The 249,724-nt window shown below is 43.7% G+C and overlaps 1 protein-coding gene across 12 annotated transcripts; it reads left to right on the top strand.

Annotated features, from left to right (window-relative positions):
* The first annotated feature begins 6,227 nt into the window (after positions 1-6,227).
* On the top strand, positions 6,228-247,698 carry prdm10 (PR domain containing 10). 12 transcript variants are annotated; one of them, XM_087976530.1, is made up of 25 exons: positions 6,265-6,343; positions 33,416-33,513; positions 51,194-51,349; positions 57,648-57,807; positions 63,670-63,834; positions 65,675-65,734; positions 84,459-84,563; positions 84,902-85,112; positions 86,158-86,399; positions 87,530-87,739; positions 106,659-106,731; positions 128,420-128,537; positions 147,685-147,793; positions 162,345-162,527; positions 171,638-171,985; positions 189,644-189,799; positions 192,380-192,559; positions 199,128-199,238; positions 199,458-199,658; positions 201,933-202,094; positions 205,545-205,721; positions 212,169-212,312; positions 224,295-224,463; positions 239,764-239,864; positions 245,894-247,698. In XM_087976530.1, the coding sequence occupies exons 4-25, from the start codon at positions 57,727-57,729 to the stop codon at positions 246,071-246,073; spliced, it is 3,486 nt and encodes a 1,161-aa protein (XP_087832656.1). In that variant the 5' UTR covers positions 6,265-6,343; positions 33,416-33,513; positions 51,194-51,349; positions 57,648-57,726; the 3' UTR covers positions 246,074-247,698. The 12 variants fall into 12 exon arrangements, with proteins under 12 accessions (XP_087832662.1, XP_043532889.2, XP_087832663.1 ...); XM_087976534.1 differs by lacking the exon at positions 51,194-51,349 and having other exon boundaries at positions 57,651-57,807; XM_087976527.1 differs by lacking the exon at positions 51,194-51,349.
* The last annotated feature ends 2,026 nt before the right edge of the window (positions 247,699-249,724 follow it).

Below are 249,724 nucleotides of genomic sequence, written 5' to 3'. Positions count from 1 at the left end.
TCCCTATCTCTCTCTCTCTCCCTCTCTCTGTCCCTGTCTCCCTGTCTGTGTCTGTCCCCGTCCCTATCTCTCTCTCTCTCTCCCCCTGTCTGTGTCTGTCCCCGTCCCTATCTCTCTCTCTCTCTCCCCCTGTCTGTGTCTGCCCCTGTCCCTATCTCTCTCTCTCTCCCTCTCTCTGTCCCTGTCTCCCTGTCTGTGTCTGTCCCCGTCCCTATCTCTCTCTCTCTCTCCCCCTGTCTGTGTCTGTCCCCGTCCCTATCTCTCTCTCTCTCTCCCCCTGTCTGTGTCTGTCCCTGTCCCTATCTCTCTCTCTCTCCCTCTCTCTGTCCCTGTCTCCCTGTCTGTGTCTGTCCCCGTCCCTATCTCTCTCTCTCTCTCCCCCTGTCTGTGTCTGTCCCCGTCCCTATCTCTCTCTCTCTCTCCCCCTGTCTGTGTCTGTCCCTGTCCCTATCTCTCTCTCTCTCCCTCTCTCTGTCCCTGTCTCCCTGTCTGTGTCTGTCCCCGTCCCTATCTCTCTCTCTCTCTCCCCCTGTCTGTGTCTGTCCCCGTCCCTATCTCTCTCTCTCTCTCCCCCTGTCTGTGTCTGTCCCTGTCCCTATCTCTCTCTCTCTCCCTCTCTCTGTCCCTGTCTCCCTGTCTGTGTCTGTCCCCGTCCCTATCTCTCTCTCTCTCTCCCCCTGTCTGTGTCTGTCCCCGTCCCTATCTCTCTCTCTCTCTCCCCCTGTCTGTGTCTGTCCCTGTCCCTATCTCTCTCTCTCTCCCTCTCTCTGTCCCTGTCTCCCTGTCTGTGTCTGTCCCCGTCCCTATCTCTCTCTCTCTCTCCCCCTGTCTGTGTCTGTCCCCGTCCCTATCTCTCTCTCTCTCTCCCCCTGTCTGTGTCTGTCCCCGTCCCTATCTCTCTCTCTCTCCCTCTCTCTGTCCCTGTCTCCCTGTCTGTGTCTGTCCCCGTCCCTATCTCTCTCTCTCTCTCTCCCTGTCTGTGTCTGTCCCCGTCCCTATCTCTCTCTCTCTCTCCCCCTGTCTGTGTCTGTCCCCGTCCCTATCTCTCTCTCTCTCTCCCCCTGTCTGTGTCTGTCCCCGTCCCTATCTCTCTCTCTCTCTCCCCCTGTCTGTGTCTGTCCCCGTCCCTATCTCTCTCTCTCTCTCCCTGTCTGTGTCTGTCCCCGTCCCTATCTCTCTCTCTCTCCCCCTGTCTGTGTCTGTCCCCGTCCCTATCTCTCTCTCTCTCACTCTCTCTGTCCCTGTCTCCCTGTCTGTGTCTGTCCCCGTCCCTATCTCTCTCTCTCTCTCTCCCTGTCTGTGTCTGTCCCCGTCCCTATCTCTCTCTCTCTCTCCCCCTGTCTGTGTCTGTCCCCGTCCCTATCTCTCTCTCTCTCTCCCCCTGTCTGTGTCTGTCCCCGTCCCTATCTCTCTCTCTCTCCCTCTCTCTGTCCCTGTCTCCCTGTCTGTGTCTGTCCCCGTCCCTATCTCTCTCTCTCTCTCTCCCTGTCTGTGTCTGTCCCCGTCCCTATCTCTCTCTCTCTCTCCCCCTGTCTGTGTCTGTCCCCGTCCCTATCTCTCTCTCTCTCTCCCCCTGTCTGTGTCTGTCCCCGTCCCTATCTCTCTCTCTCTCTCCCCCTGTCTGTGTCTGTCCCTGTCCCTATCTCTCTCTCTCTCCCTCTCTCTGTCCCTGTCTCCCTGTCTGTGTCTGTCCCCGTCCCTATCTCTCTCTCTCTCTCTCCCTGTCTGTGTCTGTCCCCGTCCCTATCTCTCTCTCTCTCTCCCCCTGTCTGTGTCTGTCCCCGTCCCTATCTCTCTCTCTCTCTCCCCCTGTCTGTGTCTGTCCCCGTCCCTATCTCTCTCTCTCTCCCTCTCTCTGTCCCTGTCTCCCTGTCTGTGTCTGTCCCCGTCCCTATCTCTCTCTCTCTCTCTCCCTGTCTGTGTCTGTCCCCGTCCCTATCTCTCTCTCTCTCTCTCTCCCCCTGTCTGTGTCTGTCCCCGTCCCTATCTCTCTCTCTCTCTCCCCCTGTCTGTGTCTGTCCCCGTCCCTATCTCTCTCTCTCTCTCCCTGTCTGTGTCTGTCCCCGTCCCTATCTCTCTCTCTCTCCCTCTCTCTGTCCCTGTCTCCCTGTCTGTGTCTGTCCCCGTCCCTATCTCTCTCTCTCTCTCTCCCTGTCTGTGTCTGTCCCCGTCCCTATCTCTCTCTCTCTCTCCCCCTGTCTGTGTCTGTCCCCGTCCCTATCTCTCTCTCTCTCTCCCCCTGTCTGTGTCTGTCCCCGTCCCTATCTCTCTCTCTCTCTCCCCCTGTCTGTGTCTGTCCCCGTCCCTATCTCTCTCTCTCTCCCTCTCTCTGTCCCTGTCTCCCTGTCTGTGTCTGTCCCCGTCCCTATCTCTCTCTCTCTCTCTCCCTGTCTGTGTCTGTCCCCGTCCCTATCTCTCTCTCTCTCTCCCCCTGTCTGTGTCTGTCCCCGTCCCTATCTCTCTCTCTCTCTCCCCCTGTCTGTGTCTGTCCCCGTCCCTATCTCTCTCTCTCTCCCTCTCTCTGTCCCTGTCTCCCTGTCTGTGTCTGTCCCCGTCCCTATCTCTCTCTCTCTCTCTCCCTGTCTGTGTCTGTCCCCGTCCCTATCTCTCTCTCTCTCTCCCCCTGTCTGTGTCTGTCCCCGTCCCTATCTCTCTCTCTCTCTCCCCCTGTCTGTGTCTGTCCCCGTCCCTATCTCTCTCTCTCTCTCCCTGTCTGTGTCTGTCCCCGTCCCTATCTCTCTCTCTCTCTCCCCCTGTCTGTGTCTGTCCCCGTCCCTATCTCTCTCTCTCTCCCTCTCTCTGTCCCTGTCTCCCTGTCTGTGTCTGTCCCCGTCCCTATCTCTCTCTCTCTCTCTCCCTGTCTGTGTCTGTCCCCGTCCCTATCTCTCTCTCTCTCTCCCCCTGTCTGTGTCTGTCCCCGTCCCTATCTCTCTCTCTCTCTCCCTGTCTGTGTCTGTCCCCGTCCCTATCTCTCTCTCTCTCTCCCCCTGTCTGTGTCTGTCCCCGTCCCTATCTCTCTCTCTCTCCCTCTCTCTGTCCCTGTCTCCCTGTCTGTGTCTGTCCCCGTCCCTATCTCTCTCTCTCTCTCTCCCTGTCTGTGTCTGTCCCCGTCCCTATCTCTCTCTCTCTCTCCCCCTGTCTGTGTCTGTCCCCGTCCCTATCTCTCTCTCTCTCTCCCCCTGTCTGTGTCTGTCCCCGTCCCTATCTCTCTCTCTCTCTCCCCCTGTCTGTGTCTGTCCCCGTCCCTATCTCTCTCTCTCTCTCCCTGTCTGTGTCTGTCCCCGTCCCTATCTCTCTCTCTCTCCCCCTGTCTGTGTCTGTCCCCGTCCCTATCTCTCTCTCTCTCCCTCTCTCTGTCCCTGTCTCCCTGTCTGTGTCTGTCCCCGTCCCTATCTCTCTCTCTCTCTCCCCCTGTCTGTGTCTGTCCCCGTCCCTATCTCTCTCTCTCTCTCCCCCTGTCTGTGTCTGTCCCCGTCCCTATCTCTCTCTCTCTCTCCCCCTGTCTGTGTCTGTCCCCGTCCCTATCTCTCTCTCTCTCCCTCTCTCTGTCCCTGTCTCCCTGTCTGTGTCTGTCCCCGTCCCTATCTCTCTCTCTCTCTCCCCCTGTCTGTGTCTGTCCCCGTCCCTATCTCTCTCTCTCTCTCCCTGTCTGTGTCTGTCCCCGTCCCTATCTCTCTCTCTCTCCCCCTGTCTGTGTCTGTCCCCGTCCCTATCTCTCTCTCTCTCCCTCTCTCTGTCCCTGTCTCCCTGTCTGTGTCTGTCCCCGTCCCTATCTCTCTCTCTCTCTCTCCCTGTCTGTGTCTGTCCCCGTCCCTATCTCTCTCTCTCTCCCCCTGTCTGTGTCTGTCCCCGTCCCTATCTCTCTCTCTCTCCCTCTCTCTGTCCCTGTCTCCCTGTCTGTGTCTGTCCCCGTCCCTATCTCTCTCTCTCTCCCTCTCTCTGTCCCTGTCTCCCTGTCTGTGTCTGTCCCCGTCCCTATCTCTCTCTCTCTCTCTCTCTCTCCCTGTCTGTGTCTGTCCCCGTCCCTATCTCTCTCTCTCTCTCTCTCTCTCCCTGTCTGTGTCTGTCCCCGTCCCTATCTCTCTCTCTCTCTCCCTGTCTGTGTCTGTCCCCGTCCCTATCTCTCTCTCTCTCTCCCTGTCTGTGTCTGTCCCCGTCCCTATCTCTCTCTCTCTCTCCCTGTCTGTGTCTGTCCCCGTCCCTATCTCTCTCTCTCTCTCCCTGTCTGTGTCTGTCCCCGTCCCTATCTCTCTCTCTCTCTCCCTGTCTGTGTCTGTCCCCGTCCCTATCTCTCTCTCTCTCTCCCTGTCTGTGTCTGTCCCCGTCCCTATCTCTCTCTCTCTCTCCCTGTCTGTGTCTGTCCCCGTCCCTATCTCTCTCTCTCTCTCCCTGTCTGTGTCTGTCCCCGTCCCTATCTCTCTCTCTCTCTCCCTGTCTGTGTCTGTCCCCGTCCCTATCTCTCTCTCTCTCTCTCCCTGTCTGTCTGTCCCTGTCTCTCTCTCTCTCCCTGTCTGTCTGTCCCTGTCTCTCTCTCTCTCCCTGTCTGTCTGTCCCTGTCCCTCTCTCTCTCCCTGTCTGTCTGTCCCTGTCCCTCTCTCTCTCCCTGTCTGTCTGTCCCTGTCCCTCTCTCTCTCCCTGTCTGTCTGTCCCTGTCCCTCTCTCTCTGTCTGTCTGTCTGTCCCTGTCCCTCTCTCTCTGTCTGTCTGTCCCTGTCCCTCTCTCTCTCCCTGTCTGTCTGTCCCTCTCTCTCTCCCTGTCTGTCTGTCCCTGTCCCTCTCTCTCTCCCTGTCTGTCTGTCCCTGTCCCTCTCTCTCTCCCTGTCTGTCTGTCCCTGTCCCTCTCTCTCTCCCTGTCTGTCTGTCCCTGTCCCTCTCTCTCTCTCCCTGTCTGTCTGTCCCTGTCCCTCTCTCTCTCTCCCTGTCTGTCTGTCCCTGTCCCTCTCTCTCTCTCCCTGTCTGTGTCTGTCCCTGTCCCTATCTCTCTCTCTCTCTCTCCCTGTCTGTGTCTGTCCCTGTCCCTATCTCTCTCTCTCTCTCTGTCTGTGTCTGTCCCTGTCCCTATCTCTCTCTCTCTCTCTCCCTGTCTGTCTGTCCCTGTCTCTCTCTCTCTCTCTCTCTCTCTCCCTGTCTGTCTGTCCCTGTCTCTCTCTCTCTCCCTGTCTGTCTGTCCCTGTCTCTCTCTCTCTCCCTGTCTGTCTGTCCCTCTCTCTCTCCCTGTCTGTCTGTCCCTGTCCCTCTCTCTCTCCCTGTCTGTCTGTCCCTGTCCCTCTCTCTCTCCCTGTCTGTCTGTCCCTGTCCCTCTCTCTCTCCCTGTCTGTCTGTCCCTGTCCCTCTCTCTCTCCCTGTCTGTCTGTCCCTGTCCCTCTCTCTCTGTCTGTCTGTCCCTGTCCCTCTCTCTCTCCCTGTCTGTCTGTCCCTCTCTCTCTCCCTGTCTGTCTGTCCCTGTCCCTCTCTCTCTCCCTGTCTGTCTGTCCCTGTCCCTCTCTCTCTCCCTGTCTGTCTGTCCCTGTCCCTCTCTCTCTCTCCCTGTCTGTCTGTCCCTGTCCCTCTCTCTCTCTCCCTGTCTGTCTGTCCCTGTCCCTCTCTCTCTCTCCCTGTCTGTCTGTCCCTGTCCCTCTCTCTCTCTCCCTGTCTGTCTGTCCCTAGCTCTCTCTCTCTCCCTGTCTGTCTGTCCCTGTCCCTATCTCTCTCTCTCTCTCCCTGTCTGTCTGTCCCTGTCCCTATCTCTCTCTCTCTCTCCCTGTCTGTCTGTCCCTGTCTCTCTCTCTCTCCCTGTCTCTGTCCCTGTCCCTCTCTCTCTCCCTGTCTGTCTGTCCCTGTCCCTCTCCCTGTCTGTCTGTCCCTCTCTCTCTCCCTGTCTGTCTGTCCCTGTCCCTCTCTCTCTCCCTGTCTGTCTGTCCCTGTCCCTGTCCCTATCTCTCTGTCCCTCTCTCTCCCTCTCCCTGTCTCTCTCTCCCCCTGTCTGTCCCTATCTCTCTCTCTCTCCCTGTCTGTGTCTGTCCCTGTCTCTCTCTCCCTGTCTGTGTCTGTCCCTGTCTCTCTCTCCCTGTCTGTGTCTGTGTCTGTCTCTCTCTCTCTCTCTCTCTCCCCCTATCCCTATCCCTATCTCTCTCTCTCTCTCTCTCTCCTCTCCTCCCCCCCCCCTATCTGCCTCTGTCTCTCTCCCCCCGTCTCCATCCTGAGCCAATGACAGCCTCGCGCGGGCGGGCCTCTTTATGCTAATGCGGGCGGCGCTGCTCCATTCTCCGTTCTGAGGTGAGCACCGGCCGCTATTTACCGACGGAGCCGTGGTTGGGAGACTCAGGTCGGGCTTGTTAGTGTGTCCCCGGATGGTTCCTTCTGCGGTAAGTGTAGTCGGCTGTCCGGGGATCCGCTGTCCTCGGCCGCTTCGCCCGCTCCCTCTCTCCCTGCTTCCCGTATTCTCCGGCCCTTTAGTCGCTCCCAAAATGGCGGCGATTGCGGCCCATCCCCGCCCGCGGTCTGGGGGGGTGGGGGGAGACTGTGGGAAGGGGAGGCGGCAGCGGGTGGACCTGGCCTTCTGAGGCTGGGGAGAGCGGGGGAGACCGCCTGCCTCTGTCCCCATCCTGTTCTCCCATCGGCCCGATGCTCCTTGCTGGGCCCGGCTCGCCTTAGCCCCCCCCTCGCTCCCCGCCCGCCTGACGCCGTTGGTACGGTCCGGCCCGGGCTGGATCACTGCACCTCCTGGTCGGCCCGGGGGGGTGGTGGGGGCTGCGGGGCAGATTGGAGGGAGACGGACCCCCCCCCCCCCTAGATGGGCGCTCACAGCCACCTCGAGCCCAGTCCCAGGACACTGCGCCGATCACGGCAGCCCCGGCTGTCAGCCCGGGCCCCCATCCCCCTCGGGGCCTGGACAAACACTGGCCGCCTCGACTATTTCCTGAATCCCCGCCGGCAGCAGAAGGTGGATTAGTCCTGCTCTGACCGTTGGGTGCACAAGGGGTTCCAAGTGTCATGGTCGGAGAGTGCAGGGATTCCCTGCGGGGATCGTGTGTGTGTGTTGGCGGGGTTTAGGTGCGAGAGTTCCAGAGAGGGATCTGATAGTGAAATCCAGTGAAGGCGGAGATTTGGGGCTGGCAGGTGATCCGCTTTGGGGCGAATGGGGGTTTGCAAGGAGATCTGGTGTCGGGGCGAATGGGGCTTCAGAGGGGATTTGGAGATGATGGAGGAACTTAAGGGGCTTGTCAGTGGGGATGGAATGCAAGGTAAGCAGATAAGAGTGTGGCTGATTAGAGAATGGGTGTTCCAGTAAGCGGATTGTGGAGAAGAAAATGGTTGAACATTTTGCTGATCCAATGAAACAAGCCCTTCACCCCACTAAATCTATGCAAACAGCAAACTGCACTTGTCCCATTGACCTGGACTTGGTCCATAAGATGTACCTGGACTATGAGGAGTACAAGATTATGATTGCTATGCCAACAACTTCCTTTGACATAACACCTTTAACAGGGTAAAACTATCCCCAATATTTTTCACAATAATTTTACTAAACATTTCACAACATAGGAGATATGAAGATTGATCAACAAAATGTTGATCAACAGGGTGGATGTTAATAAGTACCTTAAAGAACAAGGAAGAAAAGTGGAGAGATTTAGAAGAGAAATCAGGAGATTAACCTTGAAGAAAGTGAAAGCATGGCTTCTAAAGATGGAGTGGTTAAAATCACCCATATACATGATAACAGAATGTAGGAATGGAGAATTGTAGTACTCGTGGACCTAACAGGAATAGGAAGTAACAAAGATGGACAGATTTGAAAACACAAAGGAGAATTTCAAAATCAAGGACCAGTCACTAATCTGGGCCAACAAGCAGTTGGTGAGTTCAGAAACCAAGAACAACGCTTTGAAGGAGCTTGTTTGTGGAGCATGCAAAATGACATGCCATCCAGGAGTGACTTGGAATGGTCAAGTCTCAAAGTGACAAATGTATGCACGACGATCCCACAGGAGCTAAAGCTATGGCGTAGGCAGACCTCCTATGTTGTGAAATGTTGAGTAAAATTCTTGTGAAAAATATTGGGGATAGTTTTACCCTGTTAAAGGTGCTATGTCAAAGGAAGTTGTTGGCATAGCAATCATAATTTTTTGAATTGAGTACTGAGTGTTTGTGATCATTTCTGAGGGATTCTTTTATGTATGAACCCAAATTACTCTTTTTCTATTTATGGAAAATTTGACATACTGATGTATTGTGATATGCTATGGTGATCCTTCGTCTCCAGTCCTAGTTTCTATTCATTTGCTGATTGCTGTGGAAAAATACTGCAAAGTTGTATTACATTCATGCTCCGCATACAATGAAAGAGCTCCCATGAAACAGGCCCTAATGATAGTCAAATATGAATTCGCTGTGTGACACCATTGGTATTGATCTGGATGATTCTGTGGCTTCCAGGTGTCCTGTTGTATTTGTGGTCCCTGAACTGCTGTCCAGATTTAGGAAAGATTGTGGATTGAACCTGGAAATTGTTGGTCTCGGTTGTTTGTTTTTGTTCCTGCTAGTTGGTACCTTTTTATCAAGGAGGCATCAGAATAAATCATGGAGACATCCTGCTGTAGCTACCAGGATAACATAGATATGCCAGAATATCATTATATGAAGCTGAGAGACAGCAAACATTGGTAGAAGTTGTTTATAGGCCTCCTAACAATTTCTCCACCTTCCTCATTCCCCCCCCCCTTTTCTCAGTCCCAACCCTTGGACTCAGCACCGCCTTCTTGACCTGCAATCTCCTTCCTGACCTCTCTGCCCCCACCCCCTCTCCAGCCTATCACCCTCACCTTAACCTCCTTCCACCTATCGCATTCCCAACGCCCCTCTGCCAAGTCCCTCCTCCCTATCTTTTATCTTCGCCTGCTTGGCACACCCTCCTCATTCCTGAAGAAGGGCTTATGCCCAAAACGTCGATTCTCCTGCTCCTTTGATGCTGCCTGATCTGCTGCGCTTTTCCAGCAATACATTTTTCAGCTCTGATCTCCAGGATCTGCAGTCCTCACTTCCTCCTCTGACTACATATGACAAGGTATAAATCAGGAAATTGGAGGTGCATGTAACAAGGTTAATGCAACCATCATGATTGACTGGGTAAGTCTAAAAATGTGTTGCTGGAAAAGCGTAGCAGGTCAGGCAGCATCAAAGGAGCAGGAGAATCGATGTTCAGGAAGCCTGAAGAAGGGCTTATGCCCGAAACGTCGATTCTCCTGCTCCTTTGCTGCCTGACCTGCTGCGCTTTTCCAGCAACACATTTTTAAGTTCTGATCCCCAGCATCTGCAGTCCTCACTTTCTCCTGGATAAGTCTAATGCTATGTAGGATGAATTCCTGAATATTTGATAAAGTGGTTCTTCAACATGCTGTTCTAGAAAACCAACTTGAGAACAGACTATTTTACTCAGATATTGTCCACTGAGAAAAGGCTAATTATTTAATAGAGTTGTGGAGGATGATCTAGGGAAGAGTTATGAAAAATGAGAATTTTACATTAAGATTGGAAATGATATCATTGAATCTGAAACCAGCGTCTTCTACAGAAGGGAATGTTGGCTGGAATAGATTAGGAAACTGCATTGAAAGATGCGACAGAAGACAGGCAATGACTAGCATTTAAAGAGGTAGTGCATAGTCTACAACAAATTTGCATTCATGGCTCGCAAGAGAAGATCTCTTCACCGAGATCTGTCTGTGATATTTGTTGCCTTAATTTTCCTGTTCTCCTCATTCACTCTAACCTGTCTCCCACTGAACTTGCTGTCATGTCACACCCAACCTTATTATCAAATCTGCTGATAATATTGGTGCTGTTGTTGCTTGTTATTTGCAGGGGCTGAGTACTAACTCTTAGACATGTCCTCCTTTCACTGCCTGGACCCTGGCCCCTCCACTGAACAACAAGCTGTTGTTTCCAGGCCCGATCACTGATCTAATTTCCTCTGGAGATCTCCCCTCCACAGCTTCACATCTTTCCAAACCTGCAGAGGTTGCTTCAACCTCCTTCTCAAAATTGACAAACAGGACTGCTCTGCCCAATCTGGTGGTTGTCACTAAGAAGGTGGTACTGGGGAAGCTGAAAGGTCTGAAGGTAGTGAAATCTCTCAGATAAGATGGACTACACCCCAGAAATCTGAAAGAGATTGAGAAGGTTGTAGGGGCATTGGTGATATTTTGGGAATCGTTGGAGTCAGAGAGGGTACCAGAGGACGGGAAGGTGGCTAATATAACATTTAAGAAGGGAGGGAGGCAGAAGACAGGAACTGCAGATGAGTTACCTGACCTCAGTCCTTGGTAAGATTTTAGAGCCCATTATTAAAGATGAGATTGTAGAGTACTTGGAAAATAAGGTGGAATCAGCACTGCTTCGTCAAGGAGTGGTGATATCTGACAAGTCTGTTTGAATTCTTTAAAGACGTAACAAAGAGGAATGATGAAGGCAGAGCAGTGGACGTGATCTCTGTGGACTTCAGTAATTTTCCTCCTTCGGTCTCTTCCCACTTACATTCGTGATTCTTCTGATGATTTATGTTCCACAATTTCCACTTTCCCCAGCCTAAGCTCCCTTGACTTCACAATGGTTGTGCAATATCTCTACAATCAGGATGGTCTGAACACTCTCCGCTGCTTCCTTGAAAAGAGGCATGAACAGTCCCCCACCTGGAAAGAGCTCCATCCTACTCCGACCTATCACCCTCACCTTGACCTCTTTCCACCTATCACATTTCCAACGCCCCTCCTCCAAGTCCCTCCTCCCTACCTTTTATCTTCTCCTGCTGAACACTCTCTGCTCATTCCTGAAGAAGGGCCTGTGCCCGAAACATCGAATCTCCTGTTCCCTGGATGCTGCCTGACCTGCTGTGCTGTTCCAGCAATAAAGTTTCAACTCTGCACTCCAGTCCTTGGGATAACAATGATCGAGCTCCCTTTGTTCACCCCACCAGTATATACATTTAAAAGAATGTCATTTGTTTGCTCACATGCCAATATTGCTGTCCAGGGCCTGCTATATTATTCCAACCAAGATCAACATAAGGTGGAGAAACAACATCTTGTTTTATGCACCTTAAGACCTGGAGCTCTCAACACTGCGTATAATAACTTCAGAACTCAACGCGTATCCTTGATTTTGTTTCTTTCCCAACTCATACCTAGTTTGTGTTTGTTTGGTTGGCAAGGCCCACTTTCTTCTTTTCATACTTAAAATTTTTACCCATCTTCTATCTCAATCTCTCATTTACTACCATGTGCACACATTTTATCTTTAATTCTGGACACCCTTACATCTGCTCCACTCACTCCTAAACAACATGATTTTTTACAGCCTTTTTAAATTCTGAACATGAGTAATTTCAGACTTCTGTTTCTCTGTCTCCTGATGCTGCTAGAAATGCTGAGATCTCGAGCATTTTATAAGATAAAGATTTATTAGATCAAAGGAAAAGGTTATAAAGATACCAGCAATGTTGTAAGCCTGAGGATTGTTAGTATTTTAAAATTCTGCAAAGGAGCGCTTAGAAATTGATGAAGAAAACAGAATATGAAAGTAAACTGGTGAGAAATATTTAAAAAACTTTAAAAGCTTCAATACATAACTAAAAAGGGCAAGATATGTAAGAAAATAAAGCAACTGCAGATACTAGACATCTGAAATAAATAAATACTGTAGAAACCGAACAGGTCTGGTGCTTCTGTGGAGAGAGAAACCATTCATGTTTCAAATCCAATGTCATCTCTTCCCATTGCAAGCTGACACAGGAGTATTCATGCTGGGGAATGAGGAAATGGCAGAAAATAATTAAATGGATATTTTGTTTTCACAGAGGAAGATAGAAAACTCCTCTCAGGAATTCTAGAGAGAATGGGGAACTGAAAGAAATTAATAAAAGTGGTAGTACTGGAGAAATTTAATGAAACTGAAATTTGATAAATCTGGATCTGATGAGCTACATCACAGGGTACATTGGAAGTGGTTGCTGGAGAGATAATGGAGGTTTTGGTGGTCATCTTTTAAAATTTATGGGTTTAGCATAGTTGCTGCAGATTGGAAGATAGTAAATGTAACCCAACTATTTAAGAAAGAAGGAAGACAGAAAATGGGGAAGTACCGATCAACTCTTTGTTAAATCTGTGAATGGTTTTCTGATGTTGTAACAGTCTAGATGAGGTGCATTCAGAGAATGTTATGTCTTTGGATTTTTAGAAGACTGTTCAGGTCTTGGGCAGGAGGTTATAAGCAAAGCTATAGCACATGAGATTGGGGATAAAACACTGTTGTGGATTGTGAGAGAGGTCATTCTCCAGTTGGTATGCTGTGACCAGTACTTGGACTCCAGCAATTCACAATTTAGATCAACGATTGACATTTAGAGACTGAATATTATATTTCCAAGTTTGCTGATGTCACAAATCTAGATGCAAAACTAAGTTTTGAAGAGGATGCAACGAGCCTTCAAGTGAACTTAGAGAGGCTAAGTGAGTGCTCAAGAACATGGCAGGTGGAACATAATATGAAAAAATGTAAAATTATAAACTTTGGCAGAAAGAAAAAGTGTTTCTTAAATGGTGAGAGATTGGGAAATACTGTTCCATGGGACACAAGTGTCCTTGTTCATGAGTCACTAAAAGCTAGCATGATTGTAAATGTGCAGCAAACAATTAAAAAAGGCAAATGGGATGTGGCCTTTATTTGATTTGAACACAGAAAAATATCTAACTTTTTAGTTGTGTAGCTTTGGTGAGATTAGATCAGAGATACTGAGTCCAATATTTGTTTAACGAAACATGGATACACTTGCCATAAATGGAGGACAAAGAAGGTTCACCAGATTAATACAATAAGTAATGGGAATGCCTTATAAGGATATTTTGGAGACTGTGCAGAGAGGGCCGAAGGATATTTCTCCTGGCTGGCAATTTTAGAACTAAGTTACAGTCTCCGAATAAGAGGCAGGGCATTCCGGACTGTTTTCCTCAGAGGGTAGAATTCTTTGAAATTCTCTGCTCCAAAGGCTGTGGAGACTTGGTCACTAAATATGTTTAAGACAGAGATCAATAGATTTCTAGCTATTAAACTCATAAAGTGATTTGGGTTTATTGTAGCAAAATGATGAGTTAATTGCAGATTTAATTTAATGTAAATTTTTTTTATCAGGTTGGATGGTTGAGATTTGTTGAGGTCACAGACGCACTTCAGAAAGGAGCTCCTACTTTGTTTTTTTAAAGCGTATAGTATTGGTTGAGTAATCGGAATGATCATGGATTTCATTGAGTTGGGAGTGGCTCTGATCCTTTGATCAGGCAATACCTTGATTTCTTAAAAGGGTAAAAGGATGCTTCTTATTGGTTGTTGGGCTATTGGGTACAGTCTGAAAAAAATTACTGTCATAGTTTTACTTATCAATATGTAATTTTGCAGTTGAATTATATGGTCTGATTTGCAGACAGCTGAGTAATTAAACCATGTGTCAGATCATGCTACTTAAGGGGCCTCTGTGGTGCAGTACTTTTGGACCAGGAGGCGTAGGTTCAAGTCCCATCTGCCCCAGAGGTGTAAAATAACATCTGAACAGGTTGTTTAGAAAATATCTTAGCCATGCTACTTCGGAGAACCAATGACCTCCTTCAGTGCTGGGAAATAATTTCTGACTCAGTGACCTTTGAATAACCACAGTCTTCAAGCAAAAATTCATAGAAAGCATAGCCAGATCTCAAGTAAAATTAGATTAAAATGTTCAGACTGTTAGACACTGGTGTGATGGCAATATGTTTAGTTGGAAATCTAAGACTGGAGACCTTTCATGACACTGGAGAGGGGTTACCTTTCTCCACAATGGAAATGCAAATTTACAGAAAACATAAGCGATTCAAGTGTGATCACAAACGTGGGAGGCATCATGTTATCACTAAAAGAATACGCACATTCCTCAGAATGGATGATCCAGTTAACTTGCCGAAAGCTTAAAATTATAGTCACTTTGAAAGAAGAGAAAGCAAGGCTAAGTATGAACCTAATCAATAATGTCCCCTGAATTGACTTGAATGAGAAAAGGCCATTTGACTCATCAAGTCTGCTCTGTCATTTGATAAGATCAGGTTTGTGAATTCTCCTTCTATTCCATGTTTGACCTTGATTCTGTTGTCTGGTGACTCATTACTACTATCTCCTGTTTTGACGAACATCGTTCTTTCTCCCTTATGGAATTTTGCGGCACAGGAGTCACAGGGCATGTCATCTCCTTCTTAGCTATTTGGGAAAAAACTATCCAATTTGTTCCTCCATGTTAGCTTTTCTTTCCCCATAACTGTACAGATTAGTCCTGTTAGAGTCATACAGCACAGAAACAGACCCTTCGGTCCAACTCATCCATGCTGACCAGATATCTTAAATTAGTCTAGTCACATTTGCCAGCATTTGGCCCATATCCCTCTAAACCCTTCCTGTTCATGTTCCCATCCTTTTAAATACTGTAATTGTACCAGCTCCTTTTCATAAACAGTAAGTTCTTTCTTCAAGTTGTATTTATAATCTTAAAAATTGCAACTTTAAGTGAAACATTTATTCCTATGGGAACACACAGAAGCTGGAGCTCCGTTTCATCGAACCTTTTGAGAAAATAGATCTCAGAAAGAAAGTACAAATTAAAATACTAAATGCTGCTGAATGAAATAACTTTCAAAGTGCATGTGACAATAACAAATTAAGTCAAACTTTTAAAAATTAAAAATATTTTAATCATATTATATTGAATTTTAATATTTTCATTTAAAAATATTTTAACTGCATAAGTCATGGAACAGAGAAAATCTTTTGTAAATGATTGCTGTAGCTCCTGCCTGTCACTAGTGCCTCTCACACTGGAACTCTGGTAAGTCAGGACTGCAGATTGCAGCGTGAGCATGGGAGAGGATGCAATTTCTGGGGTAGGAAGGAGGGGCCTGCAGGTCAGGAGCACTCACAGGGAGGCTGCAAATTTCAGAGCTAGAAAGCAGGGAGTGGTCACGGGCTATGTGTATTACTACTTTTCTGAGTTCTTTGTCAACCAGCAGCTTTGAACTTACATCGAGTAAAATAATTCCACAGAGGCCAGTATCCCATCAAGTGACCCTTTATTTACATATACATAGGACTTGACACTGGTCTCGCTTCCTCAGAGCGAGCTGTCAAAGTGAACAGCACATCTGACACTCTTATTTCTGTCTGTCAGCCAGGGCTCTGAGTGGACCAGATTAACAGCCCCGGTTAGGGAATTTATATTCTATATGATTGACCTGGCTGACCTCATTAAAATCACTACATCCCTCCACCTCGTAAATCAGGGACGTAGGCCTGTTCTTGCTTTTGCAGCTCTCCTGGAGTTTTTTTTCACACTGGGTCCAGTTCCTCCGATTCAGTGTTGGATACGGGCTTTGTGTATCAGATCATAGCATCTTGAAAGAAATTCATTGTCTTCATGAGGTGGTAAATGCATTGAGGCTGAGACATGCGCTGCGTGTAGTACAGACTCGAGGGTTCTTCGAGGCTGGACAGGGCAGGCGAACGCATGGGTTCCGATAGCCTTTCCAGCTGTTTGGAGGGCCCACATATGTTTTGCTCCTGCCGGTTTCCTAATTTGCAGTTTCTATGTGGTTCATGTTCTTGTTCAGGACCACATCACCATTCCTTGAGTAAAGGCAACTGCATAGCCTTACGCCAGGACATATCTTGAACAGAAAGGCTCTCGATCAGCCCATAGCAAAACACCAAAACATGCCATTGTAGTTGCTATCAGTGTGCCAAACTGAGATTGGAAAATCATCCCACTGGGCCTGAATTGAGTAAGAGAACTCAAAGGCTGGTATTCAGGAGAGTGCGCACCCAGTGAAGCCCACCTCCATCTGGCTTGGAACAGTTAAATTGCTTATAGAATCATAGAGATGTACGCCATGCAAACAGACTCTTTCGTCCAACTTGTCCATGCTGAACAGATACCCCAACCCAATCTAGTCCGACCTGCCCCATATCCCTCCAAACCCTTCCTATTCATGTACCCATCCAGATGCCTTTTAAATGTTGCAATTGTACTAGCCTCCACCATTTGCTCTGGCAGCTCATTCCATACACACACCACCCTCTGTGTGAAAAAGTTACCTCTTGGGTCTCTTTCATATCTTTCCCCTCTCACCCTAAACCTATGCCCTCTAGTTCTGGACTACCCCACCCCAGGGAAAAGACTTTGTCTATTTATCCTATCCATGCCCCTCACAATTTTATAAACTTCTAGAAGGTCACCCCTCAGCCTCTGACGCTCCAGGGAAAACAGCCCTAACCTATTCAACCTCTCCCTATTACTCAAATCCTCCAACCCTGGCAACATCCTTATAAATCTTTTCTGAATCCTTTCAAGTTTCACAACAGCTTTCCCGATAGGAAGGAGACCAGAATTGCATGCAATATTCCAACAGTGGCCTAACCAATGTCCCGTACAGCCGCAACATGACCTCCCAACTCCTGTACTCAATACTCTGACCAATAAAGGAAAGCATACCAAACGCCACCTTCACTATCCTATCCACCTGCGACTCCACTTTCAAGGAGCTATGAACCTGCACTCCAAGGTCTCTTTGTTCAGCAACACTCCCCAGGACCTTACCATTAAGTGTATAAGTCCTGCTAAGATTTGCTTTCCCAAAATGCAGCATCTCACATTTATCTGAATTAAACTCCATCTGTCACTTCTCAGCCCATTGGCTCATCAACATCCAAATGAGAACCAATCCAATTAAGTATCTGGTTAAATGGTCACGTGGTTCTATTGGAGGTTGACACGAGTGCAGCTGTATTAGTGATTGCAGAACCAGTCTTTATCAAAATTCGCTCTGGACTCCAGCCCTTAAGTTTGCTTAAGACCTTGACTAGCCGGAGAACATCTGCTGAGGATCCTTTACAGATTAAGAGTACAACTTTGGTTCTGGTCTCAAATGAGAAGTAGCTGGCTCCATTATCACTGATTGCTGTGAAAAGCAGGGCTATTCCCATAGTTTCAACAACAAACTTTGTCCCCTGAAGTAAACAGTCTGTCCCACTTAGCAGAGTCCTGTGTCCAGCATTGGCATTCCTGATGCTGTTTCATTCTCCTCTCCAGGTCCATAAAAATCAGATTTAACCTGGTCCAGAGTCTTCTCCCCATTACCAATCTTGATGGAGCCATCCCTGTAGTAGCATGAGGGATAGTCTGATCGTCGGAAAGGAACTGGGACAGTCTGTGTTGGGTGAAACTAAGCTGTTTCTTTAAGCCTGCCTTAAATTCGGTCTGCTGTTTCCACCACATCGTTAAATGATAGATGGTATGGATTTGTCCTTATATGCCAAATGCCTTTCAACTTTAAGAAATACTTGAATTCTCTGCTGGAAAATGATGGCTCGTTGTCTGTGACCAACACTTCTGGGAACCCACGTATTGCAAATGATGCTCACAGCTTTTCTATCATCGTCCCCATGTTTGATGAATGAACTCAAAGCATGTCCAACTACTTTGAGTGGGCATCCACGATGACTAAGAACATTGTGACCATGAAAGTCAACATGTAACTGAGTCCAGGGTTTCCCAGCCATTCCCACGAATTATGGGGGAGCTGCTGGCTGTACTTTTTGTCCTTGGCGCACTCCGCATTGCCCTACCAAAGCATCTATATTTGCATCCAATCCTGGCCACCACACCTACGTTCTCACCAACATGTTCATTTTGGAAACCCTTGGATGACCCTGGTAGAGTATAGCTAGTATCTGGTGGTAGACCTTTGCTTGTGACAATCACTCTTGCTCCCCATAATAAAATGCTGTCCTCTCCAGTGATCTGGTCTCGCTGGGTCAAGTAAAGTTTAAAACCAGAATGGACTCTTCCAGTGGCGGCACCACTGGTGTTGTATCTGCAAGTGAGAGGCAGCTCAAGACATCTGCATTTGCTACGTGGCTGCCCGAACGATGTTCCAACTTGTGATTAGACGCACTGAGAATGAGAGCCTACCGCTGAGTTTGACACGAAGCTATCGTATGGCCTTTGAGTCGCCCTCACAGGGGGTTGTGATGTGGCACTATTAAAAATTTACATCCATAAAGGTGGCATGGTGGCACAGTGGTTAGCACTGCTGCCTCACAGCGCCAGAGACCCGGGTTCAATTCCCGCCTCAGGCGACCGACTGTGTGGAGTTTGCACATTCTCCCCGTGTCTGCATGGGTTTCCTCCGGGTGCTCTGGTTTCCTCCCACAGTCCAAAGATGAATTGGTCATGCTAAATTGTCCGTAGTGTAAGGTAAGGGGTAGAGGAAGGGGTATGGGTGGTTTGCGCTTCGGCGGGTCGGTGTGGATTTGTTGGGCCAAAGGGCCTGTGCCCACACTGTAAAGTAATCTAAAAAATCTAATCTATTGGTGGAACTTTCTCACACCAAAGATAGCTGCCAAACTTTCCTTCTCTAGCTAGGCATATTTGCATGCCGTATCAGCCAAAGTCCGGGAAGCATATAGAACATAGAAGAATACAGCGCAGTACAGGCCCTTTGGCCCTCGATGTTGCGCTGATCCAAGCCCACCTAACCTACACTAGCCCACTATCCTCCATATGCCTATCCAATTCCCGTTTAAATGCCCATAAAGAGGGAGAGTCCACCACTGCTACTGGCAGGGCATTCCATGAACTCACGACTCGCTGAGTAAAGAATCCACCCCTAACATCTGTCCTATACCTACCACCCCTTAATTTAAAGCTATGCCCCCTCGTAATAGCTGACTCCATACGTGGAAAAAGGTTCTCACGGTCAACCCTATCTAAACCCCTAATCATCTTATACACCTCTATCAAGTCACCCCTAAACCTTCTTTTCTCCAATGAAAACAGCCCCAAGTGCCTCAGCCTTTCCTCATACGATCTTCCTACCATACCAGGCAACATCCTGGTAAACCTCCTCTGCACCCGTTCCAGTGCCTCCACATCCTTCCTATAATATGGCGACCAAAACTGCACACAATACTCCAGATGCGGCCGCACCAGAGTCTTCTACAACTGCAACATGATCTCAGGACTCCGGAACTCAATTCCTCTACCAATAAAAGCCAGTACGCCATATGCCTTCTTCACCGCACTATTTATCTGGGTGCCAACTTTCAAAGATCTGTGTACATGGACACCAAGATCCCTCTGCTCATCCACACTACCAAGTATCCGACCATTAGCCCAGTACCCCGTCTTTTTGTTACTCTTACCAAAGTGAATCACCTCACACTTAGCTACATTGAACTCCATTTGCCACCTTTCTGCCCAGCTCTGCAGCTTATCTATATCCCGCTGTAACCTGACACATCCTTCCTCACTGTCAACAACTCCACCGACTTTCGTATCATCCGCAAACTTGCTCACCCAACCTTCTAACCCCTCCTCCAGGTCATTTATAAAAATGACAAACAGCAATGGTCCCAAAACAGATCCTTGCGGAACACCGCTTGTAACTGCACTCCAAGATGAACCTTTACCATCAACTACTACCCTCTGTTTTCTTCCACCCAGCCACTTCCTAATCCAAACCTCCAACTCACCCGCAGTAGCCTACCATGGGGAACCTTATCAAACGCCTTACAATAATCCATATACACCACATCTACCGCTTTACCCTCGTCTACCTCCTTAGCCACCTTCTCAAAGAATTCAATAAGGTTTGTGAGGCACGACCTGCCCTTCACAAAACCATGCTGACTATCCTTGATCACATTATTCCTATCCAGATGTTCATAAATCCTATCCCTGACAATTCTCTCTAAGATTTTGCCCACAACAGAAGTGAGACTCACCGGCCTATAGTTACTAGGGTTATCCCTACTCCCCTTCTTGAACAAGGGAACCACATTTGCTATCCTCCAGTCTACTGGCACTATTCCTGTAGACAACGAGGACATAAAAATCCAGGCCAATGGCTCTGCAATCTCCTTCCTTGCTTCCCAGAGAATCCTAGGATAAATGCCATCAGGCCCAGGGGACTTATCTATTTTCACCCTTTCCAGAATTTCCAACACCGTGGGCGGCACGGTGGCACAGTGGTTAGCACTGCTGCCTCACAGCGCCAGAGACCCGGGTTCAATTCACGCCTCAGGCGACTGACTGTGTGGAGTTTGCACATTCTCCCCGTGTCTGCGTGGGTTTCCTCCGGGTGCTCCGGTTTCCTCCCACAGTCCAAAGATGTGCAGGGTCAGGTGAATTGGCCATGCTAAATTGTCCGTAGTGTTAGATAAGGGGTAAATGTAGGGGTATGGGTGGGTTGCGCTTCAGCGGGTCGGTGTGGACTTGTTGGGCCGAAGGGTCTGTTTCCACACTGTAAAGTAATCTAATCTAAAAAAAACCTCTTCCCTACATACCTCAAAGCCGTCCATTCTAATTAATTGTGACTCAGTATTCACATCGGCAACAATGTCCTGTCCCTGAGTGAATACTGACGAAAAGTATTCATTCAGTGTCTCCCCAATCTCTACAGCCTCCACACGCAACTTCCCACTACTGTCCTTGACTGGACCTATTCCTACCCTAGTCATTCTTTTATTCCTGACATACCTATAGAAAGCCTTAGGGTTTTCCCTAATCCTACCAACTAAGGACTTTTCATGTCCCCTCCTTGCTGCTCTTAGCTCTCTCTTCAGATCCTTCCTGGCTACCTTATAACTCTCAATCACCCCAATTGAACCTTCACGCCTCATCTTTACATAGGCCGCCCTCTTCCATTTAACAAGGGATTCCAATTCCTTATTAAACCACGGCTCCCTCACATGACCCTTTCCTCCCTGCCTGACAGGTACATAATTATCAAGGACACTCAATAGTTGCTCCTTGAACAAGCTCCACATATCAATTATGCCCTTGCCTTGAAGCCTACTTTTCCAGGCCACGCATCCGAGGTCGTGCCTCACCGCATCATAATTTCCCTGCCCCCAGCTATAACTCTTTCCCTGCAGTGCACACTTATCCCTCTCCATCACTCGAGTAAAAGTCACCGAACTGTGGTCACTGTCCCCAAAGTGCTCACCTCCCTCCAATTCTAACACCTGGCCTGGTTCGTTACCCAGAACCAAATCCAATATGGCCTCACCTCTTGTTGGCCTGTCTACATATTGTGTCAGGAAGCCCTCCTGCACACATTGGACAAACACCGACCCATCTAACGAACTCGAGCTATAGCTTTCCCAGTCAATATCAGGAAAGTTAAAGTCCCCCATAACAACCACCCTATTACTTTCACTCTTCTCCTGAATCATCCTAGCAATCCTTTCTTCTAAATCTCTAGGAGTATTAGGAGGCCTGTAGAAAACTCCTAACAGGGTGAGCTCACCTTTCCTATTCCTAACCTCAACCCAAACTACCTCAGATGGCGAGTATTCATCCATCGTCCTTTCCACCGCTGTAATACTATCTTTGACAAGCAATGCCACACCTCCCCCTCTTTTACCCCCACCTCTGACCCTACTAAAACATTTAAACCCTGGAACCTGCAACAGCCAATCCTGTCCCTGTTCTACCCATGTCTCCATAATAGCCACAACATCGAAATCCCAGGTACCAACCCACGCTGCAAGTTCACCTACCTTATTTCGTATACTTCTTGCATTGAATTATACACACTTCAAGCCACTTTCCTATGATCTTGAGCAGTTCTCTCCATTGAGCCATCTATGAGCTAACACTACCTTGATAGCATATGGGGAAGCATCACATGTCACCATTTCCAAGGTTGACTCTTTTTGAAAAGCAGATGTAAGGATGCCAGGATACAGGCTAGGTTACGTATGAACTTTCTGTAATAATTTACCAATCCAAGGAAAGACCTAAGCTCCTACAGATGTGAGAGCCGGGGCAACTTTGATTGCCCTTACTTTACCTTCCAATGGGTGTAACCCGGTCTTGTCAACTCTAACTCAAGTAGGTCATTTGGGGTGCCTTTTCCTTTTGAAGGCATACGCCTTCCTTGGATGTACATTTTAGGAATATGCCCAAGTTCTCTCAGTGCTCTTCACTGGTATTCAGTGCTCTTCACCTGTTATTAGCATGTCATTTAGATAAATTGTGACCTGGCATAGACCTTGTGAAATGTTCTCCATCATCCGCTGAAAAATGGAGTGGACTGATGATACCCCAAATGGCAGTCTCTCAAATTGGTACAAATCCTTACTGTAGCATACTTCTGGGAATCCTTGTCTAACTGCAATTACCGGTATGTATGGCTCATATCTAGCTGCTTGAAGGATGCCAGTATAGGGTTTCAGTCCAGTCAAGGTCTTAAGCAAACTTAAGGATTTGAGTACAACGGGAATCTTGTTAAAGACTGGTTCTGCGATCACTGTTACAGCATATTAGTATCAACTTGCATTAGAACAGGGTGACCATTTAACCAGACTCTTGTTTGATTGGTTTGGATTTAGATGTTACTAAACAATTCAACTATTCCAAGCCAGATGTAAGTGGGCTTTCCAGGGTGTGCACTCTCCTGGATATGGTCTATGAGTTCTCTTACTCAATTTGTGGGCGGCACGGTGGCACAGTGGTTAGCACTGCTGTATCACTGCGCCAGAGACCTGGGTTCAATTCCCGCCTCAGGCGACTGACTGTGTGGAGTTTGCACGTTCTCTCCGTGTCTGCGTGGCTTTCCTCCGGGTGCTCCGGTTTCCTCCCACAGTCCAAAGATGTGCAGGGTCAGGTGAATTGGCCATGCTAAATTGCCCGTAGTGTTAGGTTAGGGGTATGGGTGGGTTGCGCTTCGGTGGGTCGGTGTGGACTTGTTGGGCCGAAGGGCCTGTTTCCACACTGTAATGTAATGTAATCTAATCTAATCAATTCAGGCCCAGTGGGACTATTTTCTAGTCTCGAGTCCACGTACCAACAGCAACTACAGTGGCTTGCCATCTCAGATCCTGAAGGAAATATTAACTGTTTTGCCAAGGCTGGGCTTTGTTTTGGGGTTTTGCTGACCTAGAGTCCCTCTGTTCAGGATATGTCCTGACTGAGGCTATGTAATCGCCTTCACTCAAGTGATGTTTCCCAAGCTCAGGTCGGCCTAGCAAGGATGTCTACTTCCCTGTAACTCAAATGCTCCATTTGTCACATTTTCGAATGACAAAGCCAGTTGTCCTGTCTGTTTGAAGTCTATTTGGGCTTCAACAAATAGGTGCTTTTACATGGTTACGTTATTAATCTGACATAGCAAACAGTCTCTCAGCATCTCTTTAAGGGTTAAACCAATGTCACATGCCTCTGCCAGTTTTCTTAACCTTGGCAAAAATACAGACACAGATTCCACTGGTTCTCGAACTGCCAAGTAAAACTGACAACATTTCAGAATTAGAGGAGGCTTGCAGTCATAATATTTCTTAACTAAATTCATCAACTATTGAACGATTTTAGTGTCTGATGCCTCAGGGCCAGATAGGCTCCTAATAACCAAAACAACTGCAGGTCCACAAACCATCAGGTCAATTACTCATTGCTTTTCATCTGCCCCAATGTAATTTACCAAGAAAAAAAAAATTCTTTCTACATACTGGGCCCAGACGGCAATGACAGCATCCAATGAGTCAAGCTTCCCAAATAACGTCATGAAGCCTGAAATGGTTACCACACCTGAAAGACAACTGTTGCAAGCAAATTTTACTAGGAGTGTTTTTTTTTTAAAACACGTTGCCACTAAAATAACTCCATGGAGGCTATTATCCTGTCATCAAGTCCCTTCATTTACACCTGCACAGTACTTGATACAGGCCTGGCTTCCTCCGAGCAAACTCTCATAGTGAACGGAGCTCCTGACATTCCTGTTTATTTTTTCTTTAATGACACTTCTGTTTTTTTTCTCCTTTTTTTTCTGTTTTTTTTCTTTTCTTAACCCCCACACTACCGCCTAACTGCGGTAGTGCTTATTTTTTCCCCAGCACCCATGGTGTGTGTGTGTGCAGGTGTGAGACACAGTGAGAGACACAAGGTGCACGAATCTTTATTCAATTTCCACCACCAGGAAGATAGGAAAACACCTGAGTGGCCAGTGACAAGCAGTGCCCTTCACAAAAAAGGGCAATGCTGTATGATCAAACAGTGAAGGGGAGGGCAGGGACGGTGGCACAGTGGTTAGCACTGCTGCCTCACAGCGCCAGAGACCCGGGTTCAATTCCCGCCTCAGGCGACTGACTGTGTGGAGTTTGCACGTTCTCCCCGTGTCTGCGTGGGTTTCCTCCGGGTGCTCCGGTTTCCTCCCACGATCCAAAAGATGTGCAGGGTCAGGTGAATTGGCCATGCTAAATTGCCCGTAGTGTTAGGTAAGGGGTAAATGTAGGGGTTTGGGTGGGTTTCGCTTCAGCGGGTCGGTGTGGACTTGTTGGGCCGAAGGGCCTGTTTCCACACTGTAATCTAATCTAAATCAAAATAGAGTTGGAGGGGGAAATACTGCACTCCACTCCCTGCGGCGCCCACCTCTCCCTGAACAACTCCAGGGTGTTGGTCGACACCGCGTGCTCCTTCTCCAAGGACACCCGGGCTCTAACGTAACCGCGGAAGAGGGGCAGGCAGTCGGCCCTAACGACCCCCTCCACAGCCTGCTGCCTGGACCTGTTTATGGCCAGTTTGGCCAGGCCCAGGAGCAGACCCACGAGGAGGTCTTCAGACCTGCCCTCCCTCCTCTGTGCCGGGTGCCCGAAGATTAGGAGCGTGGGACTGAAGTGCAACCAAAAGCAGAGGAGGAGGTTTTTAAGAAAGTCAAAAAGGGAGTGCAAACGCCCACACCCAATATACACATGGTCCACGGACTCCACAGCGCCACAGAACAAGCAGTTGGGCTGGGAGTCCGTGAACCACCGCAATCTGCGGTTGCAGGGGACCACTGTGTGCAGCGCCCTCCACCCCAGATCCCCGAGAGAAAGGGGGGGGCTCCCGCGTAGAGAGCCCTCCACTGGGGATCCCCACCGCCCGGTGGCAAATGGGCACGCCAAGGCGTGTCCGAACGGTGGATGAGGGAGAAGAGGTGGACGGTGTGCAGCAGCAGTCTATACAGGGCCCGCCTTTTTACCCCCTGAAAGGGAACAAAATTAAAATTCCGGAGTCGGCTCAGGTTGTGGGGCACAGGGTCCCGCAGGAAGTATGGGACCCTGGGGCCAATGTGAAATTCCGTCCGGGCTGGGGTGAGCGTGGACGGGATCCAACCGCACACCTGAGCGTCCTCCAACTGGTGCACTACGTCTGGTCCGAGCACCGCTGTTTTAAGGTGTCGGATGGCGGTGGCCATGTACCGGATGTCTACCGCTGCCCTGCTCGCTATGTCCTGCGGCAGCATCCAGCCCAGGCCCCCGGCACTGACCACGTCCCTGACACTGGTCACCTGCGCCGCCACGGCCCTCCCCTCCGACAGCCACTCGAACCCGCGAGTACGGAGGTGCGGATTCCTGAGCAACGGCTACCTGACGATAGCCGCTACTCCTGCCGGACGGTAGGCGTGGCACGATTCGACCATGTTCCAGACAGTGATCAGGGCCTGGTAAAAGACAGGTAGCGTCTTGAGGGTGACCTCCAAACCGTCACAGTCGACGAACAGGAGCTGCGTGTCGTAGTTGAGGTTACGCAACTGGCGGAAAAAATACGTCGCCAGGGCGCACCACCTGGGAGGAGGCTTGACATAAAGGTGTCGCTGCAAAGTCTGAAGGCGGAACGTCGCGACCTGGGTGCGGACGCACACCAGCGACTGACCGCCCTCCTCAATAGGGACTCTCAGAACCTGCGCAGCGTCCCAGTGCATCTTTTTGTTCCAGAAGAAGTCGACGAATGTTCTCTGGTTGTCAGCGACAAGACATTCTTGTTTATTTAAAAAAAAAAAATTTTTTTTTTAAACCCCCACACTACCACCTAAGTGCGGTAGTGCTTATTTTTTTCCCCAGCACCTATGGTGTGTGTGTGCAGGTGTGAGACACCGTGAAAGACACAAAGTGCACCAATCTTTATTCGATTTCCACCACCAGGAAGATAGGAAAACACCCGAGTGGCCAGTGACAAACACTGCCCTTCACATCAAAGGGCAGTGCTATGTGATCAAACAGTGAAGGGGAGGGTAGGGACTAAATCAAAATAGAGTTGGAGGGAGAAATAATGCACTCCACTCCCTGCGGCGCCCACCTCTCCCTGAACAACTCCAGGGTGTTGGTCGACACCGCGTGCTCCTTCTCCAAGGACAGCCGGGCTCTAACGTAACCGCGGAAGAGGGGCAGGCAGTCGGCCCTAACGACCCCCTGCACGGCCCGCTGCCTCGACCTGTTGATGGCCAGTTTGGCCAGGCCCAGGAGCAGACCCACGAGGAGATCTTCAGACCTGCCCTCCCTCCTCTGTGCCGGGTGCCCAAAGATCAGGAGCGTGGGACTGAAGTGCAACCAAAAGCAGAGGAGGAGGTTTTTCAGAAAATCAGAAAGGGAGTGCAAACGCCCACACCCAATATCCATGTGGTCCACGGGACTCCACAGCGCCACAGAACAAGCAGTTGGGCTGGGAGTCCGTGAACCACCGCAATCTGCGGTTGCAGGAGACCGCTGCATGCAGCACCCTCCACCCCAGATCCCCGAGAGAAAGGGGGGGGCTCCCGCGTAGAGAGCCCTCCACTGGGGATCCCCACCGCCCGGTGGCAAATGGGCACGCCAAAGCGTGTCCGGACGGTGGATGAGGGAGAAGAGGTGGACGGTGTGCAGCAGCAGTCCGTACAGGGCTTTCCTTTTTACGTCCCTAAATGAGACAAAATTAAAATTTCGGAGTCGGCTCAGGTTGTGGGGCACAGGCTCCCGCGGGACATATGGGACCACATTCTTGTTTATATCTGACAGCCATGGCTCTTTGACTGGGCCAGGTTAACAGCCATAATCAGGGAACTCATATTCTATCAGGGTCATCTGGTTGACCTTGTTACAATCATTACAAAGAATACCAAGTCCAGGTCATTAATATGCAGTCATTAATATGCATAGAAAAGAAACAACAATCCTGGGAGTACCACTTCCAACTTTGTTCCACTCTGGAAACAAATTTAATCACCAAACTATACTTTATTTCTCTTTGTCAATTGTTAGTGTCATAAAATCATACATCATAGAAACAGGCCTTTTGCCCATCATATCGACGACAACCAACAATCCCCAAAATATACTAATCCCATTAACCTGCCCCGGTCCGTAGCCCACTATGCTCTAGAATTTTAAGTGCTGATCCAGATGCTTTTTAAATGCTGCGAGAGTATATGCTGTTGTGTTGTCATGTTGCTACTGTCCGTTTACAACCATGCTCATGTAGCTACCCAATCTGTTACATGATATTTTGTTGTATACTGTTTACCAGGGTGGATACAAAACATCAAACACACTACCCTCAATAATGCTCTGTGTTACTGAAAAGAACTCAGTCAAGTTAGCCAAATACATTTTGCCATTAACAAATTCATTTGCACATTATTTATTAGCCCATATTTGTTCAAAATGCCAACTAATTTTTACTCTCCGTCTCAAAACTGGGAAAAATTGAGATGTAATTTATAGAGCTGAAAATGTGTTGCTGGAAAAGTGCAGCAGGTCAGGCAGCATCCAGGGAACAGGAGAATCGACGTTTCGGGCATAAGCCCTTCTTCAGGAATGAGGAAAGTGTGTCCAGCAGGCTAAGATAAAAGGTAGGGAGGAGGGACTTGGGGGAGGGGCTTTGGAAATGCGATAGGTGGAAAGAGGTCAAGGTGAGGGTGATAGGTCAGACTGGGGTGGGGGTGGAGAGGTCAGGAAGAAGATTGCAGGTTCGGAAGGCGGTGCTGAGTTCGATGGATTTGACTGAGACAAGGTGGGGGGAGGGGAAATGAGGAAACTGGAGAAATCCGAGTTCATCCCTTGTGGTTGGAGGGTTCCTAGGCGGAAGATGAGGCGCTCTTCCTCCAACCGTCGTGTTGTTGTGGTCTGGCGATGGAGGAGTCCAAAGACCTGCATATCCTTGGTGGAGTGGGAGGGGGAGTTGAAGTGTTGAGCCACAGGGTGGTTGGGTTGGTTGGTCCGGGTGTCCCAGAGGTGTTCTCATGGGCTCCAGCTATGCCTGCCTCTTCGTAGGATATGTGGAACAGTCCATCTTCCGCAGCTACGTGGCCCCACCCCCCACCTTTTCCTCTGCTACATCGATGACTGTATCGGCGCTGCCTCGTGCTCCCACGAGGAGGTTGAACAGTTCATCCACTTCACCAACACCTTCCACCCCGACCTCAAATTCACCTGGACAGTCTCGGATTCCTCCCTCCCCTTCCTCGACCTTTCTATTTCTATCTCAGGCGACCGAATCAACACGGACATCTACTACAAACCGACCGACTCCCACAGCTACCTGGTCTACACCTCCTCCCATCCTGCCCCCTGTAAAAACGCCATCCCATTCTCCCAATTCCTTCGTCTCCGCCGCATCTGCTCCCAGGAGGACCAGTTCCAAAAACGTACAACCCAGATGGCCTCCTTCTTCAAGGACCGCAATTTCCCCCCCCCACCCCGACGTGGTCGACGATGCCCTCCACCGCATCTCTTCCACTTCCCGCTCCTCCATCCTTGAGCCCCGCCCCTCCAACCGCCACCAGGACAGAACCCCACTGGTCCTCACCTACCACCCCACCAATCTCCATGTACTGCGCATCATCTGCCGTCATTTCCGCCACCTCCAAATGGACCCCACCACCAAGGATATATTTCCCTCCCCTCCCCTATCAGCATTCCGTAAAGACCACTCCCGTGATTCCCTCGTCAGATCCACACCCCCTCACCAACCCAACCTCCACTCCCGGCACCTTCCCCTGCAACCGCAGGAGGTGCAAGACTTGCGCCCACACCTTCCTCCCTCCAAGGCCCCAAAGGAAACTTCCATATCCGCCACAGATTCACCTGCACCTTCACACACATCATCTATTGCATCCTCTGCACCCGATGTCGCCTCCTCTATATTGGGGAGACAGGCCGCCTACTTGCGGAGCATTTCAGATAACACCTCTGGGACACCCGGACCAACCAACCCAACCACCCTGTGGCTCAACACTTCAACTCCCCCTCCCACTCCACCAAGGATATACAGGTCTTTGGACTCCTCCATCGCCAGACCACAACAACACGACGGTTGGAGGAAGAGCACCTCATCTTCCGCCTAGGAACCCTCCAACCACTAGGGATGAACTCGGATTTCTCCAGTTTCCTCATTTCCCCTCCCCCCACCTTGTCTCAGTCAAATCCATCGAACTCAGCACCGCCTTCCTAACCTGCAATCTTCTTCCTGACCTCTCCGCCCCCACCCCACTCCGGCCTATCACCCTCACCTTGACCTCTTTCTACCTATCGCATTTCCAACGCCCCTCCCCCAAGTCCCTCCTCCCTACCTTTTATCTTAGCCTGCTGGACACACTTTCCTCATTCCTGAAGAAGGGCTTATGCCCGAAACGTCGATTCTCCTGTTCCCTGGATGCTGCCTGACCTGCTGCGCTTTTCCAGCAACACATTTTCAGCTCTGATCTCCAGCATCTGCAGACCTCACTTTCTCCTCGTGTAATTTATAGAGTCATAGAGATGTACAGCACGGAAACAGACTCTTCAGTCCAACTCGTCCATGCCGACCACATATCCCAAACCAATCTCGTCCCACCTGCCAGCACTCGGCCCATATCCCTCCAAGCCCTTCCTGTTCGTATACCCATCTGGATGCCTTTTAAATGTTGCAATTGTTCTAGCCTCCACCACATCCTCTGGCAGGTCATTCCATACATGTACCACCCTGTGAATGAAAACGTTGCCTCTTAGATCTCTTCTATATCTTTCCCCTCTCATCGTAAATCTATGCCCTCTAGTTCTGGACTCCCCCACCCCAGGGAAGAGATTTTGTCGATATTATCCATGCCCCTCATAATTTTATAAACCTCTATAAGGTCACCCCTCAGCGTCCGACGCTCCAGGGAAAACAGCTCTAGCCTATTCAATCTCTCCCTACAGCTTAAATCCTCCAAACCTGGCAACATCCTTGTAAATCTTTTCTGAACCCTTTCAAGTTTCACAACATTTTTCCAATAGGAAGGAGACGAGAATGTATTACATCTTTAACTTTTCTCAGTTTTGAAGAGAAGTCACGGTTCTGAAATGTTAACAACGTTTTCTCTGCAGACACTGCATAATCTATTAAGTATTTTCTGTCTTTATTTAGAACATAGAACATAGAAGAATACAGCGCAGTACAGGCCCTTTGGCCCTCGATGTTGCGCCGATCCAAGCCCACCTAACCTATACTAGCCCACTATCCTCCATATACCTATCCAATGCCTGCTTAAATGCCCATAAAGAGGGAGAGTCCACCACTGCTACTGGCAGGGCATTCCATGAACTTACGACTCGCTGAGTGAAGAACCTACCCCTAACTTCAGTCCTATATCTACCCCCCCCTTAATTTAAAGCTATGCCCCCTTGTAATACCCGACTCCATACGCGGGAAAAGGTTCACACTGTCAACCCTATCTAACCCCCTAATCATCTTGTACACCTCAATCAAGTCACCTCTAAACCTTCTTTTCTCTAGTGAAAACAGCCCCAAGTGTCTCAGTCTTTCCTCATACGATCTTCCTTCCATACCAGGCAACATCCTGGTAAACCTCCTCTGCACCCGTTCCAGTGCCTCCACATCCTTCCAATAGTATGGCGACCAAAACTGCACACAATATTCCAGATGCGGCCGCACCAGAGTCTTATACAACTGCATCATGACCTCAGGACTCCGGAACTCAATTCCTCTACCAATAAAAGCCAGTACGCCATATGCCTTCCTCACCGCACTATTTACCTGGGTGGCAACTTTCAGAGATCTGTGTACATGGACACCAAGATCCCTCTGCTCATCCACACTACCAAGTATCCGACCATTAGCCCAGTACCCCATCTTTTTGTTATTCTTCCCAAAGTGAATCACCTCACACTTAGCTACATTGAATTCCATTTTATTTGTGCAGGTCATGATTATATAAGTGAGAACCAGGCTAATATTGAGGCGGTCAAGGGGAAATTAAAGAAAAATAAGAGCAATAAAGAGAATATGAGAAGAAACTGATAGCTATCAAAAAAATCCAAACATTTTCTGCAGACATAAATAGCAAAGGGTAAGAGTAGGAGTCAGACGCATTACAAATTAAATAAGAGATATATGCATGCTTGCCTCATGTACTATTTGAATGATTTACACCTGCCTTTACTAATGAAGTGAATACTCCATGATTTTTCTTTCTGTGGGATGTGGGCATCATTGGTGAGGGGAGCATTTGGTGTCCATGACTCGTAACACTTGAGCTTCGCTTACTCACCCACTTCAGGGGGCGGTTAAGGGTCAACCACATTGCTATGTTCAGTTAAGGATAGCAAATTGTTTTCACCCTAATGAATGATCTTCTCAAGAATCTATTTAGTTCCATGACAGTTATCACAGTTAGTCACCAATACTGAGAGTAGTTTTCCATTCCAGATTTATTAATTGAATTTGAATTTCACTAGCTACTGTGGTGGAATGTGAATCAGTATTCCCACCATATGAACCTGGGCCTCTGGATTAATAGTCCAAAGAATTACCACTGCATCAACATTACCTCAAACTATAGATAGGAAGTATTTAAGAGGTTGGATGCTCTATGCATTGATTTAACATTAATTGCAAAGGTCAACTATATTTAAAGTCGTTAACAGTTCCATATTAGATGCATTTGAGGAAACAGAGATATGGAAAAGTGGAAATTTCTAATGTCCTGGTCATAATTTTCCAATCCTCTTTAAGAACTGGGCTAAGGCCAGAGGACTTGAGAATTGTAAATATTATAACCTTGCTCAAAGAAGTGCAAGGATAAACCCAGGATTTTAACTTCAGTGGCAGGAAAGTATTTAGAAATAATAATTCAATCAATGTTAAGAGTGACTTAGCTATGCTTAGATTAATTAAGGAACGCCAGCAGAGATTTGTTGAAGGTAAATTGTGTCTAACCAATGTGACTCAATCGTTTGATGAGATAAGAGAGGATTATCAGGTATAATCTGGTTAATGTGACTGTCCAAAAGCAAGTCAAAGACAGCATAGAAAACCACAACATGCAAGATCCCAAATCCTACCCCAGCCTTACACTATCCTGACTTGGAACTCTAATTGCTGTCCCTTCACTGTAACTCAGTCAAAATTGTGGCACTCTCTCCCGAACAGCAGTGTGGCATCCCGACACGTGGACTGCTGCGGTTTGAGAAAGCAGCTCATTATCACCTTTTCAGAAGGAGCAAGCAACAAGTGCTGGCCTTTCCAGAAACAGCCACATCCCATGAACAAATTAAAAAGGGAACAAATTGATATTGCTACATGCAAAGGGTAAGAATGTGGGGCTTGCTAAATTGCTCTTGTATTTCACACGTACTTGTGGCCAAATGGTATCCTCCTATGCTGCAACTGTTCTATGAACTTGGCCTTCTGTTTCATCTTCACTGCTGCTGCTCTTTAAAGTCCCTGGAGGATGCTATCAATTACCTTCCTATTCTCATGGAATCGGTACCAGAATGTCATTATATCTATCTGCTAACAGATTCATTTATTAAATCCATATACACCATATCAACCGTATGACACTCTATTATGTCATCAAAAAACTGATTTACTACCAACTTGCGTTAATTTTCCCATACCACTCCTGAATATATTAGAACCAAGTTAATTATGTTCTCACTCCTTCATGTCTCATATTTTATCTCTAGTAACACTTTAAACACTCCAGTACATTTGTTAATATTTATTTCAATGGCACCTCTTCCTCACACTCCAGTCAATCTGCTCCTTTTTGCATAGCCAATCTATCATTTTCTATAAGCTGGTCATATTAGAGTCAGAAAGTCAGATAGCACAGAAACAAACCATTTGGTCCAATCAGTCTACGCCAACCATAATCCAAAACTAACCTAGCCACATCTACCTGCATTTGGTCCATATCCCTCCAAACATTTCTTATTCACATACTTATCCAAATCTCTTTTAAACAATGTAACTATACTCATATCCATCACTCCCTCTGGATGTTCGTTACATATACACTGTGTAAAAAAAAGGCCCCTCATGTTTTTAAAATCTTTCTCTTCTCACCGTAAAACTATGCTCTCTAATCTCGAGACCCCTACCCTAGGGAAAAGACACCTGATATTCACCTTATCTATACCCCTCTTGATTTTATAAACCTTGAGAAGGTCACTCCTTGACCTTCTACGCTCCAGTAAAAAAAAATTCCAACCTAACCAGCATCATCTTATAACTCTCCATTCCTTGCAACATCCTGGTAAATCTTATCTGACCCTCCCCAGCTTATTAATATCCTTCCTCACAGGGTGACCAGAACTGGACAAAGTACTCCAGAACAGGCCTCACCAACATGCTGTAGAACCTCAACATGACACCCCAACTCTTGTATTCAAAGATCTGAAGGTAAGCATGCTAAACGTTTTCTTAGTCATCCCATTTACATGTGATGCAAACTTCAAGGAATTACATACCTGAACCCCTAGGGGTTTCTGTTCTACAACACTACCCAAGGCCCTACTTTTAATTATGTAAATCCTGTCCTTGTTTGTTTTACCAAAATGCAATACTTTGCATTTATTCAAATTAAACTTCATCTGCCCCTCCTCAGCCTATTGACCCAATTGATCAAGATCTTTTTGTAATCTTCACTGTCCACTCTACCACATTTTGATGTCATCTGCAAACTTACAAACCATGCCTTCTATATTCTCATCTTATTGTTTCCCCACTACGCTACTTATCCTCTCCACAATACTTTACAGTTCTGTGTCATTCATAAATACTAGTGATATTAAGATCGATAACATGAAATTAATAGTAGAACATGAGTAGAAACGAATACATTACCTTCCAAAACTTCAAACTCCTTTTGAGAAGATTTGTAGCTCAGGTTGAAATTCTGGATGTAGGTTTGCTCGCTGAGGTGGAAGGTTTGTTTTCAGGCATTTCATCACAATACGAGGTAACATTATCAGTGAGCCTTGGGATGAAGCCTTCCGGAGGCTCACTGAAGATGTTACCCAGTATGGTGATGAAACGTCTGAAAACGAACCTTCCAGCTCAGCGAGCAAACCTACATCCAGAACTTCAAATTCCTGCATTGGTAAGTGGGCTACAATGTATAAATAAGGAATGAATGAAAAGATTATGAAACTAATGTTAATATTATTTGTACATTGTGCTGATAAATATGTCAGATGGTAGTGCTGGCTATTGCAATTTACCCTTATCGGCATACACTGTAAAAGTCAAATGTTAATATTATTTGTACATTGTGCTGATAAATATGTCAGATGGTAGTGCTGGCTATTGCAATTTACCCTTATCGGCATACACTGTAAAAGTCAAATTGAGACAAAGAGCATGAAACTTCAATTGTGATAAGACAACAAACTGTGGGATACAGCAAAATTCAAGTGAAGGGGATAGAGACCAATAGTGAAAATCTGAGGATTAAGAGGCACAAATAAAAAAAAGTCTTTCTGGTGATAAAGTCAGGATGAAAACAAAAGTTAAGGAAAACAATCCTACCAGCCAGAGGAGTTTTCTTACACAAGATGATTGCTATGAGCACAGACGGAGAGTATGAAAAAAAATCTCTTTTGATCTTTGCTATGGATAAGAAGAAAGTGATAGATTCCTTTGCGATAAGATAGTGATCGACTCAATATTGCTAATCTCCATAAAACAGCTGATCTCTGAATAAACATTTGAGCCACTGGTGGATGTTTCCTTCTGACAGTAGAAGGTCATGAAGAGCCTTCTTGAGGACAATTTGGGATGGTTACTAATTGGTAGCCCAGCTGGTGACAGCACATTCCATGAAAAAATAAACAAGAAAGAAAATAATTTAGAATGAGAACCACCGATGAATCCAATATCTCTACAACCACTTCCATCAATATTCTAGAATGTAGCTCATCTGGTCGAGTGGATTTATGGTGCTATGAGTGGATTTATGCTACCTCTTTGTTCATATTAACATTTTCCTTTCACCATTTTCGCAAGTCCCTTCGTTGCATAACATTTCTGAGCAATTTCATGAATTATCTGTGAAGTCAGGCACACTGTAATTATTTAGTTTCCCTCCCACTTCGCTGTTGTCCATTATAAATTCTCTTGTCTCTACCTGTAATAGGCCCTCTTTTGTCACTGCGTATTTTTGTCTTTTCACATACTGAAGCTTTTATAGTCTGCCTTTGTATTTTGCGAGCTTACATTCATATTATCTTTACCCTATCTTTGTCAGTTTCTTGATGATCCTTTGCTGGGTCCTAAATTACTCCTACTTCACAGGCTCGCCACCCTTTCTGGCATTTCTATGGGCTGTTTCTATTGATCGAATGCAATATTTATTTTAAATTGAAAGTGGTCCACTGATACAGTATTGGGAGAAAGTGAAGATTGCAGATTCTGGAGATCAGAGCTGAAAAATGTGTTGCTGGAAAAGTGCAGCAGGTCAGGCAACATCTAAAGAGCAGGAGAATCGACGTTTCGGGCATATTCCTGAAGAATACTAATACAATATTGCCAATGTTACATCCATCTCCAGTTTCCTGACTTTTCTTTTGTGCTCAATGTAAGCCTTGTGGTATGATGGTGAATAAATACCACTCATCAACATTTGCTGCCTCTTGCAGTTTCTCAGCTCCACCCAAACTGATTCTACATTTTGATCACTCACTGTAAGACTCCCACTCGCTAATGTACTTGTCCTCTGCTAAGAGCATTCTTTCTAACTGATGCATATTTTTGGATATTAATTTCCCAATTTTGGACATGCTGCAGCTGCAAACACTGCATGCATTCAGATTGCTTATAATTCTGCCTCTCTAACATTGTTCTCCATTCTGATCCTATTTAAATCCTGCCTTTGCTTCATGTGTCTTCTAATTGTGCTTGTTGTGTTTCTATTTCCCGTGAACTGTGTTGCTTCCTTCTAGTAGATGTGTCCTCTCAGGTGTCTGTGCCCCAGGTATCTAGCTTGATCACTCCCCAATTACAAGAGCAAATCTGCTTCCAAGAGTATTAGTTCTGATCCTCTCATGATGCAACTTATGAACCATACCATAGGAATCTGATGTGCTCCTCCTTATACCAATTCTTAAGCCATATATTCAAGCACTCAATTCTCAAATTCCTACCCTCATCAAAATATGGATGGCTTGATGGCAAATTGGTTAACGCTGCTGCCTCATAGCACCAAGGACTTGCGATCAATTCTAGTGTTGGGTAACTCTTTGTATGGAGTTTCTCTATGTTTGTGTGGGTTTCTGTCAGGTGCGCCGGTTTCCTTCCACAGTCTAAAGATGTGTAGGTTGGGTGAATTGGCAATGCCAAATTGCTCCATAGTGTTTAGGGGTGTGTAAACTAGGTGAATTAGCCATCATTAATGGGCATAGGGTGTGGAGAGAGGTTTCTTGGGATGCACTTCAGAGGGTCAGTGCTTACTTGAAGGGCAGAATGGCCTCCATTTGCACTGTAAGGATTCTATGACTGGAAGTAATTCTGATATTGCTGCTTTTGAGTTCCTGCTTTTTCAGCTTCTTCCTAGTTTCCTAAAATTTGCTTTTGCCATCTCACCTTTTTCTTACCTATGTTATTGGTACCATATGATGACCTCTGACTGTTCACACTTCTCCAGAAGAATATCTTGCAGTTGTACTGTCTCTTGTCTCTTTCTGGCACCAGGGTCAACATACCAACCTGTCATCATGACCATAGAAATGGTGTATTTTCCCTTGACTATCAAATCCCCCATCAACACCACTCTTCTGCCTCCAGTCTTGTGCAACTGTACTACCTGGGGTGCTATAGTCTTGGGTGTAACTGTACTCCTCTGTAGACGAGCCTTTTTCCATGCTGTATAATTCTGTAATCATTGTGCTCGCTCGTATCTAAAATGGAAAACCAGTTCAAGAATTAGCTCACCTCAAGGGACTTAAGCATCGTGCCTGGCAGTCACCCATTCCCTATCTGCCTAACATTTTGAGTGACCATCTCCCAACTTAAGCTTTTTACAAAAACAGTTTTGCTGTCAATTCAACAGCCAAGCACAACAATGCAATTTTCATTCTTCATGAAACTCCAGAATTCTTAATATAAGCTGCTTGAGGAATGTCATGGTTTCCGAACTTCAGATTCGTGCTTTTCCGGTGTTCTAAAATCTCTGCCTCATATTGAAACACAATTCCAAGTAAGTTGGCAGTATTTCAGTACTGTGTTCAATTGACTGTTCTTCAACTGAGTGTTGGAATTGTTCAACCACAACACTACCTACAGATTGTAAAAACCTTGCACTGTCTTGGGTTACAGAAATAGAGGAGGGGGCAAGAACAGATTTAAGAATGATGGTCGTTTTAAAACCAGACTGATAAGTCAACAGTCAGTGAACACCGGAATATTGAGTAAATGGAATTTATGTGAGTAATGAAGTGGACATTAGAGTATAGATGAACTTAGGTTTAAAAATGGTGAAAGATGAAAGACTACTCAGTACTGGAATGGTCAGGATTAGAGGTAACAAGTATTCGTGGTGATATGATCTCAGTTGAGACCTGTTTTTCTTATTCCTAAATGACTCACTATTGGAATCTTATGCAATCCTTAAAGTCTCCCTGTGATATCGAGAATGATCAATTTGAAGGACTCAGGTTCATGTCTCATTTGGTCTTTGTGAAGATTTCCATTTTTTAGAATCACAGAAGTGTTATAGAAGGAGACCATTTAGCTCATTGTGTTTGCACTGGTTCTTCAAATGGATATCATTGCCTCATGGCAGTCATAGAGATGTACATTGCCAGGGTCGGAGGATTTGAGCTATAGGGAGAGGCTGACTAGACTGGGGCTGTTTTCCCTGGAGCATCGGAGGCTGAGGGATGACCTTATAGAGGTTTACAAAATTATGAGGGGCATGGATAGGATAAATAGACAAAGTCTTTTCCCTGGGGTTGGGGAGTCCAGAACTAGAGGGCATAGGTTTAGGGTGAGAGGGGAAAGATATAAAAGAGACCTACGGGGCAACTTTTTCACGCAAAAGGTGGTACGTGTATGGAATGAGCTGCCAGAGGAAGTGGTGGAGGCTGGTTCAATTGCAACATTTAAGAGGCATTTGGATGGGTATATGAATAGGAAGGGTTTGGAGGGATATGGGCCGGGTGCTGGCAGGTGGGACTAGATTGGGATGGGATATCTGGTCGGCATGGACGGGTTGGACCGAAGGGTCTGTTTCCCTCCTGCTTTGTTTCCATACCTTGCACATTATATCTGTTCAAATAATCATCCAATAACCTTTTGAATGCATCAAGTGAACCTGTTTCCATCATATCTTCCAGACAGAGCATTCCACACCCTCATTAACATATTAAGTTTGCGTAATATCATTCAGGAACCTTTTGCTGTTTCTCAGAATACACTGCCTGAGGAAATCTCTAGAAACCAGATTCTATATGCTGGGCTTCGATTAAAGATTGATTAAATAAGTCAGTCACAATCTTTTCTTGGCCACATTCCCAGAAAATGTTAAACAAAAAGCAAAAAAAACTGTGGATGCTGGAACTCTGAAACAAAATAGAAATTGCTGGAGAATCTTGGCTTATCTGGCAGCACCTCTGGAGAGAAAGCAGAGTCAACTTTCTGGGTTCAAAATATTGACTTTCCTTTCTCCCCACAGAAACTGCCAGACCTGCTGAGCTTCTCCAGCAATTTCTGTTTTTCTTCCAAAAAAAAAGTGCTGGATGATGGACCACCGGAATCATTCTCTGTTTTGGTTGATTTCAATTAATCTCATCTAGCCTTACAATAAGATATAGGAGCAGTCCAAACTGTTCTTCCTACAAAATCTTAATTTTTCTCAATTTGAAATTCCTGGGGATATTAATACTGTGTCACTTGTCTGATTATTTCTGAATATAAAATCTATTCCTTCAAAAGACAATCTGGAATAACTCCTTCAAGAGCAGCTTCATGTATCAATTCAGATTCATATCTTAATTTTATGTAAGGGAAGAAGTTTTGCCTCACATGACTTCCCCATCACTGCTTTTTCCTTTACCAGAATAATTGGAAGACATTGTATCATGAGCTACCATCAATATCTGAACTAATCTTCTTCAATATTTAAATTCTTTACTGAGAGCGATAGAAATGTACAGCATGGAAATAGTCCAACTCGTCCATGCTGACCAGATATCCTAAATTAATCTAGTCCCATTTCCCAGCATTTTGCTTGTATCCATCTAAATCCTTCCTATTCATGTAGCCATCCAAATATCTTTTAAATGTTGTAATTGTACCAGTCTGCACCACTTCCTCTGGCAGATCATTCCATACACACATCACCAAATGTGTGTCTTCCTCTGCTTGAAAGAATTGTCTCTTAGGTCCCTTTTATATCTTTTCTCCCTAGTTTTTGACTCCCCTACCCTGGGGAAAATACCTTGGCTATTCACCCTATCCAACCCCCTCGTGATTTTATAGCTCACCCTCTGACACTCCAGGGAAAACAGCTCCAGCCTATTCAGCCGCTCGCTATAGCTCAAACCCTCCAGCCCTGGCAACATCCTTGTAAGTCTTTTCTGAACCCTTTCAAGTTTTCCCACAACTTTTCCTATAGCAGGGAGAATTGACGTTTTGGGCATAAGCCCTTCTTCAGGAATGAGGAAGGTGTGCCTAGCAGGTTAAGATAAAAGATAGGGAGGAGGGACTTGGGGAAGGGGCGTTGGGAGTGTGATAGGTGGAAGGAGGTTAAGGTGAGGGTGATAGGCCAGAGAGGGGGTGGGGGCGGAGAGGTCGGGAAGAAGATTGCAGGTCAAGAAGGCGGTGCTGAGTCTGAGGGTTGGGGCTGAGATAAGGTGGGGGGAGGGGAAATGAGGAAGCTAGAGAAATCTGCATTCATCCGTTGTGGTTGGAGGGTTCCTAGGCGGAAGATGAGGCGCTCTTCCTCCAGGCGGAGTGGGAGGGGGAGTTAAAGTGTTCAGCCACGGGGCAGTTGGGTTGGTTGGTGCGGGTGTCCCAGAGGTGTTCTCTGAAATGTTCCGCATGTAGAGGAGGCCACATCGGGTGCAGCAGATGCAGTAAATGATGTGTGTGGAGGTGCAGGTGAATTTGTGATGGATATGGAAGGATCCCTTAGGGCCTTGTAGGGAAGTGAGGGGGAGGTGTGGGTGAAGTTTTCCACTTCCCTCCAAGGATGCAAAACTTGCACCCACACCTCCCCCTGCACAAAATGCAGCACCTCACATTAATCTAAATTAAGCTCCATCTGCCAGTCCTCAGCCCAGCAGCCCATCTGATGAAGGTCCTGTTGTACTCCGAGATAACCTTCTTCACTGTCCACAGCACCACCAATTTTGATGTCATATGCAAACCTACTAACCATTGCTCCAATGTTCACATTCAAATCATTTATATAAATGATAAAATCAGAAGTCACACAGAGTCATGGAAACATACAACACTGAGACAGGCCCTTTGGCACAAACTGTTCTGTGCTGACCAAAATATGCATCCACGCTAACCCATTTCCCTGCACTTGGCATATCATAGAGCGTCATAGAGTCACATGACACTAGGTTATTGTCCAACAGGTTTATTTGAAATCATAAGCTTTCGGAGCGGTGCTTCTTCATCAGGTGAAGTGGAGGGAAGCGCTTTCAGGATACACCCGATCATGTCCTGGGGAATTTATCTACCTTTCTGCATTTTGAGATGTTCAGCACCTTCTCTGTTAAATGAACGCTTTTCAAAATATTGCTGTTTATTTTTCCAAGTTGTTTAGCTTCCATTTCCTGCTCCACAGTATATTTTGATGCAAATTATTCATTTAGTATCTCACCCCTCTCCTACGGTTCCACACATAGGTGGCCTTGTTGATCTTTTGAGGCTCTATTCACTGCCTAGTTATTCTTGCCCTTGATCTATTTGTAGAATCCCTTTGGATTCTCCTTAACCTTATTTGCCCAAGTTATCTCACGTTCCCTCTTTACTCTTCTGATTTCCCCCTTGAGTATACTCCTACTGCCCCTATCTCCTCAAGGGATTTACTTGATCCCAGCTGTCTCTGTCTGTCATATGCCTCCTTTTCTTTCTTGACCAGAGCCTCAATTTCTCTAGTTATCTGGCATTCCCCACAACTACCAGCCTTATCCTTCACACTAATAGGAACATACTGCCTCTGGACTCTCGTTATCTAATTTTTGAAGAATTTATTTTGTCAGAGGTGTATAGCAATATTTTTCCCTAGAAAGCAAAACTTTGATAGGCTTTAGTAATTTGATTCACTTCTTCAGTACATAAAGAATATCCGTGATTAGCTCAAGCATTTATATTTACCAAAGTTGGAGGTACTAAGGAAAAACTTGCCAATATCCTATTGTTGTGGTTTTATTACCTGATTATTTTAGTGTCTTTTGCAGATTCCACAGGCATTCCTGCTTGTGCAACTGGTTTTTCTTTAAGTTCCAATTTATTTTTTACACTGAAATTATATTAACTTCTGTACATCACTTTTAACTTTGATATTATTCCGAACAGCCTTGGTCTTCCTTTAAAGTTTGTGTGTATTTTCAGTTCCTCCAGTTTCCTTGTGGGATCTAAAATGGAGATTTGTACATTTCTCTGTGAGATATATTATTTGGCTAAAACTGGAGCTGTTCTTATTTTGGAAACTTTTCAGTTCTCCACCTGAGACTTAATAGCTTATAGAATGCAGGACTACTGGTAATCCACATTATAGCCAATTAGTTTGAAGAAATTCTAAATATTTGATGGATAGTGACTTTAGTCCCATCTCCCCACAGGAGTTGAATTATACTCGTGTCATATTCCAGACACTGAAACTTGATGGCATCAAATCTGACAAATCCTTATTAACCATGTAAATCTAGGCAAGTGTGCGTAGAGTTCGTTTAAAGATGTAAGTCATTGAAGTAACCCTGCTTCCCCAGTGTTAGCAGATTCCTATTTATGTGTATATTGCGGCAAATGTCACTGAAGTGATCAGCAAAAAGAAAGATTGAATTTTTCTTTCCCCAGTCCGACACATTAAATGGTACCATAATCAGCTGCTCTGTTACCTGAAGTAAATACAACAAAACTACCAGAAATAAGCAGAATTATAGAATCATATAGCACGGAAACAGAGCCTTCGGTCCAACCAGTCCATGCCAAATGTAATCCCAAACGAAATTAGTCCCACCTTTCCGCTTCTGGCCCATATCCCTCCAAACCTTTCCTATTCATGTCTCTACAATTTAGTAGAACATTGGACCAAGCCATTGAACATTAACCATATTTCTGTTCTGTAAATCTTCACGGTTTAACAACATGACTGGAAAGTATCAATTGCATCCAATATTACACGGAGGTGCTGTTGATACCAGTTTCCTCACTCCCCCTCCCCCCACCTTGTCTCAGTCAAATCCATCGAACTCAGCACCGCCTTCCTAACCTGCAATCTTCTTCCTGACCTCTCCGCCCCTACCCCAGTCTGACCTATCACCCTCACCTTGACCTCTTTCCACCTATCACATTTCCAACGCCCCTCCTCCTAGTCCCTCCTCCCTACCTTTTATCTTAGCCTGCTGGACAAACTTTCCTCATTCCCGAAGAAGGGCTTATGCCCGAAACGTCGATTCTCTTGTTCCCTGGATGCTGCCTGACCTGCTACGCTTTTCCAGCAACACATTTTCAGCTCTGATCTCCAGCATCTGCAGACCTCACTTTCTCCTGTTGATACCTTGTCAAGCCTTGTTCCACAGATACATCTGCTGCCACAGCCAAAGTGACCCAAATCACCAAAATTGATTTTCATTTGTGAGGTTATATCATTTGCTGGTTTGCAGAAGTGATGTTCCAAAACAAGTTCATCAGCAGAGACCATACATTCCAAGTGATGGACATCTGCCGTGCTTTCAAAATGTTTCTCTTAAGTTTTAGGGTATGTTAGGTATGATGCATCTTCAGTATTCTTGAAAAAAACAAGCCAAATATAAATGTCTTTTTTGATCAATAACAATTTTAAAAATATTCTGCATGCATTTGTGTGGAGCCGCAGAAAATGGGGGAGATACTAAATGAGCATTTTGCATCAGTATTTACTATGGAAAAGGATATGGAAGATATAGACTGTAGGGAAATAGATGGTAACTTCTTGCAAAATGTCCATATTACAGAGGAGGAAGTGCTGGATGGCTTGAAATGGGTAAAGGTGGATAAATCCCCAGAATCTGATCAGATGTACCCTAGAACTCTGTGGGAAGCTAGAGAAGTGATTGCTGGGCCTCTTGCTGAGATATTTGTATCATCGATAGTCACAGGTGAGGTGTCGGAAGACTGGAGGTTGGCTAAAGGGGTGCTACTATTTAAGAAGGGTGGTAAGGACAAGCCAGGGAACTGTAGACAATGAGCCTGACATTGGTAGTGGGCAAGTTTTTGGAGGGAATCCTGAGGGATGGGATGTTCATGTATTTGGAAAGGCACCGATTAGGGATAGTCAACATGGCTTTGTGTGTGGGAAATCATGTCTCACAAACTTGGTTGAGTTTTTGAGGAAGTAACAAAGAGGATTGATGAGGGCAGAGCGGTAGATGTGGTTTATATGGACTTCAGTAAGGCGTTCGACTGGGACTGGTTAGCAAGATTAGATCTCGCGGAATGGAGGGAGAACTAGCCATTTGGATACAGAACTGGCTTAAAGATAGAAGAGAGAGGGTGATGGTGCAGGGTTGTTTTTCAGACTGGAGGCCTGTGACCAGTGGAGTGCCACGAGGATTGGTGCTGGGTCCTGTACTTTTTGTCATTTACATAAATGATTTGGATGCGAGCGTAAGACGTACAGTTAGTAAATTTGCAGATGACACCAAAATTGAAGGTGTAGCCCGAAGTCGTGGTCCATATTGGCACCAACGACATAGGTAGGAGGAGTGCTGAGGATGTTAGACAGGCTTTCAGGGAGCTAGGTTGGAAGCTCAGAGTTAGAACGAACAGAGTTGTTGTCTCTGGTTTGTTACCCGTGCCACGTGATAGAGATTCGAGGAATAGGGAAAGAGAACACTTAAATGCGTGGCTACAGGGATGGTGCAGGAGGGAGGGATTCCGGTTTTTGGATAACTGGGGTTCTTTCTGGGGACGGTGGGACCTCTATAAACAGGATGGTCTACACCTGAACCTGAGGGGCACCAGTATTCTTGGGGGGAGGTTTGCTAGTGCTCTTGGGGGGGGTTTAAACTAACTCTGCAGGGGCATGGGAACCCAGATTGTAGCTTCAGGGTGCAGGGCCTGGAGTGTAGGGAGGTTAGGAACATGGCATCAATTTCCAAGGAGGGTGTCTGTAAACAGGAAAGTGGCTTGAAGAGTGTATACTTCAATGCAAGAAGTATACGAAATAAGGTAGGTGAACTTGCAGCGTGGGTTGGTACCTGGGACTTCGATGTTGTGGCTATTACGGAGACATGGCTAGAACAGGGACAGGATTGGCTGTTGCAGGTTCCAGGATTTAAATGTTTTAGTAGGGTCAGAGGTGGGGGTAAAAGAGGGGGAGGTGTGGCATTGCTTGTCAAAGATAGTATTACAGTGGTGGAAAGGACGATGGATGAGGACTTGCCATCTGAGGTAGTTTGGGCTGAGGTTAGGAATAGGAAAGGTGAGGTCACCCTGTTAGGAGTCTTTTACAGGCCTCCTAATAGTCCTAGAATCATTGAAGAAAGGATAGGGAAGGTGATTCAGGAGATGAGTGACAGTAATAGGGTGGTTGTTATGGGGGACTTTAACTTTCCTGATATTGATTGGGAAAGCTATAGCTCAAGTTCGTTAGATGGGTCAGTGTTTGTTCAATGTGTGCAGGAGAGTTTCCTGACACAATATGTAGACAGGCCAACAAGAGGTGAGGCCATACTGGATTTGGTTCTGGGTAACGAACCAGGCCAGGTGTTAGAATTAGAGGTAGGTGAGCACTTTGGGGATAGTGACCATAATTCGGTGATTTTTACTCTCGTGATGGAGAGGGATAAGTGTGTACTACATGGCAAGAGTTATAGCTGGGGTCAGGGAAATTATGATGCGGTGAGGCATGACTTAGGATGTGTGGCTTGGAAAAGTAGACTCCAAGGCAAGAGTGTAAATGATATGTGGAGCTTGTTCAAGGAGCAACTATTGAGTGTCCTTGATAATTATGTACCTGTCAGGCAGGGAGGAAAGGGTCGTGCGAGGGAGCCGTGGTTTAATAAGGAATTGGAATCCCTTGTTAAATGGAAGAGGGCGGCCTATCTCAAGATGAGATGTGAAGGTTCAATTGGGGCGATTGAGAGTTATAGGGTAGCTAGGAAGGACCTGAAGAGAGAGCTAAGAGCAGCAAGGAGGGGACATGAAAGGTCCTTAGTCGGTAGGATTAGGGAAAACCCTAAGGCTTTCTATAGGTATGTTAGGAATAAAAGAATGACTAGGGTAGGAATAGGTCCAGTCAAGGATAGTAGTGGGAAGTTGCGTGTGGAGGCGGAAGAGATTGGGGAGACACTGAATGAATACTTTTCTTCAGTATTTACTCAGGAACAGGGCATTGTCGTCGATGTGAATACTGAGTCACAAATAAGTAGAATGGATGGCTTTGAGGTATGTAGAGAAGAGGTGTTGGAAATCCTGGAAAAGGTGAAAATAGATAAGTCCCCTGGGCCTGATGGCATTTATCCTAGGATTCTCTGGGAAGCAAGGGAGGAGATTGCAGAGCCATTGGCCTTGATTTTTATGTCCTCTTTGTCTACAGGAGAAGACTGGAGGATAGCAAATGTGGTTCCCTTGTTCAAAAAGGGGAGTAGGGATAACCCTAGTAACTATAGGCCGGTGAGTCTCACTTCTGTTGTGGGCAAAGTCTTAGAGAGAATTGTAAGGGATAGGATTTATGCACATCTGGATAGGAATAATGTGATCAAGGATAGTCAGCATGGTTTTGTGAAGGGCAGGTCGTGCCTCACAAACCTTATTGAATTCTTTGAAAAGGTGACGAAGGAGGTTGATGAGGGGAAAGCGGTAGATGTGGTATGTATGGATTTTAGTAAGGCGTTTGATAAGGTTCCCCATGGTAGGCTACTGCAGAAAATACGGAGATATGGCATTGAGGGTGAGTTGGAGGTTTGGATTAGGAATTGGCTGGATGGAAGAAGACAGAGGGTAGTAGTTGATGGCAAAGTTTCTTCATGGAGTGCCGTCACTAGCGGTGTTCCGCAAGGATCTGTTTTGGGACCATTGCTGTTTGTCATTTTTATAAATGACCTGGAAGAGGGGTTAGAAGGTTGGGTGAGCAAGTTTGCGGATGATACGAAAGTCGGAGGAGTTGTTGACAGTGAGGAAGGATGTGGCAGGTTACAGCAGGATATAGAGAAGCTGCAGAGCTAGGCAGAAAGGTGGCAAATGGAATTCAATGTAGCTAAGTGTGAGGTGATTCACTTTGGGAAGAATAACAAAAAGATGGGGTACTGGGCTAATGGTCGGATACTTGGTAGTGTGGATGAGCAGAGGGATCTTGGTGTCCATGTACACAGATCTCTGAAAGTTGCCACCCAGGTAAATAGTGCGGTGAGGAAGGCATATGGCGTACTGGCTTTTATTGGTAGAGGAATTGAGTTCCGGAGTCCTGAGGTCATGATGCAGTTGTATAAGACTCTGGTGCGGCCGCATCTGGAATATTGTGTGCAGTTTTGGTCGCCATACTATAGGAAGGATGTGGAGGCACTGGAACGGGTGCAGAGGTTTACCAGGATGTTGCCTGGTATGGAAGGAAGATCGTATGAGGAAAGACTGAGACACTTGGGGCTGTTTTCATTAGAGAAAAGAAGGTTTAGGGGTGACTTGATTGAAGTGTACAAGATGATTAGGGGGTTAGATCGGGTTGACAGTGTGAACCTTTTTCCGCGTATGGAGTCGGGTATTACAAGGGGACATAGCTTTAAATTAAGGGGGGGTAGATATAGGGCTGAAGTTAGGGGTAGGTTCTTCACTCAGCGAGTCGTAAGTTCATGGAATGCCCTGCCAGTAGCAGTGGTGGACTCTCCCTCTTTATGGGCATTTAAGCGGGCATTGGATAGGTATATGGAGGATAGTGGGTTAGTATAGGTTAGGTGGGCTTGGATCGGCGCAACATCGAGGGCCAAAGGGCCTGTACTGCGCTGTATTCTTCTATGTTCTATGTTCTTCTATGTTCTAGTGGACAGCAAAGAGCGTTACTTCAGATTACAACAGGATGTAGATCAGATGGGCCAATGAGCTGAGAAGTGGCAGATGAAGTTTACAAGATGATTAGGGGTTTAGATAGGGTCGACAGTGGGAATCTTTTTCCACATATGGAGTCAGCTATTACAAGGGGGCATAGCTTTAAATTAAGGGGGGGTAGGTATAGGACAGATGTTAGGGATAGGTTCTTTACTCAGCGAGTTGTGAGTTCATGGAATGCCCTGCCAGTAGCAGTGGTGGACTCTCCCTCATTATGGGCATTTAAGCGGGCATTGGATAGGCATATGGAGGACAGTGGGCTAGTGTAGGTTAGGTGGGCTTGGATCGGTGCAACATCGAGGGCCGAAGGGCCTGTACTGTGCTGTATTCTTCTATGTTTAGATTAGATTAGATTACTTTACAGTGTGGAAACAGGCCCTTCGGCCCAACAAGTCCACACCGACCCGCCGAAGCGTAACCCCCCATACCCCACATTTTACCCCTTACCTAACACTATGGGCAATTTAGCATAGCCAATTCACCTGACCTGCACATCTTTGGACTGTGGGAGGAAACCGCAGCACCCGGAGGAAACCCACGCAGACACGGGGAGAATGTGCAAACTCCACACAGTCAGTCGCCTGAGTCGGGAAATGAACCCGGGTCTCTGGCGCTGTGAGGCAGCAGTGCTAACCACTGTGCCACCGTGCCGCCCACTGTGCCACCGTGCCGCCCACATGTTCTATGTTCTATAAGTGTAATTCAGATAAATGTGAGGTACTGCATTTTGGGAAAGCAAATCTTAGCAGGACATATACACTTAATAGTAAGGTCCTAGGGAGTGTTGCTGAACAAAGAGACCTTGGAGTGCAGGTTCATAGCTCCTTGAAAGTGGAGTCGCAGGTAGATAAGATAGTGAAGAAGGCGTTTGGTATGCTTTCCTTTATTGGTCAGAGTATTGAGTACAGGAGTTGGGAGGTCATGTTGCGGCTGTACAGGACATTGGTTAGGCCACTGTTGGAATATTGCGTACAATTCTGGTCTCCTTCCTGTCGGGAAAGATGTTGTGAAACTTGAAAGGATTCAGAAAAGATTTGCAAGGATGTTGCTAGGGTTGAAGGATTTGAGCTATTGGGAGAGGCTAAACAGGCTAGGGCTGTTTTCCCTGGAGCATCGGAGGCTGAGGGCTGACCTTATAGAGGTTTACAAAATTATGAGGGGCATGGATAGGGTAAATAGGCAAAGTCTTTTCCCTGGGGTCGGGGAGTCCAGAAATAGAGGAAAGATATAAAAGAGACCTACGGGGCAAGTGTTTCACACAGAGGGTGGTACGTGCATGGAATGAGCTGCCAGAGGAAGTTGTGGAGGCTGGTACAATTGCAATATTTAAGAGGCATTGGATGGGTATGTGAATAGGAAGGGTTTGGAGGGATATAGGCCGGTTGCTGGCAGGTGGGACTAGATTGGGATGGGATATCTGGTCGGCATGGACGTGTTGGACCGAAGGGTCTGTTTCTATGCTGTACATCTCTATGACTGTATAATTGTATTAACCAGGCACATGCTCATTAAAACCTCATATTGCTATTGTTTCTGGGAAAGTTAAAGTGTATAAAATAATGAGGGTTAGAGGTAGAGTTAATGGTAGTTGTCTTTTCCCGAGGACGGGGGATTTCAAGACTAGGGGACATGTTTTTAAGGTGAGGGGGGAGAGATTTAAAAAAGCCATTAGAGTCAGAACCTTTACATAGAAGGTGGTTTGCATGTGGAATAAGCTTCCTGAGGATGTGGATACAATTATAAATGTTTAAAAGACCTATAGATAAGGACAAAAATAGGAAAGGTTTGTAGAGATATAGGCCAGGAGAAGGTAGGTGGGACAAGTTTAACTTGGGACTATGTTTGGCATGGACTAATTGGACTGAAGGGTCTGTTTCCATGCTGTATGAGTCTGACTCTGACTCATTTGGGTTAAGAATTGCATTTTAACTGAAAGTTGCTCTTTCACAGAACTCAAACAGCCATCCATTGCTTTTCCTTCCAAATCACTTTGCAAAATCGAAGTCCATATGTCTTTGTGTCACTGTAATTATACTGCAACTTTGTCAAATGAACTAAATATCCTTCCTGGACCTCTCCATCTCCATTAGTGACGACCGACTTGACACTGACATTTTTTACAAACCCACCGACTCCCACAGCTACCTGGATTACACCTCTTCCCACCCTACCTCTTGCAAAAATGCCACCCCGTATTCCCAATTCCTCCGCCTCCGCCGTATCTGCTCCCAGGAGGACCAGTTCCACCACAGAACACACCAGATGGCCTCCTTCTTTAGAGACCGCAATTTCCCTTCCCACGTGGTTAAAGATGTCCTCCAACGCATCTCATCCACATCTCGCACCTCCGCCCTCAGACCCCACCCCTCCAACCGTAACAAGGACAGAACGCCCCTGCTGCTCACCCTCCACCCTACCAACCTTCGCATAAACCAAATCATCCGCCGACATTTCCGCCACCTCCAAAAAGACCCCACCACCAGGGATATATTTCCCTCCCCATCCCTTTCCGCCTTCCGCAAAGACCGTCCCCTCCGTGACTACCTGGTCAGGTCCAAGCCCCCCTACGACCCACCCTCCCATCCTGGCACTTTCCCCTGCCACCGCAGGAATTGTAAAACCTGTGCCCACACCTCCTCCCTCACCTCTATCCAAGGCCCTAAAGGAGCCTTCCATATCCATCAAAATTTTACCTGCACATCCACTAATATCATGTATTGTATCCGTTGCTCCCGATGCGGTCTCCTCTACATTGGGGAGACTGGGCGCCTCCTAGCAGAGCGCTTTAGGGAACATCTCCGAGACACCCGCACCAATCAACCAAACTGCCCCGTGGCCCAACATTTCAACTCCCCCTCCCACTCTGCCGAGGACATGGAGGTCCTGGGCCTCCTTCACCACCGCTCCCTCACCGCCAGACGCCTGGAGGAAGAACGCCTCATCTTCCCCCTCGGAACACTTCAACCCCAGGGCATCAATGTGGACTTCAACAGCTTCCTCATTTCCCCTTCCCCCACCTCATCCTAGTTTCAAACTTCCAGTCCCCTTGACTTGTCCGGACTTGTCCGACCTGACTAGCTCCTTTTCCACCTATCCATTCCACCCTCTCCTCCCTGACCTATCACCTTCATCTCCTCCCCCACTCACCCATTGTACTCTATGCTACTCTCTCCCCACCCTCACCCTCCCCTAGCTTATCTCTCCACGCTTCAGGCTCTCTGCCTTTATTCCTGATGAAGGGCTTTTGCCCAAAACATCGATTTTGCTGAGCTCCTCGGATTCTGCCTGAACTGCTGTGCTCTTCCAGCACCATTGATCCCGAATCTGGTTTCCAGCATCTGCAGTCATTGTTTTTACCTAAAATATCTTTCAGCCCTGTCTTCACCAAATGAAGCTGCATCAAGATCCTGATTATTCCCCTGCCTGAATGAAATTTCAATTTTTCCATGCATAATGTCCAACTTCTTTCTTTCTCTGTGAAACCCAATGAATCAAATTTACTCCTATCCTGGATTTTTGTCTGGAGTTCAGTTACAAATTTTTAAAAGTTTCATTTGTTGCACTGTTTTTCTTTCTCCCTTTCGAGTCAAGCCTATTTTAGTCTCTTTTGTCTCTTTGGTGTTCTTGTTTTTACTTTTCTCTATCTCTTTCCAGTTCAAGTTGGTTCATCAGCAATTGAATTCTACATAACTCAAGGCAAGATTTCTTTAAATTCCAAAAGTTGTGCTGCTGCCTCAACACTTTGTAGCTCCTGTTCTTATCTTTACATGAAATTCTGCTAATTCCATGAAATAAACCTTTCTTATTGTTGCGCCCCACTTAGGATACATTTTCTGGCTCCAGCAAAGTCTTAGCAAATGACAAATCCATCGTGCTGTTCACTCAACATGGAAAACTGATAGCAAAGATGAAAGCTCATAGAATGCAAGGAAATTTGGCAAATTGGATCCACAGTTTGCTGAATAGCAGGAAGCAGAAGGTGATTGTTATGGGTGTTTTTTTTCAACTGTAAGTCTGTGTCCAGTGGGGCCCCACAATTTTGGGGCCCTTGCTGTTGGGTTTTACATAAATGATTTAGACTCGAATGCAGAAAGGCTGATCAATAAGTTTGCAGATGATACAAAAATGATCTGGTGGTAAATAACGAGGAGCATAGCCTTAGGCTACAAGAGGATATAGACAGGCTGGTCAGATGGAATTCCATCTAGATAAGCGTGAGCTGCTTCACTTGAGAATGACATGATGTGGAGATGCAGGTGTTGGACTGGGGTGAATGAGGTCAGATGTCACATGACACCAGATTATCGTCCAACAGGAGGATCAGAGGGACCTTGGTGTGCAAGTACATGGATCATTTAAGGTATCAGGAAAGGTGGATAAAGTGGTTATGAAGGCAAGATTTATTAGCCAAGGCATAAATCTAATAACAGTGGGGAAGAAGCTGTTCTTGACTCGATGGTATATGATTTTAAACTTTTGTATCTTTTGTCCAATGGAAGAGGGTGGAAGAGAATGTAACCAGGGTGTGTGGGTGGGAGGGGTCTTTGATCAAGTCTGCTTCCCAAAGGCAGCAGGAAGGATAGACTGAGTCAGTGGTTGGAAGGCTGGTTTCCATGATGATCTGGGCTGTGTTCACAACTCTCTACTTGCAGTCTTGGGCAGAGCAGTTGCCATACCAAGTTGTGATGCATCCAAACAGGACACTTTATATGGCACATCTATAAAAATTGGTCAGAGTGATTGTGGACATGCTGAATTTCCTTAGGCTTCTGAGAAATAGAGATATTGGTGTGCTTTTCTGACATGGATGGATCAGGACAGATTGTTGCTGATATTTATTCCCAAGAATTTGAAGCTCTGAACCATCGCCACCTCATTGATACAGACAGGTACATGTCCTTTACTCTGCTTTCTGAAGTCCTTTGTTTTGCTGACATTGAGAGAGATTGCTATCTTTACATCATGCCACTAAGCTGTCTATCTCCTTCCTGTATTCTGTCTCGTCATTGTTTGAGATCTGACCCACTACAGTGGGGTCATCAGAAAACTTGTAAATGGAGTTAGTGCTGAATTTGGCCACACATTCATGAGTATATAAGGGGCTGAGTATGGAACTTTGCAGGACACAGGTGTTAAGGATTATCTGGGAGGAGGTGCTTTTGCCTATCCTTACTGCTTGTGGTATGCGGGTCAGGGAGTCAAGGATCCAGTTCCAAAGTGGGGAGCCAAGACCTAGATCTCTGAGTTTGGAGATGAGTTTGGTTAGAATTATAATGTTGAAGGAAGACCTAAAGTCAATACATAGCAGTCTGATGTAGGTGTCCTTGTTATCCAGATGTTCCAGGGATGAGTATAAAGCCAGGGAATGGATCTATTGTGACGGCAGGCGAATTGTCGTGAATCAAGGCAGTTTGGGAGGCTGGAATTGATGTGTGCCATTACTACTCTCTTCAAACACTTCGTTATGATGGATGTCAGAGCCACAGAATGGTAGTTTGATTTTTCTTTGGCTTTGGGATGATAATGGTCTTCTTGAAGTAGGTGGAAACCTCACGTTGGAGTTAGGATGAGATTAAAAATGTCTGCATGTACTCCCACCAGTTGGTCTGTGCAGGATATGTCCGTGACTCCATCTAGGCCAGTCACCTTTCGTGGGTTCTATATTTGCAATATCGTAAAATTAAACATTTAAGATCCTCAAAGTTAACACCAGTGATTTCTAACCAGACTTTTTAAAATAATCAATCCCGGACTTTGAGAATTATCAATTTTCGACATTGGTTTGTTGCTAAATCAAAAGACTAAGCAGTTTATTGATAATACAGTAACTTTAGCAGAGCAGAAAATTAAATAACAAAGGAATTTAATTGGTCTATGTTTTCAATCCTACTTGCGGAACGATTCAGAGAACACCTCTGGGACACCCGGACCAACCAACCCAACCACCCCGTGGCTCAACACTTCAACTCCCCCTCCCACTCCACCAAGGACATGCAAGTCCTTGGACTCCTCCATCGCCAGACCATAGCAACACGACGGTTGGAGGAAGAGCGCCTCATCTTCTGCCTGGGAACCCTCCAACCACAAGGGATGAACTCAGATTTCTCCAGTTTCCTCATTTCCCCTCCCCCCAGCCTGTCTCAGTCAAATCCCTCAAACTCAGCACCGCCTTCCTAACCTGCAATCTTCTTCCTGACCTCTCCGCCCCCACCCCACTCCGGCCTATCACCCTCACCTTGACCTCCTTCCACCTATCGCATTTCCAACGCCCCTCCCCCAAGTCCCTCCTCCCTACCTTTTATCTTAGCCTGCTGGGCACACTTTCCTCATTCCTGAAGAAGGGCTTATGCCCGAAACGTCGATTCTCCTGTTCCTTGGATGCTGCCTGACCTGCTGCGCTTTTCCAGCAACACATTTTCAGCTATGTTTTCAATCCAACACCCTTTGTTTTCAGTTCCATTCACACACAAGACAGGCAAACAAACACAATTAAAGGATAAATAAAAGATAATAATTCAACCAGCGAAATTATCTAAATGGTTTTCAGAATGCATTGTTCCACAGATGTAGATAAGGCATAGATTTTCTGAGGATATTGATCAGGTTCACCATTACAGTTCACTCAAATAAAGGCAGTCAAACCATTAACCTTGTATCTTTTCTCTGAGCTTCCAGGAGCTGCTCATGGGAGGTTAGGCAGGGGCTTTCAAATATTCATACTGTAGTACAAACAACCAGGTGCCATTTATAACAGAAAACACAGTCCAAAGCCCAATTCCGACTCCTCTTCAAAGTCCCGGTTACTGTTCAACTGCTTGAGTATAAGATGTCTCCCAGACTTGCTGCAACCAATTCCCAGGTACTGACCTCATTAATAGCTAACTTTGGCTACCTATTCAAAATAATGCTCTTCCCCAGTGAAAATGCATCTGCAGACCCTTTTGGTCAGGAAACAACTTGCAACTAACTCCCAGGCCTGGCCTCATGAATAAACAATGGCTTGTTTGGCATTTTTCTTTTTAAAACAAGCTGTTACCCACAATCCAAAATCATCTTGCGCTCACCGGTCCAACTTCATAGTTCCAAACTAAAATTGATAAATAAGAAGAAGAAAAATAATGAAAGATTAGTGAGGGTTTGAATACTGTTATAAAGGGAGATTGGATAAGATTGGGGTTGTTTTCCTTAGACCAAAGGAAATTGAGATTGAGATGCAACATGATTGAGATGTATAAAATTGAGAGGCATAGATAGGTTAGACAGGCTGAAACCTCCTCCCTTAATGAAGGGAACAATGACCAGAGGACATAGATTTAAGGTAAGGGCACCAGGTTTATAGGAGATGTGAAGAAAAATGCTTTTAGCCAGAGTGTGGTGAGAATCTGGAACTCATTGTTAATATAGCTGGTATAATATTTAAGAAACATTGAGGTGTGCACTTGCAATGTGAAGGCACGCAAGGCAGTGTGGTCAAGTGCTGGAAAATGAGATTAGAATAGTTATGATTCTTATTAACAGGCTCAGACATCATATCATGTGTTGAAGGCCCTTTTTCTGTGCTGTTGATGTTTATGACTCTGTTGGACTTAAATTAATAAAATATACTGTACATGAACTGTTAGCTTAAACCTTAGCCAATATCACAGTGATCTGTCTTTGTTAGTCTGTGATCTCATGAGGGTACCAATTATTGTGATCTTGGTGCTGACTGATTTTCTTTTCTTTGTAGAAATTTAAAACCCTACATCTTTAACTAAAAGAATTAAACCATAATTATGGCTTAAACCAAAAGAAGTTTTCTTAACATAAGTGAAAGAAAACATGAACTACAATAACTCCAATAAAAGCTAGTTTATGGTAGATATTAAAAATACAATAAACTGTTACTTGCACTGTAAACCAAACTTTTTAACTCTGTTTCTGTCCTACATCCATTTGACTCAGATACAAGGCAATGCAGTGGGGATCTAAGAACTCCCACTCTCTATCGTTAGCTAAGCCATCCCAGAAATCCAATTTGCTTTTAGTAGAGACTTTCAGTTATAATGATCTTTAAAACCTTGAGCCAGCGCACAGAATTTCGACTAAACCTTTGTTGAAAGAGATGTCTTTTTTGCTCACTTATGGAATATGAGTGTTGCTGGCTGGGAAAGTATTTATTGCCTGTCCCTGTTTGGCTTTGAGAAAGTGGTAGTGAGCTGCCTTCATGAGCCCCATAAGTCCATGTGCTGTAGGTAACCCCAAAATGTCCTTAGGGAGGCAGTTCCAAGATTTTGACCCAGTAACCAGATTGTTTTAAACTTTCACAAGTACACCAGCATGTCCTCAGAATAGTACTTGAACTAACAAGTTTGTACAAGCCATTTGTGTCCATTTCCATGTTCAAGTGTTTAAACATAGAAAATAACCAGCAGCACAGCATGATGTTTCTTGCTGAAAGTTATTTGAGTAAGAAATGATTGTAAATACACTTTTAGCTAATATATAACCCTAAGGATAAAAGGTACATATGAAGTTGAAAATGAAATCAGTCTCTTCTATTGTTGAAAGGCTTGCATTGTTTGAAGATTCCCTTTCTGAAGTGAAGATGTTGAAACTTGAAATCAGAATTTAGCAGTTATGATGACTTTTGCTGTTGAATAGTAATAAGTTTCTCCAACACAGGTACTTAGCAGAACATGTCCTGTGAAAACTGGCTCACCTGTTTCACTTCTATGGCACTGCAATTCTTGATTCTTGATGGCCTGGTTTACTAGAGCAGTTCTGGACACCCTTCTCTGTCTCCTTTCTGTTGAGGAGCAGCATGTGTTTCAAGGTGTCTCTCATGGTCAATGCACAAAGTGGCTGCTCATGGCCAAACCTCTGTACAAGTCATGAATTAAAATTGCAGCTATCTGAAAACTGCTGAATTGTATTACCATATTAGGTATTAAGTTAGCCTAGGTCTGGATCACACATCCATCCATTGTCTTTTAATCAAGGTCATTAACTTTTTTACTGTTTTAACCATGCTCGAGGTTAACTCTTATTTATTGATTGCAGCGAGAGATTTCCCATGCGCAAAGCCATGTTGACTTTCCCTAACTAGTCCTTGCCTTTACAAATAAATGTAAATCCTGTCTCTCAGAATCAACCCCAACACATTGCCCACCACCGATGTCAGGCTTGCCGGTCTGTAGTTTCTTGGGTTTTCTTTACCACCTTTCTTAAATAATGGAACCACAATGACCTCCAGTCTTCTGGCACTTTACCTCGGGCTATTGATAATACAAATACCTCAACAAGGGGGCCAGCAATTCTTCCCTAGCTTCCCATGAAATTCTAGGGTACACCTGATCATGTTCTGGTGATTTATCGACCTTTATGCATTTTAAGACATCTGGCACCACCACCTCTATTGTATGAATACATTTCAAGATTTCGCCATTTATTACCACAAGTTCTCTATCTTCCATTTCCTTCTCTACAGTAAACACTGATGCAAAATACATGTTGAGTATCTCACCCCTCGTGATGATCCAGACGTAGGTGGCCTTGCTGACCTTTAAGGGACCCTGTTCTCCGTGGTTACTTTTTTTTGTCCATTATGGGTTTGTAGAATCCCTTGGATTCTCCTTAACGCAATTTGCCAAAGCTATCTCATGTCCCCCGTTTCACCTCCTGATTTCCAGCTTAAGTATACACCTGCTGCCCTCATACTTTTAAGGATTCACTCTATCCCTGGAGAGAGAGAGAGAGAGAGAGTGTGTGTGTGTGTGTGTGTGTGTGTGTGAGCGTGAGGAGGGGGTGTGAGCGTGAGGAGGGGCTGTGAGCGTGTGAGAACGTGAGGGGGGAGTGAGTGTGAGCGTGAAGAGGAGAGTGAGTGTGAGCGTGAGGAGGGGGATGTGAGTGTGCGGAGGAGGTGTAAGTGTGAGGAGAGGGTGTGAGTGTGTGTGAGTTTGTGGAGGGAAGTGAATGTGACTGTGAGGAGGGGGTGTGAGTGAGTGATGAATACAATGGCCAGTGAATATTTGAGACTGCAGAATTAAACTCATGCATTCCAGTGCTGCTTTTACTATGCAGAAGCAATGGAATATTCTTTCCATGTGATTGACAATGTCAAACCTGCTCCATCTGAAGAAATATATTGAAATATTGGGCATGTCTGAACTCTTAGTCCACTTTGTGGACTGCCTACCCAACTCTGCTTGGCCTTTGCTCCCAGGTGTTTTCATATTAAGTGTCTTGAACCATTTTAGCTATGCTGCTATTTACTCTCCCTATGTTGCTTTTCTCAGCAGTATTAAGCTGTCTCAATATGCCTGATGGAGATATGTGAAATTGTGTGCTGAAGCTCTGGCTCTGTGAATCTTCCTCATGGCTTCTGGTATGGAGTCCAAGGCTGAGGGTCCTCCTGTCTGGGGTACAACATCTGAACAGGATCAGACAGCTGGCCAGGTGAGTGGAGCCTGTTTGTTATTTTCTCAGTGAGATGGTAATCACTTTATGTACCTGGTGCTTGATCTCTGATTGATTTAAAGGTTAGTGCAGTGATTGGAACCAGATGGACCTTGTTAACTACAAGGTTTTTGATTGGCCCAGGTTAACAAACACAATCAGTAAATCCTTGGTCGCCCAATGTAGCTAGGAGATTCGAATCACCTCACTTGGGGACTGACTCTGAGCTGGCTGGTCACAGCCAGTGTACTGTGCATTGGCAAATAAAGGGTGACTTGGTGATGGAACACCAGCCTCTGTGCAGTTATTTCAGTTCGGCAGTTTTTTCTGCTCTGTAGTTTGTATTCACCCAAAGTGCATTCTAGTTTGGTTATTGAGTGGGAGCTGGAGATGCGGAGAACTGAGATACAGGAAAGGTGTGAGCGATGGAGTGAAGAAAGGGAAGTTTCTGTCGGTTCAATGCAGCACCGCAGAACTACACAGAGCAGAGGAAAATCATGTCTACAGCGTATCCAAAAAGAATGGGTACCCAATGAGCACAGTCTGCCGATTTCTCAGCAATAAACCCCAATAAGCAAACAAAACATGTCCAGAAATCGTAGCCACTCTCACCTACATCAAAGACATCTCAGAAATGACTGCCAGACTACTCAGACCCCTCAGCATCATAGTAGCCCACAAACTCACCAACACACTAAAGCAGCAGCCAATGAACATGAAATACCCTATACAGACAACAAGCAAAACCAATACCATTTACAAAATACCTTGCAAGTAAGTACTGCAACAAACACTACATTGGACAAACAGGCAGAAAACTAGTCACCAGGTTGCATGAACATCAACGAGCCACAAAAAGACATGACCCTCTCTCACTAGTATCCTTACATACGGATGAAGAAGGACACCACTTCGACTGGGACAACACATCCATCCTAGGACAAGCCAAACAGAGACACGCACGAGAATTTCTTGAAGCATGGCATTCCAACCAGAACTATTATCAACAAATACATCGAGTTAGACCCCATCTACCACCCCCTGAGAAAAAGAACAGGAAATGTTATCATCACATGAAATGATATTACCGCAGGAAGTGACTCCACTAACCCAAGGAAACCTAAACACATAAATAGAAAACGGGCCATGCCACCAGTGCTTCATCCAGAGGCTCACTGATGATGTTACCTAGTATGGTGATGAAAAGTCTGAAAACGAACCTTCCAGCTCAGCGAGCAAAGCTACATCCAAACTTTAGTTCTGTCTTCACAAACAAGGACACTAATATCTTTTCAGAAATGTTGTGGAATGTGGGATATAGTGAGAGGGAAGATGGAAGGAAATCAGTGTTAGTAGGGAAGTGATGTTGGGGATAGAAAGCAGGTAAATCCCCAGATACTTAAAAAAGTGCCCCTGGAAATAGTGGAAACAGTCGTCATCTTCCAAGGTTCTATAGACTCTGGAAATGTTCTTATGGATTTATGTGTGGGTGGGGGGGGGGGTAGCTAATGTAACCCCTCAACTTAAAAAGGGACACATAGAGAAAACTGGAAATTATAAGACTAGTCAGCCTGACATCAATAGTGGGGAAAATGCTGGAGTCATTATAAAAGATTTAATAGTTGAACACTTGTAAAAACGGTGCCAGGATTAGACAGAGTCAACATGGATTTACAAAGGGAAATCATGCTGAACAAATCTTCCTGATATTATGGACCAAACTCCCTCAAAATATATGAAGATAACCTAGACCCTGACATTTCTTATTTTAATCACAAGTGCCAGGTGCTGCATTCCAGATGTAATTTGATCGATGAAACAACCAGTCTTGAAGCAAAACATACTTTATTATACATTATTGTTAAATACAACAAAAGAAAGAATTGGAATACCTTAACTCTATTGGAAAACTTAACATTATTTAACTACTAATAGTAACTGTTCCGGTATAGTATCATCCCATAAACAAATCCTTAGCAAGACAACTTCAGTAAAACAGATTACTGCTAGAATTGCACAGGAAGAGAAGCCCTAGGTTTTATCTGTAACAGAGAGGACGTTCAGCTTCCACATCCAGATTCAGCACTCCAGCAGCTGCAACTGAAAGACTGAAAATAAAAATTCTGGCTCTGGGGTAGCTTGACCCCACCCATTCAGGCTGCCTCTATTATTTCAACTTTTAAAAAAAATCCAAAGCCTCGCAAGGTGTTTACTATATTGACTTTGGAACAGCCTACTTACTATCTCTGTCTCAGCCTTTCTTCATTTAAAAAATAAGACAAAATCAATCTCTTCAAGCCACAGTATCTTCACATCTCCCTCCTGAAGGATGGATCAGTAGCACTATGGCTTAATGGTTCGCACTGCTGCTTCACAGCATCAGGGACCCAGGTCCGATTCCAGCTGTGGCTGATTGTCTCCATGTCTGCATGAGTTTCATCTGTGTGAGCTGATTTCATCCCACAGTCGAAAATTGTGCAGGTTAGGTGGATTGTCCATGCTTAATTGCCAGTGGTGTCTATGGATGTGGAGGCTAGATGAATTAGCAATGGGCAATGCAGGGATACAGGGAGAGGATTGGGATGTTGAGTCTAGATGGGGTGCTCGTCAGAGGGTCAGCGTGGACTCGGGCTGAATGGCTTGGTTTCACAGTGTAGGCAGTCTAAGAATCGATGATCAGCATACCAAGATGGCTTCACTTTTAAAAACTTTTTGTCTAACATTATTTCATACATATACATTACATTGTTTCTAAGCATGCAACCACTCACTCCTACTGTTTACTTCAGTCTGTTTTCTTCTGTTGGCAGTTATGTTCTCTTGTCCTGCCAAGTGCATAATTTTCAAATAGGCTACAGTAATAAGCTCTATCTAAACAGTCTAGTATTCTTATCTTTAAATATTTACAAAAACTTCAAGGGGCTATGATGTATGTACAATTGTCTCAGACACATTACTGGCAATATAAAGGTTAAAATATTGCAAAGCCAACACTAAGCTCAAAATCTCTTTCTCAATTTTGGAATATTTCAGTTGAGTTCTTTGGGCTTTCTTTCTATTCTTTATGTGCCCTATCCCAATTTTAGCTTTCTAAACCTTACATATTTTTTTTCTCTCCTTCTGATTAAGTTCATAACCTCCCGCATTATCCAAGGGTCCCCTACCTTGCTCTCCTTGTCCTTCCTCCTTACTAGAAAATGCGGTCCTAAAATGTCATGAGCAGGTCTTTAAACAACTCCCACATGTCAAATGTGGACTTGTTTTTAACAGCTCCTCTCAATTAATGCTCCTAGCTCCTGCCCAATACTGACATAATATGCCCTCCCCCAATTTATACCTTCCCGCAAGTTCCTAACTTATCCTTGTTCATAGCTATTTTAAAACTTAAGGAGTTGTGATCACTGTTCCCGATATGCTGTCCCACTGAAAGGTCAGTCACCTGGCCAAGTTCATTAGCAAATGCAAGGTCCAGTATGTCCCTTTCTCTAGTTGATCTATCCACATACTCTTTCAAGAAATCCTCTTGGATTTATTTAACGAATTTTTCCCCATCTAAGCCTCTTGCTCTAAAGGAGTCTCAGTCAATATTGGGGAAGTTAAAGTCACCCAGATTGACAACTCTGTTTTTATTGCACCTTTCCATAATCTGCCTTCAAATTTGTTGGGAGGCCTGTAGTATAATCCTGTCAGAATGATATCACCTATCTTATTTTTGAGCTCTACCCATATTGCCTCAGTGGATTAGCTCTCCAGTATGTCCGCTCTGACAGCAGATGTAACATTCTCCCTGATTAGTAATGCAACTCCTCCACATCTTTTACGTTCCTCTCTATCTCTTCTACAACAACAAAACTCTGGAATGTTGAGCAGCCAGTCCTGGCCCTCTCTCAACCATATCTCTGTAATTGCCACAATGTACTGATCCAGGGACCTAAGCTGATCTGCCTTATCCATAATACTCCTTCAGCCCCCAATTACCATTGTGTTCATTTACCTGTCTCTGCTTGTACTTTCTTTTTAAATTACTGGTCCTAACATGTACCTGCCCCTCAATCCTCCACTTGCAGACCTGCTGTTCTGGTCCCTAGCCTCCTGCCACTGTTGTTTAAACCCTCCCGAGTAGCAGTAGCAAACCTCCCTGCAAGGATATTGGTTCCCCTCCAGTTTAGCTGCAACCTGTCCCTTTTGTACAGGTCACCCCTGCGCTAGAAGAGGTTCCAATGATCCAAGAACCTGAAACCCTGCCCCCTGCGCCAGCTCCTTAGCCACATATTCATCTGTTATCTTTCTATTCCTTGCCTCACCAGCATGTGGCACTGGTAGTAACCTAGGGATTGCTACCCTTACGCTCCTGCTTTTCAGCCTCTTTCCTAACTCCCTGTACTCGGTCCACAGGATCTCATCCCTCTTTCTACCAATATGCACAATGACCTCTGGCTGCTCACCCTTCCACTTAAGAATTTGGTTCTGCTTCCTGTAAAGACTCTGTTCCATTCTCCCAGTTCCTCCGTTTCCACTGCATCTGCTCTAATGATGCCAGCTTTGACAAAGGAGCCTCTGAAATGTTCACTTTTTCCTCAATGGAGGATTCCTCAGCACCATTGTTAATAGGGCCCTCAGCCGGGTCTGACCTAGCAGCACTTTGGCTGTCACCCATCTCTTCCCTGCCACAACAGTGATAGAGTCCCCTTTGTTCTCACCCACCAACCCATCAGCATTCACATTTGGAGGATCATTAGCCATCATTTCCGCCACCTCCAGCTACCACCAAGCACATAGTCTTCTCCCCTCCCTTGTCAGCCTTCCGGAAGGACAGTTCCCTCTGGAACACCCAGCTCCACTCCTCCTTCATTCCCAACACTACCTCTCCACAGCCTCAACACACCTTCCACTGCAACTGCAGAAGTGTAACAGCTGTCCATTTACCTTCTCCCTCATCAGTATCCAAGGAGCCAAACACACCGCCCAGGTGAAGCAGCTTTTTACCTGCACTTCACACAATCTAGTCTACTGCATTTGCTGCTCACAATGTGGTCTTCACTACTTTGGGGAAAGAAAGCATGGACTGGATAACTGCTTTGCAGAACACCTACAATCTGTCTGAAAAAAAGACCCCAAGCTTCCAGTTGCCTGCCACTTTAACACCCCTCCCTGTTCCCTGGCTAACATCTCTGTCTCAGGCTTGCTGCAGTGCTCCAGTTCTTCCAGTGCAAGATGGAAGAACAGCACCTCATTTTCTGCTTGGGGACCCTGCAGCCTTCTGCACTCTATATAAAATTCAATAATTTTAGGGATTGTGCTCTCCCATGTCCTGATCCCAACCCCCCACACATCAGGTCTTGTGAACACACAGTCTGCTATTACAGTACATATCGCCCATTGTTAGCCACTAACAGTCCCCATTTAATGGCTATTCACCCTCCTAGCTGGATTATTATCCACTCTTTTGTGTGTTCAACTGTTGTTCTCTCTCTTTGGGCTTATCCCCACCTATAGTTTACTCCATAGTCCCTTCTGCATATAAACTTATGTTTTCCTAGCTACCATCAGTTCTGAGGAAGGGTCATTCGACACATAAAGTTAACTCTGATTTCTTTCCACAGACACTGTCAGACCTGCTGTGCTCTTCCAGCAATTCCTGTGTTTGTTTCTGATTTACGGCATCTGCAGTTTTTTTTGTTTTTTATTTCCTCTTGTTATCTTGTTGTTGCAAACAGTTTGTTGAGCATAGGCAGTCAATTAAGAATTGATGTGGGTTTGAGCTCTTGGAGTAGATTAATTTAGATGTGTGACAACATGAGGCTTCTTGGTTTGTTCTTCTGCAACCCCACATGTTCTTAACCAGATATGTTCCTCCTTCAGGTACATTTTGTTCCGGAGAGCAATGCGGTTGCTCAGATTGTTTACACAGATGAACAGGACCGACCGCCACAGCAGGTGGTTTACACAGCGGATGGCACATCATACACGTCTGTGGATGGGACAGAACATACACTGGTGTACATTCATCAGTCTGATGGAGCACAGGTACGCAGTCATTGCAGTGAGGATACACAGCCATTAAAGGCAATGGGGTTGTATGGAATTGAGCAAATAAAGTATTCTTTTTAGTCATAGAGATGTACATCACAGAAATAGACCCTTTGGTTCAACTCGTCCCATGCTGACCAGATATCCTAAATTAACCTAGCTCATTTGTTAGCACTTGACCCATATCCCTCGCAACCTTTCCCATCCAGATGTCTTTTAAATGTTGTAATTGTACCTGCCTGCCTCCTCTGGCAGTTCATTTCATACAAGCTCATTCCATATACACTTCTGGAGGGTCTTTGAAAGTTAAGGCAAGTTCAAGCAATCTGGAGCTATTTGTCTGCAACGGGGAAATTGATTGGATTATGGGCAAGAGGCTACCTCTACACAAATGAGTGGGGTTCTTTCATGTTCACACACCAGCCTGTGTTAGCTCTATGTTGATGAGATAGTTGAATTGAATCTCTTCATGGGTTTATTAGTGTGCTTCTTAGCTTGGGATATGAGGGGATCCAAGCCATTGGTGCAGGTGAAGTTGCAATCTCATAGTTTTCTCAGTGTATGATATCCGTCATCTGAGTACAGTGTGAAAGTTGTTGAAGCTACTGGTGAATCTGGAAAGTTTGGCATCACATTTGGGGCGGCACGGTGCCTCACAATGCCAGAGACCTGGGTTCAATTCCCGCCTCGGGTGACTGACTGTGTGGAGTTTGCACGTTCTCCCTGTGTCTGCGTGGGTTTCCTCCGGGTGCTCCCGTTTCCTCCCACAGTCCAAAGATGTGCAGGTAAGGTGAATTGGCCATGCTAAATTGCCCGTAGTGTTAGGTAAGGGGTAAATGTAGGGGCAAAGGTAGGTTACGCTTCGGAGGGTCGGTGTGGACTTGTTGGGCCAAAGGGCCTGTTTCCACACTGTAATGTAATGTAATCTAATCTAATCTAATTTGTGGTCTACAGTGTGACGATGCTATTCCTTTAACAAGGTTATGGTGTCCTTGGCTTTTTTTTTCAGTGAGGTCAGAAAAGACACAGACTCTGGAAAGTCTGGGCTTGAATGGGTTTTAGGGCCAATTTGATTATAGCTAACAGATACTGCCTCAGGCAAAAGGTTTTTAAATTTTAAAAAGTACTTGTACACTGAAAGGGGAGTGACCAGTTCTCCCAGCTCTACTTGACTCTGGTTTGATTTGGTCTGGCTCTTCACTGAAAGCAGTCAGGCAGTTGAAAACACTGGTGGACCCAAAGAAGCAGGTCCATGCTGGTACTCTCTCTCTGACATTTCTCCTGTAAGACTCTGTGTTTGATTTTTGTGCCAAGGAGTGTTTATGGGGATTGTAGCAAGTATTTGGAACAGCTTCATTAAGTTGTTGGATTTGCGGATAGTTTGTTATTCAGTATTCTGTTCTCATTTGTTTGCGTTTCATTCGGTAATCTTGTAAATAAACTCTGTTTTGTTTAAAACTACGTAGTTTGACCAGCTGCATCCCTCCTGGAATATCCACATATACCTGCTTTAAAACAACTAGCAAAGTTAGGGTCCGGACTACTTTGTTGAAATGTTTGAAGGGGTCTGACCTGGTCCATAACAACAGATTATCCAGTCTTTTGATGTAGCTTAGAGCCAAAGTTTGTGTGATAATATTTCTGTTCACTGCTTTGGGATGTTTTACATATTCCTGCTGTTGTGTCCGTTTATATTACTGTAATCTTTCAAACTACTTTTCTGCTGAGGAATGAATGAGTGAAGCTTTTTAAGGACTAAGGGGTTTTGAAACACCTGTTGATTGGTATCTTTGATTGAAATCAGGAACTCAACTGTTTAATGTTTCTGTTTTACAAGACTGTTTTCACAGATCAGTCCCAGGTTGCGTACATCCAACAGGACGCAACGACCCAGCAGGTAAGAAGTCAAAAGAATCAAGTCTGATCCACGCAACATTTCCGTTGTGAGGTTAACTGAAGTGTGATACATGCTTTTTGTGATTAAACATTCATTGCATGCTGCATATGAGCAGGCACAGAGTGTACCTCAGGACAAGCTGTTGCTGGGTTCCTGGTGTCCTGTATATTTAAGGCTTGAGTTAGTTTCCTAGGAATGTTTTAAGAAGAAAGGATGGTGTTGAGTTCCTGTCAATTACTTCAGGAAAAAAGAAACAAAAATCTAGAGAAAACAATGACACCAATTAAACGTTGTTTTTTGGTTCCCCATCCTATCTTGTTGAGTTAGAGATATGCAACATGGAAACAGCCCTTTGGCCCAAACTCGTCCATGCTAACCGTGTTTCCTATGCTGAACTAGTCCCGTTACCTATGCTTAGTCCATATTCCTCTAAACCTTTCCAATCCATGTATCCATCCAAATGTTTTTGAATGTTGTAATTTTTCCTGCTTCTACTTACTCTGGCAGCTTGTTCCATATACACACCAACCTCTGGGTGAAAATGTTTCCCCTCAGGTCCCTTTCTGGTATTTTACTTGTACTTTGTTGCATGTCTTAGGTTAATGTAATATGCATAGAATTATAAAGCAAGTGTCGGGTAGAAAACAGTCATTCAGGCAAAAATAGAATGATGAAACATAGACAAAAACCAGAAAGGTTTAGCATAATATACACTGTTCTTCAATTACTGAATCCAAGTGTCCCAGTCTTTTCTCTGTCGACTTCAAAACTCAAGTTGTCTCATTCCCTCTATTCCTCTCTGAGTGATACCATTGAGTTTGTATTGCCGTTCCTCATTTGTTGGACCAAAATGTATCATTTCACTACATTGCATCCTGCCTGCCATGTATCTATCCATGTGATAATTTGCCTTTGTGAAAAACAAATTACTCCACACGCTGAAAATCTGAAATAAGAACAGAAATTGCTGGAAATACTCAGCAGGTCTGACAGCACATTTAGCGAGGGAAATAAATTTAACATTTAAGCTGGATAACTTTTTATTAGAACAGATGAAAGAGATCATTGAATTGAACAGGTCTTTTTGTAGAAGCACCAGACCTAATGAACATTGCTAGGAAGATTCCAGCTGTGCTGGAAGAGCAAGGCTAAGGGCTAGTTCTGAAGCACAAATCTTTAGTTATATTGCTGGTGTGCAGTATACAGTTACTTGCAGTCGACAAAAAAAATGATATAGAGGTCCAGCAAGAAACAGGAATGTTTTTCTTTATTGTGGGGTGGTGTCGAGTATAGGAGTAAGGAAATCTAGCTACAGTTGTATTGGAGTTGGTGAGAGTCATTTTTTTGTTTGAATTTTACAGGTTTTGTCTCCTTTAGAAAGGAAGGATATAGTTGCATTGGAAGCAGTTTAGAGAAGGTTCACTCTGCTGATTCCTGGGTTGAAAGCCTTGACTTTTGCAGAAAGGTTGTACAGGTTGGGCCTGTTTCAGTATCCAAGGATCAACCATCAATTGTTTTCTCAATAACCTTCCATCCATTGTTAGGTCAGAAATGGGGATGTTTGCCAATGATTGCACAATGTTTCGCACCATTTGTGACTCCTCAGATACTGAAGCAGTTCATGTTGAAATGCAGCAAGACCTGGATAATATCCAGGCTTGGGCTGAAAAGTGGTAAGTAATATTTTTGTGTCTCACAAATCCAGGACAATGATCTTTTCAAATAAGAGGCACATTAACATTGCCCCTTGACTTTCAATAGTGTTACCATAACTAAATTGTCAACTATCTAGATCTTGAGGTTTCCTTTGACCAGACATTGTACTAGCCATATAGAGTCTGTGGCTGCAAGAGCAGGTCAGTACATTGGAATCCAGCAAGTACCTTACCCTACTGGTTCCCCAAACCTGTCCACCATCTACAAGGCACAAGTCAGTGAGATGGAATAGTCTCTACTTGCCTGGACGAGTACAGCTCCAATGACACTCAGGAAGCCCTAGAATAAAACAGGCTACTTGGTTCACACCCTATTTACCACCATTCATTCCCGACAAATGTGGAGCAGCAAGGTGGCTAGAACTGCTGCTTCACAACACCATGGACCGGATGTGATTCTAATGGGCTGTATAAATGGAGTCTGCACATTCTCCCCGTGTCTGCATGAGTTTCTTCTGGGTGCTCCAGTTTCCTCCTACCATCCAAAGATGGGCAAGCTAGGCGGATTGGCCAATATAAAATGCCCATAGTGTCCAGGAATATGCAGGCCAGGTAGGTTAGCCCTGGAGAATCCAGGGTTGTAGGGATGGCTTAGTGGGTGGGTCTGGGTAGGATGCTCTTCAGAGGGTGAGTGTGGACTAGATAGACTGAATAGCCTGCTTCCACACTGTAGGGATTCTTTCACTGTTCATCAAGGCTTTTTTTTTAAAGCACCGTATGTACATTGACAGGATTGTCAACCATTCGCCATGGTTGCCTCAACAGCACCTTCCATCTTTTGACTTTAACTGTAGAAAGACAAGGGCAAAAATAGCTGCATGACTGTAGCATTACCTGCAAATTCCTTTCAAGTTGCCTGTCATCCTGACTTGGAACTATTTTGCCACTCTTTTGCTGTCAAAATCATGGGATTCAAAACCATCCATTCATGGGATGTTTACATTGCCGGCTGATTCAGAATTTACTGCCCATTGACTTGGCGAAGGTGGTTGTGAACTGCATTCTTCAATGATTGCAGTCCTTTGGGTGTTAGGCAGTGAAGGAACAATGATATAGTTTGGAAACTCTAATTTAAGATGGTATATGGCCTGGAGAGGAACATGCAGGTGCTGGAGGTTTCATGTAACTTCTGCCCTTGTTCATCCAGTTGGTAAAGATCGTGGATTTGAAAGCTGTTGTCAAACGAACCTCGATGAATTACAGTAGTGCATCTTGTCAATGGTGGATATGGTTGCCATTGTATGTCAGTGACAGGGAGTGAACGTTGAAGTTGGTGGAAGGCGTGAAATCATGGGGATGCATTGTGCTTCTTTAGTGGTGTCGGAATTTCACTACTTGAGGCATGTGAAGAGTACTCCACTGCACTCCTGACTTGTTTCTTGTGGATTGTGAACAGGCTTTTGGGATTCAGGTGGTGAGTTACTCGCTGAAGAATTCCCAGTTCCTGATCTGATCTTGTCGCCACACAATCGATATTGTTACCAATGTCATGTATTGTGTCATAAATTGAGTCTTGGTATTCCTGGAATTGGACCAAATGTTAAAGTTTTTTTTTAAAGGCATGCTCAGCCCCTAATTCATTTGACTTTCAGACCAAGGTTGATAGAAAACACATATCAGGTTTCTGTGTTTAACAAGAATTATTATTTGTTTTAGGTAATTAGACCAGAGTTGCAGGTAAATACATATAAACTATTACCGTGTCACTCAACTAACTATAATCTAATCCCTTAATGAGCTCCTCCTTACAAACAAATAGGGAAAAGACTTTTGGCAGAGTGAGAAAAAGTGGAAAGTTAGGTCTCTTGTCTTTTCTTCCTAATACCAATACTGAGATGATCCTCTTTGGCCAATCTTGTAGTTATCGAGTCTACCCTGCACCCACTTCTGACTGGAGCTGCAGGACATTGGACCAGGCTTTCAGAATGAATATATGGTAGGATGGGAAAATGCCATGTTATCAAGATTACAGATTGTAGTTCAATACAATTCTGCTGCTGTTGATGGCCCACACTATTTCAGTTTTCAGTCATTGGGTCTGTTTGAAGTCTGCACTATTTAGTACGATGGTCGTGTTACACAATGATAGTGAAAGATATGCTCAGTGTGAAGGCAGGACTTATCTCCACAGGGACTGTGTGGTAGTCATTCATACTGATGTTACCATGGACTGATGTAGCTGTGAGTAGTAGATTGTTGAGGATAAGATCACTCCTTTCTCTCCTTAAACACTTGAAGATATGAAAAAGTAACAAGAGCAGGCCATACTGGCCCTTGAGTCTGCTCCATCATTCAATGTGATTGATCTGACTGTGATGATATGTCCACTTTTTTTAACCTACTCCTGTTAACCTTTCACTTCCGTGCTTAATAAGAATCTATCTACCTCTGCTTTTAAAATATTCAAGGATTCTGCTTCCACCTCCTTTGCAGGCAACAATTTCCAAATATTCAAAACCCTCTGAGAAAAAACTTGCCTTTTCTGTTCTTTAAATGGGTGACCACTTATTTTTTTAACATTGACCCCTAGCTCTGGATTCTCCCAAAGAACAATAATCTTCTCCTTGTCTACTGCTCAGGACCTTTGTATGATTCAATCAAGTCACCTTTTACTTTCCTAAACTCCAAGGGGTAAGAGGCTAGGCTGCAAACTTTACTTGTTAGACATTCCACTCGTGCCTTGCATTAAACTAGTAAGCTTTCTCTGAACCGCTTCCAGCACCTTAAATAAGGTGATTAAGAGTGTGTACAGAACACCAGATTTGGTTGGACCAGTGTCTTCTGTAACTGGAGCATAACCTCCCTACTTTTGCAGATATTTTCAGATCAGTTTTTTCAGAGATGTAATTACACAAGTAGGTAGGATTTGAACCTAAATCTACTGGCTCAGAGTTAGGGATGCTACCACTGTGTTACAAGAGCCACTCCCTAATTTTGTATTCAATTCCCCTTGAGATAATGATAATATTCAACATGCTTCCTGAAATAACTGCACAAAGGCTGGTATCCCATCACCAAGTTACCCTTTATTTACAAACAAAAACAGAAGTTGCAGGAAACGCTCAGCGCGGCTGGCAGCATCTGTGAATAGAAATCGGAGTTAATGTTTCGGGTCCAGTGACCCTTCTCAGAATACTATCATCCTTTATCTACTTGTGCACAGTTGACATGAATGTGGAGCCGCTACTGGTGGCAATCCTTGTCCTCGTTGGCACTCCGGGCAGTGGTAACTGCACTAACTACTTCTCATAGGAGATCGGAACTGAAGTTGTACCCTTAATTTGCAATGGTTCCTCAGTGTACGTTCTCAGTCTGGCTGAGATCTTGCACAAACTTAAGGATTGGAGACTCGAGCAAATCTTGTTAAATGCAGGTTCTGCAACCACAAATATGGCACCCTATGGGAACTGGGTGGCCATTTAACCAAACATTAATTTTAATTGGCTCCAATTTAGGTGGCAGTAAACAATATAATCATTTCAACCCACGTGTAAGGAGACTTTCCAGGGCATGCAGACTCCTGGGGACCGGCCTATACATTTTCTTACTCGAGTGAGGCCTTGTCGGACTCCTTTGCTGTCTCGAGTCCACATACCAGCAACGGCTTGCTGGCCCAGATCCTGAAGAACTTTTTAGCAACTTGGCTGAGGCTCAGCTTTATTGTGGGGTTCTGCTATGGGCTGTCGTAGGATCCCTCTGCCTAGGATAAACCCTGCGTGAGGTTCCATGAGTGCCCAAATTTAGTTGGACTGGTGAGGATACTGTGTAGTTCCCATGCTCCACTTCTTGCATTTTCTAATGACAAAGTCGGTTATAGTGTCTGTTTGAAGTCCAGTTGGGCTTCATTTAGTACGTACATCCGCATGGTTACACCATTAATCGCACATACCAAATGGTCTTTCAGCATCTCATTCACGGTTAACCCAAAATCACATGTCCCTGCCAGTCGTCTTAACTTTGTCAAAAATCCCGTGTTCTCTATCAGCCAAATAAAACCAATAGAATCTCAGGATTAGAGGAGGTTTGGGGGTCATAATATTCCTTGACCAACTCCATCAACTCCTGGAAGGTTTTAGTGTCTGGAGGCTCTGGGAAAGTTATGCCCGTTATAACCAAAAATGCTGCGGGTCCGCAAGCAGTCAGAAGGATTATCTGTTGCTTTTTATTTGCCCCAGTGCCATCCGCCCAGAAAAAAATATTGCATTTTTTTTCCACATACTGGGCCCAGTCTTGGACGGCAAGATCAAACAAGCCAAACTTCCCAGTTAAAGGCATGATGCCAAAAGTACTTATCCTAAATCCAAGACGACTGTTGGGAGCAAGTGTTTTTCAGGCACCGTCGCCACTGAAATAACTGGACAGAGGCCAATATCCCATCACCATGTCACCCATTATTTACATGTGCACAGTACACTAACTGTCATGGGTGTGTGTATGTTCGTCGAGCTGGGAAGTTGAGTTGCAGACATTTGTCCCCTGTCTAGATGACATCTCCAGTGCTTTGGAGCCTCCTGTACTACGTCGTCTGGAATGTATTTGGTTCCGTTCCTGCTACTTCCAGTTGCTGGTCCCAGTTCTTTGTTGTCATGGCCAGTATATTGGGTCTAGGTCTGTGTGCTTGTCGATAGAGTCCGTGGATGAGTGCTATGCTTCTAGAAATTCTCTGGCTGTCCTCTGTTTGGCTTGACCTATGATCGTTGTGTTGCCCCACCTGAGCTACAAATATTTACGCAAACCTTGAACACTGGCTGTGGCCAGCCAGCCAGCTTGGAGTCAGTCCCTAGAACTGAGGAGTTTCCAAATCCTCTGTTTATACTATTTTTTAGCCCACTCTGGGTCAGTGCCTTAAACTGCGGAGATTCTAATCTCGTGCTTATACTTTTTTTGTTTGTGTGTAGGTGCAAGACACATGAAAAAACCAACTGAAAATAACTTTATTAATATTTCACCACCAAGAAAGACACCCATGTGGCCAATGAACCAGTGACAAGCAAAGCCCAGAGCAAGCAATGACTATATTGTTTGGCCAAAGTTTCCTGATTGGTCTGGGTTAACTTTATAGTCAACAAGATCCATCTGCTTCCAATCACTACACTTGCCTAATTTTTTCTGTACCCACATGCTTACATTTAAGAATTCATGTACAAAGGCATTCAGATCTCTTTGCATCTTAGAACTCTGAAATCTCTCACCTTTTAGAATATATGTTGTTTCTATTCTTCCTGATAAAATGGACAATTTTTCATTTTCCCTAAGTGCATTCTATTTATTAGTTCTATGACCACTCACTTAACTTATCAATATACTTTTATAGCTTCCTTATATCCTCTTCACAACTTACTTGTATGTCATCAGCAAGCTTGGTCATTATACTTTCTGTCACTTGATCCAAGTAATTTATATCAATTGTAAATAGTTGGGATCCAAGCACTGATCCCTGTACCAAATCCTTCATTCTATCTTTTAAGCATTTAGGCCTACTCTGCTTTCTGTTAGCCAGCCAATCTTTTATCAATAAAAACCAAAAGAACTGTGGATGTTGTAAATCAGAAACAGAAACAGAAATTGCTGGAAAAGTTCAGCAGCTGGCAGCATCTGAAGAGAGAAATCAGAATTAATGTTTCGGGTCAAGGGATCCTTTCTCAGAACCTTTTGAGTTTTAGTATGCTACCCCCAAACCATGAGTATTTATTTTCCATATTAACCTTCAATGCACTTCATCTGGAAATCTAAGTACAGTACATCCACCTCTTTATTCACGTCATGGTGTTGCCTCCCAAAAAAGTGCCAACGATTGATCAAACGTGATTTGCCTGAATACCTTGAATTTATCTAAGTGTCCTCCTATAACTTAGAACAGTACAGCACAAGAACGAGCCCTTTGGCCCAAGATGTTATGCCAAACGTGTCACCAAATTCAATTAATCCCTTCTGCCTGCCCAAGGTCCATACCCCTCCATTCCTTGCATATTCAGGTGCTTATCTAAATGTTCCTCGTATCTGCCTCCACCACCACCCTGGCAGCATGCCCTACCTACCACACTCTATGTAAAAAAAAAAACTTGCCCCTTCCATCTCCTTTGAACTTCCCCGTTTCACTTTTAAATGCATGCCTCCTAGTATTAGACATTTCAACTCTGGGGAAAAAAAAATTCTGACCGGCAACCCTAACTGCATTTCATAATTTTATAAACTTCCATTAAGTTTCCCCTCAACCTGCCTCCAGAGAAAACAACCCTAGTTTTTCTTGCCTCTCCTTATAGTGCATACTCTCTAAACCAGGCAGAACCCTGGTAAACCTTTATTGTACACTCCTTTTTACTAATAGCTTCAAAGATTTTCACTGTGACTGATGTTAAGCTAATTGAGCTGTAGCTTCCTGCTTGCTGTTTCCCTCACTTTTTGAATTGGTTCCCTCACCACCTGCTGCTGATCCAGTCTAGTCATCTTGACTTTTAGGACTTGACCAGGGACTTGGTTAGTAGTGGGGCTAAAGAGTCACTCTTGGTAATGGGCATTGAAGGCCCACATCCAGGGTGCATTCCGTGCCCTTGTCACGCTCAGTGTTTTCTCCAAGTCGTGTTCAACATTGAGGAGTACTAATGCATCCGCTGAGGAAGGTGGTAGTCAGCAAGAGGTTTCTTGCCCTGTTTGAATTAATGGCTTGAGGCTTCACCGTCAATGCTGTGAGTCCCAGAGTAACACTGTTCTGACTGTATATCACTGAATTACATTAGATTCTCTACAGTATGGAGACAGGCCCTTCAGCGCAATAAAGTCCACACCAACCCTCCGAAGAGTAACCCACCCAGACCCATTCCCCTAGCCTATATTTACCCTGACTAATGCGCCTAACACTACGGGCAATTTAGCATGGCCAATTCACCTGACCCGCACATCTTTGGATTGTGGGAGGAAACCGGAGCACGCGGAGGAAACCAACACAGACGTGGGGAGAATGTGCAAACTCCACACAGGCAATTGCCCGAGGCGGGAATCGAACCTCGGTCCCTGCTGCTGTGAGGCAGCAGTGCTAACCAATGAGCCACCGTGTCGCCCAAAATTGTCAACTCTGAGATGTGGTAATCGTTGTCCTCTGGGATTTGGTCAAACTCATGGAATAATACCTTATATCTGTTGCTTGACTGTTTTTGGGGCAATCTTCCAATTTTGTTGCAAACATCAGGATGTTAGTATGGAGGACTTTGCAGCTTCAACAAGGCTGGTTTACAGTTGTGATTTCTGGCAGCTAAGTCAGTGCTAGGAGGTCTGTCTGACATGAAGTTAAAAATCACACAACACCAGGTTAAAGTCCAACAGGTTTATTTGGAAGTACTAGTTTTCAGACTGCTGCTCCTTCATCAGGTAACTAGTGGTGCAGGATCATAAGACACAAAATTTATAGCAAACCTGATGAAGGAGCAGTGCTCTGAAAGCTTGTGCTTCCAAATAAACCTGTCGGACTATAACAACCTGTCGGTGTTGGGTGATTTTTAACTTTGTTCACCTCAGTCCAACACTGGCACTTCCACATCGTGTCTAGCATGAGATCTCTTACAGTCCGGAATTAATCTTGAGGACTTCCAGGGTAATCCTTGTTATACCATTGTGACTGTACCATTGAGACTGTATGCCAAAGTGCTGCCACCTGTGGTAATAGTGTTCTGTTGGCGGAACAAGACAAATCCCAAGATCGTAATGAGGGAGTCTGGGCTATTGGCTGTTTCATACTGTTGCTTGACATATCAGTGCAACAGCTCTGTTAATTTGACTGAAGTTCCCAGATGTTAATGAGGAAGACTTTGCAGGATTGACTGGACTCATCTATGCTAGGTGGTTCATCCAGTTTTATTATTGTTCAACCTTTCTCTCATGGTTTGATACTGCTGAGTGGCTTTTTATAAAATTCTTCACGAGGTGAAAGCATTGATATTGCCCTTCCCTAACTGCCCAGAGGACCGGTCAGAGTCAACCACATAGCTGTGGGTTTGGAGTCACATGTAGGACACACCAGATAAGGATGACCATTTCAGTCCTTAAATGACTTTAGTGATTCAGATGGGTTTTTCTGACATTCGACAATGAATCGACATGGTCATCATTAAACTCTTAATTTCAGATTTTTATCCAAATTTCACCATTGCAGTGGTGGGATTCCATCCTGGGTCCCTGGAACGTTGCCTGGGTCTCTGGATTAATAGTGCTTTGATAATACCACTAGGCCTTCGCCTCCCCCGATGTTTGCTGAGCTAGTAATCATGGTGTTAGCTTCACAGCTTGCTAGCTGTGAAGAGAAAAGCAAATGTAGGCCAGATCTTTGGGTGGCAGTTTTCCATCCGTGAAGAACATTGGTGAACTAAATGATTTTTTTCCATCATTTGGTAGTTTCATGATCATCATTACAGAGTATCGCATTTTATTTCATGTTTAATAATTGAATGAGATTTCAGTGCCTGTCTTTTGAGCGTTAATCTGAGTTTCTGGATCATTGATAGAGGATTATCATGTTGCTGTCACACTGTCTGTTTCTTAGTCTATTGTGCAGCACTTTACAGTTAATCTTTCAAATGCTTAAAGAGATCATATCTTAAAATCCTTATTTTAATAATTTTTACCACTAACACTAGCTTTCATGTCTTCTGTTAATCATATTATAATTGATGTCAGATTCTTGGTCATTAATGGAAACATTAACCAAGTTCAAGAACTCTCTGATGCAGAACTACACTCAACACCTCCTCTTGGTCTCGAGTTCTATACTTGGTGCTGGACTCACCTCTGCTTCATCTTGTTATGTTATGTTACTTTTACCTTCATCGTGTTCTTTGACCAATGTTGAATCTTGAATACCAGCCGAGATGATTCTTCCTCTGAATGGTAGAACCAGCTTTGGAGCACACACAATACTACAGGGAGCTGTCAGGGTGCATGCTTAGAGGAGTTCCCTTTCCGAGAGGAACTAGCACTCAGGGAGACGTAAAAATAAGGACTAACTTGTTTAAAACTAAGATGAGGGGATTTTTTTTCCCCCTGAGGGTCTTAAGCCTGTGTATTAAATCATACTGTTCATTTAAGTTCCAAACTATTTGACTATTGTCATGTTGCAGATATTATCCTGGCTTGTTTCCAATTCAATGGCTTTGGGTTGTGCCTCTTGATTTGCTATTAACGAGCAATCAAGTACACTACATAATCTGGCATTTGATTATCCGGAATTTGATTAACCAAATGAAATACTCCTCGCCTGTGTCCTTTGGATAATCGAGCTTCCTCTGTTATGGGTGGCATGGTGGCTAAATGGTTAGCACTGCTGCCTCACAGCAACAGAGACATCTGGCAACTGTCTGTGCGTATTCTCCCTGTATCTCCCCGTGTGGGTTGCCTTCGGTGCTCTGGTTTCCTCCCACATTTCAAAGGTTAGGTGGATTAGCCATGCTAAATTACCCATAGTATCCAGGGATGTACAAGCTAGGTGGAAAAGCCATGGGAAATATAGTATTACAGGGTAGGGGGGTGGGTTTGGTAACATACTCTTCACCGTGTCTGTGTGGACTTGATGGGCCAAATGTTTCCAATCTGTAGGTGTTCTATGATTCTATATGCTACTATCATTTACTTCAGTCTGTTTTTACCCACCACTAAATGCCTCCATCTTCCTTCATCAAACTTGCAACAACATCGAACATTACATCGGCCCTCGATGTTGAACCAACCTGAAGCCCATCGGTCCTACACTATTCCATTCTCGTCCATTTGCCTATTCAATGACCATTTAAATGCCTGTAAAGTTAGCGAGTCTACTACTGTTGCAGGCAGGGCGTTCCATTTCCCTACTACTCTCTGAGTAAAGAAACTACCTCTGACATCTGTCCTGTGACTGTCACCCCTCAATTTAAAGCAATGCCCCCTTGTGCTATCCATCACCATCCAAGGAAAAAGGCTGTCACTGTCCACCCTATCTAACCCTCTGATTACCTTATATGTCTCAATTAAATCACCTTCTTCTCTCTGATGAAAACTGTCTCATGTCCCTCAGCCTTTCCTCATAAGACCTTCCCTCCATACCATGCAACATCCTAGTAAATCTCCTCTGAACCCTTTCCACAGCTTCCAGCACCTAAAAGATTAGATTAGATTCCCTACAGTGTGAAAACAGGCCTTTCGGCCCAACCAGTCCACACCGACCCTCCAAAGAATAACCCATCCAGACCCATTTCCTTCTGACTAATGCACCTAATACTATGGGCAATTTAGCATGGCCAATTCACCTAACCTGCACATCTTTGGAGTGTGGGAGGAAACCGGAGCACCTGGAGGAAATCCACGCAGACACTGGGAGAATGTGCAAACTCCACACACACAGTCACCTGAGGCTGGAATTAAACCTGGGACCCTGGTGCTGTGAGGCAGCAGTGCTAACCACTGAGCCTTCTTAAAATACGGAGACCAGAACTGTACGTAATACTCCCAAGTGTGGCCTCACCAGAGTTTTGTACAGCTGCAACATGGCCTCGTGGCTCTGAAACTCAAACCCTCTACCAGTAAAAGCTAATACACCGTATGCCTTTGTCACAACCCTATCAACCTGGGTGGCAACTTTCAGGGACCTATGTACATGGACACTGAGAGCTCTCTGTTCATCTACACTGCCAAGAATCTTGCCATTAACCCAGTACTCTTTATTCCTGTTGCTCCTTCCAAAGTGAATCACCTCCCACATTTCCACATTAAACTCCATTTGCCACCTCTCAGTCCAACTCTGCAGCTTATCTATGTCCCTCTGTTATCTGCAACATCCTTTGGCACAATTCACAAGTCCATCGACCTTAGTATCATTCGCAAATCTACTAACCCATCCTTCTACACCCTCATCCAGGTCATTTATAAAAATGAGAAACAGCAGTGGCCCCAAAACAGATCCTTGCAGTAAACCACTAGTAACTGAATTCCAGGATGAACATTTGCCCTTCAACCACCACCCTCTTTCAGCGAGCCAATTTCTGATCCGAACCACTAAATTACCCTCAATCTCATGCCTCCGAATTTTCTGCAATAGCCTACTGTGGCATTTACGTTCTCTCATTTGCTACGTGTATAATTTTCAAACTGAATGGCTGTAATGATAAGCTCCAGCTGAAAAGTCTGATATTTTTATCCTTAACTATTTCCAAAACCTTTAAGGGGATTATGATCAGGTTATACAATTTCTCAGACACATTACTGGCAATATAAATATTGAAATGTTGCAACACCAAGACCAAGCTCAAGGTCTCCTTCTCATTTGTGGAGTATTTCAATTGAAAATTATTCAATTTTCTGGAAAAATACCCAATAGGTCTTTCTAACTTCTGGTCATCTTCTTCTAGGAATGCAACACTGACACCCAAATCACTTGCATCAATGGCCATCTTGAATAGCTTTGTATAATTAGGTGTGGCTAACACTGGGGCAGTGGTTAATACAGCTTTCAGCTTCCAATATTCATCCGTCTGCTGAAATTTTCTGCACTTCTTCAACAAGTCAGTCAGTGGAGCAACCACACTGCTAAAATTTGGTGGGAACCTCTAATGAAAACTACTCAGTCCCATGAATCGTAGTACTACCCTCTTGATCGATGGTATGGGAAATTCCCTAATAATATTTGTTTGACATCCCGTGAGGTCATTTGTCCATGTCCATTCACATGGCTCAGATACGTGACTCTGGCTTTTGCAAACTCACTCTTAGCCAAGTTTATCACCCAGTCTGCCTCCTAAAGTTGATTGAACAGTTCGGATAGGTGCTCCAAATGTTCCTATCATCTGTGATTAAATATCACCAGATTAATTGGGTAATCCTGAAATGATTTTATTGTTTAGTTTTTGAAATGAGGCTGGAGCATTATTCACAACAAATGGCATGCCATTTTGACATCATGAAAATTGAAATTTCTTTCTTTCTTTGGGATAAAGGTACCTGCCAGTATCCTTTGAGTAAGTCCAACTTAGAAATATAAGTTGCCTGTCCTAGCTCCTCAACACAGTCTTCCAAAGGCAGTACAGAATATGAGTCAGATTTTGTAACTACACTGACTTTGTGATAGTCCTTACATAATCGTTGGGTACCATCTGGTTTTGGCGCCATTACAATGGATGTGCTCCATTCGTTGTTACTCACTTCCGATTATGTTGTCTTTCAGCATATGTTCAATCTCCTTTGAACCTATGCCAATTTTAGAGGGTTACTTTTACAAAGATGTTGCTTAATTAGAACTGCAGAACTGCATTTCCTATCATTACATTGTTCAGAATTAGATTAGTACTTCCCAGCTTATTTCCACATATTCCCCCATGTGATGTAATAACTCTTACAGGTCATTTGAATTTTCCTCTAGAAGGTAACCCAATAATTTATTCCAATTTTTGAGAACTTCCTCATTGCCCAATTTAATTTGAGGAATGTCCCGTTCAGAATTATCTAAATTTGGTTTTTCTCTTTGTTATAACCAGTAACACCTTCTCCTTTTGCTTTCCTTCCCTATCAAAATACCTTTTGAGTGTATTCACCTGACACACTCTGAGATTTCTTTCAGTCTGGCATTCTTAACAAATAATTCACTTCACTCAATCTTTTTTTTACATTTGATATGGTCCACTAAATCTTGCTTTTAAAGATTGATGTACCACTGGGAATAACACAATTTATCTTTTTAGCAAAATTTTGATTTCTTGTCTGCTTCCTGTTTCATTACAAGCTATGCTACTTTTAAATGCTGTGTCAAAAAGTGTGGTGCTAGAAAAGCACAGCTGGTTCGGCAGCACCCGAGGAGCAGGAAGGTAGATGTTTCGAGCATAAACTGTTCATCAGGAATCATCATTCCTGATGAAGAGTTTATTCTCAAAACATCAACTCTCCTGCTCCTCAGATGCTGCCTAACCGGCTGTGCTTTTCCAGCACCACACTTTTTGACTTTGATCTCCAGCATCAACAGTCCTCGCTTTCTCCTACTTTTAAATGCTGTCGAGCCAACTCACCCACTCTATTTAATCTTTCCCTAAAATTTGACACGTGGTCCAAATATGTGGTCTCTGAACTTTGACTCACCAATTTCTGCTTAATTAATTTCTGTTGTCGTCTCACCTCATGCCCAAGCACTAATTCAAATGGACTGAATTTGATATAATTACTTGGTGCATCTCTAATTTCAAAAAGTACAAATGGAATTCCTTTATCCCAGTCCGCTGGATAATTTTGACTATAAGCTGTCAACATGGTCTTTAAAGTTTGATGTCATTGTTCTAATGCTCTCTACATTCGGGGTGGTGTGCAATTTTGTTTTGTTTTGGATTGTTTTATTCCTACACTGTCCATAGTTTTCTTGAATAACTTCGCTATAAAATTTGACTCTTGATCCCATTGCATCTCTGTGGGTAGTGCGTATTTCATAAAACAAAAAAATGGAATAACTCTTTGACAATCGTTTTAGCTGTGATACTGCATATGGAATGGCCTGTGGAAGTCTAATGGACACATTCATTATGGTCAATAAATACTGATTCCCACTTTTTATTTTAGGTAAAAGGTTCTGTAAAAGGTTCCTGAAATGTAGGAATGGGTATTAAAGGTGCTGGTTTATTGTTGCCTGAGAATTTCCATTTACCTGAGATCTCTGTTTCCCTTTCCACCTGAGGATTTCTCTCTTTTTCCCCAATTTCTATCCCTCCCAGATTGAAATTGATGTTGTAGCCAAGTTTTGATTTGTGAAATAGCTCATAATCATTTACCATTTCCACTGCTAATCTTGCAGTCTGAACTCTCTGCTCTTCACCCGAATTCTCACTACTTCAGGAAGTGAATTTTTGAACTCCTCCAAAATAATTGTCTCTCTTTGATCTATTTTTAATGCCCTTATCCACCTTTCAAAATTACTTTGTTTGATCCTTTCAAACCCAATGTACATTTGATCAGGTTGCCTCCTTAGATTGCTGAAACCTTACCTGTAGGCTTCTGGTACTAGCTCATATGTGTTTAAGATAGCTTTTTTGACCACATCATTCACCCCAGATGCCTCCTCTAATAAGTGATGTAAATACCGTATGAGCTCTACCTGCCAACTTTGTTTGGATCAACAATGCCCACATAGTCACTGGCTTTGAGTTTTCAGTTCCAGCCTTTGAAGTTCAAAAGCACTCTCCTTTTCCCTTTTTTCTCTCTCTTCCTCCCTCCCTTTCTTTCACTAGGGCCTTCCTTTTGTTTTCTTTTTCCTCCGCTTTTAATCATAATTCAAACTGTTTCATTTCCTTTCCATGTTCAAGCTGCTGCCTTTGTATTTTAGCATTTCCAAAAGTTCTGATGGCATTTCCAGCAACCATAACCATAGACTTATTGCTGTGATTACCTCTCCTTTTTGTCCAATAACCCTAAATCCCACCTGGAATTAGAAATTTTGACCCTGACAAGAGCCTCCAATTTGTTGTAGACTAGATAAAGCCCCCACAAAACAAGTTCAGAAGATAGTCTATACCTCAACTTTTTCTTATTTTAAAAGTAAGTGTAAGATGTTCTGTTCCAGATGCAATTCCATTGGTCAAACTGCCAGTCTTGAAACAAAACACTCTTTATCCGTAGTCTATAATTAAAATACAGACAAAATTTTAAAAATTGGCTTAACTATAACTATTGAAATGCTTAACAAAATAATACATATAATAACTACTACTAATTAACTGTTCTAACATATCCTTGGCAAAGGCAAATACTGTGAAATAGATTGTGTCATGTGCAATTCTAGTAGCAGGAAGAGAACAAGCTTTTAGCTGTAACAGAGAGAGGAATAAAAGCCTCCAAAACCAGCTTCAAGACCCCAGCAACTGCTACTGAAGGCTAAAACTAACAAGGAAATCTGAATTCTGTGGGAGCTTGACCCCAGTCATTCAGGCTGCTTCTATTGTTCCAACTTTAAAAACAAACCCAAGGCTTTGGAGCAGACTGCTTGTCAGTTCTGTTTCAACCTTCCTTCATTTAAAAAAAAGGACGAAATACACTCTTAAAGCCACGACCACCTGATGAAAGAGCAGCTAGTGCTCCCAAATAAACCTGTTGGACTATAAACTGGTGTTGTGTGATTTTTAACTTTGTACAACCCAGTCCAAGTCCAGCATCTCCAAATCAAATCTCAAAGTCATAGTATTGTCTCCGAGTTTCTTCATTGAATCTTGTAGATAGTACACTCTGCGTCTGAGTGACAGTGGTGAAGCAAGTGATTTTTTTTTTACTCATAGAATGTGGGCATCGTTGTAATGACTATCCATAGTTGCCCTTGAGAAAGTGTAGTGAGTGGCCTCATGACTCACTGCAATCCATGTGTTCTAGTGAGGCCCACAACGCAGTTGTGGTGGGAGTTTCAGGAATTTGACCCAGTGACACTGATGGAACGACACTGAAAGAAACTTGAAATAAGCATAGTGAATGGCTTGGAGGGGATGTTTGTGAACATGGTGCCAATCAGGCATGCTGCTTTGTCTGGATGTGTCAAGCTTCTTGCGTGTTACTGGAACTGCACTCATCCAGGCAAGTGGGGGGAGTACTCCATCACATTCCTGACTTGTGCCCTTGAAGATGGTGGACAGGTTTTGGGAAGTCAGAGGTGAGTTACTCGCTGCTGTATTCCTAGTCTGTGACTTATTCAATTTCTGGTGAATGTTAACAATAGTTGGAAATTCAGAGATGGCAATGCCAATGAAAATCAAAGGACGATGGCTGGAGAGAATCTGGCACTTGCATGTTACTTTCTGTGCTATGTGTGTTTCATGGTCAATGTTTAACTTATTGGGACAGACCTGAAGAAAATCTTGGTGTAAGAGTGAAATGTACATTATCTTTTTCAACGTGAAACAATAAGAAAGCGGAATGAGGAGTCTGGTGTTTTAACTCAAACTGATGAAGGGCTTTTGCCCGAAACGTCAATTTTCCTGCTCCTCGGATGCTGCCTGACCTGCTGTGCTTTCCCAGCACCACTCTGATCTAAACTCTGGTTTCCAGCATCTGCAGTCCTCACTTTTGCCTTTTATCTCAAACTGCCATATTAAAATGCACCACTCCTCTGGTCAGACGCAGCCCGCACCTGGTTTGGTCAGGACATTGAAACTGATAACTCAGTCCATTGCTGTATGTATCACAGAAAAGATTTAATTTTGCAGTCCTGAAGGGAAATCAAGGAGTGTTTTACGCAAGAATGCAGGATATAAAATGGATCACTAGATGTTAATACTGAATATAATTTCCAGTTACTGGAAAGGGGACAGAAATCCAAACTAGAAAATATACCTTAGAATTGATATCAGGAAGCCACTTCATGGGATTTATTCGAGTCATGAAATGGGGCTAATAGATAGTGAATCATTTGAAAGGCCAATGGATGGAGGCTTGTAGCTTTCTATGGAAGGATAATTCTTTCATCTTTGTGATCTGAACTGTCTTATTCTGGCGTTCGTATTGTCTGATTGTATTCCTTTTCTTCTACTTTATTATGTTCAGATTTTTAAAGCTTATTTACTGTCCCTGGCTTTCTGTTATTTTTCTTTCTTTGATGTCTAATCTTGATTTATGTTTTGGAATGGTCCCACACTCTTTCCATATCTAGATTTCTAACTTAAAGAAATTTAATTCTTTCAGATCCTGGTATGCAAGCCTGATATCCACCAAAACAATTCATATTAGCTCCACAGGAGATTCTGTAATAACTCATTTTCCCCTTGAGTAATGATGTTTTACTTCCCTCAGAAATTTGGTATATGCAAAAATAATTGTATAAACATGTTATAATTACACTTTAACAGAAGTAGATCCATACATAAGAGAAAGGCTAGTCTAGTTAATGATATGAATCATTGTTGAAAACGAATTTCAACAGGATAAGATGCAGTGATTCCTGAGAGTGATAAAATATTTAGCAAAATCAGTTAATTAGGTCTGAGATATGACTTGTTAGTTGCTTATTTACTCTGACAGAACGGTTTATTTATGTCCAGGTGACGGTTCTTCTGCCTACTAACCAGAATGTGACTGGTACCAACCTGGCAGTCCTTGGCAGTGTGACGGAGGCACAGCAGCCAATGACTGAGAGCAGTTCTCAGGTAAAATAGTCACAATTTCAATAGAAGTTCAGTAATTGTTAGGAGTGTTGTAAATTAGATGAAGAGTTTCTGCCGTGCTGCTTTGTGGCTTGTGAGTCTGCATGTGCCAGTGCAGGGAATGAGGAATAGGAAGGTCAATAGTCCCCTGAGCTTTTGAAGAAATTGTAAGATACATTTACAGCAGTCTATGAGGGTGAAAGGTATGACAAGAATGCGCTGATAACAGGGAATGAAGATGGGAAAAGCTGTCATTGTTCTTTAATTGAGGAAAGCAAAGTAAACAAGTTGGTTTCCCAGTAACTTGGACCTCAGTAACTTGCTCTGATCTGCTTTCCCAGGCTCTCTTACCAGTGTCAAATAATGGAATACATCAGATAACAGGAGACAACAATTCTGTGCAGCAAATTCCAGAAGCAATGGACTCAGCTGAACCAGACCTGGACTTTGAAGAAGAAGAGGATGAGGAAGAGGAAGATGATGATATAGATTCTTCTGATGTTGATGATTGGGAGCCAGGTCCTCCAAGGCCCTTTAATCCTTGTGATTTATGTAAGTGGGCATTGCTATTTTTTATCTACTAAAGACCAAAGGAATTAGTAGTTATTTAACAATACCAGTGTTGTTTTAGTTCTTGCTTTTTTTGTTTGCTAATGGAGTGTGAATGTTTCTGGCTCAGCCAGTATTTATTGCCCATCCCCTTTTGCTCCGAGAAGGAGATGGCGAGCTACCTTCTTGAACCACTGTTTTCCTTTGATGTAGGTACATCCACACTGCTGTTAAGAAGGGAATTCCTTGACTTTGACCAAGTGACAGTAAAGGACAAGTCAGGATGTTGTGTGATTAGAGAATAACGTGTAGATTGTGCTGTTCCTATGTATCTGCTGCCCCTGTTCTAGATTTTGGATATGGCAAGTTTTGGAAAATGCTGTTGGAAGAGCTTTGGCAAGTTGCTATATTGCATATTTTCGATGGTACACAATGCTGCTTCTGTGCATAAGAGTGAAGAGAGTGAATGTTGAAGATGTTGGATGTTGTGCTAGTCAACCTGGATAGTGCCAAGCTTCTTGAATGTTGTTGGAGCAGCACCCATCCAAGCAAGTGGATAGTATTCTGTCAGACTCCTGACTTGTGCCTTGCAGATGGTAGACAGGCTTTGGGGAGAGAGGGAGTAAGTTACTTGCTGCAGGATTCCTAGCTGCTGACCTATTCTTCTAGCCACAGTATTGATATGGCTAGTCCAATTCAATTTCTGGTCAGTGCTAACTGCTAGGATGTTGATAGAGGTGGAATTAGTCATGGCAATGCCATTAAATGTCAAGGTGACATGGTTAGATACAGTCTTGTTGAGTACACAATGGTTATTGTTTTGCAATGCAAATGTTACTTGTGTTTTTATCAGTCCAAGTCTGGATATTGTCCAGGTCTTGCTGCATATGAATGTTTGCTGCTCATTATAACATCGAGGGCCACAACTGAGGTGTTGCCAGCACAACTGTCAGGATGTTACAGATAACAATTTCATTGAAAAACAAAATGCCTCCAAAAGTGAAGACCCTTTTATTTTCCTCATTATGGCAATGTGATCTTCCCACAGGGTGTGAGGATTGTAATAAAGCTCATCCATCTGCATGCCTCAAACATGGTGCCCTGCATTGCATTCCAAATCGGCCCGTCCTAAGCCGTGCCAGGGCCAGTCTGCCACTTATTCTCTACATCAACCGATTTGCTGGTGGAATCTTCTCCAAGAGACGCATTCCAAAGCGCACGCAGTTTGGCCCTGTAGAGGGTCCATTAGTTAAGCAGTCTGAGCTCAAGGATAACTACTTTCATTTAAAGGTATGTCTCTTATTCTGATCAGATACACTATCTTTTTTGGAAAGGTGTTGGATTAGAAATTGCAGGTACCTAAGACTAGAAGTTTGCCTTTTTGGAATTGTAATATATTCTTAAATTCAGAATCATTAAACCCCTAAAGGTGGGAAAGGTTTCCACTTCTTACTTTCTTGTAAATGGTGATGTGCATCACAATTGTATTTTGGATTTGAACACTTGTTAATATGGTCTGCAATTGCATTAAAAACATCCAAATGAATCTAAGCACAAATTAGATGTGGAGTACACCTTGCTTAAGAACATGCCTTGCCTCAGAAATATATCCTTTGCTCCACTATGGGGAGGTGATGGCCTAATGGTATTATTGCTAGACTGTTAATCCAGAATTTAGCTAATATTCTGAGGATGTGTTTGAATCCCGCCAGGGCAGATGGTGAAATTTGAATTCAGTTTAACAAAGTTGGAATTAAGAATCTACTGATGACTGAGAAACCATTGCTGATTGTCAGAAAAAAAAACATTTGGCTCAATAATGTCTTTAAGGGAAGGAAATCTGCCATCCTCACCTTGGCTGGCCTATATGTGACTCCAGAGCCACAGCAGTGTGGTCGATTGTCAAATGCCTCTGAAATGGCCTCGCAAGCCCCTCACTTCAAGGGCAGCTGGGGATGGCCAATAAATACTGGCCAGCCAGTGATGCCCATGTCCCATGAGTGAATTTGAAAAAAAAATCCAGTATGATGTTTTCCATTTGACTGGCTGTCTTATGGTATTTCTGAGATAAGAACGTCAAATCATTGCTTGATTTACAGTTGAAGATGCTGTACAGTTGTTTGGAGTTGACAGAATTAGCTCAATACAGTGGCCAACATACCTCCTTCAAAAATCATTCAGCACTTACTCTTAGTAGAAATATGATGAAGTTAATTTAACTTTTACAAAGCAACTTGTATAAAGTTATAAATTAATTGGTCAGTCAATGGAATGATCATTGGAGAGTTTTGCTGGGTAAAATGGTTGTTGCATTACCAACATAATAGTGACAGCCCTTCAAAAAATTAATTATTTGAAGCGTTCCACGGCATCAGTGATGGTGATCAATACACTAGTGCAAATTTGTTTTCTTTTTACAGATTGCTATGGGAGTAGGAAGGGAGGATTGTAAAGATGAGGAGAAACCTGCTGACCTATGGTTTGATTTGTCTGACGAGAACTTGTGCAACTGGATGATGTTTGTGCGTCAAGCACAGAACCATTTGGAACAGAACCTGATAGTGTACCAGTACGGCAAGAATCTCTACTTCACCACCATCAAGCATATTGAGCCAAAACAGGAGCTTAAGGTAAAATGAGCATGTGATATATAGTGATTGCCTATAGTGTTGTAAATGGTTGTTCAAATTTCCCAATTTGTGATCCAATTACCCTGACTAACACTGAGCTGAAATTCCAATCCAAAGCCTGCTCTGTGACAAAAGGCTGCCCAATTTTCGCTTTCATTATTTTGCTTACTACAGCTAATTTTTAACCAAATCATTCCTGTTCTTTCTAGACTTACTTACTCCAATGTTTTCTGACCAGTCTTCCTTCCTTCACCCTTGGTAAACTGCAGTTGTCAGTGTCCTATTGTGCAGCTTTGCACTTGCACAACATCTAAGCGTGGATCAATGTCTGCTTCCAGTCCTTCCAAATTTTATACAACACATTACAGTATATAAATTACATAATCCATGTGTCTTACATTATCTGCTGTTTTCCCACAGTCTTTATAGACATTATCTCTATTTCATCCCATGCTGGCTCTACCTTGCTGATAGCGCAGCTCCTATACTTATAGCCTGCCTTCATAAATCCGTGTCTCCCATTTGTTTTTCCCATATGATACCTTGAATGACTGGTTCTGAAGGTTTTGAATCAGTTTAAATGTAAAAGACATCATGGAGAGGCTGAAGAATATTCTGCAGGTGGAACGAAGTAAGCAGATGTCAAGTAGGATCTCAGCTTGTCGGTGGAATAGAACTTGAGACACCTTTTCCTTCTTGTGTAGTTAGTTGGATGTGTATTTCCCCTTTAAGAGAGTGGGTCATATGACCTGGAGGTAGGGGTTAGAGGGGCAGACTAAAACCGACTTTGGAACTAAGAGGATGTGCAATAAATTATTTCCTGTTCGAGTTTACTCTCTGTCTACCTCATGCTCTATTTCTAGTTCTATGGAACCACAAACACGGTAACTGATGACAAGACTGGGATCTGGTCCACAAATTGTGTGCAAACATCTTTTCTTTTGTTGGGAGGAAGGACGTCATCCAGAGTTCCAAAATGGTGCAGAATTGTGGAGGTAATTTCAAGGGAAGTAGTAACGAGGGGCCTCAGACTGTGGTCAATGCCTGGGAAGAATGGTACACACCTGGGAACAGTCCAAGAATGGTGGTCGTCAGGGGTCTCTGGCTGTAGCTGACGGCTGAAGAAGGGAATAATTTCCTGAAATCTACTGGAACCGTCACGGAGAATGGTCATGAGGGGACTCAGGCTGCAGTCAGCATCAGGGAAGATGACACAGTTGATGATGGAGTGGCCGGTGCAGAGATTGTTCACTGAGGGGACTCGGGCTGTAAACACCTACTAGACTCGAGTGACAGGAAAAATTCCCGCCAGCGGGAAAACAAAACGGTGGGCCAATTTGGAGTGATAGGACCGTTTGATGAAGAGTCTGAAAGTTGCACACTGAACATTTTGATGTGTATTTAAAGATGAATAAAGTGACTGAAGACATAATGTTACCGGTTTTCTTGGATTCTGTTGGCTGCAAAACCTTCACGGTTCTAAGGAATCTGGTGCAACCGGAGAAACCTGTGGAGAAGGTATTCCAAGAACTGTGCAAAGTTATTTTGCACCAAAGTCCCTGATGATTGTGGAACATTTCCCTTTTTACAAGCAATTACAACATGACAGACAGCCCATTGGCTAATTTGTGACTGCCTTAAAGAGGTAAATGTAGCATTGTAAATTAGGAGGATTCCTCCAAGCTACCTTGTGGAACCATTTGATTTGTGGCCTCACACAAAGCCGTACAATGGGAGCTACTAACAAAGAGAAACCTGGATTTCAAGATTACTTTCAAAATTCTTACCAGATCGAGTTGGTGCCAGTGAAGCAATACAGTTGAGTGAAGACACCCAGAGTAGCGGATACTTGACAGAGTGCAGTACTAACTATAGAATGCCGCTGATGTAGCAAGAGTGGCCACAAGGAGTCAATGTGTTGGACTTGAGAAGTCTCATGCTGCAGGTGTAAGTGAGTGGTCTATAGTACCCAAAATTGGTGGGTACAACTCAAGCAAGAGAAGGAATGTCTCAAGGAGACAGTTCAGAGGACAAGGCATAAGAAACATGCTACCAGCCAAGGAGTAGATTGGGAGTCAGCCAAGTCTGTGGGAGAAGCAGAAAGCCCAGAGTGAGCAGAGTTTTGGTTAAAAGTTCTGTTGTTATGGGGTGAGTCTGATTTTTTCTGACTTCTTCCCACATTTAGAGGGTAAGACAGTAAAGATGGAAATGGATACCGGTGTAGCAGTGTCTCTGATTCCTGAATCCGCATATCAGGAAAAGTTAAAGGCACTGCCACTAAAACTTGCCAAGATTACATTACAGCCATAACACAACAAGTGATGCCACTGAAGGGCTATCTACTGGTAAAAGTACAACCAAGGGACCAGTGTGCCGAAGTTAAAAGCAACTATTATTCACACACTCCTAGTTACAGAACATAAAGTTAAATTTGGGTGTGGTTAATAGGCTGGCGAGCTGAAAAATGAGTTGGCAAGAGAGTTTGGACAGGTAGGAAACCCTGAGGTAAATGATAGGAGAAAAAATAAAATTTTGGTTTGAGCAGGAGGCTCGTTCAAAGACCCCTGTACCGTATGCCATCCAGCCTAATGTGAAAAGGTTGGAAGTGTTGACTCATTCCAACCCAAGTTGCCACTCAGTTGGTGTGCGATGCCTCACTTTGAGGTTTGCGTTGTAGTGTCACACATCTTAACGAATGGGGAGGAAAGGCCCATTGCGTTCACATCGAGGTCACTAAGATGGAGGCGAAATATGCCCAAGCGGAAAAGGAAGGCTTGGGTATCATGTTCGGTGTTAAGAAGTCCATCAATTTCCTTTTATGGAAGGCACATTGTGCTGCTGACAGACCACAGAATCTCCATTTTTGACCCCTGTACGAGGATACTGTGCCTGCAGAGATGGGTACTGACTCTGTCAGCCTACTCATATAAATCAGATACCGACAATTGGAAAAGCACAGTAATACAGATGCTTTGTCAAGATTACCACTACTGAGAAATAAGGATGCTCTCTACTGGAACCTGAAAACTATGTACTTTTCCCAGGAAGACAATGAGTCAGGAGCGGAACGCTACCTGGAATGACCTGGTTTTGAGCCTAGTGGTGGACTTAGTCCTAAGAGAAAGGATTTGTCTTGGAAGCCCAGAATTATGCCCCAGTCTGTACAGGAGGTAGACGTCGTCGGTATCAGATAGGTGTTTAATGTGGGGAATGCGAGTTGTTATTCTTGCTCCATTGAGAGGAAAAGACATATCTGTGGAACAACAGAAGCTTCTGGGCCCCAGGAGACCATACGAGAAAAAGTTCCTGAGACGATAAGATGATCTTCTCAGAATCACCATTCCCCTGAGAGACTGATCATGTCACTGTAAACTGTGGAAGGATCATATTCTTTTTCCAGGTTTTTGTTTGTAAATATTCCTGATGATGTCTATATGTTTGCTACAATGCTTGTATAATAGTTGAATTAGTTGAATGTATGTATCTTGATAACAGAAGTAAGACAATAAAGGGGAAGGAGTGTTCTGTATGCAGTTGGTTGTGTGCTGCCACTTTAAGAGAGCAGGTCAGGTGACTCAAGGGTGGCCTAAGACTGGCTGAGAGGGTGCACATTAAAGTATTGCCTATTCTAGTTAGCCTCCGTCTACCTGTGTTTTGTTTATGGTTTTAGTGAATCACAAACATAATATTTGTGAATAGAGTTTATTGACTGCTCAGTCGCACAGCTCATTCCACTCTCCATATCACTTGTTCCCCTTTCTATATTTCTTCAGTCCCTTAATCAATTAATCCAGATCAGCAGCTTAACTCTTGCAATACTGACGTATTTGTCTCTTTAAATAAAAATAATTAAAGACAAATAATCCTTGAACAGAAACTGATGAAAAAAAGTTATTTTCACAATCCACACCTTATTTATTCTAACACATTTAATCAGAAAATGACCTGAATAAGTACTTGGCTGAAAATGTGTTGCTGGAACAGCGCAGCAGGTCAGGCAGCATCCAGGGAACAGGAGAATCGACGTTTCGGGCATAAGCCCTTCTTCAGGAATGAGGAAAGTGTGTCCAGCAGGCTAAGATAAAAGGTAGGGAGGAGAGACTTGGGGGAGAGGCGTTGGAAATGCGATAGGTGGAAAGAGGTCAAGGTGAGGGTGATAGGTCAGACTGGGGTGGGGGCGGAGAGGTCAGGAAGAAGATTGCAGGTTAGGAAGGCGGTGCTGAGTTCGATGGATTTGACTGAGACAAGGTGGGGGGTGGGGAAATGAGGAAACTGGTGAAATCCGAGTTCATCCCTTGTGGTTGGAGGGTTCCTAGGCGGAAGATGAGGCGCTCTTCCTCCAACCGTCGTGTTGTTGTGGTCTGGCGATGGAGGAGTCCAAAGACCTGCATATCCTTGGTGGAGTGGGAGGGGGAGTTGAAGTGTTGAGCCACAGGGTGGTTGGGTTGGTTGGTCCGGGTGTCCCTTGAGTGACATCAACACGGTGTCATTTGTAAACTTGAAGCAGATAGAACTCTCAACATTGCTTCTGTTAACCTCTCAACAATTTTGGGAGGTGTGTGTACATGTTGCCACTTTTAGAATGTGAGTTTAAAAATAATGGCTTAGAATAGTAGAATTCCTGCAATGTTTAAGGAAGTCATTCGGTCCATTGAGTTCACACCGATCCTCAGAAGGATATCCAACATAGACCCAAGCCCCAACCTATCCCTGAAGCCCCGTATTTCCCATGGCTAAACCACCTAGTAAACATTGGGAGAAGGTGCAAACTCCACACACCTCGATTGGAATCGAACCCAGGTCTGTGGTGCTGTGAGACAGCAGTGCTAACCACTGAGCCGCCATGCTGCTTATAGATGAAATGTTTCCAAAGTTCGGAAAGAATAATCTGATCCAGTACTTGTCAAAGAGCAATGATCTCCTGGAGTGATAATAGAAGATTGGTTTTACTGGTGGTTTACAATTGGTAGGATCAACATTGAAGGCCATGAGCAGATATTGGCTCAGGATAGTTGAGGAGAAAGTGAGGTCTGCAGATGCTGGAGATCAGAGCTGAAAATGTGTTGCTGGAACAGCGCAGCAGGTCAGGCAGCATCCAGGGAACAGGAGAATCGACGTTTCGGGCATAAGCCCTTCTTCAGGAAAGATAGTTCCTGGTGGGCGGCACGGTGGCACAGTGGTTAGCACTGTTGCCTCACAGCGCCAGAGACCCGGGTTCGATTCCCGACTCAGGCGACTGACTGTGTGGAGTTTGCACGTTCTCCCCGTGTCTGCGTGGGTTTCCTCCGGGTGCTCCGGTTTCCTCCCACAGTCCAAAGATGTGCAGGGTCAGGTGAATTGGCCATGCTAAATTGCCCGTAGTGTTAGGTAAGGGGTAAATGTAGGGGTATGGGTGGGTTGCGCTTCGGCGGGTCGGTGTAGACTTGTTGGGCCGAAGGGCCTGTTTCCACATTGTAATGTAATGTAATGTAATGTAATAGTTGAGGATTGACCTTAGCTTAGAAAAGCTCAGAGATCAAAAGCTTTTCGGCAGTTTTAGAGAAAATCCTTCTGGGGTCAGAAGCAAGTATAGTTTCTCCTTTAGCAAGGAATATAAGATAGTTGGAGGAAAACAATTACCTTCTTCGAAAAGTTTGTTCTTGCAAATTCCAGACCAGGAATGTTTGGTTAAAATGTGCAGGTTATTGACCTTATCGAGGTTTACAAAATTATGAGGGGCATGGATAGGATATATAGACAACGTCTTTTCCCAGGGATAGGGAGTCCAGAACCAGAAGGCATAGGTTTAGGGTGAGAGGGGAAAGATATAAAAGAGATCTAAGGGGCAACGTTTTCATGCAGGGGGTGGTACATGTATGGAATGAGCTGCCAGAGGATGTGGTGGAGGCTGGTACAATGGCAACATTTAAGAGGCATTTGAATAGGAAGGGTTTGGAGGGATATGGGCCGGGTGCTGGCAGGTGGGACTAGATTGGGTTGGGATATCTGGTCAGCATGGACAGGTTGGACCGAAGGGTCTTTTCCATGCTGAACATCTCTGACTCTATGAAAAAGTCTAAGCTGTCAGTTGTGAGAGCATTCATGTAAGAAGACTTCACAGGAAAGAACTGTGAAATATCAGTGAAATTAAACTTAAAGATATGATATAGAGGAGTTATTTCTCCAAATTTGATTCTCTCCATTATTGTTCATGTCAAGAAATAGGATACGACTTTATTTTGCTGCGAGTTTTAAGATTTTTCCAACTATGTTCTAATATCTTGATTTAATTTGTTTCAGTTTTGAAAATAACTGTGTGGCCTCATGTAACTACGGGCTATATTTCACCATAATTCAGCTAAGTGGCAATTTGGTGAGTTTTTTAGAGGGTTAGGACTCTCTGAATCTGAGCAAAATTTCTCTCACTATCTTCCCAAACACATTTCATGACTTAATATACCATGGCTTGAGATCACTTTGCTCACTCTATTCTCCCAGTTAAAAATCACACAATACCAGGTTACAGTCAAACAAGTTTATTTGGAAGCACTAGCTTTCGGAGCGCTGCCCCTTCATCAGGTAGCTACCTAAATCTGTTGGACTATTAACTGGTGTTTTGTGATTTTTAACTTTGCCCACCCCAGTCCAATCTCCTGCACATTGTGTATTCTCCCAGTCATTGTAGGTAAAAGTACTAACTTTCCCAGGATCCCTGGTGCCAGAGCTATCTTTAGAACTCAGCCGTTAAGTGCTATCAGACTGGAACTTCCCTGCATGGTTTGTGTGACTTTCCTTTGACATGTTGGACAGAGGGAAATTGGCAACCTGCTTTGCCGACAGGGATTTAGAAATCTTGCACGCAGGGGTGGTGCATGGGAGGGTTGATTTTCTTTTTCGAGTCTGGCAGAGAAGACCACTTGACCCCAGGTGCTGCCAGCCAAGAATGAGGTTGCTATCTTGGGTGACTGTTATTTCAGCAGTCTGGAGGAAAGACTAGCAATGCATAGAGAAAGCCAGTTACCTTCTGCATTCTCTGAGGGTACGTGCCAGCATCTTTGCTCTGCTTCCTCATAATCATTCACTGCACACACATTTTCCTTTGTTAATGATCACCTGGGAGACCACACCATATTACGCTCACCTACATCAGCACTAACAGCTGACCCACCAACATTCTCTTCATTTTGTCCCATTCCAGGAGCAAAAGTCTTCAGAAATTTAGAGTTCCCAGAGGTGCTTAAAAAATAAATTTGGAGGGCAAAGTGGGGTCACAAAATACCTTTGGCACATAGGATTAAGGAAGACTTCAAGGCATTTTATATTAAGACCAAGTGGATTACCAGGAAAAGAATTGGGCCTATGAGAAACCAAAAGGGCATTCTGTGCATAGAGCCAGAGGCCGTGGTAGAGATCTTAAATGAATATTTCTCAACTATACTCACAGAGGACAAAGACATGGTAGGTGGAGATTTTGACTGGGATGGTGAGGCTCCAGAACATGTTAAGATTAATGAGGTGGAGGTGTTCGATGTTTTCACAGGCATAAAGGTGCATAAATCCCCAAGGCCTGATGAGTTGTGTCCCAGGCTGCTATGGGAGACAAGGGGCAAGATTACTGGGGCCCTATCAGAGATATTTAAAATTTTGCTGGCCATAGATGAGGTCTTGATAACTGGAGGATGGCAAATGTGGTTCCTTTGTTCAAATCAAATCAGAACAGCAGCAGGGGGAGGCCAGGTAATTACAGACCAATTAGTCTGGCTTCAGTGGGAAAGGAATTAGTGGAAAAAATTCTGAGGGACAGGATGAGTCAGCATTGTTTTGTTGGAGAGATCCTGTCTGACTAATTTAATCAAATGTTTTGAAAAGGTGACTAGATATATATTCATGTGGGTAATGCAGTTGGTGTGGTTGACATGGACATCAGTAAGGCCTTTGACAGCAAAGTCCACATGCTGGTCCAAACGTTAAGAGCCCATGTGATCCAAGGCAAGTTGGAAAACGAGATCAAAATTAGCTTGCAAGTAGGAGGCAAGGGGTGATAGTGGAAGATTGTTTTTAATGAATGGAAGCTTGTGAGCATTGATGTACCACAGGAATCGCTTCTGGGACCCTTGCTGTTTGTTGTGTAAATTAATGGCTTGATGTGAACGGAGAAGATATAGTTAGTAAGTTTGCAGATGACACAAAAATTGGCGTTGTTGTTAACAGTGAGGAGGATGGTCTCAGACTACAGTGTAATATTGATCAGCTGCTAAATTGCGCAGAAAATGACAAATATAATTTAATCCTGGTGCATTTTGGGAGGTCTAGTAAAGGAAGGATTAACAAACGAATGATTGGTCCTCCGGGGTTACTGAGGAACAAAGGAACCTTAGCATACAAGTTCACAGATCCCTGACGGGGTTAGCATAGGTGGACAGGGCAGTAATGAAGGCATGCATAGAACATTACAACACAGTACAGGCCCTTCAGCCCTCAATGTTGTGCCCACCTGTGAAATTCATCTAATCCTCATCTAACCTACACCGTTCCATTATTATCCATATGTTTGTCCAATGCCCATTTCAATGCCCCTAACGTCGGCAGGTCTACTCCTTTTGCAGGCAGGTCGTCCCGCAACCCTATTACTCTCTGAGTAAAGAAACTACCCCTGATAACTGTCCTAAATCTGTTACCCCTCAATTTTAAGCTATGTCCCCTCGTGGTTGCCTTCCCCATCTGAGGAAAAAAAGCTCTCACTGTCCACCCTATCTGACCCTTTGATTATCTTATACATCTCGATTAAGTCACCTCTCAACCTTCTTTTCTCCGTTCCCTCAGTTCCCTCAGTCTTTCCTCGTAAGACCATCCTTCCATATAAGGCAACATCCTAGTAAATGATATTCATTACCCAGGTCATAGAATATAGGAGTAAGAAAATCTTGTTTCAACTTTGCAAAGCATTGGTTAGGCTGCAGATGGAATATTGGTTGCAGTGTCAGAACACTAATGGAAGAACGTGATTACACCGGGGAAGCTGCAGAAGAGATTTGCCAAGATGTTGCCTGGAATGGAAAATCTCAGTTATAAGGAGAGAGTGCATAGGCTGAGTTTGTTTTCCCTGCAGCAGAGGAGGTTGAAGGGGGATCTGATTTAAGGTATACAAAATGATGACAAGCACAGACAGGGTAGATTGTGAGAATCTTTTCCCCATGGCAAACATGCCTAAGACCAGAGGGCATCCATTTAAGGTGAGAAGTAAGTGGTTTTGAGGGTATTGAAGAAAACCTTTTCAGCCAGAGGCTGGTCAAAATATGGAACACGTGGCCTGAGAAGGTGGTGGAGGGTACTCTCGCAACATATAGGAAGCATCTGGATGAGTACTTAAAATGTAGGCTGTGGACCAGGTGCAGTTAAATGCGATTGGTGCTTGTGTGTTTGGTGTTTGTTGGTTAACATAAACATGGTGAGTCCAAGGGTTTGTTTCTCTGCTGTATGATTCTGACAGTGTTGGAGCTGAAAGAGCCAATAAGGATGATGAGGTGCCTAACTGTCGGCTCCTCACCCCTTATGAGAGATGATCCTGATAGTGACTGCCCCAAGTGGCTGGTTGACTGTGCCCAAGACTCTTGACTAATATTAGAGACTGCCCTTGACTTACTGTCCAAAAATCCCTTGACTTGATGAAGACTATTCCCCGTAGACTTTGAGACATGGCCACTTAGTTGATGTGCATATAGTGTTTGCCATGTACACTACTTGCATATGATAATGTTGTCAAATTGACATAGCACAGAGATGTCCAACAATATGGCCACCTTCTTGACTGATCACAGCCATCAACAATGATAAGCTGCCTGGTTTGTGTCTGCATTAAAAGACAAGGCAAGACAGAAACACCATAGATCTTTAAGTCTGGCTGAGAGGGCTATGCTGCAAAACGGGATGGCAAGGCAGAAATAGGCACAAGTTGGTCAAATGGACAGATGCGTGACAGATGAGTTTCATGCGGAGAAATGTGAGGAATGCATTTTCATAGAAGGAGTGCAGAGAGACAATAGAGGCTCAATGGTTCAATAGTGGCACAGTGGCTCAATGGTTAGCACTCTGCCTCACAACGCCAGGGACTCTGGTTCGATTCTAGCCTTAGGCGACTGTCTGTGTGGACTTTGCACATTCTCTCCGTGTTTTCGTGGGTTTCCTCCAGGTGCTCTGGTTTCCTCCCACAGTCCAAAGATGTACAGGTTAGGTGAATTGGCCATGCTGAAATTGCCCATAGCGTCCAAGGATGTGTAAGTTAGATGCATTAGAGAAAATATAGAGTAACAGGGTAGGGGGAATGGATCTGGGTGGAATACTCTTTGGAGGGTTGGTGTGGACTTGTTGGACCTGTTTCCACACTGTAGAGATTTAAAGGTTCTATACAACTTTGAGGGGAATACAAGAGCAGAGGAACCTCAGGGTTAATGTGCATAATTCTCTGAAGGTCGCCAGGCAAGTTGTTGAGAAGGCTAATAGAATCCTTGGGTTTATAAATAGAGGCATAGAGCATAAAAGCATGGAAGAGATACAACATCTCTACACATCATTGGTCAGTCAATATTTGGAGTATTATTTCCAGTTCTGGGCACCTTATTTTAGGAAGGATGTTAAAGCCCTGAGAGAATGCAAAGGAGATTTACTAGAATAATACCAGGAATGAGAGATTTTAGATAGAAGGAAAGATCAGAGAAATTGGGCTTATTTTTCTTGCATCAGAGAAGATTAAGGGGTGACCTTATTGAGGTGTTCAATAAGGATAACAAAGGATATTCTACTCAATAATGTCAGTAAATCGAAGTCATAATTTATCAGCAAGAGTGCTAGGAGTGGGATGAGGCGAAACCTCTTTACTCAGAGTTGTTGGAATTTGGAATGTGCTCCCTGGGAGAGAGGTAGAAGTGGCTTCCAGTAGAGGTTTCAGCAGAGAGCTGGATATATATTTGATAGTGAATTTAAAGGGCTACGGAGATTTTATTTTAGTCACTCATGAGACATGGGTGTTACTGGCTGGCCAGCATTTTATTGCCTGTCCCTAATTGCTCTTGAAAAGTTGTGAGTGAGCTGCCCTGAACTGCTGCAGATGCCATTAAGGAGGGAGTTTCTGGATTTTGACACAGTGATGATAAAGTAGCAGTGTTGTAAGATAGATGTTTGTGGATGTGGTGCCAATCAAGTGGGCTGTTTTGTCCTGGATGGTATCAATCTTCTTGAGTGTTGTTGGAGCTGCACCCATCCAGGCTAGTGAGGAGTATTCCATCACATTCCTGACTTGTGCCTTGTAGGTGGTAGACAGGCTGTGGGAGGTCAGTAGGTCTGCAGTATTCCTAGCCTTTGAGCTGTACTTGTCATCACTCTGTTTATATGGCAAGTCCAGCTTGATTTCTGGTCATTGGTAACCCTAAGGATGTTGATATGGGTTTTCAGTGATGGTAACACCATTGAATGTCAAGGAAAAGTGGTTAGATTGTCTGTTATTGGAGATGCTCATCGCCTGGTGTTTGTGTTGCGTGAATGTTGCTTTGACATTCTCAGCCCATGCCTGGATATTGTCCAGATCTTGTCATATTTGAACAGTGACTGAGGGCTGGAGACTGGGACGAGCTGGGTAGCACTTTCAGGAGATGGTACAGATATGATGGGTCAAATAGCATCTTTCTGCGCTGTTGATTCTCTGATTCTAAGCAAGTGAGCACTAAGAGATATCTGCGCTGTTGATTCTCTGATTCTCAGCAAGTGAGCACTAAGAGATAAAATGAGAAGCTTTTGAAATGTACATTGGTCAAATAAGACCATAAGACATAGGAGCGGAAGTAAGGCCATTCGGCCCATCGAGTCCACTCCGCCATTCAATCATGGCTGATGAGCATTTCAACTGCACTTACCCGCATTCTCCCCATAGCCCTTAATTCCTTGTGACATCAAGAATTTATCAATTTCTGCCTTAAAGACATTTAGCGTCCCAGCCTCCACTGCACTCTGTGGCAATGAATTCCACAGGCCCACCACTCTCTGGCTGAAGAAATGTCTCCGCATTTCTGTTCTGAATTTATCCCCTCTAATTCTAAGGCTGTGTCCACGGGTCCTAGTTTCCTCACCTAATGGAAACAATTTCCTAGCGTCCACCCTCTCCAAGCCATGTATTATCCTGTAAGTTTCTATTAGATCTCCCCTTAATCTTCTAAACTCCAATGAATACAATCCCAGGATCCTCAGCCATTCCTCATATGTTAGACCTACCATTCCAGGGATCATCCATGTGAATCTCCGCTAGACACGCTCCAGTGCCAGAATATCCTTCCTGAGGTGTGGGGACCAAAACTGGATACACTACTCCAAATGGGGCCTAACCAGAGCTTTATAAAGTCTCAGTAGCACAACAGTGCTTTTATATTCCAACCCTCTTGAGATAATTGACAACATTGAGCACCAGAGACCCGGGTTCAATTCCCGACTCAGGCGACTGACTGTGTGGAGTTTGCACGTTCTCCCCGTGTCTGCGTGGGTTTCCTCCGGGTGCTCCGGTTTCCTCCCACAGTCCAAAGATGTGCAGGTCAGGTGAATTGGCCATGCTAAATTGCCCTTAGTGTTAGGTATAGGGGTATGGGTGGGTTGCGCGTCGGTGGGTCGATGTGGACTTGTTGGGCCGAAGGGCCTGTTTCCACACTGTAAGTCTAATCTACTCTAATCTAATCTAATCTAAACATTGCATTCGCTTTCTTAATCACGGACTCAACCTGCATGTTTACCTTTAGAGAATCCTCAACTCGCACTTCCAGATCTCTCTGTACTTTGGCTTTACGAATTTTCTCACCGTTTAGAAAGTAGTCCATGCTTGTATTATTTTTTCCAAAGTGCAAGACCTCGCATTTGCTCACATTGAATTCCATCAGCCATTTCCTGGACCACTCCTCCAAACTGTCTAGTTCCTTCTGCAGCCTCCCCACTTCCTCAGTACTACCTGTCTGTCCACCTAACTTTGTATTATCAGCAAACTTCGCTAGAATGCCCCCAATTCCGTCATCCAGATCATTAATATATAATGTGAACAGCTGTGGTCCCAACACTGAACCCTGCGGGACATCGCTTGTCACCGACTGCCATTCCGAAAAAGAACCTTTTATCCCCAACTCTCTGCCTTCTGTCAGACAGCCAATCCTCACTCCTTACTAGTAGCTCACCTCGAACACCATGGGCCCTCACCTTGCTCAGCAGCCTCCCGTGTGGCACCTTACCAAGGCCTTTTCAAAGTCTAGGTAGACCACATCCACTGGGTTTCCCCGGTCTAACCTCCTTGTCACTTCTTCAAAGAACTCCAACAGGTTGTCAGGCATGACCTCCCCTTCCATGCTGACTTGTTCTAATCCGACCCTGCTCTTCCAAGAATTTAGAAACGTCATCCTTAATGATGGATTCTAGAATTTTACCTACAACCGAGGTTAGGCTAATTGGCCTTTAATTTTCCATCTTTTGCCTTGATCCTTTCTTGAACAAGAGAGTTACAACAGCGATCTTCCAATCATCCGGGACTTTCCCTGACTCCAGTGACTTTTGAAAGATCTCAACCAACGCCTCCGCTATTTCCTCAGCCACCTCCCTCAGAACTCTAGGATGTAACCCATCAGGGCCAGGAGATTTATCAATTTTAAGACCTTTTAGCTTTTCTAGCACTTTCTCTTTTGTAATGGCAACCATACTCAACTCAGCCCCCTGACTCCCTTTAATTGTTGGGATATTACTCATGTCTTCCACTGTGAAGACTGACGCAAAGTACTTATTAAGTTCTCCTGCTATTTCCTTATCTCCCATCACTAGGCTTCCAGCATCAGTTTGAAGTGGCCCAATGTCTACTCTTGCCTGTCATTTGTTTCTTATGTATTGAAAGAAATTTTTACTATCATTTCTAATATTACTGGCTAGCCTACCTTCATATTTGATCCTCTCCTTCCTTATTTCTCTTTTTGTTATCCTCTGTTTGTTTTTGTAGCCTTCCCAATCTTCTGATTTCCCAGTGCTCTTGGCCACTTTATAGGCTCTCTCTTTTTCTTTGATAGATTTCCTGACTTCCTTTGTCAGCCATGACTGTCTAATCCCTCCCCGGATAATCTTTCTCTTCTTGGGGATGAACCTCTGTACAGTGTCCTCAATTTTACCCACAAACTCCCGCCATTTTTGCTCTACTGTCTTCCCTGCAAGGCTCTGCTTCCAGTCTATTTTCGTCAGTTCCTCTCTCATGCCCTCATAATTACCTTTATTTAACTGTAACACCATTACATCCGATTTTGCCTTCTCTCTTTCAAACTGCAGACTGAACTCTACCATATTATGGTCGCTGCTTCCAAAGTGTTCACTTAGTTTAAGATTTTTTTATAAAGTCTGGTTCATTACATAGCACTTGGTCCAGAATAGCCTGCTCCCTTGTGGGCTCCATGACAAGCTGTTCCAAAAAGCCATCCTGTAAGCATTCCATGAATTCCCTTTCTTTGGATCCACTGGCAACATTATTTATCCAGTCCACCTGCATATTGAAGTCTCCCATGATCACTGTGACCTTGCCTTTCTGACATGCCTTCTCTATTTCCTGGTACATGTTGCGCCCCTGGTCCTGACCACTGTTAGGAGGTCTGTACATAAATGTATGAGATGGCTGCTGTTACTGTGAGCAGTGGGTTGGCGCTGTGGCGCGAAGGTTCAGTGAGGCTGGTATACACCTGGTGCTAAATTCTGTGGATTGGGAAAGGGGAGAGTGCAAACCGTTGGAGTGTGCTCTAAGATTAGATTAGATTACTTACAGTGTGGAAACAGGCCCTTCGGCCCAACAAGTCCACACCGACCCGCCGAAGCATAACCCACCCAGACCCATTCTCCTACATTTACCCCTTCACCTAACACTACGGGCAATTTAGCATGGCCAATTCACCTAACCCCTGCACATTTTTGGATTGTGGGAGGAAACCGGAGCACCCGGAGGAAACCCACGCAGACACGGGGAGAATGTGCAAACTCCACACAGAGAGTCGCCTGAGGCGGGAATTGAACCCGGATCTCTGGCGCTGTGAAGCAGCAGTGCTAACCACTGTGCTACCATGCCGATATTGATATAATAGATATTGGTGACTGGAGCCCAAGGGGTAGGTGGTGATTCATAGGTGCTGTTCTGACTTTCCTGTCATGAATTGTCACTGTATATTTCTATCTGGAGGGTGGAAGAATGGGAGATTGTATATTAATGGGGCAACATAAGATAACAATAAAACTTTCATTGATGTCAAGACACTCAACACTGCACATCCCATGCAGTTTTCCCAACTTTCTTCAAAATTCCCATTTATTCAGTGTGTAGGAAGATTCTGTCCTCTGTTTCATGAATTACCACAACTTTAACAAAAATATAAAAAAATTCTATCAATTCAGGTTTCATTTTGGGATCTGATTTGTCCAGCGATATTATCAACTGGGATCATAATACTGCGAACGTGCATCCACTGTCCAGAACCATGTGATGGGATTAGTCTACAAGTAGAACATTCATTCCTAGGTTGAAGTTCCTTTTTATTCATACAGTTTTCTCTGCCCATTCTCACCTGCCAAACCTCTCTGCCATGCATTATTTCAGACAATCAGTGCATACTGCTGTCTTTAGTCACATCTAAAATACCTGTTAACCATTCTCAAGGTGTTTGAGGTTATTCTTCTGTTATTGTTCCCCAGTTTCTGCCACTATTATAGAGATATGTTGCCTGATGTATCTTTCCTCACTTGTTTTAGTAATGGCTTTTCTTTCATGTTGACACTTGTGACTTTGAACTCACTGTTGCAACTGTTGAGCGCTCTTTGTGTAACTGCTGATGCTGAATGTACCACAAGGGTGTAGCTGAATGTAGCTGAGAAGGAACATTATTCCAGAAATATCTTTTCAGACTTTGGACCAAAGGCATGCTTCTTTCTAAATGTCTAACTGTAGTGACCACCTTGAAACTATCCATATTTGACACTTTAGCACAGTCCAAGAGTTTAAAAGCAAACACTGAATTAGGATTCTTCAGGTAGATTTTTTTCAATCTTGCATATGATCTGTTGAATTCTATCTAGGATGAAGTGGCCTTCTTGATTGACACTACATCCACTATCTTTAATATTCAGTTCTTTCACCACTAATGCTCAGTAGCAGCAGTGTGTACCATCTGCAAGATACATTGTTGTGACTCACCAATGCTCCTTTAACAGCACTTTCCAAATCTGTTACGACAGATTAACCTTTTCTGTTAATTAAACCAAACACCCAGAAAAGCTCGCCTCGCTTTGTAATCTGCTGGAATATGAGAGAACTAAATTCCACTATTTCAAGAAAATAGTACCAACTTATTTTCCTACTCCAAAAGTGAACATTAAACAAAACAAACTATTCACAAAATCTAAGCTTTCTCTTATCTGCTTACTCTCTGATTCCCAACTCTGTAACAATATGTTGTTCCAATAAGACACTTATTAAAATTACATTAACTTAATCTCGAAATCTCATAGTCTTTGTCTTCTCCACTATCTTCAGTTTTCCTGTTGCTGATCTCTAAGTCGTCTTCTTTCTTTATACCTTTGATAGAGAGTGTTTTCTCATTTCTTTGAGAGCAAGATGTCAGATAGACAATTAGCTCTCCAGTAGTTCCTCTCTCCATGGCAGTTTGCTCTCTTTCTCTTTTTTCTCAGCGAAGAACCCTCAGTCCCTTCTTTTTTTTTCGAAAATGGCTCTTCTTTCTCTTATAACTCCATTTGCCTTAATTGCAATTTAAGTTTTTTTCTAACTCTACTGCACTTGTCTGTTTCTCTAATAAATCTAGGTGCTTGACCAACTCCATTACAATTTCAGCTTTCCTTTTGTCCCTGGTTAAACCCAATTCTAACCTATTTGCTAATTCTAAAAGTATGCCTTTTCTCTGTCTTTCTAAACTTACTTGGAAAATTTGGGAAGCATGTTCAAACTCCAGAACCTCTTTAGCAATCTGAAGAATCATTTCCCTCACTTTGAATTTAACCACCCGCAAGTAATCGAAATTAAACAAGATCTAGTACACAAATCACCAAGTGTTTAAATCTGCTAGGATCTTTCGTACCCCACATCAGTTCAAATCTGTCCAAGTCTCAGATTGGATCTATCTCAACCTCTCCAATCAATCCAAATCCTGGATGAACCTCTGGTAATTCAGAGGATCAGGGCAGCAGAAATATTGGAAAGCTATCATCTGCAAGTTCTCCTTCAAGCCTGACTTGGAACTATTTTGTTGTTCCTTCACAGCTGGTAGGTCAAAATCCTGGAACTCTCTCCCTAACAACACTGTGGGGTATTTACACCCCAAGGACAGCAGTGTTTCAAGAAGGCAGCTCTCTACAAACTTCCCCAGTTCAATCATGGATGGACAGTAAATGTTGGCCAAGCCAACAATATCCACTTTCATAAGTTAATTGAAAAATATTCTTGTGTGGAAGAACTTTGCAGTTTCCTAAAATTACCAAATTCTGAGTATGTCTATAACTCATTTAATAGATAATCACTTTTATAAATTTTGTCCAAAAATATTAATAGATTATCTGAACCATCTTGAGTGTCCAGCTCTGAGAGTACTTTACACTTGTTTTTGCTTCTAAATGGGAGCAACAATGCCAAACTGCACCTTGTTTTCTTCTTCGGTCAGCATGCTCATATCTTGCCAATTTTTCCATTGATCATAAGGTTCAGCTTCACGGAACTTCACAGAAGGGATTATATCTTCGTGGGTGGCACGGTAGCACTGTGGTTAGCACTGCTGCCTCTCAGCGCCAGAGACCTGGGTTCAATTCCCGCTTCAGGCAATTGTCTGTGTGGAGATTGCACATTCTCCCCGTGTCTGCGTGGGTTTCCTCCGGGTGCTCCGGTTTCCTCCCACAGTCCAAAGATGTGCAGGTCAGGTGAATTGGCCATGCTAAATTGCCCGTAGTGTTAGGTGAAGGGGTGAATGTAGGGGAATGGGTCTGGGTGGGTTGCTCTTCAGAGGGTCGGTGTGGACTTGTTGGGCCGAAGGGCCTATTTCCACACTGTAATGTAATCTAATCTAATCTAATCCTACACAAACTTGGTTTCAGCCATTCTTCCCAAAAATAACTGCAATTTACAACCTTTCATCTGAAAAAAGTGCTTTTCATTTCCAAACCTCCCCTTTTGAGAACCAACCTCTGCTCCCAATTTCTACTCCGATCTGAGCCTTCTGGTGAAATTGAAGTCATACACTTTGTTCTATACTGAATAGCACCTGCGGCCACTTTAATTCAGAGAGTGAGTGAATAATGTATTATGCCCAGTTCTGAGCCATGATGAAAACTGTTACGAGGACTTAACACAAACAAAAGTTATCTGGTAACTGCAGCTATAACAGTATGTGGTTGTTTACCTCTGTTTACCTGAGGTGCTATCGCAAAAGTAAAATGGCTGCCAATCAGATTTTGATAATGTATTGTGATCAATTTCATCATTTCTTTTTTTCACTCCTACTTTTGTTGACTAATTAGTTTGGCTGAACAATATTTGAAGTTTGTGATCAATGGTTTTTGTTCTTCCTTGCTTCTGGCTCATTGCTCGATTCTACACTATTACAGTTCTGATTTGCTATAGTTGGCATTTCAGAAATATGGCATGGATATAGCTGTGTTGTGTTCAAGTTTATTACCTATCAAGCATGGTGATATGTAGCGCAGAGTTTGGAGCAAGCTATGACTCTGCAGCAGAACAGACACGATGGTCTAAATGGTCCAATGATCATTGCAAGGCTACGGTTGAAATACCTAACTGGATGATAAGGAGGTGACTCATTGCAGAAAGGGAATGCAGAGGACTGCTGTGACCATGACCACCAGACTATGCTTCTAAATCTTGCTGTCTGTATACTTGCAGGTGTGGTATGCAGCATCATATGCAGACTTCGTGGAGCGGAAGATCCATGACATCTCTGAAGAGGAACGGAAAGGTGAGTGATAGTGTCGGGTGGTGCAATATGAAGGCCACGCAATCCGTGGACTCTGAAACAACTTGACACTGCTTTAGTTAATGGGAGAAACCTGTATTTCATGTTCTGTGGCCCAATGGCAAATGTAGACTGGAAGGTGATGAACATGACAGTTTCCTGATGTAGTATGGTGAACAACAAGATAGGGATAAAACTTCTAGAAATTTTATAATGGAATGAGGCACATTTAATTAATAATCTCATAATAAAAGATCTTGTCGGAAAAAATCATTCTCTTAATACAATTAAATTCCATATTAATTTTGAGAATTACATAGAGCAGAGGACATTACAGCCCTCGATGATGTGCCGAACTGTGAAAACAATCTGAAGCCCATCTAACCTATGCTATTCCATTCTCGTCTTTATGCTTATCCAATGACCATTTAAATGCCCTTAAAGTTGGCGAGTCTACTACTGTTGCAGGCAGTGCGTTCTACGCCCGACTACTACTCTGAGTAAAGAAACTACTTCTGACACCCCTCAATTTAAAGCTATGTCCCCTTGTGCTCGTCATCACCATCTGAGGAAAGAGGCTGTCACTGTCCATCCTATCTAACCCTCTGATTATCTTATATGTCTCTATTAGATCGCCACTCAACCTTCTCTCCAACGATAACAGCCTCAAGTCCCTCAGCCTTATCTCGTAAGACCTTCCCTCCATACCAGGCCACATCCAAGTAAATCTCCTCTGAACCCTTTCCAAAGCTTCCACATCCTTCTTTTAATGCAGTGACCAGAACTGCACACAATACTCCAAGTGTGGCCGCACCAGAGTTTTGTACAGCTGCAGCATAACCTCATGGTTCCGAAACTCAGTCCCTCTACGAATAAAAGTGAACACACCATCTGCTTTCTTATCAACCCTATCAACCTGGGTGGTAACTTTCAAGGATTGATGTACCTGAACACTGAGATCTCTCTGCTCATCTACACTACTAATAATCTTACCATTAGCCTAGTACTCTGCATTCCTGTTACTTCTTCCAAAGTGAATTACCTCATACTTATCCACAGTAAACTCCATTTTCCATCTCTCAGCCCAGCTCTGCAGCTTATCTATATCCCTCTATAACCTACAACATCCTCCATCACTATCCACAACTCTACCGACCTTAATGTCATCCGCAAATATACTAACCCATCCTTCTATGCCCTCATCCAGGTCATTTATAAAAATGACTCTCAAATTTAAAAAGGAGGTCCTCGAGAGTAGTAATATCTGAATTACTCGTGGTGCCACGAGCTCGTGAGAGCAGGAATAGGATGATAGAGCAGATGAATGCATGGCTGAGGAGCTGGTGTATGGGAGAAGGATTCACATTTTTGGATCATTGGGGTAGAAGTAATCTGTACAAGAAGGGCGGATTGCACCTAAATTGGAAGGGGGCTAATATACTGGCAGGGAGATTTGCTAGAGCTGCTTGGGAGGATTTAAGCTAGTAAGGTTGGGGGGGGCAGGGAGATAGTGAGGAAAGATTTCAATGTGAGACGAGTACAGTGAGAATATAGGCAAGTCAAACAGTCAGGGCAGGCAGGGACAAAGCGGAGAACAAGTTGGACTGATAAATTTAACTGCATTTATTTCAATGCAAGAGGCCTAACATGGAAGGCAGATGAACTCAGGGCATGGTTAGGAACATGGGACTGGGATATCATAGCAATTACAGAAACATGGCTCAGGGATGTATAGGACTGGCAGCTTAATGTTCCAGGACACATGCTACAGAAAGGATAGAAAGGGAGGCAAGAGAGGAGGGAGAGTGGTGTTTTTGATAAGGGATAGCATGACATCTGTACTGAGGGAGGATATTCCCTGAAATACATTCAGGGAAGTTATTTGGATGGAACTGAGAAATAAGAAAGGGATGATCACCTTATTGAGATTATATTATAGATCCCCTAATAGTCAGAGGGAAATTGAGAAACAAACTTGTAAGGAGATCTCAGTTATCTGTAAGAATAATAGGGTGATTATGTTGGGGGATTTTAACTTTCCAAACATAGACTAGGACTGCTATAGTGTTAAAGAGTTAGATGGAGAGGAATTTGTTACGGTGTGTACAAGGAAATTTTCTGATTCAGTATGTGGATGTACCTACTCGAGAAGGTGCAAAACTTGACCTACCTTTGGGAAATAAGGCAGGATAGGTGACTGAGACGAGAGTTGGGGAGCACTTTGGGGCCAGCGACCATAATTCTATTAGTTTTAACATAGTGATGGAAAAGGATAGACCAGATCTAAAAGTTAAAGTTCTAAATTGGAGGAAGGCCAATTTAGATGGTATTAGGCGAGAACTTTCAAAAACTGATTGGGGGCAGATGTTCACAGGTAAAGGGTCGGCTGGAAAATGGGAAGCCTTCAAAAATGAGATAACGGGTCCAGAGAAAGTATAATCCTGTTACGGTGAAAGGAAAGGCTGGTAGATTTGGGAATGCTGGATGACTAAAGAAAATGAGATTTTGGTTAAGAAAAAGAAGGAAACGTATGTCAGGATAGATTGAGTGGATCCTTAGAGTATATAGGGAGTAGGAGTATACTTAAGAGGGAAATCAGGAGGGCAAAAAGGGGACATGATATAGCTTTGGCAAATAGAGTTAAGGAGAATCCAAAGGGTTTTTACAACTAGATTAAGGGCAAAAGGGTAGCTAGGGAGAGAATAGGACCCCTCAAAGATCAGCAAGGCAGCCTTTGTGTGGAACCACAGGAGATGGGGGAGATACTAAATGAGTACTTTGCATCCGCATTTATGGTGGGAAAGGACATGGAAGATACAGAATGTAGGGAAATAGATGGTGACATCTTGAAAAATGTCTGTATTACAGAGGAGGGTGTACTGGATGTCTTGAAATGCATAAAAGTGGATAAATCCCCAAGACCTGATCAGGTATACCCTAGAACTCTGTGGGAAGCTAGGGAAGTGATTGCTGGGCCTTGTACTGAGGCATTTGGATCATAGATGGTCACAGGTGAGGTGCCGGAAGACTGAAGGTTGGCTAGCGTGGTGCCACTGCTGAAGAAAGCTGGTACGGACAAGCCAGGGAACTATAGGCCAGTGAGCCTGACATCGGTGGTGGGCATGTTATTGGAGAGAATCCTGAGGGACAGGATGTACATGTATTTGGAAAGGCAGGGACTGATTAGGGATAGTCAATGTGGCTTTATGCGTGGGAAATACTGTCTCATAAACATGATTGAGTTTTTTGAAGATATAACAAAGAGGATTGATGAGGGTAGAGTGGTGGGTATGATCTATATGGACTTCAGTAAGGCATTTGACAAGGTTCCCCATGTGAGACTGGTTAACAAGGTTAGATCTCACGGAATACAGGGAGAACTAGCCATTTGGATACAGCACTGGCTCGAAGGTAGAAGAGAGAGGGTGGTGTGGAGGTTTTTTTTTTCCAGACTGGAGGCCTGTGACCAGTGGAGTGCCACAAGGATTGGTGCTGGGTCCTCTACTTTTCATCATTTATATAAATGATTTGGATGTGAGCATAAGAGGTGTAGTTAGTAAGTTTGCAGATGACACCAAAATTGGAGGTGTAGTGGACAGTGAAGAGGGTTACCTCAGATTACAACAGGATCTGGACCAGATGGGCCAATGGGCTGAGAAATGGCAGGTGGAGTTTAATTGAGATAAATGTGAGGTGCTGTATTTTGGGAAAGCAAATCTTAGCAGGACTTGAACACTTAATGGTAAAGTCCTGGGGAGTGTTGCTGAACAAAGAGACCTTGGAGTGCAGGTTCATAGCTCCTTGAAAGTGGAGTTGCAGGTAGATAGGGTAGTGAAGAAGGAGTTTGGTATGCTTTCCTTTATTGGTCAGATTATTGAGTACAGGAGTTGGGAAGTCATGTTGCGGTTGTACAGGACATTAGTTAGGCCACTGTTGGAGTGTTGCATGCAATTCTGGTTTCCTTCCTATCAGAAAGATGTTGTGAAACTTGAAAGGGTTCAGAAAAGATTTACAAGAATGTTTCCAGGGTTGGAGGATTTGAGCTCTAGGGAGAGGTTGAATAAGCTAGGTTGTTTTCCCTGGAGCGTTGGAGGCTGAGGGGTGATTTTGTAGAGATTTATAAAATTATGAGGGGCATGGATAGAATAAATAGACGAAGTCTTTTCCCTGGGGTCGGGGAGTCCAGAACTAGCGGGCTTAGGTTTAGGGTGAGAGGGGAAAGATATAAAAGAGATCTGAGGGGCAACTTTTTCGCGCAGAAGGTGGTATGTATATAGAATGAGCTGCGAGAGGAAGTGATGGAGGCTAGTACAATTGCAACATTTAAAAGGCATCTGGATGGGTATATGAATAGGAAGGGTTTGGAAGGATATGGGCCGGGTGCTGGCAGGTGGGACTAGATAGGGTTGGGATATCTGGTCTGCATGGACGAGTTGGACCAAAGGATCTGTTTCCGTGCTGTACATCTCTATGATTCTATAACAGTGGACCCAAAACAGATCCTTGCAGTACCCCACCAGTGAGTGAACTCCAGGATGAATATTTCCCATCAACCACCCCCCTCTGTCTTCTTTCAGCTAGCCAATTTCTGATCCAAACTACTAAATCACCCTCAATCCCATGCCTCCATATTTTTTGCAACAGCCTAACGTGGGGAATCCTATCAAATGCTTTACTGAAATTCACATGCACCACATCAACTGTTTTACCCTCCTCCACATGTGTGGCCACCTTATCAAAGAACTCAATAAAGTTTGTGAGGCACGACCTACCCTTCACAAAACCGTGCTGACTAACCCTAATCAAATTATTCTTTTCTAGATGATTATAAATCTTATCTCTCATAACCTTTTCCAACACTTTACCAACAACTGAAGTAAGGCTCACTGGTCTATAATTTCCAGGGTTGGGTCTACTCCCCTTCTTGAAGAAGGGAACAGCATTTGCTGTCTTCTAGTCTTCTCGCACTATTCCTGTAGACAATGACGACATAAAGATCAAAGCCAAAGACTCGGCAATCTCCTCCCTGACTTCCCAGAGATTCCTCAGATAAATCCCATCTGGCCCAAGAACGTAACTATTTTTGCACTTTGCAGAATTGCTAACACCTCCTCCTTATGCACCTCAATCCCATGTAGTTTAGTAGCCTGTATCTCAGTTATCTAAAGCTTGCTTAATCACATCATAATTGCCTCTCCCTCCAGCTATAACTCTTGCCCTGTGGTATAAAATTTTGCCCTTTCCATCACTAAAGTAAGCCAAATTGTGGTCACTATCACCAAAGTGCTCATACCTCCAAATCTCGCACCTGACTGGGTTCATTACCCAGTACCAAATCTAATGTGGCCTCCCCCCTTGTTGGCCTGTCCACACACTGTGTCAGGAAACCCTCCTGCACACAATGGACAAAAACTGACCCATCTAAAGTACTGGTACTATAGTATTCCCAGTCAATATTTGGAAAGTTAATGTCCCCAATGACAACTACCCTGTCACTCTTGATCTTATCTAGAAACATCTTTGCTATCCTTTCCGCTACATCTCTGGAACTATTTGGAAGCCTATAGAAAACTCCCAACAGGGTAACCTCTCCTTTCCTGTTTCTAACCTCAGCCCATACTACCTTAGTAGACGAGTCCTCAAACGTCCTTTCTGCAACCATCATTGACGAACAGTGCACAAGCCCCATCTTTTACCATCTTCCCTGTTTTTACTGAAACATCTAAATCCCGGAACCTGCAACAACAATTCCTGTCCCTGCTCGATCCATGTCTCTGAAATGGCCACTACATCAAAATCCCAAGTACCAACCCATGCTGCAAGTTCACCACCTTATTCCGGATGCTCCTGGTGTTGAAGGAGACACACTTCAACCAACTTCCTTCTTGCCGGTGCCTTCTTGTGATCTTGAAATCTTATTTCTGACCTCACTACTCTCAACCTCCTGTATACTCAAACTACAGTTTCAGTTCCCATCCCCCTGCTGAATTAGTTTAAGAGAAAATGAGGTCTGCAGATGCTGGAGATCAGAGATGGAAATGTGTTGCTGGAGAAGCGCAGCAGGTCAGGCAGCATCTAGGGAACAGGAGAATCGACGTTTCGGGCATTAGCCATTCCTGAAGAAGGGCTAATGCCCGAAACGTCGATTCTGCTGTTCCCTAGATGCTGCCTGACCTGAATTAGTTTAAACCCACCCGAAGAGCATTAGCGAATTTCCCCCAAAGGATGCTGGTACCCCTCTGGTTCAGGTGAAGCTCATCCTGTTTGTAGAGGTCACATCTATCCCAGAAATAGTCCCAATTATCCAGGAATCCAAAACCCTCCTTCCTGCACCATCCCTGTAGCCACATGTTCATCTCTCTCTCCCTATTCCTCGCTTCGCTAGGATGTGGCACGGGCAACAAACCAAAGATAACAACTTTGTTTGTTCTAACTCTAAGCTTCCACCCTAGCTTTCTGAATTTCTGCCTTCAATCTCCACCTGTCTTCCTACTTATGTCGTTGGTGCCTAAGTGGCCCATGACTTTGGGCTGCTTCCCCTGCACCGGAAGGATCCCGAAAACACAATTCGATACATCACAAACCCTGGCACCTGGGAGGCAACACACCAACTGTGATTCTTTTTCATTCCCACAGAACTTCCTATTTGTCCCATAACTGTGGCATCCCCAATGACTCCTCTTCCCCCTTCCCTTCTGAGCAACAGAGGCAGACTCTGTGCCAGAGACCTGTGCTCCATAGCGTACCCCAGTAAGTTATCTCCCCCAACAGTATCCAAAACGGTATATTTGTTATTGAGGGGAATGGCCACAAAGGATCCCTGCACTGCCCGCCAGTTCCCTTTTCGTCCCTGACAGTAACCGACCTGCCTCCTTCTTTTACCTGAGGTATGACTCCTCTCAATAACCCCCTCCGTTTCCCGAATGATCCAAAGTTCTCTAATGCTGTTTTCGAGGAGCTGGAGTTGGATTCACTTCTCAGAGATGCAGTCAGCAGGGACACTAGTGGTGGCCATTACCTCCCACATTCTGCAGGAGGAACATTCAACTGCCCTAACCTCCATTCCCATTGTTCTAAATTCTCATCGAGACTACTGAAAAATTAAAATAAAAGAAACCAGTCACTTTACCAATTGGCGCACAGAGGAGGAGGATGGGTGGGAGACACTACCCAAGGAGAAAGCAACCATCCAAATGTAAAGCCTCACTTGCCCAGCAGTAAATGTTTGAGCCTCAAACAAAAATGGTAAACTTAAAATGAGTTGCACTGCTCTGAGGGGATAGCTGATGCAGGTTGATTCTGCAAATAGAACCAAGCATATAAAAGGAAAATACTGCACATGCTGGAGATCTGAGATAAGAGCAGAAAATGATGGAAAAACTCAGCAGGTCTGGCAGCATCTATGGAGAGAGAAACAGAGTTAATGCTTTCAGTCCCATGATTCCTCTTAAGTTCTGAAGAGCCATGAGACTTGAAATGTTAACTCTCTCTTTCCACCGAATAATGTCAATAAATTGAAAGAAATATTTAAAATATTCACCAACAATACATTCAATTTAAAACACAAACTCAATTAGAAAAGATCCATCTATGGCTTATTCGGGAATGTAATGATAGTATGACAGTAAAATTTTGTAATGTTTCAAAATTAGTAGTAAGTCAGTGAATTTGTAGAGACTTTTAGAAACTATGAAGAGATGACAGAACAGTTGATAAAAAAGGGAAAAATAGAGTTAGAGTAAACTTGTCAAAATTGGAAAATTGATTGTAAAAGTTGCCAGTATATAAAAAAAGAGTGGTTGAAATAAATTATATACTTTGTGTCTGTCTTCACAATAGAAAATACAATCTACAGACCAGAATTAGAAAATGTTTGAGGGATTAATAAAAGTGAGGAACTTAAAATAATCCATAATGTCAGTATTAGAGAAACATGAGGGGCTTGTGGGTGAAGTGAATGGATTTCAGCAAAGCCTTTGACAAAATCCCACATGAGAGACTATTGACGAAGAAGGTGGATGCAAATGGAATCCAGGATATCTTGGCAAGTTGGATCCAAAATTGACTTTGTGGCAGGACTTAGAGGATGGTGCTGAGAGGCTGTTTGTGTGACTGGAGCCTGCACAATGTCATACCACAGGGATTGATTCTGGGTCCCTTATTGTGGCTCAGTTGTTAGCACTGCTGCCTCAGCGCCAAAGACCTGGGTGCGATTCCATCCTTGGGCGACTGTCTGTTTGCACATTCTCCCGTGTCTGCATGGGTTTCCTCCGAGTGCTCCCCACTTTCTTTCAACAGTCCAAAGATGTACAAGTTAGATGGATGGCCATGTTAAATTGCCCATAGTGTCCAGGGATAGGTAGTGCAAGGTTGTAGGGTTAAAGTAAATCATGGGTCTGGGGGAGATGCTCTTCCAAAGGTCGGTGTGGACCCGATGGGCTGAATGGCATGATTCCACTATGTAGGATTTCTGCGACAAATATAAATTATGTAGATGAGTGTGGTGGGAGCTGATAACTAAGTTAGTGGATGACAAGGTAATTGACTAGGTGGTTGACACTGAGGAAGAAGATCTTTGGTTACTGGAGGATATACAGGTCATTGTCAGATGGAATTTAACTCTGGTCACTAAATGATGACAACGCCGTTTGGCATAAGGAGCAAAATAGGAATACTCAATAAATAGTAGGAATGTCGAAAGCTCAGAGAAACAGAGGTTTTGGGGTGTTTGCTCACAAATCCCTGAAGGTGGCAGGCAGGTTAATAAGGGAGTTAAGAAGGCATATGGGACATTTGCCTTCATGAGTTGACGCATAGATTATCAGATCGGAGAGGTAATTTGGAGCTGTACAGAAATTTGATTAGGCAACAGCTGGAGTACTGTGGACAGTTGTAGTCACCACACTATAGGAAGGATGTGATTGCACTGGAGGGAATGTCGACATTATTCACCAGGGTCTAACCTGAGATGGAGTGTTTCAGCGATGACAAGGTTGTTTTCTTTGAAGGAGAGAAGGTCAAGGGGGTCTTTATAGAGGCATATAAGATAATGAGGGGCATGGACAGGATGAATCAAAGACAGCTGTTCCCCTTAGTTAGAGAACTAAGATTAGTTATGGGGTATAATTTTAAAGTGAATGGCAGGAGCTTTGGAGGAAATTTGAGGAAAATATTATTCAGCCAGAGGGTGATGGAGTTCTGGAATGCTCAGTCAAGGAGGGTAACTGAGGTGAGTAACCTTAGAATCTTTAAAAAGTGTGTGGATGAACACTTGAAATGTCACAACTTTCAAGGCTTTTGGCTTAATGCTGGAAAGTAGGACTAATGTAGATTTAGTGATCCAGACTAGATGGGCTGAGAAGCCTCTTCTATACTTAATGATTCTATGAAAGCAACAGCATTTAACTGGCACAGTGGCTCAGGTGGTTAGCACTGCTGCCTCACAGCACCAGGAACCCGGGTTTGAGTCCCATCTTAGGCGACTGTCTGTGTGGAGTTTGCACATTCTCTCCGTGTCGGTGTGGGTTTCCTCCAGCTGCTCCGGTTTCCTCCCACAATCCAAAGATGTGCAAGTCAGGTGAATTGGCCATGCTAAATTGCCCATAGTGTTAGGTGCATTAGTCAGGGGTAAATATAGGGTCGGGGAATGGGTCTGGGTGGGTTACCCCCCCGGAGGGTTCGTGTGGACTTGTTGGCCCAAAGTGCCTGTTTCCATACTGTAGGGAATCTAATCTAAAAGAGGTATGAATAGGTATGTACTGTTTGTGATTTAATATAATTGCCTAGATGATAGAATGGTCCAAGACGATTGAATATTAGCATATGTAACAAGAAAGGAGAGAGACTGAACATTGGTGAAATTACTGGTCAGTTAGTTTGACAATAGTTATCGGGGTGTACCAGAATAATTTATGACAATGCACTTAGACATATATTGTATGATTAAAACAAAGCCACCCAGTTTTATGGAAGGGAAAGTGGTTGAAAAGTTTATTCAAGCTCTTTGAAGAGATGATCAACAGGGTAGATAAAGGAGAGTTAGTAAGGACCTTTACTTTTTCTAAAAGAAAGATTTCACACATTAACTCAGTAGACACAATAAGAGCTATTGTGTTATGGACCAGGCCAGACCCTCCCAAAATATTTTATAAAGGTAGCCAAGACCCTCACTTATTCTTACTTTAAAGGAAAATGTCAAGTGTCTGTTCCAGATGCAATACAACTGGTCAAATTATTTGATGTTAAGCAAAACATATCTATTGAAACACTGTGGATAAAATACAGCCAAAGAAAGAAAGAAATTCTATGGGAAACTTAACACAATAATTGATACAGTAACGTTTACTAATTAACTGTTCCAATATAGAAATATCCCATTAGCACACCCCTTGGCAAAAAGGTAAATTCAGACACAGATTCTCTCATGTAGTTCTCTAACCCAGGAGGAAAAATCATCAAGAGAATAACTGAGAGGGAATAGCAGCCAGGAGACATTCATGGAAGCTTCCAACTCTGTTGAGAACCTAATAGCTTCTGATGTTTCTGATAAATCAAAACCCAGAAATCCTAATCTGTGAGATCTGAATACACCCATTCAGTGTTCGTTAAAATAAACCCAAGACCTCCCAAGCTGTTTACTTTAGTGGTCTTAGCTAGTCAGCTCTCCACCTCTCATTCACACTTTCCCTTAAAAGAAACCAGGACAAAATAACTTCTTAAAGTTACAGCATCGTCACAATTAGAATTGTGGTTATACATTAACATAGATGAAGAACTGATCAATGGATGAAGGATGGGATAAATGGGTATTTTCAGCTGTGCATAGCACGTGTAGTGCTATCAGAATTAGTGCTGAGATCTCAGCTACTTACAATTTATTTACATTAATGTCTTAGATGAAGAGACAGAGTAATGAATCCAAGTTTGCTGACAATGCAAAATTCGGTGAAAACATAATTTATGGGAGGAATCAAAGAGACTGCAAAGAGATAAAGGCAGGTTAAGTAAATTGTGCTATAATCCTACCTGATGTTATTGCTGGACAAATCAGATCCCAGTTTGAAACCTGGCCTGACAGATTATAAACTAACATTTTGAGTCCAGGTGACTCTTCATCAGCCCTGAAGTGAAGTGTGGACAGGGCAGCATTTATGCGATAGTTGAGGGCGTGTGATAGTGACGGGGTGGCGTATACAGGTGGACAAAGGATGTTGACAGTTCAGATTAAGTGATCAGAATGTGACAGTGACAGAACAATGGTGTCTAACTGCCAGACTTTAAAGAGCAGATAGTCTCCTGTGGACAGGGAAGGGAAGAGAAGGACATGAGTCATAGATTCGTAGAGATGTACAGCATGGAAATAGACCCTTCTGTCCAACTCGATTGACTTGTTTCTCAATTTGAAGCTGTTGAACTCAATATTGCCTCCAGAAGGCTACAAAATGCCAAACCTGAAGATGAGATGTTGCTCCTCCAGTTTGAGCTGTGATTCATTGGAGCACTGCAGCATGTCGAGGACAGACAAGTGGGCATGCAAGCAGGATGCTGTGTTAAAATGCTACAGAGAAGTCGGGATCATGCATGCATACAGGCTGGAGTGTTCCGCAAAACGGTCACCCAATGTGTGTTTAGTTTCTCCAATGTAGAGTAGGCTACACTGGGTGCAACGAATAGAAAACACAAGATTGAAGGAATTACAGATGAAATTCTGCGTCACTGGAAAGACTAAGATGGTGAGGGAGGAGGAAGTGAAGGGACAGGTGTTGTACTTTCTGTGCTTATGTGGGAAGATGCTGTGGTGTTGGTGGTCGTGAAAAACTCTCCCTCTCGCTATCTCTCCCTCTCGCTATCTCTCCCTCTCGCCCTCGCAATCTCTCTGTTGCCCTCGCAATTCTTCCCTTACTCTCTCTCTCTCTCTCTCTCTCTCTCTCTCTCTCTCTCTCTAACAGTACCTGCATCCACCACTTTCTCTGGCAGTTTACTCCACACATGAATCACTCTCTGTGTAGAAGTCCCTCCTGTCCTTTATAAATCTTCCTCCTCTCACCTTAAAACTATGCCCCCTGGTTTTGAGCTCCCCCACTCGAGGGAAAAGATCCTTGTCATTCAGACTTTGCCTGTGCACCTCATGATTTTCTAAACCTCATTTAAGTCACCCCTCAACCTTCTACACTCAGAGAAAAATGCCAAAACTTTCTAAGAGTATTTTTATATTACAAACCCTCCACTCCCAGCAACATCCTGGTAAATCTTTCCTGAGCCCTCTCCTTCCTATAACTGAGAACTGAGTGACCAGAACTGTACCCAGGACACCAGAAGAGGCCTCACCAACTCCTATACTCACAGGTCTGAGCAAGATGGTCTTCTTTACCACCTCTCTACCTATGGTGCAAATTTCAAAGAATTATGTACCTGAACCCCTAGGTATGTCTGTTCTACAACACTACCCAGGGCCCTACCACCAATTGTATAAGTCCTGTCCTGGTTTGTCTTACCAAAATGCAATATCTCACAGTTATCCAAATTAAATTCCATCTGCTAATCCTCAGCCCATTGACCCAATTGATTAAGATCGCTTTGTAATCTTAGCTTTCTTCACTGTCCACTATCCTACCTATTTTGATGTCATCTGCAGACTTACTAACCATGTCTCCTGTATTCTCATCAAAATCATTATAGAACTGACAAACAAAAGTGGACCCAGTACCGATCCCTGCAGAACACTACTGGTGACTGTCCTCCAGTCTGATAAATAACCTTTCATGACTACCCCCTATCTCCTACCATAAAGCCAATTTTGTATCCAGGTGGCCAGCTCACCCTGAATCCCATGTGATCAAATATTACTAATTAGTCTATTACGTGGAACCTGGTCAAAAGCTTTACTAAAGTCCAAGTAAACAATGTCGACCACTCTGCCCTCATTAATCCTTTTGGTTACTTCATTAAAAAAACTCACTCAAGTTTGTAAGACACAATTTTCCATGCAAGAAACCATGTTGACTATCCCTAATCAATCCTTGCCTCTCCCAATCCGTATAAATCCTATCTTTTAGAATTACTCCAACAACATGTCCACCACTGATGTCAGACTCTCATATCGATAGTTTCCAAGCTTCGCCTTACAGACTTTCTTTATCAATGGCACAATATTAGCCACCCTCCCAATCTTCTGGCACCTCAGCTGTGGCTGTCGATGACACAAATATCTCTGCCTGTAGCCCTGCAATTTTTTCTCTAGCTCTCGGCAATATCCTGGGATAAACTTGATCAAGTCCCAGGGGTTTATCTATCTTTATGAATTTTAAGACCTCCTGCATCTTCTCTGCTGTAATGCGACTCTTTTCAAGACTTCACTGTTTATCTCACTGAGTTTCCTAGCTTCCATGTCTTTCTCCACAATAAATACTGATGCATAGTATTCACTTGAGACCTCCACCATCTCCTGTAGTTCCACATAGATGGCCTTATTGATCTTTTGGTGCCCTGTTCTCTCCCTAGTTATTCTTTTGCTTTTGATATCCTTGTCGAATCTCTTTGGATTCTCCTTAACCTTATTTGTCAAAGCTGCTTCGTGTCCTCTTTTTATCCTCCTGATTTCCCTCTTAGGTGTACTTCCTACACTCCTTGTACACCCTCAACAGATTTACTTGAACCCAGCTGTCTCTGTCCGACATATGCCTCCTTTTTCTTGACTAGAGCCTCAATATCTCCCTACTCCTGCCAGCCTTACCTTTACCCTAACAGGAATACACTGTCCCTAAAGTCTCGTTATCTCACTTTTGAAAGCTTCCTACTTGCCAGACATCCCTTTACCCCAGATCAGCCTCTCCCAGTCAACTTCTGGAAGTTTCTGTCTAAATACCATCAAAATTGGCCTTGTCCCAATTTAGAACTTTAATTTATGGACCAAGAGGAGATTGAGTTTCATAAGATAGATCATAGAACACAGAACCTTATAGCACAGTACTGGTCTTTCAGCCAACCATCTCTCATCATCTTGTACACCTCTATCAAGTCACCTCTTATCCTTCGCTCCAGTGAGAAAAGCCCTATCTCCCTCAGTCTTTCTTCATAAGACATGACCTGTAGTCCAAACAGCATCCTGGAAAATCTCTTCTGCACCCTTTCTAAAGCTTTCACATCTTTCCTATAATGAGGCAGCCAGAACTGAGCACAATATTCCAAGTGTGGTCTAACCAGGGTTTTATAGAGCTGCAGCATGACCTCGCAGCTCTTAAACTCAATCCCCCTGCTAATGAAAGCCAAAACAGCATACGCCTTCTTAACAACCCTATTTCTAGTTGTGCAATCTACATTTTTATTGAGAAATGTTTCTTGAACATACTTAACAAAGTCCTCCCCATCCAAACCCAAAATGTTATGGCAGTCCATGTTTGTTAAGTTAAAATCCCATATTACTACAACCTTCTCCTTATTTCTCAGTTCCACCTATATAGTTTCACTGGATGATTCCCCCAGGAATATCATTACTAAGTACTGCCATGATGTTTTCTCTAATAAAAAATACCACTCCTCCTCCTCTCTTGCCTCCACTTCTATGGCATCTGTACTTGGAATACTGAGTTGCCAGTTCTGTTCCTCCCTCAGCCATGTTTCTGTAATAGCTATGATATCCCAGTCCCATATTCCCATCCATGCCCTGAGTTCATCTGCCTTGCCTGTTAGGCCTCGTGCTTTGAAATAAATGTAGTTTGATTAATCAATCTTTCCTTGTTCTCTACTGAGGTTCTGCATGCTTTCTATTTAACTTGCTCTCACCTCCCTGCTCTTATGTTCTATGCCCCTATCAGTGAAGCATAGATTTATGAATCCATGATTACCAATCCTGTCCTACCATCCCTGCTACCTTTATTAAACTCTGCTCATATGCACGCAGGTGTCTCTGCTCCTGAGCACCCTTTATTTTGCTTTTATGTTCTTTGTATCAAATTGCATCAACTCAGAGTGAACTTCAACTGCAACCTATCCACTACTCCATCAAGTTTGTAAAATTCTGCACTTCCTCCTAGCTGTTTATAGTAATGCAATTTTTGAGAAGATTTCTAACTCAGGTTGAGGTTCACGTTGTAAGTTTGCTCGCTGAGCTGGAAAGTTTGAATTCAGACATTTCTTCACCATGCCAGGTAAAATAATCAGTGAGCCTCCAGTGAAGCGCTGGTGTAATGTCCTGCTTTCTATTTATGTGTCTTGGTCTCTTAAGGTAGGTGATATCATTCCTGGTTCTTTTGCTCAGAGATTGGTAAATGGGGTCCAAATCGATGTGTTTATTTTTGGAGTTCTGATTTGAATGTCAGGCCTCGAGGAATTCTGATGCATGTCTCAGTTCAGTCTGTTCATGGATGGATGTGTTCTCCCAGTTGAAGTGGTGTCCTTCTTAATCTGTACATAAGGATACTAGTGATAGTGGGTCATGTCTTTTGGTGGCTAGTTGGTGCTCGTGTATCCTGGTGGCTAGATTTCTGCCTGCCTGTCCGTAGTAGTGTTTGTTACAGTCCTTGCAAGGTATTTTGTAAATTGCACTCATTTTGCTGGTTGTTGGTATAGGGTCCTTCAGGTTCATAGGTAGGAAGAGGGGTGGGGAGGTTATTCAAGAGCTCAGGGAGTTAGGCTGGAAGCAGTCATGATGCAGTTGTATAAAACTCTGGTGCGGCCGCATCTGGAATATTGTGTGCAGTTTTGATCGCCATACTATAGGAAGGATGTGGAGGCACTGGAACGGGTGCAGAGGAGGTTTACCAGGATGTTGCCTGGTATGGAAGGAAGATCGTATGAGGATAGACTGAGACACTTGGGACTGTTTTCATTAGAGAAAAGAAGGTTTAGGGGTGACTTGATTGAGGTGTACAAGATGATTAGGGGGTTAGATAGGGTTGACAGTGTGAACCTTTTCCCGCGTATGGAGTCGGGTATTACAAGGGGGCATAGCTTTAAATTAAGGGGGGGTAGATATAGGACTGAAGTTAGGGGTAGGTTCTTCACTCAGCGAGTCGTAAGTTCATGGAATGCCCTGCCAGCAGCAGTGGTGGACTCTCCCTCTTTATGGGCATTTAAGCGGGCATTGGATAGGTATATGGAGGATAGTGGGTTAGTATAGGTTAGGTGGGCTTGGATCGGCGCAACATCGAGGGCCAAAGGGCCTGTACTGCGCTGTATTCTTCTATGTTCTATGTTCTAAAAGCTAGGACAGACAGAGTCATCATCTCTGGGTTGTTGCCGGTGCCACGTGACAGTGAGGCAAGGAATAGGGAGAGAGTGCAGTTGAACACGTGGCTGCAAGGATGGTGTAGGAGGGAGGGCTTCAGGTATTTGGACAATTGGACTGCATTCTGGGGAAGGTGGGACCTGTTCAAGCAGGACGGGTTGCACCTGAACCAGAAGGGCACCAATATCCTGGGGGGTAGGTTTGCTAACAATCTTCGGGGGGGTTTAAACTAATTTGGCAGGGGGATGGGATCCGGACTTGTAGTCCAGCAAGTAGGCTAGCTGTTTGTCAGGATGTCCAAGAATGTAGGGAGGCTGTGAAGAAGGTAGCACTGACAGGGAATACTTGCGGACACAGAGATGGGTTGGATGGGGCGGTGTTTGTGCAGTGTGTCCAGGAAGCTTTTCTAACTCAGTATGTAGATTGTCCGACCAGAGGGGAGGCCATTTTGGATTTGGTACTCGGTAATGAACCGGGACAAGTGATGAGCTTGTTAGTGGGTGAACATTTTGGTGATGGTGACCATAATTCTGTGACTTTCACCTTGGTTATGGAGAGAGATAGGTGCGTGCAACAGGGTAGGTTTTACAATTGGGGAAAGGGTAATTACGATGCTGTAAGACAGGATCTGAGGAGCATAAGTTGGGAGCATAGGCTGTCAGGGAAGGATGTCATGGAAATGTGGAACTTTTTCAAGGAACAGATACAACGTGTCCTTGATATGTATGTACCTGTCAGGCAGGAAAGAAATGGTCGTGTGAGGGAACCTTGGTTGACGAGGGAGGTTGAATGTCTTGTAAGGAGGAAGAAGGAGACCTACATAAGGTTGAGGAAACAAGGTTCAGACAGAGCAGTGGAGGGATACAGGATAGCCAGAAGGGACCTGAAGAAAGGGATTAGGAGAGCTAAGAGAGGGCATGAAAAATCTTTGGCGGATAGGATCAAGGATAACCCAAAGGCATTTTATGCGTATGTGAGAAACATGAGAATGACGAGAACGAGGGTAGGTCCAATCAAGGACAGTAGTGGGAGACTGTGTATTGAGTCAGAAGAGATAGGAGAGGTCTTGAATGAGTACTTTTCTTCAGTATTTATGAATGAGAGGGACCGTATTGTTGAAGAGGAGATTGTGAAATGGACTGGTAAGCTAGAGGAGATACTTGTTAGGAAGGAAGATGTGTTGGACATTTTGAACAACTTGAGGATAGACAAGTCCCCCGGGCCTGACGGGATATATCCTAGGATTATGTGGGAAGCAAGAGAGGAAATTGCAGTACCGTTGGCAATGATCTTTTCATCTTCACTGTCAACGGGGGTGGTACCAGGGAACTGGAGAGTGGCGAATGTTGTGCCCCTGTTCAAAAAAGGGAATAGGGATAACCCCGGGAATCACAGGCCAGTTAGTCTTACTTCGGTGGTAGGTAAAGTAATGGAAAGGGTACTGAGGGATAGGATTTATTAGTATCTGGAAAGGCACTGCTTGATTAGGGACAGCCAGCACGGATTTGTGAAGGGTAGGTCGTGCCTTACAAGTCTGATTTAATTCTTTGAGGAGGTGACCAAGCATGTGGATGAGGGTAGAGCAGTGGATGTAGTATACATGGATTTTAGTAAGGCATTTGATAAGATTCCCCATGATAGGCTTATGCGGAAAATCAGGAGGCATGGGATAGAGGGAAATTTGGCCAATTGGATAGAAAACTGGCTAACCGGTCGAAGTCAGAGAGTGGTGCTAGATGGTAAATATTCAGCCTGGAGCCCAGTTACAAGTGGAGTTCCGCAGGGATCAGTTCTGGGTCCTCTACTGTTTGTAATTTTTGTTAATGACTTGGATGAGGGAGTCGAAGGGTGGGCCAGTAAATTTGCAGATGATACGAAGGTTGGTGGAGTTGTGGATAGTGAGGAGGGCTGTTGTCGGCTGCAAAGATATGATGCAGAGCTGAGCTGAGGAGTGGCAGATGGAGTTCAACCCTGCCAAGTGTGAGGTTATCCATTTTGGAAAGACAAATAAGAATGCGGAATACAGGGTTAACGGTAGGGTTCTTAGTGAGGTGGAGGAACAGATGGATCTTGGGGTCTATGTTCATAGATCTTTGAAAGTTGCCACTCAGGTGGATAGAGCTTGTAAGAAGGCCTATGGTGTATTAGCGTTCATTAGCAGAGGGATTGAATTCAAGAGTCGTGAAGTGATGTTGCAACTGTACAGGACTTTGGTTAGGCCACATTTGGAGTACTGTGTGCAGTTCTGGTCGCCTCACTTTAGGAAAGATGTGGAAGCTTTGGAGAGGGTGCAGAGAAGATTTACCAGGATGTTGCCTGGAATGGAGAATAGGTCGTACGAGGATAGGTTGAGAGTGCTAGGCCTTTTCTCGTTGGAACGGCGAAGGATGAGGGGTGACTTGATAGAGGTTTATAAGATGATCAGAGGAATAGATAGAGTAGACAGTCAGAAACTTTTTTCCCGGGTACAACAGAGTGTTACAAGGGGACATAAATTTAAGGTGAAGGGTGGAAGGTATAGGGGAGATGTCAGGGGTGGGTTCTTTACCCAGAGAGTGGTGGGGACATGGAATGCGCTGCCTGTGGGAGTGGTAGAGTCAGAATCTTTGGTGACCTTTAAGCGGCAATTGGATAGGTACATGGATGGGTGCCTAAGCTAGGACAAATGTTCGGCACAACATCGTGGGCCGAAGGGCCTGTTCTGTGCTGTATTGTTCTATGTTCTATGTTCATCAGTCGCTGTTTCAGTGTGTTGGTAGATTTGTGGGCTACCATGAAGCCAAGGGGTTAGAATAGTCTGATAGTCATTTCAGAGATGTGGTTGATGTATGGTAATGTGGCCAGAGTTTCTGAGCACGCTGTGTCTGCTTGTTTGGGTATGTTGTATAGGAATCGGCAGACAGTGTTGAGGGTACCTGTTCTTCTTGAGTATGCTGTGTAGGTATTACGTATAATACCTATACTAGAGACCAAGACACAGAAATAGAAAGCAGGACATAACACCAGCGCTTCACCAGAGGCTCACTGATGATTTTACCTAGCATGGGAACGAAATATCTGAAAACAAACCTTCCGGCTCAGCGAGCAAACTTACAACATGAGTTTACAGTAATATATACAACTTGCAGAGGAGGACAACTCGTACAATCTTGCTCTGAAGTCCAAGGTATCTTTGGTATTTTATATGGAGCTGCATGGTTATATCTGGCATTGATCCCAACCTGCAACCATTGTTTGATGGAAAAGGTATTCTTTTATGGACAGACTCAGACGTTGCCAGAAGCAACAGGAGACCCCAAAAATAATTGAAAGATAGCTAACAAAAAGCAGGATTCTCTTCTAAAGTCATTCCTCTGTTAACACCATGGGCAAATATTTGGATTTTTGGGTTTCCCCACATAAGAAGAGCTTATATCGTGACCAGTGTATCAACAACTTCTCAGCAATGACTGTCTCTTGCTGCCTACGCTCTCTGCCAATTATTTGGAGGTTACATGCTGTTCACAGAGGTTTGTGACTAAGATTCTTGACAAATGCATGTGATTTGAAGATCCTTAGGATTGCTTTCCACGTGGTTAAATTTCACTGGTGAGTCCAATCATTGTTGATTCCAGCCATGAAACCGATGTTTGTGTTGTTGTCATCAGTAAAACTTGAAAAAAGAAATTCTGAACAAAAAGGAGCAAAGTTTCATAACAGATCTTTAATTATTATCAATAATACAAGACTCTTGCTTCAACAATAGAGCTTAGAACTTTCAAAACTTTACAATTAGTATCTGTTCAAAATGGTCTTGCTGTCTCAGATGATTCTAATTCTAGGGGACTAGATCCTGGCAATATCTCTGAAAGGCACCAACTTCCTTCCCACTTTCTGGCTCGAATTTTGTGATTCAACTTCTAAATACCTGCCCTCCAAGTAGCATCCCAGGCTTTTACAAACTATCTATGCATTCTTGATGCAGCACAGAGTGTAATAATTGTTTAGATGAAGTTGAACAACTTGGTTCAGTAGATTCCCAAATCTGAAATTAGAGATAGATCTGACAGCGGTCATACTCTGCTATTTGTTGCTCTTCAAGAAATGTTCAAGATTTATGGACACCAGGAGTTCTGATTTACTTAAACCCTCTTAATAAAAAAATGAAAAAATTGTGGATGTTGTAAACCAGAAACAAAAACTGAAGTTTCTAGAAAAGTTCAGCAAGTCTGGCAGCATCTGTGAAGAGAAATCTGAGTTAACATTTCGACTCCAGTGACCCTTCCTCAGAACCATACGTTATGTTAAATCCTCTCAAGCAGACAACACTGACCCAGATTCTGTGCTGATCTCTAACAGTCACTGGTCTAATTTATTCCTTACTAGAGGAGTAGAGGTTTAGACATGGAAATAGGCCCTTCAACTCAACCTGCCCATGCCGCCTCGTTTTCACAATTAAAGTAGTCCCTTTTGCCTATGTTTGGTCCATATCCTTCCATACCTATCCCATTCATGTACCTGATTAAATGTTTCTTAAATGATGAAGTTGTACTCAATTTCACCACTACCTCTGGCAGCCTGTCCCAGACACTCACCATCCTCTGAGTGCCCCTCTGGACCTTTGGTATCTCCCCTCTCATCTTAAACCCTCTGCCCTCTAGTTTTACATTCCCCTACCACAGGAAAAAGCTGTTGGCTATCTACCTTACTTATGCCCCTCATGATTTTATAGATCTCTAAAAGGTCACCCCTTGGTCTCCTACGCTTCAGGGGAAAATTCCCAGCCTATCCAACCTCTTCTTATAACTCAAAATCTTCCAGACCAGGTAGCATCGTAGTAAATCTTTTCTGTATTCATTCTAGTTCAATAATATCCTTTCTCATAAGACTTTCTCTCATAAGACTTTCCCTCCAGACCAGGCAACATCTTAGTAAATCTCCTCTGCACCTTTTCCAATACTTCCACGTCCTTCCTATAATGGGGTGACCAGAACTATACACAATATTTCAAGTGCAGCTGCACTAACATTTTGTATAGTTACAGCATGACATCATGGCCCCAGAACTCAATCCCTCGACTAATAAAGCCTAACACATCGTATGCCTTCTTAGCAGCACAACCAGAAGTGCCCGCAGTATTCCAAATGTGACCTCACCAATGTTTTCTTCAGTTGCAACAAGACTTCCCAACTCCTATACTCAGTGCTCTAACTGATGAAAGTAAGCGTGCAGAAAGCCTTCAGGTTATTTCCAGTGAGAGATTTTGTCCATTCAACAAAAGTATTTCATTCCGACATTTCTTCTTGAGTCAGTTTTAACCTGAGTTCATGTTTTTTAAGACAACAGCTTATTTTAAAATTTAATACAATGCCCAGTGAAGTGATATACCTTCCTGAAAAATGAGAATTAGTCACCATAGTCGAGCAGAATATGAATGCAGTTTTCTTGTGGACAGATTGACAGTTTCTAAGTTTGTTTCTTCCTCAGTTCTGAGAGACCAGGAAAAGAACTGGCCTTGCTATGAGTGTAACCGTCGCTTCACCAGCTCTGAACAGCTCCAGCAACATCTCAACATGCATGATGAGAAGTTGGATTTCTTCAGCAGGTACATCCATGAATGCATATGGAATCCTCAGATCTTATGCATCCCAGTAGGAATAGGGGGAGACGGGAGAGGCAAAAGAGGTGGAGGAGTGGCATTGTTAATCAGGGATCGTATCACAGTTACAGAAAGGGAGATCATCAAGGAGCATTTGTCTACAGAACCAGTATGGGTGGAAGTCAGAAACAGGAAAGGAGCAGTCACTTTATTGGGAGTTTTCTACAGAGCCTTCAATAGCAACAGGGACGTAGAGGAGCAGATTGGGAGGCAGGTTATGGAAAGGTGCAGAAGTAACAGGATTGTTGTCATGGGTGACTTCAACTTCCCTAATATTGATTGAAACCTCCTTAATTTAAATAGTTTGGATGGAACAGTTTTTGTCAGGTGTCCAGGAAGGGTTCCTGACTCAATATGTAGATAGGCCAACTAGAGGGGAGGCCATATTGGATTTAGTGCTTGGCAACGAACCATGCCAGGTATCAGATCTCTGAGAGCATTTCGGTGATCGTGATCACAACTTCCTGACCTTTATATTACTCATGGAAAGGGATAGGACCAGATGGCATTGGCAAGTATTTAATTGGGGGAGAGGGAATTATAATGCTATTAGGCAGGAACTGGGGTACGTAAACTGGGAACAGATGTTCTTGGGGAAATGCATGACAGAAATGTGGAGGTTAGCGCATAGAACAGGCCCATCTGTGCCAACCTGTGAACTAATCTAAGCCTCTCCCTACACTATCCCATCATCAGCAATGTACTTATGCAGGGATTGTTTAAATGCTGCCAGTGTGGCTGAGTTAATTACATTGGCAGGCAGGGCATTCCATGCCCTTACCACTCTCTGAGTAAAGGACCTGCCTCTGACACCTGTCTTAAATCTATCACCCCTCAATTTGTAGCTATGCCCCCTCATACAAGCTGACATCATCATCCTAGGAAAAAGACTTCCAATTAAATCTGTTGGACTATAACCTAGTGTTGTGTGATTTTTAACTTTGTACATCCCAATCCAACACCGGCATCTCCAAATCATAATCCTTTGATCACCTTGTATGTCTCCATCAAATCCCCTCTTAGCCTTCTTCTCTTTAATGAGAACAGACCCAAGTCTCTCAGCCTTTCCTCATAAGACTTTCCCTCCAGACCAGGCAGCATCTTAGTAAATCTCCTCTGCACCTTTTCCAATACTTCCACATCCTTCCTGTAATGGGGTGACCAGAACTGTACACAATATTTCAAGTGCGGCTGCACTAACGTTTTGTATAGTTACAGCATGACATCATGGCCCCAGAACTCAATCCCTCGACCAAAAAAGCCTAACACATCGTACGCCTTCTTAACAGCATCACCAACCTGGGTGGCAACTTTTAGGGATCTATGTACATGGACTCCAAGATCCCTATGCACATCCACACTACCAAGAATCTTTGCATTTACCCAGTGATCTGCCTTCCTGTTATTCTTCCCAAAGTGAATCACCTCACATTTATCTGTATTGAACTCCATTTGCCACCTATCAGCCCAATTCTACAGTTTATCCAAGTCCCCCTGCAACCTGCAACATTCTTCCACACTGTCCACAACACCATCCACTAACTAACCCATCCACCTATGCCTGTGTCCAAGTCATTTATAAAAACGACTCACAGCAGTGGTCCCAAAACAGATCCTTGTGGCACACCACAAGTAACTGGACTCCAGGCTGAATATTAGATTACTTACTTACAGTGTGGAAACAGGCCCTTCGGCCCAACAAGTCCACACCGACCCTCTGAAAAGCAACCCACCCAGACCCATTCCCCTACATTTACCCCTTCACCTAACACTACGGGAAATTTAGCATGGCCAATTCGCCTAACCTGCACATTTTCTTTGGACTGTGGGAGGAAACCTACGCAGACACTGGGAGAATGTGCAAACCCCACACAGACAGTTGCCTGAGGTGGGAATTGAACCCAGGTCTCTGGCGCTGTGAGGCAGCAGTGTTAAACACCGTGCTACTGTTCCACCCATGTTTTCCATCAACCACCACTCACTGCCTTCTTACAGAAAGCCAGTTTCCAATCCAAACTGCTAAATCACCCTCAAAACCATGCCTCTGCATTTTCTCCAACAGCCTACCATGTGGAACCTTCTCAAAGGCTTTACTGAAGTCAATGTACATCACGTCAACTGCCCTACCCTAATCCACATGCTTGGTCACCTTCTCAAAAAACTCAATGAGGTTTCTAAGACACGACTTGCCCTTGACAAAACCATGTTGACTATCTGCAATCATATTGATGCTTTCTATATGATTATAAATCCTATCTCTTATAATTCTTTCCAAAATGTTTCCTACAACAGGCATAAGGCTCACTGGTCTATAATTACCAGGGTCATCTTGCTGCCCTTCTTAAACACGAGCATAACATTTGCAATTCTCCAGTCCTCTGATACTAAACACGTAGACAATAATGACTCAAAGATCAAGACCAAAGATCAAAATCATCTCCTCCCTAGCTTCCCAAAGAATCCTCGGATAAATCCCGTACGACCCGGGGACTTGTCTACTTTCACTAATTGAGAACACCAACTTCTTACTCACCTCAATCCTTACAGGTCTAATAGCACATATCTCAGTCTTCTCCTCTACAATATTCTCCTTTTCCTGAATGAAACCAGATGAGAAATATTTGTTTATCACCTCTCTGATCTCCACAGGTTCCGCATACAACTTCCCACTTCTGCCTTTGACTGGCCTACCCTAGTCATCCTTTTATTCCTCACGTACCTATAGAAAGCTTTAGGGTTCTCCTTTATTCTACCTGCTAAAGACTGCTCATGTCCTCTCCTTGCTCTTCTTAACTCTCTTTCTTTAAATCCTTCCTTGCTAATCTGTAACTCTCCATCGCCTCACCTAACCCATCTCGTCTCAACGCCACATAAGCCTCCCTCCTCTGCTTAACAAGAGATACAATTTCTTTAGTAAACCACGGTTCCCTTATCTTTTCACTTGCTTCCTGCCTGACAGGGACATACCAATCAAGGACATGCAATATCTGTCCCTTAAATCAGCTCCACATTTCAATTGTCCTCGCCCTCTGCATTTTGCTATCCCATTCTATGCATCTTAAGTCTTGCCTAATTGCATTATAATTGCTCCTCCCCCATCTATAATTCTTACCCTGTGGCATGTACCTATCCCCTTCCATTGCTAAACTAAACGTAACTGAATTATGGTTGTTTAGGAAGCCCTTGTTGATAGTGCTGGACAGGTTTGTCCCACTATGGCAAGGAAGGGATGATAAGTTGGAAGAACCTTGGATGACAAGGAATGTGGAATATCTAGTCAAGAGGAAAAGGAGGTTTGAGGAGGCAAGGATCAGACAGGGCTCTTGAGGGTTACAAGGTAGGCAGGAAGGAACTGAAGAATGGATTTCAGAGAGCTAGAAGGGAGCATGAAAAGGCTTCAGCAGGTAAGATTAAGGAAAATCCTAAGGTATTCTGTACTTAGGTGAGGAACAAGAGGTTGGCCAGAGTGAGGGTAGGGTCAGTCAGAGATAATGGAGGGAACTTGCACCTGGAGTCAGAGGAGGTAGGGGAGGTCCCTAATGAGTACATTACTTCAGTATTCAGTACTGAGAGGGGCCATGATGTTTCTGAGGACAGCATGAAACCGATTGCCATGCTCAAACAGGTTGATGTCAAGATGGAGGGTGTGTTGAAAATTTTGAAAATCCCCTGGGCCAGCTGGGATATACCCAAGGCTACTACAGGAATCGAGGGAAGAGATTGCTGCACCTTTGGCGATGAACTTTGCATCCTCACTGTCCATTGGAGTTTTGAAATTGTTATTCACTTGTTCAAGAAAGGAAAATCTTCAATAGGGATAATCCTGGGAATTACAGATCAGCCAGTCTCACATCCATGGTAGGTAAAGTATTGGTGAGGATTCTGAGAGATAGGATTCATGATTATTTGGAAAACCATAGTTTGATTAGAGATAGTCAGCATGGCTTTGTGAGAGGCAGGTCATGTCTCACAAACCTTATTGAATTCTTTGAGGATGTGCCAAAACACATTGATGAAGGTAGAGCAGTGGATGTGGTGCACAAAGGAACCTCAATTATCCGATCGGCATGGGCAGGGAGTATTTTATTCAGATAATCAAATGCCGGATAACACAGTTTAGCCAAGCATCAGGACCTTGCAACCTTGTTCAGATAATCCTAAATTCAGATAATTAATGTTCGGATAATTGAGATTCCTCTATACATGGATTTTAGCAAGGTAAAAGTAAGGTGGCTTGGGATACCTGGAAATGTGTCTGTCTGGCTACAGAATTGACTGGCCCAAAGAAGACAGAGGGTGGTGGTAGATGGAAAGTATTCAGTCTGGAGCTCGGTGACCAGTCGTGGTCCACAAAGATCGGTTCTGGGACCTCTTCTCTTTGTGATTTTTATAAAAGACTTGGATAAGGAAGTGGAAGGGTGGGTTAGTAAATTTGTCGATGACACAAAGGTTGGTGGAGTGGTGGTTAACGTGAAGGGCTGTTGGAGGTTGCGATGGGACATTGACAGGATGCAGAGCTGGGCTGATAAGTGGCTGACTGAGTTCAACCTAGAAAAGTGTGAAGTGATTCATTTTGGAGGGTTGAATTTAAATGCAGATTACAGGGTTAAAGTGGTGATTCTTGGTAGTGTGGAGGAACAGAGGGATCTCGGGGTCTACGTCCATATGTCCCTCAAAAGTCACCCAAGTTGATAGGATTGTAAAAATGTGTATGGTGTGTTGGCTTTCATTAGCAGGGGGATTGAGTTTAAGAGCGTCAAGGTTATGCTGCAGCTCTATAATACCCTGGTTAGACCACACTAGGTTGCTTCATTATAGGAAGGATGTGGAAGCTTTTTAGAGAGAGTGCAGAAGAGATTTACCGGGATGCTGCCTGGACTGGAGAGAATGTCTTATGAAGAAAGGGTTGAGGGAGCTAAGGCTTTTCACACTGGAGTAAAGAAGAATGTAAGGTGACTTGATAGAGGCATAAAAGCTGATGAGAGGCATAGATAGAGTGGATAGTCAAAGACTTTGTCCCAGGGCAGAAATGGCTATCACGAGGGGGCAGAATTTTAGGATGATTGGAGGAAGGTTTAGGGGAGATGTCAGAGGTAGGTTCTTTACACAGAGTGGTGGGTGCTTGGAATGCACTGCCAGCAGTCGTAGTCGAGTCAGATACATTAGGGACATTTAAGCAACTCTTGGATAGGCACATGGAAGATAGTACAATGAAGGGTATGTTGGTTAGTCTGATCTTAGAGTAGGATAAAAGGCCGGCACAACGTCGAGGGCCGAAGGACCTGTACTGTGCTGTACTGTTCTATGTTCTCCCTCTGTGTTTGTCTCTCCTTTTGTGTGTGTCTTCCTGGATGTATTTTCCATTCATAAATACGTTATATCCTGTCTCTTTTGTGAATTCCGAAGCAGTTAATGCTATTTGTTTTGATCATCTCAGTTTTAATCCTGCAAGAATCTTTGCCACCTTTATGCCATAAGCTTCAATTTTCTGAACCACTTTTCTAAGGAATACTTGAACAGTTATTCTCTAGATCTCAATTTAAAATTTATTTGCAATATAATTCCTAGATATTCATGTTGTCATTTCTTCAATCATAGCCTGATATGGCCTGCATTTCACTAACATGAACTTAAATGAACTATCTCTCATCCATTCATATCCTTCTTATGCAACTTTACTAATACAGAGGAAGCTCGATTATTCGAAGGACATGGATGTAGAGAATTTCATTCAGTTCATCGAATGTCGGATAACGCAAGTTAGCCAGGCATCAGGACATTGCGATCTTGCCAGATAATCCGAAATTCGGACAATCAAGTGCTGAATAATCGAGGTTTCTCAATTATGTCAGTAGCTCCAGTGGTAGCAATACCTAACTTGTACCAAACCCCATCATAATCATAGAGGTTCTTAGAGAGCATATAGTCATGATCCATATATTTCATTTAGTGCTATTCTGTAGAAGGGCTTATGCCCGAAATGTCGATTTTCCTGTTCCTTTGATGCTGCCTGACCTGCTGCGCTTTTCCAGCAACACATTTTTAAACTCTGATCTCCAGCATCTGCAGTCCTCACTTTCTCCCTGCTATTCTGTAGTTGTATGACACAATAGAAGAATTATTAATCGATCCTGGCAATCAGTCTGCCAATTACACAACACGTGAGAACATCATCACTTGCAGGTTCCCTACATCCTCCTGAATTGGAACTATACTGCTGTTCCTTAAGTGTTATTGGGTCAAATTCCTGGATTTCCTGGAAGCCATGCTTGTTACTGCTTCAATAAATGTTTGATGGGCGCACATTTGTTCAATCCCTTTGTGTGTTTATAATTCACATTAAGGGTGGTGAGTGCCTGACTGAACTACCAGAGGAAGTGGTGGAAGCAGACACAATGCCAGCATTGAAGAAGCACATGGATGAATACATGAATAGGAAGGAAATAGAGGGATATGGATCCTGTCAGTGAAGACACATTTTGCACTTTCATACTAAAACTATCAGTGCAGGCTTGGAGGGCCAAAGGGCCTTTTCCTGTGCTGTCCTGTTCTTTCTCTCTGTCTTCCTCCCTAACAGCATGCTAGGTCTACTTACAGCAGTCCAAGGTGCAGCTCACCACCACTTACTTAAGGGCAACCAGGGACAGGCAATAAGTGCTGGCCCAGCTTGTGATGTCTACATCTCATGAGTGAATTAAAAAGAAATTTGGCTGATCCAGTTTGTTTTTGGTCAATGATAACACTTTGGATGTTGATGCTAGGTATTTAAAGATAGCAATGTTTTTTAAAGATACGGGAGGTTGTCATATTCACTCTCTTCTCAATGCCTTTTACTTGTGTGGTGCAAATATTACTTGCCACTTATTAGGTAAAGACTGGATTTTGTCCAGGAACTGCTCCCTTTGGCATGGACTGCTTCAGTGCATGAGTTACAAATGATATTGAATATTGTGAAGTTATCAGTGAGCATCCTACATGTCTGACCTGATGATGGAGGACAGATCATTGATGAAGTAGTTGAAGATGGTTGAGCCTTGGACATTGCCCTAAAGAACTCCTACAATGATTTCCTGAGACTGAGATAATTGACCTTGAACAAGCATATCTTCCTTTATGTATTACGTAACTTGACCAGTGGACAGATTTTCACCCGATTCCCATTTACTTCAGTTTTTCTGGGTCCTTGATGCTGCATTGGGTTAATCGTCATCTTGATGTCAAAGGCTCTGACTCATCCATTGAGTTCAGCTTTTGTTTCATGTTTGAACTGAAGCTGAAATGAGGTCAAGAGCCGAGTGGCCCTGATGAAATCTAAACCAAGCATCATTGATCAGATTATTGCTGAATGAGTGGTGCTTAATAGCACTGTGGACAATGCCTTCTTTCTCTTTACTGATGGGGGATGGATTTGTCCTGCTTTTTGTGCACAGGATTTTCCCAAGCAAGTATCCACATTGCTGGGAGGATAGCCGAGTTGTCACTAACTGGGACAGCTTGTGTGGCAAGTTCCGGAGCACAATTCTTTCTAATTATCATCAGATGTTGTCAGGATTTGCAGACTTGCCTGCTGTGTCCAGTGCATTTCGCCATGTGTTGATCTCGTGTAGGGTGAAATGATTGTGTGATGGTAAGAACTTCAAAAAAAGGAGCTATCCTCTGATTTAATTATCACGTCCAAGGAGGATTGAAAAGGCAGGACCACAAATTTCACTATTTCCCTGCCTAATATATGATCTTTGGCTATTCCTTGATTTGAATGTGATATCTATTTGATCCCAAATTTCTGTAGTGACCTTCATGTGATGGAATGGGTCAATTCTCAACCTGCAACCCTTGGAGTGTCCAGCCTCAAGCATCCAAAGAGACTGTTGAATTTGCTTCCATGAGCTAATGCAGCTGATCCGCTGTTGCCTGTCCTTATTGATGATTGCCTTTTGGGAGAGATGGCTGTCAAACAAAGGAGCAGTGGAGAAGGCCTTTGGCACACTGGCCTTCATCAGTCAGGGTATTGAAGAAAGAAGTTAGGAAGTTATGTTGTAGTGTACAGGACGTTGATGAGGCCACACTTGGAGTTTTTTTTGTATAGATATTTTTATTGAAAGTTTAACATTTTTACAAGTTTACAAAAATAAACAAAACTCTCAAGTGCAAACATTGATATACAATTAAATCTTAAATAAATAATAACCAAAATTTAACAAAAGAAAGAGAAGAAAACAAAACTCAACTAACTACTAATCTAACCTACAACTAACCAGAGTGTATAATTAACTCTCTTACATTATTCAAATAAGAGAAAGGAAAAAAAAACAATGGATAACATAGAAATTGGGTAGTGAGATACATGTTCGGAATGTGTAACATCAAATGTAACAAAACCCGTATTCGTGCGGGATTCCTCTCCCAAGGACCAGGCAGGTTCGTAATCTCAATTAAATAAAAACCCTTGTTAGGATAGCCGAAATATCTGTATTCATATAATTCAAGAAGGGCTGCCATATTTTATGAAATAATTCGGTCTTTTGGTGCACCATATTTGTAAGGAAGTCAAGGGGAATACATTCCATAATTAATCTGTGCCAATTTGAAAGTCCTGGGGGGCCCTCAGCCACCCAGTTTACTGAAATATTTTTCCTTGCACAGAAAGAGAGAATAGAAAATAATCTCTTCCCGTGCATATCCAGGGAGGGTAAGTTCGAAAAGCCCAAAAGGAGAGATACAGGGTCCACTTTAATTTCCGTTCCTAAAATTTCTGTCAGGGTACTTGCTACTTTAGTCCAGTATCTACGGATCTTATGACAGGTCTATAGGCAATGTACAAGAGTGCCCACCTCTATTTTACATTTGGGACACATTGGAGATGCTCCTGCCTTAAATTTTGCCAATCGATCCATGCTATATGGGCCCTATGAAGTATCTTCAGTTGGATAGCCTGAGTTCTGTTACAAATGGTGATTCTTCTGGCGTTTTCCCAAATATCATTCCACGTTTCTATAGAGATTTCTAGTCCCAAATCCTGATCCCATGTTTTAAGCAGATTGTCCATATCTCCCAATACTTCATCATGTAGTAAATGATAAATTGTACTGACAGAAGATACCCCCATTGGTCGTAGTACTCTATATTCTCTATCTGATTTATAAGGACTATCTAATAACGTAGTCTTCTTCTATATATAATCTCAAATTTGGAAGTATCGAAAGAAGTCTCCATTAGGTAATCCAAATTTCTGACGCAGCTGTTCAAAAGACATCAGGACCCCTTCTTTAAATAGGTCCCCTAGACATGAGATACCCCTGGATCTCCAGAGTTTAAAAGTGGCATCTGTAAACCCCAGTTGGAATCCCCATGCTCCCACTATCAGCGCATAGGGGGATGTTTTATGTGAGTTGCCCTCATTTTGCCGCATTATATTCCAAGCTTTAATTGTGTATTATAGGGTTTTTACAGTGATCCGTAATGATTTTCCTCTTGTCTGAAAATAAAAGGTTAATAAGTGGGCATTTTACTTGAGAAGCCTCGATGTCCAGCCAGATTGATTGCGGATCAGACAAGACCAAATCAGCTATGTAACTTAATAGGGAACTTAACTGATATTTCCTAAAATCTGGGAAGTCCAATCCACCCCTTGCCTGTGGAAGCTGTAGCTTCTTCAGCTTAATAAGGGGCCGCCTATGGTTCCAGATAAAGGAACTCAGCCAGCCGTATAATTTACATAAAGCTGTCCTCGGCAGCATCACCGGAAGCATTCTCATAGGGTATAGGAGACGGGGCAGGACATTCATTTTAATCAGTGCTATTCTACCCAGCCAGGAAATTGGAAGGTCTCCCCATTGCTGGAGGTCCTGCCTTATCCTTTCCAGTAAATGCACAAAGTTAGCCTTATTCAACTGACCAAATACTGGGGTAATAAAAATGCCTAAATATAAGAAACCCTCCAGGGACCACCGAAACGGAAAGTGGGATCCGTCCACTAAATGGGGTATCATAGCAAGGCCACCCATTGGCATAGCCTCCGATTTTGAGAAATTAATTTTATAGCCTGAGAATGCGCTAAATGTATTAATAACTTGGATTAAGCGAGGCACTGACATCAGAGGATGACTGAGGAATAGAAGAACATCGTCTGCATGAGGAGTAATTTTATGTTTACCTGTACCAATCCTCGGGGCCGTTATATTAGGCTCAGCCCGTATAGCTTCTGCTAGTGGTTCAATTATTAACGTAAATAACAATGGCAAAAGAGTACATCCCTGACGGCAGCCCCTACCCACACTGAAGCTATCCGAACCTAATCCATTGGTAATCACAACTGCTTTGGGATCACTATACAATGTTGAGACCCATTTGGTAAACACCTTTCCAACGCCAAACCTTTCCAATGTGTAAAACAAATATGACCATTCAACCCTATCGAATGCTTTTTCTGAGTCTAATGAGACTACTACTCCTGGTATCTTTCCTTGATGGCAGGCTTAAATCATATTCAAAACCCTTCTAATATTATTGGATGATCTGCGGCCCTTAATAAACCCCGTCTGATCCTCCTTTATGATATGTGGCAATACCCTTTCTAGTCTCCATGCTAACGTTTTAGAAAGAATTTTAAAATCTACATTTAGCAAGGATATTGGTCTGTATGACGCACAATCTTCTGGGTCCTTTCCTTTTTTAAGGATAAGAGAGATATTTGCCTCTTTGCCCTGACTGTATGTGTAGTTATACACGTCCATAAGTGGACCCGCCAATATTCCTGTAAATTCTTTATAGAATTCAGCTTGAAAACCATCTGGGCCAGGTGCCTTACCGCTCTGAAGTTGCCTGATTGTGTCAAGTATTTCGTGGACTGTTAGGGGAGCATTCAAGACCGATACCTGTTCCAGAGTTAGGTCCGGAAAGGTCAAATTTTTAAAAAATGATTGCATCCTCCTAGTCCTGTCTTCACAATCCTGCGATTTATATAAATCAGAATAAAATTTTCTAAAGATTGCATTAATCTTTTATGATCATGAGTCAAAATACCCGTACTTTCCTTGATAGACGTGATAGTTTGAGGGGCCTTTTTTTTTCTTTGCAAGAAATGCTAAGTATCTACCTGGTTTGTCGCCAAATTCATATAACCTTTGTTTTGCAAATAATATTTCCCTCTTAGCCATTTGGGTAAGCATGGTGTTTAGAGCTGTCCTAAGGGCCGTAATCCTTTGCAATTTGATAATAGAAGGTCTATCAGCGTATGCAGTTTCAGCTGCTTTTAAGTGAGCTTCGAGCAGATGCTGTTGTTCTCCCTTTTAATTTTTTCTGGATCGCTGAGTAGATGATCAAACCTCGCTTATAAGCTTTGATGGTCTCCCACATCATTGATGGGTTGCTAGCCGTACCTGAATTAATTTCTAAAGAAGTTTTAAATTCTTGAGAGAAGTACTTTACAAATTTACTATCTTTCATCCGGAAGGGGTCCATGCGCCAATGCCGAGGGGATGTCCCATTGTTCCTCGCCTTGATTTCCATATATATAGCAGCGTGATTGGAAATTGCTATACTACCTACTTTACAGGATGATATGGAATTTTAAAAAATCGAGGGGGCAAAAAACATATCAATTCTGGTACGACATTTATGTGGATTGGAGTAAAAAGAAAAATCTCTGCCCTGTGGATGAAGACATCTCCATACATCTACTAATCCTAATTCTTTGTTCAGATCCACCAATTGCCTAGATCTGGGAGCTACTCCTGCAGTACTCTTGGGAATCCTATCTATTTCCAGATCCATAATACAATTCAAGTCTCCCCCTATAATTGTATGACGGGCACCGAGAGCCATCAATTTTGAGAAGGCTTCCGTTATAAATTTAAAGGGGTGTGCCGGGGGGCAGTACAAATTTAAAATCCCATATTCCTCTCCATTTATAAGGGCTTTAATCAGAATATATCGTCTAGATTCGTCTTGTATCTGATTTAGGATTTTGAAAGGGAAATTCTTCCGAATAAGAATAACAACTCCCCTACTTTTTGAGCTAAAAGAAGAAAAAAAGGTCTGATCAAATCCACCCTGTCGTAATTTCAAGTGTTCTTTATCCAACAGGTGTGTCTCCTGTAGGAGAGCTATATCAACTCTTTCTTTCTTGAGATTTGATAATATTTTCTTCCTTTTGACTGGCGAATTACTCCACTTGACATTCCAGGTGCACCACTTAACCAACTGATCAACTATAATCGTCCGGGCAAATCCGAGACCCTTCGGGAGGGGAAACCCTATCCAGAACATCCCGAGCATAGAGCATATAAAATTCATAAAAATAAAGGCTCTCTAATACACTCACAACAGTATAATAAAAAACTATTTCTAAATAATAAAAAAAATATAAAATGTATTTAAATGGAGATTTTCCCCCTTGTTCCCAGGGGGTGTCACTTCCTTTCCAAAGGTCCATCTCCCAACCAGTGCCCCACCCTTGACCCAGGCGCTCCTCAATAAGATGAGGAGAATTCAAATATACTACAGAGCTAGAGTTAACAGTAAGCACCCTACCCCCACCTCCCCCACCCACACCAACACCTGGATATATTTAGTAATGTTAATATCATGTAAAAACATATATAACTGTAAAATTACAACCTCAACAAATAATAATTAAATATAATGATACAAAATAACAAGGGAAAACAACCCCGCTCCTAGAGACAGAGGTAAAATAGAATAAGGTAACCACCTCCCCCCACCAACATTAACTAGACCCCCCGGCTTATATACATATATATATAATATATAATATATATATAGAATAATAAAAAAAAACCAAGGGGGAGGAGAAAATAGTTAAGTAGAGAACAAATAAATAAATCCCTCTCCCCACCCCCCAAGATAATATTAAACAGTAAGGTAAAAAAAAGAAAAGGGGGGGATATAAACCGGAGTGGGGGGAAGGCAAACCAACATCCATTATCTCTTACAATTTATCTAAGAGAGTCCAAAAATTCCTCAGCCTTTTCCGGTGATCCGAAGTTATACACGGATCCTTCATGGTTAAAGTGTAGCGTCGCTGGGTAGCGTAAGGAGTACTGAATATTTAAGTCCCTTAAACACATCTTCGCCTCATCGAATGCCTTCCTCTTTCGGACCAGAGCTGGGCAAAAGTCCTGGAATAACATGATCTTGGATCCTTTATAGATCATGGCTTGGGAATCTTTTCCAAGATTTCTAGAGGCTTCTAGGAGTATCTGCCTCTCCTTATAGCTCTGCAGTCGGAACAGGACCGGGCAGGGACCTTGACGATTATCAAGGTCGTCAATGTGATTCTCTAAGGTCCAGACTCGCTGTTCGAGAATCCGGACCCGATCCACGACCGATTGTGCTGTAGTTTCGGAGGTCGTGGCCTTTAGCTCCGCCCCTCCGACTCAGCGCTCGATTTCCTTGATGTCTCGGTCGTGCTTTTGCAGCGCAGCTGAGAGTGAGTCCCATCGACTTCGGGATTCTTCAATAAAAGTGTCGATCTTCACACCCAGTTTGGAGATGATTTCCACGAGGCTCGCCACTGTAGGTAAGTCCCCTGGGGCGGCTGCAGCTGGAGAGGGTAGGGGAGAGGTTCCTGCTTACTGAGAGATGCGGGCTCCCTTCCCTTTAGTCATTTTTACTGAAGATTAGATTGTTTAAATTTAATACTAAGCAACTCATTAAATTAAACAGCTATTTTAAATGATTTGGTGAGTGTGGTGGAGGTGGGTGACCCACTTTACCCAAGTCTTGGAGGAGCACTGTAGACTCAAACTTGCTGGGTCGCCGCCATCTTGGATCCCCACTTGGAGCATTTTGTTCAGTTTTGGTCACCTTACTACAGGAAGTATGTTATTAAAGTGAAAGGTATGCAGAAGAAATTTACAAGGATGTTGCCAAGACTGAAGGGTCTGAGTTATAGGAAGAGATTGGACAAAACTAGGACTTTTTAGAGTGTGTGAGACTGAGACGTGTATAAGGTCATGAGAGGCATGGATAGAGTGAATGTATTCAGTCATTTTTCAAAGTTTGGGAATTGAGGACTGAACAGCATCAGTTTAAGGTTAGAGAGGAAAGAATAAAAGGGAATCTGAGGGACAGCCTTTTTACACAGAGGGTGGTATGGAATGAGCTGCTAGTGGAAGTGGTTGAGGTGGGTATATTAACAGCACTTAAAATACAATTGGACAAATACATGGATAGGAACAGTTTAGAAGGATATGGGCCAAGTGCAGAGAAATGGGGTTAACATTGATGGATATTTTGATTGGCATGGACCAGTTTGGGCCAAAGGGAGTGTCTCCATGCTGCAGGACTCTGACTATATGATATGCTGACCTTTTTTGCGAGGGATTGGAATATGGGAAGGAAAAACTCTTGTTGCAGTTGTACTGGATTTCATCTGGAATTCAGATTGCATCTGGATGAATCCAGACCACATCAGGAATACTGTGTGCAGTTTTGGTTGATTAAAAAAAACTTGCATTTGGTTGGAACAGGCAACATTCAATCAATTAATCCTTTAGAATGATGGAGTTGTTTGGTTGTTTCCTCTGGTAACAGGCTGAGTAAATTGGGTCTTTATTCTCTGAAGTTTTGAAAGATGAGATGTGATCTCCGTGAAACATACAAGATTCTGAAGAGGCTTGATAGAGTGAATGAAAAGAGATTGTCTGTCTGCTGAAGAGGGAATTGAAAATGTGTTTGCACAGTCTCTTGTGGAGTTGCTTGACATATTCAAAGGTCGAAAAAATGTGGCGCTGGAAAAAGCATAGCAGGTTATGTGGCATCTGAGGAGTGAGAGAGTCGACATTTTAGGTATAACTCTTCATCAGTTGTGGGGAAGGGGATGAGGGTTTGAGAAAGATATACGGCCGGGTGCAGGGCGAGGGGAAAAGTAGGTGAGATGGGGATAAGTGGGCAAAGGTAGAAGATAATTGTGATAGTTCGGTGGCAAGTGTGGAGTAGATAGGTGGGAAGGAAGATAGACAGGTCAAGGGGGCAGTGCCGAGTTGGAGAGTTGGATCTGGAATGGGATGGGGGCGAGGGGAAATTTGGAAACTGGTGAATTCAGTGTTGAGGCAGTGTGGTGTAGGCTGCCGAGGCAGAAGATGAGGTGTTCCTCCTCTGGTTTGCGGGTTACCTTGTTTAGGTGTTGGTGGAGGCTCAGGATGGACATATCATCGGGGGAGTCGGAGGGGGTGTTGAAACGTATTCAGGAGTCTCTTTTGCAGCATTCATGGGAAATGGTAGAATTTCAGTGATCTAAGTTTTATGATGGTAACGTTCAAGGGTAAGCCTAATCTCTTAAATATAGAATTGAAGAGGTTGAGAGTGTTTTACAAATTTGGTGCAGTGTGAACAGCAAGACTGTAGTCATCCACATCATGTAAATCATTCACACAGCAGTCAGTTTAGTTTTGACAAGAAGTTGACTGAGATGAAAGAGTTTTCTATGGAGGCAGCATTTAATACTCACGCAAGAGAGAAGGTGAATAACTGCTGTAAGGTAAATGGCCCAGATTGATATTTACTATAGCACAGCTTTGCTTGATCCCTGTCTGGAATTTGAAAACCTCTGTTTCAGATCTCCCACTGAGGACAATTGCAGTCTCATCATCATGAAGCAACCTCTGCAGCACAATCCAGAAAGATTTACTGGCCGAATGCTTTAATCAGATCAAAGAATGTAGAGTTCCTGATGCTCTCTCAACTTGTTTCTTGAATTTGTCTGGAAACAATGATCATGTCAGAGGTTGCTCGAAATCCATCTTGTGTCTCTTGGAGTATTTTCTCAGTCACAGGAAGTAACTTAAAATGTGCATTAGGATTTTCCTTACTATAGACAAGAGTGAAACACATTAGTCGTTTCTACAGCATTGATGTAGCTCCCTTCTTGAAGATATTGACAACGGTTGCATTCCTGAAATCAGGGAGTTTATATGGGGCAGTTCTTGATCAAAACCCACTAGTTGGGATTCGGTCAAGACCACAGCTTATGTTGTCCTTCATCTGTTTGATTGTGTATTACAGCTTTCCCATTAACAGTGGTTCACCTGTGGATTTTACCACGGTACTGGCATATGGCCTAAAGAGCATCAGCTGCCAGTGTGGATTCACAGATGTGGAGTTGGTGAAAATGTTCTTTCCAACAGGACGCGTGACATCGTCATCCTTAAGAAGAGAAACTCCATCCTGTGAGCAAATAACATTTGATAGTCTATCTGGACGGGATCACATTTCTACCTTATATATAGACAATATAATTTATAAAATTTATTTGTCTATTTTAGTGCGAATCACCTCTCTGGTGGTACACTTGCCTCCGAATTTCAATGTTCTCATTCAACTAAATCCAGCTTTGAGCTCAAAAATCAGTGCAATACTGAAGGATCACTGCATTGTTGGAGATGCAGTTTCATTGGTATTAGACAGAGACATCTGTTTGCCTGGCTGGATGTCAAAAGTCCAGTTGATTATTTTGAAGAAGAGACGGATGTTATCTCCAATGCCCTGGCCAGTATTTATCCCTCAATCAACATCACAGATTAACTGGTATATTGTGGTATCTGGTATAAAGGCTGTCTCTTTTTATTTTTCATGTATTTCTAATTGTTGACTGAACTGAGAATAAGCTTTTAAAAAACCAAGGTTTCAGTCATAGAGAGTCATAGAGTCTATTGCTAGAGGATTATTGAATGTATTGAAAATCAATAACCTGACACTCATTGTAAACTGATTGTTTAACACTGCTTGTTCGAGCTGTGGTTAAAGTGTGGTTATAGATGAACTGTAGCTGAGGGGCTGTTCACAGGTGGCTGGTAGAAATATCTGATTGATAACTACTCACTAGTTCAAAGATGAATGACAAAGATGTAATTGGTTCTCAAGTAATTGACCAATTTGGGGCTCCGATCAAGATATAAAAAAGATATCAGACCAGCAGCTCAGGAACTCTGTTCTTTGTTCTTTGCTTCAAAAGCTACAAGCATGTTTACATTTCCTCCAGTTGCAGTAAGCTTTTAATTTTTAAGTCAGATACATTTTCTAAGTGAGCTAGCTACCCTGTGTCACTTGTGGAAGCAGCTAGAGAAGGATGACCTAGAAGTAGCATTCTGATCAACATACAACAATTTCAGCGATCGAGGGCCTTCCCAGTCTTTTCCTCCATCCATAGAACTCGTTGTTTTCCCTGTCTGTCTGTCTCTGCACATGTGTGTATGTGTAAGGAGATTTGAGTTTTAATTATAAGAGTTATCTGTTGGAAGTTCATGAAGAATATTTAGCTCTAGCTTAAGCCTAATTACTGGAAATAAATTGTAATTCTTAAGTACGAAAAACTGGTCTACGCTTTCTGTTAACGTGTGTTTGAAAGTCACGTAAATTAGGGAATCTTTGTGTACTTTCTAAAAATCATTAACTTTTGTGGATTCTAAGAATAGCTGGACTTGATTTCCAGTGGGCCACCCTAGTGAGGACTAACAGTGGAAACTTGCTGGGTGGAAATTACGTGCTATGTTCCAACATTACAATAATGGCTGTGCTTAAAAAGAAACACTTGATTGCAAAATAGTTTGAGCCATCTGGTGCTCATGAAAAGTCCTACTTATTCTTCAATTTCTCTCCTCCCTCTTTTACTTGTATATTGAAAACATCTTTATTTGAAGACTGGTGTTCGTCTGTGTCATGTGTCTGCATCATTCCATCTGCGTAAAATGATGGCCATGCAGCATTTCTATGTGGTTGGGATAGTATCACATGGTGATGGAAGCCTTTCTTAGCTGATCAGTCAGCCATAGGCTCTGCCTCTACAACAAAATTGTTTTTTGTACCTTAATCAGCCCTACCCTTCCATTGATTGCATCATTTTCTGTTCAGATCTTTCTAAAAGATTTGTGTTCATTTTTCTCACAGTCTCGTTGTGCCTTTTAATTTTGTTTTTCAATTCTACGCTTGCTGTATTTTTTTAAATTCCCTGTAGAATTACAAATCTGATCTTTAACATAAGCTTCCTTTTCCCATTTTATTTTGATTCTAATTTCTTTGATCCAATGTGTTCTAGCTTAGGATTCCTTTCCCTTTTACTTCATGTGGATCCATCTGATATAAACCTTAACTGTCTAGTCCAAGCTCAGTTATATACATGTGTATACATTGGCTCTTCAAGCCTGCTCCGCTTTCCAGTTAAATCATGGCTCAGCTGATTTTCACCTCAACTCCATATTCTTGCTTACCTCTGATAATCTTTCACTTCTTAGATTCTTGAGGAGCAATCTGCGTCTGCTTTCAAATTATTCACAGACTCCATTTATACCACCTTTTCAGAAAGACTGTTTCAAAGACTCAGTCTTCCGAGAGGAAACAAAATTCCTCATTTTGGTCTTATATGGTTGACCCCTCATTTCTAAACAGTGACCTGTAGTTTTAAATTGTCCCTCCAGGGGAACGTTCTTTCCATATCCTTCCTGTCAAGTTCCTTCAGAATCATATGTTTCAATAAAGTTGCCTCTCATTCTTGTAAACCCTAACAAACATAAGCCTAACCAGTCTGATCTTTCCTCTTAAGACTATCTGCCCATTCCATGTATTAGTTTGGTAAAACTATTTTTAACAGCCTGCATTGAATTTACATCTTAAATAGGGAGACCAAAACTGCACACCTCATATCAGAAATAGTCACAGCCGTGCCTGTATAACTGAAACATAACATCCTCACTTGTGTATTCGATCTCCCTTCTGAAATGATAGACTTCTGTTTGCTTTCCTAATTATTTGCTGTACCTTCATCTTTGTTTCCAAATGGTGAGACTTAACTTCAAGCTGTTTGGCTGCTAGTCAAAGTCCAGGACCTCTGTGTTATTCTACAGTGATTGCAACAATAATACAATTGTGCCATAGATTCACTGGATATCAATAGTGTTGAATGGTTGCAGTATGACAGGAGAGTTGAAAGTTTGAGTGCTTTTCTCCCTGGAGCTGGAGGTTTGCAGCTTTTTTGCATTTACTTGTCCTGGGAACATGTTGCACCAGTCAGAGACATTGCTTTCTTGATGTTGTGCTTCACTTTATTAAATTATTTATTGTACCTGATCTCTAACAGGTCAAAGTGTAGAGGTCGTGGCCGGGGCAGGCGGCGGTTTGGTCCAGGAAGGCGACCAGGACGTCCACCAAAGTTCAACCGTCAAGAATCAACAACGGAACAGAGTCAGGTAAACCTGGCATTCAAGCAGAATCTCCTGTTAATCCTTCTGAAATAATAATTTTGCATAAATGTAGTAGTAGCTATTCTGAGCTTTACAACAGCTATAGGTCAATATCCAGTTTTTGAGATGGCCTTGGCACTTCCCTGGACCAAAAGTGATGGCTTTTGTCCCATTTCTGAATTTGTGCGATAGAGTGAGCAGTGATCTGCTCAGGGGAATCATAGAATGGCCATGATGTGCCATATTTCAACATCACAAAGCTTCTGTGGTGAACAAGTAGCTTGTGGCCCTTTTTACGATGTTCGCAAATAAAGCCAATCATATGGCATTTTTTTGGAGATGACGGTGTTGGACTGGGGTGTACAAAGTTAAAAATCACACAACACCCGGTTATAGTCCAACAGGTTTAATTGGAAGCGCTAGCTTTTGGAGCGCTGCTCCTTCATCAGGTTGTTGTGGAGGACGCAATTGTAAGACACAGAATTTATAGCAAAAGTTTACAGTGTGATGTAACTGAAATTATACATTGAAAAATACCTTGATTGTTTGTTAAGTCTCTCATCTGTTCGAATGACCATGTTAGTTTCACTTCTTTCATATGTAAATCACAAAACATTTTTTTAAAAGTGACATTCTCAGATTAACTTTAACATTGATGGCAGCCCAGATAATGTGTTAAAGGTGTTAACCCTCTGTGTGCTGCTGTCTGTGCTATAATGTTTAGACTGATTCTAATCTAAAAAGATGAATTAACAGAATCTTACATGGATTCATGCAGCTTTTGAGCAAAGTACAATGTAACTCTGCAAATACAAGTTCATCCCACGTGTGTGTGTGCGTGCGCGCGCGGTGTGTGTGTGTGTGCACACGCGCTCGTATGTGTGGTGGGTGGGGTGGGGGGTTGTGAGTGTCTGTGAGAGAGAGTGTATATATGTGTGCGAGTGTCTGTGTGTAGGAGTATCTGTGTATGTGTGTGTATGTATAGTGCAATGGGATCACCTGTAGGTGATCCCATTGCACTATCACATGAACCTAAGGTCCCATTCGAGGCCATCCCTATGGGTACAGAACTTGGCTATCAGCCTCTGCTCGGCCACTTTTCGCTGCTGCCTGTCCCGAAGTCCGGTTTAGAGGATGGTCACCCGAAGGTCCGAGGTCGAATGTCCCAGACCGCTGAAGTGTTCTCCAACTGTGAGGGAATACTCCTATCTGTTGATTGTTGTGCGGTGTCCATTTATCCATTGCCGTAGCCTCTGCTTGGTTTCACCAATGTACCATGCCTCAGAGCATCCTTGCCTGCAGTGTGTGAGATAGACGACGTTGGCTAACTCGCATGAGTACCTCCCATGTACAGGTGTCCCCATGCATTATAGTGGTATCCATGTCTACACTCTGACACGTCTTGCAGCGCCTACGGTGACAAGGTTGCATGGATACATTTATGGGGTGAATTTGTACTTGCAGAGTTACATTGTACTTTGCTCAAAAGCTGCATAAATCCATGTAAGATTCTGTTAATTCATGTTTTAGATTAGAATCAGTCTAAACATTATGGCATGGACAGCAGCACACAAGGGGCTAACACCTTCAACACATTATCTGGGCTGACACCAATTGTTAACCTGAGAATATAACTTTTTGAAAAACAGTTTTGTGATATACATATGAAAGAAGTGAAACAAACATGGTCATTCTAACAGATGAGAGACTTAACAATCAAGGTATTTTTCAATGTAGTAATTTCAGCTACATTACACTGTAAACTTTTGCTATAAATCCTGTGTCTTACAATTGTGTCCTCCACAACCACCTGATGAAGGAGCAGCGCTCTGAAAGCTAGTGTGCTTCCAATTAAACCTGTTGGATATATAGCATTTACAACTGTAGGAATCCCATTGTGCATACTGACTAGTGAAGTTGTGGTAGTCAGCAATAGTGAAACCATTAATAGAATTCTCATAACGAGGAAAAAGATTTCTACATTTAAAGTGAAGAATAGGAGCACATGATAGAGCTATTAACATGTGAAAATGAGTTTTTGCATGCTCTTTGGGATTTAAATTGATCAAGCATATCATTAGAAAAATGCAAGAGGTAGGAGGATCAGGGTCATTCCATTGAAGATATGATTCTTGTGAAATCTGACAAAGAACTTAATGAGAATGGAACTTTATTGGAATCCCATTGGCAGCACTATCCATTTGGGCAGACATGGTGCAGGTGAAACATGAACCTAGCAATTCGGACAGTCCATTTCAAAGTTTGGATTCAAACATTGGCAACATATTTAGATTGCCATGTTGGACTAACATGGTGAAAGCGTCAGTAGTTTCTTTGATCAGTGCATTAGTGAATAGGCCAGTGACATCAAACAAATGCAGCTTTACAATTGATATCCCAAGTCCTGTATTGTCTTTATGAAGTTAAAGGAAGTACCTGGAGGATTTTTTTGGAACTGGTTGTAGCAAATCTTAGCCATTTGGTCCATTCATGTTGTGGAATGGGTTCTGTCTATTCACTCATTACTGCTCAAGGAAGCCGTAGACATTTGTGCCATGTCATTCTGGTGTGTCTGGATTGCCATAATGTTATCTGCAACAGTTTCCATTGTATCGAGTCAACTTCAGATGACCTCAAAAAAGTAAGGTATCTCAAACATTTGACTAACAGGTAAAGCCAGCTGTTTCACAGCTTGATATTCAACATTAACACAAGACCAGTACACCATTTGCTGTCCTATTTGTTTACTGAACTTGCATGCTAGCTTTCAGTGTCTCTTGAACAAAGACATACGTGTTCCTTTCGACATCAGCACTTCTTCACCATTTACAAGTACTGAGTTTTTCTGCTGAAGTAGTTGACCTTGTATTTATTTACATTACTTGCGATCTACCATGTTCTTGCCCATTCAGTTTACCTGTCCTTGAAACCTCTTTGCATCCACCTGGTAATTTGGAAAAATTACAATTGATCCTTGCATCTAAATCATTTCTATAGGTTATGAATAACTTCTGTGCAGTCACCCATTGGTTACAGCCTGCCATCCTAAGAATAATGGAAGAGTGCTGACCTAAGAATTACACAGGAAAAAGACAATGTTGTCAAGGAGAAAACTGAGATACAGGCTATTTGACAAGACGGGATTGAGGTTCACAAGGAGGAGGTGTTAGCAATTCTGGAAAGTGTGAAAATAAATATGTCCCCCGGACTGGATTGGATTTATTTTAGGATTCTCTAGGAAGCCAGGGAGGAGATTGCAGAGCCTTTGGCTTTGATATTTATGTCATCATTGTCTACAGGAATAGTGCCAGAAGACTGGAAGATAGCAAATGCTGTCCCCTTGTTCAAGATGGGTAGTAGAGACAACCCTGGTAATTATAGACCAGTGAGCATTAATTCAGTTGTGGGTAAAGTGTTGGAAAAGGTGATAAGAGATAGGATTTATAATCATCGAGAAAGGAATAAGTTGATTAGGAATAGTCAACGCGATTTTGTGAAGGGTAGGTTATGCCTCACAAACCTTATTGAGTTATTTGAGAAGGTGACCAAACAGGTAGATGAGGGTAAAGCAGTTGATGTGGTGTATATGGATTTCAGTAAGGCATTTGGTAAGGTTCCCCATGGTAGGCTATTGCACAAAATACGGAGGCATGAGATTGAAGGTGATTTAGCGGTTTGGATCAGAAATTGGCTAGCTGAAAGAAGACAGAGGGTGTTGGTTGATGGGGAATGTTCATCCTGGAATTTAGTTGCTAACGGTGTACCGCAAGGATCTGTTTTGGGTCCATTGCTGTTTGTCATTTTTATAAATGACCTAGATGAGGGGATAGAAGGATGGGTGAGTAAATGTGTGGATGACACTAAAGTCGGTAGAGTTGTGGATAGTGACGTAGGATGTTGCTGGTTACAGAGGACATAGATAAGCTGCAGAGTTGGACTGAGAAGTGGCAAATGGAGTTTAATGCAGAAACGTGTGAGGTGATTCACTTTGGAAGGAACAACAGGAATGCAGAGTTCTGGGCTAATGGTAAGATCCTTGGTAGAGTGGATGAGCAGAGAGATCTTGATGTCCATGTATATAGATCCCTGAAAGTTGCCACCCAGGTTGATAGGGTGTTAAGAATGCATACGGTGTTAGCTTTTATTGGTAGAGGGATTGTGTTTCGGAACCATGAGGTCATGCTGCAGCTGTATAAAACTCTGTTGTGACCGCACCTGGAGAATTGCGTACGTTTGGGTCACCACATTATAGGAAGGATGTGGAAGCTTTAGAAAGGGTTCAGAGGAGATTTACTAGCATGTTGTCTGGAATGGAGGGAAGATCTTATGGGAAAAGGCTGAGGGACTTGAGGCTGTATTTGTTAGAGAGAAGGAGGTTGAGCAGTGACTTAGTTGGGACATATAAGATAATCAAAGAGTTAGATAGGCTGGACAGTGAGAGCCTTTTTCTTCGGATGGTGATGGCTAGAATGAGGAGACATAGCTTTAAATTGAAGGGTGATAGATATAGGACAAATGTCAGAGGTAGTTTCTTTCTGCAGCAAATAGTTGGGGGGTGGAACGCCCTGCTTGCAACAGTAGTAGACTCGCCAACTTTAAGGGCATTTAAATTGTAATTGGATAAACATATGGATGAAAATGTAATTGTGTAGGATAGATGAGCTTCAGATTGGCTCCATAGTTCGGCACAACATCGAGGGCTGAAGGGCCTGTTCTGCACTGTAATGTTCTGTATTCTAATTCCTATTCTCTAGCGTCTGCCTGTAAACCAAATCTTAATCTGTGCCAGTATATCAATACCAATTTCATCTTTAAATTTTGTTTTTTTTATTTACCTCTGAACCTTATCAAAAACCTTCTGAAAATCCAAGTGCTCCATATCTATTTGTTCTCCTTTATCTATTCCCACTAATATCCTCAAAAAATGCCAAATGGTTTGTCAAATACATTTTCTCTTTCATATATTCATTTTATTTCCACCCAGCCATATGTTTTCTAAGTGTCTAGTCATCATGAATAATAGATTCAAATATTTTTTGCTATGGTGACACAAACTAACAGTTCTGTAGTTATAGGTTTCCCCTCTGGTCCAGAAGATTTACAAACTTTTAACCCAGGTAATTTTTCAGTACTGCCTCTTTTTTTTTATATATACTAACTTCTTTTATTTCCTCATTCTCTCTCGTCCCATGCATAACTACTTTTTCACAGTGGTTTCTTACGTCGTCTTCTGTGGTGATTCTTTCATTTCTTCACTAATTCCCTATTTTCCACTATAAATTCTCTTATGCCCATCTCAAATGAGCTTATGTTTATCCTTGTTAATCTCTTCCTTTCCACATAATCTAAACAAGCTTTTACGGTCTACCGTTATGTTTCTTTCCAGCTTGTATTCACATCTCTTTTCCATTGTTGATTCACCTTTCCTTTTCAGGTGTTTTTTTTGTTTCTGAGGAATGTTGGAGACCATATTTACCTTTTTGAAATATTTGTCTCCTGGTAGGTACTGCAACCTAACCAAACTATTGTGCCATTGCAAGGACTGAGTGGAAGCAAACAAAAAGCAGTATTTCTAAGAGTACTGCTTGCATTTGCCACTGAAAGTGTTGATAGTCATCATGATAAGACTGATGCAACAGGTGACATTCCCAGTGAACTGGAAAAGGCAACTACAGTAAAATCATGATAGATTGAATTAATGTTAACTAAGTTTAAAGATAGCTGTGGGAGCCATTATGTCTCCCAGTTGTCCACAAACATGCTGTGTCAAACAAACTGAAAACACAGTGACACAGTAGATACATGAAATAAGTTTTTATTTTCCAATTTGTTCATGTCTTACATCTTACAGGCCCGAGCCTTTACAGTAAAAGTCAGCGTTAAAGGTTGGGAGTTGGCTGTGGAAAAACTTAAGAAATCTTTTTCCACTCAGCAATACTGTCACTGGACAGGCCTGCCATCAGTGTGGACAAACAGATTTTGTGTTGCAGTCAGAAATCCCAGAGCACATTTATGGCCTTTGTGGCTTAATTATGGGAACAGGCAAGTGCTCATTCATCAGACCCTTCAGTGTTGTATCTGCCGTGCTGTCACTACTTCCTGTGCAAAAGATAATGCTATGCCTGGTTTTGAATTGGTCCATTGCTGCAGATGAACTCCTTATGCTGCAGTTTCTTTGTCAGGGTGATTCATATCTCCTGCAAAAAGGGAGCCCTCTCTGCTCAAGCTAGTATAGCCTGTCTCTACTTCAATTAGATTGCATGGTTAGATGTGCACTCCACTCCAGAGTTGCCAGTGCAGAATTCCGGTTTATCATCCATATCCTTGATTATGTCTAAACCAAGATGGAAATTCTGGCAAGATGGCAGCAGTAACCTGGTCTACAACTACCTGAGCACACAACTGCATACGTGCCTTCCTCCCTTACCTCTCCTCCCTCACCTCTCCTCCCTCACCTCATCTTACTTTCTCATACTTTACTCAACCTCTACTCACACAGTTTAGGAGACCGAGACTCCAGCACTGCTCTTCCAGTCTTCTGGCTGTCTCCTAACTGGATCTTCTGGCACTCAGAACGGGGCCTAGCAGTGACTGTACTGCCTACAAACTGCCTACACAGCCAGAGCTCCTGCTGCTGCTGCGGCAAGATTTTCGTTGCACTCTCTTCCCACTCCCCAGTCCAAGGTTTATATATGCCACCCTCCTCCTCCAGCACATTGTTTATTAAACCCCCAATAATTTTTTTAACAACATCCCGCATTTTGTATAACACCCAATAGTTTGATAACAAAATGCAGCCCTGGGTTTATGTAACTCCATGATTTTAAAACAACCTCCCAGCTTGTGCTTATACAACCCCTCCAATGCAGTGTTTTTATAACCACACAAAAATTGTATAACAACCCCCAGCCCAATAATTTTTATTACACCGTTGCCGCCCCAACCCTGTGCTCCCCACAGTCATTTATTTAAGGTTGAGGAAGCAAGGATCTGGCAAAGCTTTAGAAGATTACTGGGTAGCTGGAAAAGAACTCAAAAATGGAGTGAGGAGAGCTAGGAGGGAGCACTAAAAAGCCTTGGCGGGAAAGATTAGGGAAAACCCAAAGGCATTCTACAGTTACTTGAGGAATAAGAGAATGATCAGAGAGAGGGTAGTGCTGATCAGGGATAGTGGAGGGAACTTGTGCCTGAAGTCTGAGGAGGTAGGGGAGGCCCTAAATGAGTTTTTTGCTTCAGTATTCACTAGAGAGGGACCTTGTTGATAGTGAGAACACCATGGACCAGGTTATTAGGCTTGAACAGACTGATATTAAAAAAGTGGATGTGCTGGAAATTCTGGGAAGCATCAACATAGATAAGTCCCCAGGGCCGGACCAGATATATCCAAGGTTACTACAGGAAGTGAGGAATGAGATTGCTGCGCCTCTGGCCTCTTCAGTCTCCACTGGATTAGTACCAGATGATTGGAGGGAGGTGCATGTTGTTCCTCTGTTCAAGAAAAGGAATAGGGAAGTCCCTGGGCATTACAGTCCAGTCAGTCTAACGTGTGTGGTAAACAAGGGACTGGAAAGGGTTCTGACTATTTTATGACTATTTTGACTATTATGACTATTTTGAAAACATAGTTTGATGCAGATAGTCAGAATATTTTGGATGTAAGTTTGCTCGCTGAGCTGAAAGGTTCATTTCCAGACGTTTCACTACCTTACTACATAGAACATAGAACAATACAGCACAGAACAGGCCCTTCGGCCCACGATGTTGTGCCGAACTTCTAACCTAGATTAAGTACCCATCCATGTACCTATCCAAATGCCGCTTAAAGGTCGCCAATGATTCCGACTCTACCACTCCCATGGGCAGCGCATTCCATGCCCCCACCACTCTCTGGGTAAAGAACCCACCCCTGACATCTCCCCTATACCTTCCACCCTTCACCTTAAATTTATGTCCCCTTGTAACACTCTGTTGTACCCGGGGAAAAAGTTTCTGACTGTCTACTCTATCTATTCCTCTGATCATCTTATAAACCTCTATCAAGTCACCCCTCATCCTTCGCCGTTCCAACGAGAAAAGGCCGAGAACTCTCAACCTATCCTCGTACGACTTCCTCTCCATTCCAGGCAACATCCTGGTAAATCTTCTCTGCACCCTCTCCAAAGCTTCCACATCTTTCCTGAAGTGAGGCGACCAGAACTGCACACAGTACTCCAACTGTGGCCTAACCAAAGTCCTGTACAGCTGCAACATCACTTCACGACTCTTGAATTCAATCCCTCTGCTAATGAACGATAATACTCCATAGGCCTTCTTACAAACTCTATCCACCTGAGTGGCAACCTTCAAAGATCTATGTACATAGACCCCAAGATCCCTCTGTTCCTCTACCTGACTAAGAACCCTACCATTAACCCTGTATTCCGCATTCTTATTTGTTCTTCCAAAATGGACAACCTCACACTTGGCAGGGTTGAACTCCATCTGCCACTCCTCAGCCCAGCTCTGCATCATATCTAAATCCCTCTGCAGCCGACAACAGCCCTCCTCACTGTCCACAACTCCACCTATCTTCGTATCATCTGCAAATTTACTGACCCACCCTTCGACTCCCTCATCTAAGTCATTAATAAAAATTACAAACAGCAGAGGACCCAGAACTGATCCCTGCGGAACTCCACTTGTAACTGGGCTCCAGGCTGAATATTTACCATCTACCACCACTGCCTTCGACCGGTTAGCCAGTTTTCTATCCAATTGGCCAAATTTCCCTCTATCCCATGCCTCCTGACTTTCCGCATAAGCCTACCATGGGGAACCTTATCAAATGCCTTACTAAAATCCATGTACACTACATCCACTGCTCTTCCCTCATCCACATGCTTGGTCACCTCCTCGAAGAATTCAATAAGACTTGTAAGGCAAGACCTACCCTTCACAAATCCGTGCTGGCTGTCCCTAATCAAGCAGTGTCTTTCCAGATACTCATAAATCCTATCCCTCAGTACCCTTTCCATTACTTTGCCTACCACAGAAGTAAGACTAACAGGCCTGTAATTCCCGGGGTTATCCCTATTCCCTTTTTTGAACAGGGGCACAACATTCGCTACTCTCCAGTCCCCTGGTACCACCCCCGTTGCCAGTGAAGACGAGAAGATCATTGCCAACGGTACTGCAATTTCCTCTCTTGCTTCCCACATAATCCTAGGATATATCCCGTCAGGCCCGGGGGACTTGTCTATCCTCAAGTTGTTCAAAATGTCCAACACATCTTCCTTCCTAACAGGTATCTCTTCTAGCTTACCAGTCCATTTCACACTCTCCTCTTCAACAATACGGTCCCTCTCGTTCGTAAATACTGAAGAGAAGTACTTGTTCAAGACCTCTCCTATCTCTTCCGACTCAATACACAGTCTCCCACTACTGTCCTTGATCGGACCTACCCTCGTTCTCGTCATTCTCAGGTTTCTCACATACGCATAAAATGCCTTGGGGTTATCCTTGATCCTATCCGCCAACGATTTTTCATGCCCTCTCTTAGCTCTCCTAATCCCTTTCTTCAGGTCCCTTCTGGCTATCCTGTATCCCTCCACTGCTCTGTCTGAATCCTGTTTCCTCAACCTTATGTAAGCCTCCTTCTTCCTCTTTACCAGACATTCAACCTCTCTCGTCAACCAAGGCTCCCTCACACGACCATTTCTTTCCTGCCTGATAGGTACATACATATCATGGACACGTCGTATCTGCTCTTTGAACAAGTTCCACATTTCCACCACATCCTTCCCTGACAGCCTATGCTCCCAACGTATGCTCCTCAAATCCTGCCTTACAGCATCGTAATTTCCCTTCCCCCAATTATAAAATCTACCTTGTTGTGCGCACCTATCTCTCTCCATAACCAAGGTGAAAGTCACAGAATTGTGGTCACCATCACCAAAATGTTCACCCACTAACAAGCCCACCACTTGTCCCGGTTCATTACCGAGTACCAAATCCAATATGGCCTCCCCTCTGGTTGGACAATCTACATACTGCGTTAGAAAAGCTTCCTGGACACACTGCACAAACACCGCCCCATCCAATCTACTTGATCTAAAGAGCTTCCAATCAATATTTGGGAAGTTGAAGTCGCCCATGACTACGACCCTGTGGCTTCTGCACCTTTCCAAAATCTGTTTCCCAATCTGTTTCTCCACATCTCTGCTGCTATTGGGGGGCCTATAGTAAACACCCAACAAGGTGACTGCACCTTTCCTATTTCTGACTTCAGCCCATACTACCTCCAGAGGCAGATCCCCCTCAAACTTCCTTTCTGCAGCCGTTATACCATTTCTAATTAGCAATGCCACCCCCCCTCCTTTTTTCCCACCCTCCCTAATCTTACTGAAACACCTGTAACCAGGAACCTCCAACAGCCATTCCTGTCCCACATCTATCCACGTTTCCGTGATGGCCACAACATCGTAGTCCCAGGTACCGATCCACGCCTTAAGTTCACCCACCTTATTTCTGATACTCCTGATACTCCTTGCGTTGAAGCACCTTATTTCTGATACTCCTTGCGTTGAAAAGGAGTCCACTGAAGATGTTACTAGGTAACATCTTCAGTGGACTTTATGCAAAGTAATGCTGAAACTTCCTGCTTTCTATTTATAAAGTCCACTGAAGATGTTACCTAGTAAGGTAATGAAACGTCTGAAAATGAATCTTTCAGCTCAGCGAGCAAACCTACATCCAAAACCTCAACCTGAGCTACAAATCTTAAAACTCACTATAGTCAGAATATCTTTGAGGGTCAGTTCATGCCTCACAAGCCTTAGAGTTCTTTGTGATGAGACAAGATGACGAAGGGCGAGCAATGGATGTGGTGTGTATGGATTTCAGTAAGGCATTTGATAAGGTTTCCCCCGGTAGGCTCATTCAGAAAGTTAGGAGGTATGGGATAAAGGGAAATCTGGTTGACTGGATACAGAATTGGCTGGTCAAAAGAAGACAGTGAGTGATAGTGGATGGAATTCTGTATTCATGGTATTCTGTCTGGAGGTCAGTGACCAGTGGTGTCTCACAGGGATCTGTTGTTGGGCCTGTGTTCTTTGCAGTTTTTATAAATGACTTGGATGGAGAAGTGGAAGGTTGGATTAATAAGTTTGCCGATGACACAGGTCAGTGGTGTTGTATTAGTGCGAGGGGCTGTTGCAGGCTGCGAGATATTGACGGAGTTCATCCTGGATAAATGCGAAATGATTCATTTTGAAAGGTTGGATTTAAATGCTGAATATAGGATTGAAGAGAGAATTCTTGGCAGTGTGGAGGAACAGTGGGATCTTGGGGTCCACGTACATAGATCCCTCAAAGTTGCCATTCAAGGTGATAGGGTAGTTAAGAAGGTGTATGGTGTTTTGGCTTTCATTAACAGCAGGATTGAGTTTAAGGGCCATGAGATTTTTCTGCAGCTCTATAAAACACTGCTTAGATCACACTTGCAATATTGTGTCCAGTTCTAGTTGCCTCATTTTAGGAAGAATGTAGTTGCTATAGAGAGGGTGGAGTTTGTAAGATCACTGGACTGGGGGTGGGGGGAGTTTATATTTTAAAAAAATTAAAGTGTGTTGGGGGTGTTTTAGAAAATCACTGAACTGGTGGTGAGTAGTCAATAGGAGTTGATGTAAGCACTGGGCTGGGATGGTGTCATTAAAAAAAATTGGGGCTGCAGGTGTTTATAAAAGCACAAACTGGGTGGGAGTGTTTTATTAATTACTGGACCGTCAGGTGTTGTTCATAAAAGAAGTCACTGGGCTGGCAGAGTGTTATAAAATTAGATTAGATTCCCTACATTGTGGAAACAGGCCCTTCGGCCTAACAGGTCCACACCACCCGCCAAAGAGCAACCCATCCAGACCCATTCCCCTACATTAACCCCTGACTAATGCAATAACACTATGGACAATTTAGCATGGCCAATTCACCTAACCTGCAATCTTTGGCCTGTGGGAGGAAACCAGAGCACCCAGAGGAAACCCACGCAGACACTGGGAGAATGTGCAAACTCCACATAGACAGTTGCCTGAGATAGGAATTGAACCCGGATCCCTGGCGCTGGTGAGGCAGCAGTGCTAACCACTGTGTCACTGTGCCGCCCTGGAAACATTTAAAAAGAACACAAGAAAAGCACTGGACTGGGAGAATTATATAAACATTGGGTGGGAGGGTGTTATGATATGACTGAACTGTGAGGCATTATAAAATTAGAACATAAAACAGCACAGCACACTACAGGCCCTTCGGCCCACGATGTGGTGCCGGGCATTTATCTTAATCTAAGATCAAAAATCTCATGTGCCATGACCCAAGCTGACAACTGTTGGATGGTCCATCGCCTGGTCTGAGCCAGGATCAACATAAATATAGTCCCACCTCAGCAAAGACAACAGAAACAGTGCTGCAAAATGCTCACTTTTGAGGCACTTAAAGACCTGGAAAAGGTAGCCTCATATAACAACTCCTCTCTGCTATAACCTAGTGACTTACAGCAACATCAAGTCGTGGGATCCCAACAGTCTCCGCCCTTAAGACCACCATCTTCAATGCCTGCAAAAACTCAGTTGGCCACTCAACCAGGAAACACCAAGACTGGTTTGATGAGAATGATCATGAGATCCAGGAACTATTAAGCCAGAGGCGTATGGCATTTCTGCATGTAAAACAACAACTGCACTCAGAAGAGAAAAGGCAAGCCTACAGGCCATTGAAGGCAGAGGTCCAAAAACAAACCAGCGACGTACAGAATAGGTGATGAGTGGAGAAAGTACTGGAAGCCCACAAACATGACATGCACGGTTTCTTTGTGCTGTAAAGACCAGATACAGACCAGACATCCAAGGCCCCACCCCACCCCACTGATGGCTAAGCACGGAGTGACTCTCATCAAAGATAAAGAACCCATCAGAAAATGCTGGGGGGAGCATGTTAGAGACCTCCTCATCCAGGGCTCTGTTGTTAATCCAAGCATCTTTGAATGTATTGCACACCATACTACATGCCACAAGCTCAGCAATACCCCAGCCTTAGACAAAGTTGAGAAAGCTGTCCGCCAGTTTAAGATCAACAAGACCGCTAGAGCAGGCAGTTTCTCTATTGAGGTATTAAAATACAGAGGCAAAGAGCTTCTACTGCAGTTACACACCCTTGCCTGCCTTATCTGGAAGGAGAGGAGCGTCCCAGGAAAGCTCCGAAATGCCATAGTCTTGAATAAGTCCGACTGCGATAACTACAGGAGAATCTCCCTGCTGTCGACTGTTGAAATGTCATCACCAAGGTCTTCCTCAGTCATCTCCTCCTTTTGGCTGAGGAACTCCTCCTGGAGTTGCAGTGTGGCTTTTGGCTACAAAGGGGCACAACGGCTGTGATTTTTAATGCACGAAAGCTGCAGGAGAAATGCAGAGAAAATAACACACCAAGTATATGGCTGCCTTCGAACTTATCAAGGCCTTTGACACCTGTCAATCGAGAATCAATATCCTTCTTCACTTTGGTTGCACCATGAAATTTGTCATCCTTCACCTTTCTACAACAACAGTAATAGTAATAACCAATAGTGATAATCAATAATTCCACCACCAACCCATTCCTCATTCATGATGGTGTCAAGTAGGGGTGTCTCATCGCCCTATCACTATTCTCGATCTAACTTGCTGCAATGCCTCGCCTCACTGTCGACAAACTCCACACTGAAGTAAAGCTAATTTAGAGAATCTGTGGGAAATTTCTAAACCTCCACTATCTCAGGCTAAAACCAAAGTCACCCCAACCAGTGTCATAGAGCAGGGGGGGACACTTGTGTATATGTAATCTGAGGATGCACTCCAGACCTGCACCAAGACCTACACGTGAGCATGAATCTCACCTAAACATCTGCATAATGCAGGTCCCCCGCCCATTTGGTCTGGCATTGTGGAGCAAACTCCCAATCACCAAGGTCCTTGGGGAGGCCTGAGAGAATGTTGACCACTTCCTTGGAAGTATCCTTTTGGCCAAAACCGCTGTTGGATGAAGAGATCCAGCATCACCTCCAAAATGCTAGTGCAGCCTTCAGCCACCTGAGGAAAAGGATGTTCGAGTCCTGCTCAATTCTGCTTTGGGAATAGTTGACAATTTGGCCACAGCTGAAGTTTCCAATTATCTGAATTTGATTCATTCTGATTTCATTGTAACTGTCATCAAAGAAATGCAAAGCAAACCTAAGAAATAGACTTGTGCAGTCAAGGACAGGCAGAATAATGGATTTGGATATCGCTAGCAAATTTCAGGATTAGCTATGAAAATAACCTTGTAATTGTCGAAAGCATACATGTTGCCTGGTCAATTGACTTGGTTGTTTTAAAAATATGATATATCTTTTGTAAGCCTCTGATAGCGTTTGTGTACATCTAAGTAATACTGAGTTTTGTCATTGATTTACTTAGTACCAACCTTTTCTGCAACTCAGTACTGCAGATGGGAATGTTGGGGAATGACTGTTGTGTCCCTGAGCAAGTTTCTTTTTTGTTTTGTTTTCTTCTAGCAGACGTTGCAGTTCTCTATGAAGCATCACTTTGAAGATGCTGATGAGCCTGTGGCCAATGGAATGGATCAAGAGGAAGATTCTGCGATTGTCTCTGAACAGCCAGAAAATGATTCCAGTGTGGCTAATAACACAGCATCCACAGGCCCTGGAGAGGAAGTGTGGCGCAATAAAAGGATACGGGTAACCACCAATATTCACCATAGTTTTGCCTTCAAAAACAATGTTTAAAATATAGAACAGTGTAGCACAGGAACAGGCCCTTTGGGCCCACCATGTCGATGTTGACCATGATGTCACTCTAAACTGATACCACCTGTCAACACGTGGTCCATTTACCTCTATTCCCTGTCCATTCAGGTGGCTGTCTAAATGCCTCTTGAATGTTGCTGTCATATCTGCTTCTACCACCCCTCTTGACAGCCTGTTCCATGCACCTACTGCCTTCTATGTAAAAAAAATCTTACATTGTATATTTCCTTTAAACTTTTCCCCTCTGACCTTAAATCTATGAATCTGAGTATTGAACATTTCTAACCTGGGAAAAACACTCTGACTTTTCACCCTATCCATGCCTCTCATCATTTTGTATAATTCCATCAGATTACCCTCCAGCCTGTGACATTCGAATGAAAACAGTACAAGTTGGCCAACCTCTCCTTATATACAACATCCTGTAAATGTCTTTGCACCCTCTGCAAAGCCTCCACATTCTTCCTAAGGTGTGGTAACCAGATGTGCATACGACACTCCAAATGGGGACTAACTAAAGTCTTATGCACCTGCAACATGACTTGCTTACTTTTATACTCAGTGTCCCAAATGATGAAGGCTAGCATGCTGTGTGTCTTCTTCACCACCTTGTCCACTTGTGTTGCCACTTTCAAAGAGTTATGGATTTAGAGCCGAAGATCCCTCTGTATATCAATGCTTCTCAGAGTCCTGCCATTTATTGCATACTTTCTTCATGCATTTAACTTCCCAAATGCATTATCTCACACTTGTCTGGATTAAACTCCATCTGCCGTTTCTCCACCCAACTTTTCAACTGGTCTATATCCTGCTGTATCCTTTGATAACCTCCTTCACTATCCACAACTCCACCAATTTTCATGTCATCTGCCAACTTACTAATCAAACCATCTACATTGTCAGAAAATAACCCCTCCACAATTACCCTCTATCTTCTATGACCAAGCCAATATTATATCTATCTTGCCAATGCACCATGTATCCTATGTGTCTTAACCTTCTGGACCAGGCTACCATGAGGGACTTTGTCATATGTTTTAGTAAATTCCATGTAGATAACATTCACTGACCCCTACCATTGTCAATTGTCTTTGTTACTTCCTCAAAACACTTGATCAATTTTACGAGACATGACCTCCCCTGCACTAGCCATGCTGACTATCCCTAATAATTCCATTCTTCTCCAAATGTGAGTAAATCCTGTACCTAAGAATCTTCTCCAATAACCTCCCTACTACTGATGCAAGGTTCACCAACCTGTAATTTCCTGGATTATCCATGTTTGCATTAACAAAGGAATGACTTGGGCTATTCACCAGACTTCTGGGAACTCACCTGTGGCTATAGAGGATGTAAAGATCTCTATTAAGGCTCCAGTGATCTCTTCCTTTGCCTCCTTCAGTATCACGGTATAGATCCCCGGGTTCTTATCTGCCTCAATGTTTTTTCAAGACACCCAAAACCACCACCTTCTTACTATCAACATGCCCTAGAATATCAACACACCTTCGAATATCAACACACCCCTCCCCCCGAATCTTACCATCATTCATGGCCTTCACCTTGGTGAATACTGATGCAAAGTTCTCATTAAGGACCTCACCCACTTAGTCTGGTTCCACACGTAATTTTTTTCCTTTGTCTTTGAGTGGACCTACACTTTCCCTAGTTACCCTCTTACTCCTAATAAAAAGTCGTGGGATTCTCCTTAATCCTACTTGCCAAGGATAATTCGTGGCCCCTTTTTGTCCTCCTTAATTCTTCTTCAGACATGGGCCTTGTCTGATTTCAGTTTCCTAAACCTGACATACGCTTCTTTTTCTTTTTGACAAACGTTTCAATATCTCTTGTCGTTCCAAGGTTATATTTGCATGAAGATTAACAATTTGGGTAGGAGCTATAGTGAATCTGTTTGTTGGTTTCAGGTTGCTGTTTTGATTGGCAAGAATGATTGAAATAGGGACCATATTTTGTCATGAGAGCTTAGATCCTTCAAGTTTAATATTGCTGCTTTTTCTGTATGAGCTAAAAGCAAAACAAGTGGTGATTGAAGGTCATGGTATAGATGTTCTTCTTTACTTCCTGATTGATAATTCAGCGAAATGGATTGTCCAAACTTTAATTCCACTCGATTATCAGGCAGAAGCTCTAAAAGCAGGGTAATCAGTCCTGTGTAGCACTAGCCAGACAGTGAGGAGAAACAATGCCACAAATCTTGACCTCTTATGATGAACTTCCCAAAGCATAAAACTCCTGCTGGCTTTAAGCGTCTCTGCCTAGTGGGAGTTATTTGACATTGAGTGAGTAGAATAGTGTGGAGTGGATTTTGTTTGTCATTTCTACCATATACAACTGATACAGTGAAAAACAAGACCGTGTTCCTCCAGGACCAAGGTGCTACATGGACAGTACGACTACACGATCATACAAAAGGTGACATAAAATGCATAAGAAGTGCAAAACACGCAAATTACAAGTGTAATAAAAGAATGATAATTAATAGACATTATTCTCGCAGCAATTCAAAGTTGTGCAAAGAATTTCAGATGGAAAAGAGTTCGATCATACAGTGTTAAAGAACCTGGTGACTGAGGGAAAGAAACTGTTGAACAGTCTGGTTGTGAGAGACCGAATGCTCTGGTATCTTCTGCCAGAAGGCAGGAGGGAGAAGAGTTTGAGTGAGGGATGTGTGGGGTCTTCCACGATGCTCTTTGCCTTTCGGATGCAGCATGTGGTGTAAAGTCTGTAATGGAAGGGAGAGAGACCCAATGATCCTCTCAGCTGTCCTCACGATCCGTTGTCGGGTCTTACGATCTGAGACAGTGCAATTCCCGAACCAGGCAGGGATGCAGCAGCTCAGGGTACTCTCAATGAATATAGGATGGAGTGTAGAATGTAGTGAGGATGGAGGATGGGAGGTGGGCTTTCCTCAGTCTATGCAGAAAGTACAGACACTGCTGGGCTTTTTTAGCTATGGAGCTGGTGTTGATGGGGGAGCCGTCGATGTCCAGTGGATCGTGGTCACTCTGTGCCGTCCTGAAGTCAACATCCATCTCTTTCGTCTTGTCCAAGTTCATAGACAGTTTGTTGGCTCTGCACCAGACCATTAGCTGCTGCATCTCCTCTCTGTTTGCTGACTCATTGTTTGTGCTGATGAGACCCATTACAGTCGTGCCATCAGCAAACTTGATGATCTGATTTGACTTGTGCATTGCTGCACAGTCGTGTGTCAGCAGGGTGAACAGCAGTGGACTGAGCACACAGCCCTTGGGGGGGGGGGGCCCCCATGCCCCTTAGGTACAGCAGATGCAGCTTTCCAATCAGGTGCTGAGGAATGATCGTGTTAAATGCAGAACTGAAGTCTGTGAAAAATAATCTAACATAGGTGACCTTCTTCTCCAGGTGGGTAAGGGCCAGATGGAGGGTGGTGAAAAATTTGCAAAACGACAAGTTGTCGAATAAGCTTTCAAGTTTGAAAGGTATCTCTTCACTTGTCATTCTTAAAACACACTTGAGCAGAAGAAAAACATTTGGGAAGTGCACTCTAAAATAGTATTTATCATCCACTTCAATTGAGTGTTTGTTGACTGTTCTGTTGGCTCCCAAGAATGATTTTGTTGTTGAAATTGCTTGTGATGGTGAAAAGATTATCAGTCATAGAAGTGCTACACATTGATAAACACCAACTCAACTTGTGCCCTTGATTGAGAGTTGGCAGTGCTGACATGTTAAATTCACTCGAGGATTTATCAGGAATCTGATTTTATTTGGTTGCTTGTCTGACCTTGACAGCAAGTAAATGCTGACCACTGAAAACCTGACAAACTAATGCTAAGGATGGGCATCTTCTCTCAAAAGTTACTGAGACTAAACTGAAATTTTTTGTGTCAGTGAGTGCACGGGTTACAGCTTTGTGTCTTTCCTTTCTATCAGCTTGTCTCAATGTTAACTGGTACTTTCACTAACCTGATATTGTTTCTTCTGAATGCTGCATCTCCATTTGCTTGTTTGTTTGAAGCTGCTTGAAGTTAAGCAACTGAATGGCAGGCTTGGTTGTGGTGTTTAACTTGATTTTAGTATTTTCTCTTTCCATATGCTTCGCAGTTGGATTTCCAGGTGGGTTTAACCTTGACCTCAGCACTAGATAAGCATGTGGGGTATAACCATGGTGGGTACAACAGAATTGAAGGTTATTGATCCACCCTATGTGTTGTGGGGCAGATTACAAGACCATTTAGTGTTGTGGGAGCATTTCCTAATATGTTACTGTGTTGTATTACACTTCTACTGTCTGAGTCTTGAGCAAATAATTCCTAATTAAATGTTTACCCATGACCACCACCTAATGCCATACAGTGCCATTTCTACTCGTCATATATCTGTGTTTTCATATTATAGATATAATTATTTAAATCATTGATATTTTGCATTATTTTGTTTGCTACATCAAAAGCAAGGATTGGATTGACTTCAGCATTTCCATCGACAATGTCAGTTTCTTTGTAGTTAGATTTTTATAAAATGATGTTTGTATTCTTTTATTTCTATTTACAGTGGAAAGTACCAATATCTTTCCTATTTTCCCAACTTTTATTCATGCAGTGTCACTAACATAATAAAGCATTTCTTGAGAACCTAACAAAACAAAATTTGATATTGAGCTACATGAGATATTGGGAAGATGGCCAAAAGCTTGATCAAAAGGAGTGTTGTGAAAGGGGAAAGGGATGTAAAGAGGTGGAGAGGGTTAGAAACGAAGTTCCAGTCCTTATAATCGAGCTACTGAAGGCAAGCCATGAATGGTGAAACAACTAAAATTCAGCATGTCAGGATTGGATGAGCATCGATCCCATTAGTGTTGCAGAGCTGGAGGATGTTTAAAATGGGGAGGGTCAAAGACATGAAGGGAATTGAAAACACGGATGCCCGTGACCATATATCTGAACAGAAGTAGGAGCAACAGTCAGCTGTTCAGCTCTTCAAGCTTACTCTGCCATTCGATAAGATCATGGCTGATCTGATTGCAACCTGTTCCCACCACTCTGATAACTTTTCATGTCCTTGCTTAAGAAGTAAAGCATTTGACAAGGTTCTGCATGGTAGATTGGTTAGCAAGTTTAGATCATGTGAAGCGAATTGGTTTGAATATAGGAGACAGAGGGTGGTGGTGGAGGATTGCTTTTCAGGCCGGAGGCCTGTGACACAGATTGGTGCTGGGTCCACTGCTTTTTTGGTATTTATATAGGTGGTTTGGATGTGAATATAGGAGGTATGGTTAGTTAGTTTGCAGATGACACTAAAATTGTAGCTTTATTGGACAGTGAAGAAGATTACCTCAAAATACAACAAGACTTTGATCAGATGGTCTGATGGGCTGAGTGTTGGCAGATGGAATTTAGTTTAGATAAATGTAAGGTGCTGCATTTTGGAAAGGCAAATTAGGGCAGGACTTATAGACTTAAGGGTGAGGTCCTGGGACTGTCACTAAACAAAGAGACTTTGAAGTGTAGTTTCATAGTTCCTTGAAAGTGGAGTCCCGAGTTGACAGATAGTAAATAAGGTGATTGGTATGCTTAGGTTTATTGGTGTGGAAGTTGGGAGGTCTTGCTGTGGCTGAACATTGGTTAGGCCACTTTTGGAATGCTACTTTCAATTCTAGTCTCCCTTCTATCGGAAAGATATAGTGAAACTTAAAAGGGTTCAGAAAAGATTTACAAAGATGTTGCCAGGGTTGGAGGGTTTGAGATACAGGGAGAGGCTGAATAGGCTGGGACTGTTTTCCCTGGAGCATTGGATGCTGAGGAGTGACCTTACAGAAGTTTATAAAATCACAAGGGGCATGGAAAAGGTGAATAGCCAAGGTCTTTTCCCCTTATGATTTCAGCAGCAGACTCTCTGATGCACGGGTGGAGTCAGTTGAAATCATGGTAGGTTGAAGTAAATGGTCATTCCAAAGGAGTGCATTTACAGCACAAAAATAGGTGGAAAAGGAGGTTAAGAGAGGAATACAAGCAATTTACAGAGAGATATTGATAGGTTAACTAAGTGGGTAAAACATTGGCGAATAAAATATCATGTGGAAAAATGTGAAGTTGTTAAATTTGGAAGGGAGAACAAATGAAGAGTTTTTTTTAAAGGGGGTAAAACTGCAGAAAGCTGCAACACAAAGAGACTTGTACATGAAACATAAAAGGCCAGCACACAGGTGCAGCAGGTAATGAGGAAGGCTAATGGAATGTTGGCCCTTATTTCAAGGGGGTTGGAGTATAAAAGTAGGGAAGTCTAATTGCAATTTGTCAGACCACATCTAGAGTACTATAAGTCGTTTTGGTGCCCTTATTTAAAATAGATATTTTTTTGGAGGCAATTTAGAAAAGGTTCAGTTTGAATGATCTCCAGAATGGAGGGATTATCCCCATTATGGGGGGATTATCTCCAGAATGATCCCCAGAATGGGGGGATTATTCCCAGAATGGGCGGATTATCTCCAGAATGATCCCCAGAATGGGGGGATTATTCCCAGAATGGGCGGATTATCTCCAGAATGATCCCCAGAATGGGGGGATTATTCCCAGAATGGGCGGATTACCTCCAGAATGATCCCCAGAATGGGGGGATTATTCCCAGAATGGGCGGATTATTTTATAAACAAAGGTTAACCAGATTTAAACTCTACTCATTGAATTTAGAAGAATGAGAGGTGATCTTATTGAAATGTGAATGATATTTAAGAGGCTTGACTGGTAAATGTTGACAGGATTTTCTCTCATGGGAGAATCTCAGAATTAAGGCATACCAATTTCACATTGAGATGAGCAGAAATTTCTACTCAGAGGATTGTGAATCTTTGGAATTCCTTGGCACAGCGAGATGGGGACCTGAGATAACTCTTGATCCCTGATCAAGAATCTATGGGGAAAGGGCAGGAAAGCATCCATGAGGAGTGTTAAATTAGCCATGATCCTATTGAATGACAGATCAAGTTTGAGGGGCCTATTCATGTTCTATTTGTATGGTCTTTTATGTGTTTGAAAAGCTAAGTATGGCAGAAGGATTGCAAACACTCTGATTCCTCTTCGGAGTTTCCAGAGCAAAGTAAAGGAATTTCAAGTGGGATTCAAGATGATGGCTTTTGACTTCCCAAGATTTAATGGGAGAAGACTTCTGGTGGATCAGCACTGACTTTTGAATAAACAGTTATAATATAGTAACAGTGAAGATGTCAAGAGAGCTGATATTCATAACTCAAACTTCAAAGAGGAGGGTTTCTCCTTGCAGTTCTGCACAGCAGGACTAATGTTTGCACCCCTTTGTCCTTCTGCCTTCAGTTTTATGTGATTTCTGAAGATGCTAAGATTAAAATGTAGTCCACTCATTTATAGTAATAGATTTGTAATGGAAGGCATAGACATGGTGAAACAATAAACAACAAGGTAAGGATTTCTATCATGACTAGGCCAACAGATTTAATCATGATAACGTATTCAGCCCCATACATGGAGATATAAATTCTAATGTGACCCAATTGCAGAGGATGAACTGCTGGAGATAAATAGAGATAAATTGCAATTCAGGGTTTAGGGTGAATTCACTACTGAAGGGGGACTTACCATTGTTGTTGTGCTGTTTAGTCCAGTGTATACCAATTGCTGTCACCACCTTGAAAGAAAGTGCTTAAACTTCAAAGAAAAACATCCTTGTATTCAGGGATTCAGATGTGGTATCTCTATACTAGGCTTTCTATTCACCATTAACTCTATCCAAAGAAGAGTGGAAAAACATGAGGAACAAGTGTATGAAAATCTGTCAGAGGATGTGACTTCTCAGTACCTTGCTGAGACACTCAAAGAGCTATTCTCAGGCTTTAAAACCAGGAGCTTTGTATGTCGTTAATGTCTCATTATTGTACACTCTAGCTATTATCTTTCCTCCTCCATCTGCACTGTATTCTCCTGATACATACTGCCTTACGTCTTGTTGTATGTGAATAAATCTGTACTGTAGTATTTAGCCATATATAATGTGCAGTAGTTATTATTTTCTATTTCTTGAGTTATCTAAAAATAGGGGTGGACCTCATGCGTGTCCTTGAGTAAATGATTTCCATTGATTCAGAATTAATTGTTGGTCTGTTCTTATTCTCTTCCCAATTAGTGTAGCCCATGTCCATCAATTCACTCTGAATCAACAGAATTTATTCATTGAAGAACACTTACACTGACGGTTCAGGTTATTCCTCAACACCATTCATTCTATGAAGTTATATGGCAACAGGTTGAGTTCATTAAACATTAGAAATTATTCATATTCTGTCCCAGTTAGAATTTCTAATCTTTTCAATCACTGCTTCCATAGTGATGTTAACATAATAAAACATTCATAGACACTTTACAGGAGCATTATACATTAAACCGATTTCAACACCAGGCCATTCAAAAGGGATGTGCCTCAGCCTGTCAGAATGCCTGGAATGGTTAGTTTGTTGAGGGCAGGATGGTATAGCAACTCAGGTTATTAACCCTCATTTGAGAGTTCCCTCAGCAGCCTTCTGAGCCTATCACCAGTGAAGCTCCCATGGCACCATGGATTGTGGATGATGTTTGAATGGAAATAATATCTGTTCTGGGTGTGAATTGTTGTTTGTTTTGTGACATTTGTGTGACCAGAGCCTCAATCTATTGCTGTTCTCACTGTCTGCACAGCCTCCTCTATTATTGACTCCTGGCTTGGATTGAAATTGTCAGAGGTTCTATTTCTATCATTCTAATTGTAGATAGAGGCAAATAAGTGATCTTGAATTTTATTGTGCTTCAGTGGAACAAAATGACTGAGATGTCCAGGTAAAAAGGAAGATCCATAGCTGAATCTGTCACTGTTTATCACTGTCCTCATCAATCATCTGATGTGAAGTCATTCATCGAGACCTCAGTCCAATGGGTTAGCTATTGTACCTTGTAGGATAGCAGTACATGATGGCAGATGATCAATGTTCATTTGAAAGGCACATGTATACATTTAAATATTCTTTCTTTTCTCTTCAGAATGCTGCACTTCATCATCTCTTTATACGTAAAACATTTCGACCATTCAAATGCCTACATTGTGGGAAAGCTTTTCGGGAGAAGGAAAAGTTGGATCAGCACCTGCATTTCCATGGGAGGGAAGGCAACTATCCACTTACCTGTGACATCTGTAACAAAGGCTTCATAAACAGTTCGGCACTTGATTCGCACATGAAATTCCACTCGGATCAGAAAACATATTCCTGCATTTTCTGCACTGAATCTTTTGATAGACTTGACCTACTCAGGGAACATGTCACAATTCATGTTACTAATGGCTGTTTCACCTGCCCTTCCTGTAAAAAACAATTCCCAGACTTCATTCAGGTGCGTATGTTTGAGCGCTTTTATATCTTTTTGAAACCTGCTGAGGTGCTGTAGTACAACTGGGGCTGCTATGGTTCTTTTGGAGTGATGAAAAACATAGAAAACATGGAAAATAGCTGCAGGAGTAGACCATTCAGCCCTTTGAGCCAGCACCCCCATTCAATGTGATCATGCAATCTCAGTATCCCATTTTCTGATATCCTTCCATTTCCCTTGGTCCCTTTAGTTGCAAAGGCCATGTCCAGCTCCCTCTTGAATATATCAAATGAACTGGCCCCAACAGCTTTCTGTGGCAGAGAATTCCACAGCATTCACAACTCTTCCTCATCTCAGCTCTGAATGGCTTACCCCTTATTCTTAGACTGTGACCCCAGTTCTGGAGTTCCCCACCATTGAGAACATTGTTCCTGCATCTAGCCTGTCCAGGATTTTATATGTTTCCATGAGAGCCCCCCTCATTCTTCTAAATTCCAGTGCATACAAGTCCAGTTGATACACACTTTCTTCATATATCAGGCCTGCCATCGCAGGAATCAGTCTGGTGAATCATCACTGGACTCCCTCAATAGCAAGAATGTCCTTCCTCAGACTGGGAGACCAAAATTGCACACAGTATTCAATGTGTGGCCTCATCAATGCCCTGTATAACTGCCACAAGACATCCCTACTCCTATACTCAAATCCTCTCACTATGAAGGCCAGCATGTCGTTAGTTTTCTTTACCACCTGCTTCACCTACATGACAACCTTCAGAGACTGTTCCACCATGACACCCAGGTCTCTCCTTTTCCTAAACTGCCACCATTCAGATAATAATCTGTCTTCCTGTTTTTGTGACCAAAGTGGATAAGCTCACACTTATCCACATTTTATTGCATCTGTCAAGTATTTGTCCACTCAGCCAGTCTGTCCAAGTCACCCTGCAGCCTCTTAGCATCCTCCTCACAGCACACACTGCCATCCAGTTTGGTGTCATCTACAAATTTGGAGATATTGCAATCAACTCCTTTGTCCAAATTGTTAATGTACATTGTGAACAGCTGAGATACCAGCACTGAACCTTGGGGCACCCCACTCATCACGGCCTGCCATTTTGAAAAGGACTTGTTTATTCCAACTCTGCTCCCTGTTTCCCCCACTCAATATCTATCCACCACAATACATTACCTCTGATACCATAAGTTTTAATTTTCCATACTAATCTCTTCTGTGGGACCTTGTCAAAAGCCTTTTGAAAGTCCAGATATGCAACCTTCACTAATTTCCCCTTGTCCACTCCACTGGTCATATCCTCAAAAAATTCCACAAGATTTGTCGAGCATGATTTCCATGATCTAACTGTGCGAATGGGGTGCTGTGCTCTATAACATTGATTGTGTAAATACCAAATTTGTTGGCTTTCCGGTTTCTGTTTTTGCTGATTGTTAAGTAGCAGTGAGTTTTGTGCAGTAGAATCTTCGAGTCCAGAAGTGGCGATTCAACCTTTTATATCCCTGCTGGCTCATTGGTAGCACGATCCAAATACAATAAAACCTGCAGATGCTGGAAATCTGAAGTAAAAACAAAAATATTAGAAATACTCAGCAGGTCTGGCAACATCTGTAGTGAGAGAAACAGAGTTCACCTTTTCAGTTCTGTTCTAATGAAGGGTCACAGACCTGGAATAGTATCCACAGACACTCTGTATCCACAGATTTTACCAGACGTGCTGACAATTTGCAGCATTTATCACTTTTCTTTTTACAGTGGAATAAGTTGAAACTCTTCAAACTCCTGAAAAACCAACTCAACATCATCATCTTTTTTTCAGGCTAATAAAAGAGGTGAGAAGGTTACAATATGGAGTTAATACTGTTAGTGCTCTAGGTTGCAGAATGCTCAGAACAAAGTTGAGAGAATGTCTCAAAATCTCCTGTTTTACCAGAGTGGGAGAATATCGGGAGTCAAAGATGTTTTGGAATGGAGACTGAAGTGGAGAGTGAACAACATTAGGATTATAGTTGTGATCAGCATGTTGCAGAAAAGACAACACTGAAGAACAACTATAATATATCAGGTGTTAGGCAGTCCATTGGTGTGTCACAGGGAAGGAATGTTTGGGACACTGATAATGGTACAGGAAGAGGTGAATTAGCCTTTAGATCTACTCTAGTTGCACACACAAATGGCAGAGAAAGAGGAGCAATTCCAAAAGAAAGCCCAATAGGTTAGCACAGGTCTGGTGATGGAATCATGGTTGAGGTGCTGACTGTGATGAAACCTCTCCAAGTATCAGTTTTTTCCCAAACTATTATTTCTAAAATCTTAGCTGCTTTAGCAGACCTGTAATCACGAGAGTTATTCTAATATACTTTTTAGAATAAGGGTGCCTCATTTTTCATTCTCCAAATCTTCTGGCACCTCCTGATATCTAGGGAAGATTGCAAGATTAAGACAGGTTTATCTCCACTATCTAAACCTATCATGCAGTTTCCACTCCTATTTCCTTTAGTAACCTGTCATGTAAGCTCTCCAGATGAGGCAACTTATCCACTTAAGCAAAAGGAGCCTTTCAATAAATCCTGCCTTTTAATTTTCACTCCACCACCAAGGTGGCTCAGCGGTTAGCACTGCTGCCTCACACTGCCAGGGACCTGGTTTCAAATCCATCCTTGGGCAGCTGTCTGTGCGGAGTTTGCACATTTTCCCACTGTCTGCATGGATTTTCCTGGGTGCTTCGGTTTCCTTCCAACTTCCAAAGATGTGTAGATTAGGTGGACTGGACATACTAAAAGTGTCCATAGTGTAAAATTGCCTACAGGGATGTGCAGGCAAGGTGGATTAGCCATGTGAAATTCAGGGTTCCAGGGGTGGGTTGGTCTGGGTGAGGTGCTCTTTGGAGGTTCAGTGTGGGTTCAATGGGCCAGATGACGTTCTTGCATACTGTAGGCATTCGATAATTCTGTGAACTCTACCTGCTCTGCTTCTACCAACATTTCACCAGCATCCTGTTCTTGAGTACATGCTAATGCAATGTACTGAGCAATTATTCAAACTTTGCCTTGACTTTGTCCTCTAAAGGACTGACCCACCCCTTGCTGCTCATTTACTATTTGCAGCAGGTCGCAGATTTTTGCATTCTCACACATAAGGACAAAAGAGCTAGGAGCAGGAGTAGGTAATTCAGCCCCTCAAGTCTACCCTGCCATTTAATACAATCTTTGCTGATCTCATCTTAGCGATATGAGTAGGGTAACTTTCCATTTTTCTGCCCACTCTCCACAACCCTTCAACCCATTACGAATTAAAAATCTGTTTATCTCCTTAAATTTACTCAATGTCCCGGCATCCACTGCACTCTGGTTTGAGAATTCCACAGATTCATGACCCTTTTGAGAGAAATAATTTCTATTTATCTTTGTTTTAAATCAGCTACACTTTATCTAAAGTCATGACCTCTTGTTTTAGATTGCCCCTCATGAGGAAACATTCTCTCCACATCTACTTTGCCAATCCCTTTAGCATCCTATGTACCTCAATTAGATCTCCTCTTATTCTTCTTAACTCCAGAGAGTATAGGGCTTTATGTTAACTGCTGTCTGTTCTCATGTTCTCACTCCTTGCCAGTCATATTTTTGCATTCACATGCCCTTTCAGCTTCTCGTATTTGTCCTGTTTCTCATTTGTTGAATTCACCTATTGTGCATCATACTCCCCATCTTCCTCGTAATTTATTCTCTTATTTTTGCCTTTGTTGGGATTTATTGAGTTTGTATCTAAGATCTTCTCCTTAAAGATTCCACCTTGTACTGTTACTGTTTTTCCTATCAGTCTTTGGTACCATTTTAACATAGAGATGTCCCCTGTCATTTCATTAGAATTAACAGTCTTCCAATGTGGAGGTTCTAATTTGATGTTCTCCATTATGAATCTAAATCTTGAGATACTGTGATCACAAGACACTTGGTGGGTTTAACTCAGCTCATTCCTCAGTATCAGACCCAGCAATACTCCTTTCTGAATTAGAATGAGAACCTACTGATCAAGCATGTTTCCCTTATTAGGAGAGTATTTTAAAAACATTTTTCCTTTTTTTCTGTCTTTACTTTGATTTTAATTTCCAAATAGTCTGTGGCAGATGTGCTCCTCTGAACCTTATTGTCACAATGAAGGAACAGTGAATCAGGAACAGACTATTCAGCCCTTTGATAAGATCCTTCCTGGAGAGATATCACCAGAGCTGCCTTCACAAAATCTTGCAAATCCACTGGCAGGATAGGTATTCCAATGTGGACATCCTCTCTCTGACCGATATCCCCAGTATTGAGGGACTGGTCACTTATGATGGCCCAGCCACGTTGCCTGCATGCCCGACACAGGACACTCTAAACAAGGACTCTAGTCTGAGCTCTACACTGTTAAGGGATCATTAGGAAGGCAGAGGGGACACTTAGAAGGACACCATGAAGGCTCTCTGAACAAATCCATCGTCCACACCAACACATAAGAATCACTTGCACTATAAAGTACAATCTGGAGAAGCATCCATAAAGGCACCGACCACTTTGAGTGTCACTGATTTGGGCACATGGGGGCCAAGCAAAAACAGCGGAAAGAGCGCATAGAATCCAGAGTATCCCAGATACCCACCCCAAACACCACCTTCCCCCGAGAGACGGAGTTTGCCAGTCCAGGCTTGGACTATACAACCACCGCAGAACCACTAGCCACACCCCTGCCAGAACCACCACCAGAATGGAAGCAAGTCATCTTTAACTCTGAGGCACTGCCAGAAAAGAAGAAAGTAGAAGCTGATCTGATTGTAGCTTCAAGTTCACATTCCTGCCTACCCCTTACTTAACAAGAGCCTATCCAGCTTTGCCTTAAAATTATTCAAGGATTCTGGTTCCACTGCCTTTTCAGGAAAAGCATTCCAAAGATTCACGACTGTCTACTTTAAGGGGTGACCCCTGATAGTTCTAGATTCTCCCATAAGAGTTCATGCTCCTTGTGATCTTCGATGTTTCAAGCAAGTCATTATGTGATCCACTAAATTCCAGGGATGGAAGCCTAGTCCTTCCAACTCCCCTATCCATTCCAGGTATTATTCTAGATTTGGAGATGCCGGTGTTGGACTGGGTGCACAAAGTTAAAACTCACACAACACCAGCTTATAGTCCAACAGGTTTAATTGGAAGCAGTGACTTTCGGCGCTCCAAAAGCTAGGTATTATTCTAGTGTGCCTTCTTTTTTTGATTTTCTGCACAGTACAGGTTCTTTGGTCCTCTGTTATGCTGACCTTTTATCATACTCTAAAATCAGACTAACCAACATACCCTTCATTGTGCTATCTCCATGTGCCTATCGAAGCGTCGCTTAAATGTCCTTAATGTATCTGACTCTACTACAACTGCTGGTAGTGCATTCCATACACCCACCATTCTCTGTGTAAAGAACCAACCTCTGATATCTTCCCCTCAACCTTCCTCCAACCACCTTAAAATTATGCCCCCTTGTGATAGCCATATTTGCTCTGGGAAAAAGTCTCTGGCTATCCATTGTATCTGTGCCTCTCATCATCTCGTATACCTCTATCAAGTCACCTCTCATCCTCCTTCGTTCTAATAAGAAAAGCCCTAACTCCCTCAACCTTACTTCATAAGACAAGCGCTGCAATCCAGGCAACATCCTGGTAAATCTCTTCTGCACCCTCTCTAAAGCTTCCACAAATAGTCAATTCTGTATCCACTCAGCCAAATTTCCCTGTATCTCATTACTCCTTACTTTCTGAATGAGTCTACCATGGCAAACCTTACCAAACACCTTGCTAAGATGAATATACGCCACATCCACTGCTCTACCTTCAATGTGTTTCGTCACATCCTCAAAGAATTCAATAAGGCTTGTGAGGCATGGCCTGCCCCTCACAAAGCCATGCTGACTATCCCTAATCAAACTATGCTTTTCCAAACAATCTTGTCTCTCAGAATTCTCTCCAATAATTGACCACTGACGTAAGACTGACTGGTCTGTAATTCCCAGGATCATCCCTATTCCCTTTCCTGAACAAGGAAATAACATTTGTCACCCTCCAATCATCTGGTACTACTCCAGTGGACAGTGAGGATGCAAAGGTCATTGCCATTCTCCGAATGGTCTCTTAATTTAGATGGTTAGTTCTCTTAGACTTTGGACATTGTTAAACCTTCTATCCCTCGCTTCCTCTTCCAATGCTTACTTTACCTTTCGTCCGTTCGTGCCATCTCCAATGTCACCCATGTGGTATTCACTAGTGGCATAACTGTGTAGGTCCCATCATGCACTCTTGATCCAGAAATAAAACATTCCTACATTAAAGCCTTTTCAAGATTTTCAAACCTCTCTGCGTTGTGAAAACCAACTGCTATTCTGTAACTCCATCAGAGACAATTAATCATTCAATAGCTGCTTTAAACTGTCAATTAAAATATGAACTCAGCCTTCTCTCACTGAGATAGTGCTTTTGAAATATATCCAAGCACTCATATTGACATCAGGAGTAATAACAGTCCCTTGGGGAATTGCCAACATGAATTCTCTGATGTAAATAAAACAAAAATCTGTGATGCTGATGATCTGAAGCAACAACAGATATTGCTGGAGAAAGTCAGTAGGTCTGGTGGAATCGGAACTGAAAGAAAAGGTGCTATATATGCTAAAGACACTGTTTGGACAGGGATGGCTAGAGAGGAGGAGGAGGAGGAGGAATGAGCAGATAGATGGAGATGGAGCCCAAAGACAGAAAGAAAGTTAGGCAAAGGGATGAATGATAGTATGCCAGGGAGAATGAAAAGCTGATAATGGGGACCATAAGTGGGTGAAATTGGGTTGGCTGTACTGAGACCAGCCCATGTTATGACAGGGCCTGGAATGTGTGGGTGAGTAAAGGACATAAAAGGAGGTGTTCAGACCTTTAAATTATTGAACTTGATACTGAGTCCTGAAGGCTGCAAGATCCCCAAACGGAAAAAGGAGTGCTGTTCTTCCAGCTAGCATTGAGCCTCACTGAAGCACCACAGCAGGTCCACGACAGAATGTTGGCCAGAGAACACAGCGGTTTATTGAAGTGACAAGTGTTATAAAGTAGAGGTTGATACCCTCTGAGAACTAAATCTGAAAAACCCAAAGAGGAGCACTTCACCCTACAATCTGTAAAAAGAGAGTGAAAAGTGGTGTAGCTTGCTTTTAGCAACTTTGCATAGTTAAATAAAATAAACCCATGACATTCACTTTAAAATCAGCAAGTAACAATTTATTTATCTAACTCTAACAGTGAACAAATTAGCTAAACTATTAACACATCGAATAAATTCCTTCTAAGTACGAACTGTTCCTGAATAAAACTAGATTCTAATGGTATGCTGTCCCAGTAAATATGAGTCCCACTCATATAACAAAAAAATAGAATTTACTCTCTTGAAATTACAGCCAGGTTACATGTCTTCTGGAACTTTCTGTGCCTCCTCTGTCGTTCTTCGGTCAGGAATTTATTAGGTCCTTTTCCATTACAAAGATGACTGTGAGAGCCAAATTTTCTCTTTCTCTCTCGAGCTGAGGGTTCTTAGCTCTGGCAGATGGTAGTTAGCTCTTGGGCACTGTCCAACTGCCCCCTTCTTTTATACCCATGATGACATATCGATTTCTTACAATAGGATTGATCCTATGTTGTCAAAATCATCAGATTTAAATTTAGAGTCCTAGAGATGTACAGCATGGAAACAGACCTTTCGGTCCAACGTGTCCATGCCGACCAGATATCCCAACCCAATCTAGTCCCACCTGCCAGCACCCGGCCCATATCCCTCCAAACCCTTCCTATTCATATATCCATCCAAATGCCTCTTAAATGTTGCAATTGTACCAGCCTCCACCACGTCCCCTGGCAGCTCATTCCATACATGTACCACCCTCTGCGTGAAAAAGTTGCCCCATAGGTTTCTTTTATATTTTTCCCCTCTCACCCTAAACCCATGCTATCTAGTTCTGGACTTCCCGACCCCAGGGAAAAGACTTTACCTATTTATCCTATCCGTGACCCTCATAAATTTGTAAACCTCTATAAGGTCACCCCTCAGCCTCTGACGCTCCAGGGAAAACAGCCCCAGTCTGTTCGGCCTCTCCCTGAAGCTCAGATCCTCCAACCCTGGCAACATCCTTGTAAATCTTTTCTGAACCCTTTCAAGTTTCACAACATCTTTCCAATAGGAAGGAGACCAGAATTGCACACAATATTCCAACAGTGGCCTAACCAATGTCCTGTACAGCCGCAACATGTTAATAGGTTTTTGGTATCTTAAGTGTTTGTTTTAATTGATTGGCTAAATTGTTGTCCTGGCCTGCTAACTGTATGGACTTTCAATACAAATGTTTCAGTTCAAGTGCTCTCTGTACACCTCCAGACCCCTGGAGCTGTTGTTCACAGACATACGTTTTTAATCTCTAAACATGGAAAAAAGTCCTATCTTTTAAAGGGACCATGCAATATTTTCCCCATTTTACAATTTTACACACCACCACCACATTCTAACTTCCTGCTTGCCAATCTACAATTATTCTACCGAACTCTGCAACAGCAAGCAAGTGGAAGCTCAGGGTCATTTTAGCAGACAGAACACAGATATTCCACAAAGTGGTCACCCAGTCTGTGCTTCATCAATGTAGAGAAGGCCACTTTATGAGCAGCAAATATAGTGGACTAAATTGAATGAAATTCAGGTAAATTGCTGTTTTATCCCGAAGGTTTGTCTGGGACCATGAATAATGCGGAGGGTGAAAGTAAATGACAAGTGTTGCACCTTCTGTGATTGCATGGTGAAAGCCTTTGGAACATTGACAGTGGGAGAGTTTGAACTAAAAAAATGGCCCTGCTGAATTAATGCTTTCTAGTTGTGTGATTCACATCCTCTCAACTACTCAAAGAACTGGGATCCATTGGAAGTGAATGCAAGACTTCCTTCTGTAGTCCTATAGAATTGTTATGGTGCAAAAGGAGGCTGTTCAGCCCATAATGTCTGCACCTGGTCATCATTTGTTGCAGTCCTCTGGAGTTGGCCTGACTTGGCAAAAACTCAGTCCTTTAGCACTCTCTGCCAGATTGGATGACTACAGATGTCCCCATTGACATGGTCTTATCTTTGTTGTTTCTCCACTCAAACCAAATGGATTCTGTCCTTTCCTCCTCAAGGATATCTTTTTTTACATCCCTAACAATATCTTCCCTAATCAGGACTGCTACTCACCTCCCTTTGTTCCTTCTTTTTGTCATTTATAAATACTTGAATGTTAAAATCCTGGGCCTCAGTATTTTTAGTGTTTTCATTATTTCCATGATATATATTCCCACATTTGTGCTTGTAGCTTGCCAGCCTTATTCACACACTTTGTGCGTTTATAGCTTGTCTTTGCATTTCTTCAAGTTCTCCTTCATTTATTCCTATTTTTATGGTATGAATTCCTTCTGTCATACTATGCAACGCTCTTTCACTTTATGCACCTCATTATGTCTTCTGTTGTTGTCTGCTGCTGACATTTCTCCCTTTAATTTGGTTTGAAGCATCTCAGCATGGAAGTGACCATGCTGAGGTGAAATCCATCCCTTTTCAATTGGTGCTTCTTGCCCCAGAACTTGCCCCAATCCATCAATTATCTGAAGGTCCTGCTCCAAGCTTCACGCCATGCATTAACTCTCCTCTCTTCCGTTTCTACTCCATGTCAGTAAACATGGAGAATGGTAGTAATCCAGAGATAATTATTTTTAGTTTTCTGCATTTTAACTTCCTCTCTATCTCCTGAAATCTTACCTTGTATCTGTCCCCTCTATGTTGATTTGTAGCACAGCTTTTGACTTACTCCTTTTCATAGTGTTTTGCATCTTTTATGTAATGCCCTTCATCCTGCCATCAGGGAAGCAGCACAATATGCATGGGTCCCAGTGATGCTTGTCTGTTTCCTTAACTATGTAATGGCATTTAAAAATGCTACTTCTGCTCTTTTATGTTCCCTTCTGTATAGCCCCTTGCTGATTGGTGCCATAACCTGGATTGTAATCCATCAAGATGTTGTCACTTCCAGTAGTCTCCAACGCTGAGTGCCTGTTGACAGTGACTCATCACCCCAAAGGCTTTTGCACTTTCTCTTTTCCTGTTTTTGCAGATGAATACCTGTCTACTAAAATGAACTCCTGCTGTCTGTGGAGCATTACATTCCAGGAAACTCTCATTCTTCCTGATGCTCTGCAGTAACTCCAGCTGTCTCCCAAACTCATAAATCCTGAGCTGGAATTCAAGCAACTGGAAGCGCTCCCTGTATATGTGGAACCCCAAAACACATGAAGTGCTATGAAGTTCTCACATGGTACTGAACTGATATGTCCCAGCTATATATGAAGGATTCTAAAAATCTTTGTTCATTGTCTTGGAGTCTATCATGTTTAAATTATTCATTTTAATTAAGGTTTCTAGACCTGTTTGTGGTAATATTCATTATTAATTAACTTGCTATTACACGTATCTGATGGAAGTTTTTAATTTCCTGCTTCCTCGTTTGGAGAGGGAAGAGGAATACTCCCAATTAATAACACACTGCTTTCCTCTACCTTGACACTTTGACTTCTACTGCTCTGTTCTGGCTCACAGCATCCATTATTTTTCAGTCTCTTGTTCACTTTCTATTGCATGCTCTTTTCTAATATTCATTACTTTAAGCTCCTAACATTATTTCTAACTTGATTGTCTGTTATTACCATTTGTTTTTGTCTCCTCAACTGTAAAAAAAAAAATGTTAGGCTGTAACCTGAAGCAAGTAGGTGTCATGTAGTTAAAGTATATAATGGGGTGTTTGTTACAAAGGCTGTAAGATCTGATATCTAAAGAGCATATCAGAGTACACTTGAAAATGACCAGAGTGTAACCCAGTGTGAGATATAAGTAAAAGTTTCAGAGTGTCACTGGCTTACTGGAATTGATCAGCAACCTGCATCTAAATTACTTGAAACCAGCTCCTTGCCTGCTGTGTATGGGTCAAGTGGTTTGCTGGTACAGTGTTCAGCATCCAGCCCCGTCAATCTCAGCTGCACTGCAGCAAGTGGATTGCTGGGTTGCAAATTGTTTACCGAATTCCACTTCCTATCACTCTGACAAGAACCCATTTTCCTCTGTATGGCAATTTAATGAAGAACAGACTTTGAATATATTGGTTCCTTAATTTAATCAGAAAAGAAAAATCTCAGTTAAGTAGGAGGACAAAATGTAAAGATAAATGGAGCAAGGAATATGTGTAAGGTGTTTGTTTCATGTAATAAGGTTCCTGCCGTTAGTTGGATAAAGTTGTGTTAGACAGGTCAAATCCTGCTTGTTTTTATTCTCTTGTATTACTCCAGTTCCTGAATTTGGGGTGGATCAAAAATAACAATAATTCATTCATATTTACAGTTTTGCAACAGGTAGTATTAATGTAATTCCTGATGCAGTTCAGGGAATGATACAAGCTTAAAATTAAAAAATTTACAGAACGGCGGACACTGGAAATCTGAAATAAAAACAGAAGTGTCTTGAGAAACTGAGGAGGTATGACAGAATCTCTGGAAAGAGAAACAGAGTTAATGTTTCAGATCTAGTGGGCGGCACGGTGGCACAGTGGTTAGCACTGCTGCCTCACAGCGCCAGAGACCCGGGTTCAATTCCCACCTCAGACGACTGACTGTGTGGAGTTTGCACATTTTCCCCGTGTCTGCGTGGGTTTCCTCCGGGTGCTGTGGTTTCCTCTCTCAGTCCAAAAATGTGCAGGTTAGGGGAATTGGCCATGCTAAATTGCCTGTAGTATTAGGGGCAGGGGTAAATGTAGGGGAATGGGTCTGGGTGGGTTGCGCTTCGGTGGGTCGGTGTGGACTTGTTGGGCCAAAGGGCCTGTTTCCACACTGTAAGTAATCTAATCTAGTGTTCCTTTTTCATAACTGATTGCAGCTAGAAAAGTTGGTATATATGCTGAAAATTGGGGATGAGGGCTGGGGGGGAAGGTAGAGATGGAGACGAGAGAGAGAGAGAGAGAACAGCAGTTGGGCAGTCACAGGAATAGCTCATGGTGAGCCAGGAAGAAGGAGAAGTTGCTCATGGGAGCCACTAGGTTGCTTGTGGTGAAAGTGGCACATGTGATGACACAGCCTGGTATGTGGAGGTGGGGGACGGACATGGAAGAAAGTCCTCAGGCCCTAAAAGTTTTGAATTTGATGTTGAGTCCTAAAGGCTGCAGGGTCCCCAAAGGAAAAATGACATGCTGTTCTTCTAGCTTGTGCTGAGTTTCGCTGGAACACTGCAGCAATCCCAAGATAGACATGTCGTCCAGGGAACATGGTAACGTGTTGAAGTGGCAGACATACGGACACCTGGGACTATTTTTGCAGACAGAATGTAGATGTTTCGTGAAGCAGTTGCCCAATCTGTGTTTCATCTCCCCAGTGGTACAAACTTTTCTGTACAGACAAACTCGATTTCCAACAATTGGTCATGAAGGTAAATAACTCATCTTTACATCAACATATATCTGATTTTATTTTAAGTGCAACAAAAGCACAATTAAATTGGCACCTCATGTGACGGATTGTCCTTTGGACTTTGTGACTGTGAATCAGATACTCACTGCCTTAACTAATTCATCATACTTAATATGCAATTACAGTTAACTTATTGCAGGGACAGTGTCTACTCATTAAACACTTTCAGCTGCAAAGGCAGCTATGAAAACCTGCTCCATTGGTTGCTCTCAGTTCTTGAAGAGCAAAGATCAAAAACTACAGACTTTTGGTTTATTTATCCAGTACTGCTTTTGGAGTTTGATTACAATTTTATTCATTACTTGTCATTGTCCTCTGGCAAAACATGGAGCCCAGGGTAACATGAAAACAATGATTCTAGAGATGAATTGCTGTGGTGTGGGTATGCTCACCGAGCTGGAAAGTTGATTTGCAGACGTTTCATCCCCTGTCTAGGTGACATCCTCAGTGCTTTGGAGCCTCCTGTTAGTTCCGTTCCTGCTGCTTCAGGTTGCCAGTTCTAGTATTCTGCTGCAGTGGCTGGTATATTGGGTCTAGGCTATGTGCTTGTTGGTGAAATCTCTGTATGATGCCGTGCTTCGAGAAATGCTCTGGCTGTCCTCTGTTTGGCTTGTCGCATGATCGTCATGTTGTCCCAGTCAAATTTGTGGTCCTTGTAATCTATGTGTATGGCTTCTAGGGACAGCTGGTTATGGCATTTAGTGGCTCGTTGGTGTCCGTGGATGCAGATTGTTAGTCATCTAACAATGCCCTATATAGTGTTTCATGCAGTCTTTGCATGGAATCCTGTAAATTACATTAGTCTTGCAGTGATGGGTATAGGATCTTTTGTCCTGGTGAGTTGTTGGCTGACCGTGGCTGTTGGTTTACGGGCTGTCGGTTTACGGGCTGTCATGAATCCACGCGGTCAGAGAAGTCTGGCTGTTGGTTCCGAGATGATTGTTTTTATATAAGGTAGCGTTGCGAGTGAGTTGGGTTGTGGCATGTCCTTGTCACATTGTTTGCTAGGCATCTGCGGATGAAGTTGCGGGAGTATCAGTTCTTGGTGAAGACTCTGAAGAGGTATTCTTCTCTTTGCATGGGTGGCACGGTGGCTCAGTGGTTAACACTGTTGCCTCACAGTGTCAGGGATCTGGATTCCATTCCAATCTCAGGCGACTATCTGTGTGAAGCTTGCACATTCTTCCCATGTCCACATGGGTTTCCTCCCACAGTCCAAAGGTGTGCAGGTCAGGTGAATTGGCCATGTTAAATTGCCCATAGTGTTCAGGGATGTGTAGGTTAGGTGCATTAGTCAGGGGTAAATGTAAAGTAATAGTGTAGGAGAATGGGTGTGGGTGACATACTTTTCAGAGGGTCGGTGTGGATTTGTTGGGCCAAATGGCCACTTTCCACACTGTAGGGATTCTGTGAAAAAGCCAGGGGTGTTGCAGTGTGTTGTTGCCCTTTTGAATAGGATCCTAATGCACTTCTCGTGTGTGTTCGAGTGTTTGCTGTTGTAGGAAGAATTAGGAAGTCTGTAGTTTTTGCATCTCTGTGGTTATAGTTGAGTCTCTTTGCTAGTATGATTTTTTTTTATGTGAATGTGAGCTGCCTATTGGAGAGGTTTCTTACCCAGGTGTCTGCCATGTTGTCTTCTCTGCTGTTGGTTAGCTGGACAGCTGGATAGCCAGAGAATTTCTCGAACCAAGGTACTCATCCACAGACTTGATCAACAAACACATCAACCTAGACCCAATATACCAGCCACGACAATGAACTACCGGAAGCAACAGGAACGGAACCAAATAAATTCCAGAAGACACAGTACAGCAGCGCTTCACAGGAGGCTCCAAAGCACTGAAGATGTCACCTGGACAAGGGATGAAACATCTGCAAATCAACTTCCCAGCTCGGCGATCATACCCACGTCCACGGCAACTGGCACCTGAGCTACAAATCTTTACTCAAACCTTTAGATATGAATTCTCAGAATTATATCCTTTGCAGCAGAGCTTTTGTAGAAATGATTTTGGAATGTGCGTCAGGCTGACACAGCCAGCATTTATCGCCCTGGAGATGGTTGTGGTGAGCTCCTTTTTGTACTCCATGGTACTTTCACATGATTTGCGGAATAATTTAGGTTGCAACCTGAATGCATTCACAAAGTGATAAAATCCGGCATCCTGCTTTCCATGTCCATTGATCCTGCTCAAGACTCAAGTAGGGAGTATGCCTGAATTTATATGTGCATATCGATTACCCGACTTCAATTCTATTTTGAAATTGGAGGATTAAAAATTTTCTCTCCTGATACTTCATTGGATGCTTGCACCCTAGTGTAGCACTGAACCATGCAGGTTATGAAGGTTTTAGGATTGGCTTCATACAATCCCTGAGGAGAAAGTGAGGTCTGCAGATGCTGGAGATCAGAGATGGAAATGTGTTGCTGGAAAAGCGCAGCAGGTCAGGCAGCATCTAGGGAACAGGCGATTCCTGAAGAAGGGCTAATGCCCGAAACGTCGATTCTCCTGTTCCCTAGATGCTGCCTGACCTGCTGCGCTTTTCCAGCAACACATTTCCATCTCTTCATACAATCCCTAGAAGCCCAGTGGTGGAGAAAGAGACCATTCAGCCCATCGAGTCTGTATCGAACCTCTGAAGACCATCCACTCTATCTATTCAGGTGGATTACAGAATTGTTATGGCAGAGGCCATTCAGCCCACTTTACCTGCATTGGTTCTATTACCTACTGCCAATCTCCTACCTTTTCTCAATATCCCTGCACACCATTTTGATCCAAATAATCATCCAATTAAATGCCTCAATTGAACCTGCCTCCACCACGTTTCCAGGCAATACATTCTGTACCCTAACTACTCAACAAGTGAAAAAGTATTACTTCCTTGCTTTATTTGCACATTACTTTAAATCTATGCCCACTTGTTCTTTTTACCTTTTTCCAACAGAGAACAACACAGCACAGGAATAGCCCTTTCAGCCCTCCAAACCTGCATCAGCTCATTTTGCCCTTCCATACTAAAACTGCCTTCACTTAGGATCCATATCCAACTACTCCCCTTCCTATTCATTTATTCACGCAGATGCTTTGTGAATGCTGCTTTTGTGTGTCCACCACTTCCTCTGGCAGCATGTTCCACGCACTCACCACCCTTTGTGTGCAAAACTTGCCTTGCATATGTCTTTTAACACCCCTCTGCCACAACTTGAACCCGTGTCCCCCAGTAATTGCCCTCTCCACACTGGGAAAAAACCTCATACTTTCCATTCTGTCCATGCCATTCGCAATCTTACAAACTTCTGTCAGGTCGCCCCTCAACCTTCTGTGTTCCAGTGAAAACAAAACCAATCTATCCAAATTTTCTTCATTGCTAAAATCCCCATACCAGGCAACATCCTGGTAAACCTTTTACCTCCCTCCGGATCCTCCGCTCCACGCTTGCAGCCATGCGCCGGTACCTACACTCCCTGCAGCTCGACCTACCCCAGCTCAGGACAACTCTCTCACAGACCTGTAAAGGACCTCTACTGTTCTTCATTTACAGAAGAATCCATAGACTGAACAAACAGTTCTTTCTAGCCATTTCGGAATACAAGGAAACCTTTTCTGTACCTTCTTCAAAGCATCCACATCTTTCTGGTAGTGTAGTGACAAGAACTGTACATAATATTCCAAGTGTGGCCTAACTAAAGTTCTATACAGCTACAGCATAACTTGTAGAAAGTGAGGACTGCAGATGCTCAGACGTGGTTGGTGATGCTCTCCACCACATCTCCTCCACTTCCTGCTCCTCCGCCCTTGAACCCTGCCCCTCCAATCGCCACCAGGACAGAATCCCACTGGTCCTCACCTACCACCCCACCAACCTCCAGATACATCGTATCATCCTTCGTCATTTCCGCCACCTCCAAACGGACCCCACCACCAAGGATATATTTCCCTCCCCTCCCCTATCAGCGTTCCGGAAAGACCACTCTCTCCGCAACTCCCTCGTCAGGTCCACAGCCCCCACCAACCCAACGTCCACTCCCGGCACCTTCCCCTGCAACCGCAAGAAATGCAAAACTTGCGCCCACACCTCTTCCCTCCAAGGCCCCAAGGGATCCTTCCATATCTGTAACAAATTCACCTGCGCTTCCACACACATCATTTACTGCATCCGCTGCACCCGATGTGGCCTCCTCTACATTGGGGAGACAGGCCGCCTACTTGCAGAACGTTTCAGAGAACACCTTTGGGACAACCAACCCAACTGCCCCGTGGCTGAACACTTTAACTCCCCCTCCCACTCCGCCAAGGACACGCAGGTCCGATTAATGAGGTTAATTTAAAAACCATCAGCTTTCTGAAGAAGCTCATCAGCTAAAACTATTTACTTTTGTGGAAATAAGCCTGAACACCTGATGAGAGCTTTTAAATAATGAAACTGAAGCTATTTTTCCAAATTCGAAAAGCTAATGGGTAACAAAAAATTAAACCAGAAGGAGGAAGAGAGGGTAACTCTGTGAAGTGTAATTGAGCACTGCGTAATTTTCAAAACTAGCAGGTTATGGACAGAAGAGAAAGGTTGATGAGGTCAGAGTTCCACAGTTTCAAGATCCTGACAAAAAGTGATCTTCAGGGAAGCTGTGGTGAGCTGTGACTTTAACACAGTCGACATGACCTGGAAATAGTCAGGAAGATGTTTCTCACGATTGATGGCTGTTTTAGAATTGATGAGCTGTATCAGTTAAACTAGAGGCAGGAGAAATGAGACAAGAAATCATGAGAAGAGTAGGTGTGATGAGGTAAGTATAGGAGGGGTTTGGTAAGGAATGGACCTGGTTGCAGGGAATGGAGAGGGTGTTGGGAGAAAGTGAGGATAGAAGTGATTGGATCTAGGTCTCACTCTTTCTTTTCTTCAGTGTTTTTAAAAAAATTTTCCTTTCAAATCTGAAGTGTAGGAACAGTAAATTGTTTCCCTTACTATCACTGACTGTGTGTACTGTCTTGTGTTAGTGAACAGTCATGGTTCTGTTACTTTCACTCCTCAGCGGTCTCTATAACAAGATATTTATTTTTAATACAGTTTTGAAATTTTTCAATGAGCAGATAAAGAAGCATATTCGCAGCTTCCATTCTGAGAAGGTTTACCAATGTACAGAATGTGACAAAGCCTTCTGCCGGCCAGACAAGCTCCGACTACACATGCTGAGACATTCGGACCGCAAAGATTTCCTCTGTTCCACATGTGGCAAACAGTTCAAAGTAAGTGAATCCAAATACTGTACACGACTCTGACTGTTCTATGTGTTTGTGTGTATGGTGATCCACAGTAAATTCTGTGTTGTGATGAGGGGAGCAGGGTTATTACATTTGGCATCCAATATATTATTTGACTGCTACATTGAAACTTTCATGTTGAAAAACTGTTAATTGCTTCGTGTCCCTTCAGTCTGAGACCACTTAGAATGATGTTGTTCTTTGGTCAAATTACAATATTCATGCTTCTCATAGCTTTCTTGAAATAAATCGGAGGTTAAGATACTGGTGCAAGATGTTTGGCGAAAATCAAATCTCACAAAGTAAGCATGTCTAAGTTCTAAGGTTATCATGACCAGACAATGACAGGCATCAGCAGGGTTTTCCCATGAAATTATGAACCAAGTTGAAGAATAGGGCAAGCTTTGAGAGTGGAATGGACTGGCAAAGGAGCAATTTGGTTTTGACTGGATTGGAAGGGATACTTGCACCTGATAACAATACATTTCATGGATCAACATTTATATAATATTGCTTATAAGAAGTGATGGTGTGCAATCTGTCTGTGACATCTTATTATTTGGCTCCCTCTCCTGGAAAATTAGTTGTATAATTATACGTTTTGTTTTTGAGTTGTTATGCATTTCCTTCTAACTTACAGTATCCTGCCTTTCCAAGCTCTCCTTGCAGTTGGAAAGAGAATTCCTGACTATTTCGCATTGCCATGGCCATTTCAAGTTCCTTCCATCACCTTGTTCCTCACCCTTGTCATTCTCCCGTGCTGGTTCCTCCTCATTTCTCATTGTCATTTTTTTTGACACCAGGAATAGGAATATGGCATTTAGCTGCATGAACACATTATTGACCTACATTACTTCTGAGCATACTCTGTCTCCTGATAGAACTTATTCTGTTCACATGGACACGTCTAAGTTTTCTTTTCCTGCACTCGAGCTCTTAAAAAGAACAATAAAGGACATTGGACCCATTTAATTCAATTTGCCATTTTCTTTGCTTTTATTTTTCAATTTTGTATGCCCGTTCTTTTACAATAACATCCCTGCAGTGTGGAAGCAGGCCATTTAGCCTGTCTAGTTCACACTGACCCTCCTAAGAGTAACCCATCCTCCCTATCGCTGTAGCCCTGCATTGCCCATAGCTAATCCACCTATCCTGCACATCTTTGGACATAATTTAGCATAACCAGGCAACCTAATCTGCACATGTTTGGGCTGTGGGAGGAAACTGGAACACCTGGACGAAACCCACGCAGCCACGGGGAGAATGTGCAAACTCTACACAGCCAGTCGCCCGAGGCTGGAATTGAAGCTGCATCCCCTGGTGGTGAGGCAGCAGTGCTAACCACTGCCCTATGTGTCTTTGTTATTTATGTTGTCTTTGATCTTTTCATTCAATTGTGACCTTTTTTGTCGGTCTTGGTCTTGCTTCTTGGGAGTATAAATTAGTAGCAATTTAATTTTCTTTTTCTTGAACATCTCCCATTAATCCAACTTTTATTAATTAACCATTAACAGATTCAAAGACTTTACTGTGGACAGCCTCTGTCTATCCCTTTTATCACCCACCAGTCCAATCCCTAATGAAACCAGACATGATTCGACTGCTGTCAACCTACTTTCGCTCACTCATGAATTCTTTGCCCTCTTATCCATCTCCAGATTCACCTTCATTTATACATCATCCCAGATAGTTTTTGCTCACCTCTTCCCTCTTTTTAAATCATTTACAGGAAATGAGCATCACTGGCATTCATTATCCATTCCTAGATAACTCTGTGGCTTGCTCGGCCATTTGATGGGGAGGAACTAGGCAGTTGATTTGTCTCTGGAGTCATGTTTTAGCCAGACAGAGAAGGACAGCAGATTTATTTTCCCAAGAAAGATTAGTGAACCCAGTGTGCTGCATGGTCTCCATTATTGATGCAAGCTTTTTATTCCAGATGTAGTTATCCAAGTTATTTATTGTGGTCTTGTGGTGCTCTTTAAACTGAAAGCCTGGAGCATTATTAATGGTTCTATGCAAAGGTTTCTCTAAATACGGTGAGTGTAACAAGGAGTAGAAAACTGGAATCTGCTGTGCAGCGAGCAGAGGCCATATGCAAGCAGTGGTTCTTAGAGACGCATGCAATATGGCTGTGCAACAAGGCGGACACACATGGCAAACAGAAATTAGCGGGGGCAGACGGGGCACTAGGCTTAATGGTTGTGATAGGAGCTCCGAAAATTACAAATGGATCACATGATCTGAGTGTATCTTTTCTCAGTGATTCAGGCCTTTTATCAATATTTGGCTTATTTTAATAGAGTCGGTAAGCCTATGATGTCACAACAACCTCCAGCCCTACTCAATAAACTCCCTTTGAAGAATATTTTGCTTGAGCCCTGGTCAGTAACCCTTCACATGTCGTCTCCAGGATGAAGAGTACAAATTAATTATTCAGCATTGCTCAAAGTTCCTTAATTTCTCACACTGAGTTGAAATGAAATGCCAGCTGACAAGAACATTAAACATCCATCTATTTGTCTTGTGCATTGACCTCAGTGTTCTGTCTCTTTCTTTTGGTAGAGGAAGGACAAGTTGAAAGAGCACATGCAACGGATGCACAATCCTGAACGGGAGGCCAAGAATGCCGGCCGCATCCACAAGTCCAAGCCTTTCAAACCCAAGATCCCTTCCACTGATTATGAGAGCTTCATGTTCAAGTGCCGAGCCTGTATGATGGGTTTCCGGAGACGTGGGATGCTGGTCAGTACCGTTGAAATATTCAGTTGGGCTTTGCTGTGTGAACCTGTGTAACATGATGCCTGTTGCTACGTCTTGTGTCATTAGATTGTTACTTAGTTTGTTCCGTTTGGGGAATTCATCTAGATGCTAATATTGGGAGTTAACCTGTTCAGACTTCAGAATTCTGCCAGTTTAGTTTCAATCAACAGAAACTGGTCATATTTTTGCGATATATTTTATACAAGTGTCACTGCTGTGTAAATATTGGCCATATGTAAAGAACAGACAAGAAAGTTTAACATTTAGTGTGTATGAAGTCCCTGATAAAGGAGATGTGGAGGCAATGGCGTGATCTCTGGGAAGGAGAGCCTACAGACTACAGTACATTGTAGATTCTCAGGAGAACTAACACACACTGTTAATAGTTTTGTGGATATATAATCGCGTTTTGGCAAATCTTTTGATGCTGGAATAGTGTATAAAAGTAGGGAAGTGTTGTTGGAACTGTGCAAGGTACTAGTAAGACTGACCTGGAGTGTCACGCCCCCTTACTTAAGGAGAGATGCATTTGCATTGGAGACAGTTCAAAGAAGGTTCATTAGATTGATGCCAGAGATGAGGGTTTTGAGATGGAGCAGTTTAGGCCTTTACTGTCAGGAGTTTAGAAGAACTAGAGGAAATCTAATTGAAGTTTATGAGGTGCTAAAGGGGTTTGTCAAAGTAGACTTAGGATGTTTCCTCACGTCGACCAATCTAGAATGATAGATCATATTTTTAGGATAATGCGTAGCAGATTTAAAACACAGATGAGGAGAAATTACTTCTCTCAAACATTCATGAATCTGTCGAATTCACTATCCCAGAGTGCGATGGATGCAAGGGTAGTGAGTGAGGGTCACTAATTTCTCCTCAAGTGTCATTGAATAAATTTAAAGAGGAGATGGTAGGATTTTTAATTAGTAGAGGGTTAACAGGTAATAGAGAACTGGGCAGAAGAGTGGAGGTAGGGCTGAGATAAGATCAACTGTGATTGAATTAAATGGTGGATCAGGCTCAGAAACTGAATTGCTTACTCCTGCTCCTAGTGTTTTTATGTGCCACACAAGACTTAAACTCTCCAGAGAGAGTTAACCAAATGGATACAAAAATGGCTTAATGGTAGGGGACAGAGAGTGATGTACAGGATTGTTGTTCAGACTGGAGGCCTGTGACCAGCAGCATGCCACAAGGATCAATGCTGGGTCCACTGTGGTTTGTCATTTCTATAAGTAGTTTGGATGGGAATATAGGAGGCATGGTTAGCAAGTTTGCCAATGATACCAAAATCTGGCATAGTGGACAGTGAAGTCGGCTATATAAGAGTACAATGGGATCTTGATCAACTGGGCCAGTGGGCCAAGTGGGCAGATGGAATTTAATTGGGATAAATGCAAGGTCTTGGTAAAACCATTTTGGTAAAATAAATCAGGGCAGGACTTATAAAGTTAATGTTGAGAGCGTGGTGCTGGAAAAGCATAGCAGGTCAGACAGCATCCAAAGAGCAGGGGAATCGATGTTTTGGGCAAAAGCCCTTCATCAGGAATAAACTGAGAGGGTGGTGAGATAAATGGGAGGGGAGTGGGGCTGGAGGGAAAGTAGTTGAGAGGGCAGTAGATCGATGGAGGTGGGGGTGAAGGTGATAAGTCGGAGAGGAGGGTGGAGCAGATTGGGGGGAAGGAAGATGGACAGGCAGGACAGGTCATGAGGGCAGTGCTGAGTTGGAAGATTGGAACTGGGATAAGATGGGGAGAGGAGAAATGAAGAAACTGGTGAAATTCACATTGATGCCATTGGGTTGGAAGGTCCCAAGGTAGAAGATGAGGCGTTCTTCCTCCAGACGTCGGGTGGTTAGGGAGTGGCGATAGAGGAGGCCCAGGACCTGCATGTCCTTGGCGAAGTGGGAGGGGAAGTAGGCGTCCTGTCTCCCTACTTGCAGAGCGCTTCAGGGAACATCTCTGGGACATCTACACCAACCAACCCCACCGTCATGTGGTCGAACACTTCAACTCCCTCTTCTATTCTGCCAAGGTCAAGCATGTGCTGGGCCTCCTCCATTGCCATTCCCTAACCACCTGATGCCTGGAGGAAGAACACCTCATCTTCCACCTCAGGACCCTCCAACCCCATGGCATCAATGTGATTTCACCAGTTTCCTCATCTCCCCTCCACCCACCTTAACCCAGTTCCAAACTTCAAACTCAGCACTGCCCTCATGACCTGTCCTACCTGTCCATCTTCCTTTCCACTTATCCACTCCACACTCCTTTCTGACCTATCACCTTCATCCCCACCTCCACCTACCTATCACACTCTCAGCTATCTTCCTCCCTGCCCCAAGCCCCTCCCATTTATCTCACCACCCCCTGAGCTCTCAGCTGCATTCCTGATGAAGGGCTTTTGCCCAAAACATCGATTCGCCTGCTCCTTGGATGCTGCCTGACCTGCTGTCATTTTCCAGCACCACACACTTGACTCTAATCTCCAGGATCTGCAGTCTCACTTTCACCTTATAAAGTTAATGGTAGGACCCTGGGTAATATTGTTGAACAGAGAGATCTGTGGGTACAGAGTTTGTGAAAAGTCATATCACAGATAAATAGGGTGGTGAAGAGGTATTTGGCATGCTTGCCATAGAGCACTGGGTACAGGAGTTGGGATGCCATGTTACAGGTGTTTAAGACATTGGTAGGCCCACATTTGGAGTACTGCATCCAATTCTGGTTGCCCCTTTGTAGGAAGGATTTTATTCACCTGGAAAGGGCACAAAAAGATTAATCGAGGCTGGAGGTTTTGAATTATAAGGGGAGGTTGAAGCTTAGGAGGCTGAGTGGTGACCTTATGAGGGTGAGATAAGTTGATGAGCCGAGGTGTTTCCCCAGGGTAGGGGAGTCCAAAACTAGAGGGGTTGGGTTTAAGCTGAGAGGGGAAAGATTTAAAAGGGACCCCAGGCAAATCTTTCACACAGAGGTTGGTGCACATATGGAACGAGCTATCAAAGGAAGTAGCGGTTGAGGCAAGTACAATTCCAACATTTAAAATACATTTGGACAGATACATGGATAGAAAGGGTTTAGCAGAATATGGGCCAAATGTAGGCAAATGGGACTAGTTTAGTTTCGGAATCCTGGTTGGCATGGACAAGTTGGGCTGAAGGGTCTGTTGCCATAGTCCAGTTCCAAACTTCAAACTCAGCACTGCCCTCATGACCTGTCCTACCTGTCCATCTTCCTTTCCACTTATCCACTCCACACTCCTTTCTGACCTATCACCTTCATCCCCACCTCCACCTACCTATCACACTCTCAGCTATCTTCCTCCCTGCCCCAAGCCCCTCCCATTTATCTCACCACCCCCTGTGCTCTCAGCTGCATTCCTGATGAAGGGCTTTTGCCCAAAACATCGATTTGTAGGCAAATGGGACTAGTTTAGTTTCGGAATCCTGGTTGGCATGGACAAGTTGGGCTGAAGGGTCTGTTGCCATAGTCTGTATGACTATGACTCTTAAATAGCAAAGTAAGGCAGCATGGAATGGAAAAAAGAAGTTGAACGCTGTAGCAGAGAATCTGCTGGAAATCTGAAATAAAAACAGCATATGGTGGAAATCCCTGCCAGTAACAGTGGTGGACTCTCCCTCTTTATGGGCATTTAAGAGGGCATTGGATAGGTATATGGAGGATAGTGGGTTAGTGTAGTTTAGGTGGGCTTGGATCGGCGCAACATCGAGGGCCCAAGGGCCTGTACTGCGCTGTATTCTTCTATGTTCTATGTTCTATGTCCTCATCAAGTCTGGCAGCATCTGTAGTGAAAGAGACCAATACTAATAGACCTGTGACCTTCCATCAGCTGTGTCATACACTCTCAGCAATTGCAGGATGTAGAGAGAAAGCTTGGGAAAGACCAAAATGGAAGGTCTGTGATGCTGTGAAGAGAGTAATGATGCATGATGGTGCAAGGCAGCAAGGACATAATGCGACAAGTAACCAATGATAAAACAAAGAACTGCGGATGCTGAAGATCTGAAATGAAAACAAAGTGCTAGTGAGATCTGGCAACATTTGTGAATACTTCAGAACAAAAGATCTGTTGAGAGGATGTGTGAAAGACAGAATGATGAACTGCTGCCATTAGAGAACAAAGAAAGGGAAAACAAAGCAGTTACCAACATGCGCAGAGAGAACTAAAATGGGAGTAGAGGTTCTAGCCTGTGTTTGTTTAATTCAAATGTTGAGTATTGAAATGGTGTAAGGTGAGGTGTTGTTCCTTGAGCTTTGTTGGAACATTGCAGGAGGGTGAATTCAGAGAGATCAGCGTAAGCATAAGGCAGCAGAGGTAAAACAATGGACAACCAGAAGTTGAGAGTCAGGATTGCAGATTGAAAGCTTCCACAAAGCAGTTATCTGATCTCTGTTTAGTCTCCAGATGTAGAGCAGACTATACTGTGAACAGCATCTACTAAATTAGAAGAGGTAGATGTTCCTTGCTATTTCACATGGAAGAGAGTTTGGACCCTTGGATGGTGAGGAGAGAGGAGATAAAGGGCCAGGTTTACCATTTTGTGTACTGACATGGAAAGGGGAGGGGATTTTGGAAGAACATTCTTGAGGTGCATTGGGAGGAGAGTTAGTTGAGGGAGTGGATGATAGGAATTAGATTTTGGAACTAGTGTTCGTTTCACATTATTTCCTCGGTTATCATCTATATCTTGATCTCCTTGAAGAGACAATATTTCAGGACCCTGCCTTTCCACTATCTAATTGATCATTTTGTTTCGAAATTGATGTAATGAATCTTGGGACTCCTCTGTGAGCGATGTTAATGCGATCTGGAGTTTTCTTTTTGTTCATCGCCCATTGTTAGCTTTAGCTGTTTGAAGTTGGGTTAAGTACATTTGGTGAGCAGTGCTACAACACTTGAACAGGTTGATTGATACACAAACCTATGCTGGTGTTTTTCTCCAAATGGAGAGTTCAGTCAAAGTTTCCTGCCCATCTGCATTCTAATTGAGCTTGCCCTGCCTAGCCCTCTTGCAACTGCCTGCTGTATAGGAGGTCCACCAAGCCATTAATGAGTGGACAGTTGCTGTGCAATAAAAACTAGTTTCATGACCATTGATGTTGGGAATTGGATTGAGAATGCCCAAGTTCATTTCAATTCATTCCCTTGCAAACAGAAGAATCTTTCATCCCCTAGATGAAAATCAGTCGAGATTGGACCACAGAGGTGTAGGCTGGTATTGTTACTGTACCATTGTAACCAGATCGCTCTGATGTTAAGCATCTCAACAGACACAGCCAGCAGCTACACACACGACCCCAAAGATGGGTCTGAGGAGAATGAATTATTCTTTCAGTGATATGTTGAAAGCTGCAGCCACATGCAATGATGTGGCTGTTCAAGTTTCATTCATTCAGTTTTTAGAGAGAAGCAGGAACTTGTCAGTTATCTGAGCTGACACCAGCAACCTAAATTCAAATTAAGCCATTATGTCTCTGTTTGAGGAAGGTCACTGAGACAGAACGGCTGCACTCCAACTGAATTGGTGATGTGAAACTTTGATGCATTTCTTTAAGATGAATGTGATGCAGAGGTAACTCATACTTTTGATGAGCCTGTAATTCGAACCATTGTCATGGGGAAGATGGCAGACAAGTCCTTCTGGAGGGTGAAACTGCATCACATAAAGATATTAGATAAAGCAAATCATTGTGCATGGTTAGAATAGTCCTGACTTCAAATTCATAAGATACATCTGGGTTGCATTTTATTATCCTCCTATTTTAAATCATACATTCTTTTTAAACAGAGCAATCAATCCTACGTACACAGATGCCATAAATTGTCCTCTCTCTGTGGGTACAGACTGACCTGCTTATCTGAAGCACTTCCCACATCAGATTTTCAGCGTTTGCAGGTTTCTTTGAGCTCATTATCCAATGGAAAATAACTGAATAATGTCCATAAAATGGAAAACAAAGTTTACCAGGGAGCACTTGTTTGGATTTGATTTTTCTGATTTGATTTATTGTAGTCACGTGTATCTAAGTACAGTGAAAAGCTTTGTTTTGCGAGCAGCACAGGCAGATCACAGCAAACAAGGACAGACAAATCATAGGCAGAGCGAGCAACACAAGTTTATGAAAGTGCAAAAAGCAAGATCAACATTAGCAAGATCAGCATTATTTGAAGTTAGAGAGGTCCATCCAGCAGTCTCGTCACAGCAGGGAAGAAGCTGTTCTTGAACCTGTTGATCCGTATCTTCTACCTGATGGAAGAGGTTGGAACAGGTCTTTACTGGGGAGAGGTCTTTAATGTTGGCAGCCATTGCACGGCAATGAGAAATGCAAATGGAGCCCATGGATGGGAGGTTGGCTTCTGTGATGGCCTAGGCTGTGTACACAACTTTTTATAATTTCTTATCGTCATTGCTTGGATAGTGCATTCTTGAATGTTAGAACTAGCCCAAAGAGGATGTGGACAGATGTGCTTATATGTTCAGCTCAGAGTATGATAAGAGTGAAGCTTTTCTCATGATGCTTCTTCTGTTTTCCAGGTGAATCATTTGTCAAAAAGACACCCAGATATCAGAATAGATGATGTGCCAGAGTTAACATTGCCTATCATTAAACCAAACAGGGACTATTACTGCCAGTACTGTGACAAGGTAAGAACATAAAGATGTAACTGCTGATAGTGCTGTGACAAGCAGCTGTGGCAAGGTGGAAATAGAGCAGCAATGACTACTGTACGTTAATGTGTCCGGTCTCATGTGGACTGAGCCCTGCTCCTGTGCTCAGGACTGAATGTTATAGAAGAAATGTTTAGGACACTTTGCCTTGTACCTGTAATAGTTTTTATTGAAGTCTTTATGTTTGTGTACTAGGTGTACAAGAGTGCCAGTAAGCGTAAAGCCCATATCCTGAAGAATCACCCGGGGGCTGAACTTCCCCCAAGTATCCGTAAACTGCGACCTGCGGCCCCAGGGGAGCCTGATCCAATGCTGAGCACACACACACAGTTAAAAGGCACCATCGCCACTCTCCCTGTTTGCTGTCCACATTGCTGTAAACAGTACAGCAGCAAGGTGAGTGTTCTGTAAGTTGTGCTGGAGACACTTGGTGATGGTCTCTGAGATTGAGGTTCTTGGGTGTTTTGATTGAAAGGATCAGTTTGAAAGGTTACCTGCTGACCTTTTCAAGCTTTCTTTCTCTTTTTACTGGCATTTTCATCATTTTGTTATGTCAGAGCAATAGATTTTATTGCTCCTTTTTATTGTCACATGTACAGTAAGAATACAATAAAATACAGTGAAAAGCTTTCATTTCTCACCACAATATGATGTCATTTTGAATAATTTAAGAATAAGGGAAAAGAAAGAAAGAAAGATGCAGCTTAAGGAGAGTCCATCAGTCCTGAGCCAGCTTATCATCATCATCAACCATGTCTGCACCACCATCCACCAGTCAACCTTTTGCTGCCATCTATACTGGACTCAAACCAACAGTGAAGTTGCCGATTCTTAGGCTCCATCTGGAGCTTGGAAGCTCCGCTGGGCCGATACTCCTCTGCACTGCCTCTGAGCACCTGCTCCAGACCAGCCAATGTCAGAGCTGTTGGGCCCACCTCATCGATGTTGCTGTGATGTCCTTCCACCACCACTTCACTGCTGCTAGCACTGGACCCAACCAACAATGAAGTCACCAGTCCTCCGGTGCCATCCTTTGTGTTTTCTCTGCGGATGTAGCAACTACTGATTCCAGGACCTGTGCTTGCACTGGAAAAGGAAGTAGGGACCCGGTCGAGGTCCATTTCCTGGGCCCAGCTCAAAACTGCCCAAGCTCCACACTCTGGGCCTGCTGGGCTCTGCGTTCTGGGCCTGCTGGGCTCTGCGTTCTGGGCCTGCTGGGCTCTGCGTCCTGGGCCCAGCTCAAAACTGCTCAAAGTCGATGCCCTGGATCTGCTTGTGGTCTGTGTGCTATGCTCTCACCACTGCAGATGTCTTCCAAGCTCAGGACGAGGTAAGTAAGTTTTAAAAAAAAGAAAAACAAAGAAAGAAAAAGAAAAGTGGTCAGAGCAGATGAGCTCTGGCATGGGAGCCCTACTCTGTTACCATCTTGGACTTGAAGATTTTATTGTCACATGCACTTAAGTATAGGAATACACGAGCACAGTGAAAATGTACAAAGTCGGTATTCTCTGGCGCAATCTTGGTCAGGAAACCAGATACTCAAAAAACAGAAAAAGTTTTAAGAAGACCCAATAAGTAAGAAAACACCCGGATCTTAAAGTCTAAAGTCTTATATCACAAAAGGGGCTTGAAATGTTCAGCATCTGATGCAGGCAGCTTGGCCAATCCACGGCCTAGAATCCAAATCAGCCTGCAAATCACACAAAATCGCTGGGAAAAGCTGCATTCTTGTTGCCGCTGACGATGCCATTCCCATCCCAAAATCACCAGTAGAGATTTTCAACCACTGCCCCCACTTGCTGGAAGGAGCTGTGTTGTTGCAGCCGCTGATACTGCCGCGTCCGATCACCGGGTTGGCTGGGAGGCTGCCACCATTATATGAAAGGCCTGCTCTCGCTGCCGATATCATAAAATCCCTACAGTGTGGAAACAGGCCCTTCAGCCCAACAAGTCCACACTGACCCTCCAAAGAGTGTCCCAACCAAATCCATTCCCCCTACCCTATTATCCAACATGTACCCCTGACTAATGCACCTAACCTACACATCACTGAACACTATGGGCAATTTTCGCATGGCCAATTCACCAAACCTACACATCTTTCGACCGTAGGAAGAAACTGGAGCACCTGGAGGAAACCCACGCAAACACGGGGAGTACGTGCAAACTCCACACAGACAGTCACCCAAGGCTGGATTCGAACCCTGGTCCCCGGCGCTGTGAGGCAGCAATGCTAACCACTAGACCACCGTGCCACCCCATGCTGCTGCTGCCTTCAAACCCCGACATAGACATAATGGGCTCCTTTTTCAGTGCTGTCAAACCTCTATGACTCTAAATCTCTGGGTTTTGTGATACTTTTGTGTCATTTCATTTGAGACAAAACTGTTCGCCATAACACTGGGAGAAGTCTTCTTCTTCCCTTCAAATATGCCGTAGGATTTTTTTCATATATCCTGCTGAGTTTTCAGGTAGCATCTTGACATCTTTCAGATAAAGCACAGCATTGGCATTGCTGACATGCAGGGGACATGGCGCTCGTTGGAGGTGTGCCTTTGTACCTCTGCCTGCACAGGAGAAGATCACGTGTACAGTGTGAGAGCTGATGAGAGTGAAAGTAAATGAAGACGTGATGTCTGTTCTGAGTAACTGTGTTTATCCTGTCTCCAGGCAAAAATGGTGCAACATATCCGCAAAAAACATACAGATGTTCTACAAGAGAATCCGAATGCACTTCAGACACTTCCTGCACAAACACCGATTGTAGCCACTGTGATTAGTGCAGCACCAACTGTCGTGAACACTGATGGTTCTGCTGGGGACACAATTGTGGTGAGAACGAGATGCAAGTCTTTAACTGCTACTCGGAAATTACCAGAGTATTCACAGAATGTCTGTGAGTGTGAGCTATATTGAGAGAGTACGGGCAGGGAGAGGTGAAGACAGAAAGAGAGACTCGGGCAGGGAGGGGCGAGGACAGAGAGAAAGACAGGCAGGGAGATGCAAGGACAGAGAGAAAGAGAGAGACGGGCAGGGAGATGCAAGGACAGAGAGAAAGAGTGTGTGTGTGTGTGAGAGAGAGAGAGAGAGAGAAAAACAGGCAAGGAGATGCAAAGACAGAGAGAGAGAGACGAGCGGGGAGATGCAAGGACAGAGAGAGACATTGACCATCAAACAAACAGAGAGGAAGACAAAGGGACAGAGAGATGTAGACAGAGAAGCAGAGTGAGGCAGGGAAGAAATGTCAGCAGTTAAACACAGAGACAGATAAAGGGGGACACAGAGACAGTTTGTTCATCTTTCAGTGAGTGTAAGAACTAGCCATTTGGATACAGAACTGGGTCAAAGGTAGAAGACAGTGAGTGGTTGTGGAGGGTTGTTTTTCAGACTGGATGCCTGTGACCAGTGGAGTGCCACAGGATTGGTGCTGGGCCCTCTACTTTTTGTCATTTACATAAATGATTTGGATGCAAGCTGTTTTCCCTTATAGAGGTTTATAAAATTATGAGGGGCATGGATAGGATAAATAGGCAAAGTCTTTTCCCTGGGGTCAGGGAATCCAGAGCTAGAGGGCATAGGTTTAGGGTGAGGGGGGGAAAGATATAAAAGAGACCTAAGGGGCAACTTTTTCATGCAGAGGGTGGTACGTGTATGGAATGAGCTGTCAGAGGATGTGGTAGAGGCTGGTACAATTGCAACATTTAAGAGGCATTTGGATGGATATATGAATAGGAAGGGTTTGGAGGGATATGGCTGGTTGCCGGCAGGTGGAACTAGATTGGGTTGGGATATCTGGTCGGCATGCACAGGTTAGACCGAAGGGTCTGTTTCCATGCTGTACATCTCTATGACTCTAAGTGACATTGGGTGGGATTCTCCAAATCAGACTTGTCAAGTACAAGAACCTTTGATAGGTACTGCCTAGTATTGTGCAGTGATTTCCTTTTTTGTTTTGACATCATTTGTAAACCTGAGCTATTTTGATCTCCTGAAGGAACCAAGAATTCTTAAAAAGACTTGATACACAAGTATGTGGTAAAACAAGCACCTCAAAGATTTCGGCTGGAAATTAATCCAAATCATTAGGAATAAATTTAACTAATCAGCTGCATTGCCAGGTCCTGGCTGGGTTAAAATCCAAGTCTGTCCCCATGACAGTCCAGCAGTCAAAGCTTTTGGCCAATCAGTCCCAGGGTCAAAACAGAAACAGAAATTACTGGAGAAACTCAGCAGGTCTGGCAGATCTGAAGAAGGGTCATTGAACTCGAAACATTAACTTTGCACTCTCTCCACAGATTATACCAGATTTGTTGAGTTTCTCTGGCAATTCCTGTTTTTATTTCAGATCTTTAGCATCCATAGTTCTTTATCTTACTTCAACCCCAGAGTTAACTGGTGTGCTATAATTAGTCTCTATGTGCAGAGTTAAGAGGTAGTTTTAAAACAAAAGTGTTAGGAGAGCCTATTTCTCAGTATCCCTCTGAGAAAGTGTGCTTGTATAGCTCTCAGGCAAAGACAGAACAAGGTTCAACTGTGTCTGTTCCCACCCTCAGGAGTGCTTGATTATACTCGGTGTGTCACCTGCCTGTCTATTTGGGCAGACCACTGCCTGCAAGAACAATAACCCAGCAGATAGCAGGGAGGCAATTTTAATATGTTTGAAATGCATGCATTAACAGCTGTGAGCAAAATTAGATTGAATTCGCTTACTTTTTAAGGCTGCTTACTCACTAATATTGGTGAAGCCCAGCAATGCTGTTCATGTTCAGTACAACTAACTGGGTTACTGCAAACTGTCTGAACAACTGCAGATAGTTGCTCGTGCTCAGTACAGCTGTCTGATGTCACTCACGCTGAGTGCAAGTGGGTGATATTTTAACATGGTGTAATGATGGTTATGAGCTCAAGAAGGCATTTAATTTTCAAAAATAAATTTGAACTTCGTTATTAACTGAAAGACTTTGCCACAAGATTCCATATTTAAAGAAAAACTTACTGTACAAAAATTAAACAAAATAAGGACACTTAAATTTACTAAACTTCCAGTTCTGTTTTCAATTACATCCAAGAGTTTTCCTGCACATTAATAGGACTTTGAGCTATCCTTCAGTTGTGACCAAATTAATGTATTTCTGTGTTTCTGCTATTCTCCAAGACATAAGATTTCTTGTGGCCATCCCAATAGCATTTGCTCAGGTCGCCCTCATGCAGTGTCTCATGATTGTGGATGCCCCAGCCCTGACTTCACTCAGTAACTCTGAAATCCCAATATCAGCTTCTTTCCAATAGCCCTATGCTACTTGTCTCAGCTCCTTCCAGGCACTTTTCCTCTCTTTCTCTCTCTACTTGTGTCTGTGAGAAAAATACAAATGCAGCACAGAACCTGCAACCAGAGCCCTCAGTAATGTCCCAGGTGGGCGGCACGGTGGCACAGTGGTTAGCACTGCTGCCTCACAGCGCCTGAGACCCGGGTTCAGTTCCTGCCTCAGGCGACTGACTGTGTGGAGTTTGCACGTTCTCCCCGTGTCTGCGTGGGTTTCCTCCAGGTGCTCCGGTTTCCTCCCACTGTCCAAAGATGTGCAGGTCAGGTGAATTGGCCATGCTAAATTGCCCGTAGTGTTAGGTAAGGGGTAAATGCAGGGGTATAGGTGGGTTGCGCTTCGGCGGGTCGGTGTGGGCTTGTTGGGCTGAAGGGCCTGTTTCCACACTGTAATGTAATCTAATCTAAACTAAAAAAAAATCTAATCTAAACATTCAAACTAAACATCCAGTCACCTCAAACCTATTCGTTCATTTGAACAGCATGTCGCTATATTAAGACCTTCCTGTTTACCAGTTGCTTTCAACCAATCTTTGATATCTGGGTTGTCACATGAATAATTTGCACCTTTAATGAAAACAGGGCAATTCTCCTCAGACCGGTTCCATTGAGCTACAAAAACTGAAATTGCTGCAAAAACGCAGCAGATCTGGCAACATCTGTGAAGGAAATGAAGAGTTAATGTTTCAAGTCCAGTGGCCCTTATTCAGAACAATCACGCTCACTTCAGGTCTGAGCCAAACAGGCCCACCTGAAATTTTGCTGCTCTTACCTTTCTAACTGTGACTTGTAGATAGGTCCACAAGGGAGAACCTTGTCTGAAAACAGCTGGGTGATCTGGCAACCTCTGGATTCAATTAGATTGCATTTACAAATTTAATTTCCTCCAAACTGAAAGGGTTTCCCAGTAAACTTTGAATCATGAAATTAAACAGACTAATTCTGTTTTCTGTTTCACATAGACAACTGATCTGCTGACTCAGGCGATGAGCGAGCTGTCACAGACACTGACAACAGATTACCGCCCACCTCAAGGAGATTATCACCGTGTGCAATACATTCCTGTCTCTCAACACATCCAACCAGTTCAGGGGCAGCAGCCTCAGCACATTCAACTCCAGGTGGTTCAGGTGGCACAGGTGGGTGATGCATGGACACGTGTTCGTGTATTAAACACTCAAAGCAAACAAGCAAGCAACCTTTGACTGAATTACTGAGATGCTCTATGCGAATCAGAAAAGGAGTGCAAAACTTGTGTGGGGAGTACTGAATACACAGTTAAAGGAATTGGAGATGGGCTTCAGTTTGCTAAATTCAACCATATGAGTTCGAACATAGAACAGTGCAGCACAGGCCATTTATCCTCCTCGAAGATCAGACTAACCTACATCCCCTTTGTTGTATTATCTTCCATGTGCCTGTCCAAGAGTCACTTAAATGTCCCTAATGTATCTGACTCTACTCTCACCGCTGGCAGTGTGTTCCATGCACCCACCATACTCTGTGTAAAGAACCTGCCTCTGACATCTGCTCTAAACCTTCCTCCAATTATCTTAAAATTATGTCCCCTCATGATAGATATTTCCACCATTGGAAAAAGTCTCTAGCTATCCATTCTATCTATGCCTCTCAATGTCTTGTACCCCTCTATGAAAAGCCTATAAAAAGCTAAGCTCGAGCATCAGCAGCCTCCATTTGTGCAGCGGGAGCGCTGAGAGCAAGAGCAGGGGGCTGCCGGGAAGGTAAATTAATCCTATAAAAAACTTACCTGGTGAATAGGCGGAGCACACACTGAGCTGGAGCGCGTACGGGACGGCCGAGTAAGTGATATTATATATTTGGGTGGTTGCTTTACCCGAAACACTGCTTAGGTAGTGTCTCCCACCCATCCTCCTCCTCTAACCAAAAAAAAACGTTCTGTGCGCCAATTTGGTAAGGTAAATAGCTTTCTTTTTTCAGTAGTCTCTTTAGGAATTCATGTTAGGGCAGTTGAATGCTCTTCCTGTAGAATGTGGGAGGCAATGATCACCAATAGTGTCCCCACTGACTTCATCTGTGGCAAGTGCACCCAACTCCAGCTCCTTGGAAATCGTGTTAGGGAACTGGTGCTGGAGCTGGATGAACTTCAGATCATTCAGGAGGCGGAGGGAGTTATTGAGAGGAGTTACAGGGGGTTGATCACACCTCAGGTACAGGAAGAAGGTAGATGGGTTATAGCCAGGGGACGGAAAAGGAACTGGCAGACAGTGCGGGGATCCCCTGTGGCTATTCCCCTCAATAACAAGTATACAGTTTGGATACTGTTGAGGGGGATTGACTTACCAGGGGTAAGCCATGGGGTACAGGTCTCTGGCACAGAGTCTGTCCCTGTTGCTCAGAATGGAAGGGGAAGAAGAGCAGACAGTTTATCGTTGGGGACTCCATACTTAAGGGGACGGATAGGAGATTCTGTGGGAACGAGAGAGACTCACGGTTGGTGTGTTGTATCCCAGGTGTCAGGGTTAGTGATGTCTTGGATCGTGTTTTTGGGATCCTTGACGGGGAATGGGGAGCAGCCCCTAGTCCACATAGGTACTAACGACATGGGTAGGAAAAGGGATGGGGTTTAAGGCAGAAATTCACGGAGCTAGGGTGGAAGTTTGGAGCTAGACCAAACAGAGTTGTCTTTGGTTTTTTTTAACCTGTGCCACATGCTAGCAAGGAGAGGAATAGAGAGAGAGAGCAGTTGAACATGTGCCTACAGGGATGGTGCAGGAGGGAGGGATTCAGAAATCTGGATAATTAGAGCTCATTCTGGGGTAGGTGGGAACTCTACAATCAGGATGGTCTACACCTGAACCAGAGGGGTACCAATATCCGGGGTAGGTTTGCTAATGCTCTTTGGGAGGGTTTAAACTAATTCAGCGGGGGATGAGAACCCGAATGCAAAGGTTAGAACAAACAGTCTTACCACAAATTCAACCCAAACTCTGGGTCAGATATGTTGATGACACCTTTGTAATCATTAAAAACACAGAAATAGAGAAAACACACCGGATCATCAACGCCACACTCACAGGAATCCGATTCACGAGAGAAGAAGAAAAGGATAACCAACCCCCATTCCTAGACGTGATGGTACAGAGAACACTGAACGGAGAATTCACTACAAAGGTACACAGGAAAGCCACACACACGGACCAAGTCCTGAACTATGAAAGCAACCACCCCAACACACACAAATGAAGTTGTATCAAGACACTGTTCAAAAGGGCCACAACACACTGCAGCACACCAGAACTGCAAAAAGAGGAAGAGGAACACTTATACAAGGTATTCGCCAAAAACGGATACCCCCGCAATTTCATCAACAGATGCCCAAGAGAAAGACAACGGAACGAGGACATGCCGCAACCCAAAGGACTAGCCACACTACCATACATCAGGAGCATTTCAGAACTGACAGCCAGACTACTGTGACCACTAGGACTTATAACAGCACACAAACCAACAGCCACCTCAGACAACAACTCACCAGAACGAAGGACCCGATACCCAGCATGAGCAAAACTAATGTCGTGTACAAAATCCCATGCAAGGACTGCACAAAACACTATAACGGACAAACAGGAAGACAGCTAACGATCCGCATCCATGAACATCAACTAGCCACGAAACGCCACGACCAGCTATCCTTAGTAGCCACACACGCAGACGACAAGCAACATGAATTCGACTGGGACAACACTACCATTATAGGGCAAGCCAAACAAAGAACAGCCAGGGAATTCCTAGAAGCATGGTACTCATCCACAAACTCCATCAACAAACACATCGACCTGGACCCAATATACCGGCCACTACAGCGGACAGCTGAAACTGACAACCGGAAGCGGCAGGGACAGGCCACTATAAATGCCGGAGGAAACACCACAGAAGCGCTTCACAGGAGGCTCCCAAGCACTGAGGATGTCACCTAGACAGGGGACGAAACGTTTGCAACAAAAAATTCCAGCTTGCCGAACAGAACCACAACAACGAGCACCCGAGCTACAAATCTTCACCCAAATCTAGAACACTGACAGCATCTAGGACTTTCCACATATGACAATCTGCACATTCCACTCTGCTGACCTCTCCTCACATCTCTTAAACTTACAATTAACACTTTAGGCTAGAATTATTCATCTTATTCCTACTCTATCACTAAGATTATGAAATGGTTAATGGTAACTAAGTTCCCAAGTTCTAAATCTGTAGGATAAGATAGGGTTAACCAGCAATTGTCAGGTACCCAGCACTCACCACTCTGGAGCCTTTCTCAACTTTTGATGTTGTGATGTCAACAGAAGCCACCCTGAAGTGTTCCTGCTTTATCCGCACAACGCTAGATTTATTGGCTTACTGGTTACTGTGCCTCATCTCCTGCTGCAGGGTTTCCCAGCTGCTGCTCCAAGCTAAGTGCACTGTAAAGACACTTTAGTTCCCTGCTTTCTGTGTTCCTCCTTTTTTGAATGAACAACTTATACTCATTATTTCCCAATCTAAAGGAGCCTTCCCTGGATTCAAAGAGTTTTGGAAAATTAAAATTAACACATAATTTCTCACACGAGCCATTTTTATTAAGACCCTAGGATAAAGTCCAGCAGGAATTTAAGAATGGATAGGAAGAGTTTCTTGAGGTATTTCGAACAGAAAAAAGTTGACCTGACAGCCCATAGCTCCAACAATTTGCTCAGAATCCCTTCCCTGGTGATTGTAATTGTCTTGATTACCTTCCTTTCCTGATTGACAGCTATTTCTGAGATCAATAGTGAGACCGATGTAAAATAGCCATTCCTGAAGAAGGGCTAATGCCCGAAACGTCGATTCTCCTGTTCCCTAGATGCTGCCTGACCTGCTGCGCTTTTCCAGCAACACATTTCCATCTCTGATCTCCAGCATCTGCAGACCTCACTTTCTCCCCGATGTAAAATACAGTTAATTCATCTGTCACCTCCTTATTTTTACTCATTCCGCAGACTGACTTTCCATAGGATCAACTTGTTAACATTTTCCTGTTCGAAATACCTCAAGAAACTCTTCCTATCCATTCTTAAATTTCTAGCCAGCTTTCTCTCCTAATCTAATTATCCCTCCTTATTAATTTTTTTTAACCACTCTCTGCAATATTTTATTATTTGTCTCATCTTCTGGCCTGTGCAAGAAATGTTTTTTCCTTAAGTCTGTTACTATCAATAATGCTTTTTAGTTTGCGTTAGATGATGGGTCTTCTCCTTGGAATTTTTCTTTCTCATTGGATCACGTCTATCCTGTCTTTTCTGAAATATCCTCTTCAGTGTCTGACACTGCAACTCTTTTGATCTTTCATCTAACCTCATTTGCCAGTTCATGTTTGCAGTACAGAAGGAGGCCATTCAACTTTTTGTGTCTGATAGTATTAATCCCATTTTCCAGCTCTTGGCCCCTAGCCGTTGAATGCAATTTAATATCTAAATGCTGCTTAAATGTTACAAGAGTGTCTAACTCAACCAAGCTTTCAGGCAGTGAGTTCCTCATTTCCAACACCCTTTTGGTGAACAAATTGCTCCTCAACTCTTCTCTTAGCTGTATACCTCTAACTTGAAATCAATGCCCCCTAATTGATGGCCCCTCTGCTAATGCAAAAAGTGCCTTCCTACCCACCTTATCTCTGGTTCTTGTAATCTCATACATGTCTATCAAGTCCCATTTTAACTGTTGCTGCTTCAAAGAAAATAACCTCAGACTGTCCAGTAAAGGCAGCATCCTGCTAAATTTTCTCTGCACCCTCTCTATGACAATGAAACCATGACAATAATTTCATTGTTCATGATTTGGCTAAAAAAGTCAAGCTAACCACCTTATCTTCTTGTCCTGCTATCTTCAGGGATTTGCATACAAAGGTTCCTCTGATCTTTAGTACTTTCCAGAGTCTTACCATGCATAGTCTAATCTCTCGCCTTCATAGAATCCCTACAGTGTGGAAACAGGCCATTTGGCCCAACAAGTCCACACTGACCCTCCGAAGAGTAACCCAACCAGACCCATTCTCCTACCCTACTACTCTACATTTACCCCTGACTAATGTACCTAACCTAAATATCCCTCAACACTATGAGCAATTTAGCACGGCTAATTCACCTGATCTTTGGATTGTGGGAAGAAACCAGAGCACCCGGAGGAAATCCATGCAGACAAGGTGCAAACTCAAAATAAACAGTTGCCTGAGACTGGAACCAAACCCGGGTCCCCGGTGCCATGAGGTAGCAGTGCTAACCACTGAGCCACTGTGCCTTGTTATCCCTCCCTCAATGCATGAGATGTTAAACTCCATTTACCACCAATCTGCCCAGCTGACCAGTCCTTCCTATCTTCCTGCTGTTTACAGCTATGCTCCTCACTATATCCCATTGTACCAAGCTTCATGTCATCTGCAAACTTCTTGATATATCCTACATTTAGGTCTTACCCTCCCACCCGCCTGCTTCCTGCCTTTCAGCCAGTTTTGGATTCAATGTGCCACTTTGCCTTTGATCACATGGGTCTTACTTTTTTTTGATATACATCAGAAGTGCAATGACATGCAACTGAGCGACTTTACCACCACCAAATCACCGTGACATACTTTGATTTTTTTTAGACTACTAACCACCACTGATAATCATTCATGTAGCCAATTAAATATTTACAAGCAAAGCCTAGTATGGATAATGCAAATCAAAATGCTCTTGGAGGGAGAAATAAGCACTGTGTCCCCTGCGATGCTTATCACTGCTCTTACTTTCTTGACCAATCTGCCTTGTTAAAGTTTTTATCGATCATATCAAGCACATTACGCGCTAATTAAGTTCCCTAATTAAGTAGTTATGATTAATTAACTTAATTAATTGGTCTTTTCTCTCACTTGCTGTACGAACTTAAATCTTAGCATCAAACAAATATTACCACTTAAGACTATGATAAAAATGAAAAATTACTACCTTCCTGCTGAAGTCTTAGGGTCCAGTAGATGCCACGGACTGCCTGTTTCAGGATCCTCTACTCCCCTGTCCTCTGTGTTCTTCACTCCTGGTGCAGAATCCTCCCCTCCCCTGCTCCTCCTGGTGTTCCTCACTGTCTGCCTCCGGATCCTCCCCTCCCCTGCTCCATGGTTATGTGGTGAGCCATTTTGGACTGAAATGAGAAAAAGTTTCTTTACCTGGAGAGTGGTGAACCTGTGGAATTCTCTATCACTGAAGGCAAAGGAGTCCACATCACTGAATATATTTTGAAAGAAATATATGTAGGTTTCTGAAAGCTAAAGGTATTAAGGGTATAAAAACAGCAGGAGTTTGTTGCTGAGACAAATACCTCCAGTATTTTAAGTTCAAGTCCAGAAATTCTTTGAGGGTGAAGTGCATAGAATGAATCAGCAAGCCTTTTGCATTATGGCCTGCTGTTGAACCTGTTGATCAGATTCCCACCTATCTGCTACTCTCATTTTAGAATACAGGATATTAATATGTTCACAGCATGAAATGACGCAGCGTTATTTCTATCAGTTTCTATGAAGATTAATCTGTCTTCCTGTGTCCATTTCATTTCAGGCATCCTCCCCCCAACAGAATCAGCATTCAACTGTGGATGTCAGCCAGCTGCATGATTCTCATGCTTTCAGCCAGCATTCTGTTCAAGTCCAGCATGTCCAGGTGCCTGATCAGTCCACTGCCATAGCCCCCACTGGATCCCAGGTAATGGTGCACAACACCTTTCTTGCAGGTGAAGTAGAAAATGTTCACACAGCCGCAGAATTGTTACTGTGCAGAGAAGGTCAATTGGCCGTTGAGCTGGCAGCAGCTCTTCAAGCAAGCCCCATTATCTCATGCCAATTTCCTGTTTTTACCCTTGCACACTATTTATATCCAAATAATTATCCAGTACCCTCTTGAATGCTTCATTTGAACCTGCCTCCACCACATTTCCAGGCAGTATATTGCTTTAAATGTATGCCATCTTGTTCTTGTTTTTTTTTAATGAGTGGCAATAGCTTCTCTCAATCAACTGTATCCAGCCCGCTCATAATGTTGATAACTTCTGTCAAATCTCCTCTCAAGTGCCTTCTCTTCAAGGAAAAGAGTCACAACTTGTGGGCGGCATGGTGGCACAGTGGTTAGCACTGCTGCCTCACAGCGCCGGAGACCCGGGTTCAATTCCCGACTCAGGCGACTGACTGTGTGGAGTTTGCACGTTCTCCCCGTGTCTGCGTGGGTTTCCTCCGGGTGCTCCGGTTTCCTCCCACAGTCCAAAGATGTGCAGGTTAGGTGAATTGGCCATACTAAATTGCCCGTAGTGTTAAGTAAGGGGTAAATGTAGGGGTATGGGTGGGTTGCGCTTCGGCGGGTCGGTGTGGACTTGTTGGGCCGAAGGGCCTGTTTCCACACTGTAATGTAATCTAATCTAATGTAATCTAACTTCTTCAATCTATTCATAATTGAAGTGTCTTATTCCTGGGACTATTTTTATCAATTACTTCTGCACTGTTCCCCAATGCATTATCTGGCTAGCCACGAAACAACACAACCAGTTATCCCTAGTAGCCACACACGCAGACGACAAGCAACATGAATTTGACTGGGACAACGCTACCATTATAGGGCAAGCCAAACAAAGAACAGCCAGGGAATTCCTAGAAGCATGGCACTCATCCACAAACTCCATCAACAAACACATCGACCTGGACCCAATATACCGGCCACTACAGCGGACAGCTGAAACTGACAACCGGAAGCGGCAGGGACAGGCCACTATAAATGCCGGAGGAAACACCACAGAAGCGCTTCACAGGAGGCTCCCAAGCACTGAGGATGTCACCTAGACAGGGGACGAAACGTTTGCAACAAAAACTTCCAGCTCGGCGAACAGAACCACAGCAGCAATAAATGCACTTTAAAAGTAATGAATAATAAGGATAAGTGACAAAATACAAAATTGCAGGAGGGCAAATTACACCAATATTAGGCAGGAGCTAGGGAGTGTTAATTGAGAAGGTGTTTTCTCAGACAAGACCACATTTGACCTGTAGGAATTGTTTAAAGACCTGCTGATGAGAGTTCAGGACCAGCATGTTCCAGTAAGGAGGAAGGACAAGGATGGCAAGGTAAGGGACCCTTGGATAACGAGGGAGGTTGTGAAAAGAAGCACATGTAAGGTTTAGGAAGCTAAAAGTGCCCATGAGGAATAGACCATAAGACATAGGAGCGGAAGTAAGGCCATTCAGCCGATCAAGTCCACTCCGCCATTCAATCACGGCTGATGGGCATTTCAACTCCACTTACCCACATTCTCCCTGTAGCCCTTAATTCCTTGTGACATCAAGAATTTATCAATTTCTGCCTTGAAGACATTTAGCGTCCCGGCCTCCACTGCATTCTGCGGCAATGAATTCCACAGGCCCACCACTCTCTGGCTGAAGAAATGTCTCCGCATTTCTGTTCTGAATTTACCCCCTCTAATTCTAAGGCTGTGTCCATGGGTCCTAGTCTCCTCGCCTAATGGAAACAATTTCCTAACGTCCACCCTTTCCAAGCCATGTATTATCTTGTAAATTTCTATTAGATCTCCCCTTAATCTTCTAAACTCCAATGAATACAATCCCAGGATCCTCAGCCGTTCCTCGTATGTTAGACCTATCATTCCAGGGATCATCCGTGTAAATCTCCGCTGGACACGCTGCAGTGCCAGTATGTCCTTCCTGAGGTGTGGGGACCAAAACTGGACACAGTACTCCAAATGGGGCCTAACCAGAGCTCTATAAAGTCTCAGTAGCACATCGCTGCTTTTATATTTCAACCTTCTTGAGATAAGTGACAACATTGCATTCGCTTTCTTAATCACGGACTCAACCTGCATGTTTACCTTTAGAGAATCCTCGACAAGCACTCCCAGATCCCTCTGTACTTTGACTTGTTCTAATCCGACTCTGCTCTTCCAAGAATTTAGAAACCTCATCCTTAATGATGGATTCTAGAATTTTGCCAACAACCGAGGTTAGGCTAATTGACCTATAATTTTCCATCTTTTGTCTTGATCCTTTCTTGAACAAGGGGGTTACAACAGCGATCTTCCAATCATCCGGGACTTTCCCTGACTCCAGTGACTTTTGAAAGATCTCAACCAACGCCTCTGCTATTTCCTCAGCCACCTCCCTCAGAACTCTAGGATGTATCCCATCGGGGCCAGGAGATTTATCAATTTTAAGACCTTTTAGCTTTTCTAGCACTTTCTCATTTGTAATGGGAACCATACTCAACCCAGCCCCCAGACTCCCTTTAATTGTTGGGATATTACTCATGTCTTCCACTGTGACGCAAAGTACTTGTTAGGTTCTCCTGCTATTTCCTTATCTCCCATCACGAGGCTTCCAGCATCAGTTTGAAGTGGCCCAATATCTACTTTTGCCTGTCGTTTGTTTCTTATGTATTGAAACTCACTGCATCACCGTCATCCGGACCCTCTCGCACTCATTCCATCAACTTCACCATGACCACCTCACACTCACCCAATCTCCATCACACTGACCCCCTCACTCCATCACTGTCACCATGTCCCCTCACACTCACTGCATCACCGTCATCCTGACCCTCTCGCACTCACTCCATCAACTTCACACTGATCCCCTCACACTCACTTCATCAGAGTCACACTGACCCCCTCACACTCACTCCACTACCGTCATCCTGACCCCCTCACACTCACTCCATCATCGTCACACTGATACCCTTACACTCACTTCATCAGAGTCACACTGACCCCCTCACACTTCACCACCGTCACCCTGACCCCCTCACACTCACTCCATCATCGTCACACTGATACCCTTACACTCACTCCATCAGAGTCACACTGACCCCCTCACACCCACTCTATCACTGTCATCCTGACCCCCTCACAATAACTCCAGCACCAGCATCCTGACCCCCTCACACTCACTCCATCCATGTCACCCTGACCCCCTCACACATCACTCCATCACAGTCACCCTGACCCCCTCACACTCACTCGCTCCATCACCCTGACCCCCTCACACTCACTCTATCACATCTCCCTGACCCTCTCACACTCACTCCATCACTGTCACACTAATACCCTTACACACACTCCATCACAGTCACGCTGACCCCCTCACACTCACTCCATCATCGTCACCCTGACCCTCTCAGACTCACTCCTTCACTGTCGCACTGACTCCTCACACTCACTCCATCACTGTCACACAGACCCCCTCACACTCACTCCTTCACCGTCACCCTGATCCCCTCAGACTCACTCCATCACAGTCACCCTGAAACCCTCACACTCACACCATCACAGTCACACTGACACGTTCACACTCACTCCATCACCGTCAGTGATCCCATCACACTCATTCAGTCACTGTCATCCTGACCCCCACACACACTCCATCTCTGTCACTCTGACCTCTTCACACTCACTCCATCACCGTCACCCTGACACACTCACACGCACTCCATCACTGTCATCCTGACCTCCTCACACTCACTCCATTAACGTCACACTGACAACCCCAACACTCAGTCCATGACCATCACCCTGACCCCCTCACACTCGCTCCATCACCGTCACCATGACCGTCTCACACGTACTCCATCACCGTCATCTTGACCCCGTCACACTCACTCCATCACCGTCACCCTGACCCCCTCACACTCACTCCATCACCATCACCCTGACCCCCTCACACTCACTCCATCACCGTCACCCTGACCCCCTCACATTTACTCCATCACCATCACACTGACAATCTCACACTCACTCCATCACTGTCACACTGATCCACTCACCCTCACTCCATAAACGTCAGACTCATCCCCTCACACTCACTCCATCAGTGTCACCCAGACCGCCTCATACTCACTCTATCACTGTCACCCTGACCCCCACACACTCCCAACATCACCGTCACCCTGACCCCCTCACACTCACTCCATCACCCTGACCCCCTCACACTCACAACTTCACTGTCACCCTGACCCCCTACACTCACTCCATCACCATCACCCTGACCCCCTCACATTCACTCCATCACCATCACACTGACAATCTCACACTCACTCCATCACCGTCACACTGATCCCCTCACACTCACTCCATCACTGTCACCCAGACCGACTCATACTCACTCCATCATCGTCACCCTGACCTCCTCACACTCACGCGATCACAGTCATACTGACCCCCTCACACTCACTCCAGCACCGTCCCACTGATCCCCTCACACTCACTCTATCACTGTCACCCAGACCCCCTCACACTCCCTCCATAACCGTCACCCTCACACTCCCTCCATAACCGTCACCCTGACACCGTCACACTCACTCCATCACTCTAACACTGATCCCCTCACTCTCAATCCATCACCGTCACCCTTAACCTCTCACAATCATTCCGTCACCGTCACCATGACCCCGTCACACTCGCTCCATCACAGTCACCCTGACCACCTCATACTCACTCCATCACCGTCACTGTGAACTCCACACACTCACTACTTCGTCACACTGATACCCTCATACTCACTCCATCACAGTCACCCTGCCCCCTCACAATCACTCCATCATCGTCACATTGACCACCTCACACTCACTCCATCACCATCACCCTGACCCCCTCACACCTTGCTCCATCACCGTCACCCTGGCCCCCTCACACTCATTCCATCACTGTCACACGGACCCCCTCACACTCACTCCATCACCGTCACAGTGATCCCATCACACTCACTTCTTCATCGTCACCCTGATCCCCTCAGACTCACTTCATCACTGTCACCCTGACAACTGCCATACTCACTCCATCACCACCCTCCTGACCCCCTCACAATCTTTCCATCACTGTCACCCTGACCTCCTCACACTCCATCACTGTCACCCTGACTCCCACATACTCACTCCTTCACCATCACACTGACCCCCTCACACTCACAACTTCACCGTCACCCTGACCCCCTCACATTCACTCCATCACCATCACACTGACAATCTCACACTCACTCCATCACCGTCAGCCTGACCACCTCACACTCACTCCATCTCCATCACACTGATACCCTCACACTCACTCCATCACCGTCACCATGACCCCCTCACCCTCACTGCATCACTGTCACCCTGACCATCTCACACTCACTCCATCTCCATCACACTGATACCCTCACACTCACTCCATCACCGTCACCATGACCCCCTCACCCTCACTGCATCACCGTCACCCTGATCCTCTCTCACTCACTCCATCACCATCACCATGACCCCCTCACCGCATCACCGTCACCCTGATCCCCTCACACTCACTCCATCAACTTCACACTGATCCCCTCACACTCACTCCATCACTGTCACCCTGACAACCACACACTCACTCCACCCCCGTCACCCTGACCCATTCACACTCGCTCCATCATCGTCACCCTGACCCCCTCACACTCACTCCATCACCGTCACCCTGACCCCCTCACACACAAGCGATCACAGTCACACTGACCCCTTCACATTTACTCCATCTCCATCACACTGATCCGCTCACCCTCACTCCATCAATGTCACCCTGACCCCCTCACTGTCACTCCATCACCGTCACCCTGACCTGGTCACAGTCGCTCCATCAACATCATCATGACCCCTTCACAATCACTCAATCGCTATCACCCTGACCCCCTCACACTCACGCGATCACAGTCACACTGACCCCTTCACACTTATTCCATCACCGTCACGCTGACCCTCTCAGACTCACTCCATCACCATCACCCTGACCCCCCACACTCACTCTATCACTGTTACACGGACCCCCTCACACTCACTCCTTCATTGTCACCCTGACCCCCTCACACTCACTCCATCACTGTCAAACTGACCCCCTCACACCCACTCTATCACCGTCACGCTGACCCTCTCAGACTCACTCCATCACCATCCCCTGACCCCCTCACACTCACTCTATCACTGTCAAACTGACCCCCTCACACCCACTCTATCACCGTCACGCTGACCCTCTCAGACTCACTCCATCACCATCACCCTGACCCCCCACACTCACTCTATCACTGTTACATGGACCCCCTCACACTCACTCCTTCATCGTCACCCTGACCCCCTCACACTCACTCCATCACTGTCACACTGACCACCTCACACTCGCTCCATCACCATCACTGTGAACCCCTCACACTCACTCCTTCATCGTCACCCTGACCCCCTCACACTCACTCCATCACAGTCACCCTGACCCCCTCACACTCACTCCATCACAGTCACCCTGACCCCCTCACACTCACTCCATCACAGTCACCCTGACCCCCTCACACACACTCCATCACTGTCACATTGACCCCCTCACACTCACTCCTTCGCCGTCAGCCTGATCCCCTCAGACTCACTCCATCACCGTCACCCTGAAACCCTCACACACACGCGATCACAGTCACTCTGACCCCTTCACACTTACTCCATCACCGTCACAGTGATCACCTCACATTCACTCCAGCACCATCACACTGATCCCCTCGCACTCACTCCATCACTGTCACACTGACCCCCTCACACCCACTCTATCACTGTTACCCTGTCCCCTCACTCTCACTCCATCACCATCACCCTGACCCCCTCACTCTCACTCCATCACCATCACCCTGACCCTCTCAGACTCATTCCATCATCGTCACCCTGACCCCCTCACACTCACTCCATCACTGTCACACTGACCCCTCACACTCACTCCAACACTGTCACATGGACCCCCTCACACTCCTTCATCGTCACCCTGATCCCCTCACACTCACTCCACCACTGTCACACTGACCCCCTCACACTCACTCCATCACTGTCACACTGACCCCCTCACACTCATTCCTTCATCGTCACCCTGATCCCCTCAGACTCACTCCATCACCGTCACCCTGAAACCCTCACACTCAACGCCATCACAGTCACACTGATCCATTCACACTCACTCCATCACCATCACAGTGATCCCCTCACACTCACTCCGTCACCGTCACCCTGACCCCCACACTCACTCCATTACCGTCACCCTGACCACCTCACACTCACTCCATTACCGTCACCCTGTCAACACCCACACTCACTCCATCACCACACTCCTGACCCCCTCACAATCTTTCCATCACTGTCACCCTGACCCCCTCACACCCATTCCATCACCGTCACACTGACCCTTCACACTCATTCCATCACTGTCACACTGACCCCCTCACACTCACGCGATCACAGTCACTCTAACCCTCTCAGACTCATTCCATCACAGTCACCCTGACCCCCTCTCACACACTCCATCACTGTCACACTGACCCCCTCACACTCACTCCTTCGCCGTCAGCCTGACCCCCTCAGACTCACTCCATCACCGTCACCCTGAAACCCTCACACTCAAGCGATCACAGTCACTCTGACCCCTTCACACTCACTCCATCACCGTCACAGTGATCACCTCACACTCACTCCAGCACCATCACACTGATCCCCTCGCACTCACTCCATCACTGTCACACTGACCCCCTCACACCCACTCTATCACTGTTACCCTGACACACTCACAATCACTCCATCATCATCAGCCTGACCCCCTCACTCTCACTCCATCACCATCACCCTGACCCTCTCAGACTCACTCCATCACTGTCACACTGACCCCTCACACTCACTCCATCACTGTCACATGGACCCCCTCACACTCACTCCTTCATCGTCACCCTGAAACCCTCACACTCACGCCATCACAGTCACCCTGACATCCTCACACTCTTTCCATCACTGAGAGAAAGCAGGAAAGAACTCAAGCAGGGAATTAGGAGAGCAAGAAGGGGCCATGATATCACCTTGGCAAGTAGGGATTAAAGAGAATCCCTGGGCATTCTACATTAAAAATACATTAAAAATAAGAATGTAACGAGGTAGAAGGTAGAATAATGGGTTGAAGGTAGGATAACTCAAGGAACTTGTGCTTGGAGGCAGAGGATGTGGTGAGATCCTAAATGAGTACTTTGTGTCAGTATTCACCCAGGAGAAGGATATGGCGGATAGAGACATTTGTGTGCAGCATGCTAATATGCTACAGCATTTTGAAATCAAGAAAGAAGTGTGTTCTCACTTTCACTTAGTACATTTGGAAAAGTATGGCCTAATTATGAACAGTCAGCATGGCTTTGTGCAGGGCAGGTTATTAACTTGATTGAACTTTTCTTTTTTTTATAGATATTTTTATTAGAAATTTAACATTTTTACAAGTTTACAAAAATAAACAAAACTCTCAAATGTAAACATTGATGTGCAATTAAATCAAATATACAATAGCCAAAATTTAACAAAAGAAAAAAAAAATACCGAAAAAGAAAAAAAAACAAAACTCAACTATCTACTAATCTAACCTACAACTAACCAGAGTGTATATTTAAGTCTCTTATATGCTCGGAATGTGTTAACATCAGATATAATAAAACCCGTATTCGTGCGGTATTCCTCTCCTAAGCAGCCCCGGACCAGCCAGGTTTGTAATCTCAATTAAATAAAAGCCCTTGTTAGGATAGCCGAAATATCTGTATTTATGTAATTCAAGAAGGGCTGCCATATTTTATAAAATAATTCGGTCTTTCGGTGCACCATATTTGTAAGGAAGTCAAGGGGAATACATTCCATAATTAATCTGTGCCAATTTGAAAGTCCAGGGGGCCCTCAACCGCCCAGTTCACCAAAATATTTTTCCTTGCACAGAAAGAAAGAATAGAAAATAGTCTCTTCCCGTACATGTCCAGGGAGGGAAAGTTCGAAAAGCCCAAAAGGAGAGATACAGGGTCCACTTTAATTTCCGTTGCTAAAATTTCTGTCAGGGTACTTGCTATTTTAGTCCAATATCTACGGATCTTATGACAGGTCCATAGGCAATGTACAAGAGTGCCCACCTCTATTTTGCATTTGGGACACATTGGAGATGCTCCTGCCTTAAATTTTGCCAGTCGAACCGGTGCTATATGGGCCCTGTGAAGTATCTTCAGCTGGATAGCCTGGGTTCTGTTACAGATAGTAATTCTTCTAGCGCTTTCCCAAATATCATTCCACGTTTCTATAGAGATTTCTAGTCTCAAATCCTGATCCCATGTTTTAAGCAGATTATCCATATGTCCCGATACTTCATCATGTAGTAAATGATGATTGAACTTTTCGAGGTAACAAAGGTGATCAATGACCGTACAACAGTACATGGTGTTGAGAAAGATTTTAGTAAGCCTTTCAACAAGATCCCTCATGGTAGTCTTATGCAAAAGGTTAAGATGCATGGGATCCATGTGGATTCAGAATTGGCTTGCCCCGAGAAGGCAGAGTGTAGTGGTGGAAGGGTGCTTATCAGACTGGATGTCCATGACTAGTGATGTTCTACAGGAATCCGTACAGTGGCTCAGTGGTTAGCACTGCTGCCTCACAGCACCAGGGTGCCAGGTTCAATTCCAGCCTCGGGTGACTGTGTGGAGTTTGCACTTTCTCCCAGTGTCTGCGTGGGTTTCCTCCGAATGCTCCGGTTTCCTCCCACAGTCCAAAGATGTGCAGGTCAGGTGAATTGGCCATGCTAAATTGCTCATAGTGTTCAGAGATATTATTGAAAAATACAATCAATAACTACGAAAGCAACCACCCCAACACACACAAAGGAGGTTGCATCAAGACACTTCAAAAGGGCCACAACACACTGCAGTACACCAGAACTGCAAAAAGAGGAAAAAGAACACCTCTACAATGTATTCGCCAAAAACGGATACCCCCGCAATTTCATCAACAGATGCCTAAGGGAAAGACAATGGAATGAGGACATGCCAAAGGACTAGCCACGTTACCATACATCAAGAACATTTCTGAACTGACAGCCAGACTACTACGACCACTAGGACTCATAACAGCACACAAACCAACAGCCACACTCAGACAACAACTCACCAGGACAAAGGACCCGATACCCAGCATGAGCAAAACCAATGTCGTGTACAAAGTCCCATGCAAGGACTGCACAAAACACTACATAGGACAAACAGGAAGACAGCTAACAATCCGCATCCATGAACACCAACTAGCCACGAAACGACACGACCAGCTATCCTTAGTAGCCACACACACAGATGACAAGCAACATGAGTTCGACTGGGACAACACTACTATTATAGGACAAGCCAAACAGAGAACAGCCAGGGAATTCCTAGAGGTATGGCACTCATCCACAGATTCAATCAACAAACACATCGACCTGGACCCAATATACCGGCCACTGCAGCAGACAGCTGGAACTGACAACCGGAAGCGGTAGAGACAAACCACTGTAAATGCCGGAGCAAACAACACAGAAGTGCTTCACAGGAGGCTCCCAAGCACTGAGGATGTCACCTAGACAGGGGACGAAACATCTGCAACACAAATTCCCAGCTCGGCGAACAGAACCACAACAACGAGCACCCGATCTACAAATCTTCTCACAAACTTTGAACAATCAATAACAAATATCAGTATAATAAAAAGAAAAAAACACAAATTACGATACAACTACTGTCTCCTAACTATTAACCTACCCTCTAATACAAAACAAACCCTAACACTGTGCAAAGCAACACCAAAAAAAGAAAAGCAAAAAAAACAACAAAACCCCACAAAATACAGAACAGCTATGCTCTGCGCAAAGCTTCCAAACAAAGGAACTGGAGCATTGTATATATACCAGTGTTAACTCAGGAGACCCCTCCAGGGCCCAGGGCTTGACAAATCTAACCATCCTGGTTAAACAAATGCCCTAGTTAAGACAACTGACAAATCTATTTCCAAATAACTCAAGTAGGGCTGCCATGTCTTATAAAAATGGTCAGTTGTGTGGTGCACCATGTTTGTAAAAAAAAGTCCAAGGGAATGTGCTCCATAATTAATTTCTGCCCTCCCAGCAAGCCCAGCGGGTTCTCAGACACCCAATTCATCAGAATATTCTTCCATGCACATTTGAAGAGTCTTTCATTGTTCTAGTCCATTAAAATAGCTAAGGGAAACCTCGGCAACTTGACTTGAAAGCATCTGACTCCAAAGTTTCATGATGCAATGAAACATCATCCTCCATGTGATTGTCTTCCCAGAAAAGTGACCAGGAATTGACTCGTTCCAGTGTTGTGAAAAGAAATGGAAATATCTAAGTCTGAAGGATGCTCGGTAATATCAGTCTGAGGATGGAGGACTCAGCAGTCCTCAGGGCTGAATCTGAAAGTGAATGTTATTGATCTGACCTCGCTCTGGCAGCAGCCACACTTTACAATTTATAATGTTCAGGGGTGAGAAATGTTGTATAAACAGGATCTGTTTATACTGAGCAACACAGTGGTTGTTAGTTTTTTAAATTCTCAAGCATTTAGAGTTGAAGTTCAGAAGTTTCCGATTATTCCGTGTTCTTCAAAACATTATATACTATAGAGCCATATATCTTAGTACTCAGGATTTTGTTGATCTGTTTGTTCCCAAGAGTTCCCTCCAGCCTCTATCACAGCCTACTTGGGTCCAGAATGTAACAAACTTAAATGAAAGTGTATTCTCAGTATTATGAACACTGCTTTAGATTGTGTAACAATATCTGTTTGTTAACTGTTTGTTCTCATTCTCTTGGAAATGTGTTTTTGATTATAGGCTGGAGGAGGTCAGCCACTGAGCCCTTCTGCGCAGCCTCCCCAAGAACTCAGTCCTTCTCAGATACAAGGTGGAACATCAACACAAAATCCAGTGTTACAGCAACAACCAGCAGCTTCTGTACAGCATACATACCTTCCTAGCACCTGGGGATCCTTTCGCAACTACTGTAAGTGGCTGTCATAGTTCAAGCAAACAGAGACCCAGCCATGTTCTGTATATAACCAACACACTAACTGTACAATCTGGTAAATTAAAAGTATAATTTCTGCTCGTTAGAAATTGTCTGTTCAGAGTACTTAGTCAACCATAATTACTCAGAACCAATTGTTCATAAGTCTCTCAAATGCTGCCAGAAATTTTCAGAACTGTAGTGAGGATAGGTGAGGCAGAGTTAATTTAACTGAATTGGATCTGAAATCTGTGAAAGAACTCCGCAGAGGCGAATATCCCATCACCAAGTCACCCTTTCTTTACCCGTGGAAAGTCGTTGTCACTGATCCAGCTCCCACAGAGTCAGCAATCACATTATGAGCATGTCTGACAATGCTGTTTTTATCTGTCAGCCAGGGGTCCCTGATTGAACCAGATTAACAGCTCCATCAGGGAACTCATTCATAAGATCCATCTGGCTGACTTCATTATAATCACTATGATCTGTTGTCTGTAGCGGATCTTTACCTAGATATCCTGTAGAAATTGTTTCTCTTCCTGAGGACATTGGTGCAAATGAATAGGTGCTCTCTACCATGTCAGCCTTTATTCAGTTCTCTATTTGTCCTTAACAATCTCAAAGGCCTTTTCTGCCACTGCCATTTTGTAGACTTAGCAGTTTATCCCCTTTTGTTGGATGAGCAAAGAATGTGGACCAAGACAACTGGGGAACTTGCTGCTGTTTGGGTAGTGCTTTGTGATCATTTGGAATTGTTACGATCCTGGTCTTACCACCAGATTTATGTTATAATCTGTTTAGGGACCAGTAACATTTTTAAAAAGTAGACAAATGGGAGACACATGGGCACTTTCAAATCATAGAGCCATACAGCACGGAAACAGACCTTTTGGTCAAACACGTCTATGCTGACCAAATTTCCCAAACTAAACGTTTTGCCTGCATTTGCTCATATCTCTCTAAACCTTTCCTATTCATATACCTGTTCAATTGTCTTTTACATTTTGTAAGCGTGCCTGCATTAACCACTTTCTCTAGCAGTTCATTCCACATATGAACCATCCCCTGTGTAGGAAAGGTTTTTTTTTAGATTCCCTACAGTATGGAAACAGGCCCATTTGGCCCAACAAGTCCAAACCGACCCTCCAAAGAGTAACCCACCCAGACCCATTCCCCTACCCTACATTTACTCCTGACTAATGCACCTAACACTATGAGCAATTTATAATGGCCAATTCACCTAACCTGCACATCTTTGGATTGTGGGAGGAAGCCAGAGCACCCGGAGGAAACCCACGCAGACACGAGAAGAATGTGCAAACTCCACACAGACAGTTGTCTGAGGCAGGAATCAAACTTGGGTGCCTGGTGCTGTGAGGCAGCAGTGCTAACCGCTGAGCCACCGTGCCACCCCTCAGGTCCCTTATAAATATTTCTCCCTCACCTTCAAAATATACATTCTAGTTTTGAACTCCCCGCCCTAGGGAAAAGACCATTGCTATTCACCTTGTCTGTGCCCCTTCTGATTTTATAAATCTCTATAAAATCGCCCCTCAAACTCAGTGAAAACAGTCTATTGCACGGCGACCAGAACTGTATACAGTACTGCAAAAGAAGCCTCACCAACATCCTGTGCATCTGCGACATGATGCCCAATTCCTATACTCTATGGTCTGAGCAATGAAGGCAAGTGTTCTAAATGCCTTTTTAACCACCTTGTCTACCTGTGACACAACTTTCAAAGAACTATGAACCTGAACCCTTCGGACTCTTTGTTCAACAATACTTCCCAGGCACTAACATTAACTGTATAACTCCTGCCCTTGTTCGTTTTACCATATTGCAACACAAAGAACAAAGAAAATTTACAGCCCAGGAACAGGCCCTTTGGCCCTCCAAGCCTGAGCCAATCCAAATCTACTGTCTAAACCTGTCGGTCAATTCCCAAGCATTTGTATCCCTCTGCTCCCCACCTACTCATGCATCTGTCCAGACACATCTTAAATGAATCTACCGTGCCTGCCTCTACCACCTCTGCTGGCAATGCGTTCCAAATGCCCACCACCCTCTGTGTGAAATACTTGCTGCGTGTATTCCCCTTAAACTTTCCACCTCTCACCTTGAAAGCATGACCTCTGGTTATTGAATCCTTCACCCTGGGAAAAAGCTTGTCTCTATCCACCCTGTCCAGACCCTTCATGATTTTGTAAACCTCAATCAGGTCCTCCCTCAATCTTCTTTTTTCTAGTGAAAATAGCTAGCACCTTCCATACCAGGCAACATCCTCATAAACCTTCTCTGCACTCTCTCCAAAGCCTCCACATCCTTTTGGTAATGTGGCGACCAGAACTGTACACAGTATTCTAAGTGCGGCCGAACCAATGTCTTGTACAATTTTAACATGACTTGCCAGCTCTTATACTCAATACCCCGTCTAATGAAGGCAAGCATACTATATGCCTTCTTGACCACTCTATCCACCTGTGCAGCAATCTTCAGGGTACAATGGACCTGCGCTCCCAGATCTCTCTGCCCATCAATTTTTCCCAAGGCTCTTCCATTCATTGTATAATTTGCTCTAGAATTAGACTTGCCTAAATGCATCACCTCACATCTGTCTGGATTGAAATCCTTCTGCCACTTTTCCACCCAACTCTCCAGTCTATCTATATCCTCCTGAATTCTCTGACAGTCCCTTATGCTTTCTGCTACTCCATCAATCTTCGTGTCATCTGCAAACTTGCTGATCATACCAACAGTGCCCTCTTTTAGATCATTTATGTATATTAACATCTTGCATTTATCCAAATTATCTGCCTCTCCTTGGCCTGTTGGCTCAGGTGATCAAGATTTCTTTGTAATTTTAAATAATCTTCTTCACTGTCTTCTATACCACTAACCTGGTATATAACAAGTCATCACAGTTAAACATAGTTTCCTCACTGGTCCAGTAACGGCACTAGGTAGAAAGGGAGAACATTTTCAGAGGGAACCAGCCAATCCAGATATGGCCTATGGTTGGGAGAATTACTGCTCCATATCAGGGCAATATCGAATCAAAGAAAGGTCACAGCATAGGATGAGGCCATTCTGTCCATTGTGTCTGATTGCTAGAGTGACGACTGAAAATCAGTTTTCAGGTTACAATTTGACACTTTTTAAGGACCAACTCACATCGAGGGCTCAAGTTATGTCTCAACCCAACCCACTGTGTACAACAGCTGGCACCATCTGGAGTCCAGGCTTAGGAAAGAGTTCTGTAGGATTATGACAGCAGGAAAACCGTTTCACAAGTCAAGAAATCTAAAGTAAATTATTCTGGTTGGCCTTGTCTGCCTCTTGGAGAATGGCGACATCAACCATGCGGAGCCTTTATGTTTCAGATTGACTTTTCAGGTTTTGGATGTGACTGGAATCTTTTCATTATTAGGTTTGTCCATTTGGCTAAACTTCAAAGTCAACTCTTACATGTGGTTTTATCAGAATAACCCCCGCAGGTTTACTTAGATTACTTAGTGTAGAAACAGGCCCTTCAACCTAAGAAGTCCACACTGACCCGCCAAAGCGCAACCCACCCAGACTCCTGCATTTACCCCTTACCTAACACTACGGGCAATTTAGCATGGTCAATTCACCTGACCCTGCACATCTTTGGACTGTGGGAGGAAACCGGAGCACCCGGAGGAAACCCACGCAGACACGGGGAGAACGTGCAAACTCCACACAGTCAGTCGCCTGAGGCGGGAATTGAACCCGGGTCTCTGGCGCTGTGAGGCAGCAGTGCTAACCACTGTGCCACCGTGCCCACGGTTGTCAGTGAGAATTTTGTCTTGTCACAGGTTTTGCCATGCTCAGAGATTGGCTAACGCCAACCTTCTCTTTGTGGCAGCCAAGAAGCTAACGTGTAGTCAGTGTGACCGAAACAAGCTGATCTAGTCTGACGTGCAACGTGTCCTGCCCTTGAATAACTGTACATAGCTCCACAGAGTGCATGTAAATTAACCCAGATCTGAGGAAATTTGCAGTGGGGAGAGTCAGGGACCTCTGTGTGATGATGACCTGGAGTGGGGGGAAGTGGTCAGTGATCTGGAGTTCTAACACTCACAATTAAACATGTAATAAATAAGTGACCGAACATCATGCAGTGCACATCAAATGGCAAATGTGAGCATGGCAGATCCCATTGAGTTCTCAGCAGTTCCTCTGTACATTAATAACCTAGTGCATTATCAAATATCATTAAATCTCGCAGGGATCACAATTCTTCAGTTTTGCCAGTCTCACATTGAAGCTCCCTCTTGAGCTGCTTGGTCTTTGCTCCCGTTCTGCACAATCACCCTTCTTTTCTCAGCTGAGTTTCCCTGAACTCCAAAATTTCACTCTAGTTCTCATTACTCATTCCACAAACATAACTCCACCTCTTCACCAAAAACTAAGAGTATCTGAGTGTATCTCAAGGTTACATGTGTCAGAATGCTGAAAAAGAATTTCATCAAAGAACACATGAACTGCAAAAGGTCATTTCGTCCTTTGAACGTGTTCTGTCGTTGAATAGATGCATGCCTGCCAGATTCACAGAATTACTATGGTGCAAAGGAAGCCATTTGATTTATCATGTCTGAACATTTGATTTATCATGTCTGAGCATTTTGATTTGGTGCCAGTCTCTTGTCTTCCGTGTAGCCCTCCATATTGTTTCTATTGAATGATCATCCAGTTCCCTCTTGAATGCCTCTTTTGAACCTGTCTCCTCGCACTTCCAGAGCATTCAAATCTGTATGAAAAAGGATTTTTTTCTCACTTTGCATTTGCTTCGTTTGGAAAATACTTGAAATCTATGCACTGTTACACGCGATCCTTTTATGAACAGGAACTGTATCTTCCTAACAACTCTGTTCAAATCTCTCGTGATGTTTAAAACCTCCTCTTAATCTTCTCTTCCCCAAAGAAAATGACCCCAACTTCTCCAATCAATCCTTATGACTGAGTGTCTCATGCTTGGAACCATTCCTGTAAACCTTGTCTCTCCAATGCCTTCACATCATTCCTAAAGTGTGCTTTCATGGTACTCTCGGCCAACAAAACTCCAACAGTTTCTTTTATAAAATGCTTCACTAATCACAGCCTCAACAGCTTTCTTGGTGGCATTTTACTGAAGTCTGACTGATGAAATGCTTCTTGACTTCACCGCAAATGAATTAATGTTAATTAATCTGGACAACACCACAGAGAAAATTATTTCCTTCTAACCAATCATTTTAAGCATGTCAAGAAGGTTACACCATCGCTAAGGAGCCAGTACAGATTGCTCACAAACAACCCTCTGCTGTGTATAGCCATTATCCCTGCTCTCTGTCTCCTACCTCTTCACCAATTTTTCAATCCATGTCATCAACCTGTACCATCAGAATGAACTATTGCTTCAATATCATAGCCAAAACATTAACACTTGCAATAGTGCAACAGTGCCTCAGTACTCTATATGAAGTGCTAACCTAGATCGGATGCAAAGGTTTTACATTAGCACGTCTACTCAGAGGATCAAGTAAAACGGGTCTTGTGGCACAGCAGTAATGTCCATACCTCTGAGAGAGGAGACCTGGGTTTGAGTCCCACCAGCTCCAGAGATGCGTAATAATACACACAGGGTCAAGTGCTACACTGAACCAGTCTGACAGTGATGAATGCTGATCAGATTATCTGCAACTTGTACTTAATTTGGATGATGCAGACAGTCGCTTAGGGGAGCATCTGGTCTGTAATTTCCCGAGTACAGGTAGTTCTGGGATAACGTGCGTTTCGGCAGTGCGGTTATGTTTCATTAATGAGGGCTAGGATTAGTTACTGGTCTATTTTAGAGACATGTCCTTATCAGTACTGTCTGGTATGGGGTACTCATGGCCTTGGTGTAACTCTGTTCAAAGATGTTGTCATTTTCTTTTTAATTAAAGGCTTGAACAGACTATTTATTTCCTATCAGACATCTTGTGTTTTAATTCCAAGGCAGGCTGCCTCATATACATGCTTGTACAGGACTCTTGCCAGATCCCACCCTGAGGACTATATCCAATTGGAAACAAGGAACAAAAAAAGGCAGTGCAGGCTTGAACCTGTCCCTGGTGTTAGGTGCTCGAGATAAAATGGGAAAACTGATAAACTGCAAGAAAGACCAGTGACATCAGACATTGCAGTACTGGGCCAAATATCTGTACAGAGAAATTTGCTAATACTATTGGGGAAGATTTACAGTATCTTGTCAAGGCAATGGAAACTGGAGAGAGAATTCAAATAGGAAAAAAAAAAGTTGGTAATAGTAGAATGAAACCAGTAAGCGAAACGGGGAGTTGATTAAAGTATGGAAATATGTTATAAAAGTAAAAGGCATTCCATCTGAATGGTCAGAGCATTCACAACAAAGTAGATGAAGTGACAGCACAAATAGAGGTAAACAGGTACTATCTTAATGCCATCATGGAGATGTGGTTTCAGGTGACATACATTAGGATATGAATACCTGTATTCAATAGGGTCCACCCTTTAGGAAGGATAGGTGAAAAGGAAAAAGAGGTTGGGTGGCACTGTTCATAAAGAAGGAAATAAGCATATTAGTGAAAGAGGATATTTGATCAGAAGATCAGGAATTAGCTTGGGTGGGTGGAGTAGAATCAGCAAAGGCAGCAAAGATTTGTGGGAGTTGTTTATAGGTGAAATAGGAAAGGGAGAGTGGTACTGTTAAAGGGTGAGGTTTGCACATTAGTGAGAGAGAATCTTGGATCAGAAGCTCAGAATGTAGAATTAGTTTTGGTGGAGCAAAAAACATAGCAAAGATTGGTGCAAGTTGTTTCCAGGCCATGAAGCAGAAATGAAAATGTAGGGTAAGATATTAGTCAGGAGAAAGTGAGGACTGCAAATGCTGGAGATCAGAGCTGAAAATGTGTTGCTGGAAAAGCGCAGCAGGTCAGGCAGCATCCAAGGAACAGGAGAATCGACATTTCGGGCATAAGCCCTTCTTCCTATTCCTGAAGAAGGGCTTATGCCCGAAATGTCGATTCTCCTGTTCCTTGGATGCTGCCTGACCTGCTGCGCTTTTCCAGCAACACATTTTTAGCTACGATTTTAGTCATGAAATTAGAGGTGATTGCAACATGGCGAAACTGTAATTGTGAGGGACTTCAATCTTGGTTAACCCAATAATCATTAATGCTGTTGATTACAAATTGCTGGAATGTGTCTCAGATGGTTTTCTAAAACATTCTCTAGCTGGTTGCTCAACATAACAGATTATTTTAGATCTAGTATTGTACAATGGAAAAGGGCTAATAATAAGCTTGTTGTAAATGAGCTTTTCAGGAATCATAAACATAATGTGGTTGGAAATTAAATTTGAAAGTGATACAGCTCAACCAAAAACTAGGGTTTTTAATCTAAGCAGAGGAAATTATAAAGATGTGAGAGGCATTGACCTTGATAATTTGGGAAACTATGTTAAAGGATATGATGATCAATCGGCAACTTCAAAGAAAACACAAATTTTGTTTTTTCTTTCTCTGCAGACGATGCCACACCTCCTGAGTTTTACAGCATTTTTATTTAAATTTAGAATTCCAGCTTCTGCAGAATTCTGCTTTTAGTTCATGGTTGACAAACCTATTGGGGTTTTCTGAGGATATGATTAGCAGAATAGATAAGGGAGAACTAGTAGATATGGTCCAGTTAGATTTTCAGAAAACTTTTGACAAGATCCAATGCAATAAGTTGTTAAAATAAGAGCATATAGGATTGGAGGTGAATATAATAGCATAGGTTGAGAACTGTTTGACAAATAAAAACAGTAGGAATAAACTGGTTGGCAGGCTGAGCCAAGTGAGGTACTGCAAGAATCAGTGCTTGGGCAATTGGTAGTTACATTGATATTTATGATTTGGATTTGGGTATCAAAATAATATTTCCAAATTTACTGATGACGCAAAACAGCGTGGAAAAATGTGAAGTTATCCACATTGGTCAGGAAAATGAAAATGCAGAACATTTCTTAAATGATGAAAGATTGGAAAGTCTTAATGTCTGAAGGGGATCAGGTTGTTCTTGGTTCATAAGTCTCTGAAAACTAACATGAGGGTGCAATTAGGAAGGTCAGTGGTATTTGGCATTGATTAAGGAGAATTTGAGTACAGCAATACAGAATTTCAGTGGGACCACACCTGGAATACTCTGTATACTTCTGGCCTTACCTGAGGGAGGATATACTTGCCATAGAGAGAATACAATGAAGATTCACCACGCTGAATCCCAGGGTGGCAGCATTGTCCTAAGAGGAGAGACTGAGAAGTCTGCATCTGTATTTTTTCAATTTTTGAAGAATGAGAAGGGATCTCATTGAAACCAGGTTCTTAGAGGATTTGATGGAGTAGATGTAGGGAAGATCTTTCCCCTGTTTGGAGGGACTAGAACCAGGAGACATCGTCTTTGAATAAGAGGCCATTTAAGAGTGGGATGAGGACGACTTCTTCACTCAAATGGTGGTAAATCTTGGAAATTCTCTCCCCCAGAGCACTGTGGAAATGTAGTTGTTGATATGTTCAAGACAGATTGATAGATTCTGCAATAAAATCATGAATGGCATAGTAAGCTGAGTGGTAAAATCATTTTTCCGAGGGTTGGGGAGCTCAAAATGATAGGGCATATTTTTAAAGTGGGAGAAGAAAGATTTAAAAGGGACCTGAGGGGCAAGATTTTCGCACAGAAGGTGGTTTGTGTTATCGACTAGACTAAACTCCTTCAAAACATATTACAAACGTCATCTAGATTCAAACTTTCTCTTATTTTGTTATTTTCCGGATGCAACTCAATTGGTCAAACTATCAGGCCTGAAACAAAACACACTTTATTCTTAAACCATAGTTAAACTATAAACAAAAACAAATAATTGGAATTAAACTCTGCTGGAACACATAACAGAAGAATAGATTATTTGACCACTAAACAGCAATTGTTGCAAAATAGTAACATTCCACAAACACTCTATGACTTTATGCCACCCTTGGCAAAGGCAAATTCAGTAAAATAGATTGTCTCGCATGCAATTCTCCAGTCCAGGAAGAAAGAACATCAAGAGAAAACTCTGTGTGAGAAACAGAGAGAACTCAAATGTGTTGCTGTAGCACCGAGAGATGTATACCAGATTCTAAACTTCAACAGATACTGTAAGTTAAACTAAAATCCTGGTTCCATGGAAGTTTGACCCCACCCATTCTTGCTGCTTCTATTGTTCCAACGTTTTTTTTAAAATCCCACAAGACCTCACAAACTGTTTACTTTATTGGCTTGGAGCAAACTGCTCCTCACCTCTGTCTCAACCTGGCCTCATAAAAACACGAGGACAAAACACACCACCTGAAGCCATAGTATCACCTCATTCATATGTGGAATGAACTGCCAGAGGAAGTGGTAGATGCAGATACAGTTACAACATTGAAAAGATATTTGGATAATACATGAATAGACAAGGCCTAGAATGACATGGGCCAAACACAGGAAAGTGGGACTAGTTTCGTTTGGGAACATAATCAGTGTGGACTAGTTGGACTGATTCATACAGCACAGAAAAGGCTCTTTGGCCTACCAAGTCTGTACTGATATAACTATCACTAAAAGTGTGCTAATCCCAATTTCGTATACTTGTCCCATATCTTTGAATGTTATGATATTTGAAGTACTCATCCAAATATCTTTTGAAGATTGTAAGCTTTCCCGCCTCCACTGCCAGGCAGTGCACTTTAAATATCCACCACCTGAGTGTAAAAGCTTTTTCCCAAATCCCCACTGATTCTGGGTCTGTTTCCGTGCTGTATGATTTTATAGCTCTATCAAAAGGCATGGGGACAGTGTGAAAATGGTGTTGAGGTAGAAGTTCAGCCATAATCTTATTGAATAGCACAGCAGACCTGTTGGGCTGAACAGTCTACTCCTTTGATTTCCTGTGTCCCTAAACTTGAACAGATTATATTGCAGAAAGTTTAAAAGGTGCTGAAGAAACTCAGCAGGCCTGGCAACATCTGAACCAGATTTCAAGTCTGCAAAGACTCACTCAAATACATAGAAAGTGTAGTGACTATTGTAATATAGAAACATAAGAACTAACATAGGGTCGCTCTGAAATGGCAAAGAGATAATGATCAAATAATCTATTTTAGTGTCTTTAGTTTAGAGGTAGCTATTGACCCAGATATGAAGAAGAACTCTCATGCTCTTGTGGAAAAACTTGGTCCATCTCACTACCCAAAACTCTCATACCCGTCCATTCCCCACTCCCTCTGAACCTCTCCATTCCCCACTCCCTCTGAACCTCTCCATTCCCCACTCCCTCTGAACCTCTCCATTCCCCACTCCCTCTGTTCCTCTCCATTCCTCACTCCCTCTGTTCCTCTCCATTCCCCACTCCCTCTGTTCCTCTCCATTCCTCACTCCCTCTGAACCTCTCCAATCCCCACTCCCTCTGAACCTCTCCATTCCCCACTCCCTCTGTTCCTCTCCATTCCCCACTCACTCTGTTCCTGTCCATTCCCCATTCCCTCTGAACTTCTCCATTCCCCACTCCCTCTGAACCTCTCCATTCCCCACTCCCTCTGAACCTCTCCATTCCCCACTCCCTCTGAACCTCTCCATTCCCCACTCCCTCTGAACCTCTCCATTCCCCACTCCCTCTGTTCCTCTCCATTCCCCACTCCCTCTGTTCCTCTCCATTCCTCACTCCCTCTGAACCTCTCCATTCCCCACTCCCTCTGAACCTCTCCATTCCCCACTCCCTCTGTTCCTCTCCATTCCCCACTCACTCTGTTCCTGTCCATTCCCCATTCCCTCTGAACTTCTCCATTCCCCACTCCCTCTGAACCTCTCCATTCCCCACTCCCTCTGTTCCTCTCCATTCCCCACTCCCTATGTTCCTCTCCATTCCCCATTCCCTCTGTTCCTCTCCATTCCCCACTCCCTCTGTTCCTCTCCATTCCCCACTCCCTCTGAACCTCTCCATTCCCCACTCCCTCTGAACCTCTCCATTCCCCACTCCCTCTGTTCCTCTCCATTCTCCACTCCCTCTGTTCCTCTCCATTCCCCACTCCCTCTGAACCTCTCCATTCCCCACTCCCTCTGAACCTCTCCATTCCCCATTCCCTCTGAACTTCTCCATTCCCCACTCCCTCTGAACCTCTCCATTCCCCACTCCCTCTGAACCACTCCATTCCTCACTCCCTCTGTTCCTCTCCATTCCCCACTCCCTCTGTTCCTCTCCATTCCCCACTCCCTCTGTTCCTCTCCATTCCCCACTCCCTCTGAACCTCTCCATTCCCCACTCCCTCTGAACCTCTCCATTCCCCACTCCCTCTGTTCCTCTCCATTCCCCACTCCCTCTGAACCTCTCCATTCCCCACTCCCTCTGAACCTCTCCATGCCCCACTCCCTCTGAACCTCTCCATTCCCCACTCCCTCTGTTCCTCTCCATTCCCCACTCCCTCTGAACCTCTCCATTCCCCACTCCCTCTGAACCTCTCCATTCCCCGCTCCCTCTGAACCTCTCCATTCCCCGCTCCCTCTGAACCTCTCCATTCCCCGCTCCCTCTGTACCACTCCATTCCTCACTCCCTCTGTTCCTCTCCATTCCCCACTCCCTCTGTTCCTCTCCATTCCCCACTCCCTATGTTCCTCTCCATTCCCCATTCCCTCTGTTCCTCTCCATTCCCCACTCCCTCTGTTCCTCTCCATTCCCCACTCCCTCTGAACCTCTCCATTCCCCACTCCCTCTGAACCTCTCCATTCCCCACTCCCTCTGTTCCTCTCCATTCTCCACTCCCTCTGTTCCTCTCCATTCCCCACTCCCTCTGAACCTCTCCATTCCCCACTCCCTCTGAACCTCTCCATTCCCCGCTCCCTCTGAACCTCTCCATTCCCCGCTCCCTCTGAACCTCTCCATTCCCCGCTCCCTCTGTACCACTCCATTCCTCGCTCCCTCTGTTCCTCTCCATTCCCCACTCCTTCTGTTCTTCTCCATTCCCCACTCCCTCTGTTCCTCTCCATTCCCCACTCCCTCTGTTCCTCTCCATTCCCCACTCCCTCTGTTCCTCTCCATTCCCCACTCCCTCTGTTCCTCTCCATTCCCCACTCCCTCTGTTCCTCTCCATTCCCCACTCCCTCTGAACCCCTCCATTCCCCACTCCCTCTGAACCTCTCCATTCCCCACTCCCTCTGTTCCACTCCATTCCTCACTCCCTCTGTTCCACTCCATTCCTCACTCCCTCTGTTCCACTCCATTCCTCACTCCCTCTGTTCCTCTCCATTCCCCACTCCCTCTGAACCTCTCCATTCCCCACTCCCTCTGAACCTCTCCATTCCCCACTCCCTCTGTTCCTCTCCATTCCCCACCTCCGCTGAACCTCTCCATTCCTCACTCCCTCTGTTCCTCTCCATTCCCCACTCCCTCTGTTCCTCTCCATTCCCCACTCCCTCTGAACCTCTCCATTCCCCACTCCCTCTGTTCCTCTCCATTCCCCACTCCCTCTGTTCCTCTCCATTCCCCACTCCCTCTGAACCCCTCCATTCCCCACTCCCTCTGTTCCACTCCATTCCTCACTCCCTCTGTTCCTCTCCATTCCCCACTCCCTCTGAACCTCTCCATTCCCCACTCCCTCTGAACCTCTCCATTCCCCACTCCCTCTGTTCCTCTCCATTCCCCACCTCCGCTGAACCTCTCCATTCCTCACTCCCTCTGTTCCTCTCCATTCCCCACTCCCTCTGTTCCTCTCCATTCCCCACTCCCTCTGAACCTCTCCATTCCCCACTCCCTCTGTTCCTCTCCATTCCCCACTCCCTCTGTTCCTCTCCATTCCTCACTCCCTCTGTTCCTCTCCATTCCCCACTCCCTCTGTTCCTCTCCATTCCTCACTCCCTCTGAACCTCTCCATTCCCCACTCCCTCTGAACCTCTCCATTCCCCACTCCCTCTGAACCTCTCCATTCCCCACTCCCTCAGTTCCTCTCCATTCCCCACTCCCTCTGAACCTCTCCATTCCCCACTCCCTCTGAACCTCTCCATTCCCCACTCCCTCAGTTCCTCTCCATTCCCCACTCCCTCTGAACCTCTCCATTCCCCACTCCCTCTGAACCTCTCCATTCCCCATTCCCTCTGTTCCTCTCCATTCTCCACTCCCTTCATAACTCCTGAATTCCCCACTCCTTCAATACCCTCTCAATTCCACATTCCCTCCATATGCCATTCCTTTAATTCTCCTCAATTCGCCACTTCCTTAAGTAGCCATTCAATTCTTCCCTTTCAATTAATTCCCACATTCTTGTTTGGCAGTCGGTTTTCAGTGCCAGTTTAAAATATTGCGAGTTTTCTTGGGTATTATTTATACTGCTCTTTTGAAAAGAAAGGGAGAAAGTTAATCAAAAAGTTGGATTCATAGAAAATTAGTAAAAAGAATAATTTATTTTGAACACAAATATTCACAAAAAGAGTGAGAAATTGAAAAAGGTAGTCAAATAAGTAACCTCCCATACTAATTTACACACTTCATGCACAACATTTTTGGTGCTGTCATCAGATCATCTTCACATCTATTATTGTAGAAGTTGATAAAGGACTTCAGGGAAGAGATAACGATTATTCATTTCAAGTGAACACAGAGAGAGTGCCAGCCTCATCACTGTTAAGTTTAAAACGCACTCTGCTGGGTCTCCTGACAATTCAAATTTTATAGAAAACATTATAATATATATATTGCAACTCTCACACCTTTGTGTCCAGGTATCTTACATTATCTGCTGTTCTTCCACAGTTTTCATTAAAATTATCAGTATTTGCCCAAGGCCAATACTATCCTGTTGATAGTGTGGCTTCTATGCTACTTACTTTTACTGTCTGTGTGTCTCATTTGTTAGCTGTGTACATTTGTTATCTCGTTTGTACATCTGTGATTCCTGCTTGCTTTGCTATTACTGATAATATGACCAAAGCTTTAACCCTGAACTACTTGACCCCTTCAATCTCTAACTCTAAAGTCAATCTAGACTTTTATTGCCATTCCAGCTGCCTCCCTGCTCGTGTGATGTTGGCCTATTGGGAATATGATGGGAATACAGTGTCTAAGATTATAATCTCAATTAACATTTGTTTGAGAGTCCTGAGCATTGAGGCTTTTAGAGTGGGGACTGTTACACTTGTTCCTTTCCAAACAGGAAATGGAAGAATGATTGTTCTGGTCACAGCAAATAAATATGATCCAGATCTTCTTTTAAAAAAAATCCCAATTTATACAATTTTTGTTTCTTACCTTCAGAAATCCCAACATGCAACCCGATGTTTCAATTGTAACTCCATTTGTGGTCAGTGAGTAGCTAAATTGTGAAATTGTTTCAGCCCATTCTCTCTGCACTACCTTTCTGCAAGAGGAGCTCAGCTAATCTCACTTCACTGCCCTTTTGCTTTAGGCTACAAAATGTTCCTCTTTAGATATTGAAAGTCAAAATTGAATTTTTCTCCAGGCAGAGCATTCAGGATCCTCATAATTCTGCAGACAAAAATTGTCATCTTGTCACATTTGGTTTTTTTGTCATTCATCAAATTTCAGAGATTTTTATAATAAATGACCATCTGAGAAAAAAGCTATTTTTCAATCAAAACAAATTAAAAATGAATTTTGAAGTGCGTATACAATCTGGGTGTGAGCTGTATTAAGATATAAACGGCAAGATTTACTCTGTATGTACCTGTGGTGTACATGTCCTGGGATTGTTTGATGGGACAATGTAGATGCATAGGACTCAACGTTGATTAGAGCCCAATTCTGTCCTTCCACGTTTATCCACCTCCACACCTGGTCCTCTTATGACATGAGTTGCTTTTAGCACAATCACCCATTCTCACCTACTCTTTAGGTGCATTATCACATTATATGGGATACATTCAGCACAACCATCCCATTTTCTCCTTCTCTTAGCTCTTATTTTCATTTATTCAGCTTTTCCAGTCTTCTGGCCTGTAATGCGTAATCTCCTCGTATACCAATCCATTCATATATCTTCTCTCTGTCTCTCTCGGCTCTGCTTCAACTTATCTGCTTACCACTCCTTCCCTAACCTGTTCAATAATTACCACTTATTCCTAGTTAACAGTTGAACAGTTGTGATGAAGAGTCAACAGATTCAAAACATTAACTTTGCTTTCTTCTTACAGTTACTGCTAGACTGCTGAGCTTCTCCACAAATTTCTGTTTTTCTCTTTTAAACAAATTTTCTCTTTTTGCAGCCTCTGAGATTCAGATGATGACCATTCCTCAGACCCAGTATGTTATCGCAGAAGGTCCTGTAGCAACAGTAAACAGTGGCCAGGTGAAAGCTGTGACACAGGTAAGTTTATTTGGTTCAGGGCAACATCTTCAGAATGTGACAGCTTGTGATATTGAGGTGCATGCTTCTCCTTCAGAGTTGTAAGTAGGACATTCTCCCTTTGGTGATTGTAAACTAAATTGCCAAAGGTACAAAGCTGGGTGCAAATGTAAGCTGTGAGGAGGTCACAGAGTTTGTAATGAGATATACACAAGTTCAGGGAGAGGAAAGCAAGATGGAGATGCAGTAAAATGTGGGCAAGTTTGAGGTTATTTACTTTGATTGTAAGAAGGAATACACATTTTATTTTTAAGAGATGTAAATCTTGTAAGTGTGGGTATTCAGAGACGTGAGCATGCTCATATATGGAATACAAGGAACATACAGGTGCATCAAGCAATTATAAAAACAAATGGCATGTTGACTTGACTTGTAAAGAAATTGGAGAACAAATAAAACAACTCCTGCTACAATAGTACAGGGCATTGGTGAGACCATACCTGGTCTCTGTATTTAAGGAATGATATTTTTCTATTGCAGGCAGTCTGCAAAGGTTTACTGAATTGATTGCTGGAATAAGGGGTTTCTCCAATGATGAGATGCTAAGTAAATTGGGTCAATATTCTTGAGAGTGTAGAAAAATTGCGAGGTGATTTCATTGAAATTTTAACGATTCTGAAGGGACTTCACAGGGATTGTTTGGCTGGGGAATCCAGAACATGAAGGTACAGATTCAGGGGAAGGGATCAGTCATTTAGGACTGGGATGAGAGACATTTCTTCATTCTACAGGATTATGAGTATTTGAAATCCATTGTTTGAGACTGAGAAAGACTAATTACTTATCTCTTGGGGAATAAAAGGATATGGAGAGTAGACGAAAATGTAGAGTTGAAGCAGATCAGCCGTAATCATAATGGATAGCAGAGGAGACTCGAGATCATTATAATCTGCCTTTATTTCTTGTGTTTTACTAGTTTCTGAAAAGTTTTTGTTACAACACAGATAAGAGCTCATTGATTCTGTATGAGCTTGATGGTGTCACTTTCCAATTAATCCCACTGCCCTTTCTCCAGAACGCACTCAATCTTTTCTCTCTCAATGTTTAGCCATTGCTGATTTCAATGTAGTTGGAATTTACTGTTGCTGTCCTTAAGTAATGTATTACAGGCCATAAAAACTTGTACAATATTTTCTTAAATCATTTCATCAAGTTTCTTTAAATTTGTGATTACTGATTATTGGTCCAGAGACAATATCTTTATGATTCCTATGAAATCTCCTCTTAACCTTCGCTGTTGAGAGGTGAGAAATCTTCACCCAAACTTTGAAGAGGTGAGAAATCCATGCTGACCCAGATTTCTCATGTATCTGAAATCTTTCAACCATGGTGCTATCTTAATCTATTTCTGAGCCCTGTATGGTTTTGACATCATTCCTATGGTGGGGTACTCAGAGTGTACAGTACTGTAATCAGGGGCTGAACTAATGTTTTATAGAGACTATCCCCAATCAAATCTTTTCTTTCCAGATGGAGATTAATTTTCCCCTTGACTATTTCTCGAATAGTGATTCTACCAGTGAGTTAAAAATCTCACAACACCAGGTTATAGTCCAACAGGTTTAATTGGAAGCACTAGCTTTCGGAGCGCCGCTCCTTCATCAGGTGGTTGTGGAGGACACAGTTGTAAGACACAGAATTTATAGCAAAAGTTTACAGTGTGATGTAGCTGAAATTATACATTGAAAAATACCTTGATTGTTTGTTGAGTCTTTCATCTGTAAGAATGACCGTGATAGTTTCACTTCTTTCACGTGTAAATCACAAAACTTTTTTTTAAAAGTTACATTCTTGGGTTAACTAACAATTGGTGTTAGCCAGACAATATACTGAAGGTTTCGAGGAGAAAGTGAGGTCTGCAGATGCTGGAGATCAAAGTTGAAACTTTATTGCTGGAACAGCACAGCAGGTCAGGCAGCATCCAGGGCCTGTGCCCGAAACGTCGAATCTCCTGTTCCCAGGATGCTGCCTGACCTGCTGTGCTGTTCCAGCAATAAAGTTTCAACAATATACTGAAGGTGTTAACCCCCTGTGTTCTCTGCCTGTGCCATAATGTTTAGACTGATTCTAATCTAAAAAGTGAGATAACAGAGTCTTACATGAATTTATGCAGTTTTTGAGCAAAGTATAATGTACAAAGTATAATGCATGTGGGTCTTAAGTGTGTGTGTCTGACTGACTGACTGACTGTCTGTGGTAAGGGGTTGTGAGTGTGAGAGAGAGAGAGAGAGTGTATATGTATGTGTATGTGAGTGTAGAGTGTCTTAAGTCTGTGAGGGGTGCATGTGTGAGTGAGACTGTGTGTGTCTGTTGGAATAGGAGTGTGTGTGTCTGCCCCCCACTCCAGACACACACTCTCTCTCTCTCTCTCCCTCTCTCTCTCCTCCAGACACACACACCACACTCACATGCACCCCCTCACAGACTTAAGACACTTTACACTCACATACACATACATAGACACTCTCTCTTACACTCACAACCCCCCACCCCAACAGACAGACACACACACACACGCACACACACACAGACCCACATGCACGCATATACATATGCGTTTGTGGGGTGAATTTGCAGAGTTACATTAGTTACATTGTTACATTGTACTTTGGTCAAAAACTGCATGAATTCATGCAAGACTCACTTTTTAGATTAGAATCAGTCTAAACATTATGGCACAGGCAGAGAACACAGGGGCTAACACCTTCAACATATTGTCTAGCTAACACCAATTGTTACAGTTAACCTGAAAATGTAACCTTTTTTAAAAATAAATGTTTTGTGAATTACACATGAAAGAAATGAAACTATCATGGTATTCGCACAGATGAAAGACTCAACAAACAATTGAGGTATTTTTCAATGTATAATTTCAGTTACATCACACTGTAAACGTTTGCTATAAATTCTGTGTCTTACAATTGTGTCCTGCACAACCACCTGATGAAGGAACGGCGCTCCGAAAGCTAGCGCTTCCAATTAAACCTGTTGGACTATAAGCTGGTGTTATGTGATTTTTAACTTTGTACACCCCAGTCCAACACCGTGGTCTCCAAATGATGTCTACCACTGATGTTAGACTCACTGGTCTATCGTTCTCTTGGTCTGTTTTTAGTGGAACCACATTAGCTGCCTTCCACTCTTCTGGAACCTCTCTGGTGGCCAGAGACAATTTGTAATTTCCTCTCTCATCTTCCAAAGCAGTCTGGGATGTAACTCATCTGGATCTGGTGATCTATTTTTAAATCCGCCAAAACCTTCAGCTTCTTATATCAATCCATTCAAGAACTCCACAGTCCATCTTGATGAATTCTTTACTTGCACCGTTCTTAACCCAAGTACTGACAGATGTAAAGTACTCACTTAACATTTTGCCAATGTCCTTCAGCTTCACACACAGATTGCCCCTTTGATGCTTAAAGTGCCCTACTCTTTCCCTGGTTATTCCCTTCCTTCGATACACTTGTGAAAGATCTTCAGATTCTCCCTAATCTTAAGAAAAACCCAAAGAAACTGTGCTGAAAATCAGAAACAAATGGTATCTTTAATGCTGCTTCCCTCTCATATCTGGAACGGAATAAATTCAACAAATTCACTTCCAATTTCCAATTTGTTCTCACCTTCACCTGGTTTATCTCTTACTCCTCCCTTGCTTGACATCTCTGTTTCCATTTCTGGGGATAAACTGGCCAGACTACACACCCTCTCACACTGCTTCCTGTAAAGACTGTTTATTGCTCCCAGTTCCTCCATCTCCGTCGCATCTGTTCTGATGATGCCAACTTAGATGGGAGGGGCCTCCAGAATATTGACTTCCTTCCTCAACCAAGGATTACCCACCACCATGGTTGATAAAGCCCTCAGCTGTGTCCAACTATTTCCTGCATTTCGGCCCTCATTCCCTCTCTCTGCTCACACAACAGCGATAAGCTCCACCTACCATCCCACCAGCAAAGGATCCCACCACATCCAAAGGATCATTAGCTGCCATTTTTGCCACCTCCAGTGGGGTGCCCTACCTGACATATATTCCCCTCCCCTCCCTTGTCAGCTTTCTGCAGGGACCATTCCTGCTGGGACACTGTGGTCCATTCTCATCACCTCTCCACAGTTCTACGGCACCTTGCCCTGCAATCACAGCAGACGTCACATGTGCCTGTTTACCTCCTCCCTATCCAATGCCCCAGACATACACAGCTGTACAGCACAGAAACAGACCCGTTAGCCCATGCTGACCAGATATCCTAAATTAATCTAGTTCCATTTGCCAGCATTTGGCCCATATCCCTCTAAACTCTTCTTATTCATATACCCATCCAGATGCCTTTTAAATGTTGTAATTGTACCAGCCTCCACCACTTCTTGTGGTAGCTCATTCATACACACACCACCCTCTGTGTGAAAAAGTCTTCCAGGTGAAGCAGCAATTTACCTGGTCTTCACTCAATCTCGTCTACTGTATTCGCTGTTCATCATGTGGTTTCCTCTACACAGGGGAGACAAAGTGTAGATTGAGAGATCACTTTGCAGAATACCTACAGTCTGTCACAAAAATAACCCTGAGCTTTCAGCTGCCTGCCGTTTCAAAATATCATCATGTTCCCTGGCCAACATCTCGGTCTTGGGCTTGCTACAGTGCTGCAGTGAGGCTCAGTGCGAGCTGGAAGAACAAGGGAACCCTGCAACCTTCTGTAATCAATATCGAGTTGTCATTTTAGGGCCTAAGCACCTTTTCCCATGTGCTTACCTCAACCCCCACACACCAGGTCTTGTTGTCACATGGGCTGCTACTTCTAACATCTCCTTGTCAGTCAGTAATGGTTCTGATTGGCAGCTATTCATTCTCCCAGGCTGAATTTTATCCATTCCCTTGTCTGCCCAACTGTTTTTCTCTCTCTCTCTAAGCTTTATCTCCACCTATCATTTACTCCCTCTTGTTCCCCCTGCCCGCTTCAGCATATATACCAATCTTTTCCGAGCTACAATCAGTTGTGAAGAGCAGTCACTGTACCTGAAATGTTAACTCTGCTTTCTCTCCTCAAATGCTGCTAGATCTGCTGAGTTTTTCCAGCAATTTTTGATATTGTTTCTCCCTAATCTTGCCTACCTGCTTCTGCCTCTTTGCATTCCTCATTGCTTTCTTGAGCTTGCCCTCTGCACTTTCTATACACCACCAGGGCTGCCATTGTTTTGCTCCTTTGTACTTGTAATATATCCCAATTTTCCTTTTTATTCAGTCCCGAATATTCCTCAGCATCCAACATGTTGGGCCTGTGCTCTCCCCAGTACTTTTTGAATGCCTTTCGTTGTTATGCTATAGATTTACCCTCACAGAGCTCTTCCCCATCTATTGCGGCCAGATCCTGCCTAATTTTAATAAAATCTACCTGACCCCTATGTTTTTGCTATCTTTTTCCTTTTTCACAACAAACTTAAAACGTAGAGTGTTGTGCTCGCTATCACTAAAACGCTGCCCTCACTGTTAGCTGTCCAGCTTTGTTTCCCAGCATTATGTCCAGCACTGCAATTTGTAGGACCATCTACATGTTGGTATAAAAAGTTCTCCTGAATACATTTCAAAAAAATCTATTCCCTCTGAACCCTTTATACTATGATTAGCCCCCAATTAATATTGGGATCATTGCAATCCCTGATGTAATTACCTGTTATTATTTTTACGCACTATGTGGATTGACTACACACCACCTCAATTGCCTGTGACTGCGCCCTTTTATTCCACCTCTATTTTGCCTCAGCTGATTGCCAGAGAGAGGGATGGAGTCTATAGTGAGGAGTGGAATTTCTGATAGAAACCAAAGTCAAGGGCTTCAGTCTTCACAACACTGAACAGAAGGATTTTTCAGTTTATCCAAGTCTTGATGTTGGAAAGGCATTGTGATGATGGTGAGGCAGTGGAGTGCATGTTACGTATTCTAGCAGGAAAGATATTCAGTGGAAATTCATAACCTTTGACGTGTTTTTTTTTTCAGACCCACTATGTGATATCAGAAGGTCAGCCTGAGCTGGATGTGAAGCAGAATGCTGCAGTACGATTAGGTGTGCCTCAGACACAGACTGACACCACCCTACAGCAGCCAAATGCACAATTCATCATTACCTCAACAGCAAGTGGGAATGGAAGTACTGAGGTGCCAATCACAAAACCTTAGCAGTTATTTACCAGAAAGAAATCCTCTCCAAATTCATACTGACCCCACTGGGTGTGGAGTTACAACTTGTGGCATGCATTTTATAAACAGAAAGAGAGAGAGAACAGCGCAGAGACTGTTGTGCTTACAGCTTTTCCCTTCCACATATCATACCCTCCCGGCATCACCTAACCCTCTGAGTGAAGCATTATTAGCAAGAATCAGGAGATTAGGGTTTTTCACATTGATAGTGTGGGCTCAGCCAGATGGTGCCAAGAATGGCATTGCTTAGGAATCAAACCCAGTTTTTAAAGAAATTACTTGAAGGAAATGGAAAGCAAAAACATGGGGAAAGAACGATGAAGTGACCAGCTCTGTTCACAAACCCTCATCTGATCACCTTTGGCCAAGTGAGCTGTATGTCACCAAACTACCAGGAATGTCTACAAGAGACTAGACTCCAGGTGAACTCCCGGAGGACATAAATCAGGGGTTTCATGCTGAAAATTTGCTATGATCCACCAGGATTCTTGTAAAGCTGGAAAGGTGGAAGGACAGCAGGCTGGGTTCTTGAAACATGAACACTGTCAGTGAGATACAGTGTTCAGGCAAGGTTGTAACTGAAGAATACCAGGAAAAGTATTACTGGATTGTATGTGTTCTCAAGCTGAGAGAAAGAGAGCTCTGTATACGGCTTGTGTTCTTCTCTAGGTCTGTTTTTCTATAACTGTAGAGGGATGAGAACAATCCAATTAACTCAAAACTGACACAATTACAGCAAGCACACTGGCAGCCCAGTGCATGCACACGGGAAAAGGCACCCTCTGTTCACCTGTTACAAACAGACTAAGGTGGAAAAGTTTGTGAATGAGATTTTAATGCTTTATTATTTAAGAGTTTAAGTTCACTGTAAATTTCTGTGGTTGTATCATTAGAGAAACTGCTCTACAAACAAGTGTTTAAAGATCAATAAAAGTATAAACCAGACAGTGCTCCTCTCCCCAGCACTCATCCTGCCCCGTTGCTGCTTCTCCTCCAAAATGAGGAAGGAGTCAGGATACTGCAGGGGAGTGGGCAGGGGCAGAAATCCAGAATCAGATCTCTTTGAATTGCACTGCTTTGGCACACCATTTTGAAAAGTGAAATCTCCCCAGGTGTCATTGGGATTTTGTTTTGCAGAATTGCTGTATAGTGATACAAGACGAGTGTTGATGTGCTGGAAATGAAACTTGATTCTGATGCACTAAGAATGAGCCAGGACTTCTATCAGCTGCTTGTCTGCTCCTTTCAATAAATAGGGACTAAGATGGTTACACTTCCACTGTTAATTACTGCTAAGATGTTTGGTCTGTGTGACAATTTCACTGATATATGATTTCTCGTAGCTTACTCCTCAATTAACTCCAGTTGTGTCTGCCCATGGTTTGAGATATCAATTACCCTAATTACTATTAGCACTTACTGTGGTCTCAAAATTGCAAAACATTACAACAGACTTTGTTTTAAGTTTCAAATATCAAGACATTTACTTAGTAAAAAAAATGAACAAGTGCATAAATAATAGCCAACTAAGTATTTATTGTGGATGATAATCCACCAAATGCCAACATGATGTCACCAAGATAAAACTTTGAAGAATGTTTAAACAGTGTTTCTTTTTATTGAACTTTGTCACTATTGGAGCCTTTTTACTTTAAACTTGGAAACTCAAATTATTCTGACATCCCTGAGAAGGGGAGAAGAATGGGTGATTTGTTACCCTCCTGAAAGTTTTAAACAATCTTTTAACTTTGTTCTTTCAATGTCTTGCAAAAATGGTTGGGGTTGACTGGCTCTTGAACATTCCATCACCCTCATTGTAGAGTGTCAAATCGAACCTGTCACAGGGAATATTGTCAGTTATTTCTCTTGTGTCCGTAACCAACAAGGTCCGAACATTGTGTTGAACAAATTTGGTCTTGGTCTTGGGTTTCAGCCAGTGTTTAATCGATTATGGACTGTCACTGATTCAATAGAGCAGGAGCAAAACCAAAACCATACACTGTTTCATCGGATGGATCTGTGCTATCTGTAATTCACTCTTCTCTGGTGTTACACATTATCCCTCTCTACGATCCTTTTTAGTTTCACAGGGAGATGCGCATCAAGTATTTCACATTGCTAGATTTCAATAAATTGTATTAATAAAGCGGCTTTATATTAGTTTAGAGGTACAGCGTTTAGAGGCATTTAATGGAGGCTGAGCCAACAAAGGAGAGATTGGGAGGGCTGACCAAATGTTTGGTCACAGAAATGGAACATAAGGAAGGTCTTAAAGAGGAGTTGTTTGGAAAGAGAATTCCTGTGTAGGATCTAAATGATATATCTGCCATTGATGGGGCAAAAGGAAGCCAGGTTGGAGGAGGATACAAAAATGTAGAGGACGTGTCTTTGGAAGAAAGTTAATGATTTAAATTTCAAATCATATCATAAAATCCCTACAGTGTGGAAACAGGGCCTTTGGCCCAACAAGTCCACACAAACCCTCCGAAGAGTAACCCACCCGGACCCATTCCCCTTCATTTACCTCTGACTAATGCACATCCCTGAACACTATGGGCAATTTAGCATGGCCAATTTACCTAATCTGCACATCTTTGGACTGTGGGAGGAAACCAGAGCACCTGGAGGAAACCCACGCAGAGAATGTGCAAACTCCACACAGACGATCGCCCGAGATTGGAATCGAACCCAGGTCCCTGGTACTGTAAGACAGAAGTGCTAACTACTGAGCCACCATGCTGAGCCATCCACCCATAATTGGAAGAACCAAATGTTGGAAGGACCAGGATTGGTGTAGATTACTGAGGATTGTGGTTATGAAGGAGCCCAATTTGGATAGAATATGGCTTGCTGAGTTTATGGAGAGATGATTAAGGTATCTAAAGGTTTCCATGTTGAATCAGATATAGTAAGTGCAGAGAAAGGTGAAGTTAGGACTTTTCAGTTAACAGTCTTAGTGAAGCAGGATTGGAAACTCAGCCTGGAGCAAGATGAAAGAGGTTTGTCTTGAGACAGTGGCCAGGAAGGCACCCAAGTTTATAGTCACTGGTTTATAGATGAGCATTTGGCTCAGGCTGTACTTTTTAGTTGTGCAATTTTATCTGCTCATTCCCTAACATCTCATTGACGCAGAAATCGAATAGCAGCTAAACAGGATGGCCAATGAGTCTCGACCGTAAATGTTGGTCAGAATCATCATGCGTCAGTATTGACATATCCTGTCTTTGTGCAATCTCAACACAGGCAAATCCCTTTAATAATCATAAAAAGAAAAGGGTACAACTGATTTATATGGTTTACATCAGCAGTCACCAAAAAAAGACAGCTTCTAAGGAAAATTAATCCTGATAGCTAGGTGGGCTTAACCCAAGAGTGAGGATCTGGCCCAGTGTTTACATGTTGCTGGTCATGTGAGTGCAGTTTGCCTTCTCATATCTTAGGGTCAGTTGGTTTGAGCTATCCAATCACTGTCACATCCCTAACACCTTGAAGTGTGTGAGTGCATGGGGCCAGAATCAGTGTCTTCAAATTGAATGGCCGCTTAATTCAGAATATCCTTCCACCCTGCCCTTTCTTCTGACACCTTGTCCATATCCAGGGAAGATTGTAAGATTTGATGAAACCTTACCT

Source organism: Chiloscyllium plagiosum, unplaced genomic scaffold (genome assembly GCF_037043375.1).
Source record: "Chiloscyllium plagiosum isolate Xiang-an unplaced genomic scaffold, Cpla_swu_hap1 HiC_scaffold_29, whole genome shotgun sequence".
Taxonomy (NCBI): Eukaryota; Metazoa; Chordata; class Chondrichthyes; order Orectolobiformes; family Hemiscylliidae; genus Chiloscyllium; species Chiloscyllium plagiosum.
Note: the sequence above shows the minus strand (reverse complement) of the source record. Positions and strands in the feature narration are given on the sequence as shown.

Coding starts and splice junctions, on each gene's coding strand:
- prdm10 (XM_043676954.2), top strand. CDS start 57,727: ATGGCTTCTGGTATGGAGTCCAAGGCTGAGGGTCCTCCTGTCTGGGGT. Junction 147,794..162,344: donor CAACAACGGAACAGAGTCAG/GTAAACCTGGCA, acceptor GTTTTCTTCTAG/CAGACGTTGCAGTTCTCTAT. Junction 239,865..245,893: donor AGGTGAAAGCTGTGACACAG/GTAAGTTTATTT, acceptor TTTTTTTTTCAG/ACCCACTATGTGATATCAGA.